Source organism: Crassostrea angulata, chromosome 4 (genome assembly GCF_025612915.1).
Source record: "Crassostrea angulata isolate pt1a10 chromosome 4, ASM2561291v2, whole genome shotgun sequence".
Lineage (NCBI taxonomy): Eukaryota > Metazoa > Mollusca > Bivalvia > Ostreida > Ostreidae > Magallana > Magallana angulata.
This window is the reverse complement of record NC_069114.1, coordinates 45,738,735-45,948,084: the sequence shown is the minus strand read 5'-3', so window position 1 is coordinate 45,948,084 and position 209,350 is coordinate 45,738,735. Positions and strand designations below refer to the sequence as shown.

At 33.8% G+C, this 209,350-nt stretch overlaps 10 protein-coding genes and 1 long non-coding RNA gene across 27 annotated transcripts; 6 read left to right on the top strand and 5 right to left on the bottom strand.

The window, feature by feature from the left end:
• Positions 1-4,540: 4,540 nt before the first annotated feature.
• LOC128179696 (diacylglycerol kinase delta-like) lies at positions 4,541-43,729 on the bottom strand. 9 transcript variants are annotated; one of them, XM_052847212.1, is made up of 35 exons: positions 43,478-43,728; positions 42,645-42,665; positions 40,778-40,822; positions 40,524-40,586; positions 34,683-34,763; positions 28,907-29,011; positions 24,610-24,742; positions 21,390-21,496; positions 20,621-20,749; positions 20,019-20,198; positions 19,677-19,759; positions 19,216-19,324; positions 16,166-16,305; positions 16,015-16,072; positions 15,771-15,865; positions 15,531-15,621; positions 15,257-15,334; positions 15,040-15,138; positions 14,860-14,947; positions 13,958-14,176; positions 13,480-13,659; positions 13,017-13,137; positions 12,663-12,773; positions 12,327-12,485; positions 12,195-12,240; positions 11,950-12,063; positions 11,309-11,443; positions 10,926-11,068; positions 10,646-10,757; positions 10,420-10,449; positions 9,091-9,186; positions 8,516-8,656; positions 8,239-8,335; positions 7,865-8,004; positions 4,541-7,364 (listed from the first exon to the last, which is right to left on the bottom strand). In XM_052847212.1, the coding sequence occupies exons 1-35, from the start codon at positions 43,631-43,633 to the stop codon at positions 7,248-7,250; spliced, it is 3,822 nt and encodes a 1,273-aa protein (XP_052703172.1). In that variant the 5' UTR covers positions 43,634-43,728; the 3' UTR covers positions 4,541-7,247. The 9 variants fall into 9 exon arrangements, with proteins under 9 accessions (XP_052703172.1, XP_052703171.1, XP_052703176.1 ...); XM_052847211.1 differs by lacking the exon at positions 10,420-10,449 and adding an exon at positions 10,249-10,287; XM_052847216.1 differs by lacking the exons at positions 10,420-10,449; positions 13,480-13,659 and adding an exon at positions 10,249-10,287 and having other exon boundaries at positions 43,478-43,729.
• Positions 43,730-45,515: 1,786 nt separating this feature from the next.
• LOC128181389 (probable sodium/potassium-transporting ATPase subunit beta-3) lies at positions 45,516-50,633 on the bottom strand. The gene is made up of 6 exons (XM_052849781.1): positions 50,451-50,633; positions 48,342-48,482; positions 48,016-48,126; positions 47,528-47,727; positions 47,038-47,139; positions 45,516-46,917 (listed from the first exon to the last, which is right to left on the bottom strand). The coding sequence occupies exons 1-6, from the start codon at positions 50,596-50,598 to the stop codon at positions 46,678-46,680; spliced, it is 942 nt and encodes a 313-aa protein (XP_052705741.1). The 5' UTR covers positions 50,599-50,633; the 3' UTR covers positions 45,516-46,677.
• Positions 50,634-52,852: 2,219 nt separating this feature from the next.
• Positions 52,853-61,298, top strand: LOC128179922 (E3 ubiquitin-protein ligase RNF13-like). Its single transcript, XM_052847603.1, has 11 exons — positions 52,853-52,976; positions 53,476-53,590; positions 55,776-55,862; positions 56,008-56,148; positions 56,678-56,762; positions 56,905-56,995; positions 57,429-57,534; positions 57,823-57,916; positions 58,745-58,825; positions 59,002-59,202; positions 59,333-61,298. The coding sequence occupies exons 2-11, from the start codon at positions 53,480-53,482 to the stop codon at positions 59,662-59,664; spliced, it is 1,329 nt and encodes a 442-aa protein (XP_052703563.1). The 5' UTR covers positions 52,853-52,976; positions 53,476-53,479; the 3' UTR covers positions 59,665-61,298.
• A 1,540-nt stretch (positions 61,299-62,838) lies between these two features.
• LOC128179921 (F-box-like/WD repeat-containing protein TBL1XR1) lies at positions 62,839-76,788 on the bottom strand. Its single transcript, XM_052847601.1, has 15 exons — positions 76,351-76,788; positions 75,661-75,775; positions 73,026-73,171; positions 70,956-71,112; positions 68,897-69,029; positions 68,425-68,566; positions 67,599-67,662; positions 66,696-66,793; positions 65,562-65,622; positions 65,278-65,399; positions 65,088-65,162; positions 64,840-64,967; positions 64,442-64,607; positions 64,197-64,298; positions 62,839-64,043 (listed from the first exon to the last, which is right to left on the bottom strand). Exons 2-15 carry the CDS (start codon positions 75,716-75,718, stop codon positions 64,017-64,019), a joined length of 1,479 nt encoding a protein of 492 aa, XP_052703561.1. The 5' UTR covers positions 75,719-75,775; positions 76,351-76,788; the 3' UTR covers positions 62,839-64,016.
• A 5,842-nt stretch (positions 76,789-82,630) lies between these two features.
• LOC128182573 (PTB-containing, cubilin and LRP1-interacting protein-like) lies at positions 82,631-84,246 on the top strand. The gene has a single exon (XM_052851289.1). The coding sequence runs from the start codon at positions 83,136-83,138 to the stop codon at positions 83,922-83,924; it is 789 nt and encodes a 262-aa protein (XP_052707249.1). The 5' UTR covers positions 82,631-83,135; the 3' UTR covers positions 83,925-84,246.
• Positions 84,247-89,124: 4,878 nt separating this feature from the next.
• On the top strand, positions 89,125-123,964 carry LOC128182295 (maltase-glucoamylase-like). The gene is made up of 69 exons (XM_052850878.1): positions 89,125-89,753; positions 91,453-91,651; positions 91,750-91,904; positions 92,338-92,509; positions 92,621-92,714; positions 92,795-92,913; positions 93,047-93,172; positions 93,320-93,451; positions 93,564-93,698; positions 94,039-94,161; positions 94,421-94,505; positions 94,589-94,721; positions 95,181-95,317; positions 95,664-95,698; positions 95,795-95,929; positions 96,176-96,324; positions 96,745-96,829; positions 97,306-97,362; positions 97,619-97,746; positions 97,957-98,045; positions 98,227-98,276; positions 98,371-98,529; positions 98,659-98,718; positions 100,465-100,796; positions 101,042-101,258; positions 101,451-101,605; positions 102,060-102,231; positions 102,321-102,417; positions 102,568-102,686; positions 103,084-103,209; positions 103,539-103,670; positions 104,049-104,183; positions 104,531-104,653; positions 104,739-104,823; positions 105,367-105,499; positions 107,798-107,934; positions 108,208-108,242; positions 109,464-109,601; positions 109,773-109,921; positions 110,105-110,189; positions 110,315-110,371; positions 110,602-110,729; positions 110,938-111,026; positions 111,135-111,184; positions 111,282-111,440; positions 111,604-111,611; positions 112,892-113,140; positions 114,985-115,198; positions 115,578-115,735; positions 116,221-116,392; positions 116,592-116,685; positions 116,800-116,918; positions 117,232-117,357; positions 118,090-118,221; positions 118,579-118,710; positions 118,835-118,957; positions 119,089-119,173; positions 119,482-119,614; positions 121,108-121,244; positions 121,622-121,656; positions 121,754-121,870; positions 122,156-122,304; positions 122,494-122,578; positions 122,693-122,749; positions 122,868-122,998; positions 123,080-123,168; positions 123,264-123,313; positions 123,408-123,560; positions 123,718-123,964. Exons 1-69 carry the CDS (start codon positions 89,443-89,445, stop codon positions 123,790-123,792), a joined length of 8,544 nt encoding a protein of 2,847 aa, XP_052706838.1. The 5' UTR covers positions 89,125-89,442; the 3' UTR covers positions 123,793-123,964.
• A 122-nt stretch (positions 123,965-124,086) lies between these two features.
• Positions 124,087-132,309, bottom strand: LOC128180086 (matrix metalloproteinase-24-like). Its single transcript, XM_052847918.1, has 10 exons — positions 130,514-132,309; positions 128,862-128,985; positions 127,925-128,133; positions 127,602-127,803; positions 127,260-127,418; positions 126,823-126,984; positions 126,495-126,631; positions 125,955-126,093; positions 125,339-125,511; positions 124,087-124,968 (listed from the first exon to the last, which is right to left on the bottom strand). The coding sequence occupies exons 1-10, from the start codon at positions 130,661-130,663 to the stop codon at positions 124,705-124,707; spliced, it is 1,719 nt and encodes a 572-aa protein (XP_052703878.1). The 5' UTR covers positions 130,664-132,309; the 3' UTR covers positions 124,087-124,704.
• A 4,197-nt stretch (positions 132,310-136,506) lies between these two features.
• LOC128180716 (peptide methionine sulfoxide reductase MsrB-like) lies at positions 136,507-156,699 on the bottom strand. 6 transcript variants are annotated; one of them, XM_052848848.1, is made up of 4 exons: positions 145,710-146,211; positions 144,310-144,537; positions 140,486-140,658; positions 136,507-139,251 (listed from the first exon to the last, which is right to left on the bottom strand). In XM_052848848.1, exons 2-4 carry the CDS (start codon positions 144,525-144,527, stop codon positions 139,112-139,114), a joined length of 531 nt encoding a protein of 176 aa, XP_052704808.1. In that variant the 5' UTR covers positions 144,528-144,537; positions 145,710-146,211; the 3' UTR covers positions 136,507-139,111. The 6 variants fall into 6 exon arrangements, with proteins under 6 accessions (XP_052704808.1, XP_052704804.1, XP_052704807.1 ...); XM_052848844.1 differs by lacking the exons at positions 136,507-139,251; positions 145,710-146,211 and adding exons at positions 139,802-140,061; positions 156,620-156,699; XM_052848847.1 differs by lacking the exons at positions 136,507-139,251; positions 145,710-146,211 and adding exons at positions 139,802-140,061; positions 146,794-146,853.
• A 5,332-nt stretch (positions 156,700-162,031) lies between these two features.
• Positions 162,032-182,731, top strand: LOC128179408 (CD209 antigen-like protein D). The gene is made up of 3 exons (XM_052846814.1): positions 162,032-162,294; positions 178,999-179,172; positions 181,919-182,731. Exons 1-3 carry the CDS (start codon positions 162,102-162,104, stop codon positions 182,161-182,163), a joined length of 612 nt encoding a protein of 203 aa, XP_052702774.1. The 5' UTR covers positions 162,032-162,101; the 3' UTR covers positions 182,164-182,731.
• A 650-nt stretch (positions 182,732-183,381) lies between these two features.
• Positions 183,382-185,867, top strand: LOC128182059 (uncharacterized). Its single transcript, XR_008243397.1, has 6 exons — positions 183,382-183,516; positions 183,615-183,670; positions 184,159-184,317; positions 184,404-184,425; positions 184,527-184,579; positions 185,438-185,867. It is a non-coding gene; the product is annotated as an uncharacterized LOC128182059 (long non-coding RNA).
• Positions 185,868-189,911: 4,044 nt separating this feature from the next.
• On the top strand, positions 189,912-203,349 carry LOC128179260 (cell death abnormality protein 1-like). Of its 4 annotated transcripts, XM_052846638.1 has the most exons (11): positions 189,912-190,172; positions 190,287-190,342; positions 190,723-190,881; positions 190,969-190,990; positions 192,218-192,276; positions 192,397-192,531; positions 192,876-192,911; positions 199,170-199,205; positions 201,550-201,625; positions 202,175-202,221; positions 202,530-203,346. In XM_052846638.1, the coding sequence occupies exons 1-11, from the start codon at positions 190,102-190,104 to the stop codon at positions 202,712-202,714; spliced, it is 882 nt and encodes a 293-aa protein (XP_052702598.1). In that variant the 5' UTR covers positions 189,912-190,101; the 3' UTR covers positions 202,715-203,346. The 4 variants fall into 4 exon arrangements, with proteins under 4 accessions (XP_052702598.1, XP_052702599.1, XP_052702600.1 ...); XM_052846639.1 differs by lacking the exon at positions 192,876-192,911 and having other exon boundaries at positions 202,530-203,345; XM_052846640.1 differs by lacking the exons at positions 201,550-201,625; positions 202,175-202,221 and having other exon boundaries at positions 202,530-203,349.
• Positions 203,350-209,350: the final 6,001 nt, after the last annotated feature.

Here is a 209,350-nt window from a genome sequence, read left to right as displayed (position 1 = left end):
GTGCCTCATTGTTCATTAATTTACTGCCTTACACCATTTCTCTTTCCAAGTGTGCATCCACAATACAGTCGACATCGCAACAGTGCGATGAAATAACAATAGCGCGATAAAGACCTAACAATGACTGGAGAGAGCATCGTGTCTTCGTTATCGCAACATCGCTATCGTACCATCACATCATTGCTTCGTCGTGCTATCTTACTCGCTTTGTCGTGCCATCGCATCACCATCATCGCACCATCGTCAACGCTTCATCTACATCATCATCGATGGCGTGATAGTGAACTCTATGGCCCTGTCTGGATTCCATACATACATACTATGTATGTGACGTGGTTGTGTCAATTTCTTATCCATTCACTTAGATATTTTGAGGAAAATGTATGTTCTTCCTGTCCAAGCCATATTTTGTGATGGAAAAAAGACTGGAAGCTCGTACATGACCCGAGAATACATCATTATTTTGACCATTGGGCAAGCTTCAGCGGGATGGGGGTGTAAATGAAGTATCAGGGTTGGGGTCAATTACTTTGAAATGTAATTAATTACTTTCAAATACATCAATAATTTTGTAATTACTTGCAATTACAATTACATTGCTTTTTTCAAATGTAATTAATTACTTTCAATTACTTTGACAAATGTAATGAAATATATTTCAATTACTTTTAATATCTTAAGAATAAATACATGTATAAACAGCATTGAGACACACAAAACTTGTTTATGGCAATGTCTTTAAAGGTTTGCATTCATTTTATAAATAATCATTATTTATAGATTATGCTTTAAAATTTATAATTTAAAATAATATATAACCATAATAATGGGTACTAAATCCAGTGTCAATGGGTTCATGTTTGGTTCTGAACAAGACTTTTTATACTAAATTTTTATTCAATACATGTGTTCTTGTGTATCAGAGGGCTTCAGGCCTGAACAAATTAGACCTTTTCTAGAGTGCCATGTTGTATAAACACATCAAACATAATGAGACACTTAATTAGTGTATAAACATAAGCCCATTCTGGCATTTAAAACAGGTATGCAACCTAAACATAATTATTAAATATCTGTCTGTCATTCTCCTGTTATCCTTATATACCTTTACATGCATATAAGTAAGTATACATATAATTGTTTACATTTACTTGTACTGATAAAATGTGTACTGCTTAAAGCTTAAATTTAATGAAGAACTGAACTGAATATGACACCTTTTAAAACTTTTAACTTGAAAAAAAAGTAATTGAAAAGTAATTAAAAATACATGATATTTTTGGAATGTATCTAAATAAATTCAATTACTTGTAATTTAAGGGAGACTCAATTACAAATTACTTCCAATTACTTTGAAAAATGTAATTAATTACACTCAATTACAAATACTTCTTTCAATTAACCCATCCCTGTGAAGTATACAACAAAAATTCCGAGTTTAACAGAATTACTTTTCCGGTTTCCATGCTTCAAAGACAGCACGTACTAAGGAATTTTATAAATATTATACTTCACTCATTTACTACACAGTCTCAACCCCTGCAGAAACACACCCCACTAAAATCCATCATGTCCTGTCTTTTGTACAAATTTATTCAAGTTCACAACAAATGAAACATGACAATATGACACTGAATTCTGAAATAAATATAAATATTTTGATTGGTCAATCTGAAGATTACCCAAACAAGAGGCCCATGGGGCCACATCGCTCACCTGAGCAACAATGGGCGTTCAAAAGATATTGTGCCATATGGTCCATCGGTAGAAAAACAAAAAATGAATATTGTAAAGTATTCGAATTTTACACTTATTTTTGTATACATGTAATCTTTGACATTGTACCTTCATGAAATACTATTTTTTACCAGCATAAGAAAATTCTACGCAAGATATAAAACTAAACATTTGGTAGAGGTATACTGTTAAGTTGTTAACTTCCAAATCCCTATATTTTCGTTCTGCCTCCCCCCCCCCCCCCCCCAGTTTGTAAAGCGATCAAAATATATGAGTGCATATAGGTACATTTTTTTCATCAACTACTCAGTACTTACTAGTTATATTGTATTAAAAAAAATAATAGCAATTGTTTTTTATTTTAAAAACCCTACATGTATAGATGTGAAGAAGAAAATTGTACCTCAATGTGCTCAAATTAAAAACATTCAAAAATTTTAGTTGTCTTCTCCATTACAATTAGATTACTGTTATTTACTTCGCGTACAAACCAGGATAATTTTCCGCTGTGATATTCTTAGGAATAGCGATAATTACTTTATCCCCGCAACAGAAATGTGTCAGAAAAATGGAAACTGTTTTTAAGATGTCGTTTTTATATACTCGTGTCTGAAAATCTATCAAAATTGATGTAGATTTCACATTATTTATTGTATAAAGAGAGGGCCCCAGAGAGTAGATATATACAGAATACTGAATCATTAAATTTCGTGGGGGCCAATTTTCGTGGATGACTTAAATTTTACAGGTTCGTGGGGACGTAATTTCGTGTATTCATATATATCTACAAAAGGGAATATGACTTTATTACCCTAATTCATCAATTCGTGAAGGATGTTATTTCGTGGATGAGAGGTACCCACGAATTCCACGAAAAATGAGCCACCACGAAATCTAATGATTTCACAGTATCATTCTTTTATTTTGTTTGTACAAGTATTTAACATACTCATAATTCATAGAGATTTTCTAATGTTCAACCAAAATTTCAGCGTCAATTGTAGAATTATAAGCAAGATACAGAGCTCACAGTTCGCCTAGGTTTGATTCATATTTTGTTCACATGAGTTTATTACATTCAGTTATGATTTTTAACTTGGTATTTCCTATTCAGCATTTAAACTGGAAAAAAAAGAATGGCCTAAGATTTTATATTCTTTTATTCACTCAAGACCAGTTCACTGGTATTTGAGGTTCAAAATCAGTTTATACAAATGTACACAAACACAGTGAAGGATCACATGTACAGTAGGAGTAATAATGACGAAAAATGTTAAGTTTACAATACAATAAGATGTTAAAGTTGGTTTCTGAACGAACATACTTTGAAAATTTTCTTAATAAATATTGACAAATTTTTTACTTTTTTAATCTTTAGTTTTTAAGATCTGTGTACAAACATAGAATTGTGAGCAAATCTCTGTATCTTGCTTATAATTTGAAGCTTAACACTCAAATATGGTTAGTAAATAGAAATTGAAAACAATTAAACACAAGAAACATTCACTATAACAAATAAAGAACACAATTTATTTTTTCGAAATGAATCATATATATACATGTATATACCTACACATTTCCGTCAGCAATGTCAAACTTTATTTAAACTGAATAAACTCGAGAAAATGCCGAGCATCGCAACAAAACCTATTGCATTAATATACCATTACGCAAAAGATAATGCCGATCGAATTACCGATAGAATGAATTGTATTACATTATTTTTTGATACATCAGATTTTGCTTAATTTGCGCAGGTAAACAGTTGACTGTTTGATTTACCAAAGTCTCTGTTTGATTTGGTACGTAAAAATCACGAAAGAATACAGACGATAGTCCCCAGGGTACAAGCAGAAAAATGAAAACGAAACGAAAATCGGAACAAGCTAACACCAACGTCATGTGTGAAAACTGTCAACGCATTGAAATATTTAGCCTCAATTTACTTCACAAAATCGGCAACAATATATTTTGCATGTTTCAAAAATTTCCCTTCATACGCGAACTGTTGCACAACAAGCAATTCATCATAGTCAGATCGACCCTTTTTCGTATAATGTCATGGCTGCTTTAAACAAAGAACCTCGTTTTCGAAAGTATGGAATACGAGTCTAGGTAAAATGGGTATGCAAACCCGGGCCGTGGCAAAATAAAAGCCAAGGCAGATCGACAATTGTCAATTCCAAATACGCATTATTTTGCAGCAATATTTACAGCGAATACAAATATACTAGTCCATCGAATATCCTGAAATTTTAATGAGATTGGCAGATTAATAACTGCCAATCTTTGTTTTGCCCATACCAAGTCTTGCCTACCCATTTTACTGGATGCCGGATTACCGGATGCCGAACCCGAAGCTATTAAACTGATTGAAACACGCATTTCCTTTATTATTATTTTCGTAATAACTCAGATTTGAAACAGAATTAGCACTTAATTTTTGCAATTTATATTTTCCTTCCCATAAGGATAATTTATGCTAAACTACGTTGCATTGGAATCAGTAGTTCTTGAGAAGAAGATTTTTAAAAATGCACCCCCCTTTTTCTACAGTTTCAAGGTTTTCTCCGCTTTGAATACAGATTGGACTTTTATTTTTGCAATTTATATTCGCCCGCACTTAAGGATGCTTTGTGCCAAATTTGGTTGAAATTGGATAAGCGGTTTTAGAGAAGAAGTTCAAAATGTAAAAAGTTTACAGACGGACAGACAGACAGACGGACAGACGGACGACGGACAAAATGTGATCAGAATAGCTCACTTGAGCTTTCAGCTCAGGTGAGCTAACAACAAATATGAAAGAGGTAAGGCTTCTTTAATCAAAGGAATGATTTTCATAAAAAAAATTATAATCTGGATTCGATTCTGTACACATAGCTAATTGCAGACATATAACTGTATTTCTAGGAGATTGTCACAGTTAACCTTTGAGTTGAACAGAATATTTGCCAATACTACTTATAAATCAGAGGTGAACCTAAATCAGGTCTCACCTTTTTTTCTACAAGGGCTCTAGACCAGGTATCTACAAATCTGCTACTGTATAACCACAGTGGATATAATATAAAAGTATTTTCATCTTAATTGGATTTTTGTTGAAAGCAGTAATATTACCTCCTTCATTATAACAATCTTTTCGGATAGCTTGCCCCCCCCCCCCCCCCCCCCCCCCCCCCCCAAAATCAATGATTGAAAATATCAGGTTCGTGTAATATACACAAAAAAAGCAAGCTGTTTTCGTTGATCATCAAAAGAAAACACCACTGATTTGTGTTCTACTAAGAAAGAATATATACTGTATACTTCTATTAATGGTATCCAAAATAATGGGGTTGAATAATGGTGAACAATGTTTGCCATTTAATCAGCTTATAACAACTTCTTGTAAATAAATGTACATATATATCAAAGGCATTTTGTCTCAGAAATCCTTTTATGTACAACATTTCTCATTTATAAATGCCTTTTGGGTTACAATTACAAGTTAAATTGTTTTTGTTAGATCATATACAATAATGTTCGATAAGAAAAATTAGCTGCTGATCTAAACCAATGCATAGACTGGAGGATATCTAGAAATGTGGATTTGTTTTCAATTATAAAAACAAAACACATAATATTTTAAGGTATTTTACAAGAGAGCTTTCTGAAACAGTGCTCTTTTATATGCCACTTATCTTTATCAATGGAATACTGACTCTCTTTTGACAAAAGTTAACAAGAATTCAAAGTACTGAGAGTAACTTGTCTTTTTACGATATTAGCCAACAATGGTTGATGTGCTCTTGAATAAAAGTGGGAAAAAAATGACTAGTACACCACTACAGCCAAGTGCAAGAAATCTAGACCACAGACAGAAATACAATATCACTGATTTTGGAAATGGCTGATAGAATAAAAAACAGAACATCAATAACATTGTAGATGGAAGATCTATGGTTGTCGCAGGAATGGGAATACAAGGGTGCATGTCATTAAATATGAAATTCAGTGTATATATATAAAAGATACAAAAACAGTTTCTGAAGGTACAAAATATATAAACATCATCATTGACGTCAATCTGCAGACATGATTCATAAATAACAAGAAAAACACGTATTACATATAAAAATGTAAAAATAGACAATGATATACTGCATCTGTTGTTGCTTCAAGCCCAGATCTGCTAATATATTTATAATATGACCGACATTGATGATAAAAGGAGGCTGCCAGGGAAATATACCAGTATATTTATCACGCTGGCCATTGTTCTGTGTTTTCAAAGTTTCAAAGTAATGTAGATTTGTAGACAACCACTTTTCTATAGGATTCTTGGTCATGTTCAAGTTTCTACTTAAGTATAAGGAGGCTGGATGATCAACAAACTATCCATGAAATTTACCTCAAATTTTAAGATAAAGCATTGTTTGTTTAGCTACAAATCGCTATTTAGTAAAGAAAAAATCCTTATATTTTACCTTTAAAATTGTTTTTTTCCCCAATATTTTTATATGTAGCTCTTCTTTTACAGGAGATCAATACAGCCCATAAATGGCCACGACCATCGAGCCCTCTTAATATGATTTACTGGATCATCTCAGCAACAAAATCCAGAGAAACAAGATACCATGGTAGTTCACACATGATTTTCTTATTTTTTTTTTGCACCAGGCTTTTGTTACTGATTAGTACCCTATGACCCATACGACCCTGAATGTTTGTTTCCATGACCTTTGACCTACGCTATTAGAGGAGCTGGGCATCAACAGATGCAGTACACGGTACAGTACACAGAATCACACACACAGAGGTATTACACTATGGTTGTGGACATTTGGAAAGACTTAGGCAAGATAAAATATGTAAAAAGTCATAACATAATCATGGAGGCCTGCCCCTACACTCCTTCACAAAGGGAGACAACTTGTTCCAACTTAATGCTCATTGTATTAATATTCACTACGGAAGTATTTATCATAAAGGGGAAAAAAAAAATAAATATATGTAATTTTAAAACATCCACAAAATAAAATTGTATGGCATCAAGAATCATTGGTATGTCCGATTTGATTCAATTAAAACTGACCATCTAGCACAATATCCTTTGATACAAGAGCACTCTAGACTGACTTTGGGTTGAACTAGTTCCGGGACAAACCTCTACCTTGACCAATTAAAGCACCAGTAACGAGCCAATAACAGCTCATCAGGTCAGCACTATGTATAACATCCCCGTCTTTGGTATGGCATCCTCACGCTCAACAAATCAAACATGCTCATCAAGTGTAGGGACCTGAAGCTGTCACTGCTGGATTAACACACCTGTGCATACCCTGTTTTGTTTTTTTGTTTGTCTACATATCTATATCTTTCTCGTTTGAGACCGGAGGTCATTGCATGTGATATTTAAAAAGAAGTCACAATAAACAGGAAGAATTCAAAATAGCTTAATATATATGTGAACAATGGAAAAAGAAAAATCCTCCATCTCCCATAAACTGTTTCTATGGTTAATAATGGTGTCAGGAGGAGTTTTTGTCGAACACCAGAGATTTGTCGTAAGCAGTCATGCGGTTGTTGAGTTCTTTGATCCCCTGCTGAATCCTCTTCAGGTGCCCGACCTTTGTCACTCCGAGGTCCTACAAACACAACAAACACTGTCATTTCCTACGTAAGTATTCTACATATGTTGAAGGCATGAATATTGGAATATTTTCAGGGTAAACGTGGTAGTTAGAGTTTTTTTGTTTTTTTTTGGTAATTTTTTTTGTTTGCTAAGGGGTTGAAAACTTATTTTATGTTATTTCATCATATGAAATTAAACAGGTTTTTTGCTTTTTTCCAGGGAGGGTTTAAAGAACTAAAATTATTTAACTGCTGAGGAAAATTAATACTGAAATTAATACTTCAAACATAAATATGGGTAACTAAACAATTCAACTCATACTGTATAAAACAATAAAGAAAATTCTTTAAAAAATCTTAAATAGAACTTAAAAATAAATTGGCTGTATCACTGAAATTGTTCTATCTAAGTTCACCACAACAGTAAAGGATTTGTCACAAGTTTTGCCAGTACTCTTTATACATTATGTCCGTTATCACTAATTATACATTATACAATGATCGGTCATCTCACCTGCAGATCTCCCTTGTCAAGAGTTAGGAGCTCGGTGCCACGTATCTCGTTACGAATGAACGAGTCTTTGTACTCAGACAGAGATCGAGATTCGAGCCACTGACCCACATCTTCTGGCGTCCAGTTATAAACATTGTATGCTAAAAAATAATTCCAATAAATAGTGCTAATCAATTTATTCATAGTTGTTAATTTATTAAAGGATTTTATGTTTCTGAACAGTAAACTTAAAATACCCTTATTCTTTACATCATTGATTTTTTTAAACTTATCTTGTCATTAACTGACTAGAGAATGTTCTTATTTTTAAGAATTTGTGCCCAAATTCATCTCTCCTTAACATTTAACAATGTGTACAATCAAAATTGACTTACAAAGTGGAATGTATTGTTTGTCTTTGTTCTTTCCCTTTAACTTGCTGTAAACTTGCCGTAATTTTCCTGGCTTTCTTTTATGTTCTAAGGGAATCAACTACAAAAAAAGCTATAAATGTAGCTACCTTTAAACAGAAATACACACTAAAATAAACAGTTTATTATTGCATGAATTTTGCAAGAGCTCAGTATAACCCAATCATATGTTGGTCCTGTTTACACCATTGAAGCAGATGCTTTGACAGGGTCAGGGTGTGCTTTAATAGTGACTGCCTACCTCCTCCTGTGATTGTGTGATCTGTGAGGGGTCGTACTGGAATGTAGAGTTAATCCCGCACACCTGGCAGATTTTCTGCAGCTCTAGCTCAAGGTGTGCCAATGAAGCATTCAGGCGTTCTGATATATCAGGTGCAAGTCTCTGTAATACGTGACAACATTAACAACATACTGGTCAGCGAGGTAGAGCGTGCACATCAAGTCCACAGTTTATCATAGTAATGAATTTAGAAGCTACAGAATTCATAGGTGGTTTATAAAAAAGCGTGATCTATTCTGACCAAGTTTTATACGACTATAAATTTCATAGCTATTGAATTAATGGTAATTCAATTCTCTATCAAGAACATAAATTGAGACCAATTTGCCTCATAAATAGTACAAAACATAATAGTAACATCATGCAGATCAATTTTTTTTTAGCATGAGCAATTGTGATATCGATGCCATCAAAATTGTTTATACAAGTGTAAAATGTAAGATACATATTTCCTATTCATTTATTTTAAACCAAATGAATTTATGTGCTCATGGTGAAGACTCTAGGGGCTTGTGGTGTAAGATAAGAAAACTTACTAGAACAGCGGCCTTCTCCGACAGGAAGTTACTAGTGTCGTGGTTCAGGTGCTGCACGCTGCGAACAAAGTCAATCACCTGACTCCTGAGGGTTGGCTAAATATAGCACAAACATTGCGTTATTACATTAATTACAAAAGGATAAATCACCAAAAGTCACACATTCCTACCGTTAACATCAAATTAGTGTCCAGTGCCATTTACGCACTACACAGTAGTATGGTGAGTATGCCATTTAACAAATCATTCTTTAGATACCGGTTATAATTTAAATGAAAATTAAAAAAAAAAAATACATATATACATCCTTCGGTTAAAGCAAGAATACTATAGTGTATATACTGTATACAGGGAAATATTCAACCTCGTTTTATTTTCGCCCCTTTGGCCCTCGTTGTCAGGGGCAAATTTAAGACTGGGCGAATTCCAATGTTCCACATTATCTCTATTTAAACACAACTTTGCCTGGGTGAATTCACGATGGGGCGAAACCTGTTTGCAAGTGAAGAAGGGTGAAAATAATACGGGGCAAAAATAACCCTGTATACAGTATGTCGTTAATAGCATTCAGCTCATCTTCTTTCCTTCCCTCGTTTTTGCAAATTTAAATCAGAATTTCTTTAAAAAATAAGCAAGCATTCTAAAAACTACATTGAAGGTACAACTTAGATTCAGTGTTCTTTGCAAGCAAGTGAAAAAGTGGAAAATTAGGTGGAAGAGACACAGAAGGAAGAACTACTGGTATACCAGCACGTACAATTCACAGGATCACATGCATTATATTTAATAGTTATGTCCCCTTTACTTAAACAGAGCATTAAAAAAAGACTCTGATTGGAAATTGAAGTCTGAGAAAATATTGAAATTTTGTGAAATACACGAGTCATCCACTCTAAGTGATAATTTAATCACAAAAGCTGCATGACCTTTTGTGCGACTTAATTCAGTGATTAAACTGGTACAGATTATCAATGGACAAAATACACATTATGTGAAGGGAATATTGCACATTAATAGTATACCAAACAGATCAATAGAAATCACACGGGGTGAATATCAGGAAGATTTGAACTGTTACAAAAAGGAAAAAATAATGAAAGATGAGAATTGTTTGATCTCTTGGAAAAATGTACATCACATGATATTATGGAATCTTACTTTCAATTTTGATTTAAATTTGATAGGTCTGTGTTTAACCTAAAATGAAGTAAAAAAGTAAATGAAAAAGCAAATGAAAAAGACAACAATAAAATAAAAGGGGATTGATGAACAAAACAGATAGGGGTTTTTTTTTACTGAGAAAAGCAGACAGGTACAACAGGCAGGCACCTGATAGGACTCCATTCCTCCTGTCTCCATCTAAGACAAGAACCAACACACAGACAAAGTGAAATCAATGTACGCAATGCATCATGTAGTAACGGTGTCATTCAATGACAGACTGGCATTTGACCATGCAAACAATATCTATCATAGTGATCAGAATTCTCATGCAGGCTTATGAAATTTCTTGCTGAATTTGATGAGTTAATGTGTTATTTTAGAGACCGCATACCTCAGCTAACTTTCCCGCAGGAAACAATCGGTCCATGTACTCCGAGGCTTGAGTAGCAAGGGGAAATAACTCCTGCTCTACTGCACTGTACTTCAAGGAGGCAATCTTCACACTGAAAGGAAAAATAAATATGTTATTAAAGGCACCTTTCAATCATCTAAGATTAAGCATTCATTTTTATTGGCTTCTCAGTTCTATTGGTATTTGAAGTTAATATTTTGATTTATGTACAGTTTACATTTCAAACATATTATTTTAGCTGAAAAAACTCCACACTAACCCTTTGATGAGAGAGGATGCAACCTCCACAAAGTTCTGTAGTACAAGGGACTCCTCCTCAGACAGAGAGGTGGGCTGGGGGCTGACGGACCGCTCAATCTCTTTCTGCTTCTCTGACCAAGACTTCAGCGTATTCTCAAACACCTGTTTCACCATCAAAGACAAGAACAATCAGTGTGTTTCCTATTTATGGATCATTCACTCAGTGCTATGTAGGGGTCAAATCTAACTGACAAGTATCAAGAATGTAAATAAGATATGCCAGAGTTGATTTAAATCTACAGAGTTCAATCTACCAGTGTGAGCGAGTCTGCCTACATCAACAGTGAGAGGTAAGCCAGAGTTTTATCTCCAGTGTATGCGAGTGAGTCTGAATAGACTTACCCTGTCCCTGGTCAACATCTGGGCGCGGTTCTTGTGGACAATGTGGATGTACCCTGGCGGCTGCATCCACGCCTCCCCATCCACCTGTGCTGGCACTGCCTCATCCCCCATGATGGTGATCTTCACACGACGGCACTACAAGACGTTAAAAATGTTTATTTCACTGTATGTTGTTACCAGCATACATGCACTGGGGTTTCATCAACCTCTGGTCTACTGAAGTATGATACAGGTATATGAAAATACCGTAGAAGCATATATTTTCGGTGGGTCAAAATTTCGTTGTTTTTAAAGCAAATAAAATTCGTTGGCATTTGATTTCGTCATATTGTAATGTCTTTGTATTCACTAATACTTGGGTTGAAAATTCATCAAGGATTTGATTTTGTTGATATATACTGCCAACAAAAATAATGAAATTAAATCCTTAACGAATATTTCTGCTTCTACAGAAGTGTTTACTGATAGGGCTATTGCCCACAAGTTTACGCTTCCTCTAAACAGAATCTTGCTAAATCAACAAAAATTGATGTCTAAGAATATCAGTGAAACCACACTGCTATCTACCTTTGGACTGTTTTTACAGTATCTATAGTACACTGGATCTTCTATCTACCTTTTTCCTGTTTTTTAAGGCCTACCTGTGCTATCCTGTGATGTTGGATGTCGATCACTCGAGACATGGCCATCTGAACACTCCCAAACACTGCCACCACCTCCAAAATCTTGTCATCAAAGCTTGGGGCCTGAAATGTCTGTAGAAAAACCAAAAATAATTCATACAGAAGCACTTTTCAGGGCACCAAAATCCTTTCATATTATTATGGTACATTTGTACGTCATTGTGCATTTTTGAGAACATTTTAAAACAAGCTTTTAAACTCACATCATCTTCCTTTGTTCCTCCCCAGAAGTTTGCTCCACCCATGTAACTGAAAGGTTATAGAATGAACGTTTTCTTAAATTGCCTTATAAACTTTGCAGGATGGTATGTTGAAGAGATGTGTGATTGATGTACCTTGGTATATTGAGGATGACTATGCCCTGTAGGCTAGGCAGTGGTATCCGCTGACCATCACACTCCAGCTGTACCCGCTGGTCCAGGTTCTTGAAGGATCTCTGCACCAGCTCCTTGCCTCCCAACACACCATACCACATAAAGTTCTTGGTCCTACTCCTAATATAAATCAGGATTTTGTAAATTAACAATAAATAACCATTCCACATTAAGTTCTTGGTTCTAGTCCTAAAATATATGGAGTGTTTAAAATAAATGAATAAATTAACAATAAATCTTGAGGTGAAATCTGAAAAGCTCCTGAATATTTTTACTTTCATGTTGAAATTTACATACCTGCATTTTTCTGGATGTTCATCTCGTTTATTTTGAAAGTCTAAAGTGATCTTGGCATCCAATCCAATTCCAAAATAATTGTTCATTACACAGCGCTCAGTATATTCTGACCTAAAAAACAAACCAGAAATCCAGCTATTGGTTATCTACATGATTTGTACTAAATCCAAGATCTCCCGCTTCACACTTCACACTTTTTAGACACTATGGTAATGACAAACTTCGTAACAATTGCCGTGTACCCAGTACCAACTTAATGGCATTATCAAACTAAAAAATAATTTGCAAAATTCAGAGGATTTTGAATGAACGTAAATAATTGTTGAGCTTTGACTTGAGCTGGGATGAACTTACGGTGGAATGTCATCCTCCACGAGGGGGGAAGCGGCAGCACACAGGGCATCTGCATTGGCCAACAGGACCTTACTGATAAAGCTTCCCCCCGCCAGCTTACCGGCGATGTTACTGTTCAAACCTTAACACAGAAAGTTCAGGGCGTTAATCAAGCATCGAAATAACATACTGTAATCTTTTATCTACATGTATGTATGCACACATGGAAAAAATGGTATATAATCAGTGAATCAATGAATCAAATCAAACAAAACATAAACCTGAATGTGAATATACTGGTTCCAATATACATGTACTGGTCTTCTTTATTGGTACATATACTAAGTAACTACTCCATCATGATAAAATGAAATTTAAAAAAAATAGCAAAAACTGTTTAAAAAAGGCAAAGCTACAATTCAAATAGCTGAACCTCTGGTATTAAGAATGTATATGGTATGTGGTTTATTTTGTTGACATTTACCCGGTAGGATAGTGTGGAAGGGGACCCCGAACAAGGGAGCAGTAAGTTCCTTTTGAGGACTTTTGTCCCGGCCCAGTACCGAGCCGACACTGGCCGTCTTATTGAGCATGCTCATACTGCTGATCCTCCGTGACGCTCCCGTTTCTAGGTCCTTCACGCTCAGGTTAGGATCAGTGTGAACTAAGGGAGCAGTCGAAAACAATTATCAGTGTGCATTCTCTTTTTAATGGAAGTGTGAGGGAACGTTTACTCAAAGAGTAGAAAACAAAATGGTATATATAGGATTTCTGATGCAAATGGCAAGCATATTGACCCATAGTAAAATAAAAAGATGAAAATGCCACAAATCTTTATGTCTGATGCAGTAGGAATTTATTCAGTCTTGTGTATTATGTCTGTGATTAGTTTAACAGAATCAGTCAATTTATAAATGAATGAAATGAAACATTTTAGTACAATTTTTTTCTAGAACTCTTACCTAAGTTCCTTGGACTGGATATGGGGGTTTTTGGAGCTGCCTCCAGGGTGAAGATGGAGAATGTAGGGGCTGATCGTGATGTCTCGGCATGAGCAGCGAGCCCCCTTTGTGGAGAAGTCTCGCTGGAGTCCAGCAGCTCGGAGCTGTCTGCCTTGTACAGGGGTGACTCCTTCATCCGCTGGTATTGTTCCTCAGTTTGTGCATTTTGTTCATCAACAGCTGTGAGAGAAAAATTACGGTAATCTTAGGTACATGTACCGGTACTGTGAAAACAGGTATCCTCTACAAAATTCAACTGAAAATGTTTTACACAAAGAAAATCAAACTTGCTACTTATTATGGGAGTTTCCCTCCAAATCTTTTACAAAATGTAAATACATGAACAAATGAGATAAATAATTTCACAGGATATACAGAGGTTCTAGTGATGGCTATACTCTGTCCCGAGTTTTTGCTTCCACCACTTTTTATTTGATATTTCAATAATCATAAATACCTTTGTGCTCAAACTACGTTCATCCACTAATATGAAAAATGAAACGCCCCCTCTACCGCTTCAGGTTTTAATACACATCCAAAAATAGAAAGTCTACGGGGATTTTGCATTGCATCAGCCATTAAGAAGCCCGGATGATAACGTTAAAAAATTGCGCGAGGTATCCTGATAATTCCAAATAGAGAGAAGATGTAAACATTTCCCATTATAAATCTCCGTAAGAAATTTGTTTTCGTTCCTGGGAACTTTTATAAGTGAAAAATGATAATTATTCAATGAAGATATCTTGGATATATTCCCTTTTATCGATTTCAACTGTATTTCTTTCACAGTTATGTGTATTTTTATTAAAAATCATCAAAAAGTGGTGGAAGCAATAACTTGTGACAGACTATAGTTTTCTTACCTCGCTCAGTGTGTTCTATGATTTGGCGGATTGCTTTTTTCAGACTGTTAGCTCTGGACATAAGGGCATCTCTAGGTTTAAAAATGGCCTGAAATAAAGACAATGCCATCAAAATAAATCCATTCAACTACAGTCTACCTCTCTATCATAAATGTCTGACGAGTGGGAAGCGCTGCTCACAGATTTGGTTTTGGTGGGGGCGGTAATAACCCCAGGGACGGTGTCTTGATCTTGATTGCTAGAATCTTGTTCTGGAGAGGAAGGGGATTTTGTTTGTTCCTGAAAACATAAAACAAATCAACTTAATAACCATGAACAACCACTGCAGTGCAATAAAATGACAGTTTATTTGGTTAATTTTACTTCAGGATCCGTTTCACAGAACACTTGTGCATACCTGAGAAGGGGTAGAGGCCTCTGCTTCATCATTAAGGGTGACCAGTAAACTCTCTAACTTTTCATTCAGCACATTACACTGTCAAACAGAAAGGATAATCTTCAACCACACAACATATTTACAACCAATATTCTATAGTATTTGACATTCATTACCAAAAAATATCAAATGATCTATTCCATCTTCATGTTTTAGTTTTTGTTCATTCCATTATCATTGTGGGTTACATTAACTAATACATCTGTACACACGTTCTAACTTGCTTTCCTCTCACCTTTAAGGCAATGTCTGAGTCCTTCTGGCCTTCTTTTTCGTGTGCTTCTCCTACTTTTGCCACAAAATCTTTTACAGTTTGACACAATACTCTGTTAAACAAAGGAAATTTTACATAAATATTTAATGAATGATCTACATGTTGATGTACAGTGGCCTTACAGCAATAATAATTCTTGTCTCACTTAAGAAGCATATTGAAAATTCTGGAAAAGTAATCTTCAGCCAATGGAATACTTGCTTTGCAGAAGAAATGACAACAGCGTGGTCCTCGGAATGTAACATTTTGGAGAGATGGTTAGCCACTGAATCCTCATACACAGATATCGGGTCAAACTAATCAAAAATCAAGTGTGAAATCATCATCAACACCATTTACCACATTCAATTCACTCAAATTATCATTACAACTACAAAATCACAATGTGAAACTTTAATAACACTGCACATGAAGTATAAGAGACTTCCAATTGAGAAACAAGTACCTGTTGAGAAAGTTTTCGAGGTGGTGGCATTGTTCCTTCGTAAGTCCATATACTCCACCTACAAACACAATTTGAGCAGAGTTGATGTGCTATAACTGTCTATTCAGTAATTACAACAGTAACTGGAGAAAAGATCATGCCCATTACGTACCTATCTAACATTTTAATTTGTGAATGTTCTAATTTTTCTAGTATCACAGGTAGCTGTGTGTCAGCGTCGAAGGTTGATCCCCACCCCAGGACCCGGGCCAGGTCATTCCCTGTCCCAAAGGGCAGCACCCCCATCTGACACTGAAAGACAAAGTTATCTCCATAGCTATCATATTACATGTACATTATTATTATATCATTACATTACATTATTGTTATATCATATTATATTAAACTAGATAGTTATGAAATTAAAACATAGGTAATCATAGATTACTAAGCTCACCGAGACGGAGCATCACCATTATGAGACATCACCTTCATAAGACCACCTTTATCATTCTATATGAAAATCATACTTTATGATCTTGGATATTCATGGATTCTGTTTTGACAAAATATCGTATATCATCTGATAAAATTTTTTTATGATAATCATATGTTCATATGTTAATCAATACAATGATATAAAATTAAATATTGTATCATGTCATATTTTTAATATATATCATATAAAACAATAAAATACCGTAATAAACAATAATGAGATATGATATTGTAATGTATGATATGACATTGTATTGTGTTATACCTTATTGTATTTGATCACATAATACAATATCATAAAATATAATACAATATAGTATTATATTACAATATCATATTGCATAATACATCATAACATTGAAACATAATATATTGTATAATATAGTATGATATTGTATTGAATGACACTGAAACATATTTGATACATTATATGATATTATATCATATAATACAATATAATTTGATTCCAACATTGTATCTTATCAAATGATACAATATCATGTGATAAAGCAAAATATTATAAAATACATTATTATATTATACATATTGTATCATATGACACAATAATATATATTACAATATCATATAATACAATTTCATGTGATAAGATAATATATCATATAAACCAATATCATATCATACAATATCGTTTGATACAATATTATATAATATTACAATATCATATAATACAATTTCATGTGATATAATTCTATATTACTGAAACCAATATCATATTATACAATATTGTATGATACAATATTATAGAATATACAATATTGTATCATAGGATATAATATAATATTTTGCAATATCTTATGTAATTGTATCATGTGATAAAATAACAAATTAAAAATACAATATAATATTATACAATATTGTATCATAATATACAATACTATACATAACAGTATCATGATACAATATCATATCATAAAATATCCAAAAAATTGATACAATATCATATCGTATTGTATAACTTTTTATAATATAACATATGATATCCTATTGTATCATATCAAACAATATTGTTTCATATCATACAATACTATATCATAGGAATCATGTTATATCATTTATTAACAAACACATCTATCTATCGAGCTGGTTTGAGTGAGGTAGGAGATTTCTTTAGCATCCTTGATAATGGAGATCAGGCTCTGCATATAAAGCAACCTCTGCATTTAATTTAAAATAAAGTTAAATCAACTATGCAAGCTATCATCTATAAAACATGTGACCTGTTCCTAAAAACTAAACCTCATCCAGCATCCGAAACCTATGGCTCAGATTCAGCATTCAAGCCCATCAGGTGCATTGGTATCATAACACACATCATCCATGCAAGTTTGGTGAAGTTTGGACCAGTAATAACTAAGATATCATCATCAGAGGGCACTAGCAATTAAAACCTTAACTTCCTCCAGCATCCGCAACCTATGGCTCAGATTCAGCATCCATGCCTGTCAGGTGCATCTGTATCATAAGACACACCATCCATTCAAGTTTGGTGAAGTTAGGACCTGTAATAACTAAGATTTATTTTTTAGCATCCTTGATAATGGAGATCAAGCTCTGCATCTGAAGCTACCTCTGCGATTCATTCATATTACAGTTAAATCAACTATGCAAGTTTGATATAGTACTATCATCTATTAAACATGTGACCTGATCTAAAAACTTAACTTTATCCAGCATCCGAAACCAGACTCAGCATTCAAGCCTGTCAGGTGCATCAGTATCATAAGACACACCATCCATGGAAGTCTGGTGAAGTAAGGACAAGTAATAACTAAGATATCATCATCAGAGGGCACCTGTTTCAAAAACTTTATTTAACCAGCTCTTAAAACCTTAACCTCCTCCAGCATCCGAAACCTATTGCTCAGATTCAGCATTCAAGCTTGTCAGGTGCATCAGTATCATAAGACGCACCATCCATACAAGTTTGGTGAAGTAAGGACCAGTAGTAACTAAGATATAATCATCAGAGGGCACCTGCAACAAAAACTTTAACCAGCTCTAAAAACCTTAACCTCTTCCAGCATCCGAAACCTATTGCTCAGATTCAGCATTCAAGCTTGTCAGGTGCATCAGTATCATAAGACGCATCATCCATACAAGTTTGGTGAAGTTAGGACCAGTAGTAACTTAGATATTGCTATCAATGGGCACCCACAACAAAAACTTTAACCTGCTCCAAAAACCTTAACCTCCTCCAGCATCCGAAACCTATAGCTCAGATTCAGCACTCAAGCCTGTCTGGTGCATCAGTATCATAAGGCACACCATCCATGCAAGTTTGGTGATGTACGGACCAGCAGTAACTAAGATATTGCTATCAAAGGGCACCTGCAACAAAAACTTTAACCTGGTCCAACAACCTTAACCTCCTCCAGCATCTGAAATTTAGGACCCAAATTCAGCATCCAAGTCTTTCAAGTCCATAAGTAGGTCCAGATGCATCACCCATGCAAGTTTGGTGAAGATAGGACAAGTAATAGCTTAGATACAGGACCTGCAACAAAAACTTTAACCAGGTCCGGACGCCGACGCCACCGCCGACGCCGAGGGTATAGCATAAGCTCTCCTTGACTTCGTCTCGGTGAGCTAAAAATCATTTCTAGTAAAATAAGTATACTGAAAATTTACTGTAGTGGAAAGGGTCATCAACTATAAGTATAGTGTAATGATGTAATCACAGTAAAATACATAATGCAACAGTACCTGTTTATGGAGATCAAGTTTATCGATTTCTGAGAGAACCCAGCCAACACTTCCATCACCCCCACACACCAGGATCCGGAACTGGTCAAACTTCTGAAACAGCCTCAGCCTACAACGAAAAACAACACCACTCTGTGGTAGTTATCTATAACCTGTTGTCTTAAATAACATTCAACTCAATTAGATGCAATTTTTGGTTTTTCTTTTCAAATCATGAATTTAATAAGATTTAAATGATTAAAATGATGTTATTTATTGTTAATAGTCTTAGTTATTTGGTTATTTAATGAAATAAGTACTGATTTTATTACACAATGATTCCATTCTTGTTTTAGTTATAGTGAGGTAAGAAGAGTGTATTATTTAAATACGTAACAACTGGAAAATATGAAAATAACTTCTGTAAAACGTAGCAGTTCTTCTGATTTGGTGTACTGTGTGATTACACCAAAGCTACCTACCCAGGATGTGGTCCCCCATTCATTAAATCAAACACCTGAGCAGGATTCAAAAGCTGTTTAAATCGTCGTAAAAATTTAACACCCTACAAGAAAAAATTACATTTAAAATTAATAAGATTGTTTCAATATATCGATACATAGCATAACAAAATCAACAGTCTTACTGCTTACAACTGATTGAAATTTTATCCCCCCCCCCTACTACTTTACCTCTACCGGTACTCTGTCATTATTTCCAATGCAAAATCTTTACTTTAAATTACACTTTTCAAAAACTTTAAAATACAAGTAGAAGTTGTCACTATTACTCCCCCCCTCCCCCATCCCTTTCTGTGCCTTTACCTGATTGTCTCCCGATTTGGTGTTGACAAACACCAGCAGGGGGCTGGTCCTGGGGGGTCGGGTGGCCTCCCAGTATCCGTCCGAGTCTATGTTGTTGATGGCAGTGGGAGGTAGGATAGAGAGCTTACACTGACCCAGGGGGCAAACCGACGAAATCTGGTCCTTACAGTTTGAATGAACCTTTATCAAGAAAAAAACAAATCACATTTTAGCAGATTTTAATAAACATGTTGTAGTTTTGTCACACTAGAAAATGAGGGTAGGGTCAAAACAATTTGCAAAAAAAAAACTCGAAATATAGAGGACAAACTTTTCTGAGAAGTTTCCACAAAATAATACCTTTTTAAGTTGAAAATTCAAATAATTTGATTAGAAAATATTTTAAATTCCTATTTTTTTTTTATTCATAAATTTTGACACAAAAAACAACAAATTTGATACATTTGCAAATTAAATATATTCTCAAATGTTCATTTGCGTTCTTCTATGAAATGCAAAAAGTGCACAGTGAAGAAGTGCACATTAAAATAACATAGCAAATATACCTTTCATTATTTTACCATAATGTGCTGTAAGTGATTGGAATTCCTAGATATACGTACCATGGCCTTACACCAGAGACACCGCCAGTCCTGTAGTTTTAGCACACTTCCACAAGTCTTGTCACAGACATTACACTTAGCACTGACCGGCAGGTTTCCCTCTAACCACTGGTGTGGCATTGAGATCAGCTACAACACAGTCAATTATAACCCATAAATATATAGCATTGAGATCAGCTACAACACAGTCAAGTATAAGCCATAAATATATAGCATTGAGATCAGCTGCAACACATTCAAATGCTAAACAAATTTGGATGATGAATTAATGTTTCAGTCAGTACGGCTACATAGAGATTTCTATTAGAACACAGTAGATTATCTACATGTTCTGAAAATGCAGTCAGTACATAAACATTTCTATGAAAATACACCAACATGAACTTGAAAATGAAAATTTTAATTAATTATTCAGTCTGTTAATTAGACATGTTGATATTAATCAAGTACACACAAGTTTCTTCACTAAGTTTTTTAAGCTGTGGTCAAATACAATCATTTAAATTCTTGGGGCCAATTTTCGTGGATTGTGGATTTTTTGCTTATTTGTGGGGATGTAATTTGGTGGATGCGTCGGTTTTCAGTTTCAGTAAGAAAACTAAATCTTTTACAATTAGTTTTCATCGAGGATGTAAATTTGTGGGTGAGGGCTACCCATGAATACCACGAAAATTGAGCCACTATGAATTCTAATGATTCCACAGTAATCTCCTTGCTGTAAGCCCATGCTATAGAAATGCATGTATTCACCTAAACCATGGTTACTTACACCGTCTTCATCTTCCAGAATTTCTCTTCCAATGGCCGCCAGAGTGGTCCACTTACAGTTAGATTGAGCTTTCACAGCACATCTCTTGTGGGCTTTGAACTTGCATACTACAACAAATAGAATAGACCACCATTGAGATATACAGTGGGTCAGGACTAACAACATCATCTGCAGCACATCATATTTTGTTTCAAACTTACAATCTTGTGATTCAAATATTTTGGTCAAACCCACCTGAATGCAGAGAACTAGCTGTTTTGCATTCAAATATACTGTAGTAAATTCTGATCAATTATGAGTCATATTGAAATATTGACCTTGTCCATGTTGGAATCACGATTTCTGATTTATCAGAACAAAGAGAATAGAGAATTACAGAGTTCTGAGCATAATGGTGTTTTTTACTACAACATTTACAGTACAACTGTAAATGAATAGGAACTACTGTACATAAAGATTTTTCTGTTAGGTTAATGGACCACTTACAGAGATGCAATAATAAAGATTTTTTTGAAAAATTAACAATAAAAATGTTGGTTTTTACATCAATATTCTATACAAGACCCCTTTGAGGTCAATAACTGTGGTAAAATGTGGAACCAGGACATCTTGTTAATTCCTGAAAGAAAGAGGGTGTTAAAGTACAGTGACTCCATCATCAAATAAATTAACCAAATTCAGAGTCACGCAATCAGGTAGCATACGACAGTATTCCAAGACACACAATACAGTGATCAATACAAGAGGGGAATATTATACCATACAAGTCTATTTTTGTCCATAGATCTGCACAAAATATAGAACCGACTTTACTGTTTGGAGTCACTTCAGGCAAAAATGACAGAAACAGATTATGAAATAAAGCCAATAATAGAAAGTTTTTCAATTTTCTCAGAAAAAATGAAATCTAGAATTCAATTTTGCAACCATAAATCCTCACAACAGTGAAATGTCATCAAGTCACGATGTCAACTATTTGTGTTACTACTGAAACAGTTCTACCGGGGCTTGATCTCAAAACCACAGAACCATTAGAAGGAAAATCAGTCAGGATTTCTTTTAAAACCCATCCATTTATTGGTCAGGAATCGCACATGTTCTTGTTCTAGCACAAACCATAAGCCCGGCTTTGATCTATCTGAGTCCATTGGCAAGACCTGCCTTATTGATGAGAAAAACTAACCACAGCTTTACAACTTTATGTTAATACAAAACAAAACATAATGCAGCATTCAATCAGCAGTAATGTGCATCATTCATCCCCCTATTCCTTTTGCATGATGTATTTATTTGAGTGTAATGAGTAAAAGGGGAGACGTTGTGTCTGTTGGTGCCAGGGGTCACGGGATCTGTTGTCTATAATCCAGCACTCCACAGATCAAACAGCGAACAGAACAAATAAATCACCACCTTCATTACAGCTAAGACAAGCAAAGAACAACTTAATCAGGACCGAACTGTTGCAACAACAAAAGAGCTCATTAACTAAGTGCATAGATTTGATTCAAAGTTTCAAAATTTCATTTAAGAAACTGAATTTTGGGGTCTGTTAAAGAACGGCACACATTTTTTCAATAAGACTGACCAAGTTAAAAGTATCTGCATGTGACAGCTGTTTAAGGTGCACAAACCCTCAATTAAGAAAGATAACTCCCATTGAAACATAGGACTTACATTACTTATTTGTATAAGAGCAACTATTATAAATCTGTCATTCAAAGTGTGCCATGCAATGCATGCTGCAATTTTGTGCATCTCATTTATCATTTAAATCTCTTTATGAAAAAAATAATTACTAAAGCAAAATTTTATGATTGAACAGCGGGATGATTAACCATAAGTTTAGCAGCATTTTATAAAAATTTAAACAACTTTCAGCAGAATCAAGCCAACAGAACTCTTCACAATGTTTTAATGCTTATCCATTGTGTATGTATAAGCCAGTCAAATCTGCTTCCATTTTCAAGTTCTGTTTCTCCCTTTTTTCACTCAAAAATCCCAGCACATGATAACATAGAGCACACTTTACATCAAGGTAACCTTTTTTAAGTACACAATTTTTGCACTGGGAAACAAATTTCAATTTTTTTTTCTTGGAGATAATTCAATTTAATAGTACATTTAGATTATATTACTCAAGGCCAAACAAAATAAGAAATGTAATTCTACCTCCCAGGAAATCACATAACATGCACGCTGATATAGAATTTCATTTTTTCATACTGGTATCTGCCTTTTTTTTAATTTCCCTTAAAATAGTACTGTATCAATAACCTTTCTTCTTTTAAGAAAGTTAATTCAGTAGGTCTTATCAGCAAGCCTCAATCAGGTCAGGACAACCAAAATCATTTACAGAGTTTTATATTCTTAAAGTTCTTCACTCAGCAGTGTTCACATTCTTCATGACTGTGGACAAAAAAGGACCTATAAGAACCTACAAGCTATTCAAAATTAGGGCAAAATTTTATTTTCTCCAAGGGATTTGAATTCAAGATCAATGAATGTAATGTACAGCATCATGAGACAGTAATAATTTCCCACAACCACAAATTAAATATTCAAAGTAATGGCATACTAACCAACTCTAATTACTATGTACGGTACACAAAGGGTATGCACTTTTACATTATCAAGAAACAAAATGTGACCAGAGTAAAGGCAAATGTAACATTAACTTTACAAAAGTACTGTACAGAGGGTATGTACTCTATGGCTGTAGTAATTACAAAATACACACTTTCACAGAAGTACGAGCAAGAATGGGGATGAGGGGAGAGAAAATATGCTCCAGACAAGTGGTATTGGACAGAAAGACTGACTTACAGTCTGATCACTATAATGTGTCCACTGTGTGGGACCCTAATGACCTTACAAAATAGTACAGAGAGGCTCTGTCCTCCAATACAGCCAGAGAAATGACTCCGAGATACTCACAAGAAAGACACAGAAGATTTATAAACCGGTATACCATATACAGTAAAACACGCTTATAATGAAGTGCCAGGGACAGCGATTTTACTTAGTTGTAAGCGTAATTCGTTATCTCCGTCAAGTTTTAAGCGTGTAATAAAGTCACAAGGAATTAAAAATCACTTCACTGTAGGCATAAGTTCATAACAGGCGTATCGCTATAACCGTGTTTTACTGTATACTGTCTACTTAGCATGTACCGGTATTCTATACATGCTATACAGGTAGAAAATGACCCTGAGATACCCACCCTCACAGGAGAGTCCGTGGGAGGTGACCCCTGAGAGGGCCTCGCGGCAGACATTGCAGTAGGTGGGACGGGCGTGGGAACACGCGTACCAGTTGTGCTGGCCGGACATCATCTCACGCTGACTGGCATTTCCCTGAAACAAAGACATCATCATTAATCCAAAAGTTTGAATACATACACCAAATATTGTAAGGGAGGATGAATAATAAAAGCTTCATTATTGTATTACAATTCTAGAATTTGGTTGTGGGGGGGGGATTCATGTAGCATTTTAAGATTTTTTTTTACTCTTAGCAACAAATCAGATTTAATTATCTGTTAAATCTGTAATTGTGCAGTGACACTAACATAGTGCGATTAAATTTGACATGCCAAAAAAGATGAACAAAGGACTAAGTGCGGTTTTTTTGCAATTTTTGCCCCCCAAAATCAAAGTTCTAGAAAGAGCTTTAAAATAAGGTGAAAGATAGTTAAAATCATATTGGAAATAAAGGTGTAAAAGGTTATCACCACAGTGACGTCATAATGTAGAAATGACGTCATGAATATTGCATTATTTTGATAAATTGATGTTTTGTGGCAAAATATGGGTGTTTTCCGATGATTTTTTGACTGGAAAACATCCAGCGCAGGCTTGCTCAAGTACCATTTTTTAGTATGATATGTATAACTATCTAAAGAAAAACATATGTTAAAATCGCACTTGAGCAGACCTGCGCTCTATATTTCCGAATGCAAAATATAGAGCAAAAATGAGAATATCTTCATTTGTTTGCAAATTTGCGGGAATTAGGTCATTTAGGTGACGTCATAGATAAACAGCGAGTGAGCAATGATGACTAAAATCAAGATTAAAGTTATAGGCATCCTCTTTACAATGATTTGTGAAGATTTCATTTTTATACGATACTATTTAAAAATTGGTTGAAATCGGGGGCAGATATTTGACCATACCGCACATAGTCCTTTATTTACTTTCTCTAAGAAACAAGTTTTACATGAACCTGTTATCAATATAGTATCAATAATATGCAACACACAATTCTTTTGTCTCTTTCCTCACAGAAAAGCAACTTTTCTGCCAAGATAACAACTCTGACAGACCATGGGGTTAGTCCATAACCCATAGTACAGGGTGTACTGTGATGAGTGGAGACCAAGTCCTGAAAATCCTACTGCACAGTCTCAAACACAATTCTCATGAACCATATCAAAGCAAAGTGTTTTATACCCCCTTTTGGACATCAACTTTTCATTCAGCTGACTTTGTTTTTGGTTTTTTAAGATTTGTTGTAAAAGTTTGTTGAAAAAGAAAATTTTACTTAACTATAGTTAATGCCAAATTACTGTACATAAATTTAAAAATAACCTCACCATAATACTGTATTCTAAATGCTATCTTTTTATTTTTTCCTCCCTTGCTTCATTCACTTTGATTATTACGATAATGTCATTAATGATGGAATCCAAACTACTGGTATATCACATAGAGTAAAGTTGTGAATTATTGAGGACATACCTACATCTGCTCTCAGTGGCCATTAGGTCAATCTGTCATTTATCACTGAACAACTGTATAGCAATGTATCATAAACCTCAGGGACAGCCAGACAATGACAACATTAGTAAAGTGATGCCCCGAGCCATGTTTTACTAGCCGCCACCTTCAGTCACAAACCACTCCATCTTAGTCTTTTACACCTGGTCATTCCTCTTGTAATCAGTACTTGTTAGTACTTTTATATACATATTTATACTCAGTCAAATCAACAAGTTTTAATCAGGTCACAACAGAGACAAATAAGCATGCAAGCTATGCCACTCGTAATCAAGGAATAAGGATGACAGACCTAATTCATTTCTACTAATAAGGATTTTTGAGTTAGAGTAACTAAAGATATTCCAAAATCAATAAAAAAAAAAAAAAAACCCATTAAAATCCAATTAGATTTTTAGTAGTTGAACATAATGTGTAAAAAAAATTGTTTGAAAAATTCTGCAGTAGGTTTTTTATCTAAACTGAAATATGATACATGTACTTATATTATGATTTTGAATGTTAGATTATAGCAAGTACATTATTGTACAGCAAATACACTCTATGTAAAGTGCGTATAAATGACATATAATCTTTTCTTTTCTGAATACTCTATTGCAATTATTACTTATATTTACATAATTTTCAGCAATTGTACGATTAAATATTAGAATACTGACATATTTATGTGATTTTCATTTCTTTTAATTATGCAAATCCTGCTTGCGCCCCAACAAAACATCATTTGATTTTATTGGACTATACATTACAAAATCAATTCGTAGGGTTATCATAGACAAAGACAATGAAAAAGGTACATATAATATTGCACAATGTAACTTGCCTACATCATAATACAACACATGTGCAAATGCTGCAAATTGTATTGATTCACTTGACGTTGCATTTAAATTTTGTATAAATTTCAAATGTCATTTTTTTAAAATAATGGGTCTTTTTTTTTCTTATTTAAGTTGTTAAAAATTAAATCACAAGGAATAAAATTTCTAGCTAAGTTATACGAGTATAACATAACTTGACACAGTTTTAGCTTTTTTTAAAAACTGCTTCATGGTTTATAACGCGTGAAGTAAATTCATTCCTTAAATGAATTTATTTTTTGCAAAAACTTTCAGTCAAAATGTGACACAAGGTTGGTTTTATTTCCAAATTTCATTGCGATAAATTAGGGTTTTAGCTATTGCACTAGTAAATTATGGACCCCAAAAAAATCATAAATTCACACTTCTATTGAATCTTTACAGAACTAACACATAAACCTGAAATAAGCAGTTAGCTCATTACAAACCTTTTTGTCAGTCTGTCCATTAGCAACTTGAATCCTCTCAAAATAATGGGTAATTAATGAACTCTCTCTCTTCAGACCTCTCAAACAGCAAAACATCTTCTTGAATCAGTGATATCCAGGAGTAAAAACAACAATTCAAACACAATTCCATGGAGATCACAATCAAATATTTTGGTCCACTGTTAGTCTAAGATGTGGCAATCCAATATCTAATATCTCAATCAAAATTGAAATGTCTTGATCCAATAGGAAGTCTCATTTTCACCCCTTGTCTAATATCTGATATCTTAACAAAAAATGAAATGTATTTCTGATATCACCATTAATCTCGTTCCAACATTACTCTTTGTAACTGATCAATCCAATTAAATTCAAATTAGTTTCGAGTCATATTTCCGAATTTAACTTGAGATATCTCAATTTACAATCAGATATCTCAATTCTCTGACTTCTATGACACATAAAAAGCTGCTATTAGGCCTCAAGTCAGTCTTTCAAGATCCCCAGCAGGAGACAGAAGTTTACTGATGGAAATCCTCCCTACAACTCCCTGATTCAGCATCATGTCAAAAACTCAGGTCTCCTACTGTCACTTCTCGTCTTTTCAATTCCTTATAGCTACAGATCTACTATCATACGCATGATATACAATTGATTTTTCTGACGTGTTATTTCTGAAAAATTTTTCTCATTTACTACGACGGCATTGTCTTACGTCAACCTCAATCCCATTAAGTGAATTGAAAAAAGAAATATGCAAAAAGTAATGCAATTCTAACCATATCTTATCGAGTTCCTTTTAAGTTCAAACAGCACATAAAAAGATTTTATAATCCAATTACATTATCAAATTAAACATTCATTTTTCAAAATTAAACATTGATCAAATTAATCTTCATTCCCTTTTGCGTGTCTTTGATTCTTTAAGAAATCTTGTATACAACAGTTTGAGTTATATTACAGCTAAGATTAGCACCAAATGGAAGCCCACTAGAACATGACACCTATGCATTACACAAATGTTACTTTTATCACGTTTTGATTTACTAACAATATGAATTCTTTGTTCTGGTAACCACTGTATTTTCACATTAAGAAGTCCTTTGTATTACAGAATCTCCTATTTAAACAAATTTTTTGTTGCTTATTTTCAACAATTTGGATAATTCATCAATCATTTTTCTAGGCTATTTTGAGTGATCATTCAGTATCATCAGTGTTTGTATAATAAGAATATGTATTTCAATATTTCATATGATTTACTTTCCAGAACAACAAAAAAATACATCACAGCAAAACTGATATTCTGCCCTACCTGCTGAAATCCCGACAAGTTTTTGGGGGTAAGTGCATGATCTTGACCAGATACCCTGCCTTAATGTTCCTAATGATGTCTGCTAATTAAAGAAGAGATGGGAAGGGACAGCTTCCCATCAACAAGTGGTACTTACATCGTAAAACTCTTTGTTAGTGGCCGTTTTAAGGGCTGTGATCCATTCCTCCATCTCTCTCCGACTGTCTGCGCACAGAACAAGGTTCCTGAACGGGGTTATCACCTACAAAACACAGTCTAATAGGTATTATCTTAGTCATAGTAAAAGTACTGAGTCTACCATATTCAAAACAGTCATAGTATAGGTACAGGGTCACCATATACAACAAAACATTCACAGGTATAAGTATAGAGTAACAATAAATATACTGTACAAAAACATTCACATAAAGCGACTACAATGAAGGTCCCAAGTTATCACCTGCAAATCAGTCATAAAAAATCCCCCACACAGAACTAGAGGGTGTAAAGGATCTCCCGGCCAGGCATCCAACAAATGGTCAAGGATGTACAGTTATTGGTTACTGTTCTGGCAAGGGGATCCTTGGGGTGGTGCTGCCTAATGTCTCAGATGTCAGGGACAACGTCAGAGGCAAACATATTACTTAAGTTTGAAACTTTGATCAGTTGAGAATTGCAAGTAACATATTGTAAACAAGCAAAGGGCCATGACACTCTAAAGAAAATCAGTCAGGTTTAGACAGCTAAAGTGATGACTTCCTAGTACAAGGTTGTTAGTTTGCATATACTCCATTATTATTGGAATGCAAAAAATAACACATGAGTTTATAGTTGTAAAATTCAGACAGTAAATACTGGTAACAGATTTTTTGAAAAAGTACTAAAGACAACAACTCTTTAGCTTGTTGCAGGTTCTACAACTAGAATTCATAAGACTTAGAATTTGAATGATTTTTAATGCAAAATACTGCATTCAAATATCAGCATCACAACTGCAAAATCTTCATATCATGTAATCTGGGGTTTTATTGAGCCTGATGGTTTTTCATTATACATGTAATGTGCAATCAATTCTATGTGAAGACTTCAATTTTCTCTACAACTTTTTGCATTTCTCAAATCAATGAATATTTTAAAATTAAATTATCTAAACATATTACAATGTTTTGACATGTTCTTCATTTCCACATTGCCGTGATCTATTCAAGAATTGTTTCTCTCCAGAATTCATGCATTGCAGCAAAAATGTCAATAGTTATATGTGATAAATCATAACATAAAGACTATAGAAATACATACATCATTACAAACTGTGTTAGTTATCAACCATCCAAAACTCCCTATAGTACCTCATGCACAATATGTGTGTACCATACCACAGATCCCAAAAGAAGCAACATGCAATATATGTCTTATCATTAAACGGAAAAAAAAAAATTGTGGACACACCCTAGCTTCCAATCGAATGTCAGGGAAGTGTGAAATCCTGTGTAATCTGATGGCATCTCTGTTATTAATCACGATATCAAACATACGTGAGAGGCAAGTATATAGAAATCCAGCGCAGAGGTGAAGAAAAAAAAAAACCCACACTAAGCCATGAGTGATGTGACTATATGTGAATCTACGTCTATTCTCCCCTACAGACTTACCATGAAACCCTGGCGGCAGGAAAAAGGCATGAGTCGTATTAGAACTTAGGTAGTACAGGTTTATATATATTCACATGCATACTTAATGATGTGTCACATAAATAACTGAAAAAACTGGCATACGATGGGTCAAATCATGCACATAGCACTGCACCTTTCAATAGTACTAGAACTAAAAATAGAACCTAAACAAGGACATCATTTTCACGTAACACATTCTTCCTTGCCAGGTTAACACAACACTGGCTGCTAAATGTCACAAACACTTGGGATTCCTGGGTAGGAGGTGTATATCAGTATCTTGTCACCGGGGGTGGATGGATGTCTACATTCCAGTCTACACCCTGATATGGGTGACATATGTACCTATATAATATCTATCTACACATCTCATACATGTACGTCAGAGTTTCTTTTTATATTAGAAAGGATTTACCCCGTAATAGGTAACATATTAAGTTGAAATCAATGAACATAATACATCCATAATTTAGCCACAAATTAAAACGTCATAGCTATATAAACAAAGAAGAAAGGAGAGAGGGAGAGTGAACCATAAGCTTCATTGATACTTACAAGAACCTAAATTAAATTCCGTGCTGGAATATCTTGACCATTCTATTGAGTTTACACAGTTCCACTCAATGGGAATCAATCCTCAGTCAATCCTACGCAAATCCACAGTAAACACAGACAAATCCGCCCGCTGCCCGCTAATTAACCAGATGGTCAATGAACATCAGTAGTAAGAGTAATCAACTAATTAAAACCAGGGTAATCCTACACTGAGCTAATCATACTCAAGAAGCAGGGATTCCGAGAAACAGGATTATTTTTATGTCACCACTCACTCACACACAAACACACACACAGAGTCTGTACTATCCACAAATTCAAGTCACTCAGTGTGTTTCCTAGTATTTCCTTATTTAACAAATCTACAATATTATCCCATCAACGAAAACAAGGTCACCTGATGTGGATTTCTCTTCCTGAACCAAGAGGATAATTGGGGTGCTTTGTAGTCTGCCTGTTTACCGATGTTCAATACACCAGCACAAAGAGAGATCAGTGGGAGGGGGAGGCCAATAAAATCAGCTGTCAGGAGACACATTTATACAGTCAGAAAAATTCACCCATCATGATCGCCATCAGATAGAGTAATTGAACGCCTCCTCTTTTTTCTCCTGCAGATAGAATCACCAACAGGCAAGCAAAGATTTTTTTCTCTCTCTTCTTTTACCAGTGAAACTTTCTTTGCCCAACAGGTCTTCAGAGCTGATAATCCACAGATGTTCCAACTTTTATTTAGGAGATTATCATCTCCAGTTAGACAAGGGGGTTAAGCCCTAGGTTCATGACCTCTTGGCTAGACACAGAAATATCCATGGAGAAATCAGCTGATGAAAGTCTAGAAATAAACCCCTCGCATCAGGGATCCAATTTCTCCATCTTTTAATGTGTACTTGTGAAAGATCAAAATTTAAAGAACAGAAAATTTTCCATTAATTGGAGTTGTTTCTATAGCGAGTACAACTGGGTTGATACAGAAAGGTGGAGTACTGGAGAGATTACACTGAAGATTTGTGTGCTAGCTCCCACTGATGTATCAGAATAAATTACTTCTAAACTTTCTCCCGCTATTTCAAACATGCATCCATCAAACATTGAGAAAAAGAAAGATTGTGTAAACTTCTTGCCTTTACAGACCAGTTAATGACGTCACTTGTCTGTCCGCCAGCTCACTTCTCCTGTATAACATCAACAAGGCGAGATTTCCCTGTATTAACGCCAAAGAAAGCAACTACCTACCGGCCAGCCAACACTTCACCCCTTTCTATGCTACAATCCTCATGTACAGCATCTTTATCAGCAGCAGAATCTGCTGGGAAGGTATTTCTTTGTAATGTTTCCACTTCATGTATACATGTACCATATCTCATCTGGTGTTAAGAAACAGAAATATCACCTCTATCTGACAGTTGTCACCGAACAAAGTCAACAATTTTAAACACGTACCCTCTCAATAATTTTTTTCAACAAGCAAAATATTATTGAAAATATGAGACACTGTATCCTTCATCAGACAGTCCAAATAAGGCTGTAAATAGTGCGAACTATACTGTACCTAAACTACCAGACCCAATTCCTGTTTGTCTGTTTACAACGTGAGTGGCTTTATGCTGCAAGAGTTCTGATTGTGACAGGGAATTATTAACACCACTGGTGACCACCAATAAAACTCCAAATCAATCACATCATTAACACATCTACCTTCTTACCACACAAACAGGTGGTACAGAAAAGTACAGCAAAACATTGCCAAACAACAACTCATCACAAACAATCAACAAACTGACTTCAAAAATAACTCTGAACTAAATGTGCCCTGTACACTTTGTATAATTGTAGAATTTGTTGAGATACAAGTACTTACTACTGAAAAGCTAACATCATGCACTGGTACTGGCAAATGAAGAGTAAAGCTTATTAATAAGTGCAAATGCATGACATTTGTAATCTATAACTTTCAAATCAAATTTTTCAGCTCTTGGTTGAAATAAAACTTGTTCACATTTCTATCCTTTTATCTAAGTGACATCGAGTCCTATAAACCCCTAAGTAATATATGGTACTGTTATGCGGAGCATCAAACAGCAATTAAAGATTTTTTCAAACGGTGCCTCTTCTTGAAAATCTATCAACATTCCTGAATAATCATTGGTTCCACACCGATGTATTTTCACGAAATATTGATGGATTTGGCAGAAAAAACTAATTGCAGCCAGATAATACAAGTCAGTGACCATGAAATGGCAAAAACAGCACAAGATCGGGAACCCCACCTCTCACTAACACCTACATGTTTATGACTTCAGACATTAAAACTGTGGGATTGATCATGTCTCCTTTTCAAGTCCAGGCGTGGGGGATACGTTTTTGTTGTTTATCCACAAAGTACTGGTATATCTTAAAGACAAGGAATATGCTTTGTTATATTTTGGGGCAGTTGCTTCTTGTTTTGATAAATAACGCAACTGGTCTTCACTTAGATTTTAATGTCATATAGTAACAGATGAATGTACCAGTACATAGTATACGCCATGTTATTGTTTCTTTAATCAATTCCAACAATTTTCATGTTGGCTGGAAGACTAGGCAGCATTATTACTTTGTTGAACTTTTGGTTGGTAAGAAATACATACACAAGTGATTATAACCATAAAAGCCAATGTTTTATTTTCTGAAGGATGTTCATTTAGAGCAAGAGGAGTTAATGTTACTCTTTATTGTGAATAAAACATCATATTCACCATTAAATGCATATGGAATTGGGTTTTTTTTTTATAGACTATGAAAGACATAAGATGTTCACTCGGTATAATGTTTTCTTGAGGTCGCCACCGCTTTGCCGCAACTAAACTTGGCTTGGCTTCACCACGGCAGTAACAATGATGGTGTCTATATCAGAATCACAAGGTTATAGCATACAGTCATGTACAGTACATCTTTTAACTTCATTGTATTTGTGACATGGTGAGGCATATTCAGAAATATTCGTTGAATACATGTAACTGTACTTAGAATTATTTAATTGTTTGAGACTGTAGAGACATAGAGTGATCTTTCAATGACTGCTGGGGCACAGATAAAGATTGAGTCATCTGTTGTTTTGTATCAATTCCAACAGACTCTGTTTTAAAACGAATACTTCCCAATATAAACACAATTATGTAAACTACCATCCAAGCAGCCTCTCAAGGATTTATACAGTAAACATAAGCAGAAAACTTGGGAGGTGATTTTGTAAAGTTTCAACTATTCACGCAATCAAAATTTTTTTGGTGACTATTCCAATTTAATGAAGTGTAAAATAATGAACAAGCTCACATGCCCCATGCTCCCATATTAATTGACAATACTACACATTATGAATGCCATATATGCATACTGGTTAATAATAAAAGGGGCTTAACTCCCAAAGAAATCAACAAATCAAAATATCATGCAATCATGCACTGTGTGTGCATTTATACAAAGTTTTATAATATTCTGTTCAGTGGTTTAAGAGGAGTTGCAGTGACAAAAAAAAGGGCGATTGACTGACTGTCAGATAAAAAACATTGAATCCCTCGCAACTTGTGGCATGGAGAATGAAAAGTTTTGGCAATGTTAGGCGACCTGATAGATCAATTGAAACAGAGGCTGAAATTCAACTGGTCTGGTTAGAATGAATCCAAATGCCCTCAGTGTGGAGTGACTTTGTTACAACAGACTTACCTGAAAGCTGTGGTTGATATTCTTGGTGCTGCATTCTGCTACACTCAGATCAGTCAGTTCTATCTCATCAAAAATGACAGACTGAAAGAAACAAAATCAAAAGATGTACCGACTTTTAAACAGGACTTATTCAGCAGTAGTTTAATATATTTCTCACATTTAAAAAAAAAATTTACCAAAATCCTTAATTAATGGTACTTAAAATTTTCATGGCACTTAAATACTGGGGCATAATGTCCAACATCATAGAACATTTAGTACCGATACAATTGGAAATATAGTACACATAAGATGTACTTGTATTGAGTTAAAGAATTAGTACAAGTACATGACAATAAAAAAAAAAAATCAAAACTCAAGAGTTTAAACTTCATATACGAAGTTATAATAATACATGTATTAAAAATTCTGTTTTTATTATTTAAAAAGTTATAACAACTAATTCATCATGGAAGTAAAGAATTTATTTCTTCAATGTATTAATTAAGTCACATGACAGACAATTTCTACAATGATTTAAAAGATGACAGTGTTAATTTTCTTTCCATCTGTGTCCAAAAACAATATTTTTACTCTCCAACAACATATTTCCTTCAATAAATGTGGTCTATGATTAACATTAAACTTAATATATCATTAATATCAGATTTATTTCGGAATTTTTTAAGGTATCAATTAAAATAAAATGTTAATATCAATGCATTGTAAGTTCTTAAATATTCCATAGAACTATGAATTATCATTTTTATTTAGTCATTAATTCACACATTCATGATTTATACTTATTGACAATTAGTGCAACTAGAAGAATCAGTGAATCATTCAGGAAAGATAACTCTGATTTGAATTTTAAATATCATATCAACAGGAGTTATCTAACCTTTAACATTGCAGTAGATATATATACAATTCTTAAAGCAATATGATGTGCAATTTTCATTGAAAATTTTTTTATACGAAAATGTTATTTTCTACTAAAATGACAAAAAATATCATGTTTTATAAATTTCTGTTTGCCATATTTTTGTGGGAAAAATAAAATTCTAAATAATACAGCTCATATTGCTTTAAAATTTAAAATGTTCTTAATTTCATCCCTTTAATTGGTGTGTGGGCAATATTGCTCACCTGTGCAATGTGATGAAATTTTGATCAAGGTAGCTTACTACACTTGCAAATCAAATATTTAAAAAGTATCAGCTGCAGGTCTGTTGCTTCTAGACTGAAAAAGTTTGGATGGACCTGGGAGCAACAATTCCTTACATGTTTAAAAAATGCAATTTACAGGGCACAAAAATAGGTTTGGACTGATTAATTTTATTTCTGAACACATTCCTCTGACATTTTAACTACAGATATTGTCACTTTACTTGCCTCTGATATTCTTTTAAACGCTATCAACATCCCTTAAAGTGAAGAAGTGTAGTTTGCTTACATAAAAATGGTGACTCTCGATCTGAAAACATAATGTACTTCATTTTCCTGTAATCCAGCATGTTTATGTAAAGTGATGACATCAATAGTAGATTGTCTAAAAAATAATTGATGGTACTGATTATTTCCACAGAATTTGTGTGGAAAAAGGTTTATTAGTCCTAAACTACCAGTAGTTCATTTTTTTTGTCTTCCGTAAAAAAAAAAGTTTTTAAATGTAAGAAACTATTGATCCCAAGTCGTCTATCCATATTTTTGCAGACTAGGAGCTATATACCTATGCATAAAGCTAAAAAAGTATTTTAAAAAATTTATTAAAGAAAGTATTTTCCCCTGGCCAACCCTTATTCATCAAAAACAGGTACGCTTGCATATAAAAAAAAAATAGCATATAAATCATTCCTTGAAGATAGAACAAAGTTCTAAAATGATGCTTATTATTTCCATTTTTTGATTTTTTTCCCACAGATTACATTGTATTTCCCAGAAAAAGTGAGAAATTTAAATGAATCATTACTGGTATATACCAATACATGTATGGATGTTTATTATCTAATTGATAAAACAATTAATTATCTCCGTTTATGATGGTTCTCATCCGCCAATAAGTTTGAACTGTTTTGCAATTAATCAATAACCACTTGAACTGTGTATACAATGTACATTCCAAGTGTCAGTCATTGTAAACAAGGAATTCATTAAACAAAATCATTTTGACAAACACTTGATTGACCTGAGAAAGCTACTCAGATAAACAGCACTAATGCAAACAACAAGAAAGCATAGACAGCAACACTAAAACTCTAATGTGAAAAATCAAGTCGTCACAGCAATTGGACACTCATTATATTAAGAGATTAAAGATGAATTTGCATAGGCCTTTAAATGGAGAAAAAGTTACTTTAGAAGTTATTTCAAGAAATTCAATAAATATCAATAACTGCAAAGCAAACTGTTCATGGCAGCTGCATAAGACATGAATGACATATATTTATTATATTTCATGCTATCTTTCATGATATTATTTTCATATTTCTATATGCTCTGAATAGCTGCTTTATCACTCTGCAATAAATTGACTAGCCATGGTATCCATTTCAAGTGCTTAAACATATAAATCAAATCGCCACACTCAATCACTGATCCTGGTTTGTAGGGACACGCCCACTTTTCAGGGACCAGTGCAAGTGTACTGGTCAGACACTAAGCTAAGACAAACATGGAACAGTTTGGCATGCTTAAAAAACACCCACAAATTCATTTCAATCAAACCCTTATGTGGATTATATCATAAAAACTCAATAAGAATGGACCAATTTATCACATTAGTGTACTTTCACAAAGCTGTGCCTGACCTATATCTGGAGTAATCTAAGGCTGGATTCAATATATTGCTGGAAGTTTTATGATTTCAAAGTCCTATTCAGATGGATTTCACACCAGATCACTTTAAGTTGAACCATTAATATATAAATTATTGATTAGAAATTTGTTGTTCTACCAAACAAGAGTGAGGATTTCAATTAATTCCAAAACCTCTTGGGAGAACTCTACAGTTGCACCTTCTAACATAGTAAAATTGAAACAAGTTCACATAAAAGTAATACACAGCGAGTTTTAGATTTGTCATTGAAAATATTAATAAATAGCATTGTTTTTCTCCATTATTGTTATTCGAATCAACACTAAAAGGTCTTTTGGTGGGTTTTTCTGACACTAAGATTTAAGGAGGAATACTCGTGAATCGTTAAGTCCAAGAAACAACTCCAATATCTGTGATGATGTTGGGTGAGTTGTCTAAGCTACTAAAACACGGTAATTAAAATACTGGTAATGCCATTTACTAGAATACCCAACATGCAACAAGAATAATCTGTGTCTCTTTGTCTCACTCCAAATTAAAAACTGTAGTTTCTACCATATAATGATATAAAAAATTATGCAGGTTTAATGAAAAGGGTATTTTTCAGTTCAAAAGGGCCAAAATTTCCAGAAAGTAATTGAATCAGAATTTTCTGGTAATATGCACATCTGCACATTGTGTCCTAAATGCCTACAGAGTTTTACGATATTCCATGCAGCCGTTTAAGAGGATTGTGCTTACAAAAAAGCAGAACCGACGGACTGACTAACGGACCAGTCAAAAACACCTTTTGCAACTTTGTTGTATGGGGTTTAATTATGATACATGTATATCTATATTGTGTGATTTTATATTTGCTTTATTAAACAAGATTAAAGGCTATCTATATTGCAAGACTTGCTGAGCAAATATAGATACCATTTCAACTCAATACACTCAATAAAGCAAACATAATATCCCATTTATTAATCTCAAGAGAGAACTTTATTTCAAACAAATATTTATCAAATAATATAACAATGCCACATTGTGCCATTATTGTGACTTTGTACAATAAAATGTAGTACATCTTTCATAAGATAAATTTATTTAACTGTTGCTGAATATACTGGTAGACCTTGAAAAATCCAATTTTTTCTCTTAAAATTTTTCTAATCAAACGACTGATTGTTTTCCGCTAAAAAGGAAATTCTTTTGACTTTGCTGTAGTAAAGTTTGATGTATATAAAAAAAATTCACATAAATTGGAAGTTAATAATGTTGAATAGGAGGCCTGCTGGTGTTGGAATAAAGTCTTAGGAGGCATTTATGTCCAGATTATGTGTATAACCTGTACATATAAAATTATAAAGTAGATCTTCCATCATCATAATTTGCCAGAAAACAAACATGACTGACAGTATTTTTATGAACATATTTATATTTTTAGTTTATTTTAGTCAATTGTTTTAAAAAAAACACCTTTTTTTGACAAATGAAAATAGCAATGTAAAAATAAAGAAACAAGGTCATTAAAGCTTTCATGAGAGGGGCAGAGTCAAAAATAGGTCTTTCCAAAGTAATTTCATCTATAGCTAGCAACCTCTGTGACGAAGCATATGTTTTATCAAACGATTTGAATTCACCAATTTATGAGACAAATCTGTGTCTGATAATGTGATAATATTTTTGAAAATGGTATTGGAGCAGGCTAGTACACTCTTACTTTCCATGGCCAATTTTAGGGAAAAATTAATTTTATTTTTCCTGTTTCAGGGAAATACAGGAAATGCAGCATTTTTAGACCCTTCAGGAGGAATGTAATGAGAATTCATAAATAAATCATTTGTTTGAAAGCACATCATTGAAATACAATCACCATGAAACAATTTTCAAACTCGGCAATATTCAGGTATAAAGATTACAGAAAACACTCTAAACAAGTTAATAATGTCATGAAATTCAAAGAAACCCAGTCCCTATTTCTTGACTCATACCCTCAAGATACTTTAACCCAACTGAGCAATAAATTTAAAGCAAAAAAAAATAGTAAGAGCCAATTCTGAATTTATTGTATATTGAAAGAAAGAACTTTACAAAATGTAGCTTTCCTGTTCCAAAACAAATGGTTGATTTGTCCTGATCAACCAACAGTGCCCGGCTGTAACACAAATAGCTATTCAACTTGTTTTACAAAAGACTACTATAGTAATACAATTATGTAATATTATCTTTGAACAAGTACATGTATATCAAGTTCATCTTCCAGTATGGTTGAGGAAACTTGAGTCCCCTTCTTTGTAATAAATGCTTGAGTCCCCAAACTGGTATTGAAAAATTCTCACAAATTCCAAGTCTAAATATTTTGTATCATTATGCCATTGTTGAATTGAAATCAATTGAAGTAACTATTATTCAATGATTCATCCACATCTATTTGAAATTGAAACACAAAATCAGTATACCAGTACCTCTCATATTTATGACCTTGACCTCATTGATCTTTGACCTTGATATGTAGATGGTTGGCTCCATAGCTGGCCAGGTGCACCAATCCATGAAACATTAACCAGTTGGAGAGGAAGAGACAGCCAAATTTTAAATGCAGTAAATCAATGTGTTTTCAATATCTTTCATCAACCCTGAGAAAGGGGGGGGGGGGGCAAAAAAAGGATAGGTATATATTTCTACATATGGAATGTATTTGTGTTATGTGCAAGGATGTCTTTTTAGTTACCAGAATGTGATTTCAAAATCAAGCATAATGAAAAAAATTGTTCTGTAAACAGGAAAGTAAGCTGAAATGGTTTTCAAAGACATAAAAAAAACCTTTAAAATATAACTTGGACTTAGTTATGATAAAAATGTTGGTGGCGTTTCAGTTTTTTTAAAGGGATTTTTCCATTCAAAAAAGTTATTTCTGCTATGACTTTGACTGTGTATCTATTTGCAAAGCATTCCTTTTAATGTGTTCAGTAAATTTAACAGAGGATAGTACGGAATACTAGCCATACATGATATCCAAAGAGATTTCATGCTTTCTCAAACTCATCAGTCTTAATTACCTTTGTATCTTTTGCATAATAAAGTTTTCTTCCTTTAAGTTTAAAATATCTTCTTTTCCATCTCTGAAAATGCAGAAACATGTCACAGTAATATGATCTAACTAATTTTTTTTCAAGAACACATCGAAAAATTGTGACACTTATGTTTGTTTTTTTGTATGTGTGGATATAAACAATGTTAAAAACTTTAAATATTGAGATGGAGCTTTGATCAATATATATATGTAAACATAATCTTTGTAATCAAAAAGTACCTGAAAATTAGTCTGTTTCATTAAATGGCCTTCTTTTGTACATGCCTGAAAAAATAAAAAAATATCCAGATAAAGTGTTAAAATGTTATTATGAGAAAGATTCTAAATTTAGTCTAATCTATATTTCACTAGCATCCCTAGATCAGTTTATGAGAAGAACTTCTCAATAACGATGACTGTGTTTGCTGTGTATATTAACACGTAGGTATACATTGGTGTGGTGAAAACTCTCTAATGAGCAGCTCAAGTCACTTGCAGCTATTAACAATTGATTTTTTGTCACAGATCACTCACAGTACAGCCCAATAACAGATACATGTAGCTTCTCCCAGTCATCCTAGGCATCCAAAATCAATACAAAAACACCAAATCTCACCAACCAATATAATATCAAATATGCCTACCTGTAACCCCACCCTTTGTTGTGTCATGCTTTTTCCCCTTTCAAGGGCTTGTTCAATAGTTACCCACATTATTATGTCAGTGCACCATCAGTGCCATGTACTTTTTCTACATACCAGGAAGCAAATATCATAATATGTTCCAAAGGGTCTCATACAGTACAGTGTACTGAAATAGCAATAAAGGAGTTTTTTTTTTTCATTTTTCAAAAGCTTGATTAAAATTCTGGGATGGGCAAAGACAAGCAAAGGAACATAAAATAAGCAATTTTGATATCATTCATAACAATTTAAACGTCTTCATTAACTCATAATCTTTACTGAATTAGAGATGCAGAAAATGTGAAGCACTATGTGGTTACTGCTTCCACTCCCACTTCTTTCCAGTACTATGCCAGTTAGTACTGACTAAACTTGTATCTATTCCCTAGACCTGCATTTGATGTTCTACCTATGAAAGATCCAAAAGGGCACCGCCAGTGTCTGATGAATCCATGTGTATAATCATGATATTTATTGATTCCTGATGCTTTAGAACACACAAAGGGATGGAGACATTGGAAATACACATATTTATACACAGTGAGAGGCAAACTATAAAAATTTCATAAGCCCTCATACTACAACTGGGAAGAAAACAAACAAATGATTGCAAAATTGTAGCCATTTGTGCGGGTAAAAATGAAGACAATCAAATCCCATTAGTCTGATCATGATATAGAATCCCTGCTGCTTCAGACAAATGATAGTCATGTTAATTGGACTAATTTTCTCCAGCAATGCTATTCATGGGACTTCATCAAATATATAAAGTCACGAACAGCATTTAGTTCACACCGACGATGCTTTATCAATAATCATACATAAGTATTGCCAATTCAAGGACATGATACTATGTATAATGCGTGTGGGATAAATATGTAAGAGATTCTTGGGCAACCTATACTTTTGGATATTTGTTGGATATTTATTATTGGGACCATTTCTTATTTCTGTATGAATTAAATGAGATGACTAAGCTTGCACTGTGGTGCATCGGTTCTCATTTACTTTCATTTTCAGTTGAAAACAATTGCCATTTTATATGCAATAATTTCAGATACTGATCTTGATCAAAAATAATACTTTTAATATTTCATTTCAGATACTTATCGTTTCACTAAACATAATTTTTTTCAAGTGCAAACATAAAATTTCCTCAATTACAATTGTATTCATAAACAGCTCTAAAGCACTTGAACAAATGAGAAAATATTTATTATGGCTTCATCTGGTCATATAATGGTAAATTAAAAGTATATTTATTTGGCAAACACTTCCACAATCTGAAATTTATTTTTTTCCTTAAAGTAACACCCTACCAAGAATTCACAAACATTTAATAGTAGTAAATGTTGTTAGTAGTAGCAAAGCCCATTCATACACAAGCATTTATACTATAGGGTGAAGTAGTTTAATTTACATACCATTATTTCAGCATCAAGAACCTGAAAGAAAACATGCAGGGCAACAAAATAAACATGCATAATAGAACTATAAATAAACATAACATAAAAAATTGCACAAACTGAAAAAAATAAAAATTGAAGGGATATACTGCACATTGTTGATCAATACATACTGTACATATGAAAATGATACTACATGCAATGAGGTAAAAATGAATTTAATTGCCATGATCTATACAAATGACAAAGTTGAGGAGATTATGTTTGCCTTTAAAATACTATAAATTTATTGACAATTTTTATTTTAAATCAGTTAACCATGCAGAACATCGTTGATTTGAGGTTTACACACAAGTCAGTACCTTTAAGGGTAAAACATGTATTTTCAATTTCCTACAATACAATTATTTTCTCAATGAATTCGAAGGAATTAAATTCTGAGTTGTAACATTACACATTTTTCGGTTGAATTCATTAAAATTTTCCTTTAGCTTTGATATCTATTGACAAACAAAAGTCAAAACCTTGACTTTAGTAATAGCATAGCCCTACCGAGATGGATTGCAGTGGCACATTTACTGTATCTATATACATGTAACCAAGAAAACTATATCCACACTATATCATATGACGGATTCTATTTTCAAATACTACATTACAAGTAGTACTACAATTGAGAGAAATCTAACTCAGATAGGTCTCCAAAAGTAATTAACGTTTATAAGCAAAATACAACAAAAGATATCACAACATTCATCGCCATGCTGCATAACATGTCACGACCAAACCATGTCACCAGCATCTGTCAACCTCGTACATCGACAGACGCCGACTTCTAAAATCTAACTTACGGAAGATTTAATTTCTCTGTTGGTAGAAATGCGTCGGTGAAATCTCTTTGCCGGTTCTGGTTCCGTCTCACTCTCAGAAGATTCCTCAGCGACCGCAATTTCCACACGTTTCCCATTTTTGTGTGGCCCTTCTGTCAGACTCAAACTGGCCGCCATCTTTATTCGCCACACTTGCCACTAGGGGTCGCGTTCGATGCTATTCCTCCTGAGAGATCCCTCACATCTGACTTGTGCGAGCTGATATGATAAATCATTATTCGCGTCTGCTGCGAGACTTTTTTTTCAATTTGACAATGTTCGATAGGGAGGGTAGTAGATTTCCGTTTGGGCTCGGTTTAATATGCAAATGATTATGAGTTTTGTTTTATATAACTATTTTAATAAGATAGGCCTAAGTTCTGCTTTAACGACTGCTTAGTTTCATTAATTTAACATTAAATTAATTCAATCTTTGTTTCTATTTTGCGAAAATTTCATATTATACACAAAAGACAATTATGAATACATATTACAAAACTAAAAGGAAGGTATGTAGGCTCAAATGGCATCGTGCTAACGGTATCGTTCTACTACAAACTGATATAAATTCATATCCAAATCCACATCGTATTTAAAAACTGGATTTACAAATGATCATTTTTTTATTTCATAATGTTTTATGCAAACACAATACAGATACTAGGAGAGATTTTCCTAAACTATCACTCTTAAATAATCAATTAAACTGACCCATTGTCGTAAACTTTAGTTTATAATAAAAACAAAGTGGGTTTTTTTTTCAGATTGTCTAATGTTAGATTAGAAACGATTATTTTTTGTTCTCTCTCTTTCTTTTTTTTAAATCTCTTAACTTCGCATAATTCTATATTACTTCTACTCACGTGAATGCAAAAAGTATATCTTTCGCATGTGTATGTTATATATGGTGAGAATGTACTGACTTTCAAATATTACAAACGTATATGTTAATACCGTCCAGATATTTATTATAATGTGTGTATTTCTAATCAATCTTTTTAGATTTAAGGTAAAATTGTCCGTCTTTGATATGTACGAAACTTAGAAAGCCTTTATAAAAGTATTTATCTCGTACCCTCGTCAAATTCTAAATATAAAAGTTGAAACAAAAACAAACATATATCAAAATAGTCTCAATATTGAATAACAAATTTCATGAAATCATCTCTTTGGCCTGATTTTCTTGGCATTTCGAATTTCAGTCTCATCTTCTTCACGTGTTGTTCATAAGTGTGTGGGAATGAGAGTGCCGACCAGAAATGTAAATGTTACCCCCCAAAATTAGTGTCCAACGCTAAGTATTCAGACACAAGTTACACTGCCCAGGTTTTTATCACTTTTTAAGAGGGGTGGTGGTGTATTTTTTAATATAACAAGCACTCGATTATAGACAAGTAAAATCATGCAAAATTGAGGTTCGTTAACAGATCTTGGATTGTGTTACAAGTGTCCGGGAAAACTGTTGCACATAGATATCCTGTTATGGAACATTTTCTTGCAGACAACAATATGTCAATTTTTCACCCATGTTGCCTCATGGCATGAAAAGGACCATTTAATTAAGTTGTGATCCTTAATGACAATGTAGAATTGTCTTCGCGTTCTACGTGTCGTCCGTCAGTTTATTCAGAGCTATCTATAGGATATCAACATATTATTAAAATGTGTCGAGCTTACCCCCCCCCTCCCCCCCCCCCCCGCCAAGAAATGATAACTAATTTAAGGTAGCAAAAAATGAGAGAGAGAGAGAGAGAGAGAGAGAGAGAGAGAGAGAATGGGCCGACATCAGTTCAGGATCCATTATAATGCCAAATAAAATAAATTGAAGAACAGTCACATTGTCAAAATATACCTGACAGATTTCAACTCATGATATCTCCAAGGCAAAGAAAGAGGAATTTCTTTCCCAAAGTCTAAATATTGATCCACCAATGCAGTTTTAGAGAAACATCAAGAAAGACAACTCTTTCCATTTTTTTTTGACGTCTCAACACAAACACAAGTAAATAAACATGGCACAACAAATTTCAGATCCTTTATTTATTTGTCATTTTTAAGCTTTACATTTCCCGAGTCCTACAATAATTGATCTTAAATTTAATTTTTGGTTTGTTCCACATTATTTGTGATGGCCTTATTTTATCATTTGACATACCCTGTCAAAATGCTAACGGTACCAAAACAAGCCTCTAGTTCTGGGACGGAAAACATGTGACAGGTCAAGATGGTACACCAAGTTATACATGTATGTTATCATTAGAATCTATAGCTGGCAAAATTAGAGTGTTACCCACCCTCAAATAATCCCTAAATCTAACATACTACTAGTGTTTTGCATATAAACTATATTAACAAAAAAATATTTGAAACTGTAAATTGCACACGTTCAACTTTTCTCACTGTAGAAAAAAAATCCTTGCATTCCAACATAAAAAGGCAAAAAAAAAAAAATATGTACACAAATGGTTAAAACTAAGTTCTATAATGCAAAAGATGTGATGTGATGGCAATTCATGAATACCAATGAACTGAGATTTCCAATCTAACAGATTTAGAGCATATCAATAACAAATAATCTCCATTTTACATTGCAATCCTACATCATCAAGTTGTACAATTGTATCTTTCAAAGCAACCACTGATATCCCAATTTCTGAAATTTAACCAATATGTACACATAAAAAGAAATATATATATACAATGCTTATTCTGGCTATATACCCGATAATAGATAAGTGTCCTTTTAAGGAATGTAACAAATGTATATCAACATATCAAAGATCACTAAAGATTTTCATATCTGGCATATTTAGGGTAGCTATTTAAATAGCCAATATAAAAAAAATTAGCATCACTTATCAAAGAACCATATTTTTTTCTCACAAAAATGCCCCCATAATTTACAAAATAAAATCAAACACAATTTTAAATCTAGAAAAATTTGAAAGTCTCAGTTATACATTTATTGGTTGAATAGCAGCAACCACTTTAAAATTTGGTAAAGAAAGAAATACAAACTTATTTTTCCTTGTGGCCTTCTATCATTTGTCTCACTGTCTCTCATTTACCTTCAGGTAAAGGGTCCTTTTATAAAGATATTCTAATGTGTTTGTGAAAAGCCACCCTTGCAACAACGTTTGTAGTGAAAATTATAAAAAGTAGACTAAAAAGAGTTCATTCGGTTAATCCACCATCAATTCAAAGTGGACCATTCCGGCTTTCTCCAGCTGGCTGTGCCGGATGTTCCTGGCGTAAGCTTTGCATTGAACCATGACGAGAACACCTGGGTGGGGCCTGATGAATCTGGCCATCACCAATGGGGAGCGGTAAGCTTGCTGGTTACGGAATGGGAAATATTTGAAGTGGAATCCTCCCTGTGGGTAGTACTCAATGGGTCCGATGTTGTCCTTGTCAGCGGGGTTCTGTATAACACAAGCCAATTATTTTCACGTTATAAAATTTGAAGGCTAATAAAGACACGCAACTGCTATATGGGAGAAATGAATCAATAAATGGACTGTATATTTGTGTGTTATACTGACCTCTCCCTCACACTTGATGGTGACATGGTAAGGCTCCCACAGATCAGCTACCTCCGCGGGTACTGTGTCATTGGTGAAGGACTCGGGTTGCCAGTCAAAGATCTATCAGAATAAAAAATACGGCCAATGTAAAACTCGAACAATCAACAGCTACAACAATAGAAATACCAGCAGCTACAAAATTGCAGCTAAGGGTATGTAAAATGAAAAAACTTTCTATCACATTGTATTCTTAGTAGCATGATATCAAAATTAGCCTTTATTTTAACCTTTTTTCTTAGAAAGAACAAAGGAAGGATGTGCATAAATAATCCATGAATCATACATTTTTTGACAATAAAATAAAACATTGTCAGTTGCGTTTTTTTAAAGCTATATTACATAAATAGGAAAGTCTTTTAAGTCAAATATCTCATAGCTCCAACAATCTAAGTATCACATAAGATCATTCTTTGCATGAACTATTTTATATTTATGAATAAGATTATACCTTGTTGAGCTTCAGCAAAATACATGGCATTCCATCGTCAAAGCCAAAGGTCTGTTGTTTGACACAATCAGCTCCCAGGTTGGCGGTCAGATCAAATCGGCAGGGCTTGTCCCAGTCCTTCTCTGGGCGGCGCCCAGTCACTGAGTCACAGTCGGCCACGGTACCTCCGTCCTGGGGGTTCAGGTTCTGGTTCTCGTAGTCTGAAAGTTAAACAAAGTAACATGAGTACACTCAAATCGATACTCAACAGAACTCCTAGTGTTATCAATCTTAATTCTAGTTTTACAATTTCTTTTTTAGAGCAAATAAATAGTGTGATAGTAGTCAAGACAAGCCAAAATGGCAGTTTTGAAACAAATGCTTATTCAGAATACACCATGATCCTATGATAACTCTATGTAGTAAAACAGGGGCACCTTATGTAAAGACGTAATTTGTGATCTATTTTGTTATGGTCCATGTTCCTGGCATAAGATCCTTATACTTACATTCGAGGAAAGCCTGGATGTGGTCGGTGTATGGAGAGTATGTGGAGGCATCAGCCTTAACAAATCTGACTAAAGTAGACTGCACATCAGGAATGGGACGGAATCCAATACCTGTAAACAGAGTGAGTGCAATAGTTTCAATCTCACATACAAATGGTAAATGCAGGTTATTTCTGCATACATTCTAAAATGAGTAATTGTGTAGGCCATTAAAGCCTATGATCAATTTATATTACTTTCAGAATTACACCTAAATGTCAAATGATATAAATGCTAAGGATGCATATTCAGCCATACAAAAATCTAAAATGAAGTAAATGCCTCACCTGGGTTTTGTTTGAGAAGGGTATCAGGTCCCTGAAGTCTGGGGTAGTTCCAGTCCAAGGTCTGGTAGAAGATGGCCATCATCCCAGCGAAGAAAGCGGAAAGGCATGAGTAGTAGATCAGATAGAAGATACCAATCTGGGCTAAAAATACATGAAGGAAAGTAAACTTAAAAATCTATCATTTCACAAGTTTAAATAATTACCTTTATCTAATCAATTGAAATAGATAAATATTTTTCTGTCGTTAAGTATTTTGGGCCTACATATTTTGTCAGACAGACTGTGGTTGTACAATATAAATGCATTGTATTTTGTTTGTTAGAGGTCATATAAAACATTTATGGTTGCTTCTGCCCATTAACTATTACAAGTTAAATACAATGGCGGATTGTCTTATTAAATCAAATATGTTATGCTTCACTGCCTCTGTACACACAGAAATTTGATATGAAGACACAGCCCTGTATAATGCACTAGTCTGACATTCAAGCATTGTTTAAATTATGTGATGAATAAAACTAGATTCATTAACTTGATCGTGGCCATTAACAAAATGTGAACCAATTTCTGTCCATTTAATTCCACAGTCACTGTGGTATGTACACAAGTTAGTATGTCAAATTCCACACAGAATTAGGTGGCCTTTGTCATTTATCTATAGCTGTAAAGAAAACCTAGACCAAAATATAATATGTTAAGCAATGTCATGCAAGATTACATAACAGTTTACACAAACACAGCTCTGGGCAGTCAGGTGGACAAATGATTGTCTGGCTGGCCACTGTTTAAATTTCATATCACAAGGAGATTTACAACACATAGTTGGCTTAACTTGAGTGAAGACAAAAAACATCCATTCTTGTCTTCCTCTAGACTTTTTTTTTTCACCCCCCCCCCTCCAAATCTAATAAAAAAAAATTAAAGTTGCGTTTTTCCTAATAATCTTAAATCTTTTTGACAAAAATCAAGTTGATTATTTTTGATAGTCTTACAAATGATTGTTGTTTGACATTTTTATTTGGTGTCATAAATTTTAGTTTTAAAACGAGTACATTTCCTCTGGAGATTAAAATAGCCCTCACTTGTTTCACACTATCAGCGTACGTACGCAATGACAGTTGAAAGTGAAGGTGACCTATAATGTATGCATAAAATAATACAGACATCTTGGTGAATAGCTTGAGGCTATAGTACTCCTAGAGCCATAAAATGACACGGCTTTACAGCATGCCAACTTTTTCTGGACTCATAACCTTTCATATAGATATTTTATTTGAAAAAAAAAAATATTTGAGACACCTTATTGCTAAGTCTTTTAAAGTTAAGTCAATGATTTAATAATTTGTGAAAATGTGAAAAAGAAGAAAATTTATGTTTAATTAAATGAAATAAGAAAATCAACAGAAGTGTAAATTGTGTAATAATAAATTCAAGAAATGAAAATATTTTTATCCTGATACATATCATTTTCAAACCTGACATGAAACAACTATAGTGCATAACAAAGATATATTAAAATACGCTCAAAAAAGTTCTGAACAATGTTTTGAAGGTCATGGAGTATCAGTATGAAAACATTGGAAAATAAGCAAACTTAACATTTCACAATATTACATGTTTTGTAAACAAAGTATGTCTGAATTGATTGCGAAATAGTATACATACGGAGAAGAGTAGTGGTTAACCTTTAGTGTATTATGTACTTTAACATGCATGTCAGAGCTTTAAACCTTTGTATAAGTTTAAGTTTTGAATTTATCACAACAATAAAAGTAAATATCCAATAGTCATAACTTCATAAAGATTAATCCGTAAATATAGGTTAGCGTGCCTTCCTTTGTGTGTACCCCCTATGTGGCCCCACACCGAAAGGACAATCTGCAAAGGTCATTCGAAGTTGCACCGTGTATTTCTCAAAATATCCCATCCGTGTAATAGAAAAAATCACTACCATTCAGAATAAACCTTATATAATGTAAATATCACAATATGTACCATTCTAATTATCGCTAAAGACCGTTTAAACTTTACCGGTTCAATCAGGAGAACGCCAAAGCGAATGCAGAGGACAAGATACAAGTCTTGGAGTGAACAGTATTCAAAACTTACCCCAGCTCTTTCCAGTTCTTCCGAGCACAGATCCTTCTTCTGAATTGTACAAAAAGGTACAAAAATCATTAACTCGTTGTCTGAGAGATGGATTGGAAGGGGAAACTGTAGCAGCAGTCTCTACACCTGTACTAGCGGAGGACGCCATTTTTCCTGCTGAAGGTAATGAGAGAGTGAAAGAGAGGCCCGGATGTTACTTGGTTATAAATAAAGTATCACGTGACTATGACGCCACTAAAATTTAACCCCCCTTTCCAAATGTAAATATAACATATATATTCTGCACAAATAATGCACTCAAGTGCCAAACGTATGTCAGGTTTTTTTCTTTTCACTATATATTGCATTGAAACCAAAATAAAAAAAACCGATTTAGAAAAGACTAACGTTAAACTGTTAAATTCAGAATTTCTCTAGCTTTATTGGCATCAATTAAGATATTTTTCCAACCTTCTATTCCTGAGATTTGATGTTCACAGTACAAAATAAGATTTTTCGGCTTGCATATTGCAAAAGATAGTTTAAGAAAACTGGATTGTCAACAAATTAACCATATGATCCACTGGCGTCGGAAGCAAATTGAAAGTGGGGGGCTGGACTAATCCTCAGAAATATTGAGAAAAAAAAAACTAATTCCCAAAATCATAAAAATCCTAATCCGGGGGGGGGGGGGGGGGTGTATACCTATACTTCCTAAAATAAAATCTTACCTACCAAAATTTTTTCCCCCAAATCATGAAATTCCTAATCCGTGGGGGGGGGGGGGGGGGGGGGGGGCTAGTATGCGTATGACTACAACTTCTCACTCTTTCAAGGTAAATTTAGGGACAATTATCTTTGCTGCTAGAAAAAGTGGGGGAGGGGGCTGAACCCTCCATATGATGCTATTTGCCTAATGGTTAGCCCCCCCCCGGTTCCGACGCCTATGTGATCTACCTACAATTTTGAGATATCATTTCATAGCTATAAACTATTACTGATTTAGTAAGAAAAAAAATCCATTCTACGGTTCTACCATCTTCGCTAGCCAAGTGTCTGATTCGTTTTTCTCAGATGAGAAAAAACGATTCGGACACTTGGCTAGCGAAGATGCGGTTCAACAGGTGCTTGAGGACAGAACCGACCCGCACCCCCAATGAAAGACCTTGGATCTATGTCTATACATGGGGTTGAAGGGCATGCACCGATCCAGTAAATTTTCCAAAGGGGATGGGGTGGGTTTTTTTTTTTTTTTTTTACAGATTTGTATTTCAAAAAATATTACACACAATGCATTAATTGTTTATAATTTCTCTTCCCTTCCCCACTGCCGTGTTCATACATGTATACCTAACCCCCCCCCCCCTCCCCAATTCTCCCCATATTCTCTCTTTATTCAATAGCATTCCTTTTCGTCAAACTGCATCTGTTGCAATGGTCTCATGCATGTCAAAGGCAGGAACATAGCATCAGAAGGACCGGGGAGAGGGGCTGTCCCACCCACCCCCTCCCAACACCAACACACACTTTTTTCTCTCAGCAATATTTTTCTTTAAGTTACAGACTAGTTTAGAAAATTGAATTTTGATGACCTTCCCCTTTTTGGATGCGAGTTTGCGGGGGTTTTGTTTGTTTGTTTTGCTTTGTTTTTGTTGGTTTTTTGTTTTTTTGCTATATTGATTTGTTTTAGTATTTTTAGTAGTTTTTTACTTGTCAAGATTTTTCGAATGAGAAAATCTGATTTAAATAGAACCCCTACAAGCTCCGTTTACCGGTATTTTGATTTCTGCGTGCCAATCAAAATAAAGGAGTTTTTGAAGGTTTGATTTCAATCAAATTGCGAATCCGTAGACTCTTGTACGCTCCAGGAAGGTACCCGTAGCCGTTGCGAACCAATATGCACTGTACTAATTTATAGTACATGTATTGCTTGCGCTAAAGGGCTATAATTTAATTGTGTATGTTTTACAACCATCATTCTTTGCTAGGTGCAACTGACGACTAATTTTTTAAGAAGAGAAATATATTACAATTATACATATTTTATGTTTATGTCAATTTTAAAAAGACACAGTCGCTATCATGTACAGGAATGGATTTGATAAAGCAATTGTCTAATTTTTTTTTATTTGCTTCTAGTGATTCTTATTTTGTTCTCAAGTTGTGGCATAGGCTATTACAGAAGGTTATATATATTAGTTGCATAACTGCATGTTCTCTCTGTTCTTTTTATTATAATTTACGAATTTACGTCAGTACTGGTATAACCTATTCAAATAATTCATTTGTTAACATGTAAGGGAAATAACAAATAGATTTTTATATATATTAGAGAGAGAGAGAGAGAGAGAGAGAGAGAGAGAGAGAGAGAGAGAGAGAGAGAGAATCCGGAATTAATATTTCCCACCGACAATCACCGGAAATAAATTTGTCAGGAGAAAAACAAGAAGGGCAGCCATGTTTTTGAAGTCTAAGTCAGTCATTTGGCATAAATTATTATGTAAATAGCGGATCAAAACTTCATTACGGAGGTTTTTTTTAATTCAGGTAATTTTTCTATTTAACTTTAACAAAGGATAGAAAGTAAAGTGATAAACTTCATGACTTGTCAGACTGGCAGTGGCTAGTGGTATCAGTTTGTTATTGTTTATTTTTGTTACACAATATCAATTAACTTTTGTTTGACTTGACAGCCATTCATTTGCCATTAAACATATTGATATTGATATGAAACAGAAAGTTGAAATAAAGCATTGTTATATGTTTCAAGGCTTCCATGGTACAGAGGTACTGTAGTTTCAATTTCATACAGACTACATGTGAATTAATCTATCATCAATGTTATTACAAGTGTCCAAGTTGCATAAGAGATGCATTGTCAGATCATAAGAAATTAACTGTTTATAGACATAGTCGAATCAAAATGGTGTTGAAGCATGTCTGAATATCTTGCGTTCCAATATTATACTGTGTTAATCTTATAGTATTGTACAGAGAGATGTAAGTAAACTGTTTCAGTAAATGTTAATCATGAGGTATCTTACAGGACAATGCCAGTAGACTGCCCCATCCCCCAGCATGTGACAGGGCTGTATGTGTTTGCAGTGATCAACCTTATTTGTCTTTTTCATGCCTCAACAGTTTCCTGTGATATTGAAGTGGTAAGATAATTTTAGAAACCTTCTTGTTATCAAGACCAGTCTATTTTGAAGTGATAAGATAATTTTAGAAATCACATCTTTAACAGGAACCATGTGTATTGAGTACATAAGATAATTTTAAAACCACTACATTTTTGCAAGGACTATGTACATATAGAAGATGTGTAATAATTTAAAGAACCCTCATGTTTACCATGTTTTTCGGGGCATATGTTGATGTGGGGCATAGGCGGAATTGCTCATATTCAGACAAAATTCAGGAAAAATCCTTAGACTACCCGAATTGGGGGATAAGCCGAATTTCAATTGATGATTTAATACTATAGTGAAAGTATGGTCACTAGCTTTTTAAGAAAGTCATCGTATTAAGTATATACTTTCAGAATATCGATGTAGAAAGTTAAAAGAGTAATTAAAGTTATTAGATTTGCTTAACATATATATTTTATGCAATTTTAAAAAATATATCTGTGTTTTGTGGCTGATTGGTCTATTCCGTATTCGTCGGTTTATCGTTACATATCATAATTTTACATAGTGTAAATTTAATTGCAACACCAACCTCTGTAGTTCTGTCTGATAGAACTAAGTATAAATTTACCAATCCTTTTATATTTTATTAATACCTTATTGCTAAATTTCATTTAATCAAGTTATACTTTGAAAGCTATTTGTAAATACGGGGTATGGCGTCCATTAGCTCAACAGGTGGTTTCGTATTCAAATAGAGTTATCCCCCGTAATCGCTATGAATGAGAAAACGAAATACATGTACCACACAGAAAATATTTCATTTGTGTTCTTTTCCATTAATTAATTAAATAGAGACGTGCCGTTATGCAGAGAAGTTGTAATGTTAAAAACACAGTTAATGCAATGAAGTGTAATGGTGTACACTACATGCCCTCAGGCTGTGTTTTAGTCATGGGTTTCACACTTTTGTATATCAGAGTTCCGGAAACCAATCCAAAATCTGTCGGACAATTGTCCTGTAAATATTCAAAATTTACTGGACATTTGTAAAATTTACCGGACATTAAAACTATTGCAAAAATATGCAAACTAAAATAAAAAGAGTTGTTTAAAAATGTTTCAGACTAATTTATTCAATTTCTTATTCAAATCATTCAAACTCCCTTTCAATTTCAAGAACAGTTTCGTGTATCAAATAGTTATGTAATTAATTCTTCTGGCTGCTCAATGTCACTTTCACTTTCTAAAGTTTCCGACTCATCAGTTTCTTCCTGCACTTTGCCTTGCCCTTCTGTTTACTTTTCTTTTTTTGTTTCTGTACTCTTTGTTGCCCCCGGTGTCCATTTAATCGGCCACATTTTTTCGAGATCATGATCAAATAGGATATTGACTAACGTGTGTAAAAGAAAAAACACGTAAATCCGGATTAACAACAACGCATGTTTTTATATTTTTTATCGCATTTTATTGAAATACTCAACTAATAAATTATCTCTGAATTAAAATAATTAACAGTTTTAGACTTTTTGTCTCGTAAATTGCTTTTTTATACAGTGCCGGTCTGTAAAATTTATCGGACATCTTGACCGATTAAATTTAGATTTTACCGGACCAATTCAAATTTTACCGGGGATCCCCGGTGGACCGGTGCGTTTCGGGAACTCTGGTATATACAAATGAGACCAGAATACCGTTATTTCATCCAACAGAAAATTAATTGAAAAACACAAAGCAGTTGATTTATTCTACACCCAAGACCAGTGATTCCCATGAACATGATGAATGCAGACATGAAAAAATTCACAAAATTTCTGTCATATTACATTCTACCCAGATTCATTCCCTTTATACTACGCAATAATAGTTTCCTGGGTTCATACAAAAATTCTTTTGATTGGCGTTGTAAAGAAATAGCTCATACATTTTATTACTCACAATGTCATTACAAAAATTATCAACAGGACAACAAATGGATAAAAAAAAACAATCCTCATAATAAACTGCTACAACAGTACAATGGATAACAACAGTATTTTATATTTTACTGTTTAATTTTAACTTTAAGCCTACGACAATCCGATCACGGGGGATAAGCCGGGGCTCGCGCATCGGAGAAAAATAATACCGGTCTATGCCCTGAAAAATATGGTATGTAGAATTGTGGGTGTATTTAGTGACACTCACTTAGTAAAGTTGTTGTTCTGTTTTCCAGATGAGAACCCTAACCAATGACACAATCAATTCCTTTCAAGATGAACTAGCAAGTTTCGGACCTGACATTCCAGACAATGGAATCTATGTAATGATTTCAGTTTCATGTGTATCTCCATATAATATGCATCATAAACTCATTTCCTTCGAAAACAGTGCTAGAAAATTTATGAATTTTGCTCAAATTTCTCTCATATGTACTGTACCCAGAAATAACTGTCGTCTTTTTACAGGGCTATGTGTTGGCTGTGGAGCAAGATATTCAAACCAAAAAATGCACCCTGTATCATCCCAAAATTCCAGATGTCAATATTTCAGACCAGTTGACATGGATAGCATTGATGCAAAGAAATGGATGCAAGTTTGATGAGATGGTAGCTATTATTCAAAACCTTATCAAGGAATGTGAGCTGTATATTGCAGAAAATTGTTATTTATCTTAGATATTACTTGCAAGGATGTTATGATTGATGATAACTGTATACCAACTTTTATTTGTGACAACTTTGTTTAGAAATTCATAAATAAAAAATTGTTCATACTAAGTGACTTCTGGTAATTTTCCTATATAAAATACACATACACAAGACATCAGAGAACTGGGTTGTAGTGAGAAGAGTTCACAAGGAAGAGGATCTCACAAACTTAAGTGAAATTTTTCTTGCACACACATAAAAGTTGGTCTACAGTATTTTGAATAATGAATTGAATCTCAAGTGGTGCATTTTTTTAAACGATGGATTTTTTTTTTACTTATCTAGGATATAGATATTTATAATCAACAATGATTTTTACTAGAAATGGCAATACTTGGTTTGAATAATGATAACCAGTTACAAAATCTGTATTAATCAGTAATTTGGAAGGTAAATAGGAGCAATGAGGTACTCTATGTGTTTTTAGGTCTACAGTGCTCAGACTCTAGGCTATGGAGCAGTGATAGTGTATAATGAGGATGGAAAGGATGAAATCATCAAGATGGGGGGAGGTAGTAGACACCATAGATTGACTATTTTCTTGACAGACTTTACTCCACCTTCTTCTGACATTGTTTTACTTTATAACCAATTGTAAAGTTTGAGATAACCATTGTTTGAAGTATGGACTTCAGTCATTGTTATTTTCTTCAGGCTCTAGAGATGTGGGCATACCCTCGGTGTTTGTTGGATTTACTGCGGGGAGCATCATGAAGAAGAACTTCCAGTATGATGTCAATAGGACGTAAGTCAGCCATCAATTCAGCACAGAATTTCAAGTCATAATGAGTTAAAATATAAATTATAATAAATGATTTCATTGTCATTCCAAAGATCACATGTATGTGCGTATCTAACAGAAGTCTGTCATTTCTCAAGACTTCAATATAAAGAAAATATTCATGTTTATAGATGTAGTTCAGAAATTACTTCTTTTGACTTCTGAAAGAAATGACAATTGTATGACAAACATGTATTAAAACTTTTCATTTTCAATTTCTTTATACCTTAAAGAAAGTAAAATGTTTGATTAAATGTTTACTTTTCAGTCAGTTAAAATTAGTTTGATATACAACAAAATGTATGCCATATCAAAGATTTGAAAATTTGTAAAAGTAAAGCTATAAAATATGTTTTAGAAATAATGAAGCAGAGATGTTTTGTCTTTATACCCCCAGGTTTTATATCAAAATCGGCAGGGATACATTTATTGATAAGCCTTACCTGATCTGGCCTTTTGCGGTTGTAGTGGGCACTTGTTTTGTGCTGATGCTTCTATTTATGGTGAGTTTATTGTGTTTTTATGGAACCTCAGCCACCACTTCTTGAGTTAACTTAAAAATGAATTATTTGACATACATACATTCAAACATATAAGTTCCATGTTTATAATTTGCATTCCTAAATTATGGTTTGTTTAAAAAGCTGTCGATAACCATTTTGCATGAAATTAACAACCATTTGATTTTTATTCCTGGTATCACACAAATCATTGAAATACAGATACAATACCTTAAGTGTTTTATAAGGCACTCATACATGTTTATTTCTTTTTCAAAATTTCTGTTGCAGTTATTTAAGTGGATACGAGATTGTCAAAAGAAAAGAAAGTCTCGGCTTTCGTCAAAACATTTGAAAAAGATTCCCATAAAAAAGTTCAAGAAAGGTGAGAATCCCAAATGACTTGATGTTTTTACATTTCATCGACTTTATTGGGAGATAAATCAGTGCACTGGTTTTAGTTGTTCTATTAAAAGAACATGAACATTTTTTTTCTAAAAACACAAAAAGCACAAATATGGAAACAGTATTACCATGTTATCTTGAGTCCCTTGTCTTTTTGATACCTGCTAACTGTGTAACTAATTTTGACAGCCTTTCTGCCATAGTGATTGTGTATTACTATTAATGAGGCGGAGTACAACTCAAGTGCAAATGGCTTTGCGCATTGTTTTATTTTCATGCAGTTGTCTTAATTTAAGATTTAAAAAATTCATTTACTATTTAAATTTTCAAGGGGATCATCTTGAAAGTTAATATTTTTTACTATGGGACCCTATGCGATTTGTTGTGAAAAGACTTTAAATTTTCACATTTTTTGTATTTCAGCCCTAGAAATTTCATTTCCTGTCAAATATCTGAGAAATGTTGTAAAAAGTCACAAAATTGTGAAATTTTAAAAAATTGTTTACCTCCTGGTTTGGTCCATGGGGTTATATCAAAGTTGATTTTTGCCCCCCTAATTTGACATCTTGCAGTATATTTTGGCTTACCAAAACTAATTTTAACATAATACATGTAATACAGTAACATTGTGAATTAATTATTTTAAGATTCTTAAAGTAATTGATATAGAAGTTAAATTAGATAAAAGAAATTTCATCAAAATATCTAGGGTAAAAATAATTAGACTAAGATTCGTTAAAGCAAAACTGACTGTAAGGATGCAGTGACTAGGTACATGCATGCTAACCGCTTGTTTTGTGATTTGAAGGAGACAATTATGAGACCTGTGCTATATGTCTGGAAGACTATGAGAATGGAGAAAAATTAAGAGTGCTCCCTTGTGCCCATGGTAATTACAACTGTGTATTTGTTTGCATTTCATTTATTGGAACAAATAAACATAATTATTGGGACAAAATGCAATATATAAAAAAATATTTATATTTGAGAAATCCTTTGATTTCTTGATATATAAGTACATACTGGTTCAAAGGGATGGTCTCTATTTACTGAAAATGATTTCAGCTTACCACTGTAAATGCATTGATCCATGGCTAACCAAGAGGAAGAAGACGTGCCCTGTGTGTAAGAGGAAGGTGATCCCCGGGGCTAATCCAGACTCGGACTCAGAGTCTTCAGATGAGGAAGGACCCGGCACCAGTGAACGCACTCCACTCCTGGCTGGAAACAATAACCGAACTCGAAGATCTACTTTTGACAATTCTGGTAAAATAAATCTTTTCTGGGATTAATGGGATTAAAATTCATTTGAGACTTTAAACAAGTGAAATTTGTTGATTGATATTATGATAAAAATTGGTGATTGTCTGTTAATAATTTATAATATCTTGTTTAGGATTGCCAGAGGCTGTCAGAACCGAGGTCCAAAGAGTACAGATCCGTCGACAGTCACAGTCCAGTGATTCTGATTCATCTGAGGATGAGGTGGACACCATTGAGGCAGACATCACCATGAACACCTCATCTGAGGAGGAAGAGGAGGAGGCTGAGGCTGACCAGGCAAGAGGAGGAATTACCGGTATTCACAACACAGCTTTCACGGACGTCCACGTAGACGCTGCCCCTCACCCTGTGGACAGGGCTACACAGAACCAGGCAGAGGTGGATGTGGAAGTGGTGACGGTGAGACAATCGGAGGAGAACAAGGCCTCCAATCATATTGTGTAGACAGTGTGTGTTGGGCCGGGTTGTGTGAGATATGTTCCAGTGGAAGAATCTCTGTGATAAGGAGATGGTATCAAACATTAATGTGATGAGGATCTTGAATAATGCTCAGGCACAAATAGTTCTACAGAGTAATTGAAGTATAAAGGTTGCTGGGCATTGCTTTTTTCTATATATTTTATCCAAGAATGAAACTCTAAGAGGACTCTGATTGTATAAATATTTCATTAGATATTTGTGTTATACAGCTTATATTTTACTCATACCAATTCTGTGTTAAAGGGAGGGTATCAGTGATGGTTTTGTTTGCATGGGTCAGGGTTTCCAAGGTTTTTTTTTTTGGGGGGGGGGGAAGGGGGGGAGTAACTTAATACAATGTATTTGCATTTAATAAGACTGAATTTTTGAAGGGGGGTTCCTTGGCCCAATGACCTCCATCCCCTTCCAAATCCACAAATGTCAATGTGGAAATGCATTTTGGTGTCATACTAATTGAGTATACGGATGTATTATTTATAAATGAACAAGGAGGACAGTTCAATAATAAATATGTCTGTTCTTATTTACTACTAAACTCAGAAAATTAACAAAAATGGTGTCATTGAATTGCTGATTTATTAATTTTTCAGAGAAATTTGAGATTTTTATTTTGAAATGTGATGAATGAAGTGCTGTGCTTTATTTACTATGTAAATCTGGTTTTGTTTTAAAATATTAAATGAAACCTATTTCTACCAATATACATCAGAGAAGTTTTCATTCTTTGTAATTTCATGTTTGTTATGTATAGTTGTATACCTGTTTGTCCTGTAGTCCAAATACACATTCCTCTTCTTTCAAAATTCAATTTTTAAGTTTGCTCACATTTTGTCTTCCTCGCTTTATATGTATGTATAGGAAAAAATGTTTGTACCTGGTTTATAAAGAACTTTCAAATTGTTACTTGTGCACAGTGTTTAATTGAATTTTAGTCAAAAAAAGTTTATGATTCAATTTTCTTTATACACAAAATTAAAGGGCGATTTTTCTAGAGTGGTGTGTTTTGTTAATGGGCCTTGCATCTGTAGAGTTAAATATCTGGTCATGGAAAATGCCCCAAATTATTGGTCTTTAGAAGCCAATAAATTTATTTCACTAGATCTTTTTTTATTATAACAATTTTAATGATATAAGGGTAATTTATAAAAATGTGTAAATCATCATCCCTTGAACACATTAAAATGATTTGTTAATATTATCAGTGCTATGTAGAATTTGTTGTTATTTTTATAGGAAGCAAAATGTTTGGTTTGTTTTTTCATATTTATAAATACTATTACCACGTGTAATGAAATTTTTTCCTTGGAGGTTGCATCAAAAAAACTTTGTTTCTTGTTATATTAGAAGCATGTTTTATATATAATAAGATTAATCATTTCATCAATATTTTACATTGAAACTCGTTTTGACAAATATTATGTTAGATTATCAATATTCATACATGTACTGTGATAAATTGTTTTGTGCAATTTTCTAATACCATGCTTCAGATGTTAGAATGTTGTTCCATACAAGCATGATGGCTATGAATTGTACAGACTTACAATAATGGCTCTGTATTTTTGAAACATAAACTATTAAAACCAATTGTTTGTCGAGTTGATGTTCAAATTTTGCTGTTTGAAAATGAGGACCAGAATTACTTAATTTCCATTTTCTTCTATTTTCTTTAATGGTTTTACAATTTGCTGATATGTGGTTCTCCACAAAAAATCTAAATTTGTACCGGTACTACTGTGTTATTACAGGTATTTTTGAAGAAACCCTAGTCATTAGTTGATATTACATGTAAATGATAATCTAATATGGACAGCATTATTCCATAGAAATAAAAATCATTGAAATTGTTTCCAACACAGCTTTCTCTTGAGCTTTTCATTTTGTTTGATAACTGCAGAATGGTGGTCCGTACGTCAACCCCAATTTCCTGCGGAGCTACTACCGGTATACAGTTCTGCAGCTACGTGTATTTGTTGATTGACAAATATTACATTTTATTTTTCCTTATGTGCTCAATAATTTTCCAGAAGGGTCCACTGGCTGTTGCATACATTAGCATACATACAGTACATTCCAATTTTGTTACCACCGGCAACGTATGTACACACCTGGCCCCAAATGTCCTGTATATAGTGGGATTTTTTGTTTTCGGTAAAGTTTGACAATTTTTGCGGGATTTTAATGTACCATTTACATGTTAAGAGCCTGACTCCATATGTGACAGTTCATTATTACCAAATCAGTTGATGAAGCTTTTATGGTTCTCTGATTCTAAGCCTCAAAGTATTTTTTTTTCATCATAAAAAATGTTATTTTTCCTTCAAACTTTATAAATGAAATAAAATAAAACTTTTTTTTATGGTTTCCATGCACTTTACAAAGTTATTGCAATTTTGGCCATGATGAATAAAATGGAATTAATAACGAATACAAGTTGAGATCCAATTAGAAAAAAGTTGTACCAGTGGGTGGCTCGAACCCTTTTACATCTAGGCATTAAGTCTCTGTGGAGCCATTAAGCCAACCAGTACATTGAATTGCTTAGCGTTATGTAAACATTCCAAGACTTATTAAATTTGTCTACATAAAAGGCAGATTTATGGTACAGATATGAACATTGCTAAGGATCGGAGATCATTGAGATAGCTCTGAAGTTGGTTTATTGATGTTACTGGTATGTGGACTGAATTAAAACATTGAGAATAAAGTGCCTGTGCCATAGTTCATTCACTTGTCCTTATTGATAATCAGAAAGTTTTTTAAATAAACTCTGAAAATTTCAATAAACATTGTATTATACGACCAATTTGTCACCCTCGTTATGAGTTGGTCACTCCTTTCAGAAAGTTCTATCTCTCTCTATAATTACCAACATTTATTAGCTTGTTATTTTTGCTGTACATCTTGCAGTTTGTTTGAACCAAAAAACAAGTATCTACAATGTTAATGATGCCATCAACATGCTGGTCGCACATAGCATTCGATATACTAGAATAGTGCAATAATTTTATAGCCTTTTGCCTTACTGTATGAGTATTACGGTAAACATTTCTTTGTTTCAAAATGTTTTTGATACATGTAGTGCTGTTATCCCAAAACCTGTCTGCAAAATATGATTTTCAATGAGAACAATCGAGATATGTTGACAAATTGTCTCTGTATTTGACAAATGAAACGCCCTAGTACATACATGATCTACAATAGCAAGATTCATGCACACAGTACAGAGTGATATCTTTTATCAGGGCAACAACTACCACTTTGTATTAAATGTTTCTACAGGTACATACCAAAGCTTGGCACAGAGTTTTAATAAACACTGGCATGATCAAATTATTAAAGATTTACTCAATTTTTACCTTCTCTAAAAAGATATAGACATATTTTAATGATATCTCCAGATAATTTTTAGGTTCATACAGAATAAGAATAAGGTTCATACTGAATTAAAATACACGTACAACTTTTTAATTTTTTTAATTCCATAAAACTTTTAAATCTATTTTCTCATACTGTAATTATCTATTTTCTGCATGTTTTTATTTTTGGTACAAGAATACAAATAATGACTACATAAAGAACTAAAAATGACATAGCTGCCATCTCCATAAAACCAGTCATCTTGTGAAATACAGCTTTTGAACAAAGGCGTATCAATAATGCACACCTAGTTATTTGTTATTGTTCAAAACCTTTTGTTTATGATAAACAAGATGTGGTTTTAATGTCTCAAGAAAACAAAAACCAAATACTAGTATAGTTTAAAATATAGCCTTTGTATACCTTTTCTGACAGTAAAAAAAGCCATTTCAATTCGTCATTTTTCCCAGTTCTAAAGCAACAAAATTTATAACATGAATTTTTTTTTTCTTTTTTCGTATATTAGTATAAAAGTAGCACTTTCTGTGAGAGGTGGAAAGATGACAACACTCAAATCAAAACACTTATACACAAACACTTACACACCTGAGATCAATATTACTTTAACAATTTTCCCATGAAAACTAATATAGACCTATTAGTATATATATACACACACATGTAATGTGAACAATATGTAGTTTCTTCACAATACGATCTTGTCATCTTTCCCTTCCTCTATATTGGTCAGTGGACTGAATGCTTGAGAGGGAAGCATTGGACAGCTTGGGTGTGACACGGTGCTGTAATGATGTGGGCGGGGCTCTGAGCCTCTCTCTGGGGCTGGCTGGTGCCTTCAGAAGGCAGGACAATGGTCTATCAACTGCACACCATCAACACATATCACAGACAAACAATATTTAACTCAAGAACGTCTCAAGGTTAACTGTGGAATATCATTTTCGCAAATCTAGGACGAACACCTGGAACAGATGAAGAAGCTATGTAAGTACATACATCTTGGTGTTGACATGATCTTGTATAAAACTAAACTTTCATTTAATAAAGAAATAAATTTCTTTGCAAAAAATCTAGTGGCATCTAATTGTTCTTTTATTTTTTTTTTATAGACTTACTGATCCATCTGATGCACTGGCTCCTACTTTGTCACCCCGATGATTCCAGCACACCTCAAATATTCCCCCCGTCCCTCGGTAACTGTGCACTAACTGTCCGCTCTGGAAAAAAAATAAACATCAATATCATTGTTTCTGATTCATATAACACTTTTGTAGGTACACCACCAATGTGAAATCAGGAATGGTTTGATAACTATGCAGCAAAAAAAATGTGATCTACCAACAAGCAAACAGAACATTACCTGAACATTCCAGATATGGACACACTTGTCGAAGGATCCACTGGCCAGGTATTTGCCGTCGGGACTGAAGGCCACACTGTAGACGGGCTCTTGGTGTTTGGTCAGGGTGTGGAGACAACGACCCTGTTCTACCTCCCATAACCTCACTGTCGAGTCAAAAGATGCACTGAAGAAAAACAACAAGCATACCATTAATTACAACATATATGGAAACATATTATGATAAAAAAAAAAGGACTACATAGCTCTGAGATAAATAAATGACCTGTATGAAAAGTTACAGGTAGTGCAGTGAGACTCGTTACCTGGAGAGTATGAGTGGTACATTGGGGTTGTTTGTGAGATAAATAAATATGACCTGTATGAATATTTACAGGTAGAGCAGTGAGACTTGTTACCTGGACAGTATGAGCGGTACATTGGGGTTGTTTGTGCCGGGCCCGGTGGGGCTCCACTTGATTGTGTAGATTTCTTTACTATGGGCCTGGAGATCATGCACACAAGGATCCTGTCTCATACTCCATATCTACAACATCCCAATCTCTTACTCTCACAAAGCAAAATAATCAGAAACAATAACCTGTAATTTTTATTCAAAGATTACCACCATTACATGCATGCATGAACACATGTATAGGAACCTTACTTTTAATGTCATATCATCTGAGCACGAGGCAAGAAGTTGACCTTGTGGATCCCATTTGATGGCATTAACTTCATTCTGCAATACATTATAGGATCAAAATAAATGAAGGTATGTTTAGAGAAGCAACAGTGATGAATCAAACAAAGCAGTTGTGCTATTAGACGTCTGGCATAAACAAACAAAATCGTACTGTATGTCCCTGGAATGTTTTCATTGGACGCTCCATTCCTAGCCTACACACATGGATGCATTGGTCGGTAGAGCACGATGCAAATGTAGCATTACTCTGCCAATCCACGTCCAGCGCGGGGGCTGTTGATGATAAACATTTTTATAAGATAATGAGGTGTTAACCCTCTTCTTCACATCGTAATTCTCATTTCCTTTTTTAAACTAATGACTACTTGCTAATTAATGAATCATCTTTAGAAAAAATAAAGTGAAAAAAATGTGACTTTGGTAGGCATGACTCACCAGAATGAAATGCGAATTGCTGTGTACAATTTCCTGAGCTAGCATCCCAGATTATTGTGGTCTGAAAGAAAACACGAGTGAATTAAACTTTATATACATACGAATCTTGAATACTGTATGAACAGAAATTTTTGCCATGTCTCCACTTTATTTTCCTCTAATTTTCCTTCATTTACAGTGGAGCTGAAAACTTCAAGTTACTTCAGGGCAATCATTAACAATCAATATTGGGTGGCAATGGCCCTGTGCACATTATTAATTTACATATGAGGGTCGATTAAAAATTCGTAGACTTTTGCAATAGTTTTTGGGAATTGATTCATAAGATAAAATTGAGCTAAATAAGGCCGACATGTTTGTGGGATGAGAACAATCCGTTCTGGCAGATCATTTATTCAATATTTACCAATAAATCTGATGGCCTGTGAATTAATTTTGTTTTTCTTGAATATTTGTTTCTTATGTTTTTTTAATTTGCTGTTAAGTCAACAGTCTAAAATAGCAGTATTTTTCAGAGTATTTTTCAGAGATTTCTCCTTCAGATTAACAGTTACAACAGACTCTAAATCAGCTATGTTCAGATATTGTTCAAACAATAATCCTAAAAAAGTCAATTCCATGAGTAGTGTTACTATTTTATTTTATTTATTACAAAATTTGGTCTGCAAAATCTTAAGATCAATCAAATTAGTTTATATATTTTTAAAATTCTACACCTACATATTTAATCAAGCTGTGAAAAATGGAAATACACATGAAATACAAAAATATACCGGTACTCCAAAACATGTCAAAAGTGAAATCTTCAGAAATTGGAGTCAAAATGGAATAATATCAAGCACTCAAATTAAGCATTGCTGTGACATTTTATGGCAAAATTTTGATGTGATAAACCTGTAGTATTTGGCTGAACAGAAATCATTTACAAAAGATAAGATGTTTAATGTTCTATATGAAAACTATTTCATAATCCTTGAATTAAAGTTCTGAAAACAAATTTTGTATGCCAAAACAGCTCCTTCTCTAATTTATTCTTGCGCTTGGTTGATATCAACTTTAACAAATACAATGTATGTTCCTTGAATCTTTTCTCTCGAAAACAACTCAAGTAAAAAACATTCCAGGCAAAATTACCTTGTCTACACCTGCACTTAGAATATAATTTCCTCGTTTATTCCACTTCAGAGCAAAAATTGGTCCTTTGTGTTGCCCTAATGTGTTCACTAGTCTTCCTGCAACAGATAAAAGGATAGCGAGTTCAGAAAGATCAAGAGAAACAACTAATAATATTTTTTAACTGATAATTTTTTTCTGCAATACCAGCACCAAGAGAGATTGATATGCATGTACATTTATATATTTTATAAAAAATGAATTTTTCGTCTATTTCTTTTGAAAACCGATTGTAATTCATACAGGTCTACACCGACAAAATTGAAATCTACTCTTTCCAGTTAAACAATGTTAGCGCTTGATTATTTGCATTCCTTGCTATGAAGGCAATGTCAACTTCAATTCAAGTAGCTATGATAAAAAATTTAAACATTGTTCATTGATGTTTTCCTTGTACTTTTGGTGTTGACTTTGCATGGATTATTTCTTGATAGATAGAAACCTAAGCTATATTGAGGGTACAGACTCCAGAGACTAGTTCCCGCTGACCATTAGACTTCCAAGTATCTGTACCAGTAGTTACCATGGTAGCCTTCACATATATGGTAAAACAGCTGTTCTTTTTGTTAAACGTTTTGATTGACAATAATAATAAATCACATACTTTCACAGTTTTACTGAAAGAAAATTTACTAAGGAGAGACTCAGAACAGTTAAATGCTTGCTTTGGTGGTTCAAACAGGCTATGAATGTAGCCATTAATGCAAAATAAAATACATATTCCACATCAGCAGATTAGTCATTTTTTTCTGCCATGATAGCTAGTTTCATACCAGCATGAACCACCACAAAAATCAAACTTTCGGGTTGTTTTATTGCCTTTAGATAACCTTTTGTTAATATAGTGATGCATGATGTGACTACCTTCTGTACTCCATATCCTGGCATAACCATCGTAAGACCCTGTAGCCAGTAAAGTCCCTTCACACTGCAAAACAAATAAACAAAATACATGTACATTTTTTCAGTAAGTTAACCATTTTAATAATATGCATTTCTTTATACTTTTTCTAAACTACTACACAGACACTTGTGAATTGTTATGCATGTTAAGAACCCCCTACGTTGTTAGAACTTAGAACCTGAGTTCAAACCATTTGTGTATGTTTTATATTATAAAATATGTTCAAACCATGAAAAAATACAATTATTAATTTGGTTTCCCAAGTCTCAAAGGTTACATTTACATACATTAACAATATTAGCACTCACAGAACTACACCCAGCAAAACACAACCAATTCAGGGTTGGACAGGAAATAGCGGTTCTGGGATTTAACAGTGGTAAATACCAGTATTTCCTGTCCAACCAATTAAATACACATCTTTACACATATAGACTACGTAATCAATATTCTGTGTTGTTGTCTCTGTGTTGATTACAAAACACACAATCTATGATGCATACTGATGTAAGAAATTCATTTATTGTGTGTTAAAACTTGGTGTATATCCAGTATCACAAAACACTAATATCAAGAGACCTCAAAAAAAGTTTCAGAGACAAATTAAACATTGTTGATCTATAAATAACTTATCATTTACACTGTTCCAATGTTTTTTTTTAAGTTTTTTATGTCAAGAAGTTTGTTTCTGTAAAGGCGGTTACATTATAATTTTGATCTTATACTTGAGTTGTTGGCAAATTAATTCTCATGTCCATGTAATAACAGACAATACATGATACTTACATTCCAGTCTAGAGAGGTGACATCTTTGTTACTAGGGACTTCTGTACCTCCTTTCTGAATACAATGTCGGAGGACTAACTGATTCGCACTGTAGCAACTGTTGTCATTCATGTTCCAAATCCTCGCGGTTGAATCCCCAGATCTGAGCAAATTTTTCACAACTTCATAAATGTGGCAGAGAAATAAGACAAGTCATGAATTACATTGACATAACTTTTGTTGATCTTAATCATTGTTTTTCAACTTTGGATAATTTCCATTTTTACAAAAAAATTTCCCCATTAATATGTAGAAACAGCCTAAAAAAAGTTAAAACTTTTATAGATGATGAATGATTTTCATAAATCAATTTGATTCATTTTCAATATTTCTATTTTTTTAAAAATCAGCCTTTTTTAAATCATACTTTAACAAAAAAATATATATATACATATTTACTTTTCATGATTTCAACAACAAAAAATTTAAATACCCTGATGCCAGTAGATCATTGGTGGGATTCCATGCACATATGAAAACTTCTGACTCATGTCCTCGTAAAACTGTAGCTTTGTTTGTGGGAATCTCTTGTCCAACTTCCACTTCCATAGCATCTGTGTGATTCGCTGAAAAAAAAAATAACGAGTTCAGATTGTTAATTCATGAAAAAGAATTATGTCCCTTGATCTCTTTGTACTTCCATCAAAAACATAATTTTGAAATAGACTATAACTTCACTCATTTACAATTCACTGAAATAGACTATAATATTTCCCCAACTCTGAAAGTTTCGCTGACACAACAAAATGAGAAACAGACTATAGTAGCTGACTGCATGTGTAGGTGTCACAACCAGTTCAACAACCTGACTTCCCCTACATCTGATTTTCCCATAGACCCGTCCACACACAACCTGAATTCCCTTTTGCTATCAAATAATGGAATCTTCTTTACATAAGGTTGAGATCCTGAGAGATGTTGGAAGATTGCCAATATGAATGTATTATTCCGAAATACCTCAGTGCAATTGAACTCTTCAACATGTTCACGGTATATATAGACATGATTAAAATAGATCAAGTGTAAATGCAGGGAAGTTGTTTGCCAGATTACAAAGGAATGTAGGGTAATTTTCTTGCTACACGTTTATCATCTGTTGGATCTAAGCCAACATGATATATACTTTATTCAAAACACACATAAAGAACACGAACAGAGGTTCAACAAAGTTCAAGCCAATGAGCATTCAGAAGAGCTGCTGTATCTTTTACCAAGTCCTTCGCCGCGTAATGGTGACACATAAGTCATTACATAGTATAGTCTTGGTTTATCACAAATAGGATGAATGTTATTTGCTGTACGAGGCAGAGCAAAGATCAATACAAATTAGCAAGTTTCTTGTTGTTGAGTTATGACAAGAGTACAAACCCAGCTGGGTCAGAGCGTTATCGATTTTCCTTTCTTTGTGTGAAGGACATGTCTGATTATTGACGTCAATGCTGATCTTTATAACTTAAGAAACCAGTTCTCCTTCCCACTTATGCAGACACCAGAGGCTTACAAAGGAATCCTCCAAAATACTAGAACCATTTTAACAAGACCTTGGACTTTCGGTTGGACGTAGCTATCTATTTCTTGGGTCAAAACAAGTTGAAAATGACGCGGTTTCAAGCGAAATATGCACCGATTGCGTAGTCTTAGCTCAAAAGCCAGACAAATCTTGTTGATTTCAAAGAGCAATGGCTGAGTGGCCAGCAATGAAATCGACAGGCATACATGATACTGCTGTTTGACACATCTACCAAAAGTCCAAGCTCTTGTTAAAATGGTTCTAAAAGCAAGGAAATCCCCTGAAGGGTTAACACCAGGTCACTCTCAAAACATACAGTACATTGCTCTCATTGTTCTTAGCATGTTTATCTCATTCTATACAGCTTCCAATAACCTGGTTTATCTTTCAAATCAACAAATCTCAGAGTTTCCTACTTTTTTTGCCTAGGTCAACAGTTTCATGTCCATGAGCAAAATATGGACCGGTCCAGAGCGATATATCTGTAGCTGTAACCCCCTGGAGAGTGAGTCAGACCTGCAGAGGTCTGTTAGATGTTATCTGAGCCCAGCCTACATTGGATTTATTATGACTTGTTAGCTGCCAGGCTGGCAAATCAATACACCACAAATAATCGACCTTCACATTGCCTACATTGATTATCAAGAAAACCCACAAGGCATAAACTGCAATAAATAGCAATGTTTTCCTGTGTGTCATTTAGTGTGAAGATAATAGAGGCAATAGCTTTACAGTCATGTGCCCCATTAACGTAGGCAGAGTTTTTCCTTTGTGGCATGTACAGACAGATTCCGATTATAAAAAAAAAATACCTGCCTTTTATGTAACTAGGTCACAATAAAACTTGTACAACTATTATTTCTTTCAACAAAGCACAGGTGTTTGTTGGCTTTTTATCAGAGCCAACTCTGCCTAGTGGACATTACTTGTTATCAACCTGAATTAATCCTTTGTCTGCTTAGTGTTGCCTTGTTTTATTTACCGATTTCTGCAGGCGTAGCCTCTTCACCGTTAGTGCTGGCAGGTTCCGTCTTGATTTTAGGAGCAGGTTGAGCTGCTTGTTTCTTTGACTCCACAACATCAGGCATCACCGCATCTATCAAAGTCAAAGCTTCTATGTTTTTTGCCTGAGCTCCATCCTATACAAAAAACAAAAAGTTACGACGTCAGATAAAAGTGAACAAATGTAGGTCATGGTATTTATTTTGGAGCATTAAAAATAATAATCTAATTAATCACTGGCGTCAATATTCTATTGTTTGAATGACTTCAAATTAGTGGGTCTGGAATTGCATACACCAGTATTTATCTAATTATGTTCTGAGGATGCACTTATTATTTAAAATGGGTTCATGTTGATTCTTTACATGGAAATTCTCAATAACACTTTATACTGGTAATGTAAACTATTACGGTAACTTATAATGGTCAAAACTACTAAAAACATGGAAGTTCTTGCTTTTCCATTCTGTAAGAAGCAAATATTGACTGTCGTAAAAAATCAATCTTGGAACAAAAACCTTTGTGTTTTTCAATCATGCAAAAAAACCAGTTGTTCTCAGATATGCATGAATTTGATATTGAATTTCACAAAAGATTCCAATATGTTAAGGTCAAATAATTGATCTTGTTTCAGTTCATTAATGAAAAGCAATTTTGCTATTCATGTTCAGACATATTTATGCATTTTATTATCAAGGAACGAGGAAGCTTTATAGAGCAGATCACAGCCTTGGGTGGAGTAATAAAAAGCAAACTGCATACAAACTGTTATTTTGAATGGCTTTATCAGTGACTAACCCAGAGGTTATCTAACCAGGACTTTTGCATTTGAATTACAAGGCATGTAGGGAAATTCTTATCTTGCTGAACTCTTCGTGCTACCTGATCAAATTTTTCACATCTTATCTCCAAGACATCATATTTCTTTCAAGTACACATTTTTACCAATACAAAAAACTGGAACTGTCCTAATGGGACTACCCCCCCCCCTTCCCCCCAAACACTAATTTCAAATGGGAATAATATGAATGTTATTAAAGTAACTAAAATGTAAAATGAAAATCATGAAAGGTCTGCAATACATAAATTAAAAAAAATTGTAAAAAAAATAAATATTTTACTCAACAAAGACCAAAATCAAATTTGTAAGAACTTCCCTGTAAATATATATGCAATACCTTTCTGTATCAAATGATCTTTGTTCATTTGTTATAGAGAAAAAAAACCCACATAGTGACATTAATCCCTCCTTTTGCAGTAAATCAAAATAGCCATGCAATGCTCTTCTGTGCAATGCTCTTCTGTGGATATTAAACACCTTGAATATGTTTCTAATCTGTGTCTTGACAGTGCAATTAGTCATTTCAAAATTTCCTCATTTTCTTCTATGGTACAATGTAATTCCAAATTGATTGTATAGGACCAAGATTTTCTTTGATGAGGTTGCATTTTGTAGACCTTGCTAACTTGTTAACTCCCAAAACAATATAATGTAAACATGAGAATTTAATATTACAATTTTTAAATTTCCAAAATACTACAATCATATCTCATTTACATTAATGTCCTTTAGGGTCAGTTTATCAATTTATCTGACAAAATTTAAACAGCTTCTTATTAAAGTTTCATTATTCAAAATAATTCATTTACTTGTTATTAATGATGATATAATTTATTACCTTAAAATGGTAGAAACTTTTGGTTAATGTGAAACAGTATTAAAATAACCAACAAACCACTGCCCATTTTAAAGATTATCAATTTTCCCTCATCCCATGCTCCATCTGAACCAAGGAAATTGATTTTTTTTTTTGGAATGATATTACTTTCTAGTTTAATTATTCATGTCCAGTTGTTTCTTGATCTATCCCCTCCCCCTCCCACTTTATATTTGCCTTTCATTCCTTGTAACTGGTGAAAGGGCGTGGTTACAACTACGGTAATGTTCAACAGACAGTCCCATGTGTTCTCCTCAAACAAACGTGCTTCCCACTTCAATGCAGATTAGTGAAAGACCACAGGATCCATATGAATTAAAACAATGTCTGACCTCTCCAATGCTGATTTCAGCCTCTGTGTACTGCAGGCCTTTCATGATTATGTTGAGGAGAGCAGCAGGTGGAACCAAGGCTCCATTGATGTTGGACTGACTGATGTGGCTCTCAATTCCAAATGTGTATGCGGAGTGCACAAATCCTGGAATATATATAGACAAGAAATTTTATGAGACAGAAATTGTGTCAATGTAGTTTTTTTTTAAAATATACACATGTAATGATTTGGATTGAGAAGATTTATAAGCAGTTACAGTTCCCAATATTTAATGTCAAATAGCTACACAACTTGTTTAGCATTGTATTAATTATAATGTAATATTTTCAAATTCCTTTCTGTACAAGATTTTTTAAAAAGCTTAGTGAACTGGAAATGACATTTAAAACAAGCCATTAAATATCTGTGTAACATGGCGGCTTTAACTGAATGTTACAGGTTACACATTAACTGTGACATGCATTTCCTGCACAGCATAAGCTAGGGTCAATGATCTTTCACTCGTGACTTCATTGATCAACCATATTTCTGACTTGACTTAGGGGCACGCTACTACAAAACCTCTTGCAGGTCAATAAATGTAATATTTACTTTTGAGTTTTATGTCATCACAACCCTAAACAAGCATATCGGTTTTACAATGCATTTCAGGTATCTGATTACGCTATGCAATAACAATATCAACTTATCAATACTAAAGACAGAGAAAAAACCACACACAATAAAAAAAGTGAGAGCTGCAGGCTAGCTGCAGCAGCAAATATTTCAGTACAATATATATATAATAGAATAATAAAGACATTTACAATTTAATGTTTTAATTTATTTATTAATCAATTTATTAAAAATATATTCCTTTTAAATTTGTGTGCATGTCCAAGCATTCTCCCCCTCTCCTGTAACCAAGAGAAATGCTATATTTAGATATCTGTGGAGGCAGCAAAATACCATTGATTTTTTTTCTCTCTCTCTCTCTAATTGGTAGACATAGACACTTGTTTACTTGCAAGGGAAATTGTATACTAGTATCCATTATGTTCAAATAACTACATGCCGGGAACTGTATATGACAAATTTTAATAAAAATACAATTAGAATTATTAGATCAAATCCAATCGTTTGCTTTCTTCAAGAGCTATCATTAGCACCCTAAAGATTGTTTTTTACATATTTCCTCTGTATAAGAAATACATTAACATCCCTCTGCAGGTTTTGTAGCTAGGGAATTTGCTAATGAAAGGCTGTTGGTCGGTTCGAAGTAACATATTAAGAAGCTTATTCAAAATTAATTTTGTGAGGCATTCAAAATTTTCTGCCATGATTCATCCCACATACGTTGTCTTTAAAACTTTAGTGTGTTCCGTAACAAAATGATGATGCTATTAGATGACAGAAAACCGTCAGTCCAGTAAGTCAACCCCCCCCCCCCCCACCCCCACTTCAAGGGTTATAATTTAGTCTCTGAAATAAACTTATAAAATCTTATCCATTATCTTATTTATCAATATTTTTAATAAATAACACATTTAAAGTTATTAAAAGTTAAGTCTCTGAAATAATCTTATAAAATCTTATCCATTATCTTAGTTCAATATCGATATTTTTAGTAAATAACACATTTAAAGTTATAAAAATGGTATATAATTAATACAATTTTAACCAGGAAAAACCACTTAACCATTAACTGTTGACTAATTTGGATTAACACCATGTTTTCATAAACACAAAAATAATTGCATTATTCAAGGAAACTCTCTTTATACATACCTCATGCAGCACTGCTAATGTTTAACACTGATCAACTTTGCCCTAAATGGCCCTATGCAACTCAATTTGTCTTTAAATATCAAAGTGTTAATAATATGCATATCTGTGAAAGCTGTAGATATTCCCATTTTATTCTGTTATTGTTTTGTTTATAGTTTGGATTCCTATTATGCTTTCAATGAATAACAACAGTCTACATCCTCTCCCTTCTTCAGGCTCTTTAATTTTGCTTTGCAAATTATATAAATTTTCAGACTGATACGACAACACTGGTTTCATAGTTTAATATTCTTATTTCTGAAATTTCATTACTTTTTTTTAAAGTCACAGAAACAAAAAGAAAACCTGTTTAAAAACTGGTAATATTTATTGAGTCAATTTTAAGAATTTGTTTTTCCTCTCCTGACTCCAGTGTTTAAACTTTAGGTCTAACAGTAAGTAAGAAATTAATTTTTTTAATCAAAATTTAATGAAAATCAAATTTAAAACCTTTTCATTAAATGGAAAATATATTGATCAGCTAATATCTGTTAGGCCTATAAAAAATTTGTCTGTTTAGGGTAACACTGATGAAAAAATTAGGTTAGGTAGGTAGGGATTTTCTTTATTTTAGAATGTTTGTTTGTGTCATATTTAAAAATGGATTTTTTTATAGAAATAATACAAAATTCACAATCACATAAAAAACAGACATCTAAAAATGGTAGGATCAGGGCATTTTTGTAGGTTAGGTCGGGTTACCCTAAACACAACTTTTTTTTAGGCCTTATAAAAATGAAATGTGCATGACCAGAAAGGTAGTTTTCGAACAGAAAAAAAGCCTCCTGTTTGTAAATATCAAAATGGAAGAGGCAAAATCTACCAACCCGACTCCTGAAGGTATCTGTAAACCAGAAAGTTGACCTCATCACTTGTGAAACTCATTATTCTTGGTTTCAAAAGCCACAAACTTTCATTGCAGAGGCTGCTTTCACAGCCTCACTGAAACATAAAAAAATTATCAACAAATTATCAATCAGACAAGGAAATAGGCTGACAACGTCCATGCAAATAACTTTTTTTAGTTTTTTTATTTTTGACTACCACTCAAAGTATTTAGTTTTAGCGGTTACACATTTCTCCATTCATGTCCCTTTAAATTTAAACACGTTTGCAAGTTGCCTAACTCAAAGACACCTGCCTGCATTTTATTCAAGTTGCACAGAACATACTTTGTAAAACAGACTATAGAATCACGTGAAATAATGAAATGGAACAGACTATAGAACTACAAATTAATGCTGTTTTTGTCCTTTCCTTGAAAACGCACTATAAAAGAACACGTTTAAATATGATTAGTGATATATCTGAATAAGGTCAAAAAACAAATCTATTTTATATCCATAACTAAACACGCATTAACTAACAAGCTCCTCAATTTCAAATATGTCCACAGTCCAAAGAAAATATGTCTTCATGTATCGATATTGATCCTCAAATTCATGATGCGATCATAAAATTATCAATCATATTATTTTGATGATTAAATTATGAACAAAGTTAATTCAAAAACTCACCAAATAGTGCTAAGAATCCGACTTTTTAACAAAACACCGATTCAAAACTATGGAACAGACTATAAAAACATTAATCGAAACTATTGGCAATTTATGAATTAAAACGTGTTCTAAACGATTTAAAAAGTATCTTCTAGTACTTCCAGCACAGAATAATCCAAAAATATTCACTTCACTTAAGTATAACACATGTAATCGCAAATGCGTCCCAATTTCGTCACTGTATGTATTCCCTACCACTGCTCGTCCTTCTTGTCTGTACAATGGCGGAAGATATAATATTATGCACTATGTTTTACACGCGTACCAACAATGTATAAATATTCAATATTTTGAACTAATATTCCTAATTCCTAAAACCATATCTAAAAATCTAAATCCCCAGAGAGACTTTTAGACATGTATGCCATCAAAGGTCTGAAATCTTGCATGATTTTTTTTTTAGTATTCATGCGCATCGATACACGAAAGAAGTCCGAAATTGCGGGTGTCAGTTAAATCATCGAATACATTGTATTTTTACCGATTATTGCTCATATAGTTTGATTAAATATTTATGATATAATTGGATATTTTAAAATTTCACTACAGTTTGAGGAATTTGAAAGTATGGAAAACCCTCATTTCGATAAAAGATGACTAAAGGCTGTTCTATTTATGGGGATGTAAAATCTTACAAAGATTGTTTTTCTCCAGAAAAAGTTTACTGCAGATGATCAAATCAACTATAAAAATAGATCTAAAAATATGAAAGTTATAAAATATCATTCAAATCATAATCTCTCTGAATTGGTAACTGAAAAAATCAAAATACCACTGAACCTTTTACCCTGACACCAAATGCAATCGACTATTCCATATTGACATACTTAGCTAATGAGGCTCAACAAGGGAAATATAAGGTAAGTTGCTGACCTGATAAATTTAGTCCTTTTCTCAATAAGCTAGGTATTATCTTTACCTTCGCTCAGCTCGTGTATGTTGAAGCATGTGAATCAATCGTATAAATTTATATATGTATAGATATATACATGTATAGGTTTAGTACATAGGGCCGATGGGTGGATTTGAACTGTTATTCATATATAACTGTATGCTATAAATCATTTGCATTTCATTTATTTATATGGATGCATCACATTGGTTACAAGCACGCGCGTTCTGTCGATACTTGTACAGATGCTTGAACAAACTTTAAAATACAAAGTCATGCCTATGTTCTTCTTGCATGTAATTACCGACCCTGTAAGTGTGCACAATGACATGATATTCTAACAATCTTATTTTTTGTAGATATTGTTATTTGTATAAGCATATGTCATTGACTATTTTTGTTATCGACACCCCCCCCCCCTCCCCCAAGGTCCAGAGTTGTTTCGATACATCCCACCTATTGAACAGTAACAATTCATGTAGGCTAAATTACTGTTACATGTATTAATAAAGAACAAACAGAAGCACGTGTGTGGTTAGCATTTTGAATGCACATTTAGCATTTGAACAATTTATAAGATAAGATAGATAATTTTATTTCCAAAAAAAAAAAACAACAACAACAAAAATATTATTTTTATGCATGAACTGATCGAGAAACAAGACCGAGCGAAAATAATTTTTAGAAAGAAAAGGACAGAAAAAGAATTGGGTCCCGCTATATTGGACGGGCTACCCACCGGCGCCTATTCACGGGCGCGATCCCACTACTGCTCAACACGGGAACTTTTGTCTGCTGTGTTTCCACCCTGGACCGGTACGTCCCTCCTTAGACAACCTGGTGAGCCTAGGTTCCCCTGAGCCCACCATATTGATGCTGAGCTTAGTGCGGACGCCCGATCGACATAGAACACCGATGGACAGGGCCCCCGGCCTCAAACTGTCCACCAACTCAAGCCTCCAGGTAGCTGGATTACAGGAGCACGCCACAACTCCCAGCGATATATATGAGGCCTAAATGGCATTATAAACTGACTAATAAACAGTAATCGAAGCACTTAAACAAATGAATTACTATTTCGTTTAGTCACAATACTTGATAATGCAGATATATGTATATTTCAAGGATTTTTCAAAAAATTAATCGAGAATCTACGTTGTAGATGTTTTATAGCGACATCTAGGGGCGATCTAAATTATGCAATTCCGGTAACTCTATTTTATTTAGTTACACTGAGAACGATTCCAAGAGTTACATTTCTTAACGACTGCACTAATTTGTATATAGTAATTTGTAATGAGGCAAATATATAGTCTGTGGTCTGCATAAATCATGTATGTCCCAATGCCCCTTAAAAACGTGGTGGTTTACTGTTAATATGAGAAACTCTAAAAACCCATTATTTGGGTGGTTATACATAGGCGTCGGGTCGGGGGGGGGGGGGGGGGGGCTTAAGGGGCAGATTAATATATGTCCATAAATTCTTAAATTGTAATTCGAAGAAAAAAAACCTCATAATGTTATTCTTTAGATAATTCATTGCTTCATTGGAGGTTCATGCGGTTATGAAGGTTGCAAACACTGAAACTGACAAAAAACATAACTGACCTGCAATGATGAACGAGCTATATTTTTTCAGACCCCCCCCCCCCCCCCCCCCCCCTTGGCCCGTTACTTTAATATTCGCATGAAACTAAAATAAAACCCACAAAACAAAAACATTTCATAAAGTTTATCGATTGTTTAAAGTGGAGAAAACTAAGCAAATAGTCTTTATTGTCTATATCAGTAAGTTGCAAAGAAGGAACAGCCAATTCCTCCATATATGAATAATATATTCCGGGGCTGCAACTATTTGTAATTCTGACTTCGTTCTGTGCAGTGTGGCCAGCCAGGCAGAATCAACCTAAGAAGCATGAAATTGACAATGTACTACAAATTATATCTTTACATCACTGTAGTTGTCAAGTTATAAAAATGCCAATAGCGGGTGCTCATTTGATTCTGGTTATATAGGCACAACATATAGGTAGTCAAATTATGTTGATTTCTCTTCGCCTATGACCGAAAATCTGGTGTTGATACAACGGTATGAAATCAACGTTGAGAAAAAAAAATTTTTTCTAACTTTCGATCTCTCGAACTCTTGATCACTCGAAGATGGTCCTCTGAATTTCGAATTATCAAGAGCTGTAGTTTAATCTGATTTATTTCAAAACAAAATAAACCACCATCTTATTTTACAATACCATGCACTTTGTTTCAAACTATACTTACCTACGCCGTATGGAAGGAATTGCTATTATCATGGTGGATGGGCATATCTACATGTCTTTTTTTCTTCTTTTTTTGGAGGTGCATATGTTGACAGTGTGCTATCTTATTTCCAAATATTTATCTTTTCCAGTGTCTTTATGATAATACTACGAATCAATTTGTAATGTATAGTCCAATACATTACATCAATGACTACTTTAATATTTAATCGTTAAATTGCTGAAGTTTTTTATGAATATAAATGATAAGGATTCATTCTATGAATATTTTGAGGTGATCAAATATAGTCAGGTGTGATAAAATCTATCATAAAGCCTTTAATTGTTTTTTGAATTTGATCATCCCGACCATATTTGATCACCTATACTAAAAGAATAATTCCTTATTCCTGAAACCATACTGAAGTATACATGCACATGATCACTGTTTATTGTAATAATATGTATCTGTATATATCATATGTACCATTTGGTCACTGCGGTGTATTATATTAAACATGCATTAAAATACGCTGATTAAAATTAATAAAATCTAGAATCAAATATTGTAGTATTCAAGAAGGAAAAATCAAGGATAAAACTAAAAGATCAAAGCTTAGGTACAGAAAACAAAGTTTTTAATGATCCATACCACTACGTGTACTAACGATTCCATTTTTATCCATTGATCACGTACTAGTACTTCTGAATGTAAGGTATCGACTATCAAAGCCTTATCAGCAGAAAGGACGGCCTTACAACCAGTGTGTATAAATGTAATGAGATGTTGACATGCGCGTTATCAGAGCTAAGTATAACTGTGTGGTGAATAAGGAGATATTTGGACACCCGACCCACCCCAACACCAATAACAGAAACATTCTGTCCCACTGTCCTTTTTGACATCACTTTTTGGTTTTCAGTAAAACTCGTGTGCTCAAACTAGAATCATACACCAGTTAACAGTTTATCATCATAGATTCGAAGTTTCATTATGTGAAGAGAAAATTCTTCATTCCATCTTATCTCGTAACACACTTTAAAAATTATACATATACACGAAAACCATAATTACACATTTATACAAATAAGTTATATAGCTCTTCTAGAATTTCGATTATAATTCTAAATCTTGATAAGAAATAATTTATTCCCATACATGTAAATTACTTCACAAAAACCGAGACTCCAATATTAGCCCGAGGGCTGATACAGGGTGTGATATGGAAAAGGGTATTTATTATTATATTTATTACATACTTAGCAATAAAATTTTTAGAAAGCATCAATTTAAACAAATTGATTTTGAATTTTATTTGAAAATAAAAAAATTTAATAGTCTGTACATGTATTGATTAAGAATATGAGATCTTATTGTTTTACCAAACATGCATCTACAGAACCTGTATTTCCTCGTGTTTTAAAATTAACTGCCCGGGCCCCAAAACTGCAGTTTTCAATTGCATTCAATTTGATGTGATACGTATCCGTATCAACCCTAGGGCTGATAACCTGTATCAGCCCCGGAGACCGATATGAGTTTTGTGATGTCATCTGTATCACATATGAAATAAACATGTATTTACATATATTACTAAGTATGTGATAAATTGTATTGTTAAACGTTCATGTTATATACTAAAATCTGATTGGTTAAGACGCAGTTCATAATCCGTTCTATTAACCTCAGCGTTAGCAACGCACTTAGCAACGGGTTACATTGCAAATTGTTAAATGCTCGAAAATCATGCGCGTACGGTTCGCCTTAGAATTCACGTTATTCCTATCTAAAAGCAGTGATGTTTTCTTTAAAATTAAGACATTCAGTATAACAAAATAAATAGTGCCTGTTTGGGAGGATAACAGTTGAAATTGACACCCCTTGAAAACCATTGTCAACCTCCGCTTCGCGTCGGTTGACAATGGTTTTCTCGGGGTGTCAATTTCAACTGTTATCCTCCCAAACAGGCACTATTTATATATTGTTATACTTTCATGTTAAATACTGAAATCTGATTGGTTAAGACGCAGTTAATAATATTTACTATTACCCTCAGCGTTAGCAACGCACTTGGCAACGGGTAACATTAAAAAATGTTACATGCGCGAAAATCATGCTTGTACGGTTCGCCGTAGAATTCACGTTATTCCTATGTAAAAGCAGTTAAGTTTTCTTTAAAATTAAGACATTCAGTATAACAAAATAAAACGTGCCTGTTTGGGAGGATAACAGTTGAAATTGACACCCCTCGAAAACCATTGTCAACCTCCGCTTTGCGTCGGTTGACAATGGTTTTCTCGGGGTGTCAATTTCAACTGTTACCCTCCCAAACAGGCACTATTTATATAATAACGTGATGCCATCTATTTGATATCACCTTTCATTCAGCAATGTTACCTTTTGAATAGATGATGTCACTAATTCAGCTATCGATTTGGTGATATGGTAAACTACGTAGAAGCTTTTAATAGACGTTAACTCCAGGAAAGTTTCAACGTAACGCTTTAACTGACCTTTAGCCAAACTCTGCTCATATCACAGCCTCATACATATTACACAATACTGAGAATCGTGAAATCAAAATATTCCAAACATGTGCAATTTTTTTTGTCAACAACATAATCCATCAACAATTCTAAACTCTAATTGCGCAATGTCTCTGCAAGTTTCTGTTTAAGATTATCTCTTTGAAAAATTGTCAAATTAAGATAAAACAAAATTCTAAAATTCCATTAAAACCTTTACGAGAGCTACTCGTCAACTGTAAATATATATACAGTATGTACATGTTAATATACGTATGCCGTACATATGTATATAGACATGGAACTGACACATACGATGTAGCACCTTTTTCATTGTACATTACAAAATGAATTGTTTCCACTCTCATAATTTCGTGAGTGATTACATAGTTAAAAAAAACCGACAAAGGTAAGTTGGTAGTGTCTGTTATTGAAGAGTATACAGTGGGATAGGAGACTTCAAGTAAATGATTTTACAACAGTCAAAGGCAAGGATATAGTCTACCTTGGTCCCCGATTTGTCCGAAGTTAAATACTTTGATCTGCCGAGGACTACTGAACGATCCTTGGCTTTAGATAGTGTAATTGGCTATTTGTGAAATGACAATCTGAAAGACAGCTTCTTCAAGAATGATAATGGCGTCAGTCTCACCTAAGTTTTTATAACAAACTTTCACTAATTATACAATAACAAATTCAAAATTACGACAAGAGGGCGTGGTTTCTTGGGGTCTCTTGTGGACAGAAGGCAACGGCAATAATTTCCAGCGGAATACAAATGGTCCGTTTGCGGATAAATGCCGTTATCTTATCTAACAGCAGTTATTGAAAACTTTCAACCGTGTTCAAACATGCAAATTATCTTTTCACGTCACTGAGAGGAAAGCTATTGGGCGATCCCGCCTTTTGATATATGGTGCTTCAATTTTACAAACACGGGACGAGACACACGGTGCAAGTGGCTTTACAGTGGATAAGGAAGGTGACATCAAACCATCATGGCGGTGCAGGATCACTGTTTGGGAAGACATTAAGAATATATTGAATGTGTAGTGTATTGATCATAAACAATGTGGAGTGCTACCAAAGTTCGAGCCCGAATCACAGAAACTGACCCCGTTTTCAAAGCCAGGTACATAGGATGTGCGGAGACATTTGTTGCTAGTGGCCAGGGATGTACCACTGGACCAGTGCAGAAACTCTGGGACAATGCCGGAAGTGAGAGAGAACTGAAAAAGGTAACCATTACAATTAATACCAATGGTATAACAATGAAGGAATCAGAGAAGAAAAAGGACCAAGGCAAGTTTTATCCTATCGAGAATATTTCATTTTGTAATGCCGATGTGGCTGTGAATGAGAGGATATTTTGCTGGATTTGCAAGGCGGCCGATTCTCCTTCTCTGCAAGTGTACGCCGTGATCTGTAGTACCAAGGAGGAGGCCAAATCTATGTCCCTCGTCATGTCCAGGGCCTTCCAGATCGCATACAAAGAATGGAAGACGATGAAGAACCGAGAGGAAAGGGAAAGCAAAAAAGTCAAGACAAAGAACCAAACTCAGAAAGGACAACCAATTTCTCTCAAAGATTCGGCGTCGCAGGCGGATTCGGATTCCGTGCATAGCAGCGAGTCCGGATCAGCGCCGGATTCACAGAAGTTGTGTAGGCGTGATTCTGGATGTCAAACAGAGACAGACGACTTGTCCAATGGACTAAACAGTTCTCTAAAGATCAAAGACTCAAGTCTGGACACAGTATCAGAGAACAAAATCAGTAATAAAAACCCTGTAAAAACGGAAGTTGGAACGGTTCCTGAAGGGACTGATGTGCAATCGGCGGAACCGGAAGTGCTATATTAACATCATGATATTACTAACAACAGTAATTCTAGTCTAAATCTGTGATATTTTAATATTTCATGCACTGGATCCAGTTTTTATTGAATTGTTATTTCGGTCCATAAAAAGACTGATAATATTAAGACGTAGAGAGTTTATGCACCGAGATCGGCTTTGAATATATAGATATTATGATTTATCTTAAGAACTTTTAATGATTGCACTTTGTACATGTGTACATGTATGCCAAATGTAGAATTAAGACGCGTCTGGTGATTGGTTTGTACAATAATTTGAAACCATTACTTAACAATAGCATAAAGCGATAAAAAATGTTGATGTATTACTGTGTTTGCCCTCTCCGTACATCAAAAAAACAAGGAGCAAATTTATGGGCTGTGTGAGTTTGTGTAAACCTCTTCAAAAATTTATGACTAAAACTATCGCTCTTCTCCTTCCTAATTGTAGTTCAAATAAAAACGTTAAAATTGCATCCCCATAAATTCTCCTCGTCTGAAAGGCAATTTTCAGTAATTGACCACACTTTAGAGTTGTCATAGGGAACCTGACTTTTTTTTTTACTAAATGATAGGCATACTTAGTATCTTTCTACATATTGTTCAAAGAAAACTGTTAAAAGGAACCTGGTAAAGTCCATACTCTCTCAAGATAAAAATCAAACAATGGCATGTTATGTTTCATAAATATTCATAAATCTATATGTGTCACTGTTTGAAGAAAGACATTGCTTTATATGGTTGATGGGATTACGGCGAACCTTGGAATGTATCCCAGGGCCCATGTATAAATATGTAACAAAAGGACAAAATGTTTAATAGGTTATCTGAAACAGTTAACCAGAAAAATAACTGAGTAAACACTGCGTTTTGTAAGTTTACATGAGTATCATTAAATGGACGTCTTGTCGATTGCGGCCATAGAAACATCGAGCCCTCGTAAATCCTTCCCACACGTTCGGCCTTTGAAGCAATTATACGACCTGGATAAAATGAATACGAAATGATTAGAATATCAATCACTGCAAGGTTGTTTGTTGAATGTAGTCAATATCCCTGTTTTCTGTTTACTCTTATGATACACATGTACATGTATATTGATAATCTTGGTAGACATAAAGAAGTGTTCCGATTGTTCCAATAACGAAGTGTTCCGATTGTTCCAATAACGAAGTGTTCCGATTGCCCCAATAACGAAGTGTTCCGATTGTCCCAATAACGAAGTGTTCCGATTGTCTAACTTACAAAGTGTTCCGATTGTCTAAGAAATGAAGTGATACAATTGTCTAAATAACGAAGTGTTCCGATTGTCTAAATAACGAAGTGTTCCAATTGTCCCAATAACGAAGTGTTCCGATTGTCCCAATAACGAAGTGTTCCGATAGTCCCAATAACGAAGTGTTCTGATTGTCCCAATAACGAAATGTTCCGATTGTCCCTCTAACGAAGTTCCGATTGTCCCAATAACGCTGTATTTCGATATTCCCAATTACGAAGTGTTCCGATTGTCCCAATTACAAAGTGTTCCTATTGTCCCAATAACGAAGTGATCCGATCGTCCCAAAAACGAAGTGTTCCGATTGTTCTAATAACGAAGTGTTCCGATTGTCTAATTACAAAGTGTTCCGATTGTCCAATAACGATGTGTTCCGATTGTACCAACAGCGAAGTGTTCTGATTGTCCCAATAACGATGTGTTCTGATTGTCCAAATAATGAAGTGATTTAGCTTCAAACTACAAAATTCTATAAATTCAAAACTACAAAAATATTCATAAATACTCAACCACAATTTTCATTAATATTTAATCAACTTGTTTTTCATTATTTTAATCTTGCATATATTCTTAATTATGCAAAACTACGACAACCAGAGAAAAATTCGCCAGTGTTTCATGAAGTTGCATATTAAGATAAAAACCGTAAAGGGAACGTCTCTCTCATATGATTTATTCTTTCAGTCCATGATAAAGCTTTCGAGTGACAGAAGTTACTAGTTTTCAAAACTATTTTTACCTCTACAATTCAATAGTACGTATAGGAAGTCGAAAGGGGGCATCACCTATTGCTAGAACATTGCTTAACGTGAGACGAATATATTTAGTAAAAATAGGTTATCTTTGAATCTATAATGTTTTTCCTCCTTCACAATTGTATAAATAATGCAGAAAAGTAAACCCAGGCACAGTAACAAGTATTGGCTGATGTTAATAATGAATAAATTATTGTAAACATAATTATATACTGTATTAGAACGTTTTTTGTGTGCAAACGGAGACGTGTTTTTGGTTAACATTTAAGAGGGCTAGGTGGACGTTGTCATTTTAAGACTATATGTATCTCCTTGAGAGTAAAAACTCTGTACATAAAGATACAGGAAGCTATTCTAACTTAAGATAAAATAGATTTTATTCTTCACCAAACATTTATGTTATAGCTAAAAAAAACACGCATAAATATCTAAAGTAAATCTGATGAGTAATTCGATGACCACCTAACCTGAAGGGATATTTTCATATTATTCAGGGACAACTAAGTCACTCTGTATAAACAATGCTCAGCATATCTTCTTGACAAAGAGAGATAGAGAGAGAGAGAGAGAGAGAGAGAGAGAGAGAGAGAGAGAGAGAGAGAGAGAGAGAGAGGGTAGGTGGGTGGGTTTGGATTGTAAAGTAATGTTAACATTTTCCATGAACTGCATGGTTTCAGGTGTTACGTAAAACGTACCAAAAATAAGCTGATTGTGTAAGTTATAATGTAGATGTATCGTTATAAATTTGAAATCGTTTAACCATTTTGTTCCTTCCCTGATAAAACCTGATTCAAATCTTGTGCATTTCAAAGCATCCAAAACAAAATAATCTGCAGCACCAACACCACCCTCCCGTATACACAGCGCGTCCCACTTTTAAGGATATAGTGTACTTTAGTGAAAACCTCCTTTAGAACCAACCGACGTTGCTAAAACAGCACTGCAAATTCTACACAAAAAGCGCAGAATGTGTAAACTGGAATAAAACTGTCGGTAAAAAATAAGTGATTGGTACTTAATTGTGTATCCTTTTTTTATTTTATTTTATCCCATGTTGCTCTTGGTTCGTCCCTCCGTCTATCCATTAGTCTATTCGTCCGTCCGTCGGTCTATTGCATACTCTAGTATCTTGCATAAATGCCTGGTAAGGTACTCTAATTCTAAGCGAGAAAGCTTGTCAAGGTAGTAGTATCAAGGTCAAGGTAGTAGTAAATCAATAACAAATTCTTTGAAAAATTTAGGAACATGCGTCTGACCTTAAAGGGACTTGGACATGATTTGACTCAAAATTTTCAAATTCTATTTTTCCATTTTCAATGTTAATAATGGTAAATATGGAAGTTTATAATGCTATGTCAAATTTGAAAGTCAAATATCAAGTTATAAGCAAGATACAGAGTTCACAGAGTTTTTGTTTTGTAAATAAAGCTCGAATATTGTCATTTTTGGGAGTTGATTTAAATCAACTCTCCTATGCAGTTACTCAGACAAACCGAAAGTGAAACAGTGTTTGGACCTCAGCACAAATCATTGCTGCTGACAAGACTTAGTTCTTGAAAATAATTGATAAATTCGATGTTATGTATGCTAAAGCATTGTTTTTCAAGGAAACTTATTTATAAATACCTTGAAAATAGTCAGATTTTAAATGGTACGAACAATTTAAATATTTTTTGTAGTCGTATGTATTCCTACGCCAGAGTTCAATATGGTCTCGTTCAACTCGATGCTCGGCTGTCTCCGTAAATCCTTGTCGGAGATTTACGGTGTCAGCCGAGCGTTTGGTTGAACGAGACTAGAGTTCAATATTGCTTGGATCCATGCAATTTCGAGAAATATTTCTATTACTGATACATAGTTTGACATTCTTGTCGAAAAAGTCGAGAAATCCATATTATAAAAATGTGCGTAATTCAAATTAGAAACTACATGTACTTGTCATGCAAAATAACACATCAGTGATTTTAAAATAAATAAACATCGACAAAATCAACTCCCATCAATTCTTCAGTACTTTGATTACATATGTGTTGTATTGGTGTAAGTTTTAATCAACTGAATCTTTCTTTTGTTGGTAGTTGTATTTATGAAGAAATTGAAATTAGTTTAAATTGATTTTCACATGTCATTTTGTCTAAGAAATGGCAATTCTCTACATAACATTTTTTGTAAACAGTACAACTATAAGACCCGAGCTTTGTTTACATAATAATCAATTTGTACCTCTGTATCTCTATTGTAACTTGACTTTAACATTCCATATTTTCTTAAATCATTTAAAAATGCACCAGTAAACCATTTTATACATAAAAATTGAAAATAAAATTCTTCTCAAATCGTGTCCAAGTCCCTTTAAGTTAGCATATTTCACTGTGTAAATATAGTTTCTGTGAAGGTTTTGAACAAATGTAATGACAGCTCTTCATAAAATATACATACTGGTATCATTTATCTATTACAATTAAAATCATGGCATAGAAAAACATTAAGCTAGAGTGATATATAAGAACTACGTAGATTTATTAGGATCAGAATGAATTTTGAATGGTTATAGCATACAATGATTTGCCATTGCCATAAATAATTTATATAAACAGAATACAAAATCGCATTTTATTTTGAAATGCGCAATTCATTGGTTTGCAGACAATTTACGTCAATAATCATATTTCAGTAAAAACATTTAATAAAAATTCCCGTAAATCACTTACTAATATGTTTGTTAAGTACTGGTATTTCATCTAAAAATGTTAAATGTTAATACTTTTATGTTGGATTAATTGCTTAATTAGCTTATCTTCTTTAGATACTGCGTCATTCAAATGCTACTCGTATATATATACTGCTAGTATGTATACATAGATATATCTGTCTTCCATTCCTTTGAATTTCCTCGGCACGAAACATGACATTTGTGTTTTTTATACAAATGACCTCGGTTTCGGTATACCACTTAGCACAAACTTCAGGCCCTGTGATTTCAAAAGATAAATAACCCAGTGTTTTGTTTAGTTTCTCTATCAGTGCAATACATGTCCTATATGTAGAACGCATTTCGAGCATAGTGCTCAACTTTATAACTACCCTGAGTATATAGTTAATACATACAGTATTAAATTTACTGTATTACTAACGCAAACTTCGTTTTGCAATGTCCAGAATGAGAGCTCGTGGTCAGCATTCTATCTGTTCTGTATCTGTGACTGTCTTGAGATCGACAATGCTTTATTTTAGCATGGTAGTTTACAATTATCAAGTAGAAAATTCCATGATCGTTGCGATTTTCTATGACAAGATCATGCGTTCTGTGTAAACATGTACAGAGCGACTAAGAGAGGTGACGACGGCCGTCCAAAGTGTGCGTGGAATATATAGAAATGCAACATGATCAGCACTTTTTGAGCTTAATATAGTATGTGATTCAGGAAGGACTTCTTTGAGGTACTGCGTAATTTCTATTTTTTTATTACCCACACCTGTGAATTATCAAAATGGCAACCCAAAATAACTGGGGACGACATACTTTTTTCATGTGCGTCTTATTTTTGATGGCGGCTGCGGCTATTGCAATGTCGGCCATCGTTTTACATCGCATGCTCAATGATGACGATAGCGATGATTCTCCAACGTCAGCGGGGACTGGTAGACCGGTGTCAGGGGCAGAGGTAGGGAACCCACCAACGACGCCCACAAGATCCACTCCTCTTCCAGACTCACGGCAGGGGGCGGTGGTTGACTGCCTACCAAGGAACCTTAGAGAACCCAGGCAGGACGTCACTCGGGGGGAATGCGAGAGAAGACAGTGAGTATACTAGTACTTTGTAGTCTACTGAGGGGCGTCTGTTGTGAGTCTGCTGTACCGACATATAACTGTCTTCACGCATATAGCATCTAATCTGCAATATTGATGTTAATCAAGTAAACACATCCCATTTCACACACCTGTTCACCTTTTAAAGTCGACCCAGAAAAACACATCTTTGTTGTGTATAGTAAAATGAGGTTTCGTGTGACATTACAAGCTTAAGGACACTTAAATCTGCTTTGTTGCAATGTAGAAGAAATTATTATTTTTAAATCTAGATATGCAGTTTTTGCATATACTTTGGGGATTAATGCAAGTAAACAAACTCTGCGATATATAAATAACAGATGAACATTCTGTATTCTCAGAAAAGTACAAAAAATAAAAATGACAACCAGTATTGAAATGTTCTGTTGACTTAGAGATAAGCTTGTAGTTATACTAGACTAATGATCTACATACCAACGCTGATATCTGCTGTCACTGGGGACACTCGTCCATACCTCCACGTTTAAATTAGCGCTATCTTTTATAACCAGTGCTGTTCTAATGAAATAAAAAAAAATCAGCCCCTCACCCTCTTCTTAAAAACCCACACCCAAAACAAACAACCCCTTCTCCCTACCCACCCACTGGGTGCCATTTGGTTAAGCCTTCACCCCATTGCAAACTTGTATTGAACATGATAACGAAAAAAGGTTATCATGGTTATGTGATATTCTCTACGTGAGATATTGACATTTTTTAAAATGAAAAATCAAAATGTCAGTCTGCTTCAAAAACACGAAAACCGATTATTAGTCATCAGCAACTGTCTTAAAGCTTTTTGATTGTCATCTGTTTTCAAATCAATTTTATTTTATTTTATTTTTTTTGGGGGGGGGGGATTCCCAAAACATAAAAAAATATAAGGTATCACCGCGGTCTTTAAAGGGTTAAATCATATTTCAAGGAAAGGAGTTTCAAAGATCCTTTCAATAAAATGATATTTTGAGCTAACCAACTTTGAGGGGATATTTTATTTTTGGCGGTTGGCTTTAAGAAATAAAGACTCATTCTTTGAGTATCATGGGGTGATCAAAAATGGTCGGAAGTCATCAAATCTTATAAAGCCAAAAACGGTCCTAGGTGATCATATCCAATAAAGCCCGGAGGGCTTTATGATAGATTTTACGACGCCCACCTCATTATACTACTATTCAAAGAATGATTCCCTATTATTTATATTTGCCAAATTTTCAGCAGTTGTGCGATTAAATTTTATAAAATAGTCACTGATGATCTAAATTGGCCTATGCATTACAGAATCGATTCGTAGTTTTATCTCACACAAAGACACTGGAAAATGTAAATACTAGTATATAAAGTTAAATTGCAAGACAGCTTTATCACGATTCTAGATTATTTTTTTTCTCAGTATTAAGCATCTACTTTTAAAGGTTACACTGCTGAACTTTTAAAGGTGCAAAAAAAAAAAAGGCTTAAACAAGAATTTGATAAAAAAAGAACTATGAGAACTGGATCTCGTTGTTTGAGTTGGGGTTGACCAATTGATAATTCAGTTCCTTTTAAAGTGTTTAAGCATTAAGAATGGAAAAATGAATTTAGGAAAGTCGTGACCGTACTTTATCGTAAATTGCCTATGCAATAACACAATATATAACTATGCACTCTGACTTTTTATGTAATTTTTTAGATGTATATGGAGAATAGCAGCAAACAGCCGTGCTCCCAAATGTGTTTTTCCGGATACAGTGGGTTACAAATTTCAAACAGGAAACACCAACCATCTAAAAATATCCAGGACCGGCCCCGAGGAAGTGTACGGAATGAGGGTACACCCGGAAGTTGACGTAACGGTGGAAGACTACGGGGACAACGCACTAAGAATCTATGTATGTTCGTTCATATAACCATATATGTCGATTCAAAATGTCGCAAGCATCCATTTATATTTTTACATTTTTGTATTTAAAAATCTTTTCTTCATAAGTTCCGTCCCAGTAATACTCAACCTTTTGAAATCCCAGAGGAGGCTCTGAAAATCAACCGACCAGCTCCAGCAACAGATAAGCAATACAGGGTGGAGGTGGTTAAGACTCCCACATTTGGCATCAAAGTCACCAGAAACAGCACAGGGTCCGTGGTGTAAGTATATTATCATGAGTTCGCGGGCTCATCAGTAGGAATAAGCCGTTCTGTGCGGCGATTCTTAAACAGGAAAATGAAACTAAAACTTTGGACGATAGCATTAAACAACGTGTAATTTAAGAAATACTAGCTGTTGACTTTTGAAACTTGCTTTGGAATCGGCGACGTCTCAATGCCGTAAACATGGACATTAATTATGTTAATTCCCGAATAACACAATTCATACGCAAGGGATTTATTTTGTCATTGTAATCTAGTCTCCACGCAAAACAATTTAAATCAGTAACGATTGAATTTCTTTTTTGCGCAAATACTTACTTCTTGTGTACAGGTATACATATATTCTTAAAATGAAGTTAAACAATTTATAATCATCCCCCACGGTTCAATGATTTACACTTCTGACCTGGTTGTTGTTTTGTTTTGGAAGCTTTGACAGCAGTTTGCCGGGACTGACGTTCTCTGACCAGTTCCTGCAGATCAGCACCCGCCTCCCCACAGACAATGTTTACGGGTTTGGAGAGCACAACCACAGGCGCTACCGACATGACATGAACTGGAAGACGTGGACGATCTTCACTCGGGACATGGCTCCAGTGGATGTAAATTGTGGTTGCTTTCGTTGATATTTGTTGTCACTGGTGATCACTTTGCGTTGTTGTGTTGTTTCGTTCTATAATATTACGTTATTATATTTCATAATTTAAATTCAGGAATGGAACTTGTACGGAGCACATCCAGTTTATATGAACCTAGAGAAAAAGGGAAAAGCGAACATGGTTTTTCTGAAGAATAGCAATGCAATGGGTAAGCCTACCTAAAGGTATAAAATGTATGAATACAACATTTCACCACAAGTGGGTTAATGTCTCCTCTTTGCCTTATAGAGGTGACCCTGCAGCCGTCCCCATACCCCGCCATTACCTACAGAACAATAGGAGGGGTTCTAGATTTCTACGTGTTCCTGGGGGAGAACCCTAACCACGCCCTCCAGCAGTACATACACGTAATCAAGACTAAGATATCCCATACCTTTGCTTGTTAAGACTAAAATGTGGTATTCTTCTATATATGGATAATGAAATCAATCAGCAACCTTAGTATTGCATCATTTAAGTGGATTTGTTTTGTATATTCAGGCTATAGGGCACCCTGCTATGCCACCATACTGGACTCTAGGATTCCATCTTTTACGATGGGGATATGAAACATTGGATCGAATGAAAATAATCCATGAAAGGAATGTTAATGCAGGAATACCATTTGTAAGCAAAACCTCAGTTTTTACCAAAAAAATATTAGTTCACATTAAAACCAACTATGATATGAAGTAATGATGAGACGGTTCATTAAATATGAGCGTTAGAAAGCTATTTGCAGATAATCTTACAGTTAATTGTTCTTCAATTTAGGATGCACAATGGGGAGATATTGACTACATGTACAAGAAGTTTGATTACACCGTGGACAAAAGTACCTTTAAGGAATTACCCGAGTTTGTCGACCAGGTCCATAAAGAAGGAAAGAAGTTTGTGGTCATTGTGGTAAGAATGCTTAAGAGAGAGAGAGAGAGAGAGAGAGAGAGAGAGAGAGAGAGAGAGAGAGAGAGAGAGAGAGAGAGATTTGATATCCAAACTGATGTGAATTCAACTTCAGGATTGCGGCATTGGTTCAAGAGAAGATCTTTACTCTGAGGCAAAAAACAACAGTGCAGGGTACAGGATGTATGAGGATGGGCTTGAAATGGACGTTTTTGTGAAAAATTCCAGCGGACAAGTGCTAGTAGGAAAGGTAGAAGACTAGACCTTGTAATCATATTTGCTTATAACCAGTCCTTGTATTTACCATGTACACTGTTATATACGTGTGACGTATGCTAGTATACATTGGAACTAGCTCTAAGACTATAGTGCTCAAACTGTAATTCAATATAATACAAATCATTTGCATTTAATGGTGTGTTTTAACCTTATCTAACACTTAGAATTATGTGAGATTTAGCTGTGAATAATTCTTTTCTGCATGCTATATTTTTATTGTTGGTCCAGTAAATACTAAAAAATTATACAGACCATGCCCTGCTGTATGTATTTTCAGTACATGTATTAGTACATCTTATGATTCTGCCTAGGTGTGGCCAGAGGAGTCAGTTTTCCCAGACTTTACAAATATCGAGAACGCGACCAAATTCTGGAAAAAATGGATCCAGTATTTCAACGACACAGAGAGGGTTCACATTGACGGGTTGTGGATCGTAAGTACATCACCAAAATCCTTGATACCATTGAACGATGCACTTACTGTCTTACTTAGTAGCAAAATTACTTGTATAGATTATAGAACTAACGAGAATGTAGAATAAAATTGCACATACCACGAAAGAAATTCGCGTTAAACCTAAGATGCGATAAGTCTTCTATGAATTCATTGCTACAACGTTTGACATTCAATCGAATATTTTAATGTTTAATGTTATATTTTTGCATAAATTTCAATTTTATATCTATAAAAAGGACATGAATGAACCCGCCAACTTTGTCCAGGGGTCTGTTACCGGTTGCCCTGACAACCATTGGAACCACCCACCATTTATTCCACGTAAGATTGCATTTGAACGGTCCGTTTCTTAGTGTCTTTTTTTGTCTCTTTACTTCAAAATAATTATTTTCCCCGTTGGTCAGAAATATTTGAAGGGGACAGGGACAGTGGGAGCCTGTATTACAAGACGTTGTGTATGGACGGTGTACAACATTGGGGCAGTCATTATGACGTACACAGCCTGTATGGACATAGCGAGAGCATCGTCACTTACAAGTATGAAGTCTTTTTGGTCTGATCCATGGATTCCGTTCTATAAAGCAACTTTTTCATCTTTATAACATCTCTTAAGTAAAACAGAACGTCTCATAACGAAACAATAATGAATACTCAGACGAAAGTAATTATTTTAGTTGTCAATCAAATGCAAAAATTAACGATAGGGTAAGGAATTGGTAAGAAAACCTTGATATTACTAAGATGTACCAGTCCACCAAAAGCCGATTGATCCAAGTTGTCAACATTTTAATGTTTATAATGAGTGTATTTGCTAAAAATCAAAAGGAAAGGAACCGTAATCTATACATCTACTTCAGCATTACTGGTTCTTAAAGCAGTTTTGCAAAGAGTACAACTTTATTAGAAAACTTGCCATTTGGCAGTGTGTAGTGATCATAATTGTAAACATGGTCTCCTCGTGAACCATTTTAATCTCCAGTTCTATATTTTCCCCAGTGCTCTGGTTGAACTGAATCCTAACAAGCGGCCATTTGTGATGACGCGGTCATCTTTTGCCGGAACTTCCAAGTACGCCTTTAAATGGTTGGGAGACAATGGAAGCCAATGGAGACAGCTACACTGGTCCATAGTTGGTAAAACAGAATTTCCAATAAAAAGTATTTTTTCATGGAATACTTTTATTTCTTGTAAGATTTCCGGTCTGTTGCTATAAAAGATTTATTTAGCTGTTTACCTTACTTTACAAAAATTATTTCAATGAATAAATAATACTTTTTCCGCGCAAAGTTGTACTTTTTTTTCAATTTTTAAATCACCGTCAAACAGCGTTATATCTATATGCTTATAAATCATGAACTAAGTAGCGGCCAAGAACATATATATTGTATATAAATAAAGTTTTTCTGTATAAATATCGTCCAAACATTTTATTTCTATTCACGTACTATTCACCTACATGTTTTATTTTGTTTATTTCAGGTATGCTAGAATTTCAGCTGTTTGGGTTTCCTTTGGTAAGTACTATTCGACAATATACAGTAAATGTCTACTGTTTCAGTAATACTTTTCGATACGCATAAAAGGTGTTTTTAAATTTACTGATTTTTCAGATCGGGGCAGACATATGCGGGTTTTGGGCACAGGCGCAGTACGAGATGTGTCTGAGATGGTATCAGCTAGGAACCTTTTACCCTTTTGCTAGGAGCCACAATATATATAAAAACGATGGCGTGGAATATGCTAGGGTATATATTGTATTTTAAATTAAAAAAAAAACCCATGGAATTAGAATTTTAACAAATCAACTTCGCATGCATGCCTTCAAAAATGGTTTAAATTTTTGTACAATAGAAACTAAGGACGTGAAAAGTGTATTTCATATTGCTTTTACAAAAATTGTATTCCTTTATTATTTTGAATGCAACTTACAATTGTCAACAAAAGCGCTAATTATTAATAATTTTGATAACTAATGAATTCATTTACTCAAGGACCAAGACCCCACCGCCTGGAACTCGACTTTTACCGACATCGTACGTCGCTACATCCGGATCCGGTACAAATTCTTGCCTTATATGTACTCACAGTTCAAAGAGGCCCACATCAAGGCTACAATGGTACTCAGGTCTTTGATGTTTGAGTAAGTATAATTATATGTACTAAGGTTATTTAATGTCAGATGGTCCAAAGATGTTTCTCATATTTGGTTAAGTTTACATATATTTACAATTTCTTTATCATTTTTTGTTGAAACACATTCAAACTTCGAATTTATCAACAATCTGCAATATTTGACCAACAAATACACTGTATGTACACTGTATGTACACTGTATGTACATTGTATGTACACTGTATGTACATTGTATGTACATTGTATGTACACTGTATGTACACTGTATGTACACTGTATGTGCATTGTAAGTACATTGTATTTATATTGTATGTATATTGTACGTACATTGTATTTATATTGTATATACACTGTATGTGCATTGTAAGTACAATCTATGTACACTGTATGTACAGTAGTCAGTCTTACATTGTACCGTTTTGACTAGATTCCCAGAGGATGAGAATACTTGGTCCATAGACAGACAGTTTATGTTTGGTCCCTCACTGCTCATCTCTCCAGCACTGGACGAGGTCAGGACTAGTTTAGTTACTAGTATATTTATTGCGTCATATTTGAACAAGTATTTGTTGTAGATCATTTCATCAATTTGTATTTCAACCAGCATACCGATTTCAAAGTCCATTATCATTTCAACTATCTTTGATTACAAAATTTACATTCATATAATTGACGGAAGGACGTTTTAAGCATCGGCTATGATGAAAAGTCTTTGATTATTGATCCAACCCTAACCCTGCAAGTAAATAGGATGCACCGTTACAAAAGTCTAATTTACATGTTTGTCGAGTTTTACAAAAATATATATTGGTTAGTTAAAAATTCTTTGTTCCAACCCTAACCATGCAAATTTATAAGAAGCACAATTACAAACATCTATTTAAAATGTAAGTCGAATTTTACCAAAAAATATAATACTTTGTTAAAAATTCTTTGAATGCTTTTGGATAACTTAAAATAATATGCCACCTTGAACTATTTTTGTAAGGGCCAGACTGAAGTCACGGCATACTTTCCAAAAGGCAGATGGTTTGACTATTATGAGGTTGGTAACTTTCATTTATTTGGATAATTGGTTAAATTTCACGTTTACTCTGAGATGTTTTGGCACAAGAATCTTATTTAGAACATTGACATAGTGATTACGCGCTCGTAATTATAATTAAACTTATTGAAAAAAAACCAAAAAAACAAAATACAATTAAATTGAACTAATTTCTTGTAAAAATACATTTCATAACACAACCAAAATTAGAATATAATGTACTCATGCACTGTGTACTAAATGCACGTGACGTTAGGGCGAGGAGACAAGGTCATCAGACGGAAGATTTGTCACAATCCCCACCCCTCTGTCTTTCCTTCCATTTCACGCAAGGGGCGGATCCATCATACCATATCAAAATGTAGCCAACTCTACGCAATACAGGTAAACATGATTCTTGGATAAAATTCTTGATTTCTGAACCCTGAGAAAATATATATTTGGGCAACAGATTTTTATTTTGACAAGTTGAAAATTTTCTAAAATTCGAACTAGAAAGCAGCTACGAATGTAATTCTAAGGAATAATTATAATTTAGAAAAAAGAGAGAGATAGAAAAAATCGCGAGTTTATGATATTTTGTTTGAATACTAGCCGCCTGAACCCCATGGGTCTGTGGTGTGCCTTGGATGAAACTTACAGCGCCTCGGGCTCCCTGTATGTGGATGACGGGGAGAGCATAGGTATGCTTACGTGGTTACAACATGTCATTGTTATAGTTGGAACTTTGTTCAAACTTTATTTTCTTCAATTTATCCCCAAATTACTTCTTTAAACCGCAGTGATTTTTGTATCAAAGTCTAGAGAGATTTTCTATACCGAGATTGCTAATATTGTAAATATTGTGGGTTTTTTTCATTTCAGATTCTTATACAACTCGAAAATATCTTGAACTCAAGTTTGAACTAAAAGAGGTACCGTATGTAATTAAAAACGCATATTTGATACCGAAGTGAGATATATTGATAAACAGTGTCATGAAAGATAGTTTTCTTGTATGTGTTATAGGGAGAGCACCTGACGATATCCGTGGTCCATCAAGGATACACCCCTCCCGGGAATCTCTCATTCACCGTCATAGAGTTTAGCGGACTCCCCGGTCTACCAACGTCTCTCTCCATTGACGGACGGCGGATAGAAGCCAGGCATATACAGCTTAAACACAAAGTATGGAGAGAGAGAGAGAGAGAGAGAGAGAGAGAGAGAGAGAGAGAGAGAGAGAGCGCTTTTTTGTATTAAAATTATACTTGTATGAAAATTTGTTTTGATAACTATTACTTTCTTTTTTTATTTCAGATTGCACAACTTGTTGACATAAACTTGGATATAACGAAAAATCACACAGTGAATTGGATGGTATACAAATGAAGAAACAACTTTAAAAGTTAAATAAAAGATTTCTGATATATTGCTAGAGCTATTCATTAATATATCCCAATTTACACAAAAACCCTCATGCAAAGCATAGACACATATTTACAGAATTTCAAACAATTTTTCTGTTGCCAACATTACTTTGAAAATATAGATCTGATTTGTGAATGGTTGTACCGTACTCGTATTCTATTGCAAAGAACTAGGTATATGAGTGTGTTTTGTTTATTTGTACAAAATATTTTATTAGAAATTGTGATCAAACCATTTGTAATTAGGGAAAACAATTTTATGAAATAAAAATTATCTCTTTTTATAAATGAAAATACTTATGAGTTATGACGTAATCTCAAGTCGAAGACCACAATTTGTTTTAATATCCAATCTGCATTTTACCAAGAAAAAAAATTAAGCGCACACCATTGTATACATGTATCAGTTTATTTGAATTATTCATCTACTGCCGCTGGTATTGTTTGAAAGCTTTACATGTACATGAACATTTTTATATGTAGTGAAATAAACTGTTTTATAGTATATCCTCGTTTTGATTCACTATTCCCTAAAATATGGAAGGAGGTAATCCTAATCGGTAAGTAAAATGGAAATATGTTATCAATATAACCAGAAAGACTTGAGTATCTCACCCATCACATTTTGATTTCAATGTGCTCATGATCATTATATATTTAAAATGAATACGGTTTATTTATTTACTCAGCACAGAAGAATTATTACATCATCATTCACTGAATTCAATGTTTAAGGGAACAATTTTTTTCGGTCTTTTGACGAAAATGGCAGAATTCAAGCCCGTAATTTATGTAATTTCAATATAATTTTCTTTTTTATAAATATTATTCATAACACACATTTTTAAAATTTGATAGGTTTGGAACACGTTCTATAGGTTCTGTGAAACATTTACAAAGTCAATTTTAAGAGGGTGATATACCTTTAGCAATAAAATCATGCGAATATGTCAAAAACATTCTGAATTTTTTTCAGCCAAATTTTCAAGGATTTTACCTTTAAAGTTCTCCATCTAATATTTGACATCAGTGTTTAATTATGTCAAGATAATACAGAATACATATCTATGCAAACTTAATCAATTTATAAAACTCGTGATATTCAAAATGCTTTTATTTTAAATCAGATTGTAACTATTATTTCAAGTGCAAAAGGTAACGAAAAAATGTATACAGCTTCATTCAGAATATTTTCGTAATGTCTCCATTCAATCTGATCATTGTGCTTAATTGAAAACAATATCTGACGAAATGATTTTGCTTTATTAAAAATGCCGACCGTGCTGAATTTACATATAGGTCATATTAAATGCGCCAAAACTCGGAGGAAGAAATACTGACACCCTCCCCTTTTCTTTGCATTTTAAAGTACTTTTTGTCTACCGATTTCAATGATGCACTTCTAACGAAATTCTTGATACAACACCGGGGCGTGAGCTACCTTAAAGAACACGATATATATATGTCAACTAGGCCATTGTTTAGAGTTGAAAGAATTTGAACCAATATTTATGAAATTACAGTTAAACAATACAGAAATGACCGGTATTGATGATTTTCCGCTGAGAATTCCACCATCTCCTAGAACTCAATGGACGAAGTGGGTAAATCTTGAGTAAACATTTCAATCAATCACACAGACGAGCCAGGATTAGGGTGTAAAACTAGCCCCCAGAGTCGTTTATAACATTTCCCTTCATATCATCTAGAGGACAAATATAAAGACATGGCGGCCACCGGGCGCTCCAACTCGGGCAGACATACTTGTTTTATGTGCATACTGTTCATGATGTCGGCTGCCGCTATAGTCATGTCGGCCCTAGTTCTCAATCGCATGTTGAATGATGACGACGAAACGCCCCGGTCTATCCTATCGCCGGACACAGTCGCTGGTCAGAAAGTGGACTCCTCTACCCCCCGAGTTCCCGGCCCCGTGCCAGAGTTTAGGACGGAGGCCGTGGTGGATTGTGACCCTCCCAATCAGAGGGATCCGTCACGTGTTGACCAGGAACAATGCGGACAAAGGCGGTGAGTTCCGTCAATTCCATTTTATTCACAGTAATTCTGTAAAATTTACAGCAGTATACAGCAGCATTCAATGATTCGTATGACTAAATATGATTTATTCTATCCATCTGTCTGTATGTCTGTCTGTCTTAAGATGCGTTGTGAAAAAAATGCAACAATGTACCAAGTTTTTAAATATTTTCAAGGTTACAGCTTATGAAACACATTGTTATCAAATTATTACATTTTCTCTCAACAATGTGAAGGTGCAAATGGATCCAACATTCTCATGAAAGAGCCCCAAGGTGCGTGTTAACGAAATCTGTTGGATATTCACTTCCGGGAAACGTCCAGGCCGGTCCCGGATCCCTGTCCGAGGCGCGGATAGTGAGGAAAGGTCCCACGAAGATCTATGATAGGCCTGTCTACAAAGAAGTGGACGTTTCCGTAGATGAATACGGGGACAGTGCTCTCAGGATCTTTGTAAGAATAAACGGGAGTTTATCATTCGATAAGTAACGGGAATGCAAACATATGTGGCAAAACTCTGTAGAAAAAAAATGGATGGCATTTATGAGTAAATATAACACAATACAAAACACATTAATATAGTAAGTTATGCTATTTTCTATGGATATGTGATAAAAAATCATATGTGATATTTGATATCCACAGTTTCGCCCAGTCAACTCATCTGCCTTTGAGATTCCGGACGAGGCGCTCAAAATAAACCGACCGTCTCCCGCCACCAACAAAAAATACAAAGTAGAATTTGTAAGAGAACCGACGTTTGGTATCAAAGTTACCAGGAAAAACTCAAACACAGTAATGTATGTTCAATTTTTTGGGCATATTCATAATTATGTTTTACTCATAACATTGTCCATCAACAACAGAAACTTATATCGTTACATCTTAATATCTTCTTGTTTCTTCTTAATCAACCTTGGATTTTTACTGTAATATCGTCCGTTATATATTCATTCCTTGAATACCAATTTTCGGGAATTTCTATGTTGAGTTGAAGTATAAATTAAAACATTGAAGTGCAATTTTTTAATAACATGATATTTCAATAAGATTGATTGGCCACGATTTTACTTTTTCTTGAGACTAATTTTCACTAAATCCACGTAAACTGATGCCCAAGAGTATTACTGAAATAACAGGTATTCCATAATTTTTGAAACACCCTTAAGTGGACGTAAAACAACATCCAATTATCATCATGAAAGGTACAACGATTTATACACGGCTGACCTGGTTGTTGTTTTGTGTTGGAAGCTTTGACAGCAGTTTGCCGGGACTGACGTTCTCTGACCAGTTCCTGCAGATCAGCACCCGCCTCCCCACAGACAATGTGTATGGGTTTGGAGAGCACAACCACAGGCGCTACCGCCATGACATGAACTGGAAAACGTGGGGCATGTTCTCGAGGGATTTTGCTCCGAATGACGTAAGTAAATGTGTATTTTGCTGTATATAGTCATCTGGTTTGATTAAAAAAGGTTGAAAAGGAATGACCTTAAGCCCTTTTTTCTCCAGGAGCCGTGGAATCTGTACAGCGTTCATCCTGTTTATATGAATCTGGAATCAGACGGACAGGCAAACATAGTGTTTCTCAAAAACAGCAATGCAATGGGTAATGGCAAAATTAAGACAAATGTGCAAAATACCAACTCTTTATAGAAAACTAGCAAAGCTAAAGGTATAAATGAAATTTATGTAATTAATAAAGAAGATTATTGTTAGATGAGTTCTTAAGACGAGTTAATTGTTAATCTATTTATAGAGGTGACCCTGCAGCCGTCCCCGTACCCCGCCATTACCTACAGAACAATAGGAGGGGTTCTAGATTTCTACGTGTTCCTGGGGGAGAACCCAAACCACGCCCTTCAGCAGTACATACAGGCGAGCATATTAAGGGGTGCCAATAGAAAAAATGTAACCATTAAAAATAAAAAAATTCTTAAACTAACAACCGAGAAAAAGGTCGGTATGAAATCTTTATTTGACAATAATACAACTACTTAGTTGAAGAGGATATATCAGTTTATAAAAATATGAATATCACAATCATTGGGTATTCTATCAAACTTAAATTATAGACAGAACATTTTCATTACCCCCCCCCCCCCCGAACCCCCCCCCCCCCAAAAAAAAAAAAATCAAACAAACTAACTAAAACACCCTCCTTCGCTGAACAAAATGGGTATTATAAATGTTTTTTCTATTCAGATAATTGATTTCTGCTCCATACCTTTGAACAATTTTACCTTAAAATAGGTTCAATTTTTTTAACCTTCAGGCGATAGGTCGCCCTCCTATGCCGCCCTATTGGTCTCTTGGTTTCCACATCTGTAGATGGGGATATCGAGACTTACCGGAAATGAAGAAAGTTCACGAGAGGAATATTCTGGCAGAAATACCGTTTGTAAGTGATAACGATCCTAAAGGGATTATAGAAAAGACTGTAGCAAAAGCGCATGTACATGAAAACTAGCATTGCACGTAAAGTTTAGATGTAGGAGAAGAAACTATCGATTGAATTGGTCAATTCTCACGTATATATAATATCAAAGGGTGAATAATAAATAAACGAAGAACATGTATTTAATTGAATTGTTGAGATTAAAATGTAAATGATGGCTTGAACACAGGATGAAGATATGAATAAGTCCAAAAAATAAAAACAAAGCGGAAAGATGTGTAAGTGTAGTATCCCATAAACACGGTAGCATAATATTTGAGCATGTTTTGTAGGACACACAGTGGGGAGACATTGACTACATGTACAAAAAGTTTGATTTCACCTACGACAAAACCACCTTTGCGAGTCTACCACAATTTGTGGAACAGGTCCATAACAGGGGGAAGAAATTTGTGGTTATTGTGGTATGTCTGAGAAAAAGATCAATATGGAAAGTAAAGTCGAATTTGAAATATTGATACTTTGTTTCAGGATTCCGGTATTGGAACCGCTCATTGTAGATACAAAATACAAGATTCAGGACTCTGTTATTGAAGCTGATAATCCATGCAAACACTCTGCTAAATTACTTCAATATTGAAACCACTTATTCTAGATACTAAATACTGATTGAATTATCTGCTATTTATGACTCCAACATTGGAGCCCGTAATTTTATATATTAAATACTCATCTGATACAAAATCACACTACGATTCAGGACTCCGGTATTAGAGCCGCTCTTTTTGCTCCAGGATTCCAGTACTGGAGCCGCTCATTTTACATTTAATACTCTGCTTTAGGACTCCGGTATTGGAGCCAACAAAACATTGTATGCCGAGGCCAGAAGTAACAGTCCCGGATATAGCATGTATGATGACGCAGTCCAGAGAGATGTACTGGTGAAAAACGCCACCGGAGATATCCTGATCGGAAAGGTGGGGTATTCAGGTCTTCTTCAAAATATCAAACGAATTATTATATTGTTCAACTGTGATTGCATGTTTCTTTACTAACGGGTGGCCATGGCCATATACTCTGGATTGTCAATTGTAACTTCTTGGGTCCTTCTGGTGGAGCTCCTGTTTTTACCCTTGTCGGAAGAATCCGAGAAGTTGTGATTGCTGGATTTTGATTTAGTTTTACACGTACATGTAATAAATGTAGGCATTTGTAATCCATGTACAAATCTATGATTGAAATTTATATAAATGTAATGACTGATGAAAAAAGTACCCAGGATTATAAATTTAAAATACAAAAACATGTATGTTTTATTTTTAAGGTTTGGCCTGGTCAAAGTGTTTTCCCAGACTTTACAAACGTCGACAAAATTACGGACTTCTGGGCCCGCTGGATAAAGTTCTTTGTGAAAAACGAATCCATCCCAGCAGACGGCTTATGGATAGTAAGCAATACGTAAAGAACCGTAACGTTATTCTAAATGCCTCTAACTTGTATCTCGCGGCATTTGAATTGTTTCCCATTTTCAGGATATGGACGAGCCTGCAAGCTTCATCCCGGGATCTGAGAATGGTTGCCAGAGAAATGATTGGAACAACCCGCCGTTTATTCCAAGTACTGTATACAACTTTGAACTCTTATTTGCGCTTTAACTTCGAAAATTGTTTATCGGAACGTAAAATGTATTCAAATACACATGTAGCATGAATATTGTTTATACAATTATATATACATTTTCCAGTGTCTTTGTCTATGATAACACTTCAAAATGATATTGTAACGTATAGTCCAATGCAGTTCATCAATGACTATTTTAATATTTAATCGTACAATTGCTGAAAATTATATGAATATATGTAATAAGGAATCATTCTTTGACTATTATGAGGTAATCAAATACGGTTGGTGTGATCAAATCTATCATGAAGCCCTTTGGGCTTTATTGGATTTGATCACCCAGGACCATATTTAATCACATTATCATACTCAAAGAATGATACATAATTCCTTAAATAAAACGACTCGATATATAAAAACAAATCCAAATATCATCAAATACCCTTCCCCATCCACCCATCCACCCATCCACCCCTCCCTCCATGTGTTGATAACAGCCTTTTCACAATCAATTTTTACCACCGTTTCTTCTGATTTCAGAAATAAAAGACGGAGAGAAAGATGGCGGAAGTTTGTATTACAAGACCTTGTGTATGGACGCACAGCAAAAATGGGGCAGACACTACGACGTTCACAGCATGTACGGGCATAGTGAGAGCATGGTTACTTACAGGTACTTCTATCCTTATTAATATGTACCGGTATTGGTTTGCTTCACTCAACTATGATATATAATAGCGTAAAAAATTAAGAATCTAGATGATGACATCAGCAGTGATGTTGAAACATTTCTCGGTCTCTAGATAATCATATATCAACAATGATTTTGTATGTAGCTGTTTCAATACCTATATTATCAGTGATTTCGAATGTTCTGTATAGATAATCAATGAAGTAGAAATTTCGAATGTTGCTGTTTAGCTGTTTATATCGGCAGAAATTTCGAATGTTGCCGTTTAAATATTTATATCACCAGTGTTTACGAATGTTGCTGTCTATCTATTGCTGTCTTGATAAGTATATCAACAATTATTTATAATGTTGCCGTTTAGAGAATTCTATGTTAGCAATGAACTCAAGTGTTGCTGTCTATATCATGATATTAGCAATGATACCAGATGTTGCTGTCTATATCATGATACTAGCAATGATACCGAATGTTGCTGTCTAGATCCTGATATTAGCAATGATACCGGATGTTGCTCTCTATATCCTGATATTAGCAATGATACGGGATGTTGCTGTCTATATCCTGATATTAGCAATGATACCGAATGTTGCTGTCTATATCCTGATATTAGCAATGATACCGGATGTTGCTCTCTATATCATGATATTAGCAATGATACCGAATGTTGCTGTCTATATCCTGATATTAGCAATGATACCGAATGTTGCTGTCTATATCATGATATTAGCAATGATACCGGATGTTGCTGTCTTTAACCTGATATTAGCAATGATACCGAATGTTGCTCTCTATATCATGATATTAGCAATGATACCAAATGTTGCTGTCTATATCCTGATATTAGCAATGACACCTAATGTTGCTGTCTATATCCTGATATTAGCAATGATACCGGATGTTGCTGTCTATATCCTGATATTAGCAATGATACCGGATGTTGCTCTCTATATCCTGATATTAGCAATGATACCGAATGTAACTGTCTATAACCTGATATTAGCAATGATACCGAATGTTGCTGTCTATATCCTGATATTAGCAATGATACCGGATGTTGCTGTCTATAACCTGATATTAGCAATGATACCGAATGATGCTGTCAATATCCTGATATTAGCAATGATACCGAATGTTGTTGTCTTTATCTTGATATTAGCAATGATACCGGATGTTGCTCTCTGTATCATGATATTAGCAATGATACCGGATGTTGCTGTCTATGTCATGATATTAGCAATGATACTGAATGTTGCTGTCTATATCCTGATATTAGCAATGATACCAGATGTTGCTGTCTATTACCTGATATTAGCAATGATACCGAATGTTGCTGTCTATATCCTGATATGGGCAATGATACCGAATGTTGCTGTCTATATCATGATATTAGCAATGATACCGAATGTTGCTGTCTAAATCATGATATTAGCAATGATACCGAATGTTGCTGTCTATATCATGATATTAGCAATGATACCGAATGTTGCTGTCTAAATCATGATATTAGCAATGATACCGGATGTTGCTGTCTATAATCTGAAATTAGCAATGATACCGAATGTTGCTCTCTATATCCTGATATTAGCAATGATACCGAATGTTGCTGTCTATTACCTGATATTAGCAATGATACCGAATGTTGCTGCCTATATCATGATATTAACAATTATAACGAATATTGCTATCTATATCATGATATAAGCAATGATACCGGATGTTGCTGTCTATATCATGATATTAGCAATGATACCTAATGTTGCTGTCTATGTCATGATATTAGCAATGATACCGGATGTTGCTGTCTATATCATGATATTAGCAATGATACCGGATGTTGCTGTCTATGTCATGATATTAGCAATGATACCGGATGTTGCTGTCTATATCATGATATTAGCAATGATACCGAATGTTGCTGTCTATATCATGATATTAGCAATGATACCTAATGTTGCTGTCTATGTCATGATATTAGCAATGATACCGGATGTTGCTGTCTATATCATGATATTAGCAATGATACCGAATGTTGCTGTCTATATCATGATATTAGCAATGATACCTAATGTTGCTGTCTATGTCATGATATTAGCAATGATACCGAATGTTGCTGTCTAAATCATGATATTAGCAATGATACCGAATGTTGCTGTCTAAATCATGATATTAGCAATGATACCGGATGTTGCTGTCTATGTCATGATATTAGCAATGATACCGGATGTTGCAGTCTAGATTATTATTTTATCAGTGATGCCGAGCGTCCCTGTCTGATTGTAGAACCCTGACCAAGCTGTACCCTAACAAGAGACCCTTCATTGTGACTCGGTCCTCCTTCGCCGGAACCTCCCAGTACGCCTCCACGTGGCTGGGGGACAACGACGGACAGTGGAGTCACATGCACGACTCCATTGTGGGTCAGTACAAGACTGGAAATGTTTATTTATGGCCATTTTAGAGACGGGTTTTCTGCTTTTGATGATATACTATGCATGGGGACCTGAAATAGCGGTGCTGAATGGCTGAACACCCTTGCCCCCACTCCCAATTTAGCAAGACATGCACTAATTTGAACTATAAGTTTTTAGCATTTTGTTTACATAAACTTATCTTTCAATTCACATTATTTATAACCTTGTTGCTTTAAGCTTTGTACATCGTTTTAAATTGATTATTTCTTTATCTTTCAGGGATGCTGGAATATCAAATGTTTGGCTTTCCTATGGTGCGTATTAATGCTGATAAACATACATGTATAAATTATATTGATCATCAGGCTTCACCATTTTTTTCTTTGACTCTGATAACCTCACTACATGTAGGTAGAAACAGATATATGTGGGTTTTTCTTTGACTCTGATAACTTCACTACATGTAGGTAGGAGCAGATATATGTGGGTTTTTCTTTGACTCTGATAACTTCACTACATGTAGGTAGGATCAGATATATGTGGGTTTTTCTTTGACTCTGATAACTTCACTACATGTAGGTAGGAGCAGATATCTGCGGGTTTTTCTTTGACTGATATCCCCACTAACTGTAGGTAGGAGCAGATATCTGTGGGTTTTTCTTTGACTCTGATAACCTAACCTCATGTAGGTAGGAGCAGATATCTGTGGGTTTTTCTTTGACTCTGATAACCTAACCTCATGTAGGTAGGAGCAGATATCTGCGGGTTTTTCTTTGACTCTGATAACCTAACCTCATGTAGGTAGGAGCAGATATCTGTGGGTTAACTTTGACTCTGATAACCTAACCTCATGTAGGTAGGAGCAGATATCTGCGGGTTTTTCTTTGACTCTGATAACCTAACCTCGTGTAGGTAGGAGCAGATATCTGCGGGTTTTTCTTTGACTCTGATAACCTAACCTCATGTAGGTAGGAGCAGATATCTGTGGGTTTTTCTTTGACTCTGATAACCTAACCTCATGTAGGTAGGAGCAGATATCTGTGGGTTTTTCTTTGACTCTGATAACCTAACCTCATGTAGGTAGGAGCAGATATCTGTGGGTTTTTCTTTTTTCTTTGACTCTGATAACCTAACCTCATGTAGGTAGGAGCAGATATCTGTGGGTTTTTCTTTGACTCTGATAACCTCACTACATGTAGGTAGGAGCAGATATCTGTGGGTTTTTCTTTGACTCTGATAACCTAACCTCATGTAGGTAGGAGCAGATATCTGTGGGTTTTTCTTTGACTCTGATAACCTAACCTCATGTAGGTAGGAGCAGATATCTGCGGGTTTTTCTTTGACTCTGATAACCTAACCTCATGTAGGTAGGAGCAGATATCTGTGGGTTTTTCTTTGACTCTGATAACCTAACCTCATGTAGGTAGGAGCAGATATCTGTGGGTTTTTCTTTGACTCTGATAACCTAACCTCATGTAGGTAGGAGCAGATATCTGCGGGTTTTTCTTTGACTCTGATAACCTCACCACATGTAGGTAGGAGCAGATATCTGCGGGTTTTTCGGAGCTGACCAGCGTGAGATGTGCCTAAGATGGTACCAACTTGCGACCTTCTATCCATTTGCAAGGAGTCATAACGGCATTTATAGCCCACATAACAGCAGTTTTGTACCGGTAAGAGCATACATTAGTTTATTTTCCACTAAATATGTTAAAAGAGAGCTGTTAAAATGTAATTCTACTTATTATATAAACATGATGATGTAATGATAATTTTTGGAAATGATAACTTTTGGAAATGGTAATTCTTGAAAATGATAATTTTTGGAAATCATAACTCTTCAGGACCAGGACCCGGCGTTTTGGGACCCAGATTTTGTCCGCATTGTGCGTAACCATCTACTGCTTCGATATAAGTTCTTACCGTACATGTACACGTGCTTCAAAGAGGCGCACGTGGACGCGAAAATGGTTCTACGGTCCCTGATGTTTGAGTATGTACATATATAGGGAGTGGGTCAATGAGTATTATCTGATTAATAATAACATTCGGGTCGATTGTGTATCTAATTAATAAACCATTTTTTATTCTAATGGAACAGAATGCTTAAACATTCTTATGTTTATCAGTATCTTATAAAGATTAAAATTTACACGTTTGAAACCTTACATTGCAGGTTTCCAACAGACCCAAACACGTGGGCAATCGACCAACAGTTCATGTTCGGGTCCTCCATTCTTGTGTCTCCCGTTTTAGAAGAAGTATGAACAAATGTTTTTTCAATCTTTTTTCGATGTATTAATTTATTTGTTTTTAATTAGGTTGGATTTTTGTTACAGAAATAAAAATAAAATAACCATTCATTATGAATTCTTATTTATTGTAGAACAAGAAGACAGTTGATGCGTATTTTCCAAAAGGAAGATGGTACACTTACTATGGGGTATACATCCTTTATTGTATTATAAGTATTAAGCTCAGGTCTGGAAGTGGTAGGCGCAAGAAGGAAAATTCAAAAATAAAAAAAAGTAAAATCGTCAAAACCTCGGATCCTCTTGGCAAACACAATCACTAGTATCTGCCTGTGTAATACATTATCATTTTATGTTGGTATTATGATTTATATTCAATTTGAATTAATTATTCCTCGTATTCTTTTATTTCATTTTCTAGGACAATGAGGTAAATTCTTGGAATGGTCAGAACTACACTCTGGACGCGCCTCTCCACGTGCTGAATTTCCACGCCAAGGGAGGATCTATTATCCCGATGCAAGACCCAGGGAACTCCACTCATTATAGGTATCCAATTATGTGTCAACTAATAAAAAATAATCATTTTCCTGCTAGAAAAACAATGAGAAAATACAATAACTCTACGATTGTTATAATATAAATGAAGATATGAAGATAATATTAATATTCATAATATTCATAAATAAACAACATGCGTACAAGTAGGATTCTAAGAACTTCCAAAATGAGTAATTAGAATCCACTTTTACTCTAGTCGTATGAATCCGATGGGTCTGTGGTGTGCCTTGGATGAGAGTAACAGCGCTAGTGGGTCTTTATTTATGGACGATGGCGAAAGCATAGGTAAAAAATGTACATAAATCTCCTTGTCCAGTATTTTTTTAATAAGCTACACAGGTGTAAACAATTCTTTTATTGGAATAATCGGTTTTACTTTTCCTATTTCTACAGATTCTATCGCAAGGAAAAACTATCTTGAGCTGCGCTTTACCCTGCAGAAGGTATGCTAAAAATTGTTCCATAAAATATTTGTAGCATAATTATACTCACTGAAAATACAAAGAATTTGTCAAACTCACATTTTTCCGATTTGTAAAGGGGAGACAACTCGATATAAATGTGATGCATGGCGGATACACTCCTCCCGGAAATCTGAGTTTCACTAGCGTGGAAATCTCAGGTCTCTCCGTCTTCCCGACCTCAGTCTACATTGACGGAATAAAGATGGACACCAGTCATATCCGGCTGAAAAGAAAAGTAAGTCAGTCATTATGAGCGATGTACAAGTTAATTAATATATCTTAGTGAAATAAATTATATTTTGATTTGTTTTTATTCGTCCATTATGAGTTATTTTCCATTTAACTATTTCTGATCCGCCTCTTTTATTGTTGTTAAAGCTATATATTTGTATTTACAGATTCTACAGTTCGTCGACATAAGTTTGGCTGTAAACAAGAATCATACTATAACGTGGAACCCATTTTGATATCCATTACTTTTTTAATGTTTTTATATTTTTAACAAGTAGAATTTAAGGAATGCATGTTTAAATAAAGTAGGTTCTTTGTATATGTGTGCGTTGTAAATGTGAGGCTACCTCAGTATATTATCTACAATTTAGGTAGTATTCGTTTTATGTATGTATGCAGAAAAATCAAATTATGAATAAAGATGAAAATAACAATCAACTTATATTTGTTACTATAGTCTGTCCCAAGATATTTATGCTGCACATTTGGACGATTTTTAATAAAAATACACTTACCTGTGAAAGAAGTGCAATTGAAATAGTTGAAAGGGATATTTTCCAAGATAATTTCATTGACACATTATCATCTTTCACTCGGAAAAATTCACAGGAACGAAAACAGATTCCTTACGGAGATTTATAATGGGGAATGTTTACATCTTTTCTCCATTCGGAATACAGTCGGAATACATCGCGCAATATTTCAACGTTATCATCCGGGCTTGCTGCAATGCAAAATCTCCGTAGACATCACATTTTTTAGCATTGTATTGAAACCTGATAAGCTAACAGGGGCGTTTTGACTGAGAAATCTTGGAAATTTGTCATACTTTTGAATGAACATCGTTTGAATCCTGAGGTATTTATAAATATCAAACAATTAAGCCAAACGTGAATCCAAAATATCTTGGGACAGAATATAATATTGGTACCAAGCAGATCAAATTGATATTGAGTGCACAAGTATATTTTGACTCATACTAAATTATGGCTTAGCTAAATTTGTAGTCAAAGGGTTGTACGTTCGAATCGTTTGTCGCCATATGACCCTCCCGGGGATACAGTGGATACAGTGGATTAAATGAAATACTAGTAGGTCATAATCTCTAATCTATTAACATCTTATAAATTTGTATATGTAACTATTCGCCATGCAAGAAAAGCTAAAGCATGTATAGTTAATTATATAGTTAAATGGACACCCCTTTAACCTCAAAATACCACCTTTTTTTGGTAGCATAATCTGATAAGTGTTATAATTTTAAAACTGAACAAGTTTTAGTATCTTAACAAGTGATAAGATTTTAAATGTTGATAAAAAAATGGACTTGTGGATGTACTGTACAGAAATCTTAGTGTTATCATTCATCATCCGGGACTTTGATATCCGATACGGTAAGTAAACGTGACAAATGCGTCTTTGTCACTGTGTTCTTGCTACCCGGTGATTATTGAGAATGGCGAACTATAATGCAGTGGACGAAGAGGCAAAAGTGAAAAATAAAAGGAAAAGGGTGATCGTGTTCACTTTCATTGCTGTGATTTTGGTGTGTGCCATTGCGGCACCTATAATTATTGGCCAATCGAAACCACAGTACCAGTACAAGCATACCGGGTTGCCGCAGCAGCAGCTGACGTCGCAAAATGACGTCATGGTCGACTGTTCCGGAAGAAAAGGAACCGAGAGTGAATGTAAACAAAACGGGTACGGTATTCTTTATTTCTTATTCTAGCTATAGGTGCAACACGTCCCCGTAAATTCTCATTTCTTTCCCACTGATTAGACCAATTCGTTGACAAACTTTTAACCTTAATTATTTGAAGATACATGAAGCCTAAAATAAAGGAAAAGAGAGATATTTTCTCAAAACACAATCTTCCTTCGCTAACCACTTTTTGGGCCAATTCACTTGCTCTTCTTAATACTAGTATTCTATAAAGTTTGGCGTTTCTATAGGGTCGAGATTTTTAAATTAATTATTTGACTGGTTATAATTTTATTTTGAATATTACGTGTCGAATTCTAGGTTTTTGTATAAAACGGTTGATTTTTTATCTGTATAAGAAAGGGACTTTTATCAAACCTTTTACGACTTTAACAAGCCATATCCCGTTTTTGACGAAAACAAACAAAATAAAGATTATATTAGAATAATTTTTAAACAAAATCATCAAAAATCGTCTAATAGCCACCAATATTTTCCGCCAAATTAAAATAGTCCCATTTTTATTTAAAGTTCACTGGCACATTACCGCTGTGGGCAATGTGGTAATTGATTATGCATTTACTTTTAAAAATTATACTCATAACCTATTTTGGTCAAATACGGGGCACAGTTGTGGTGGTGGTGATGGTGGTTTGGGGGGGGGGGATATACCAAATACTATTCATTCTGACTTTCAAGGGTTAAGAAGGGGTCACATTGGGGGTTCAACAATTCATTTAGATAATTATATTAAAAATTTGAAAAAAGTGAAAACGAGTGGTGGTGGTGGTGGTGGTGGGGGGTATGAAAATGATATGAAACGAGACATCTAGTGTACTAGAAAAACGCCGACCGCCTTGGCCAAAATCGGTCTCAACTCATGCAGTCTGTTATACAAAAATAAATGAAGAACTGTTCTTCTCAATAATTTTATGATATGCGGGCATTAATTTGTGAATTATTATGTGAAACGCGTGTATAGGAAAGTTGGTGTCCTCCATTTCTCCCCTAGATTTACCCCCCCCCCCCAAAAAAAAAGTTACATATACATATGACTTTAATTTATTGTATTGAGTTGTATATAATAACTATGTTATATATTCTCTTCTTTAAAAATGTCAAAAACTAAAATCTATTTCTAGTCTTAATATATAACAATGCTGTTGACTGTATAAATGGTGTCTCAGGTAAGCTGTGATGCCCACTGGCCTCTTTAAATACATGTTTTACATCCCACGACTTTTTACTAATATTTCTCAAGTAAATCCAATATCCTTTAATTTCATTTTGTGGAATAACAAAACTGTCTTTTAAAACATGTTAGAACCTATCTATCTTTTTATGCCCCAGTCATGAAAGCATTTAAAATCATTCTTTTTTCGTTCAATGTTTACTCGAATATTAATAATATAAATTGTTTCCCATAGTTAAATGACAATTGTTTTGAATTAATTTCAAGGCTTAGGAATTTCAATATCAAAGAAAATTATAAAATAAGCAATAAAATGGCTTCCTGCTTTTTCCTACAAGAATTCATCGCAGAAAATTCATTGATTGCGTCACCTTTGTGTATATATATATATATATATATATATATATATATATATATATATATATATATATATATATATATATATATATATATATATATATATATATATATATATATATATATATATATATATATATATATATAAAATACGTTCTTAACAGTAGCACTGACGAAAAAAAAACATTTGGGCAAAATATTAAAGACGCTGACTTTTATTCAGATTATTTAGATATGAACTGTAAAATGCTTAGTTTAAGAAATTTTAATTTTAAAAAGATCAGTTCATTTCAGATGTATTTGGCAAAGAACAAAAAATCCAAGGGCCCCACCTTGCATATATCCCAAAACTATGGGATATCAAATTGAAGGACAAGTGAGAAGTACGGACCGATCGCTTCAGTTCTCCATCCGACAGAAACTCAATAAAACTATCTTTGACACAGACATCCATCAGCTGGTTGACGTCAGCGTAGAGATGTACAGTCCAAAAAGTCTCAGAATTAAGGTATATTAATTGAAATTTCACTTCTATACATAATGTTTGGAGAATTTTAGTGATGTTATTTTAAATCAGTCTTAAAAGGATTTAAACTTAAGGAGGCTTGATGGTCAATAAATAAACCTAAAATTTTAAGATATGATTTGTCAAGCTGTAAACTATCATATTTAGTAAAGAAAAAAAATCCATACATTTTACCTTTTAAGTTTGGGTATTTTCCTTTATTTTTATATAGAGTTCTTATTCTAAAGGAGACCAATACAGTCTAAAAATGGCCAAGACCATCGGGCCTTCTTAATGATCAACTTCCATTTAGTTTAATATATAGTTTAAAAAAAGCTTACAATGATGTTGGGGTTATATTTAATAACGTGACATTTCTTAGTTTATGCCAAATGGGACATCAAAGCCGTTTGAAATACCGGAGGAGGCCATACCAGTGAACGACGAACACCAGGCAGGGGAGAAACTGTACAACGTCACCATTCAACGGGGGCCAGTGTTTGGCATCATTGTCACCAGGCGGTCCACGGGGACGGTGGTGTAAGTTACAATAAATTAAACAATTTGAACGTCTTCTACTTTATTGTACCACATAAAACAAGATTAGGGAAGAGGTTCTCTCTCTCTCTCTCTCTCTCTCTCTCTCTCTCTCTCTCTCTCTCTCTCTCTCTCTCTCTCTCTCTCTCTCTCTCTCCTGGTGAATACAGAAGCTAAGGCGAGAGAAACTGAATCTTAATTGGAATTAAATGTATATACGTGTCTGAACGTTTAATTGAACTGTTTAGAAAAAACGCAATAGTATTAAAAGAGAAAATTAATGAAATGTTGAGTGTTTTGAAAATTAAGACTTTCATATAAATGGTGCTGCTGAATTATTTTTTAGTTTTAAATTATAGATGGGTGTAAAGTTGACGTCTTTCCATTAACTTATTCATCAATTAAAAAAAAACCCCAAACAAACCATAAACTTAAAATGAGGTCTTGTCACTCAGCAAAGAGTTAAAGTACTTGTATTTTTTTTACAGATTCAGTTCGTCAGTTCCTGGCCTCATGCTGTCCGAACAGTTCCTCCAAATCACCAACCGCCTTCCCTCGGGAAACCTGTACGGATTCGGAGAACACAATCACCAGCGATTCAAGCACGACTTGAACTGGAAAACATGGCCGATGTTTACACGTGACACCACTCCCACTGATGTGAGTACAACTTCGTTGAAGAGTTAAAAATAATGTATATGCTTAAGGATTTGCAAGACACTAAATTAAAAAAAAAAACCCAACAAAGCAGGCAGATTACACATGTAACAAAAACCATAAAATCTTCATTACTAAATTATTGTTAAGAGTGTTAGATAGGGGAATTCTCACAGAATATATGCATGTGTTCGATCTTTAGGATTGGAACTTGTATGGGTCGCACCCCGTGTACATGAATGTCGAGAGGGACGGCAATGCTAACATGCTGTTTCTCAGGAACAGCAACGGAATGGGTAGATTACTACATTTTAAAATTCCAATATTTTCCGTCTTTTGAGGTTGATCTTAGCTGCCAGGTGTCGGTTGTCTCTGTGTTTCCTAAGTTAGTGATATAATTTTTTTTCCAGATATCCAAGTTCAGCCCGAGCCTTTCCCCGCGGTCACTTACCGCGTCATTGGAGGGGTGCTGGATTTCTTTGTATTTTTGGGCCCAACACCTGGTGAAGCTGTTCAACAATATGTAAAGGTAAACATATAACATACTCTTGCTATTTTTTACGAAAGCTTTTTCTTCGCTCAAAAATATTCTTTAGAAAAGCTTTTTGTACTTTTTCCATAATAGTTTATTAAAGAAATAACCCCTAGCTAGTTCTTTCCTCGTATTTATGAAGTAAACAAATCGATTATAACCATGTGGTCATATGCATTAATGTCGAATGTCAGAATCCCCCCCCCCCAAAAAAAAAAAAAAAAACCAAAACAAAAAACAAAAAACTAGACACTTATTCCCTCAATGATATAAATATTAACTTTTACTACATCTTTATTTTGTTTTGTAGACAGTTGGTATGCCGGTTATGCCCCCATATTGGTCGCTAGGGTTCCACTTATGTCGCTATGGATACAAAACTCTAGCGGAAATGCAGAGTGTACGGCAAAGGAATATTAACGCAGGGATTCCGTTTGTAAGTCAAAACAAAGCCTTAAAATCATTATATACTCTGTCCCGAGTTTTTGCTTCCACCACTTTTCATTTCATATTTCGATAATAATATATACCTTTGTGCTCAAACTACGTTCATCCACTAATATGAAAAATGTCCTGTTTTGAAACGCCCCCTCTACCGCTTCAGGTTTCAAAACACATCCCAAAATAGAAAGCATATGGGGAGTTTGCATTACATCAGCCATGAATACAAATGTAAGCCCGGATGATAACGTTGAAAAATAGTGTGAGGTATTCCGAGTGAGTTCCGAATTAAGAAAAGATGTGAACATTGTCTATTATAAATCTTCGTAGGAAATTTGTTTACGTTCCTGTGAACTTTTATGAGTGAAAAATGATAATTTGTCAATGAAGATATCTTGGATATTTTCCCTTTCATCAATTTCAACTGTATTTCTTTCAAAGGTATGTGTATTTTTATTAAAAATCATTAATAAATGATGGAAGCAATAACTTGGGACAGACTATAAAAATGTTTACAGGAGAAAATTTACTATAGATTATAAATATCAATAATTTTCATGCTACTGCCTATATTTGCTTGAATGTGCTTTTGATAGAGCGAACTTGTATTTGTGGTACTTCATTGTATTTACGACATAGCTACTGTTTCCAGCCTGCCCCGATGCTTTTTATCGTTTGCAATAAACTAATTTGGATGAGGAAAGTTTCTTTTTTGTTTTGGTAACAGGACACCCAGTGGGCCGATATAGATTACATGTACAAGAAGTTTGATTTCACCTACGACAAGGTTAAATTTAGTCAATTCCCAGATTTTACGAACGAGCTGCACAACAGTGGACAGAAATTGGTGGTCATTGTGGTAAGGGGCCTCAAGATCAGTTCTCTCATCTGTCATTCAAATAGCCCCTCTTTCATTTAATATTTGTTTTGAAATTGCAGGAAAATAATAATCAATCAATAATAACTACTATAAAAAACATATTGATTAATCAATCAACAACAGGTGTATTCTATTTTAGGGAGGATTGATGGTTAACAAAGTACCCATCCGATCTACATTGAAATTTTTAGATATGATTTAAAATTCCCTACAATCCACCTTTAAAATTTGAATAGCTCTTCTTCTTAAAGAGATCAGTACAGTCTAACAATGGCAACGTCCATCCAGTGTTTAAAATTTTCATTCTATATTACTGTTTCGTTTGATGATAAAAAGGATCCTGGCGTAGGCGCCAATCAGAATATTTACAAAGAGGCTCAGAAGAACAGTCCCGGCTATGATATGTACAATGACGGACAAAGGAGGGACATCTTCATAAAGATGAATGGCTCAGAGCTCCAGGGACAGGTCAATTTTCAATTTGTATCCAACAAAGTAATTAAGTATTCTTCGAAATTTTGAAAAATATCGTTACCCCCCCCCCCCCTCCCCAAAAAAAAATTTGTTAAAAAACCAAAATCTTATTGTACAGGTTTGGCCTGGTCTTACAGTTTTCCCAGATTTTACCAACTTGAAGAACACTACGGAATTTTGGAAGTACTGGATTCGGTACTTTATGCAAAACGAAACAATACACGCAGATGGACTATGGATTGTAAGTCAACTCAGTGTACTTTTTGGTCTCTTTGCATTGTTTTGATATTTTTGAATATTGAATTTAATATGGATTATTAATCAATTTATCTAAAAATATAGTGAGATTTTGAGATTGATTTCTGGATGTAGGACATGAATGAACCATCAAATTTTGTTGCTGGATCCCAACGAGGTTGCCAAAGAAACAGGTGGAACAACCCGCCATATGTGATGCGTAAGTCTGGACGGCACCAACAAGATTTGGCGCGGAATTAAAAATGTCATTTATATTATTTGTTTTTTATCTCTCATAACTAACACTAAAGTCTTTGAATCATAAATATACGTCGAGTCATATAAATACATTGCAGTTATGTAGACCTATGTGACAATGAACGATTCAGTCAACAGGATTCTCAGCAATGAAAAATCTGGAAATGTCACTGAATGACAGATTTCATAGTACATTAACTAAAATTCGTAGATGAATCTTGCAGTGTTTACAAAACACAACTGTCTCATCATACTTTGTTTCTTCACCAGCCATTTTGGAAGGAGAGAAAGATAACGGAAGTCTCTATTATCAGACGATCTGTATGGACGCCGAGCAGCACTGGGGGAAGCACTACGACGTTCACAATCTGTATGGGCACAGTGAGAGTATGGTCACCAATAGGTGAGTACAGTACAATCTGTATGGACACAGTGAGAGTATGGTCGCAAATAGGTGAGTACAGTATAATCAGTATGGGCACAGTGAGAATATGGTCGCCAATAGGTGAGTACAGTACAATCTGTATGGACACAGTAAGAGTATGGTCGCCAATAGGTGAGTACAGTACAATCTGTATGGGCACAGTGAGAGTATGGTCGCCAATAGGTGAGTACAGTACAATCTGTATGGGCACAGTGAGAGTATGGTCACCAATAGGTGAGTACAGTACAATCTGTATGGTCACCAATAGGTGAGTACAGTACAATCAGTATGGGCACAGTGAGAACATGGTCACCAATAGGTGAGTACAGTACAATCTGTATGGGCACAGTGAGAACATGGTCGCCAATAGGTGAGTACAGTACAATCTGTATGGGCACAGTGAGAACATGGTCGCCAATAGGTGAGTACAGTACAATCTGTATGGGCACAGTGAGAGTGTGGTCGCCAATAGGTGAGTACAGTACAATCTGTATGGACACAGTGAGAGTATGGTCACCAATAGGTGAGTACAGTACAATCAGTATGGGCACAGTGAGAGCGTGGTCACCAATAGGTGAGTACAGTACAATCTGTATGGACACAGTGAGAACATGGTCACCAATAGGTGAGTACAGTACAATCTGTATGGGCACAGTGAGAACATGGTCGCCAATAGGTGAGTACAGTACAATCTGTATGGGCACAGTGAGAGCGTGGTCACCAATAGGTGAGTACAGTACAATCTGTATGGACACAGTGAGAACATGGTCACCAATAGGTGAGTACAGTACAATCTGTATGGGCACAGTGAGAACGTGGTCACCAAAAGGTGAGTACAGTACAATCTGTATGGGCACAGTGAGAGCGTGGTCACCAATAGGTGAGTACAGTACAATCTGTATGGGCACAGTGAGAGTATGGTCACCAATAGGTGAGTACAGTACAATCAGTATCGGCACAGTGAGAGCGTGGTCACCAATAGGTGAGTACAGTACAATCTGTATGGGCACAGTGAGAACATGGTCACCAATAGGTGAGTACAGAAACACTAAGAATTTTACTAACTGTATGGGCACATTGAGAGTATGATCACATATATAGGTGAGTACAGAAGCGCCACCTTCTACGGATAATAGTTAGATAATAATCCATATGATAGAAAAGTCATTTGGATTAATGATTATTATTTGCTATGAATGCCTAATTTAAATATCAGTAAGCTAACATAATGCAAGTTTAATGTATTTTACTGTGTTACGATGAACTGTGAATTGTGGAGTACTCGTAATTATTAAAGTTAATTTAATTCATAGTTGTCTATGGTCTATGCATCAATCAGTGAGTATACAGCTTTTTATAGATTTACTTTACGAACAAAATGCTTATTAAAAGTAACTGTTATTAAAATATTCCTTGTTTTTAAACGAATTTCGACAGTACTGTGGTGAATCTTGGCATATTGTCCTCCTTAGAGCTTTACGGGAATTATTTCCGGGAAAGAGGCCGTTTATCCTGACCCGATCAACGTTTTCCGGAACCTCGGCGTACGCTGCCAAGTGGCTGGGGGACAACCGGAGCCAGTGGTCCGATATGCACTGGTCCATCGTCGGTGAATAACCTTAATTTATAAACCAAATAAAAATGGCGTATTTTAATTGTAATTAAATTTTATTCATAACGGCAGGTACTTATGAAGCATTTTGTTTGTCTGTAATTTTTGGACAAACAGTTTCGCCCCTTCCGCTTTTTGAATTCGCCTAGACACAGTTAATTTTGAAGTGAGATAATTTGAGACATTGGAATTCGTCCAGTCTTAAATTCGCCTGCTAAGAACGAGGGCGAAAGGGGCAAAAATAAAACGGGAACGAATATTTTCCTGTATACAGCATGCCATTTTAGTTTTGTTCGAAATAGTTTTCTTGTTATAGCCTATTGATTAAATATCTCACGTTTGTTTACTAGACAGTAAATTTGATTTTTTTTCAGGTCTTTTGGAATTCAGCATATTTGGATTTCCAATGGTATAATCTTTGAGATTTTTTACGATTTACTTCGGAATCCATAACAATGTTTATTATTTTGGATTAAAAAAACTTTAATCTAAGTTTTGTTTTACAGATTGGAGCCGATATTTGCGGCTTTAACGGAAATGCCACATACGAGATGTGCTTAAGATGGCATCAGTTAGGTGCATTCTACCCATTCTCCAGAAACCACAATGGAATTTATCAAACGGTATTAAGTAATTATGACTCAGGTGTCATCCTTGATCTCTTGTGAACACAAAAAAAGCGCTCATAGACATTTTTCTAATCTTTCATATTGATTTTTGGTGCAGCGCCGAGGTACTTGAAAAAGTACCGTGATCTCAAAATCTTGCCATTTGTGGTCTGATTAATTACTAGTGCTTAAATGTAGCCAAATTGATGCGTTTTTAAGGGGGAGAACACGTGGTTCGGTAGTACGTACTTTGATTGAAAGATGAAATACGTACTCAAGCCTCTTTGTGATATCTTATAGTCACAGGATCCTGGAGCTTGGAACCAGACTTTTACTTCCAACGTTCGACGTCACCTAAGCTTGCGATACAAGCTACTGCCATACACGTACACCTTGTTCAAAGAGGCCCACGTCCAGGGCACCACTGTTGTAAGGCCGCTTATGTTTGAGTAAGTTAACACTTTTGGTCTTTATCTCTTTTTCATCCTTTTGGCGGAAAGCGGCTTCCGCTAAATCAACTGCATTGCTAAATGTCATGCATAAATTCTAATCCAAGTTAGGTTTAGGAATCAAATCCCGCAAAATATCGTACATCTATATTATGTCATTGTGTATACACTTTTCTATAATTTGACCAGGTTCCCTGCAGACAGCCATACCTGGGATATAGACAACCAGTTTCTACTGGGATCGTCATTGCTGATATCTCCGGTGCTGCAGGAGGTGACCTATGTTGTATAATATCTAAAGCAATTCAGTTAAATCCAGCATTACCAAAGCAGTCTTTTATACCAGAATGGTCCTCCATATTGTCAATTTTTTAAATTCTATTTGCAGAACGTGAGACGGATCCAAGCGTACTTTCCCAAGGGAAGGTGGTTCGACTACTACAAGGTTTGACCATAAGCTATACATAGTATAAAAATGTACTTATTTTCAGTTCTAAAAACCCCGGGAATAAAATTTATGACAAATGTTACCTTTGTACTAAATCCAAATTCTCTTTACCCAGGGGGTCGAAATCCCAGGGCCTGAATCGGGTAGGAACGTAACACTGAACGCCCCTCTGTCGAACTTAAACCTCCATCTCCGCGGCGGGAACATCATCCCGGTCCAAAAGCCAGGCAACACGACAAAAACAAGGTTCAGTTCCTATGAAGTAGCCAGAATCATTTCATTTTGTTGTTTGTTATATATTTGAGAATCATCTTAATATCTTTTTAGCCGTTTAAATCCGATGGGACTTTTAGTTGCACTGAATGAAAATTTGGAGGCGTTCGGAACCCTCTTCCTGGATGATGGGGAAAGTGACTGTAAGTGAGCCACTAGATGCTGACAACTCGTCAATTCATTACTTACACGTTAGCAAATACAATGTACTGATAAACTCACGAATAATGCATTTCAGATTCCTTTCAAAATGGAATTTACTTAGAACTTCAGTTTCATTTTTATGGGGTAAGTAATTTTATCAGGTATAACACTATTTTGGTTATTTATTAATTGATCAGTTTCGTTAATTTCGTTTTCCGTAATTGTCATTTGTTTTCAGGGTGAGAGGCTCGACATTAACGTTGTACACAACAAGTTTACCCCCGCCGGGAACTTGACGTTCAACACCATAGATATTTACGGTTTACACAGACACCCAAGTGACGTCATAGTTGACGGAAGTCATATAAAGAGCGCGTCCCAAATATCTAACGTAAGTTATATCTAGTTGGTATGTTTTAGACATGTGGAGATTTTGAGGAAAAAAGTGGGTTTTTTTTATGAAGAGTGTATTTGGTTTCTCGTAAAAACAAGAACGGTAATTTTTCAACACACGAAGTCCGTCTTGATTTTAGTTTATTTTGTTTCAGATTATCCGCCTTTCTGGTTTTCAACTTGACGTAACTAATAACCATACGATTACGCTAGAAATGGATAAAAGATGATTAGCTGGACAAAATAAATAGATGTATCATATTCTTTTTTATGAAACCACGCTTACTTTTTTTTTAACAGAAGAGATGGAAAGACAACTCTACTGAACAAATGTAGTTGCAAAATGACTTTTGTGGTTATCTTTCCTTGTAGATTCCACTGGAATAATGAAAATAATACAATTCAAGATGGGTCTTTTTTCTATAATAATGAAACGTAAAACATTTTAGGAAAAGCATCAGATCACAAATCGTTACAAACATGTAATATATAAAACATAATTATATCACCATATAACACAAGTTCATTGTACATCTTCATTTTTATGAAAATTGAAGACGGGACAGAAACATTGAATATAAACAGCTCTTATTCTTCACTCTTAACTCTGCACATAGTGCATTACTCTTTGAAATGCCTTTCATTTTGCACTGCATGACTAGAGAACACGTACTCTACTTTCAGATTCCACTACATTCATACAAACCTCTCACACACACACCTGTTTGCACACACTTGGTTACAATCGCTCTCTGTATACACTGCGTTCATTTCAACAAATTCTCAAATGTGTAAGTTCGTTCATTATGAAAGTCTATAAATATGCATACAGTTTAAGACAGCGTATTTTATCACTGGAATGAACACCAGTCTCTCAGCACTTTTACGTGGCTATCACAGTCTTTGTTTTTCGCGCTAAATCGGACGGATTTAGATCAACTTCCAGAAATGAACCCTCTCTAAGGATGAATTCAAATGGAACGTTCACAACCAATACTTCTCTTTTTCACATTACCATATGGTGAAGTAGGGTTAAAAAGAGACTCTTCCATGATTGCCTCATTTGTTTTGCCCCACGACAGGACTGCGTTCTCTGGACCTCTCCATCTGTTGAACTTTATTTTATACTGGGGCATCAGTTATCAAGGAAATCGCCAGCGACTCACTTGGAAGATGAAATAACAAAACGAAATGCCGTTAATGAGAAGCCAGGATATGGACAGGCGACAGGACTGGTTGCTCTGGGGCTGGGGCGGGCTGACATTGGTATCGTCAATGACGATCCACTGCTCGTCCGGCCGATTGGTCTCTTGTCTAAAATACGGGTCTTTGATATCCGCGTTGGTTCCTTGATCCGGGCATCCAAGCCACCATGTTGCCACTTCTCTTGGATAGGATGTATCCGTCTATAAAACATTTATATTTGCATGAATATATAGTTTTTATTTTAAAAGTCCACATTAGCAGATTTTATATAGATTATGAAACACACTCTCTCTCTCTCTCTCATCAAATTCAACTTTATGTTTTTGTACAGTAGACAATAATTCATTGGATGAGTTGTATCGAACCATATATAAGTTATTTTTACGAAAACATGACAAGGGGTTACAGACGCTTTATTATATCAAGTAACCGCAAACACGTGATCCAATGATGCATGACCAATGGATACTGACCAGCATGACGCACGCCACTCAATCATCACTCAGGCGGGACGATAATATTATATAGCCCAAAATAACCCTAACCATATTCCTCCATACACAGACATACCATGAACAGTTGGTCATCGAATCGGTAGTATTTTTTTCCACTGAAGAAGTAGGTCCTCCCATTGGTCCATTTGAAGGCTGCCGTGACGCTCTTGGGGATGCCCCGCCAATGGGTTGTCGGTCTGGGGTAGCCGAAATCCACACTGCGACCTGAATACCTCCAGTACTGACCCCCTTTACACGGAAAATTAAAATCAGTGGATGGTTTTTAGTTTGACGTCAGATAAACCTAATGTACAGTTCACTGCAGCGATGATTATAGATCTGGTAATTTGAACACGGATCTAATCTTTACACAAAAAACACAACATTTAACAATGATCTGTGAAAAGTGTTGCTTGGTTTTTTGTTGAAAATAGCATAAAAAGTAAATTTGTAGAATGTTTGGAATTCTAATTATCAGGTTGTGAAATTTATAACCCAAACCGATGGTTTTTTTTTCTTTTTATCAATTTAAGGTTTAGAATAATTTCAATAAAAGTTTGCAGCAACGCTCGTTAGCAAAGAACTATTTTTGATTAACTTCAATTTTTATTTTATAAATTGATAGTTGCAAAGTTTCACCAAGTAAAAAATATTAAATAAATTACTTATAGTGTATCAACATAAGTGAATACCTTTGAAAAAGTAGGTTTTGCCGTTGCCTCCCCAGACCATAGCTGCTTCCACGTTGTCTGGAACGCCGCGAAATCCCTGCTTGATGTCATTGGGTCCGTAGATCCGCCGCCTGTTGAAAAACTTCCAGTATTTATCGCCCTGTCCAGTAAAAAAAACACCAAAATAGTAAACCAACCGCAAAGATACTAAATTTACATTGTAAATGTAAAGGTACAGTAAAACTTGGGTGTAACGAATTCTTTGAGACCACTAGATTGACTTCATGATATCCCTGTTATGGCCTATAACAAATTCCTTATAGCAAGTATGGCGAATTCCCAAATTACTGTACAAATGGTTTTCGACATGACCGTTTGTGCTTATTGAGGCATTAAAATAAGCGATTTTCTGAAATCTAAAATCGTCGTATTGTAAATTAATAAAGAATTTTTGTGGAATTCCACTACAAACCTATAACAATTCGTTGAACAGCTCTGCAGCTACTCGTTGAAATGCATGTGTAACAGTATCAGGCATAGGTTAAGAGTGACCCTGATTACCTTAAAGATGTAGGTATATCCGTTCTCCCAGGTAAGCACGGCATCTACAGGACCTTCCACCCCGTTCCAGTCCCAGGATATAAGTCGTGGGTAGCCTTCGTCTATACCCTTGCTGTTCAGTCGGTAGTGATACTTTCCTAAGATAGATTACAAGACATTTCTACACGAAGTCATTGCTTTTACATAAAGTAATAGTATAGTCGATCATCTAGAATGACATTTCAGTCATTTTTTATTGCACGCATGGTGTTGGTAATGCATTAATTATTGTCTTTGATATAGTGTAATAAGGTCTTTTAGAGTGCGTTACAGATTGTTATCTATGTACCTTTGAAGGCATAAGTACTTCCGTCCTTGGTTCGGGTAATAGCATCGATCGTCGGATCCTGGCAGATTTCCGGAATGCTGGCCACAGATGCTTTGGTTGGCTTCGGTACAAGCGATTGTTTCGTGGGCTTTGGTTTTGGTTTACGTCTTGATGCAGGTGTTCCTAAATAAAACAATACCCGATAAAAAAACAACGATCAGCAGAAACTGTGTCGCTTTAGACGTGACACGATAAACAGGCGTACAAAAGGCGAGGGAGAAAATAGATAGCTCTGTGATAACAGTGACACGCTAGTCTTCTGCACGCCATTCGCTGGTATTGCCTTTACCAACTTTATAGAGGTAAACGCTTCTTCGAAAGCTTAATAAATGACCCACCACTTTTAAATCGTGTCTTCAGAGTCCTAGTTTTTGTGACTTTCCATGTAAAATACCTACCGTATAGTGTCTGAATAGCCTCGATGTCATCAGTGTCCAGACGGAAATCCCGGGAATACCCCTTGTAGAACGGAGCCATCAAAGCTTTGTAGTCGTCAGAATGCGCCAGACCGAGGGAATGACCGATTTCATGGACGGCCACTTGAAAGAAGTTTATCCCTGAAACAACAAAATGACACTCTTAAAATACTTCAAACAAGAAGAGTTTACTGATAATAGTTAGATGATATTAAAGTTTATTGCAATCTAAATGAAATGTTACTGTCTATAAGAATAGCAATACTTTGTGAACGCCAGTCATACTATCGTTCTTTTTGTATTACTGATAGATTAGAACTCTACCTTTGGCAATGTTGATTGTCCACTTTTCATCGTCATCAAAGTGGGCGTCACCACCATACCGCGGGAAATATGCATGCGCAAGGGTCTTTCCCTCGCCATCAAATGGGTTGTTGTCTCCGTGCCACCTCTTCTCAAATCGGATATCAATGTCCGGTTTACCCGTTACCTGGGTAAAGGTCAAGGGCGTGACCTTGCCCCATTCCTGAAAGATTGACAGAGAGTTATCTTTATATTGTTAAATTTTTACATACTACGAATCTTAGAATAACTCGGTCAGTTTAAATTTTTATTAAAAATATAATTTAAAAAATCAGGGTCATTACGTCGAATGCTCGCTGGATTTCTCTCTCTACTTCCTCTTTTGGCATCTGGTCACTGTATTTTGAAATCCTAAAGGTGAGATCTTTCGCTGACCATTTACTTCCGTGTAACGCATAGCGGCGCCTGCGTGCTTTATTTGCGTTTCCAACGTTGTCCTTGACACCACAACGAGGCTTGTTCATCATCTCAACGGTCGCCGGGTCCAGGATTCCTGTACCGAAAGAGAAGTAAATCGACTCTCATACAAAATGTTTTTTCTTCATGCAGATTAATGCAAATTCTTAATGCAAATTATTCTATATACATGTAATTTTAACTGAATTCCCCCCCCCCCCCCCGGTAATTTTCGAGTTAGCCAAGTAGGTGGGCATTCTTAAACATAGCAGAGTTATGGGTAAAATTAGGACGTGACGTAATCAGTATCAAACACTGTGTGTTTTGACACTTTCCGTGAAAATGATTCATGGTTTTCATTAATGGAGAGTTCATAAAAATAGATGTTGAGAGAGCTGAAGCTCGGCTGCATGAGAAACATGACCCATGTCAATTACAGAAGCACTTGCTCCTGTATCGTACGGCGTACCAGACCTTCATCATCCCAACACTGACAGTAATTCGATTGGGGTTTCCAACATCTAAAAATTGACGTTCTTTATCATCTTTTTTTGAATGATTAATTCTTTTATCAGGAGACACTTTTGGTTAGGAGATCATATATTGTCCGTTACAAAAATCACCAGTTTCAGTTTCATGTTATAAGATTAGTACATGTGCCAGTTTGATTTTAAAAAAATCTATATATTTTTGTAAAAAAAGTTTTCTGGTGTATTAAGTACCTTTGGTTCTCAACGAGAGACTCTGATAGACCCTATCGGTGATGAGAGGTAAGCGATTTAATAAGAGGCCCCGGACTGACCCGGCAAATATTCCGTATTTTACCTGTAGCAGGGAGTCCGGCAAATCTCTGGAACTGTCTGACAGCCTGTTTAATGGAGTCCGGGGATCGAAGCGACCCCGATCGCTCGTCGTCGGAGGACATGTAGCCATATTGCATCAAATAGCTCTGTAATCAAAAGTAGCCATATATCATTAGATCGCTCTGTTAACATAATACAAATGTAGCCATACTTTATCAAATAACTTTGTAACAAAAAGTACATTATAACCATACCTCATTAAATAGCTGTGTAACAAACGTACAAAAGTAGCCATACTTCATCAAATAGCTATGTAACTTAAGTTCACTGTAGTAATATTTCATCAAATAGCTCTGTGATCAAAGTACACTGTAGTCATACTTCATCAATTAGCTCTGAAACTTAAGTACACTGAAGCCGTGCTTCGTAACTAATGTAAACTGTAACTATACTTCGTAACTAAAGTACATTGTAACCATACTTCATCAAATATCTCTATGACCAAAATACAAATGCAACACAACTCTCCGTAATCAAAGGACAAAAACAGCCATATTTTATTTAATAGCTTTGTAGCCAAAATAGAAATACAGCCATTCTTCATCAAATAGCTCTTGGTAACTGTGGCGGTGCACATTTTGATCTATATATATTTTACGTAATAATTACTTATAGTCTATAATATTTCGTAAAATATATATAAATCAAAATGTGCACCGTCACATAACCAATTACTTTATCAAATAACTCTGTAACTAAAGTCAATAGCTACTATACTATACTACATTTAAAAACGTAACCATTCTTCATCAAAAAGTTCTAGTACCAAAATGCAAATATATCCATACTTTATCAAATGGCTCCAAACCAGAACATGTAGTACATTTACAAATGGTTATTTACCTCAGCAACTTAAAATAATTTCTGATTTTGTGTGTGTGTGTGTGTGTGTGTGTGTGTGTGTGTGTGTGTGTGTGTGTCGATTACTGTTTTATGCTATGCTCGGATCTTATCATGTAAAGCTAGTACCGGATAATTTTCCACTTATGTCCACTTTCCTCGTCTGAACAATGAAAAATTCATAGTGCAGATCTCCAGGATCAATATTCCCAGAGAAAAAAAACCTCACTGACAATGTGCAAACTAAGCGATGGTGTAATCAGTCAATCTAGGTAAAAACTTTTCCATTATTGGACGTTTATGAATCTAGAGAAATGAAGGGATGGCAAGTGGGGGGGGGGGGGGGGGCATCCTTCAAATGATACCCATCAGCCTTGCTCTTACAAAAAACAAACATTACGGTGCAACACTTGTTTCTCTTTTTTTTCAAAGCATATTTCACGCAGAGGCATTTTTTCAGCTGTCAGATTGCTAAACCAACAAATTGCACCTGTATTACAGAGTAATTGCAGCAATCCATCAAACATTAAATTAAACTTCGCTCATCGTCTGTTCACTCTCAGTACATAGGAATTGGATATGTTTTAAAGAATATGAAACTTATCAATTATAATACAGCATACTTAATTTGCTTCATATAGGAACTGGGTTAATCCTGATATGTTAGTTATTTCACGAGTCAGCAACTATTTAGGATATTAATTAATGACCAGGTGATTGAAAAGGTACATGCATTTGTTGAGGGCAACAAGTAGATGGGCAAGTGTTACCTACCGCTCCATTGGAGAGCTTCTGGATGTCTTCTTTGGCTGCATTGGTCACTCCAGTAAAAACGTTAAACAGTATAATTCCTGTCATTCCAACACATATCGACCATTTCCAAACGGAATGTCGTCGTCTGCGAAGTGCACAATCGTCCGCCATAATGGTAGACTCGTCGCAAACAAGATGTCAATGTACTCGTAACTAGGATAATTGAATGAAATACGACCTTTTTCAGTCCGTCTCTATTATTCCTTTCCGTGAACCACCACACGAGTCATTGAAACTTTCTGTGTATATCCGGCGATTTTTCTTCCCTTGGATAATTGCCTAGGGGGTCAGGGAAAACTGAGTCAGTCGCCTACGATATATGTGTGGAGTTAAATAATAGAATATATGGTTCTGTAACGGACCGAGGTACTGCAGGCGGAACTACTGGTCCGCTTACTCATCCACAGCAGAATATATACCACACAGAACCAAGTGGACCGGAACGATAGAGAATGCGCTTTTATTTATTTTTTTGTGAATGAACGCGCGAAGTAAACATAGCTCTAAGAGTGCGCACTGATTGGTTGATCGAAGCAGATCAAACGTAAATAATTTTCTACACTATCCAATCATAAGTGAAATCTTGAAATATTTTTTATGAATTATTGGGATATCGGAAAATACAAGTTGGTTTACATTTTTATATTGACGATATGGTCATCTTGAGTGAATCTTTCTGCATGCCTATAATGCTATTTTGATTGATGACTGGTCTCTCTCTCTCTCTCTCTCTCTCTCTCTCTCTCTCTCTCTCTCTCTCTCTCTCTCTCATTAGCGAGTTTATCAAGTTAATTTGTTAAATTACATTTCTTTGACACTAGGTGACAAACTCGGTTCAGTAATAATTAGTCTCTATGACGTACATCTTTTTTTGTAACGGGAGGGCTGATCCCCGAAAATAAACTTTGTTTTCTTTAGTGCAGTGTTCTGCGGAAATGTACCGTAATTATCGTACTCCGAATCAGTGTATGAAAGAGGTTGTGAGGTTTTCAAGGATGGGAGAATCAAATAAAAATGATAAAATAATTTTAATCAAAAAGTTCCCATGAGAAGTGAAATATCAATTCCCATGAGAAGTGAAATATCAATTTTTTGTTTTTTGAACTTAGATGAAGATCTGGGCGCGATTAAATCAGTCCTTTAGTATTGATCTGATGTGGTTGACAATATACTTTTTATTGAATGGTAATATCTCTTTTGTTTCGATAAACGATAAACATTCTTATTTCTATACTTGTTATTTGTCAAATATATTTCGTAATATAATTAATAGTAGAAAAACAGTGCAACAGTGGTCAGACATCGTTAATCAATCTAAATTGTTGTCAAGTTGTCTATTCATAAGCAGAGGTGAAAATAAGTAAATACAAATTCAAGTCATCAAAATTATTTATCTATCCTGAAAATAAAGAAATTTTACTCAAAGACATCTTATAATCATCAATTCAATTTTTAAAAAATCGACAGAAAAAATAGGCCCTGCGTGGATGAAAAAAAAAATTCCCCGGGAGGGGGGGGGGAGGGATATTCTTGTTTTCCGGGTGGGGTCCAAAGCCTATTTTTGAGAATTTTTTTTATTAAATTAAATTGAGTTTTCAAGGGGGACCCTACCCCGATCCGCGCATGAAATAACCTACATGGAAATTATCTCATTTACATGGTGCGTTAATTGTTACTCACGTTAAACCAAAATACTTTACAGCATCAAACCTGTGGGTTATGGTGCACTCGTCATCGCAGACATCGAGCAAAGAGTCTGAAAGTTACAACAGGAAGTGGACGTGATCAGAAAGTTACAACAGGAAGTGGACGTGATCAGAAAGTTACAACAGGAAGTGGACGTGATCAGAAAGTTACAACAGGAAGTGGACGTGATCAGAAAGACGTAAATCAGAAAGTCCGCACTCAACTTTGAATTAATAAAAAAAAATAGGATCGAATTCACAGTAAAAACAAACCCAGAAGTCTACGAGTTTGGGAATCATTGACCCATTCGATATTCCTGTTCTTCCGTCACTGCATGAATTCGTATACACGAGATGTCAAAATTCTAAATGGATGTTTACCCGTCGAGGAACTAGTGCATTGTTGAATGTTCAATTGAAGAAAAAAAAATCAACCTTCCCGAAATAAACGCTGTTTATAAACACAGTTGCCACATATTTTGAAGCCAAACTTATCTTTGATTCAAATAATAATAATAATATCTGACTTCGCGTGCGACGCGTTATACTTATCAAATAAGTACAAATAGCAGACTGCAATGCCTTAAATTCTACAATGTTTTGATTTAAAATTTAATTCAGTTGAAGGGATAAAATGACACATTCTTATTCTGTCGAAAAGAATATTTGAGAAAAAAATATATTACCACTCTGCATTTAATATATACGCGTTAAATTATGTAAATCACTTGAGATGTACAGTGGAGAGAATCAAGGTTCAATGAAGCCGACCTATCACTAATTGTCTTGTGCTTTTGACTCACGATGACTTGTAGAAATGACGTCACACCACGGTGGTCCTCGAGGATATATATATGTATCTCCATATATAGAAGTACGCATATTTATATCAGTAAGTGTCAGCCACAAGCCCACCTTCTTTCTTCTCGCCTTAGCAAGATACAAGGGTATCATCCGCTGTATAGGTCGAGCGGCCATATTTTAGGAGCTTGCAGAAATAGAACACCGGGGTTTTCTGTCTTCTATGTAAAATGTTTCGCGTCAAATTTCCAGATTTTTGTTATCTTGATGAGAATCAATGATAGCAGATCTTAATCAGACAAGTCTCGAGATAATGGCCCGAGGATCGTGTAATTACTGTGATATCTCATCATGATGTTGTATAATAGTGACCGCTTAGTGGGGCATTCTCATTTCGTTACTACCCTAGATTCTTTATGAAATAAAGAAAGATGATGTACTCCATGGAAAGTAATCGGTATCAAATTAAAACGAAATATTTAAAACTTGTGAAATATAAGTAAACTATCTTGTCATGTTGAGGTTTTTGTTATGGATAAAGAAATGTAAAAACGGATCACTGATAACTGTAACTTGAAAACGCTCAATTAAAATTTCAGGAGCATATTTAGCTATAGAAAAAACATCATCATTCACTTTTAAAGGAAGTGATTCTGTTGTGGAGTACTTGCCTCCTATCCTGTCTGTGGTGAGCTAATTACAGTCCTTCTTTTCCTCGGTTTTTAGACCTACCCTGCAACACCAAAATAGCAAAGTTCGTAACCCTGCCCAGTTTTTACACATTTATTTCTACAAATCGTGTCATACCCCTCCCAACCCTTGTACCCCCCCCCCCAAACAAATGATTCGTTTAGAAGATTGAATGAACAAAACAACAACAACCCTGTAGTACCCGAATACCAAAGTTCGTAACCCTACCCAAAATTCACCACGTTTATTTCTATAAATAGTGTCATAACACTCTCAACTCCCATCTCTCTATCAACATTTTGTAAAGAAAATTGATTATCAAAACAACAACTACCCTATAGTAACCGAATAGCAAAGTTCGTAACCCTATACCCAAAATTCACCACATTTATTTCTATAAATCGTGTCATACCCCTCCCGACCCTTGTAACCCCCAAACCAAGGATTTGTTAGACGTCTGAATAAATAAAACAACAACCGCTGAAACAGTAACGGCATCAGGTTCAAGTTTTATAATTCAATTAAAACGCATACATCGGATGCATTTTCTTCTGATATCAATAATAAGGAAGAATGTTGTACAGAATTTATAATATGAACTAATATTGTGCAGATTCACCTTAAAAATATTTCATATTAGACTCGATGAAATTCTTCGAAAAGTGAAGTTATACTGACTGTACGATTAATTTCTCCCCCTCGTAGAATCATTTTAAAACGGCAAACTTTCTCTTCTATAGTTGCATAATCAGTCAGATTTGTGTTTACAAACAAAAAGTTATAGTATTTTCACTTCCAAAAATATTGTGGTTGCCTAGCTCCGGATCCCATCCTCAAAAAAAGAAATTTAAAAAAAACATGATAATACCCTCTCTCCCTTTACCAAAATGATGAAGTTTCCGGTATATGTAAGAATATTTACATTTTCCATGCAGTGTCTTGATAACACTACGAATCGATTTTGTAATGTATAGTCCGATAAATTTCATCAGTGACTAATTTTTTCATTGTATCGTGCAATTGTTGAAAACTATATAAATATAAGTAAAATATGAAGGACTCATTCTTTGAATATTATCAGGATCTATCATAAAGCTCTCCTGGTTTTATTGGATATGACCGCCCCGACCGTATTTGATCGCCTCATAATACTCAAAGAATGATTCCTAATATTCCTTAAAAATGTTAACATTTTTTAAACCCCAAGCTTTAATTGTTGAAATGGCTTTAATGCAAATCAAATAGCCGCTTAAGGTTCTTCTAATGTCAATATACTTATAAAAACAAAAACCCGGACCTTTGTATTTGACTAAAAATGTACCCAAAAACCCGATGAATTATCAGAGCTATTTTATCTGATTTATATCATTCACTAGTCAGATTTCCATTGTTGATAAATATGAACAGCAGTTTACAAGTCATTAAATGTTTGGGTGGGAGTTAACTTTTTTGCCCTCAAAGACATTATAAAATAAAAAAAAAAACTTTAGGTCGATTTCGTCATTAAACCCTTTTGTTATTCGGAGTTTTTGCTTTTACAGGAACTGAAACACGCTGCGGAGAAGTCACTCCACGTGACAAAAACATTACAGAAATCAAATTTATAATCAGAATAAAGCGTTGATAGGTAACCGCAATGAAGAATCAAGAATCTTTCTTTGTCTTCAATGCGATATGGACCCGTTTAAAAAAACAAACAAATTCATTGTGTGTATGAATGATGCAGATAACGGAGAAATTTTAAAATGTTATACTCTTGGCGAAATGTTTTTTTTCTTGTCTTTTTATTGCTAAGCTGTTATTTCGTTACAACCCCCCCCCCCCCAAAAAAAAAAATTATCCCGGTCCGAATCCCATGCGACACAGGTGATGATAAAGCAAATTTATGAAGCAGCATCAATACAGAGAAAAATCCCTTTCTCTAAAACTAACGATGTGTAGACATTTTATGAACCCATGTATACATTTCCTATCAAATTTCTATTAGATTCTTTCATCTCACATCTTTTGAAAACAAACGGGCGTTGGTCGTCGTCCTTTGAAATTATTAAAGAGAGACATCGGTCTCTCCTACATGGACGCCATGCAAATGGTCTCGTGGCACACGGCCTGGTATTTTTAAACATTTAAAAACAGAAAGTGAAAAAGTGTAGGAGTTTAGCGCTTTTCTTTATTCGGAAAGTCTGTTGTAAATGTCTATTGAAATTAGAAAATTGAAATACATGTCCTAACGCAAGTAGATGTATAAAATACGGCGTAAAGATTTTTTAAGCACTTTTGAGAGACAAAGTTACATCACGCAAATCTACAATCTTTTAACCAAGACAGGTCGCGATCGAATTCCGCCTATCATGTTATGTTCCTTTATTCACTGGGGCGAGATCCGCGAATCCTACCCTTGTCTACAATGTGGGGGGCTTCTATTGCTGCTAAAAGATTCTACGTTCTTCGCAGAGAGAGAGAGAGAGAGAGAGATTACTCATGAGGAAGTAGAAGCTACAAGCCAAATGACCTGGTTTGTTTATCATAATACAAACTGCTCACATATTTATCTCCTTCACCTCTGTTAATTTTTAGATCTTAGTCATTCATTAAAAACTACGCTGAATTCTAGTAAAAGTACATTTATAAATATTTCCCAGCAAACACCATTTCATCCAATCGCACCCAGCGTCACGCTTCATTTGTACTACTTTTAGCGTGTTATATATTCCATAGCAACCGACAAGCGTTGTTGATCACGCACGTTTCTCAGCAAATTCAAAACAAACAAATGAATTGAAAAATAACAAGCAATTTATTACTACGAGAAACAAAATGTTGTTATTGCCGATGATATTTGAAAAAGACACACCCTTCAGAGGTAACGAGTAAGTGTTAAAAATACGGGTGGGGTTACAAATTTGGAAGTCATCCATAAAACTAGCAACCTTTGTTCATACAGATAATGAAAAACGTCACATCAAGAGATCTAAAACTGAACTTTTTGTAGAGCACTGTACAGTATTTCTAACTGGCTTCAAAATGTGTAATTTAGAGTTGAACATGACATACTGAATACGTAAGAGAAAAGAGATTCATAAATTAAATTTTTTTTTCAAAATCTCAAGATTTAATTAAATACTAATAACAACAAATAAATTATCTAAAAAACCCAAACAACTATATATATATCACAGCTACAAACATGTAGATACATAAAACTTGCTATCAATACATGTATATCAAAATATCCCTACACTAGTATAAATAAGGTATCTATATTTATTCAAAAATATACCTACAGCGTGTACATGTAGGTACAAACACAAATCCTGATTATATTAAGAAATAAAATCCTAACATTGCATTTATTTTCTAAAATGAACATAACAAGAGTCTATCATTACAAAAAAGTAAGCTTTTAATTAAAACTTTAAAAAAGCTCATTGATAAAATAAAAACCATTTCCTTCTCCTCTTATATACCAATGCCTGGTTTTAAAAGGAGAAAAAAAACACCAAAACTCAACTTAAATCCAAACGTCAGTTGGTCAGGAGTTCAGTAACACAGTTTGTAGAGGAGCATGACTTTGGATGTGGCATCCAAGATATGTAAAATGTCACTTAGAGAGTTGGCATTCCTGATTGACCCCTTCCTGGGGGAGGGAGTGATTGTGATAAAGCTTAAGATTGGTGGTAAATAAAATACATTGATAAAGCTACACCAGGGCTACAAAACATAACAAACACCAGCCATGATGGATCAGACATTTCCTGCTACAACTAAGTGATTTTATATCATAACAAACAGTAAGATACTCCCTTCAAACAATTACATGTAGTATTTAATCAAACAACTTTTAAAATTATTTTGGACTTTCATGGAGAGAGAGAGAGAGAGAGAGAGAGAGAGAGAGAGAGAGAGAGAGATTGCTTTGAATAATTGTCCCTTCTGATTCAATGAAAGATCACCCAACACCAACACCAACAATCCAAATACACGTAGAGCTAATTGTTAAAAAGAAAACGAGAAAACATTTCTTACTAGAATACCAATAACAAGTCCAACAGTCTTCCACAACATTCTATAATATAAAACACAAACCCCCATCGAAAAAAAAAATACTCTACATCTTTACCACTTTACCATATCATTTTCTAATCCCACAACATGAATAGCAATGATAACAATGATGGCAAGAAAACACAAAACAAAGATGTCCATGGCCAACACAAGCCAAATCTGATGCCCTGTACAACGCAGGACAAAAACATGACATAGTAACAAATCAGAAAGCGCCCATACAACATAGGACAAAAACATGACATAATAACAAATCAGAAAGCGCCCATACAACATGATAAAAAATAAGACATAGTAAAAAAGCAGAGAGTATAGAAATAAACAGCACTGATTCATTAATTCCAAACACAGATGATTTATCTTCATTACAATACGGAGATATAATAGCACACACAATGTCACAAACTATGGATTTAACATAGACTTAACAAACAGATTTTAGTGATTAGTAATCAAAGTCAACATGCATTTGATATTAATTCAAAAAAAATTCCATACAATATGCTTAAAAAAATGCTACAAATAACTTTTAAAAAAAGTTCCTATATGATAACCTTAATGACTTTTAAGTACAAAACTGTACAAGTATGAACTGTGTTTAAAAACGAGATCCATAAACTCAAATGTTAAAGCAGAAAAATCATCAAAATTTTCCACACAAAAATAAGAGTTAGTATTGATCATTGATGAACATATAATATTCATGTTCTAGATTGCACTGCAAGTGTAAATTCCAAAATGGTCAAAATGAGAGACAGTTACCCAAGTATAAAATGAGAAAACAACATGCTACAATTCTGATTGCCTTTACTGTTGTGTAAGTTTCATTTTCTGTATAAATATCCATAAAACTGCTTTGATAATGAAAATACATCAAAATATAAAATAGTATTTTCCTTCTGTTGGCAAATGGCACAATACGCTTAGCAGATCAGGATTTTGGAAGAATATCATTTTATTACATTTAAAGAGAGACAACTCCATGTTCATCACATTTGACAAAAATAGCACCATGAAGAAAAAGCTAGGTCATTAATAATTCATCGAATATATATTTACAATTTGATGTAACAAAATATACTATCAACTTGTGGACAAATAATTATTAATTAAAGCTTAAAATCAAAATTTTCAATATATTTTGAAAAAAAAATAGAAAAAAAGAGAGAAATTTTAGAGAAAACCAAGACATTGAAAAAAGAGAATAAAGATGATGGAGGGCTTCTGCGACCCACGAGCCAAGTCCTTCCCCCTGATTTCCTGACAGTACTTCAGCTAGCAGCAATGACCTTTTTATCCTAAAATCCACCCCAAACTGTCACACAGTGGTCTGTTTCTTGAAGTCTAAGGAGGCTGAGTTGACACAGAATCTCAGCCCAGTGGGCTTCGGGCCGTCGTCAAATACATGACCTATGTGCGAGTTACAGTCAGCGCACTTGGCCTCAACCCGTGCAATTCCTACAACACAAACAAATCCCTCACTATCAGAACCATCATGCACCATTGCTCTCTGTTCTTACCATTCTATGTTTATTATACATGTACTAGAGAGTGTATTTTTTTTTTTATTTGTTAAAGACACATTCATTATGATTTTTACAAAATTCGAATGTGAACTTCCTCCATTAAAAATACAATTCTGCATAGCTAATTAAAGCAAAAGACTCAATCATAAATTCATATACATGCATGTAAATTAAATATACATGTATGTAAATTAAATTTACATGTAAATTTAAATTCAGGAAGTAGCTCCCAAATTACAAAATTATAGGAAATAGGTCTCAAGCTTGAATTCTCATTATATAGTTATCTAATTGAATGAATGTTTTTTTATCAATGGTAAATGAAGTACAAAGAAACCGAAATATTTACAAATGTACAAATGCAGTGTCAAGTTAGGAACAGTACAGAAATTAAATTCTGAATCCTACAGATTTATTACTTTTTTTAGTCAAATTAAGTCATTAAAAATATGAAACCTCCTATTCTCTGATGCAAAGAAAAAACCAACAATATTTAATCAATCTTCATTGTTTATTGCCTTAAAACTGAATTTTTAAATTATCAAATTTACAAAATTTGTTCCTGGTTATGTTTACTCTTTTTATCACAGTTCAGATTTGAATTTGATCTCTGATTTGGATTGGAAAAGAAGAGCTGCAGAATTGATGCAGTAACGCAACCCTGTTGGATTCGGACCATCATCAAAAACATGCCCTAAATGGGCCCCACACTTTGAACAGACCACCTCCCTTCTTCTCATTCCTGCCAATAAAAATTAGAATTCACACTTGCTTTTTTGAAAAATCAGAATTTTGACTTTGCTTCCCAACATCTGATTGCTAAACATTGACTGGTTTGAAGTCTATAATGTTCTCAATGCATGTTTAGTAGAATGACTTCTCTTTATTGATCAGAGTATTTTTTTATTTGAGACAAAATTGTTAAAAGTATACCATTGTTAGACTTTGTATCATTGTCTAAGAAAAGGGGAGCATAAAAGAAACAGATAATGTACTTTACTTAGGAGCCGTAATGATGTTGGCTCTAAATATGTGAGCAAAAAAGAAAAACTTTTTGTGATATTTTTTTATGCTTTTTTCCATTCATTTTAGTACATGTACATGAAAAAACACTTTGATCGGACATAGTGCATTTAAGGAAATCAGGTTACTATGGTAGCTCTTACCATGAGACATGTCATCTTTGACAGTGATGTGCTTTTTACTGACGACGTCATAGAAGGCGGGCCAGCCAGACTTGGAGTCGTACTTTGTGTCTGAAGAGAACAGCTGATTTCCACACACCACACATGTGTACACCCCTTCTTCTTTGTTGCTTACATATTTACCAGAAAACGCCCTGTCAACACATACAAAGAACAAATATGAAAGGATGGTATTCATTGCAGTGCTTTGATGTGTATAGCTACATCATAAGAAAGCATTGAGCACCCTGCTGGCTCGACAGTATACATGGTATATGGATACACACACTTATCTCATTAAAACAGGTTCATCAAGTCAACATGGCTAGACATGAACCAATTTCAAAAGTAAAAAGGGTTTATAGAGAGACACATCACATTCTTCCATTCTTTAATAAATCCATGCTCAAAATGTCAACAGCATTTTACTCAGCAGTTACATTTTGCATTTACAACAAAATAATGGTTATAAGAGCTCCAGCATTTTGCAAACTAGCCTCAATCATCTTTTGCTAACAGTACAGTACGTGTCATATAAAATCAAGCCAAGAATTACTAGTACAGTATGAATTAGTTAGGTTATTTGAAAGAAAAATTAATTGTCCCTTTAAGCTAATAATAGTTCTAAAAAATAAGCAAATATATTCATATATATGTACTTCTACATATCAAAATAGTAGGTATTAACACATTCTTTTTATGAAAATAATTTTCAAAATTATCAAACAAATTTATTTATTTCTACATGTTATTGTATATTCCTGTCAAGTATACTACCGATACTTTTCTTGATACTAAATATAAATTTTAAACATAGGTAATCATAGATTACTAAGCTCACCGGACGGAGCATCACCATTATGAGACATCACCTTCATAAGACCACCTTTATCATTTTATATGAAATTCATACTTTATGATCTTGGATATTCATGGATTCTGTTTTGACAAAATATCGTATATCATCTGATAAATTTTTTTTATGATAATCATATGTTCATATGTTAGTCAATACAATGATATAAAATTAAATATTGTATCATGTCATATTTATAATATATATCATATAAAACAATAAAATACCGTAATAAACAATAATGAGATATGATATTGTAATGTATGATATGACATTGTATTGTGTTATACCTTATTGTATTTGATCACATAATACAATATCATAAAATATAATACAATATAGTATTATATTACAATATCATATTACATAATACATCATAACATTGAAACATATTATATTGTATAATATAGTATGATATTGTATTGAATGACACTGAAACATATTTGATACATTATATGATATTATATCATATAATACAATATAATTTGATTCCAACATTGTATCTTATCAAATGATACAATATTATGTGATAAAGCAAAATATTATAAAATACATTATTATATTATACATATTGTATCATATGACACAATAATATATATTACAATATCATATAATACAATTTCATGTGATAAGATAAAATATCATATAAACCAATATCATATCATACAATATCGTATGATACAATATTATATAAAATTACAATATCATATAATACAATTTCATGTGATATAATTCTATATTACTGAAACCAATATCATATTATACAATATTGTATGATACAATATTATAGAATATACAATATTGTATCATAGGAAACAATATAATATTTTGCAATATCTTATGTAATTGTATCATGTGATAAAATAATAAATTAAAAATACAATATAATATTATACAATATTGTATCATAATATACAATACTATACATAACAGTATCATGATACAATATCATATCATAAAATATCCAAAAAATTGATACAATATCATATCGTATTGTATAACTTTTTATAATATAACATATGATATCATATTGTATCATATCAAACAATATTGTTTCATATCATACAATACTATCTCATAGGAATCATGTTATATCATTTATCAACAAACACATCTATCTATCGAGCTGGTTTGAGTGAGGTAGGAGATTTCTTTAGCATCCTTGATAATGGAGATCAGGCTCTGCATATAAAGCAACCTCTGCATTTAATTTATAATAAAGTTAAATCAACTATGCAAGCTATCATCTATAAAACATGTGACCTGTTCCAAAAAACTAAACCTCATCCAGCATCCGAAACCTATGGCTCAGATTCAGCATTCAAGCCCATCAGGTGCATTGGTATCATAACACGCATCATCCATGCAAGTTTGGTGAAGTTTGGACCAGTAATAACTAAGATATCATCATCAGAGGGCACTAGCAATTAAAACCTTAACTTCCTCCAGCATCCGCAACCTATGGCTCAGATTCAGCATCCATGCCTGTCAGGTGCATCTGTATCATAAGACACACCATCCATTCAAGTTTGGTGAAGTTAGGACCTGTAATAACTAAGATTTATTTTTTAGCATCCTTGATAATGGAGATCAAGCTCTGCATCTGAAGCTACCTCTGCGATTCATTCATATTACAGTTAAATCAACTATGCAAGTTTGATATAGTACTATCATCTATTAAACATGTGACCTGTTCCTAAAAACTTAACTTTATCCAGCATCCGAAACCAGACTCAGCATTCAAGCCTGTCAGGTGCATCAGTATCATAAGACACACCATCCATGGAAGTCTGGTGAAGTAAGGACAAGTAATAACTAAGATATCATCATCAGAGGGCACCTGTTTCAAAAACTTTATTTAACCAGCTCTTAAAGCCTTAACCTTCTCCAGCATCCGAAACCTATTGCTCAGATTCAGCATTCAAGCTTGTCAGGTGCATCAGTATCATAAGACGCACCATCCATACAAGTTTGGTGAAGTAAGGACCAGTAGTAACTAAGATATCAGCATCAGAGGGCACCTGCAACAAAAACTTTAACCAGCTCTAAAAACCTTAACCTCTTCCAGCATCCGAAACCTACTGCTCAGATTCAGCATTCAAGCTTGTCAGGTGCTCCAGTATCATAAGATGCACCATCCATACAAGTTTGGTGAAGTAAGGACCAGTAGTAACTAAGATATAATCATCAGAGGGCACCTGCAACAAAAACTTTAACCAGCTCTAAAAACCTTAACCTCTTCCAGCATCCGAAACCTATTGCTCAGATTCAGCATTCAAGCTTGTCAGGTGCATCAGTATCATAAGACGCATCATCCATACAAGTTTGGTGAAGTTAGGACCAGTAGTAACTTAGATATTGCTATCAATGGGTACCCACAACAAAAACTTTAACCTGCTCCAAAAACCTTAACCTCCTCCAGTATCCGAAACCTATAGCTCAGATTCAGCACTCAAGCCTGTCTGGTGCATCAGTATCATAAGGCACACCATCCATGCAAGTTTGGTGATGTACGGACCAGCAGTAACTAAGATATTGCTATCAAAGGGCACCTGCAACAAAAACTTTAACCTGGTCCAACAACCTTAACCTCCTCCAGCATCTGAAATTTAGGACCCAGATTCAGCATCCAAGTCTTTCAAGTCCATAAGTAGGTCCAGATGCATCACCCATGCAAGTTTGGTGAAGATAGGACAAGTAACAGCTTAGATACAGGACCTGCAACAAAAACTTTAACCAGGTCCGGACGCCGACGCCGACGCCACCGCCGACGCCGACGCCGAGGGTATAGCATAAGCTCTCCTTGACTTCGTCTCGGTGAGCTAAAAATTATTAATTGTAATTATATTTGAATTGTATACTTTTACATTTTATTGTTTTTACTTCTCATGATAAGAATTACGAATATGAGAATTAAAATTCATATACTTCTACATATTACTGTATTTACTTTTCAGTTCCTCGCTCCTGAGTCACATGGTACTCAATGGGGGTGAGGCGTTTCTTCAGCTCAGCCTTGGGGAAGCTGACCGGGCAATCAGACCCTCCGCCACATGAGGATTTCAACTTCCTGATCTGCGGAGCAGTTTCCCGCTTGGCCGAGGTTACTGCATGAAGGATATTCATCCAGGAGATGATCACAACCAGGTCAAAGGTCAGTGCATTCATAGACACTCACCTAGTGAATAGAAATAATTCTCACAGATAAAATCAAATTATACATGAACATGTAATAGAACTTATTCTCAATCGTTTGAACTTGTTCTGCAATAATGCTAAAAAATAAACAACACAAAAAAAGACTTTAAAAATAAGAAAATACTAAGACCAAAAATATCAGCTCTAGTTAATAAAAATAATTTTCCAAGATAAAAGTAATTGATATATGTTACAGAGGTATTTAAATAACTTTAAATCACTCATTTTGCATATAAAACAACATTTTTTTTTAAAAGACTTGAAAACAAAAAAATCAGACAACTTGTAATGGTAAATAAAAAGAAAATTCCTCATCATCAATCAAATTGTTCCAACAGAGAAAGCTGATTCAACACAGGAGCACTGATATTTACAAGTAAATACACTAGAAACATTCATTTCAGAGGTTTTGTTTGAAACACAAGATAAATACACATACAAAATCCACCCTGCTAACTCTGTACAATGCTATCTCTCCAGTGGCAGGAAGATGCAATATTATCATAATCCTACATTACACAAACACACAACTTCTCCCAGCTTTGTCGCTGACTTCAGCTAGAGGTCAACAAACAATATTGATATGGTGAACTTTCCCAAACACAACAAATAAAAACCTTGCTTACAGGGGCCTGTTGATACTACTGAAGTCTTGCTCCCATTTGGTAATACCGATCCATGCAATTGATGAAGCTTACGTCTACAATCCGTGGCGGCTAGCTACTACAGCTAAAGATTCTGTTTTTACCTGCAGTGCGCCAACATATCAACAAACAGGTTGCTGTGTCTGTTGGGTAATGGATTGAGGGAGGGGGGTGCCAATAATGACATTTCAGTATGTACTTTTGTATGTATGTACACATCGAGTTACATGTGTATAGACAACGTTAGTGCAATTAGGAGATTCAGGGTTCTCACCATGGAGAGAATACTTATTCCATGTATGTTTATCTTTCTCCCACAGGCACACACTGGGAAGAGTAAAAATGTATAAACCAAGTCGTATTTCTTACACTATAATACATGTTTTAGATAAATAAACATCTGCCTCTTATAAATGTTAAGATAAATAAACAGCAAACAGCAAAAATCGCCGCAATCAATCAACAGAACAAATAGCAGGTTGACCTCCTTACATGTACTACTCGTTACCTGCCCAATTGTTCCCGTTATCTTGTCCACCTGTCTGCCCTAGCTGCTCCAATCTTTCCTCTCCTCTTTATTACTTTAGATGTCCGGGATACAATCGAGATTCTGAATCTCACTGGCTTTCAGGCATCCTTCATTGGGTCAGATATTTATTGATGTGCAAATGTAAGTGGGTGATGGGGTGGGGGGACGACAGGAATGACGTGCAGGACAAGTAGAGTTTCCCCTGATCTCAGATGAGTGGTTTAATTGTTGGTGTATCAGTGTCTTAAAGGAAATTAGAGATCTTACTGATCCAAACAGCTCATCACACATCCTATTGCAAGTTGTTGGTTTATTGTTGGCCAAGTGTGCACGTATAAGATATCTACACTGTAGTACATTAAGAGGGGGTTTGTGTGATAAGGCCAATCAACATCCACTCTCCATACATCATTCAAACCAAGTTTATGGTTCACAAAGTATGCATGCATCAAATTCTTGCAAGGCATTAGATTGAGATGATAAAATAAATTGATTGAAATGATAAAAAGCATGGTATATACCAATTCAAAAACTTATTGAAATATACAAGACAATGAAAAAATATATATACAAGTCTTAAAGCAGACTTAATTGATCACAAACACACTAAGTCAAAGGTCAGTTGTGTTCAGAAATTGTGTCTGTCGGTGTCCACAGCGAAAAAAGTCTGATGAATCATAAGGTCACAAGTTAAATGTATATTTTGATAAAATGATGAAAGATATTCTACAATGAATTGAAATTGTTAAACTGAATGGCAAGCAGATCTTAAGATCAATCCAATTTATACCCAGTGCCTAAAGAAGATATAAGATCAAAGACTGTCGAGACAATAATGCACAAGCATTGTCTCCTAACTGTTCTAAATATTTAAGCTACGAAACGGGGTATATCAGATTTTTCATTCAACATAATTCAATCAATGTTTTTTGATTACACAAAATCCTAAAACACATCAAAGATATTATTTCATAGATAAAATATTGTGGATATCCAATATTTACTTGCAAGAAAAAACTGGTTAAATAAAAACAAATAAACAAGACAAAGATTCAAACTCTACCTGTGTTTGTTTTGTAAAGCTGGTGTTCCCCATCAATTTGATATCTGTGTTTTGTAAACTTTATTCATCTATAAATATACATGCATAATGCTTATCTGTTTTGAAAATTGAGGCTCCAGTGGGGAGAAACGGTTTTGTTGCAGAGAGTATTTTTATAGAGCCTTTTACACCGAATAAATATAATAGAATGCTATAAATCATAAGGTACAAGCAAAATGAAAAATAAATATTCAGAATTATCCACTACCATGGTCATTAATAAAATGACGATTCAGCAGAATTGTTGTATGACAGGTTATGACCTAGGGGTATAGCTACTGAGGGCTGAATTACTGGACCAGTAGCCAGTCTGTACCCTATAAATAAAGCTTATTTCCACCTTTGTTCATGCAGTCAACCATACCTCATGAATATTAGATTTTACAATGAATATATCTTTTTCAAAATTCTGAAAAAAAAAGATAAATATGGGCTATGTGGAGAAATATTTATTTCATGATATGACCTGTGGTGTAAAGCCACTGAAGGTCAGAATTAATGGACCAAAGCAAGTCTCTACCCTATCAGTAAAGTCCATCTCTCCATAGTCAACCAAATCTTAGGAATATATGATATTGAAAATGTAAATCTTTTCTAAAAGTTTATGCATCAAAATTTTTTAACAAGAAATTGGCTACATGGAGCAATATTTCTTTCAAGAGTACATACAACAGTTAATCTTATGACAGTGTGCTGACTGTATCCACTTATAATAATTTTTTATTTAATTGTCAATGATATATGTGTAGTGACAACATGTACAAGTATAAGTACCTCCACATAAAAACTAGTTTTATAAATAATGCATAAAATTTTATGACATAGAGCAAGTATTAATCTAAGAATCAATTTCCATTTTTTGATGATGAGAGATGTGATGAAGAGTTGTCTCCACATGGACTTGAAAATATATGTATACAAGATGTGTTTAAAATTTGTTTTAAAATTACTATGGATTCCTCATTACAATGGTTACAATACAGAATCCTTCATAGGATTCTTCCTGTATGTTACTACCTTAAAAAAATCAAAATTAAAACCGATGACTGTTGTAGATTTTGTGGCAATGAAATAGAAACTATATTGCATATGTTTGTTATGTGTGAAAATTTTTTACCTCTGTGGAGAAATTTTAGCATGCATATATACACAACAACCTCTAATAGAGTCGGTTTTAATATTACTAATATTATTTTAGGTGAGACTCCATTAAATGTAAATAACAAGGTAATAAATTTTATTATATTATGTTGCAAACAGTATATTTTTTCATGCTTGTTGCAAAGTAGAATTCCAAATATGTGTGGCCTTCTTAGTCATTTAAGAATGAAATATTACATTGAAAGGTGTGTAGCAATACACAATTCTAAATTATTAATTTTTGATAACCAGAAAGGGAGAAAAACCAACTAATTATTTTCTAAATTTAGAAAATCGTCACTATACTAGTAAAATTATTCCAAAGATAATACTAACAGAAAATAATGAACAGATAGAAATAGTTAAACAAGAGGAGATTTTAAATGAACTGGAAAATTTTTATAAAAACTTGTATGCAAATAATTTGATGATAACAGAAAGTACAGATATTTCACTAAGTGACATTCTAAAAGATTATTCTGTCCCTAAATTATCTGACAATGAAAGAAAATCAATTGAAGGATATATAACATATAAGGAAGCTTCTTCGGTTTTAAATAGTATGTCAAACAATAAAAGTCCAGGCAGTGATGGGTTCACAGTTGAATTTTGGAATAAATTAGGCTCCTTTGTTGTTAGATCTTTAAATTATGGATTTAAAGTAGGAGAATTATCATCTACTCAGAAACAAGGAATTATAACTTGTATACCCAAGGAGGGAAAGAGTAAATTCTCCCTTGGTAACTGGAGACCTATCTCATTGCTCAATGTTATATACAAAATTGGGTCAGGTTGTATAGCAAGCAGGATAAAAACTGTTCTAAATAAAATTATCAGTAATGACCAAACTGGCTTCATCTCTGGAAGATATATAGGGGAAAATATTAGATTGATTTATGATCTGATGAACTATACAGAAAATAAATATATTCCAGGGGTATTAGTTATGATTGATTTTGAGAAAGCATTTGATTCTGTTGCTTGGGAATTTATACAAAATACACTCAATTATTTTAATTTTGGCCCATTTATCTGTAACTGGATTAAAACTTTTCAATGTAATGTTATGTCCTGTGTGTCCCAGGCAGGCATTTTATCAAACTTTTTTAAACTTGGACGAGGCCGCAGACAAGGTGATCCAATATCGCCTTACATTTTTTTATTATGTGCGGAAATATTGTCAATTAAAATTAAAAATAATGAAGATATTACAGGAATCAAAATTAATAACACCCAATATTTAATATCACAATATGCAGATGATACATCAATAATCCTTGATGGAACTGAGAAATCACTAAGGGCAACCATGAAAGAAATAGATGACTATTATAAAATATCTGGTCTTAAAATAAACTAAGAAAAAACTCAGATTGTGTGGATAGGAAGTAAAAAATATTCTGAAGAAAAAATCTGTTCAGAAATGAATTTTCAATGGACAACTCAATTCAAACTTTTGGGCATATATTATGATGTAGATTTAGATAAAATTGTAAAACTTAATTATGACAAGAAACTTGTTAGGATAAAATCTGTATTCGAACAATGGAGCAAACGACACTTGACTCCAATTGGAAGGATAACACTGGTTAAGTCTCTTTTAATTTCACAATTAAACCACTTATTTATAGCCTTACCAAACCCTCAGAGTAAAACATTAAAAGAATTAAACAATATTCTATTCAATTTTATTTGGAATTCAAAATGTGATAAAATTAAAAGACAAGTATGTACTCAGAAGTATGAACATGGTGGGTTAAGGATGGTTGATATAAATTCCTATATTAAAGGATTAAAGTCTACTTGGATTAGGAGATTAATTAAGGATAATAATTCAAAATGGAAAACACTGCTGGAAAATTCTATTAATTTAGAAAAGCTATTAAATACAGGTTCAGATTATATTATGCAAATGCAAGAATCGTTAAAAAATGATTTTTGGAAGGAAGTTACCATAGCTTTTAAAGAAATCCAAGATAACTTAAATGTAAAATCATGGCAGGATTATTGTTGCCAGCCATTGTGGAACAATAATAAATTTAAGATAGGAAATCAGTCTTTTTTTTATAAATCATGGTATGCTAAAGGAGTTAGATGTGTAATTGACTTGTTTGATGAAAATGAAAACTTTTTAGATTTTGAAATGTTGAAAAGAAAATTTAATATTCAAATGAATTATTTAACATATATGGGAGTAAGACAAGCTGTACTTTCAGATCTAAGGAAATACAACTTCATTAGAAATGAAGTTTTCAAACCTTTCATACCATTTAATATTAAAACCTTTGTATTAACAAAAGAAGGTTCAAAGCCAATGTATGATATATTAAATCAGACAAATGTAACACCAGTGGGAAAAGAAAAATGGAGTAGACATTTTGTTTTTACAGAAAAACAATGGATTTCAATATTTCATTTACCTTTTATTATTACCTCAGACTCTAAATTTCAATGGTTGCAGTACAGAATAAACCATTATATATTAACTACAAACAGTTTTATGTATAAAATTGGTAAAGTGGATACTAATCTATGTACCTTTTGTGAAGATGCTGAGGAAACAATATATCACTTATTATGGGAATGTCCAAGGGTACAACATTTATTAGCAGAATTTGTTAGAGTTTGCAACTCTAAAGGAATTAGAATAGTCCTTGATAATAAAACTTTTATTTTTGGTGTCTTAGATGATGTGAAGTCAAAAGCGTTCAATATTGTACTCATATTGATAAAAAAATACATATACAGAAGTAGATGCCAGAAAAACCAATTAACAGTAAATGCCCTTATGAATGATTTAAAACAGTTATATAAAGTATTCCAATTCTGTGCAAAAGAAAGAAGTGAAATGGATAAGTTCAATACAGACTGGGAAATTTGGACCCCTGTGATTAACTCACTCTAAGTGCTCTCTCTCTCTCTCTCTCTCTCTCAATAAAAAAGGTGCTCAATATGTATTTTTTTATCTCTCTTAGTAAACGTTCATTATATATGCATTATTGATGTAATTGTTTTCGTTGCTTTCTTAAACATACTTTGTGTCCTTGAAAATTTCTGATGTATGTACGTGATGTATGTAGAAGCAGTTGGCTTACTAATAAACACTTCATCAAAAAAAAAAAAAAAAAAAAAAAAAAATTTTTGATAACCAGTGGTTGCTCTGGAAAAATATTTTTGAACAAAACTAGTTGTGTTATATTTTATATTTTTTCTTTCTTTTTTTTTTTTTTTTTTTTAGTATCAAGAGCAGTAATTGATTAAGTTATTTCCTTTACCTGTGTAAACTTTAAAGCATATTACTTTACTTATGTGAATGTGTGTGCATGTATGAATGGGTGGTGAAAGGAAAAAAAAAATCATTGTAAAACCTGTATATATCTTGAAAGTGTTTATGAAAATACAATGAATAAATGTTAATTAAAAAAAAAATAAAAATCTAAAGATCACTGAATGTCAGCTGGAGAAAGATTGTTACACTCTTATATGATATACAATTGTGGCAATTATACATTAATCTACAGCATATATACATGTAGCAGACAGGTTTACATATATTACAAGACATAATTCAAAGTTCAACATTATATGCAATTTGGTATGCATGTTTGCAATCTCCTACTAAAATCAAATACATGTAATAAGTTAAGGATAGACACTTGTTAATCCCAGTTGTTTTTGACTGGAATTTTCATTAGTGATGGATAATCAACGCGAGAGCTCTTTCCTAGCTCACAGTAAGAAGTGAAAGCCTCCAGAGCCAATTACCTTTCAACTGAACAAGCACAATAAAGAGAAAGCAATGCTGTATCAATGGACTCAAAACATTGAACTTAAAGCAGCTCAAAGTCATCATTAGCTTCTGTAATGCAATTACTGTGTCGTTACCAGTATTATGGCAGCTACGTATTTTGCCGCATCATAATTTGGGCAATTAATGTACTGTACGTATGAAAAAAAAAAAAAATTAAAGTGCATCAATGACGTGACAGGGAGAGCCAGTGCCATATTTCAAAATAGTTTTTAGCAAAGTCATGACAGCAGTAAATAAACCATTCAGTCGGGCAGCTATTGAGTTTTCCATCAACTTGATTTAAAGGTATAAGATACATCCCAGACTCTCTGGCATTCATACAGACAAACACTCCAGCGAACATCCCACTAGCTTGCAGCTACATGTTAGCTACCATATCTAAGGGTCTACATGTATAAAATAAGCAATTCTCAATTTCAGACATTTTTAGGATCTAAGGTACATTCTCTTAATTAACGATCCTGATTGCATTACATGTACTAGGTTATACATGTACCTAGGTTATTCACCCATCTATCTTACCATTGGCAATATTTGAAAATTCAAAACCACAGATTATGATATAATGATGTTTATGTCATTTCTGTAAAATATTGATTAATCTTAATGTCTCAGTGAGTGGAATGTTGAGAATTGTAATTCTGAGAGCACAAGGCATAGGTCTTAACTTAAAAATGTGTTCAAAACACTTCGATTTGCCAACTAAAAGTTCTAAAAGTTGCACACAAATCTACATTTTATAGACATTACAATTACCATTACAACTCTTCCGGAAAAACTGATACAACTTTGTAAATGGGCTAGATACCATAATACCTTTTCATTTGAATTCACAAAGATAGGTTGTATGGAGAACAGAAAATATCTGTAGGAAGATAATAATACATTCAGGCCAGGATCAAAGGAACTTCATAAAAATTTCTTGATTCATTATCTGTTTCACAATTATGTTTTATGATTGATTTTTAAAATTCAAAAACATTTTTTCAACATTATAAAAAAATCTAATATGATTTTAATATGCTGCAAAATACTGTGGAATATTTTGAATTCATGGTGGCTCACTTTTTATGGTATTCACAAAAATTGGCACCTACAAATTAAAATGATTCCACAGTTTATCACTATACGAAGTGTACTGTAAACTAAAATTAGGTAGTTATTAGTGTGTCTCCAATGAAAACAACTTTGAAATTAATGTCAAGCAGTTTGACAGAGCAGCATACTTTTAGTGATTCTACTGCTATCAAGATGTTTGCGAAATTATTAATGACCACTGTAAAATTTCACAGTTGCTTAAAATAGCATGTATGATTAGTAAGGAGCAGAAATACCCATTATAACCCTGTGAATTTGTTTTTTCTAATTTGCATTTTCTTCTCTGAAGATATGCATTTATAATAATTTTAACTGACACCTCACCACGCAGTTCACCATTATTCTTAATCTCGTAAACTGCATACAAAGTATAATTTAAGTTATACATTCATAAAACCATTGCTCCCCTTTTAAATAATTGTAATTGTAGTTATTAGGTCTGAGGAAAAGCCAACTTTAGGGACTTTAGGGACACACCTAATGCATGCAGAAGCAAAATAAATACAAGTTTTGCAAATCAATACTTTGAATACCACAACATCTCATGCCAAAAAAAAAAAATACACCTATTGCCCGATTTGCCTCATGTGTTTCTTTTTAAGAAGCCAAATCAATACATATACACACGTGTATATTCAGTAATGCTATACTCTGTCCTGAGTTTTTGCTTCCACCACTTTTTGCTTGACATTTCAATAATAGTAAATACCTTTGTGTTCAAACGACGTTCATCCACTAATATGAAAAATGTCCAGATTATCTGTTTTGAAACGCCCCCTTTACCGCTTCAGGTTTCAATACACATCCAAAAATTGAAAGTCTACGGAGATTTTGCATTGCATCAGCCATTAATAGCGAGCGCAGCGAGACGGCGCGAAGCGCCGCTTGCGTAGCGAGCTCCATAGACAACATGTACGAACGGAGGAAATTCGAGTTGAAATCTGCACATTGTTCAAAGAAAATTTTATGAGGCCACGTGAAAACGTTCTACTATCCCAGTGATCCTTTGTGGTGCAAAGCAACATGGTGGAACAGAAAGTGTTTCTATGGAAAATTCTTACCTCTACATCGCATACATCATTTTCATTTAACAATAAAAAAAATCCTTCTAAAAACATTACAGTAAACAACAAATAAGCTTACGTAAAAAAAACTGAACTTTTGCTGACATATGACGTCATTTCCTTCTCCAAATTTGTCCGACAATTTACGAAAACTGTCGAGCGCAAAAGAATGTTAACTATGACGTCACAAAGATTTCGCGTTAAAATTTCCCGCGATACATTTAGAGGTGGATCAAGCATATGTACTGGATCATGTAGGAAGTACTCAGTATCAGTGTTAACGGTGACTCTTTGGCTGATTAGTTTTGTTTTGATGATTTTTTTTTTGCTTAGTAAATACACATGCAAGTTCCATGCTAAATTTATTGTCATATTGATCCAATCATATATGCATACGTTAGGTAGGTGACAAAAAATTATTAAGAAAGAAAAGTCTAATCATTATTAGATCTAAGTGCAGCCACGTCATTTTGTAATGAATAGATAAATGAAAAGAATTAAACTGTTAAAGCTGCTTGGTCCGATTTTATATCAAATTTTATGCATGCTTTTAAACGATGGCTATGCTTAGTATATGAATAATAATAGACATTGCAGTAGTTTTACCCATCAATTATGCCAAATTTCAATGAAGAAAAATACGTACAAAATTTGCTAACAAAACAAACGACATTAAAAGGTACCGCGTTATTTCGCCTCATGTTAAATTTCACCCCTGACGACGAGACGGGTATGGTTGTATTACGACTTTGACATCGCTTTGAATAAATGTCGGAATGATCAGACAAATAACAAATAAACATGTGTACGTTTTGTTCGCTAATATTTCCATAGTATGCTTTCTTTACAATCGATGCATAGCATGCGGGTTGAATAACCCCAATCATTCGGGGGACGAAACCAAGCGGTTTCCTTTTCTAAACATTCCCGTGATGCATTTTGGTTTGTTTTTTCGTTTGTCAAAAGAGAAAATATTTTTATTTACTCTGAATATTTCTAACTTTGAAAGGAGACTGATTCAGCTGGTGAAAATAGGAGAAAGCTCCATAACTTTCTAAGATAAATGATTTGTATGGAAACAATTTTGATACTGTATTTACAAAAAAATCGGACCAAGCAGCTTTAAAATATCTACCGGTACATGTATTTGTTATATAGTTGCATATGTGGTCAAATAATATTGGATATCACACACTAAGAAAGGGGTTAGGGCACATGTCTACAACGCTTATATATCGTACAAAAATTAAAAAGATTTAAAACAAAATTAATGTCACTGAGGAAAATAATTAAAACACGGGTTACAACAAGGAACAAAATGAGAAATAACAGACAAAATTTATTTTTACTGATTTTAATGATCATTATTAAAAGGTAAAGAAAAGATAAAACATAATTGTATCTACATAAAAAAAAAACCGGCGTTGTGTTTATCAAAATATTTTTATACAATGTAAGTCTGTTTAACATTTTATTAATGCTCAGTGGTAGTTTGTTTAAGTGTATAAGACTAGGAAGGGGCCATTGGAATAAAAGTTTGATAATTTCGGGTTCCTTGCGGTGGTAAAAGTTTTCGAGACAAAGCCAAAGTTTTTTGGTTAGGGCAAGTCCACGGGTTGCATTTAACAATGATGACAGATGTGTGGTTCCTTCTGCGCTCACCCGAACGGTCACACTGTAAAACATATTAAGCCCGGATGATAAGGATAAAAAAATGCGCAATGTATTCCGAGTGTATTCCGAATGGAGAAAAGATGTAAACATTTCCCATTATAAATCTCCGTAAGAAAATTGTTTTCGTTCCTGTGAAATTTTATGAGTGAAAAGGGATAATTCTTCAAAGAAGATATCTTGGATATATTCCCTTTCATCGATTTCAATTGTATTTCTTTCACAGGCATGTGTATTTTTATTAAAAATCATCAAAAATTGATGGAAGCAATAACTTGGGACAGACTATAAGTGACAGCTATGACTGCACACCATAAGAATACAATTCATAAATTTTGTGGTGGAATCCTAAACCACCCTACTCCAACCTTGACTTGTGTGTCACTATGGATATATTTGTGATAGAGATCCCAAGGAGGTTATCTTACTACCTGTCTAAGAGTCTGGCAATAATTCATCCTCAGACTTACATTATGAAAACTTCTTTTCAAAAGTGGTTGATAACATTCAATATTATACTATTGTGACTGTCAGACTCATTCTAATACTGCACAAGATAGTTCAGTAAGATAGCTCAGTTGGTAGAACACCTGACTAGAGTTTCAGGGGGCATGGGTTCGAATCTCGGTCATTATTTCTCCAATCCTGTTACACACTCAGACACTATCATGAAAAATAACTGCAAATATCCTGATATCATTAGCAATTCATTGTTAAAAAGGAATTTAGCTTTCACCTAGATCAATGACATATAACGTTACATGTCAATGCTTACAAGTTCCACTTCACCAATTACGATTACGGCACCAAAAGATAAACATTCTGCCAGGCCTTCTCTGCACTGAGGAACATAGAGACCATTGAAAAACAGAGGGTAGCCGTTAAAACAATTGTTATAAGCTTTTGACCCGCACAAAACGTTAGGTCAGCTATTAAATTCAAGTTCAACTATTTGCTACTCACTGACTACACAAAATAAAGACCATTTTACGTTTTTTTTTACCTATCAGTTCCAGTATCTCTATCAGTGTCGGAGGATGACTTTTTCCCGGAACGAACGAAAAATTAAATTATAAAACCAAGAACTGTAATTTTAAATATTCCGGATTATTACAAGCTATATCAACAAGGGATATAACTTGAAAGGAAACATACTGTTTTAATCAACCTGATTTTTTTTATTTCATATCATTTTCCCATTTAACTTATTAAATATGATATCCGAGTATTTTACCAACAAGCTTGTATCCAATCGCAACTTCTCGGGCCTTTCCGGCAGGCTCGGAAAAACACCTCGAATGTATTACCTAGGCGTCCATGACAACCCCCCTTTTTGTAAAACTTGAAATAAATAGAACACATTTTACGATCTGTTGAGATGTGAGCTATACTTCATTAACGTAAAAGATATACACTAAAATATAACACAGAAGCGATATACAAGACTGTCTAGCCGATACTTATTTTAATGGGAAGCGACTCCATTTTGTTTAAAACTCTAACATCCGGTGATGTTAATACATTCGAGGTGTTTTTCCGAGCTTGCCGGAAAGGCCCGAGAAGCTGCGATTGAAGCTGTATCATGTACATGTGAATATATTCTGATGTAACCACGGTGGCCACCATTCGTGTTTATAATACATCTTTTGAAGAAAGGGGGGGGGGGGGGGGTAAGATAGCGCAAATGCCCATTTGGTTTAGTCATGAAATGCAATTTCAAGTTAAATTTTTTCCAATTAAATCTATTTGATGATTTTGTAATACAAGTTCGCAAAAGCACAATATATAACTCCGATTAGTTTTGAAAATTTTAACAGACGATAAGAAAAAAAATATTGCCTTTAATTTTGGTGGTATCGAACCCACAATCTAAAGAGTCTAGTTTTATAATATTAACTAAAGTCTGATTTTTTAACCACTGAGCCATTTAGGCCACCTCAAAAGACGTTGTTTAAAGCTATTTCCGACTTTGGCCACAAATTTACGGACTTGTATTAATTATTTTTAAAATCGTTAAACTGTTGGAATTCAAAATTTTAAATTTAATGTACAGTGGGTAATCATTCCACGTGTTTGCTGATTGAAATCGGTTCGTTTTCCATTAGACCTTATTCAGACTGCGACAAAAATATGGAGCACAGACCCAATGAAGGCATTAAAGTTCTACAAAAATGACACTATTTGGAAGTTTTGATACGCATAAGCCAGTTCAAATCAACATCTTCAAAGTATTGAACAAACTAAAGGGTTACATATCAATATTATGTTAAATATACATTGTTTTGAATGATATATATGTTTTAAATTATTGGATTTGTTGATATTTAAATTTCGTCCCTATATATACATTTTACACGCCTTTTCCACCCATCTTCAAAATAACCTTTGAACAGCCAAGCTTTGAAACTGAGCGCTTAGTGGCTACATTTACTAATTTTTACCCATAAGGTTTGTGCTATTACACCTTTCTGATTCTTGTTTTACACCCACAATGTATTGACATTAAAGTATCGATATCGCTTTGCAAATTATTTCCATTTATTTTGCGTTATTGTGTGTTTTAGATTCAACATTTTCCTTTTTTTCTTATCACTTTTCCTTTATTTTCCATGCATTGTTCAAGACCCATTATCTCTTAATTTTTCCTAGACAGAGTAAGCGTTGACCACTTATAACAATACTCTGATGATTCCCAGAGGCTCTCAGGATTCCACAACAGATGCATAAGAAAGATCTGTATGTACTGGCCAAACAAAATCACCAACAAGGCACTGTACGAGAAAACAACTCAAAGAAATATCATGATCCAGATAAAGTGAAAACGATTAAGATGGTTTGGACATACAGTAAGAAGGAACCCCAATAACATATCAGAAGTAGCGTTAAAATGGACTCTATCAGACGGGAAACGCCAGGGGAAGGCCAGAGGAAGACCAAAGGAAACTTGGAGAAGAACTCTGACCACCGAGTTCAAAAACACTGAAAAGACCTGGGGTGAAATGGAGAGGATCGCTAAAGACCGCGGTCACTGGAGGTCCCTGGGTACATCCTTATGCGCCACCAGGTGCGAAGACGATAAGTAAGTAAGTTAGTGCGACAAAAGTTTCTCGTCATTTTCATCACAGTTTATCATGAAATGCGAGAACCAGTTTAATACTTTAATTTTAAGAAATCTCTAAGTGTCTTTAAGCATTTGGATGATAATTTGATCATTTCATTGCCTTGGTTGTTTGTACAACTTTTGTATTCCATCGTTTCAAGATGATTAATGCATCATAAGATTGTGTATTATCTCCTATCTTTTGAAGGTTTCAGATAAGATACTCTCTTTTTCTTTTCTGCATTTTCTGTTGGTGTAAAGCAAATTTCTGCAGTCAGTATGGACAAAATCTAAATTGTATCTTGCTTGTAATGTTGGCTATTATAACAGGTAAACTTTCCATTTTAAAAAGATCTATATGAGCGTATTTTGTTTTAGTTTAGGCTACTTCTCAGCTATGATATTTATCAATTCTTTCATAGTATGGTATTTGATGTTCTCGCACAAGTTGTTCTGACCTATTTCATGTCCACCTTGTTTCGTTTATTTCAAAGAGTTCGATCTTGTAACGCTTCATTTCTCTTACCACTTTTCCTGCAAGATTTCCTGTTTGATAGAGGATCTGGACGTTCCAGCAGCCCACTCTATGTGTTGATTCTTTGAGACGAAAGATATCTCCTATTGGGGAGGGGACAATCATATGTCATGCCTTTAGTATCCAATATGGTATCAACCCCTCATCCACCTTTTTGTTCCCCGTTTAAGGTTTCTGTAGCAGCTTTCGATGATGGAGGGGTTGCTAGCCGTAAGAATAACTCCATAAACAGAGGGCTAATGTCAGGTTTGTCCATCGTTTAGATGACTGCATTCTATAGCTTGAAATCTTGTTCATCTACATTTTCTTTATTGATTTTTTCCATAACTTGCATGGGAAGGCAAACCAATTGCCCCTCGGAAGGGAATGTGACGGGAAAAAATGTAACCGAAGGCCTTAGATCGTTCCTGGGTCTTCTCTGTTTATGACTGTTTCCCCTTTGGACTTGAAATGAGTGAATTATAAAAGCTACACATTTTGACTTAAAACAATGCACAATAAGAATTTTAGTAAGCAAAATCATAAATAAAAAATAAAAAACAGTAAACACTGACGGCTTTAGACAGTTAGGTAAGTGACATCAAGGAATAACAATCAGAAGTTAACACTGATGTTGACAATTATACCACGAATCAGTTAACAGTTTAAGCGAGGAATGAAAATAAACTGTAAACAATTAGAATAGTCCCTTATTAACCAATCAATAATGACGTTAAGAAATAATATCATAAAAAGTAAAAAATAAACAGTAAATAATATTATTAAATAGTTAACACTGACAGTATAAGCAATGATAACATTAATAGAACACACCATTTATTGATTGCTTTAGAATACACAATATAAAAAGGAGTCAGTGTAAAGTTCAACTAATTAATAGGAATATCATTCAACATTTATCAAAGAGAAAATGAAAGCGGTTGATTCAGAAATTAGAATGTAAGATCATTCTACTGCCCTTCAAAGTCATTGGACAAAGAATCAATATCTTATTAAAATAAGCTAGAAGGTGACTTCTGAAATCCTGTGTTGATCAATGGATTTCAATGTGAAATACTTTACAAATGAGTGGTTTTGATTCTTGCTAATTCAGCATGAACATCATTTATCTGGTATTACACTTGCTTCTGACAGGTAAATATTATACATTTATTTATTTGACTGAATAGTTTCAAGGAGTGAAAAAATGATACTGAAATAAACAGATAGTTTTGCCTCCAAAATTTCTTGAAAGTTTGGATGTCAATTGAAAATAAATATGATTTTTTCCTGTTAATTTTGATATCGTGACATTTGAATAGCAATGACAATAAAGGTCAAATAGATTTTGACTTTAAAAAATTTAAGTGTAAAATCAGCACTAATTTTCCCTCAAACAGACAAAATATTGTTACAATCTGTAAATGATTTTGTTGGTATAAGTGTAAAAGTTTATTCTAAATATAGTGCTTTTAAAAAAAAAATAGTATTCATGTAAATTTACATGCAGGTAAAAGAAATATTCGCACAATTTATTCTAAATATAGTGCTTTTTATAAAAAAAAAAATAGTATTCATGTAAATTTACATGCAGGTAAAAGAAATATTCGCACAATTTATTCTAAATATAGTGCTTTTAAAAAAAAAAAATAGTATTCATGTAAATTTACATGCAGGTAAAAGAAATATTCGCACAATTTATTCTAAATATAGTGCTTTTAAAACAAAAAATATTATTCATGTAAATTTACATGCAGGTAAAAGAAATATTCGCACAATTTATTCTAAATATAGTGCTTTTAAAAAAAAAATAGGATTCATGTAAATTTACATGCAGGTAAAAGAAATATTCGCACAATTTATTCTAAATATAGTGCTTTTTATAAAAAAAAAATAGTATTCATGTAAATTTACATGCAGGTAAAAGAAATATTCGCACAATTTATTCTAAATATAGTGCTTTTTATAAAAAAAAAAAATAGTATTCATGTAAATTTACATGCAGGTAAAAGAAATATTCGCACAATTTATTCTAAATATAGTGCTTTTTATAAAAAAAAATAGTATTCATGTAAATTTACATGCAGGTAAAAGAAATATTCGCACAATTTATTCTAAATATAGTGCTTTTAAAAAAAAAATAGTATACATGTAAATTTACATGCAGGTAGAAGAAATATTCGCACAATTTATTCTAAATATAGTGCTTTTAGAAAAAAAAAATATTATTCATGTAAATTTACATGCAGGTAAAAGAAATATTCGCACAATTTATTCTAAATATAGTGCTTTAAACAAAAATAGGATTCATGTAAATTTACATGCAGGTAAAAGAAATATTCGCACAATTTATTCTAAATATAGTGCTTTTAAAAAAAAAATAGTATTCATGTAAATTTACATGCAGGTTCAACTAATTCAGTCAACTAATTCAGTCAACTAATTCAGTCAAAAAAACGATCAATTAAGGAGGCTGGATAGTCAACAAATTAGTTATCAGATAAACCTTAAACGTTTAAATATGATATTTTTGGCCATTAACTATTATTTTATTTTTTCAAAAATCCCAACACAAAGTATTTGGCTTTTTAAATTTGAACAATTTATTAAATCGTTATATAGAGCTCTTCGTCTAAAATAGGTAAATATAGCCTAAAAAAGGCTACGACCTCTCAGACCATTGAAAACTTTAAATGAGCGGTCTCTCTTTATACTCAGTCTCATCATTGATATAAAAGAATTAGATCTAAATATGATAAAACTTTTTCATACAATGTTCCCTTTTTTTGTCCCGAAGGTACTGCAGCAGAAGTTAGAGATTTCGCAAGTCAAGTCCATTACGAGAACGTGATTCCGCGAGACCCAGGCCTGATGGTATTCTCCAATAGTCCCAGCCGTGTTTTCTGTGGAGCTCTTTGTTCTACATACAAAACATTCTGCAAAACATTCTTATATGACCTGGTTACAAAGCATTGTTTGCTGTGGGATAAAACTTTTGAAGATTCGTGTACAACTGACATCATGCCTTCCACCGGGATCCAAGCATACGGTTTCAACTTCATTGGTAAGTTAATAATAGCCTATAACTGAAAAAATATCCATTGGTAGATTTGATTCAAAAGAAAAAAAATATCGAAAACCTTTATGATTTGATAATTTTCGAAATCGAAATTCAGTCCTTTAATTTCAAAGATGAAATACATGTGAAATTAATAATTAATATTCTTAATAACTAGAAAAGTTGAAAAATATGATAAAAAGGACAGGATTTAACAACGCACTTTGAAAATTTGTGTTTTTTAAATGCGATAAATTTGCACTTGCGTTGCAAAAAACGCACTTGGAAAAAATATTTTTTTCATAGTGCGTTGATAGGTCGATATTTACGCACTTTAGAAAACAAACTGTGAAGTGTCCAGTCGAAATTGTTAAGACCCTTAAATATGAAAAATAATTGCATTAATCTAGTTTCGATTGGACATGAGATTTTTAGCAATTTCGAAATGAAAAGGCTTTGTGGCAATTCACATTTTTTTGGACAAAGTAATTTTTTTCTAAGGACGTTAAATTAAGGACCAATTCAGCGCACTTTGCCGAAAAATTCCAAATTACTTTATGAGCGTACATCAACATTTTTTACTATCAAGACACTTAAAGCACTTTGAAAAAAATGTATTAATCACAAAATATGGACTTTGTTCTTAACTGTATTTGTTTTATTCATAGTGAGTGTTTGTATTTCTTTTTATTTTTTAAACTGTTTAACATGTTCTAGTATCATTTGGAATAGGGAAAGGACAATCAGATATACAGTACAATTTCCAATAAAATTTCTATTTCTATTCATTACTTGAAGAATGCATCCGCATCAAGTTTTCTTTCCAAACATTATATCAACTTCATAACCTTATATATACAGCAATTAACTTAATTTAATATCAACTCAAAAATTAGAATTTGAGCCTGCGCTTTTTTGCATTAATTTTCAAAAATACAATGTATATAAGTATTGTATTTGATGTTCTTTGGCATTGTATTTGTTTTAAGCTCATAAACGCCGTATACAGGTCGGCTATTGTGTCTCTCAAATTAATCGTTGTCTTTTTTCTTTAAAGAGTAAATACATGTATTCACAAAGCAAAAAGATAATTTATTTTGATGGGCGGCTTACGACTAATTGGTGCAGTTCATATAATATTTGATACACATATCTCAATTAACTCTTAAACTGTTTTTTCTTCATGTGTAAATTTGAAAATTAAATGATCTTATCAAAAAGCCTTTTCATTGCAAAATTGTTATTAAGGAAAGCTAAAAATCTCATGCATCCTCTTTCCAATGTCTTATCGAGCAAAACTAGGTTAAAACATTTAACAATCATGTTAGAGGGTCTTAATCACTTCGACTAGACCTTGCACAATGTTTTTTGAAATTGCATTAATATCAACTATATCAATGCACTTTGAAAAAAATTAATTAAGATAAAAAATTAATTAAATATTTTTTTTTTCCAAATTGCGGTGAATTGTTCCCTCACAAATACCGAAATCTTGTTTCAAAATGATTATTTTCTCAAAGTTCATTGTATTAACAAGGCTTGTCGATAAGATCATTTGAGGCTAATAATTTTCACGTGAAGAACAACAGTTCAAAGGGCTATTAAGCTTTGTGTATTTCAAAAAAATATCAAATGAACTGCACCAATTAGCCGTCAGCGATCCTTCCAATTTCTGTTTTACATCTTTATACTTTGTGAGTAAAAACTCTTTAATGAAAGGGTTAAAATGTTCAATTGAATGGAAAACAAGAGGTGGCGCACATATATATATATATATATATATATATATATATATATATATATATATATATATATATATATATATATATATATATATATATATATAACACAGGAAAAGAAATTCGTCCGTGATAATGTCAGTTTAAAATTTAACAGCAGGACAAACAACATTACTAACGTGTCTCAAAAGAAAACCAAAGCACCCCGTTGTAGACGCTTTGTACGGAAAACAGTTCCAACAACAGATGGGGATAATTCTAACGCTAAGGTTTGTCCTGTACTTAACGTTTCTAGTGTATCTCTTACCGAATCCGAAACATCACTACTTTCCAAAGGCCTCAACTTTTGCCCTACACCCCGGGAAGTAAACGAAAGAGCTGTAAAAGAGGACACTAGGGCTTTTTTCCGTAGACTTAGACTGAAAGAACATTTCTCTAGAAAAGACTCCAGTTCTGATGTAGGTGACAAGTCCCAAACTTCTTTACAAGACCTTGAAAACCATAAACTATATAGACCTAAGAGCAACTGGGAACCAGCCCCTGGTAAATGCGGAGCCTTAGAATCATATATAGAAGCTGTCGAGTCAGACATCGAGAAACTCCTTTCCAAACAACACAGACACCCGGATAATCTAAATAAAGAAGAAAGATCAGCGTTACAAACCCTAAAGAACCGGGAAGACATCGTCATTAAAAAGGCAGATAAAGGGTCAACAATTGTTGTGATGGACCAAGACAAATATCTTGCAGAAGCATACAGACAATTGTCAGATGAACGTTTTTACCAAAAGCTTGACACAGATCCTACAGATGACTTCTCAAATACTATTACCAAAACATTAGATACTATGTTTGAAAATAATGAAATTGGTTACAATATTTATTCTACCCTTCTTCCTATCAACTGTAAGCCCGGCCAATTTTATGTTCTTCCAAAAATTCAGAAACCTGTATGGAACGCCAAATTAACATATATTCAAATATTTGTACCTATCTTCAAATAATTGTACCTATCTTCAATTAATTGTACCTATCTTCAAATCATTTGAAGATAGGTACAATTGAATTAAAGATAGGTACAATTGAATTGAAGATAGGTGTAAATAATTATACCTATCTCTAAATAAATATACCTATGTACAAATGAATCATACCTAGGTACAAATGAATTATACCTAGGTACAAATGAATTATACCCAGGTACAAATGAATTATACCTATCTTCAATTCAATTAAAGATAGGTTCAATTGAATTATACCTATCTCTAATTCATTTGAAGATAGGTAAAATTCATTTAAAGATAGGTACATTGATTTGAAGATAGGTTCAATTCAGACATATCTACAAAGGATTTGAAGATAGGTACAATTCAATTATCAGGTTCAATTCGTTTTATGTATTGTTGAAAATAATGAACGCTCCCTTGGAGACATTTCAACATGGAGGGAAACGAGGGAAGCACCAACAACGAAGATGAAAGAAGAAATATATATATGTGTGTGCAATATATTTGCAAAAGGCATCATTTACTTATTAGAATATACATGTATATCAATAAGAAAGACAAAAACATGTATACCCGAATACCCCAAAAGTGACGGAGTTAGGGTAGTGACGTAGTTAGGGTCACTATATATACCTAAATAAAAAACTGGCTTTATTTTTTTCCATAATTTTATCAAAGAATGTATAATTCAGTTGATAATCACTCTATATATAAAGCGGTAACAAATATCATGAGTTTATGTTTGTTTTAAGGCTCAATCTTTCGAAAAGTTGACAAAATCATATATATTGCCTATTTTATCATCCCGATCCCGATTTTATTTCTAAGTCACCTTTCTTCAATCTTTTTTTTAAATTTTTATTATCTATAAATATATAAAGGTGTTAATCAGTTATGTCACCTCTGATTTTTCTTTTATAGATCTTTAGGACATCCATTTTTTATTATTATCACGTGTATCGAATGACTTTATTTATAAGTTGTGACGTAACGGAAATGACGTACTATACAGGGAGTATTCATTATTGCCAATTTTTAGTAATTGAAGATAAGTTCAATTCAATTGTACCTATCTTTAATTCAATTGTACCTATCTTCAATTCATTGCATTTTTACCTATCTTCAAATCAATTGTACCTATCTTCAAATGAATTAAAGATAGGTATAATTGAATTGTACCTATCTCTAATTCAATTTGAAGATAGGTACAATTGAATTGAAGATAGGTACAATTGAATTGAAGATAGGTACAATTATTTGAAGATAGGTACAAATATTTGAATATATGTTAATTTGGCGTTCCATAAACCTGGAATGCCAGGACGTCCCAAAGTAAGTGCCATTGGACATCCTACTGAAAAAAATTCAGAATTAATCGACCTTCATCTCCGTCCACATGTTGAAAATTTACCGTCATATCTTAAAGATACAACGGATTATCTTAACAAAACGCCATCCTCAAATCTTCCAGATAATACTATTCTCGTGACGATGGATGTCACATCCCTTTACACCAACATTCCGCATGACGAAGGTATTGCAGCCTGTAAAGAGGTATGGGACGCTAGAGAGGTTCAGATCCCTTCAACTGAATCTCTCACCAAGCTCCTAGAGCATGTTCTAAAATTCAATGATTTTATGTTCAATGGAGAACACTACCTTCAAGTCAGTGGCACTGCTATGGGCACCAAAATGGCACCATCTTATGCCAATATATTCATGGGTAATCTAGAGCGCAACCTACTAACACAGTCACCCTTCAAACCTCTTAGTTGGTTGCGCTTCATAGACGACATCGAAATGAAGTGGGTTGACAACAGAAACAAACTCGATGATTTTATTACCTTTGTCAATTCTTTCCATCATTCTATCAAATTTACGACTGAAATTTCCTCATTCAACAACACGTTTCTTAACACTACTTCAACTTTAGTCGATGGTAAACTCGATTTCAATCTTCATACTAAACCTACAGATTCCCACCTCTATTTAATGACGTCTAGCTGCCACCCACCTTATACGTTTAGAGGCATACCAAAAGGCCTAGCCACCAGAGTCAGACGTATTTGTTCAACTCAAGAACTATACTCTGAGCAAAGTCAACTCCTAAAATCCCACTTATGTGCCAGGGGCTACAGCTCGCACTCTGTACAGAATGCAATTGATGATTTAGCTAAAGAGGATCGTTTATCCCTTACGTAATATAAACCCAAAAACGAAGACAACAAGGTCCCATTTGTCACTACTTACCACCCTGTCCTTAGGGGCCTAAATGCAGTCCTAAAGAAGAACCTGCCAATCCTTTACAGCAATGATAAAATGGTTGAGGTTTTAAAAAAAAAACCTGATGGCAGCTTTCAAGCGCCCTAGAAACCTTAAGGACATGGTGGTAAGAACCAAACTAAAGAACCCTCTGCCTAATGGTGGCTTTAGAACTTGTTCTGACACCAGATGTCTGTTGTGCAAACACAGCTCTGATGCAGACGACTTCTCTAGCCCCATTACTGGCCGTACTTACAAAATTTTTGCAAATACTTCTTGTCGTACGGACAATTGTATATATCTCATCAATTGAAAATTTTGTCAGAAACAATACGTAGGGGAAACAGGAGACCTCCGCAGGCGCATCAATAATCATCGTTCCACCATCAAAACTAAGAAAATTAAAGAACCCGTCGGGCAACATTTTAATTTAGATGGTCACAAATGGGAGAACATAATGGTTTTGGTCATTGATCACAACCCTAACTGGACAGATGCGGAGAGAAAAAATAAAGAAAAATTTTGGATGCATAGACTGAAGTCATTCCGCCCTGACGGCATTAACAAATTAAGTGACTGCACCAAAATGAACATCAACTAAGTACTGATTTGTTTTCGTAGCAATATCACCATCTTCATCTTTTTTGGTCCATGTACAAACTATTAATCATGTTATTTATTCAAATTATTAGCTATTTCCTTAATCGGTTTTGTTCTTTTTCTTTATTTCACTTCCATTAGTTTTTACATTTATGATTATTTATGTGGTCTTTTACAGGGCCAATCTTTCACTACGAATTATCTTACTAGTACAACTTAATTAACAGCAACCCCCAATTAGCAAGTTAATTCGTTCGCGTTATCTTTCAGCACTTCTTCACAGACCGTCCGCTGCATCGGACGGGATTTTTCTTTCTCGGGCTCGAATTCTTAAATATAAAGATGTAGCTGCCACGTTTTGATCCGGTGTTCAAACATTATCTAGTTAAGGTCTTCCGTTGGAAACGGAAGACCTTATTGTTTTTGCTTTGTTTCTTTTCCTCTATTATTAAGGTCTTCCGTTGGAAACGGAAGACCTTATTGTTTTTGCTTTGTTTCTTTTCCTCTATTATTAAGGTCTTCCGTTGGAAACGGAAGACCTTATTGTTTTTGCTTTGTTTCTTTTCCTCTATTATTATTATTATTTTTTTTTTCTCCCACGTTTTCTCTAAAACGCTTCAGCCGATTTTGATAAAACTTTCAGATCTTGTTTATGACAACATTTGTAAGAAAAGTACGTGGGATTTTTTTGGTCGTCACTTCCGGTCCCGAGATATTAAAGATTTTATGTTTTTGCTTGTTCACAAGTTTTCTCCAAAAGTATTTAAGATAGAACTTTCAAATTTTCAGAGATCGTAGAGAGTGAACGGCCGCAGTGTACTACGCATATCCGAACGTCTGCCGTCACTTCCGGTCGTCAGCGGAAGGAAATGAAAAACCTTAATTTTTCAATTTTTTGAACTTGAATTTTTTTTATGTTACTATTCGATAGAGACACTCTAAAAACCTCTGAATATGAAATCTGTTTTAAAATCGATCCATGCATTCTCGAGATTTTGGGCTCCAAAGTTCTGAAGCGAGAGTCCGCGTAGCTCAGTCGTTAGAGTGGTGGACTTGTGTCCAGGCGACCCGGGTTCAGTCCCCGAGTGCCGATTATTTTTTCTTGCTTAACTGTGTTTTGTTTAACGATTTTATCTTTAAAATGATGGATTTGAATGTTTTCCGTTTTCTTTTTGTCATAAATAAAGTAATAGCGGCTTTTTTCAGTACAAATATAGAGCTCTTTTCTGTCAACTACTCGCTAAATTCGGACGATTGTCGCATTGCCGGCATCAAAGACATGCCGCCGTAGCACCCCTGCAGTTCGACCGCATTAGAGTTCACTGGATCGCTTTGTCGGCATCAAAGAAATGCCGCCATTTCAATGATTGTATACACACAACATTTAGCAATGCACCAACGTTTTTAGTTTTTCACATGGCTTAAAAAGAAAGGTTGTTTTGTATTTATTCAAACATTTAGATATGTACATGTATGCATGTATACATGCGTTTATTGACAAATGTTGCGTTTATATTGAATTCCTGAACACTAAAATCTCTCTCTCTCTCTCTCTCTCTCTCTCAAAGATCTACTACAGGTAACATGGAGTAATGAGGCTAGAGGCTAATGTACATTTGACGTCAAAAAAGTAAATACGTATTTTTATTCTAGTTACGGGATATTGTCTACGGATGTTATTTTTTGAAATTCACTGTTCAATGATTTAATAACAAATCTATTGACTGTCTGGGATTAAAAAAACCCGATTTTTATTATCAACTGAATGCTTAACATTGGTCATTTAGACATAACACTTGGGTATCGTTTGGATTCGGGAAAATGGGGAATAAATAATCATACTATATTTTTAATGATGTAGGTTATTTTATTTGCTGACTTACCAGAATTTTTTTATTATGCAGTTATTGTCGGCAAAGAAAAACTTGAGAAAAAAAAGAAATATAATTCATATGAAAAAGCAGATAAAACAATTATAAATTTCTTTATCAAATCAGAGACGTAAATGTTATTTATGTCTCTGATCAAATCGATTTTTGATTAATCTCTCTCTCTCTCTCTCTCTCTCTCTCTCTCGTCATACATATGTAGTGTTTAGCATGTAAATGTTATGGCATTTTATATATTTTATTTCTGAAAACTTTAAAAGTAAAAAGTAAATCCATAAATTGCGTTTGATGTAAGATTTTAAAAGATTATTGCAAATGTTTCTCGACTTGTTGCAATACTGCTGTTGTCATAGGCAAAATCCCATCGTGAGCTCTGGACCGGTAAATGTCCGAGTAAAAATAAACTGGCGACTTCGAGAGAATAATGCGTATATCTCCCCTATTGTAAGACCCATCAACTTAAAATTCGGCAGGAGTGTATCTCAGACATTACTTTTATGAAAAATACATGCACGTTGCGAGTGTTTTAAAGATTAATTGATTTTTTAGGATTTTGAAGCGAGCTGGTAGTTTTCTATCTGGGTCAGAGTTCGACCTCTTTCTTTATTTATGGTTTCATTGAAATTAATGTTGAAATGGACTTGGCCCCTGTGCAGCCGCGTAATATTTCTGTTGCATGTATATTTCTTTTTTTCCGTTTAGTCTGAATCTACGATAGCGTGTGAACTACTTATGAATGTTAGAACTGTGGAAATTACTGCATCAAATTTTTACCGAATAAATTTACGTGTTACTGATTTCGTTTTTTCTATTTTTATAAAGATTCTATCAATCCTGCTGAAATAAAACAGTCAAACATAATAGTAAACGACACGAACAAAAATTCTCAACACTGAAATACATTGGTAAACTGCATCAGTCATTGTTTTAGGACCTCCCCTAATAGTTGTTACACGAATCCGAGATCCACACCTCAAAATTCTATTTTCGATTTATTTACGACGAAAATCAAGCTCGGGTCTTTTCACCCCCCTCCAGACAAAAACACGCGTCAATATTTCAAATGACCTCTCACTGTTACCAAACCTAAATAGTCAGACATCTTACACTTTGTTTTTCATCTCATACAAAAACTCAGCTCTTCTCCCGGGCGAAAACGCCCCAAATTCAAACACAAATTCGGGAATTATTTCGCGTCAGCCATGTTTTGAGACACCTGCAAAGGCTGTGTGTTCTAATCTCGCCGGAGCCAAGATTTGTTCTTTCTCTCTATTTCTTTCTCTGCTATTTATTTAATTTTCTAACTAAAATAATCAACATAAAAGGGTTGTTGGACTGTAGTACAAGTTGAAAAACACTCTTCATTTAAGATTTAAAAAGATAGAGTCTTTTATTATTAGGGTCTTCCGTCTTCAGCGGAAGACCCTTCTATTCTTATTGTTATTAGGGTCTTCCGTTAACAAAGGAAGGCCCTCTTTTTTTATTCGGTTTCTTTATATTACAGGTTATTAGACCTGTTATTAAGTCAAAAGACCTCTTATTTAATATGAAATAAAATGGGACTGGTCCTTAAAATTAAGGATCCTACAGGTGTATAATCCTTCATCCATCGCTCTTTTAGATCACATCTGCATTTCCTGATATGTTTCGTTGATGATGATAAAAGGCAAGGTCATTTCCTGTTCTAAAAATCGGACGGAAGACCTCCTCGTTGCTCGCAACGAGATCGTGTCTAGTTATTATTCTTTTTTTTTTCTCCCACGTTTTCTCGAAAACGCTTCAGTCGATTTTGATAAAACTTTCAGATCTTGTTTACGACAACATTTGTAAGAAAAGTACGTGGGATTTTTTTGGTCGTCACTTCCGGTCCCGAGATATTAAAGATTTTATGTTTTTGCTTGTTCACGAGTTTTTTCCAAAAGTATTTAAGATAGAACTTTCAAATTTTCAGAGATCGTAGAGAGTGAACGGCCGCAGTGTACTACGCATATCCGAACGTCTGCCGTCACTTCCGGTCGTCAGCGGAAGGAAATGAAAAACCTTAATTTTTCAATTTTTTGAACTTGAATTTTTTTTTTGTTACTATTCGATAGAGACACTCTAAAAACCTCTGAATATGAAATCTGTTTTAAAATCGATCAATGCATTCTCGAGATTTTGGGCTCCAAAGTTCTGAAGCGAGAGTCCGCGTAGCTCAGTCGTTAGAGTGGTGGACTTGTGTCCAGGCGACCCGGGTTCAGTCCCCGAGTGCCGATTATTTGTTCTTGCTTAACTGTGTTTTGTTTAACGATTTTATCGTTATAATGATGGATTTGAATGTTTTCCGTTTTCTTTTTGTCATAAATAAAAATAATAGCGGCTTTTTTCAGTACAAATATAGAGCTCTTTTCTGTCAACTGCTCGCTAAATTCGGACGATTGTCGCATTGCCAGCATCAAAGACATGCCGCCGAAGCATCCCTGCAGTTCGACCGCATTAGAGTTCACTGGATCGCTTTGCCGGCATCAAAGAAATGCCGCCATTTCAATGATTGTATACACACAACATTTAGCAATGCACCAACGTTTTTAGTATTTCACATGGCTTAAAAAGAAAGGTTGTTTTGTATTTATTCAAACATTTAGATATGTACATGTATGCATGTATACATGCGTTTATTGACAAATGTTGCGTTTATATTGAATTCCTGAACACTAAAATCTCTCTCTCTCTCTCTCTCTCTCTCTCTCTCTCTCTCTCTCTCTCTCTCTCTCTCTCTAAAAGATCTACTACAGGTAACATGGAGTAATGAGGCTAGAGGCTAATGTACATTTGACGTCAAAAAAAGTAAAAACGTATTTTTTTCTAGTTACGGGATATTGTCTACGGATGTTATTTTTTGAAATTCACTGTTCAATGATTTAATAACAAATCTATTGACTGTCTGGGATTAAAAAAACCCCGATTTTTATTATCAACTGAATGCTTAACATTGGTCATTTAGACATAACACTTGGGTATCGTTTGGATTCGGGAAAATGGGGAATAAATAATCATACTATATTTCTAATGATGTAGGTTATTTTATTTGCTGACTTACCAGAATTTTTTATTATGCAGTTATTGTCGGCAAAAAAAAACTTGAGACAAAAAGAAATATAATACATATGAAAAAGCAGATAAAACAATTATAAATTTCTTTATCAAATCAGAGACGTAAATGTTATTAATGTCTCTGATCAAATCGATTTCTGATTAATCTCTCTCTCTCTCTCTCTCTCTCTCTCTCTCTCTCATCATACATATGTAGTGTTTAGCATGTAAATGTTATGGCATTTTATATATTTTATTTCTGAAAACTTTAAAAGTAAAAAGTAAATCCATAAATTGCGTTTGATGTAAGATTTTAAAAGATTATTGCAAATGTTTCTCGACTTGTTGCAATACTGCTGTTGTCATAGGCAAAATCCCATCGTGAGCTCTGGACCGGTAAATGTCCGAGTAAAAATAAACTGGCGACTTCGAGAGAATAATGCGTATATCTCCCCTATTGGTTTCATTGAAATTAATGTTGAAATGGGCTTGGCCCCTGTGCAGCCACGTAATATTTCTGTTGCATGTATATTTCTTTTTTTCCGTTTAGTCTGAATCTACGATAGCGTGTGAACTATTTATGAATGTTAGAACTGTGGAAATTACTGCATCAAATTTTTACCGAATAAATTTACGTGTTACTGATTTCGTTATTTCTACATTTATAAAGATTCTATCAATCCTGCTGAAATAAAACAGTCAAACATAATAGTAAACGACACGAACAAAAATTCTCAACACTGAAATACATGGGTAAACTGCATCAGTCATTGTTTTAGGATTTCCCCTAATAGTTGTTACACGAATCCGAGATCCACACCTCAAAATTCTATTTTCGATTTATTTACGACGAAAATCAAGCTCGGGTCTTTTCACCCCCCTTCCAGACACAAACACGCGTCAATATTTCAAATGACCTCGCACTGTTACCAAACCTAAATAGTCAGACATCTTACACTTTGTTTTTCATCTCATACAAAAACTCAGCTCTTCTCCCGGGCGAAAACGCCCCAAATTCAAACACAAATTCGGGAATTATTTCGCGTCAGCCATGTTTTGAGACACCTGCAAAGGCTGTGTGTTCTAATCTCGCCGGAGCCAAGATTTGTTCTTTCTCTCTATTTCTTTCTCTGCTTTTTATTTAATTTTCTAACTAAAATAATCAACATAAAAGGGTTGTTGGACTGTAGTACAAGTTGAAAAACACTCTTCAATTAAGATTTAGACAAATACAGTCTTTTATTATTAGGGTCTTCCGTCTTCAGCGGAAGACCCTTCTATTCTTATTGTTATTAGGGTCTTCCGTTTACAAAGGAGGGCCCTCTTTTTTTCTTCGGTTTCTTTTTATTACAGGTTATTAGACCTGTTATTAAGTCAATAGACCTCTTATTTAATATGAAATAAAATGGGACTGGTCCTTAAAATTAAGGATCCTACAGGTGTATAATCCTTTATCCATCGCTCTTTTAGATCACATCTGCATTTCCTGATATGTTTCGTTGATGAAGATAAAAGGCAAGGTCATTTCCTGTTCTAAAAATCGGACGGAAGACCTCCTCGTTGCTCGCAACGAGATCGTGTCTAGTTATTATTCTTTTTTTTTTTCTCCCACGTTTTCTCAAAAACGCTTCAGTCGATTTTGATAAAACTTTCAAATCTTGTTTATGACAACATTTGTAAGAAAAATACGTGAGATTTTTTTGGTCGTCACTTCCGGTCCCGAGATATTAAAGATTTTATGTTTTTGCTTGTTCACAAGTTTTTTCCAAAAGTATTTAAGATAGAACTTTCAAATTTTCAGAGATCGTAGAGAGTGAACGGCCGCAGTGTACTACGCATATCCGAACGTCTGCCGTCACTTCTGGTCGTCAGCGGAAGGAAATGAAAAACCTTAATTTTTCAATTTTTTGAACTTGAATTTTTGTTATGTTACTATTCGATAGAGACACTCTAAAAACCTCTGAATATGAAATCTGTTTTAAAATCGATCCATGCATTCTCGAGATTTTGGGCTCCAAAGTTCTGAAGCGAGAGTCCGCGTAGCTCAGTCGTTAGAGTGGTGGACTTGTGTCCAGGCGACCCGGGTTCAGTCCCCGAGTGCCGATTATTTTATCTTTATAATGATGGATTTGAATGTTTTCCGTTTTCTTTTTGTCATAAATAAAAATAATAGCGGCTTTTTTTCAGTACAAATATAGAGCTCTTTTCTGTCAATTGCTCGCTAAATTCGGACGATTGTCGCATTGCCGGCATCAAAGACATGCCGCCGAAGCACCCCTGCAGTTCGACCGCATTAGAGTTCACTGGATCGCTTTGCCGGCATCAAAGAAATGCCGCCATTTCAATGATTGTATACACACAACATTTAGCAATGCACCAACGTTTTTAGTATTTCACATGGCTTAAAAAGAAAGGTTGTTTTGTATTTATTCAAACATTTAGATATGTACATGTATGCATGTATACATGCGTTTATTGACAAATGTTGCGTTTATATTGAATTCCTGAACACTAAAATCTCTCTCTCTCTCTCTCTCTCTCTCTCTCTCTCTCTCTCTCTCTCTCTCTCTAAAAGATCTACTACAGGTAACATGGAGTAATGAGGCTAGAGGCTAATGTACATTTGACGTCAAAAAAAGTAAATACGTATTTTTTTCTAGTTACGGGATATTGTCTACGGATGTTATTTTTTGAAATTCACTGTTCAATGATTTAATAACAAATCTATTGACTGTCTGGGATTAAAAAAAACCCCGATTTTTATTATCAACTGAATGCTTAACATTGGTCATTTAGACATAACACTTGGGTATCGTTTGGATTCGGGAAAATGGGGAATAAATAATCATACTATATTTCTAATGATGTAGGTTATTTTATTTGCTGACTTACCAGAATTTTTTATTATGCAGTTATTGTCGGCAAAGAAAAACTTGAGAAAAAAAGAAATATAATACATATGAAAAAGCAGATAAAACATAAATTTCTTTATCAAATCAGAGACGTAAATGTTATTTATGTCTCTGATCAAATCGATTTCTGATTAATCTCTCTCTCTCTCTCTCTCTCTCTCTCTCTCTCTCTCTCTCTCTCTCTCTCTCTCATCATACATATGTAGTGTTTAGCATGTAAATGTTATGGCATTTTATATATTTTATTTCTGAAAACTTTAAAAGTAAAAAGTAAATCCATAAATTGCGTTTGATGTAAGATTTTAAAAGATTATTGCAAATGTTTCTCGACTTGTTGCAATACTGCTGTTGTCATAGGCAAAATCCCATCGTGAGCTCTGGACCGGTAAATGTCCGAGTAAAAATAAACTGGCGACTTCGAGAGAATAATGCGTATATCTCCCCTATTGTAAGACCCATCAACTTAAAATTCGGCAGGAGTGTATCTCAGACATTACTTTTATGAAAAATACATGCACGTTGCGAGTGTTTTAAAGATTAATTGATTTTTTAGGATTTTGAAGCGAGCTGGTAGTTTTCTATCTGGGTCAGAGTTCGACCTCTTTCTTTATGTATGGTTTCATTGAAATTAATGTTGAAATGGGCTTGGCCCCTGTGCAGCCACGTAATATTTCTGTTGCATGTATATTTCTTTTTTCCGTTTCGTCTGAATCTACGATAGCGTGTGAACTACTTATGAATGTTAGAACTGTGGAAATTACTGCATCAAATTTTTACCGAATAAATTTACGTGTTACTGATTTCGTTATTTCTACATTTATAAAGATTTTATCAATCCTGCTGAAATAAAACAGTCAAACATAATAGTAAACGACACGAAAAAACATTCTCAACACTGAAATACATGGGTAAAATACATCAGTCATTGTTTTAGGACTTCCCCTAATTGTTGTTAACCGAATCCGAGTTCCACACCTCAAAATTCTATTTTCGATTTATTTAAGACGAAAATCAAGCTCGGGTCTTTTCACCCCCCCCTTCCAGACACAAACACGCATCAATATTTCAAATGACCTCGCACTGTTACCAAACCTGAATAGTCAGACATCTTACACGTTGTTTTTCATCTCATACAAAAATTCATCTCCTCTCCAGGGCGGAAACTCCCAAAATTCAAAGACAAATTCGGGAATTTTTTTTGCGTCAGCCATGTTTTGAGACACCTGCAAAGGCTGTGTGTTCTAATCTCGCCAGAGCCAAGATTTGTTCTTTCTCTCTATTTCTTTCTCTCCTTTTTATCTAATTTTCTAACAAAAATATTCAACATAGAAGGGTGTTGGACTGTAGTACAAGTTGAAAAACACTCTTTGATTAAGATTTAGACAAAAACAGCGTTTTATTATTAGGGTCTTCCGTCTTCAGCGGACGGAACACCTCCTCGTTGCTCGCAACGAGATCGTGTCTAGTTTTTTTAAATATTATTTAGTTTAGTTTAGTGCTAGTTTTGTAGATGTTTTTCTTCTTTCTTATGTAGTTTTTATTTTGTTGTCCTGAAGAAGGGACGCGGGTTGTCCCGAAAATTTGACAATATTTTACTTTATTGTTCGTGTCGTTGGTTATTTTTAGTGCTTTTATATATATATATATATATATATATATATATATATATATATATATATATATATATATATATATATATATGTGAATGATACTTGTATCATATTTTTAGAAAATCAATGCAATAAAGTGCATACTTTAATGTCTATTATTGAGCTGATATTGCTTTAAAGGTTGCACATATAGTTATCTTAACATTATGCATAGAAATAATTTATGCGGCTTGAATAAAAGAAGTAAAATTTTGCTTAGAAATCTGCAGATATACATTGTATGATATGATGGTTGGGATGGAAATATGTGGGTGCATTCTTCAAGTAATTAATATGAATAATGTTCTGGAAATTGTACTTTATGATTGGTTTTCACCTCTTTTTTCCCAATGATGCTAATCCTCTTTAAACAGCGTTTACAAAGACAATTTATCTGACTAATTAGAAATCAGTTAAGAACGAAGTCCATGTTTTGGGATTTATACATATTTCTCAAAGTACTTTAAATTAAAATATAAATCATACCAAAAAAAAATGTTGATATTTTTCAAAGTGCATTGCATTGTTTCTTTAACCGATTTTAATTTCATCATCTAATGGTTTCATATTCATATTTTAGAAGCAAATTGACAGCAATAGCGTACTGGCACTGTACCAGTTATCGGCTAAAATTTAACGTTTTCTTTTCGTAATTCCTTATTTCTTGATATTTTTGGATAAAACTTGACAAACTTTAAAAAGTGAACTCCTTATTTATCAATCTGTTAGTTTATATCTTTATTTAGAACCCAAAACATCTTGTTTTGTGCTTTTAAGCACGCCCCGAATTTGCCGAGTTTTTACGATTCACTGTACCAGTTATCGGCTTCGTGATAATAACATCGCAAAAATCCGTGTTCATGTTGATTTTATACTCTGCTAAATGTAGTTTGAATTATGCCCCTTGTGAGGTCAGACTAAAGTATTTGGGGTCATGATACATTATAAACAAAACTCATAAAATCGTTTATTATCATACGGTAATACACCAAATCGAATACTATTCAATACATAATTGTGCAATCAGGCGTTCAATTGCGCTACGAATCTCTCGGAAATTCGTGAATTTCTTTTGTTTATAATGTCAAATGTATTGATTTTATATGTCAAATCAAAGAAGGGATATAATAACGTGTCACAAAGAGGTAATATTCTATTTTTAACTTATTACGTCACTTCCCCCACTGCTGAAAGTGCAAAGATGTAAAATCAGCGGTAAACAACGATCGTTGAAGCTCATGTATAAAACATATTCAAGAAAGTTTTTAAGCAAACTTAGTTTTCTTTATTCGAAAAAGACGACTGAATTAAAAAATCTTGGATTGTCGCGTGCTATAAACCCGAACTCCTAGTTTAGTCGATAACTGGTCTTAGCCGATAACTGGTACAGTACCAGTACAGTACTTAAGAAATATCGATCAGGTACAACAAGAAGACACGACAAGCAGCTCAAATTGAAAATCAGTATTTTTGTAAAGGAGTCATTGGAGTAAGGTACATGTATTCATAAAAAAAGAAGCTTTGCGCCTTGACTTTTTGTTTCAGAGATAATTACAAGACCATTATTATTTTTGTTTCAGGTAGTTGTACACAGCAAGGTTTCTACATAAGCTACGATGGCAGAATGTGCTTCAAGTACTTTTACAGCAGTACTCCACTCCCTAAAGAAACAGTTCTGGCAAATTGCCAACAGTATGGAGCCGAACTGCTTTTACTGGATACTCCACAGAGAAGAAATTACTTCCTACAAACCAGTAAATCACCTAATTTAAACTTTAGGCGACAGGAACTGTATGACTTAACATTTTCCGCTTACTTATTTAGAGAGTTTATCTTAGTCTGTTTTAGACTTATAGGAAAATATTTATATGTGTAAAACGGGACATGCACTTATTACAACATTGAGTTTCATGATTTAACGATTGTTAACGAATAATACTTGTATTCAATATAACCCAAAAAAAAACATCCTGTAAAGCCATCATTAAAAATATCTATGTTTCCCCAAATTCGACCTTAAATTTTAAAGTTGGGTAGGTACGTAGGTAAATAATTTTTTTTTCTGTCAGGGCAAAATATAAAATACATTATACATGTAAAATAAATCAATTCTTTAATTGATTACAAAACTAAAAAAGTATGACCAGTTGTAAAACAAATTGTTAGAATGTAAAACAAATTTAATGTCGAATTCACAATTTGATATTTTTCATCTTAAGGACAGACGAGACATTCCTCAATTTTATATATTTTTTCTTGATATTTCATTCCTTATTTATTAACATTTATACCTGTTGATTACCAAAAATTCAGAGTACATTACTAGGCTCGTTTCGGAGCTAGAAGATTTCGAATTTTCCTTAAAATAGCACGCAAAATGCATTTGAATGCTTATAAGTAAAGTCATACTATATACTGTGGTTTCATTAATTTTCGTGGGTATCAATTTTCGTGGATTTTCTAAAAACCACAGTTTCAAGGATACGTAATTTCGTGGTCAATGATCCAATCAATACAAAATGTCAGTTGAAATTGAACTTCAATGAACATTTAATTTCGTTGATCAACTTAACAACGAAATCCACGAAAATTGGTACTCAACGAATATTAATGAAACCACAGTATTTTCAATTGGACACTTTATATCCAAATAAAAAAAGAATCATATTACATAAAAATATAATTATGAAATAACGAAGTGGAAATCTTCACATTGTGGAAAAAGGAAAAAATAGAAAAAATGGAATTTTAAACATGTTTGATTCAATGACTACATGTGCATGAATACATTAATTCATTATAATTCGTATGTTGATGTACATGTAAGCCTATATTTAAATATCATTTTAATAATCATAATGTACCTACTTTAAAGTATCAATTAATTTTTTTCAAAATTTGGTTTATAAAATGTCTTAAAGTACATTAAAACAATAATATGATAAACTTAAAGTAGCACTTTAATTTTAGCCATAACCAAAACCAACTTTTTGTTCATGTTGATTTGAAATTTGACGAAGTTAAGAGTATCGTTTACATTTTTCAAAACAAAGAGTCTTTCACTTCACAAGTACCAACCTAAATTTTGGGATATTTGTTTCTCCCTGATAGAAATGTAGAGAGAAGTGTGACATCAGGGAAACTGTCAATATTTGATACAGCATAATCTACAGGAATGATAATATACACAGATTTAACGCTAATTAAGATTGGGTTGACCTAGTTGATAAAGAATAAAACAACTTTTTAAAGTTTTAAAAACTTAATATCCAATCTATTAAATTTAATGTATAACTATTTTATGTATTCATTTTATAGATGAAATGTTTTGTAATTGTGTTAGCTAAATGACAAATAAAATCAGTCCCAGTTTACTTCTGTGTATTTTGGAGGTATGAGTCCAACCTTTTGACCCAATTACAACCGTTGTGTAGAGCATCATTTTTATGATAAATGTAGGCAGACGGTTTTATGATTATTTTAGCATTAATTTGGCAGAGTTATTAACAAATTACAAGTTTCCATCCAATTGTAATATCAACAATAAAACAATAAACATCGGTTGTAATTTTCAATGCACAGTAGGCTACATGTTGCCTCACCCCGTATTTATACCCATAAAAATAAGACTATCGATTAATCACAACAGTAGTTACCTGAGGCTGTGATACGCTTTTAAATTAAATGATTATCATTTTAATGTGTCTGGTGTTGATTAACACGATCGTGAACTCAGAATACAGGGCGACTGCAACTCTTTCGGAGGATACCGGTCATAAAGCGAGTATTTTGCCCATGTTGATGATCGAGACTATCAAAATGATTTTAAAACGAAAAAGATGTGGGTCTTCTAAAAACGAATTTGGATAAAATCAGGTTTCTTAAAAAAAAATCGTTTCAATGTGTTAAAAAAACCAATTCAGTCGGCGGGATTTAATTGGGTCGGTCGCGTTAGGGGAAACATAGATATTTTTGAATTTTGGCGTAATACTTTTGATTATGGCAGGTGTCATTTACCGTTTTATTACACCCTGAAACCGGGAGGGGGGGGGAAGTCTTTATTGCGCTAAGCCATTCTTTCCCCACTTTGGTTCCCATACTTTTTTTCGTAATGATTTGGCGAATTTTTTTCAATCTTTCTGTGTCTCCTCATAATGATGCCCTACCAATAAAGTATGACTGTTTGTTTTTACTTTTATTCAACAGATATTTATATAATTAATTTCTAATGGACTTTTATGTACTATTGGATTAGATTAGTGCTATACTCTCAGAATGCTATTTAAATCATAAAAAATTGGAATTGTTGTTTTACACTGGAAATATAAATATTTACGTGCAATTAAAATCTAAAATCAGCATTGTGAGAATATGAGATTAAACGTATGCCTTTTTAAAGAAAAAAAAACTTATAAGGAAACTTCCATTGAAAAGTCGTGTAATTTAAAGATTTAACGAAAACTACACATTTATTTACACATATATTTTCATCTTCTCAAGGAACACAATCAGAGGCAAATGGTCACGTGGGTCTGAGTGATATCCAAGAAGAGGGTGCGTGGGTGTGGGATAACGGATGTCCGCTAGATGGCAATACAACAATGAATATGTTCGATAATGAAGATGACCGGTATGGCTGCCCTGCCGCCAATTGTGTGGCCGCAGTGACACAAACTGGGACATTAATATTTGAAGACTTCTGTTGTGACTCCATCAAGCACTGGTATTGTGCTATTCACTTTTAAAGAAGTTAAAGTAAACTGGTTGACTACTTCTTGTATATTTTTTTTATCAGGAAAATATCTATTAATTTTTTTATGTAATATGAAATCAATGATATATTGCAAATTTTTTTCATTTATTTTGAAAGGTTAGGTTTTATTACGATAGATTATCGTACATTTATGTAATTGACAATTAGTACAAATTTATCTTACCATGCTATATACATCATTTTAAATTTTTGCAGACTTAGCAACAGTGGAAATATTACAAGTTGTCTTACAGTGCGAAATAAAGGTCATGACAATAAAATCGCTAAGGAACTAGTCGTGTTAGTGTTATTTCAAAAAAAAATATACACGACAATAACTTTTTGATTTAAAAGAATCAATTTTCTGTAAAGAACTTTAGAATTTGTTGACTGAGTTTCACCAATATTTTATAAACTTGACCAAAATGGCACGTGCAAGCCATTACAACTGTATACGTTTTTAGAGAACACGTCAACGTGCCCCCAACAGATTAAAATCTTTATAAGAGATTAGAAAACATTTCCAATTTATTTGCATTTGTATATAATTCGAAATTGTCATTCTTTGACCTCATTTAAAAAAAGTACGTAACTTTTTTTTGTACCCCGATGGCTGTGTTCGATATATAAACAAATATGTATATGGGGAAATGAGCAAGCAGTTTATTTCCTTTCAACAGAAAAAAAGAAATCAAGAGTAAGTATACAACAATTCTAACTGACTTGGTAATATAAAGTTTGACATCATTTAAAAGAAGAAGGTATATTTTTACCCTTTAATTATATGCACATGAAATTTTCTTTATTTTCAAAGGCATTACAAAAGTTATTGTTTAATAAACATGTTCCAAAAATTCCACTTAAGCAGTAATGTTTTGTACCTCGTACATAAGTGCCAGGAGATTGCAGTGAAGTTTGTGTCTATTATAACCGTTGGTAGTATGTTTATTATCATGTACCGTATATATATCATTGTGTCCATGTGTTCAAGTACATTGCTAAATTTTGTATATATTTTCTTAGTGAAAATTAGTAAATAACATATTACAAATGTAGGTGTTTTATTTCATTTTCTAGAAATTCACACAATATACAATTCATACATATACAATGTCCAAAACAATCCAAATTCTTGATGACGCACTTAATCTATTGCTCATTTTGATTTGCTATACAAGTTTTAAGTTTAATTGTCAAAGAACAATCAATACGAAATGTGAAAGTACTTTAGTATCTGAACTATATTAAATATATTATGCTGCAATCAGTTTACAATGAATTCCATTGTGGTTATACTTTTGACATTTGTTCACACTTTGGAGGCAACTGATATCGGTTATTGAAGGTAAGTATAACTTAAAAATATATTTTATCGTAATTTTATAATAAATATGGAAGTTTAGTTGTAGTATTCGTATTTTTATATATTTTTTTTCTTCCCAGTGATGAAAGAGGAGGTTATTGTAAAAACTACGAACTTCGTAATGGAAAATGCACAGGTGAGAAAGCTTGAGTAAGAGACGATAAGAAACGGTACCTTTTAGTGAAAACGCTTTTTAAGTAGAAATAGTGAAAAATGTTCTATTTCAAAAATAATATTCATTAATATCTTAAACAACAGGATAACTTGATAACGATTGGTATGCAATTGTTCTAGTATTTAAAAAACATGTTTTCTATACATATATTGTGTTTCATAAATATATTTGATATTTGTTTTTATTATCAAAGTATACACGGATAATGTTCAATTGTAATTATATATTTGACCCTTTTGCCTACACGTGTGCGGAGAATATATAATTACAAATATAATAAGTATAATTCCCACTTACACATATTATTGAATCACTTTAGAATCACAAAAAACCCTGGTGCCAATAAAATCATTCAATTTGACACACCTATTTATAGTTGAAAACTACATTAAAATTTGAATTGAGTTAGGCATGTTTTTTTTAAATTCTTAATGTTGTTCCTATTATAGAATGTCCCGCTGGTACATATGGTTTCAACTGCACGCATACTTGTCCTGAGGGTCATTATGGCAGTTTATGCATTGGAATGTGTAATTGCTCTCGTTTTGAAGTTTGTCATCCAGCAAAAGGATGCACTTATGAGCTGGAATATTATAAAGTTAAATATGGTAAAGTTTATATCACGTGCTTCGATTTTATAAAATATAATTCTTATGGTTAATTATTAATAACAAATACCTTCATTCTATTTCAGAACAATGCAAGGTTGAAGTAAAGTAAGTAAAAAGGATTAAAGTATAATCATGACATAAAGTAATTTTAACATAATACTTGAATATTGACAAATAAAATTGTAATACAACAGTCACTGTAATAGATTGAATAAAGAGTGCTGTATGAACCAACGGAGGGCAGGAGAACAGTGTAAAGGTATTTTATTTTTACTTTTTACTTTTTTAGTTAAAATGATGAATTGTGTCCGTCAAATTTTATTGAACAATTCTGATCTCTAAAATTGCTGGAAGGGGACTTATGGAAGAAAAGAATGCTGATCTCTAAAATTGCTGGAAGGGGACTTATGTAAGAAAAGAATGCGGACAAATTTGTTCATATGAGATGTTTGGTCACTTTAACTAACATTAAACAAAGCTTGCGCTTTTCGAAATTTAAGTGTACTTAAGAGAATATTTAAATTTAATGCAATTATATTTTGAACAAGAATGTCAACAAGGTTTAGGTAATTACATATAACGCAGTCAAAATTAAAGAAAAGAGGATTAATCTTTAAAAATTATGAGGTGGTAATTTTGGTGGGGCCGTGATCAAATCTTGTAAAGCCCAAACGGCTTTATGAAACATTTGATCACACCTTATCACCTCAAAGTATTTAAAGAATGACTCCCTATTACTCAAATTTATAATATTTTTAGCAGTTGTGCGATTAGATATTAAATTATTCACATTTTTACGTTATTTTCAGTAAAGGAGCAACGTGGCAAGTTTTACCGTCGTTATTATTTTATTTTGTTACAGTGCTAATGTTAGGACTATGAATAGATAGTTTAGTATTCCAGCATTGATAAAAAAGTTACGTTTATTAGTGCATGCTACTTGAATAGTGAATGGTAATTGTGGTGTGCGAAATTATGACTGATACAGTATTCACCTTGCTAATGCATGTTGATACATTTGCCATGATTTTTTTTTTGGTCTAAAATTGTTTATTGAAATAAAGAAAGCTATACCGATGCAAATATATCTGCAACATTTGATAATTTGTTGATACAGGAGCAATTGTGGATTATGAAAGATGGTGGCCATTACAGCAACAAACATGTGCTGCACAAATATTTCAGCTGTTGACGATTTAGCGAATTCTTCGACAGAAAGTGCATCACTTAACATCAGATTTTTATAGATAATTATTTGAATGGTTGACTTCGGAAAACAACACACTTACTACAGTCTATATCACTGTCAGCCATTCTGCCCCCAATTCGGTTGAAGACTTCTGTTGTGACTCCATCAAGCACTGGTATTGTGCTTTTATATGAACAGAAATTATACTTGTGGACCGTATCTCCTATTGTTTTATCAACTTACATGTAATATTTATTAAAATCTTTATGTAGTATGAAATTAATTACATTTTGCAAACTATTTTAAAGCATTTTTACATGTTAGATTTTATACGATTGTTAATTATTGATTAAAATTGACGAAAGTAAGAAATTTGACTTACAATACTATATTATTAATAATTGATATGGTGGAGACTTAGCAACAATGGGAATATTACAAGTAGTCCGGTAATCTCTTATAAAAAGCATGACGCTAAAATTTAAATTGCAAAGCAACTTAGATAAAAGTATCAGTGCCCATCAAAAGATTTTTTAAAATAAAAATTTGAACATGATAATAACATTCTGATTTTAAAAAATATACTTTTTTAAAAAGAAACATTAGTATCTATCGACGGAGACTCACCGCACAGATTCAAACATTTTTAAGATACAAGAACAAAGAAATAATTAAGAAAAATTTGTATTTGCATGTTATTCAAAGTGTTAATAATTTTGTTTCATTTGATATTTTGGACCCCGATGGTTGTTCTCAGTAAACAAAGAATTATTTTATCACCCCCCCCCCATGCAAAAAAAAGCTCTTGAAACCAATGTGTAAAGGAAAAAATAAGATTGTGAGCAAAAAGCTTATTTTAACACAGATTCGGAAAAAAATTACACGACATTTAATTGACTAGGTTATCAAAATAACAAATACCGTAAACATCCATGTATAAATCAAAGTACTGAAGTACTGTCGAGAGTTGATTTTATTGATTATTATCAATTTTAAAATTAACGATATGTTATTTTGCCTGGCAAGTAATTTCTAATCTGTATTTGAATTTCGCATGTTTTTATAATATGAATTTGCGAACTTTTCCAACAAGAATTTCTAGAAAACCCCGTATGCATCATGTTGTATAATATTTAAAGATATAATTAATTCCATCAAACTGTTTATCAGTAGCTGAAATGTTCGAAAAATTGTACACGTCTGGATCCAAGCAATATTGAACTCTAGCCTCGTTCAACCAGACGCTCGGCTGTCTCCGTAAATCTCCGACAAGCAGAGAGTCTCTCTTGGTGGTAGGATATTAACTCTTGCGTAGGAAAACATTCAACTACAAAAACAATAAAATTGTTCGTACCATATAATATCTGACTATTTTCAAGGTATTTATAGATGCGTTTTTTTTTAAAAACAATGGTACTGCATACAATACTCCGAATTCATCTATTATTTTTTAAGATCTACGTCTTGTCAGCGGTGATGATTTGTACCGAGGCCCAAACACTGTTTCACTTTCGGTTTGCCAGAGTAACTGCATAGGAGAGTTGATTAAAATCAACTCCCAAAAAGTGCTTTCAAAAGTCCTACTTATTAACGTATACATAGATTTACGCATAATTTAGAGCAAAGCAATCATTATGATAGATAACAGTTTCAATTCAATTATATTTTAGTATTAACTTAAACTTACAAACAAACAAAAAAAAACCCGCAAAATTTAATATCTGCAATTAACGAAATATCAGGAACGTTTACATTTAAGGTTTCTCCACCCTTGATGTTTTTATGGTTAAATCAATGTAATATTTGTTTAAATTTGAAGATGATATGTACACATTCAAAATGAACTTAAATAATGGTATGTTGCAAATATTTTGTTCATGCTGTTGGAGTTAACACAGGTACACTATCAGGGCAATTATATTGCTGTCCAATCAAACATCACTTTTTTAAAAGATTTCTAGATAAAATAAAGCAAATTTTTAAAGAAATGAATCGCAATCCTTTATTTTATGTATTCTAACATTTTAAGGCCATTTAAACTTGCCAGTATGAAAGGTATCACATTTAGAGTACATTTTTATACAATTTTTAAACCATGAATAGGTGAAGTTTAGCAACATAAAACGTTTATGACTTTTGAAATAATGGTTCAAACTCACTAAAAACTGGTACATTTGTAACTCATGATATTTTCTATCGAAATCTGCAAAAACACGTTAACCTTGCCAGGTAAAAATTATTAATTGCAGTCTCTGTGAACTTTTCCTAAGTACGGTTTTATAAGTTTTTCATTGAATTCAGCGATTTCAACTCAAACTACTCTCTACTAATCTTTAAATACTGGTGTCATTTAACTTTGCATAGCTTAAAATTTGTGAAACACAAGTTAAATCAAGAAATACTGGCAAAACCATGCATCATTTAAACCTAATATTAAAACCGATAACTATAAAATATTCCAGAATGCTCACAATGACATGCGACAATCGAAAGATCTTAATTGTTTTTGTACAATTTCTTATATAAATGTTATACCTCATCTGGCTTACCATATTATGAAGGCCTTTTCAAAGATTGTAACGATTTAGATTCAAAATATTTTTAAATAAAAAAAAAATGTTATTCTTCCTTTCAAATTTATATATGAAATGAAATAAAAGGAAATTTATTTATGGCATCCATGTATTTAACATAGTTATTACAGGTTTGCCCTACATGAATAATGGATATATATACAAGCTGAGATCAAATTTTAAAAAAATTTTTCATACAGGTGCTTAAGCAGCTGGAACCCCTTTTACCTTAGATAATTACAATCTATAAATCTCTGTGGACACACTTACCCAAATATTTCGATGAATAAATGTACGAAGTATTAACATTAGAAAACAAATTAAATTTGTCTATGTAAAAGACAGACTTACAGTACGAGAAAAGAAATTCCTGATAACTTAAAGTTGTCGCTTTAAAAACCATAGCAACGAAGTACTGATACACGGAGGTTACTAATGGATTTTTTTTGGGACGAAAGCTGTACATGTGTTCGCTTATTGGAAAGCTGAGAAAACTATCGTTTTTTAGAAAACACAAGAGACAAGATTCCCTATTGAAATTTTGTGAAAATCTTATAATTATATGAAATAGAAAACACCACAAGGGTTGTCAGATTAGGCTGATATGCTAGCACTCATTGACGTTTATATCGCCCGACATGGTCAGACGACTAAGTGCAGACGACTTCGATGAGACCGAGTGATCATGCTTACTAGTTACATGTCCTTGGCTGTTGACCAATTCTGTCTTAAAGTCATTAGCAAAGTGATGGTCAAAGTTTGCGAAACCTTGAGAACATTTTGTTTTTAAAATCATAGATGTGAAATATAAAATTTGGTAGAAATAGAAAAAAAAGTAATACTTAATTGTTATTGTTCCTGTTTTTAAGTTTATCATTAATGTTTCAGAAATTTCCGTAATTTTGCGGAAGAAAAATGACGTTCAGTGATATTTTTAACTCTAGAAAGTAGAGCCTCTCTAGAAAACACTTATTTATTCAAACAGACAGATGGATATAATTGTTTGAAAAATCTGTCACGTGTTCATGCAGTCAAAGATCAAATTGTAAAATAATTGTCTAAACATAAATTATAAAATCCCCTCAAAAAATAAATAGTCATTTCTCCAAACTCCTTAATATCTTCCTCAATAGTTGACATTTTTGCAGTCTGTTTAAGTCACTGGTCTTAGACATTTTACTATTATAATTTTGAATAAATAATATTAAAGACTTAACAAAAATATTCATTTATATCCGTTTAAAAAAGTAAAATTTAAATGTGAAGGGTTTTGGTCAACTGTAAATATTGTCAGGACTAAACATATTAATATAAGTATATAGAAAATTAACAACATGACAACTTGTAAATTTTGTATTTACTGCCACCCGGTATATTCAAAATTTACAACATGGCAATATTTAGAGGAAATGTATATGTTAGGCATATGTAATGCCTGTATTAGATTAGATATTAGATATGTAATAAATGTGAATAAAGCTAACAGAAATATCAAGAAGTAGGAGAGAAGATCAAAGAAACATTTATTAACACCTTGGCTTGTTAAAAATTTGTAAGTCGTATGTATTTCAAAGTGACTTTAATTGAAACTATCAGGTGTCTAGATAACCATTGGTCATATGCACCTTGTCTGGTAATAGTGAGTCACACTGATCCACCCTTGTTCGTTTCGTACCTCAATTAAGAGGTAAATGGTTGTTGTAACTGCCGAGTGTCCGTATATTATCTTGCGAATTAAAAATATTCATAAGAAAAATGCTATAATTCATTTTATTTTCCTTGTGAAAGATAATAAGTAACATTCACGATGTTTTCTACATTTTTTAGAAATTCATACAATGTACAATTCATATATATAGACACACTCTCGTATTCAATAAGGAAAAATCTTTATGACGCACTTCATCTGTTCCTGCTTATATTGATTTGCTGATTTACAAGTATTGGTTATAATTGTTTAAGTACAATCCGAAATGTATATACAAGTATCCGAACTGTACATGTAGCATTCGGTTTTCAATGGATTCCATCGTGGTCATTCTATTGACATCTGTTCATATTTTGGAAGCAGTTGATAACGGCAATTGCTTGTAAGTTTAACTAAATGATTAATTCAAATAAGTAAATAAGTTTTGATAACTCTTTATAATTTCGAAACATGGACAAGTAACTCAATTTATATACAATGTTTGATTTTTGTATAGCAAGAAAACAGGAGTATGCTGTAAAAACTACGTTCTTCATGATGGAAAATGCACAGGTGAGAAGGTTTAACGTACTTCTTAGATCAAACGCTTTATACTTAGGAGTAATAATAATTAAAACAACTTTTTATTTTTTTTTTAATTAATATTGGTGATATCCTGTCTACATAATCAAAGTTTATTCGTGAAATCTTCAATATAAATGTCGATTGAAATATTTGACTTAGTTTTATACAAATACATACCAAACCCGGAAATTCATGCCATTCCACTTATCCATACTATTGTATCACCTTAATAACATTAAGTTTACCCGGTAACTATTACATTATTCAACTTGTTCTCATCGGTTTTTTTTATGAAAACCGAGTTGAAATTTGAAAATTGTTATGTATATTGTTTAAGACTCATAGATTAATAAATGTTCCTATTTTAGAATGCCCCGCTGGTACGTATGGTTACAACTGCACAATGAAATGTCCAGTGGGTTATTATGGAATTCTATGCACTGGAAGGTGTAATTGTTTTCGTAATGAAACTTGCCACCCATTAGAAGGCTGTACTGGTGAACCGGAATATTTCATATCCAAATATGGTAAAAAATTCTGCTTTTGCTTTTGTTTAATAAGATATAGATCAAAAGGAACTTTAAAAATTGATGCCAAATGTTTATTCATTTTAGATAAATGCAAGGCTGGTGAAGAGTAAGTAAAAACTATATATACTGGTCAAAATTCCTAACACCCTACTTTAATATTCTATTATAACTTAAAAAAACCTTAAACATCAGTTTTTAAGTCGTTGTCACTACATTCTTGCTGTTTAAAATAATCAACAGTTCATTAATAAAAAATAATCGAGTAAGTAATTGATCGACCATGACCATATTTGTTGAAAAGCGGGAGGTGCGTGTTCGTTTTTAGGGTGTGGTTTTCAAAACAACTAAATTGATCGGTTTCCTGCCTTTAACTGCTTATAAAAACATAACACCAATTGAGTAAAATGCAGTGCATGTCTGCTCAATAACCTTCAAGAAAAAATCAATTCAACCAATAGTGTTGATAACCTACCATGAAGGCCAAAACGTCATATAATGACACGTCAACAAGACCGTTACATAAGGGAAGCTCACTTTTTTGATAGACATTTAACAACACGTGTAATTAATTGCACGGCACTTTTTGAAACACATTAATGACCTGTATGTACAGGACGAGAAACACCCCAAGTGAGACAGTTCCTCAGCACTGGACTTTAGCAGAACTAGACCACATAAACAAATGAAATAACCCTCCACACAGGTCTTTTATTCAATTGTGTGATCTTTATGAGAAGCGGTTATTAACGCGAATGGTAAACACACGAGGCATAAATTTTGTATCGTAGAGTACCTTTTTTTTTTTTTTAAATAAAACCCTTTAATAAAGTTTCATTGAGTTTTTTAAAATGCCTTGTTATTCTTAATTCTTTTTACTTCATAATTGTCATGGTCAAAATAATTAAAAGAAGAAACATACAGTGTAATACAAATAAAGGCAATGGGCGTAAGAATTGTTGACTAGTATATTAAGATGGTATGGGACACCTCCATATTGTGAAGTATTTCTGACGGAAATAAACAATAAAATCAAGATAATTTTAGTCTTCTTTCCCGACATTGTTACCTAACACCATGGGGCAACGGGGAATAGCGTTATCTACGAATCCCGCTGGGGCTTTTATAATTTTTGCCTTTCCAATTAAAAAAAATACTTTTTGGTTAAATGTTGAAATTTGAAAATTCTAAAACGGTGAAAGTATTTTGATAATCATGTTCTTTTATTTACATAATTATGGTCAGTGTTCCATACCACGGCAATAAATGCTCTTCGTATAAAATTGAATTTCATGAGATACAATGTTAATACAATGATCATAATTTGTTCCAATAGAAATAAAACGAATAACGGGTGCTGTGTAAATCAGCGAAAAAAAGGAGAAATTTGTACAGGTATTTTCTTGTTTTTGTTAGGTATTCTCTTGTTTTTGTTTATAACATTTTTTTGTGCAAAATGAATTGTATCAGTCAAAAATATACCAAAGAATCTTATTTTACCATTAAAACTTTAAGATTGCTGGACTGGGTATTTTGGAGAAAATTGTGAAAAGAACTGTCTGCAGGATCAGGAGAGATTTGGTCGTTTTTGCCTTGAACGATGCAATTGCAATCCAAAGGAAACGTGTCATGTCAATCATGGTTGCCAGGGTAATTTAATTTTCAAACGCTTTAAACGTTTTTTGATTGCATTTCATTATTTCATTGCTTAAAATTAATCCATCATCAATGGTGTTGGAATGTTCCCACCAAACAAGCAATTTTCTATCGTTTTTGAGTGTAAATATGGAATTTGAAGTTTTACATATAATTTTATTACAACGTTTGTATATAGAAGTTGTTAAGATCATTGTAAAAGGCAATGCTTTTCTCACCTAGTCTTACTTTTTGTTTAATAATAGGAATCTAAAGAATATATTTTTTCAAAGCGACCTTGTGAAAAAGAATTCTCTAAGAAATCTTAATCTTATAATGTTCCTTTTAAAAACTTATAGATAGAATGATAACTACGAGTCGAACAAAAGGTTTCAGTAAGTACGACATTATTTAAGAAAATTTAATTGAAATAAAAACATGATAACACACTACAATGAAACATATGCTATTGATTAAAGGCTCCAGTTTATTTATCAAACCTTTTAGTGGTTGTTAACATTAGTTTGACGTCTTGGGAAATTTAAGGATGGAGTCCTCTCGTTATCTGACATCCTTCTTATATTAAGAAATTCATAAAATTTTGACACAGTCAAACAGATCATATAATCAAATGATTCTATCAGTTTAATCAAATTTGACCTTCTTGCTTTCGCATCAAGGTCAGGTCAAGATCACTACCTTTTTCCTTAGCTTAATCAAAGTACTGAAGTACTGAAAGCCGGGCTCTTTTGGTGTGTCTTTATGCATATTGTGTAGTGAAGACTGAAATAAATCTCTCTCTCTCTCTCTCTCTCTCTCATGCTTTTAATGTCGGCAAAGCGTCAGAGAGCGACAAAATTTTGTAAGCGACTATAAACCAAAAAATGTCTGTCTAGTAGAAAAAAATTCAACAGTTGCTGCCTTGAATTTTGCAACAAGCGTTATATATTCAATCCCTATTTCTTCAATGCCCAGCAAAGTAGTTCATGGAAATTCATGCGCATTGTATGTGTCCAAAATGCATTAGTCTTGTTCACAGGACGAAAAACCACCTTTAAGCAAGTCCTTAAAGGTGGCTTAAAGGTGACTTAAAGGAGCTTAAAGGCTATACGACCTTTAAGCCGCCTTTAAGTCACCTTTAAGCAAGTGCTTATAGGTCCTTAATGTCCAAACTTCTTTAAGTCACCTTTAAGTCACCTTTAAGCCACCTTTAAGCATCTTTAAGTGGCATTTACGCTCTCTTTACACTGCCTTTACACTGTCTTTAAGTGGCCTTTAAGTTAATATTGATCAAGCTGAACAATAAACACATATATTAAATGCAAAAGCTCTTTTATAGAGATGGAAGGGGGTCATCCGAGTGATAATATAATTTCCAAGGAGGGGGGGGGTGTTCCAGGCGGTTTTAATCGTCGGTCCATTAAACACAGATCGCTATCATCAGCACCGCTCCGATGGACACAGATTGCCGTTATAAAATTCTTTATATTTTTTTGGGGGTTTCAAAATTATTGTAGGGATGAGCGTAGTCTCTGTATCTTAATATGTGCATACAACTTATTAAAGTATGTTTGTTTTCTATTATAAATTAATCGGTGAAAAAAATATCTCTCTCTCTCTCTCTCTCTCTCTTCTCTCTCTCTCTCTCTCTCTCTCTCTCTCTCTCTCTCTCTCTCTCTCTCTCTCTCTCTCTCTCTCTCTCTCTCTCTCTCTCTCTCTCAGTTCATCCGGTTATTAAACAAAATAAAGATAATGAACCAAAAATGCATGATTTAATTTGTTAATCGGTTTAAGGTTTGTATTTTTTTTTTCAATTTTCATTATTTCTAACTCTAGATCTGCTAGATACATGTTAAAGATGAAAAGACTCTCAACTGCCTTTGTTATATCGGGCAGGATATTACTGCTTTGTTTGTCTAGACATAGTTTTGTTCGTTTGTGTATATCTAATTAGAGTCTATTGTTTGTACAACTTAAGAAAACCCCTGGAACTAACACAGAATATACAAGATATACACAACAGTTGTGTCGTGTGCCCAGGTGCATGTTTGTGTATATCTAATTAAAGTCTATTGTTTGCCCAACTTAAGAAAACCCCTGGAACTAACACAGAATATACAAGATATACACAACAGGTGTGTCGTGTGCCCAGGTGCACGTCAGGGTTTCTAAAGGCGTTGAATTTTAGTATGTACGAGTATACGATAAGTCTAGTGAATAAAAGTTAATTTACATTTGTAATTCATTTTCAAAGTATTATTTCCTAGCTCTGGGTTTCAAAGATGTTACGTCTACAAATTAACGATACATGTATGTAAGAGTAAAATCTTGAGGCTAATTAATTAATGTACCGGTGATCATAAATAGGGGTTGAATATTTAAATATATGTATAAGGGTAAATATGTCAAATATACCCGGCCTGGCACATCATACAATTGTATGTACAAGTCATTTGCAATTGCCACATGCAGTAAATACGTCACCGGTAATTGGTAATTTTGTTTGTTATAGAATTGATAGTTTATAAATCATTGTATGTGTCCAAAATGCATTAGTCTTGTTCACAGGACGAAAAACCACCTTTAAGCAAGTCCTTAAAGGTGGCTTAAAGGTGACTTAAAGGAGCTTAAAGGCTATACGACCTTTAAGCCGCCTTTAAGTCACCTTTAAGCAAGTGCTTATAGGTCCTTAATGTCCAAACTTCTTTAAGTCACCTTTAAGTCACCTTTAAGCCACCTTTAAGCATCTTTAAGTGGCATTTACGCTCTCTTTACACTGCCTTTACACTGTCTTTAAGTGGCCTTTAAGTTAATATTGATCAAGCTGAACAATAAACACATATATTAAATGCAAAAGCTCTTTTATAGAGATGGAAGGGGGTCATCCGAGTGATAATATAATTTCCAAGGAGGGGGGGGGGGGGTGTTCCAGGCGGTTTTAATCGTCGGTCCATTAAACACAGATCGCTATCATCAGCACCGCTCCGATGGACACAGATTGCCGTTATAAAATTCTTTATATTTTTTTGGGGGTTTCAAAATTATTGTAGGGATGAGCGTAGTCTCTGTATCTTAATATGTGCATACAACTTATTAAAGTATGTTTGTTTTCTATTATAAATTAATCGGTGAAAAAAATATCTCTCTCTCTCTCTCTCTCTCTCTCTCTCTCTCTCCTTGTACATTTAGGGTCCTCTCTCGTCGATCGAGTTACACGAACTCCGCACAATGTTGTTACAGTTTCATCTCTCTCTCTCAGTTCATCCGGTTATTAAACAAAATAAAGATAATGAACCAAAAATGCATGATTTAATTTGTTAATCGGTTTAAGGTTTGTATTTTTTTTTCAATTTTCATTATTTCTAACTCTAGATCTGCTAGATACATGTTAAAGATGAAAAGACTCTCAACTGCCTTTGTTATATCGGGCAGGATATTACTGCTTTGTTTGTCTAGACATAGTTTTGTTCGTTTGTGTATATCTAATTAGAGTCTATTGTTTGTACAACTTAAGAAAACCCCTGGAACTAACACAGAATATACAAGATATACACAACAGTTGTGTCGTGTGCCCAGGTGCATGTTTGTGTATATCTAATTAAAGTCTATTGTTTGCCCAACTTAAGAAAACCCCTGGAACTAACACAGAATATACAAGATATACACAACAGGTGTGTCGTGTGCCCAGGTGCACGTCAGGGTTTCTAAAGGCGTTGAATTTTAGTATGTACGAGTATACGATAAGTCTAGTGAATAAAAGTTAATTTACATTTGTAATTCATTTTCAAAGTATTATTTCCTAGCTCTGGGTTTCAAAGATGTTACGTCTACAAATTAACGATACATGTATGTAAGAGTAAAATCTTGAGGCTAATTAATTAATGTACCGGTGATCATAAATAGGGGTTGAATATTTAAATATATGTATAAGGGTAAATATGTCAAATATACCCGGCCTGGCACATCATACAATTGTATGTACAAGTCATTTGCAATTGCCACATGCAGTAAATACGTCACCGGTAATTGGTAATTTTGTTTGTTATAGAATTGATAGTTTATAAATCATGTACATACAATTACATGTAAATATTTAAACATATTGGAACGGCGCCGCGATCATGAAAACCTGGAAATTGCGGGAAATTGAACAAATACCCTAATAGTATCAATGCATTTAATAAAAGAAATGATTTCATTTTCTTTCTTACATTTTATAGCTATAAATAAGATGAACGTATATCTACTCGGTTTAAATTTATTAACTACATGTCAGAAAGCCTACTATAGTGAACCTTACGGTTTCCATTTAGGTATAATATATTTTTGTTCACTGAAGACCAAGTTCCGTATTTCATTCTAAATACATGCATGCATGTAATTTATAAATTAGATATAATTGATTGTTACAAACTGAATGGTTTGTCAAAATCTTTTCAAGTAAACACATTCAATACAGTTATTCAATATCCACTGATATATAGGATATAAAAACGCTCATATATATGTCAGTTGCCGTGGCGCAGAGGATGTGTGGTGATGCTAGTAAACTAAGGGTCCCGGGTTCAATTCTTGCCGTGGCCGGTTTTTTTTTGTGTTTTCTTTTTCATTTTTCTTTCTAGAACAAAAATCGTTTTAATACCTTTTCTTTCATAAAGTTAATACATTTTGTTGGAAATTAAGCACAACATTGAATTAAATTTTTTTTAATGGCTTAAAGGTGGCTTAAAGGTAGCTTAAAGGTGGCTTAAAGGTGGCTTAAAGAAGTTTGGACATTAAGGACCTATAAGTTGTCCTTAAAGGTGGCTTAAAGGCGACTTAAAGATAGTCTTTAAGCTGCCTTTAAGCCATCTTTACGCTTTCTTTAAGCCACCTTTAAGCAATACATATAGCTTAAAGGTAGCTTAAAGGTGGCTTAAAGATCGTCTTTAAGCTACCTTTAAACACCTTTAAGCTATCTTTAAGGAGGACTTAAAGATGGTCATTCATCCTGTGGTTTTTAAAACACATTATTAATAAGAAAACTAAAAAAGATAGAAAAGTCTCTCGAAATTAAAAAAAAGAAACAAAATGCCAACACTTTTGACAAAATGTGGCTCTTTAAGTAACTATTTGGTAAAGCGGAAGCTTTTACTTTGACGCTGTTTGGTTTTTTGTTTACTTTTGAAGTTGTACTATTTATAGTAACATTGGCGATTTGCCTGCCTACAGCCAGGACTCTGCTTTCAGCAGAGCCCGGCTAAAAATGATAAAAATAAATGTAGTTATCTGCAGATGTGTATACATATATTTCAGATACGAAGTTTTTATTCTTCAATAAAATGAAAGAATATCAGAATGTCTATCAACTTCTACTAAATTGGAATTAACATTTAAATAAAATTGATATTGCTTTCCCGCATTTCGTCTAATTTTCTTAATTTTTTGAAAGTATTTTGATTACCTTTGGACATTTTTCTGATTTTTACATATTATAAAGGCCTTACATAAAGATATAAAACTAATATATTGACCATTTAATAAGAGAAAAATGAGATTTTAGTTATTTTTCCCCACAAATATATTTATAGAATGAGCGCTTAAAAAAACTAATAAAAATGTAAATTGATTGGCAAATTGTATTTTAAAAACATATTCTGAAATCCAATACCTTATCATTAGTGCACATTAGTTGAAAAAATCCCACATATTTGTGTTATTGTTTTAAAAAACGCTAAAACATGTGATATTTTCCTACGCCAATGTTCCGCCAAAAATATTGTCCTTGTTATATTCTTAACTTAATTAATTAATATTTCTTTGCCAAGTTGTATGACTGTGAAAAAAGAAAGAAAAATTATAATATTTTAATTTCCTTTCATCCTGATTTAATGACCATTTAATCAATTTTATTTTCGACAAGTCGAAAACCAGAAAAGACTCCTTCCTTAAAATTAAAAAAAACCCCGAGATTTCTTGTCTTAACTAGTTATTTTTCTGTCTGTAATACGTATACCCCCTTTTTCATAACACGTTTTCATTCAACTTTTGACAGTATTGCATAAGAGAACAAGCTTTAAATCTATAGTTTTAAATCAAATATTATTTGAAACTGTCATGTGACATGGAGCTACCTGGACACGTCCCCTTTTTATGTTTTTATTTTTTACAATTTGTTCTAATTGGGGACATTTACAGATTGAAAAAAAATTCTGTTTGATTTTTGATGGTATATATATTATTGTACTTAGAGTATATTCTTATTAAGTCTTTCTGTTCACCTGGTGATTAATTATCACCCTCTCACCGGTACTTGTGATGTATATCGTGGTTGTCAAGGTAATTTTAAATCAAATGCTTCAAACGTTTTTTAATTGCATTTTATTCTTACATTTTTTGAAAATTATCCAACATGAAAAGTGTTGGAATTTTTACAACAAACAAGCAGTTTACGATCGTTTTGATCGCAAATATGGAATTTGAAGTTATAACTTTATTACCACGTTTGCATATAGAACTTGTTGAGATCTTTGTTAAAGGCAATGCTTTTCTCACATAGTCTTAGTCTTTGTTTAATATTCGGAATCTAAAGAAAACAAAATTTCAAAGTCAACTTGTGAAAATGAAATCTCTGAATATCTTAATCTTATATTTTTCCTCTTAAAAACCTATAGGTGAAAAGGAAACTACGAGTCAAACAAAAGGTTTCAGTAAGTACGACCTTATTTATTGAAATAAAATTCTTGTCTTAACTGGTTATTTTTCTGACTGTAATACCTATACCCCCTTCTTCATAACACGTTTCGAATCAAGTACCACTTTATGCAGTTCTTAATAATTGTAGAAGAGAACAAGTTTTAAATCTAAAGTAATATGTAAAACTGCCATGGGACATTGGGCTAGCTGGACGCGCCCCCTTTCGCTTTTTTTTGTTTTTACAATTCGTTCCAATCGGGGACATTTACAGATGTCAAAACTTTCTGTTGAATTTCTGGTAGAATATTGTTATACATAGAGTATATTTTTATTAAGCTGGAAGGCTATATTGTCACAACATGTCTGACATCTGTTTGAAACGTCATTTTGTTCCGGATTGATAGCATTTTGTCGTGGTACAAAATAGCTATACACCGTCTAATTGAACTCTTCTAATGATGGAGATGAAATAAGAATGAAATCACCAAAACGCTTTGAAAGTATGTCAATTTTCTTCGTGATTTAAACTGTCAACCAACATTGCTTATCAGCTGTTTCGTACGGAAAACGTGAAATCTAAATAATATACTGTTTCCCTGTTATTGGCAATACATGTTTGTCATGTTATCTACAGCAGACAATCATAAATATGTGACGGGCTATCGATGAAGGTAAGAAAATATAATATTTTTACATAAACTATATTTTTATGATGAATATAAAACTAAAGTCCCGAAGTACCATCTCGTGTATTGCCTGACTTCTTAAATTTAAAACGTTTGCAGTATAAGACTTGCATTGAAAGTTTGACATTAAACGAATGTATTTTAATTAAAATAGATATAGCTAGGTAGCAATATCAGTGGAACCCAGGATTTGCAAGCCACATGAGGGAACGACAGAATTCTGAAAAGGAGCATGTTTTTCTTTCCCACACGTATCACTATGTATGCATTTAGTTGTTGTTTATAATTGCTGTTGTATGTAAAAACGTAAAAGGCAATGTAACTACTGACATTTTGTTTTAAAGAGTTTAATATAATGCATTCATCAGAAATATAATTTTTCAAATTCAAACATTATCATAAGCACCACTAACCTTATACCGATATTTTAGCTTTGACTCGTACTTTTTTTTTAATTTTTCTTCGTGATTTTTATTAATTAGAAAATTGGTCCCAAGAAATTTGAGACCAAGTAAAACCAAGAAAGACAATTCTTAAACAGGATCTTTCAAACCATGATTTTTGCAATAATTCAGTATTTCTTTCAATTTTGCAATTCCATTCAATTTCCTTTTTCCATCTCATTAACCAAAGAATATTGTTTCTATTTTCAGATTTTTGTGGTATTTCATGTAACAGTTTATCTTAATAGAATCTTAAAATATTTTAGTTTCATATTTATGTCGATTCCAATAAAAATCATACAAATTTCATTCATGATTATTTTGTTTTTCATTTTCCAACTTTATAACATTTTACTTTCATAAGAATTTAAAAACAGAAATGTTTAAAATTTTGACATATAAGGGGATATCTGGAAGCAGACTGAAATTTTAAAAATTCTTTAAAAATTAGAGTATTGTACTTTGAGGTCTATTGTTGTTAAATTCTGTGCCTATTATTAGTACCAAATGCATGCAACAAAAATCTCCTACACTTACTTGGTGTAGAGATCCACCTTAAGTCTATCTATTTACCTGTCGATTAATTGTCACCCTCTCACCTGTACTTACTATACTAACGGTATTAACCAACCAAAAATGACAGAAAGTGACATCGAGAGTTGAAACTTACTTTGGACTGAGAGAAAATGTAAACCATTTTACCTCAACAACAGTGACTTACGCTCAAACTTAGGTAATCAGTTTAATACTGATTATAATTCTATTGAACTTATCAAACAAGTTATTGATGATGACCTTCTCGGTGTAGAACTAAACGAAATTTTTGGCTTGTTTATTTGAAAAGCACAGAAAAAAGAAATAAAAAATTTATGGAATAGAAATTAAAATAACTCATATTAGTTTGTCTTAATAACTAAGCGTTTAAAACCTAATTATTTCTTGACAATTTCTTCCACCTTTGTTGTTTGGCATATCTCTTGCTTGTTGTTTTGAATATATTTCATTTTATATAATACAAATGTAAAAGAAACAAGTTCTGACAAATTGCAAATTTTATTAAAAGATTTTAAATTAAACGTACTAGTATGTTGCTGTTTTTAAAATTGTATTAATCCTTTTTAAATTGTTTCTGGCAGTAACAATTATGCTATCATTCATACATTGAATAAACGCAATATAAGAACAATGCTGTATTACGTAACTTTATTAACATTTATTATTTAAACCAGTGAACTGGGAAACAGTCCTTGGTCTTGTCATTGGAATTATCTTTATTGCAATCATTGGAATAAATGTAATTAAAAGGTAAGCTTAGTCATTTACATATATTATGAACTTGACGAATTTAAAGTTACGATTTAAAGCATCTCAATAAATTGTCCAGTGCATTTTCAAAATTTTCAAATTGATTAACTTTGTCATACCCGGTAGAGAAATATGTAAGATAATGTCATTTCTTCTTTTTATGATGACATATTGTTATAGTTAAGTATAAAAAATCATTGTTATTCTAAAACCATCCTATATATTACAAATCGTTATTATCCCATGGGTCACTATGATGAATTATTTACTTTACCTTTCCATATTTTGTTGTGGTCAATTATAACTATTATAACTAATATTTCTATTAAGATGCAGTGTATCTTCCATAATAATTAGAGAATTGTGATCTCCATATTTGCCCGTTTCCAAACAATTGACAAGAGATCATGGTTGTCCATTTAATATACTTTATAAAAAAATAATAACACTGAACATTTGAAAAATCACATTTGATATTTTGATTTTCGATTAAATTATTACTAATAAAATTTAAACATATGTAATAAAATAAAACTTTTCTGAATCCAGAATAAAGAGACAACCAAAGAAACAGGGCGACTTGAGTAACACAAATGGTAATGTAGTCATTATCAGATACCTGTTAATCTTAAAATTTATATATATATATATTATGGTTCTGCTTGTTCCTTTCTCTTAAAACCGTCTCCCTCTTCTATCCATCTATCTATCTATCTATCTATCTATCTATCTATCTATCTATCTATCTATCTATCTATCTATCTATCTATCTATCTATCTATCTATCTATCAATGGAGAAATATTACAAATTATGTATGTTTGTGAAAACAATTTAAGTATTCTCCATCTAATAATATATTTCACTTGATCTTTGTATTTAACTTTAATCTTTTTTAATTTAAGTAAATGATGTTCATCATTTCAACACTTATAACGAGTATGGCATTTCCTCGGAAACAAGGTCAGGAGTTCCAAAAGTCGAAATTTCTGAGTATCCTACATTGCAACGAGAACTGGAAACTGGAATCCAGATCGAGCTTGAGGCTTACAGCACATTCAGTGATTTCAAAACCTGTTCAAAAGTTTGATGTTTAAATATTAAATAGAAATACGCCTCATTTAGGTATACGCTATTTGAAGTGACAATGAAATTTATTATGGAATTTAGTTTAACATTCGGGTTGAAACCCACATAACCTCAAACCACGAGAGATCTTTTTTATTTACAAGTATTCCTCTTACATGTACGCTTAAACAAATAAAAGTGTATTTTAATGAGGTGTTAGATTTCCTCGACAACGTACCATATCAACTGTTGTAAATGTGACTTTTTAAACTCCAATTACGTTAACGTTTTTGACTCATTTTCCTAGCGTTGGTCGTTTATATTTGGCGATAAAGCGGTCAAAATTCTTCAATTTAATTGAAACTTTAACAAAATGACCTTCAGAACTTATTGTACTTTCATGTGAAATATCGTTTATTTTTATGCGCTACAACTGTACATTTTCATAAAAGGGAAAAACGCGTACAAAATATAGAACATTTAAAAACTGACATGCTCCGTGAAGCATATCTTATAAAAATTAATTTGTATAAGTTTTTAGGTCCATATCAAAAAAATGAATTGTTACATATTTCCTAGAAAATACGTCAAGATTTAATATGAAAAATTTTGCTAGTATCATGCGAATAGTCCGCTAACAATCGAACATGTCCGCGAACTTTTCTAACAACACTCGTATTATAAGATCTATGTCTTACAACAAAATCTGATTTTCTGTAGTATTACTAATTTATTTCAAAATGGCACAAAAAAGGGGGGGGGGGGCTTCCCAATATCCGCCAGTGAACTGTTTACAATTAAGCTGACGACACTTACAACAAAAGATAGAGATCAGATTTATTTTTGATACTTTTGTCGTATTATCTACGTAGAAGAAAACATCTTTAGAACTGTTTTGTTGATGAAACGCATGTATGTTCTTAAACGTACTATGGCCTAACACAAATTGAATGACTTAATTGTGATATCGTTTAAGTGACACCCAAATTTTAGATTCCGTGTAACGGGAACCTGAGTTTTGGCCAAATTTTACAAACCCTTGAAAAACGTTTGGTTTTAGAATCATAGAAAAGACGTAAGAGATTTCTTGGTTATGATTAATTAAATCATGTTGATAAAACAAAATGATGAAAAATATTCATGTTTGTTAGGTCCAAACCGATATATTAAATTTTATTATTAGTGTATTATAATAATTCACTTTGGCGCAGTAAAATAAAGCTTGGAACCTGTAAGTGATACTGTAAAATAAAGCTTGGAACCTATAAGTGATACTTATTTGTAATTGTTTCTGTTTTTAATTAATCATAAATGTTTTAAAAATTTCCGTTATTTTGTGGAAGGAAATGACGTTCGATGAAGTTTAATTAAAAATGAAGGCCACATGCAAGCTCCGGTAATACATTTAAAAATTATCATTTTCATAACTGAAGGATGAGATCCCTTCCCATATGATAATACACATGAGCATCACTCTATGTGCAATTTGGGGTTGAACTGGTTGCAGTTAATTTCAGTTAATTAATAATCTTAACATTTCATGTCATAGAAAGTATAATGGTCTATCTAATTATTACAAACAAAATTAAAAATTAAATTATGCCCCCTCCCCGTGACAGTTGCCGGTTTTAGATTTGCTTCTGTGTGCCTACATGTACATCATCATGTGCACAGATTTAGAGAAGGGGTGGGAGTGAGGGGTCCAGACCCCCCCCCCCCCCCAATGAAAATTCATTTATATCAAAAGTAAAATTACCAAATAAACACCTTGGACCATAATGCTCTTACAGACATGTAAATGCTCTAACCCATTGCGCTTCAATGTTAGGTAACATTATTTGGGGGGTAAATATTTAATTAATATTTTATATTCTTTATTGTTTATATCAATAGGAATTTAAGTATACACAACAATATGCAGGTGTCCTGCACCACCTTAAAAGTTGTTATTTACCTAATAAAATAGTGCAAGTTGATTTGAAGCATAGGTCATAAAAATACATGCATGTTACAAATAACTAATCTTTGTCTGAAGCTACGTACACAACACAGGTCTGCAGGTCATATTAGCGGGTACTAGTTTTACCCAGCTCTTCGATTAGATGGGTTCACGTGTATACATACATGTATGTGTTTTCCATATGCAGAAAAGGATTAGTTAAGATCAGCTAAAGGAATTCATTATTGTGTGTTAATTGTATTATCATTATGGTGTTGACTAATATAGGTAAGCATAATACATGTAGAAGCAGTAGAACAATATAATGAGATGCCTGTATACATAAGTTCTACTTTCACTTTCTTAATGTCATTATGATGCATCAAATGGTGTAAAGTACATTAATGACCCCAGGTGTTGTCTTTAACCCCCCCCCCCTCCTTAATGAAATAGGAAATGATGATACACTGTATATAAATAGTGCCTGTTTGGGAGGGTAACTGTTGAAATTGACACCCCGAGAGAACCATTGTCAACCGACGCGAAACGGAGGTTGACAATGTTTTTCGAGGGGTGTCAATTTCAACAGTTACCCTCCCAAACAAGCACTATTTATTTTATCATACTGAATCTCTTGATTTAAAAAAAATGTTTACTGCTTTTATATATAGAAATGAAGTGAATTCTACGGCGAACCGTACGCGCATAATTTACGCGCATGTAACAATTCGTTGTGTTACCCATTGCCAAGTGTGTTGCTAACGCTGAGGGTAATAGAACGGATAACCAACTGCGTCTTAATCAGATTTCAGTATTTGACATGAAAGTATAATAATATATTTTGATAACTTCTGAGATCTGAGATCCTCATCCCTAAACCATATAATTTATTCTTGCTCTTCGTGTCATTGCGCGTAAAATTGTATATAGATTATGCCCTGTTGGAGACACTGACATTCTAGAACTAGAAATAATAAAGTATTTTATCTTATTCATATGTAGATAGTGTTTGATCCATGTGGGTAATTCCTAGCCTAATGATGACACTGCTTTGTTTAGGAGAATTTACAATTGCCCCATATATGCGAATACCCATGCATATAACATTTTGTTTATAAATCTTAAAATTTCCAAAATGTTAATGTGCATCAGGAGAGAAAAAGCAATCAAGAAATGATTTGAAATTTGCTACTGTACACATGTAAGAATGTTTTAAGAAGACTGAATCTTTAAAACCAGGTTAGATTGGGGGGGGGGGATGAATGTGGAGTATAAACATTTTTAATTTGAATCATTTATTGTTATTTATTTTAACTTGTCAATGAATACTAGTTATTGATCCCAAGGTAGAAATATGACCTCTGATTATATCTCAATAGATCATTTGTCAATTATGCAAGGTGTAATGTATTTTTTTTAAGAATAACATTTTTTACCAGTTTATAAAGGTTTTTAGACACCCAAATTATATTTTGATTTTAATTCGACAATTAAGGGGGGGGGGCAGTTTATATTTGAGCTTGTTTGGGGTTGGAGGTTCCAAGTCATATATTTGACAATTTTTAAATGTGATTTAAAATAAGACTAAGCCATACTACAGTCATTAACATGAATAGTATAGAATAAAACACAAACTAATACATGTATTTATAAACATATGAAATATTACAAAACATAGATGATTGATCTATATCTGGGTTCTTAAATTGAATCATATATCATGTACATATTATATTATTATTTCTTTGTTCAAGGCATTTCAGATGGTATGTAGGTCATGATCCCAAGTGCTCTTCCTGAAATTATCAAAATATCATAAAAACTATTGAGATCCCCACCTTAATCCAAAGATATTATTCCACCTTTGGTCATGGCGCATCAGATCATTATGACATGTAGGTCATGACCCAAGGGGTCATCCTGACCCCCTTAGAATCAGAAATTGTCAATTATCTTTAAATTATTGATGTTTGATGATCCTATCTCTATTTAATATCTATTATTAAGTCTCCCGAATGAAATTTGGAGACTTCTTGTTTTTGTACGGTTCTCAATACATGTATTATTCTTCGTCTTCTTCTTTTTCTTCTTTCCGCTCTCTGAACTTGCTTCTCAGAGATGGCTGAATAGAATTGTACAACACTCTAGGATAGGATAGGCCTGCATATCTCGTTGTGCACCTTGGTTTGATTTTTCTCATTTTGGGTTAGACAACCACTTTTCGGGGGGGGGGGGGGGTCAAAAGGATGTGGGGTCTAACATTGAACCTTGTAGGAAGAATCGTAGACTCTATTTTAAATGGTAACTTGAAAAGGAACAAAGATAATTATATAGGGTTTTCATAATCATATATTGACAGTTACTGGCAATATATAGGGTTTATTAGATCTGACCCCTGGGGTCATCCCCACCCCCCAGGAATTTGAAATTACCATATATCTAAGAAACTGTTATAATCATGACCCCTAAACCATATATATTCATGTTTCTGATGTCAAGGGGCATCAAATGTTATGTAGGTCATGAGCCCTGTGGGTGGTCCTGACCTCCTCAAACAGCAAGTCCCTTAATATCTTCAAAACTGCTGAGATCCCCACCCTTAAACCATATATATTCTTGTTTCTTGTTTCAAGGGGCATCAAACGGTATGTAGATCATGGGCCCCAGGGGTGGTCATGACCCTCCTCAAACAGGAAGTGCACGAATATCTCGAAAACGGTTGAGATCCCCACCCCTTAACCACATATATATTCTTGATCCTTAAAGGGCATCAAAAGGTATGTAGGTAATGGGCCTCAGGGTTAAATTTATTATTTCAAAATCGTAATGCACATCTATGGAACAGTTCCTATCATATCCCAAGATATGACGTGTCTATCTATTAAATCATTAAAGGAGTTCTAGGATTAATGTTTTTTGAAGTGATAAACGTCAATTTTCTACTACTTTTTGACTCCCTGGATGAAATTTAAATGTTTAAAATCTTACTGCACCTCTATAAAACAGTCCCTATCATATCCCAAGATATGATGTGTCTATCCATTAAATCATAACAGGAGCTCTTTGATCTATATTTTTTTTTAGTGATAAACGTCAATTTTCTGCTACTATTTGACTCCCTGGATGAAATTTAACTTTTTAAAACCGTATTGCACATCTTGAGGACAGCCCCCAATTATATCCCAAGAGAAAGCTACTCCAAAAGTTGTAAGAGGAGCTCTGGAAACCATACTTTTTGCAAAAAAACCCGTTATTTTTTGTTGCCCACTGATCCCTTTAATAAAAAAAAATTCTGAAACATGATCACACTTCAAAATGACACCCCAATCATATTCTAGAAGATCATTTGACTACTTCCAAAAAAATTACGTTTTTAAAACAAGTTTCTTTTGTAAATATAAACCCGTCAATTTTCAGCCATTAAATGACCCCCAGGACAAATTGGAAATTCCGAAACCTTATTGCGCATTTATAGGATACCCTAAAGTAATGCGTTACATTACCATTTGTCCATGAATTCGAACATTAAATTACCATTACTTCATTTTCATGAAGTGATGCATTACATTACCATTAAATGAGTAAAGTAATGCATAACCGTAATGGTGAAAAGTCAATAAGTTTTAAAAAAGTAATTTTAAAGCTTAATAAACAGTTTAACTGTTTGCATATGTTTCATAAATAAAACATGCTTAAACATATTTACAGGTTCGTGTTTACTATCAGGTTCAAATTTAATGACTTATACAAGATTGCTGTTGCACTTATTAATTTATTAATTCAGCAGTTTGAGAGTTTTTGGTGTTTTCATAAACCTTGTAAAACGGATACCGTCCGACTTGTGGATTTTCTCTTGGATCACAAAATTGAATAAATCTAATGATTTAAATTATCTACCTTGATATTAATATTTGTTTCGATTTTCCCGGGTAGTAGAATTTTTAAAAATTTTTCCTTTGGGTCTTATTTTACATTAAAAATCGTTGTGTCAATTTTCTACAATTATAAAGGCTGAGATTAAGTAAAATTTAAAAAAAAGTGTCAGACAATTGCAAAAAGCTAATTTAACGTAGATTGAAACAACAATGAAAATTCATAATTTTTGGAAGCATATTCGAGAAAATCAAGGACAATTACAAATTCAAACTTTCAAGACCCGTCTTTCAGTACTCTCAGTACGTTGATTACAGTCTATTTTATTGATACATAATGTTAAAGACCTGACAAAAAGTATTGATTTATATCCGTCCAAAAAAGTAAAATTTAAATGTAAAGATATTTTGTCAACTGTAGATATTGTCAAGTCTTAACATATAAATATTATATACAAAATTTACAGCATGACAATCTGTTAATTTTGCATTAACTGCCACCCGGTAAATTTAAAATTTACAAGATGGCAATATTAAGAGGAAATATATATGTTACGTATACTTAATGCCTGTATTAGATTAGATATTAGATATGTATTAAATGTGAAAACAAGTCAACAGAAATATCAAGATGTAGGAGAGAAGATCAAATAAACTTTTATTAACACTTTGGCCTGTTAAACATTTGTAAGTCGTATGTATTTCAAAGTGACATTGAAATGATCAAGTGTCCAGGTAACCATTGGTGACATACACCTTGTCTGGTTTTAATGAGTCACACTGTTCCACTCTTGCCAAAAGTCCGTATATTATCCTGCAAATTATAAATGTTCATCAGAAAAATGCT

Bases quoted from the DNA above. Each gene is read 5' to 3' on its own strand.
- LOC128179696 (XM_052847211.1), bottom strand. From the start codon at position 43,633: ATGGCGGCCAGTTTGAGTCTGACAGAAGGGCCACACAAAAATGGGAAA. The intron at 21,497-24,609 runs GTGGGTATCTCA...TATTTGTTGTAG, and splicing joins CCACGGACTCTCCTGTGAGG to TATGCAAGTTCAAAGCCCAC. The intron at 12,241-12,326 runs GTACATCAATCA...ATAACCTTTCAG, and splicing joins GTCATCCTCAATATACCAAG to TTACATGGGTGGAGCAAACT.
- LOC128179922 (XM_052847603.1), top strand. From the start codon at position 53,480: ATGCCAGTAGACTGCCCCATCCCCCAGCATGTGACAGGGCTGTATGTG. The intron at 56,149-56,677 runs GTAGCTATTATT...ATGTGTTTTTAG, and splicing joins GATGCAAGTTTGATGAGATG to GTCTACAGTGCTCAGACTCT. The intron at 58,826-59,001 runs GTAATTACAACT...AAATGATTTCAG, and splicing joins AGTGCTCCCTTGTGCCCATG to CTTACCACTGTAAATGCATT.
- LOC128179260 (XM_052846638.1), top strand. From the start codon at position 190,102: ATGGATTCCATCGTGGTCATTCTATTGACATCTGTTCATATTTTGGAA. The intron at 192,532-192,875 runs GTAATTTAATTT...AAAAACTTATAG, and splicing joins TGTCAATCATGGTTGCCAGG to ATAGAATGATAACTACGAGT. The intron at 192,912-199,169 runs GTAAGTACGACA...AAAAACCTATAG, and splicing joins GAGTCGAACAAAAGGTTTCA to GTGAAAAGGAAACTACGAGT.
- LOC128179921 (XM_052847601.1), bottom strand. From the start codon at position 75,718: ATGAGTTTCACAAGTGATGAGGTCAACTTTCTGGTTTACAGATACCTT. The intron at 64,608-64,839 runs GTAACAAGTCTC...GTTTTTCTTCAG, and splicing joins GTACCGCTCATACTGTCCAG to TGCATCTTTTGACTCGACAG. The intron at 64,044-64,196 runs GTAAGTCTATAA...CATCTGTTCCAG, and splicing joins CCAGTGCATCAGATGGATCA to GTGTTCGTCCTAGATTTGCG.
- LOC128180716 (XM_052848844.1), bottom strand. From the start codon at position 144,527: ATGAATGCACTGACCTTTGACCTGGTTGTGATCATCTCCTGGATGAAT. The intron at 140,659-144,309 runs GTAAATACAGTA...ATGTGTTGACAG, and splicing joins CAGGAGCGAGGAACTGAAAA to GGCGTTTTCTGGTAAATATG. The intron at 140,062-140,485 runs GTAAGAGCTACC...TTTTATTGGCAG, and splicing joins CAAAGATGACATGTCTCATG to GAATGAGAAGAAGGGAGGTG.
- LOC128181389 (XM_052849781.1), bottom strand. From the start codon at position 50,598: ATGGCGTCCTCCGCTAGTACAGGTGTAGAGACTGCTGCTACAGTTTCC. The intron at 48,127-48,341 runs GTGAGGCATTTA...CTCTGTTTACAG, and splicing joins CCTTCTCAAACAAAACCCAG to GTATTGGATTCCGTCCCATT. The intron at 47,140-47,527 runs GTATAATCTTAT...TTATTCTGATAG, and splicing joins TTTTGCTGAAGCTCAACAAG to ATCTTTGACTGGCAACCCGA.
- LOC128179408 (XM_052846814.1), top strand. From the start codon at position 162,102: ATGGTATTCTCCAATAGTCCCAGCCGTGTTTTCTGTGGAGCTCTTTGT. The intron at 162,295-178,998 runs GTAAGTTAATAA...TTTTTGTTTCAG, and splicing joins ATACGGTTTCAACTTCATTG to GTAGTTGTACACAGCAAGGT. The intron at 179,173-181,918 runs GTAAATCACCTA...CATCTTCTCAAG, and splicing joins AAATTACTTCCTACAAACCA to GAACACAATCAGAGGCAAAT.
- LOC128180086 (XM_052847918.1), bottom strand. From the start codon at position 130,663: ATGGCGGACGATTGTGCACTTCGCAGACGACGACATTCCGTTTGGAAA. The intron at 128,986-130,513 runs GTAGGTAACACT...TTTTGATTACAG, and splicing joins AGAAGCTCTCCAATGGAGCG to AGCTATTTGATGCAATATGG. The intron at 125,512-125,954 runs GTATTCACTTAT...TTCCGTGTAAAG, and splicing joins CAAAACCTACTTTTTCAAAG to GGGGTCAGTACTGGAGGTAT.
- LOC128182295 (XM_052850878.1), top strand. From the start codon at position 89,443: ATGGCAACCCAAAATAACTGGGGACGACATACTTTTTTCATGTGCGTC. The intron at 95,699-95,794 runs GTAAGTACTATT...CTGATTTTTCAG, and splicing joins AGCTGTTTGGGTTTCCTTTG to ATCGGGGCAGACATATGCGG. The intron at 110,730-110,937 runs GTATCCAATTAT...CTTTTACTCTAG, and splicing joins GGGAACTCCACTCATTATAG to TCGTATGAATCCGATGGGTC.
- LOC128182573 (XM_052851289.1), top strand. From the start codon at position 83,136: ATGTGGAGTGCTACCAAAGTTCGAGCCCGAATCACAGAAACTGACCCC.